This window comes from Myodes glareolus, chromosome 18 (genome assembly GCF_982192425.1).
Source record: "Myodes glareolus chromosome 18, mMyoGla1.1, whole genome shotgun sequence".
Lineage (NCBI taxonomy): Eukaryota > Metazoa > Chordata > Mammalia > Rodentia > Cricetidae > Myodes > Myodes glareolus.
The window spans coordinates 4,563,834-4,852,191 of NC_142043.1; the positions used below are offsets into that span (position 1 = coordinate 4,563,834).

General features: G+C 38.8%; 1 protein-coding gene across 1 annotated transcript; it reads right to left on the reverse strand.

Annotated features, from left to right (window-relative positions):
- Positions 1 to 7,767: 7,767 nt before the first annotated feature.
- Positions 7,768 to 201,722, reverse strand: LOC148119054 (voltage-gated delayed rectifier potassium channel KCNH8-like). Its single transcript, XM_087897875.1, has 3 exons — positions 200,652 to 201,722; positions 46,988 to 47,221; positions 7,768 to 7,919 (listed from the first exon to the last, which is right to left on the reverse strand). The coding sequence occupies exons 1-3, from the start codon at positions 200,725 to 200,727 to the stop codon at positions 7,768 to 7,770; spliced, it is 462 nt and encodes a 153-aa protein (XP_087754001.1). The 5' UTR covers positions 200,728 to 201,722.
- Positions 201,723 to 288,358: the final 86,636 nt, after the last annotated feature.

Sequence of the window (288,358 nt, forward strand, 5' to 3'; positions counted from 1 at the left end):
TCAAGAACATCTGTTCTTACTTGGTAGCTCATGCTCAGGTGACTTTCTTCACTGTTATAGAGCCTAGAGCACAGCCTAAGGAATGGTAGCACTTAAAGGGATGGGGGCAAATAACAAACAAGACAGTCTCCCACAAATGCGTCCATAGGCCAAACTGACCAAGGTAATTTGTCAGTGGAGGTTTTCTTTCAGAGTGATCCCAAGTTGTTCAAATTAACAGTTAAAACTAATCATACAAGTTTCCTTAAAACTATACACAGAAAAAAAAAAAGAAAAAAGAAGAAATGGAACTGCGAGATTGTAGCACTATAAGAGAAACAGTGCATTCAATATTCTTCCCTGGCTGCTGCACAGGACTCCCAAAGCTTTCAGAATTTGCTCAGACAATGAGGCAAGAGGAGCATATTTTATTGTTTATACTAAATCTCACTCAGGCTAGTAGAATTTATAGGAATGAAGTGACCCTGGGAAGGTGGAAGATCATTTGGAGAGAAATTGATCGTAGGATTAGAGAATTTAAGCTTTCCATCATCCTCTTCCTGTGGAGAGAGGTTAGCATCTGAGGCAATCCTAATGGTCAATGGTTTAATCAATCATGACTTGATAAAATGTTCTCTATTAAAAACACAAAGACGCAATCCAACCAGATTCTCTGAATGTGGCTGGATTCTCTGAATGTGGCTTGCCCGGAGCCTTTCTGAAAAGCCATTGACAATGACACTGGGACTTGCTTCCTCTGCATATACTGGATTTTGGCGATCCAGTCTGTTTGGATTCTCACCTTCCCTGGACCTGGAGGGTGAGGGGAAGAACTTGAACTTCCCACAGGGCAGGAAACCCTGACTGCTCTTAGGGATGGAGAGGGAGGAGGAGAGGGAATGGGGGGAGTGGGAGGGTGTTGGGAGGAAGGGCGGAAATAGAAACTTTTATAATTTATTTATTTATTTTTTTTTAGATAAATGTATTTTATTTTTTTTTAAAGTAAATTTTATTAAATTATAAAAAGCTCACTTTTATAATTTAATAAAATAAAAAAAGAGAAAAAAAAGAAAAACACAAAGTACAGATCTTAGAGGACTTTTGCAGAGGACATTCATTTATAGGGTAAGGGGTAAACCGAAATCAGTTGGGACAGAAAGTTCTGTTCTCAGGATACTTTCATCATTAGCTGCATTTTTATTATAACATAATACTCTGTATTTTTTTATATTATCAGTATAGTTTTGTATCTCACAACATAGCAATTCCATGAAGTGCGGACTCCAAAGATGAATTTGGCATAGGCACAGATTCCAGACTTTCTATTTTCTAACTATATGACCTTAGGTAGTACAATTTTAGAAACACTTGAGATTGAATTCAGAGCTTTGGGTATGCTAAGCAAATACTCTAAAATAGAGCTATCAACACACCCCATTTAACTTTTGAAATATTGACAATAACTGAGCAAAGTGGCACATACATGCGGTCACATCACTGTGCGAACTGAGGCACGAAGATTCTGAGCTAAAGGCAAACCTAGGCTACGAACTTAGAATCTGTCTCAAAACATGCCATTGGTTTTACTTGTATGGTGGCCAAATGGAATTAGAATATTCAAAGTAATAAAATCATCTTAGATTTAATTAATAGCTGATCAATGACTTAATTCTTGTCTTTCTCGATGTTATTTGACAGAGCAAGCAATTAACAATGGAAAGTAACTTTTGAAAGTTGTTTCAAATAGACATAAAGGCTGGCAGAGCAAAGAATGGGGTGATATAATGGAGTGGGCAGGACCAAGGTACATGTGTCTGGATAGTCAGATGTCACTGCTGGGTGTATGTAGAGGGCAAATCTTTGCAGTCTTGGTGTGCCTCTGATTTCCTAGGATCTTCTTGAGATGCAAATTCTTATATGGGGCATGAATGTCTACATTTCTAACCAACACCCAGAAAAGCAAATATGTTAGTCAGTTCTCCAAAATGTACTTAAACATAAAGGACTTTAAATAAAAACTGGGAATTAAAATAACAACAACAAAGCAATGATGCCCATAAATATCTGTTGTGGCAGAAAGACTTGGAAAAGGAACTCAGGAGACCAGCCTCCAGCTTAACTCACTTCGGTTTTCTCTTCTAGGCTTCATAAGAAGCCCTAGGATATGGTAGGAAATTATGAAATAGATCAGAGGCCAAGGGTATTGACGCTTCTGCCTTTCACACACTGGAGCCAGGGCCAGTTCATATGCTCTCTCTGAAACTTGCCTGTCCACACAGGCAACTAACTCAGACGGGTAGACATAAAATCATAAACAGAATAGCTTCATAGACTCTTTGATTGGTTGACTCAAGCTCATTTCTATTATATTTTTATACTTATATTTTTATAAATATAAGTATATTTTTATACTTATTTATTATTTATTAAAGATTAGACCAATCCAAAGAAGTTTAATTTCCTAGCATCTCTTGCACCTAAATAATGACCCTGACCATGCGACAGAGTATGGTCGATGATATGATGACAAAATGTCTGGAGGAGAAGGTGACACAAGAAAGGCAAAACCTAAGGGTAGGAATGCCTTTTCCCTCTTCCTTCGTGTTTTTCACAGGTGCAGGAGACATCTTCAAAGAATCAGCTCACAAGTAGAAGAATTGAACCAGCTTAAAACAATGCTACAAGGGCTCCAGAACTGCTCTTCCAGGACGCTCAGCACAGCATTATAAAACATGAGAAGAGTAAGTCCATACTTCTTGAGCTTGTGGTCATGGGATTTTCAGGACCTCATGCCTGCATGCAATGCACAGCTGACATTCAGCAAGATGAGCATCATTATTTCTTCCTTCCAAAGCCACTTAATGATTGGTTCAGGTATAGTTGCAAATATTAGACTTTAGTCACTGTGCTTGACCATGGTAACTCATTACAAGGGAATGGCAAATTCAGATTAGAAATGACATCATATGTGAATTCCAATTAGCAACACAGATGGAAAAAAAATTAAAGAGCTTCATCCACCTCCCTTAGAGATTCTGAAAATAAATTTGAAGCCCCATCCACCCACATTTTAGAAACTGTAGTTTGGTTTCCCTGATTTTGTGATAACTGAGGATACTGTGGCCACATAGCACATCAAATCTGGGACACTCCATAAAAAATAAGTAAAAAAAAAATGGCACTGGGGCTTGTTCTTGGAAAAAACACACATATATTATCGAGTTCAACTGGTTTGAATAAAAAACCAAATTGGTATCAAGAGTGAACTTCTGTGAAAACAATTTTATAAAGTTCAAACACATAAATGAGTTGAGAAGAAAAGAATATTAATTGATATATAAATAAACATGCTCTAGGAAAATAAGCCAATCAGAAATTGACTCTGTACTTATAATGTTCCAGAAACCATGGGACATTCAGAGACATAGAAAGCAGTGCCAGACTGCAGTAACTTGGCAAAGGTGAGATTGTCAGGAACAAGATCCAAGGATGGAGTCATGAGGATATTTCTGCTTGCTTGTGAGAAAACTCCATGAAACCAAGACAAGAGTCTTATGACCTCAGTTTCTAAAGAAATACAGAATTGTTCATGCCTCCTCTAGGTGTAGTGGATAAGAGTGAGTTTACTTCAGATTATTTATTTTAACTGGCTATTGTTGTATGTTTATATGCCTTTATGGAAAATGTGTTTTTGCCAAATGCAGCCTGTACATCATATGAAGCTTGCCCTTGTGATTGGACACTTTACTCATGTAACTCCTCTTAACCTTCAGAGTCTAATCTGTCTGTGCTTAGAATAAAGTTGTCTATTGCATGAGACTTTAGTTCTCCTCCTTTATGGACTCCATTCTCCCAGGTTCCAGTTCCCTTAGAGAGGTAAACAGAGATAACGAGGCTGTGTATATCAGTTCTAAAAGGGAGAAGAGAGAAGTACACTACAGGTAGTCCATGGAAGTTTGCTCACTGTGAGCTAGGTGGTTTGGTAAACCAAACTAAAGAAAAGAGCGAGGGTTTCTATGGGGAATAGTGGTGACAGAGATACCACAAGTGGGAAAACTTGAGGGCCTGAAAAAGCAGACAGAAAGGAATACAATTTTCCTGAGAATAATCAGGTAAGCACAGCTTAACCAGAAGCCGCAAGGCTGTTAAATAAACATGGTTCTAAGTAAGTGGTTTGTCTGCATAGGGGAGAGAGGAGGCTTTAAATACTTGAACTTAAAACCTCCCCCACATGAGCTAACAGCATGTGATGAAGTGCTATGACTATTCTCCTTGGTGTAATGCACTGGCCTCAACTATCTGGAGTCAGTAAGAACAAACACAGGAAGTGTCGAGTGTTCCTGGCATCACTCTCTGGAGGCAGCCTGACAGAAGTAGGGCAGCAGTGACTCTTTGACACATCCATGAGCACATCTCTGTCTTCATCTTTCCGAACTTCCCTACAATTCTCTTCTGCGCATTGTCTCTGCCCCCTTCACAGCTCCCTCCTCCTGGATACTCATAAATCTGAAGGCTTGCTTCTCTCCTCATTCTCCTTGTCATTAGCTGGAAGTTGCAGGATTTGAGCTGAGAGGTGAACGATGGCATCTCAGTTGCTAGCTTTGCTGATGATAGATGCTGCTTAGGCAACATTTGTGAAATTATTCAATTCACTATTATTTTTTCACAATAGCATTAAATGTTAAATATGAATTTAAAAATTAAGTATATTTTATTACATGTCTTTAGTTATATACAAATTACATGTATCCAAATAGATTTTAAAAACTAAAGTTTCAGCAGTTGCTATATTTGGAAGTGCTTATTTTTCAACTCTAAAATGATTTTGTTAATCCTGGTATCAGAAAGCCTTTGTCAAACTTACTAACATAAAACACTTACTTACAGAATGATGTTTTTCTTTTCTATTCAGGACATTTGACTGGGAGGAAAAACTTTGGATCTTCAATAATCTTGGTTGTCAACTTCATTAATATATAAACTCAAATTTTATATGAAGTATATTTTAAGCATAGGGAGAGGAGTAACAGCATTTCCGGTTAAATTCTCTTGATACACAGAATTAAACATGTACAAAGACAGGAGAGTTTCTACTTTGTCTTGTGAGAGGAAGCTTCCTGCTAAGCCCCCTTATGCACACACGCACACAGTGAGATGTAAACTCATTCTTACAGGTACAAACGGCGCACAGTGCTGTAACTGACAGGAAGTCTCAACGCACTCCATTAGAAGCCCTTTCTAGAAAGTGTGATTTTCTTTATTCCAAATAAAGTCCCAGCGTTGTAGCAATTAATGATTCAAATACTTGTTTAAATAGAAGTCATACACTTCATAGTTTTTAAATGAAGTCCATCAAATGAATTTCTATAGAGAATTAATTAACCCATACTTAATTTATATCACTTGGACTGCAGTGTTGCAGATAATCTTGAGAGGGGTCACACCCCATTAAGAGGGTTTTTTTAAAGCACTATCTGTATCTTTTAATATACAGGAAAGCTGTCATTTGCAAAGATTTGAAATGCAGAAGTCCAAAATGAAACTCAATATCTCTTCCCTTGAATTGTCATTCCATGAGACATTATATATGAAACACTTATACATTTTTAAAAGTGGAGTCCATACCTAAAGGTTAGGGTTGAAATACCAAGTTGGTGATGCTAATAAACAACTTACTACACAGAAGCCCACACCAAACAGTCTCTTTTTTCTGGGTACCAGATCCCATTTCTGTTCATAACACTATTATTAGCATTTTTGTCATTGTTGACTTTTGTTAGACAACTTCAAATACAAGAACTTTAATAGGCAACTAAATGAGAGAAGATTAAAGAGGCTTTTAACAATGTTTTCAAAGCTTTTTTCTGACTTTGAATGAACTTAGCATACTGTACAGTGCTATATGGGACATGGTGGTACATGGCTGTCAGTAACATCCCATCTAACAACCAGCATACTGCACTTCTACCTACGACACATCAAATAACACCATGACTTCAACACCACCAGTGTTAACGCATTTATATTTCCTGATGAAATGAGGATGTGGGAAATACTGTGATGCTATTTCCTCATGTAAGTGACTGAGATATGTGACCATCTCATTTTTGTCAAGTGAGTGGTCATTACAAAGATGAAAATGTAAATGCACGTCTCCATGAATTTGAATATACACGAAATATTGACTAAGCACAATCAATTGCTGAGAATTGCTGGTTGCAGGGGGGCAATTGGGAATGTAAAGCATTGACAACTAGTATTTAACAAGTCAAGCCACCAGATATATATAAGTCCTGTTGTGGAGCCCCACCTTGCCATGCTGTGGGATCACTGGTTCTGGAAATTAGTTGCTCCTGTCTATAATTTCTCTCATGAGCTACTTCATTTCTTACCTATGTACAGCTTTGGGTGTATTCCCACTGCTTGTGTGTTTGTCTCCTGAAAATATTCCATCTATTGAACACACAAACAACTGTGGATAGTGAAGAAGATGGTTTCTGCTTAACCGCAAAATTTTGATGAAAAGAAATAATGCTAGAATATTTTACATTACTCAACAGACATAGGATTACCAGTCACAAAGACAGTCTTTTACACAGACAGGTAATTTTAGACTCCAGAACAAATTCAAACAGGCTAGTTGTCCCCTGGAGAAAAATGTCTGGCAGCCTCTAGATTCAAATACATGGGATCATTTTCCAAGGTAGTGTTTGTTGCTGATGCTTGAAGCAACTTTAGTCTGCACATACTCCCTACTACTCAAGATCCACATAATTAATTGTTATTGTTAAGTCTTTAATTCCAATGTCATTTTCTGTCTGGGAACCCTAACCATTTGAGTTAGATGCATGGCTAGGTGTTACTCACTGTACAGTCAATGTGACCTCCCTTGCCTAAGAAAAACTATGTGACTTATCATGTGTTATAAGAAGAGAACCCTAAGAGAGATATACATGAATCTACATAGAAAGGAGAAAAAGACAAGATCTCCTGAGTAAATTGGGAGGGGGGGAGAGAGGGAAGAAGAAGAGGGAGAGAAAGGGAGGGATGTGGAGAAATATGTGTACCTCAATAAAAAAAGAATGGATCAGGCCCTGAAAATGTAATTTATAATTGTCCAGTTTTTCCTGGAAAGGAGCATGGTGAGAGGCGGAGAGAAAGAGAGAAGGAGTGGTGTGTAGGACTATGAGGAAGTCAGCAGTGGAGATAGAGCCAAGTGTGAGAGAAGAACAAGAATTGTGTGAGAAGGTGAGCGAGTGAGTATATTCTGACAGTAGATGTGTATGTAAGGAGAGATATGCAGTTGTATGTAAAGGGATGTTGCAATCAAATATAGAAATATGTAACTGTGCAGGAGAGAGGTGTGTGTATATAAAGAGAGATCTATTTGTATGCAAAGAGATGCAACAGTAGAGAAATTGTTGTAGGAGGCCAATAGAGATCATCAAGAAGGAGAAATTATTTCAGTTGAAGTAAAAGAGAAGGTTACCACCAGGAAAACGTGTGCTTGTTCCTTTTTTTTTTTCTTTTTTTAGGTTACCAGCAGAAAGCGTAAGATTTCTCATTTTTCCTCTCAGACAGAAATGTCTAGCAACACTCACATAAGAATTTTTTGTAACCCTTCACTACTCTGAGGTCTTCTTTTGACTACCCTGGAGCAGATCTGGGAGCTGGCCTCTCCATATGCATTAACCAACAGTTATCAATTGCTATTATCAAAAGGGGCATTCTTTTCTTTTCCAAATGTTTGAGTGAACAATTTCAAACTGTTTTGCTAGGTGTTTATGATTAACGAAAACCAAATGTACCTTCTTTTTTATCTTCTGAAGTCATCTTCACTTTAGTATCTGTTATATCTTTGAAAGAAGCCAGAAAAAGGACCACATCTCCTTTCTCGTTCTTTATAGGAACAATATCCAATAGGCACCAAAATGGAGACCCTGCAAAGGTTAAAAAAAAAAGTGTGAGTCAGCCTCCTGGTTCAGCTATGAAAGTCCAGTTGGTAATCTCAGTTGCTGTTCTCATCTACCTCATCATCTCATGGTGGATCTTGAATAAAGACTTTTGCTTGGTGGGAGTTTATTAGAGGTGTGGCCAATTCAAAACAATGATGATTTACTCTAATGGCTAACACTCAAATAAAAAGGAAAACAGCAACTTTGATAGATGACGTCATGATGCTTACACCCCCACCCATAGCTGTGTGGTTTATGTTAATGACACCAATATTGCCAGTTTATAACTCTTCAATGGTAGGAAGAGTCATATTACACATAATACAACATTATACATCTCTGTGAGTGGTTTATTTATAATATGTGATTTTTTTCTGTAATTATGCTGAGTCAAAGGAGGGGGAAATACCCAAGGTGATTCTTCAAGTTTTGACTTCATTAGCTGTTCCTTCCTTTGCTCCTCCCTTCCCTTTTCCCCTCCCTTCTCTCTTTCCTACCAGTGTGCAGAATAGATGGATTCTCTTTATCTCCTGACTTCCAGACCAGTCACATGAAGGCCAAAATTGCTCCCCAAAATTGCGTTATCCAGACTATTCTACCACAGCAACAGAAAAGTGAGTAATACAGACAATAATCGAATTCAATTCCACTTTGGGAGAAGAAGAACCCTAGCATAAAGATTCACATTCAAGGCCATTGCACTCAATGAACTCTGCATAATGTGAATATTCTTAAATATTTTTATTGATTTTTCACATAGGTATTTAAGTTTTGCCTATATTTCATTTTCTGCTAAGTAAACTAGGATACCACTGTTTAAAATTGGGAGTCTTTCCTATCAATGTTCTAGCTTCAGTAGGAACAAAGAGTTATCAGGTCATAGCATCAGATCCTAGAGAATATAATATTTTCTTGGGCTGGAGAGATGACTGGGCAGTTAAGATGGCTCTGTACACTCTCTGCAATAGCTCTAGCACAGTATACCCAACCTCCTGTAGTTCTGGTAACTACAGGCTATTCCACATTGTAGACCTCTCTCCTTTACTCACAGACAAAATGGACAATGGAACTGAATAAATAGTTACCTTGGGAAACAACAGTGTAAAAGAATTTGGCTTGTTAGAAGACAACTCACTGTGTGCTTTTTGTATAACCGTCATGGTTTGAATCTGGAATGTACATCAAAAGTTCTTGTGTTTAATATTTGATCCCTTGATGGTGGTGTTATTTTGTGACATTTTGAAAATCGTAGGAGGTGGATGTTGTTAAAGAAAGTGGGTCTCTGGGGTGGTCCTTGAAGGTTGTGCATATTCTTTTTGCTTCTGGTCCAGATGGTATGACTAGCGTGTCTCACATATCCTAACCATCATGATGTTTTACCCTTCAACAAGCCCAGAAGCTAGAGAGTTAGCCATTTTTAAACTGTTAACTAAAATAATTTTTTTCATTCTTGAAGTTTAATAGGTCAAATATTCTGTCTCATTCAGCTGAATATGTTATATTTCACAAAAGCAAAAACTAAGGATTAAGTACTAAACATATAGCTAGGGTTTAGTCATTTAATCCACACAGATAGGAAATAAGGTCTATTTAGTCATGAGTTGTCTTGTTCACTTTGATCTATAATGTCATGATGGAGAATATTTTAGCCATTTAATATGTCACAACTTCTTAGAGTAGAATAAGAACAATACTTAATTCTCTATTTATATTTTAAATATGATCTTAAGTAGAATTTAATAATGGCTATGTGCTTTTCAACTGTAACTATACATATAATACCCTGTGTACTAACAGCATCAGTGTCAAATAACCTGAGTAGCATGATCTCCATCAAGAGTAGCATTTTCTGTTCTCTGGAAACATTTCATATTGACTGAATGCTAGAGTGAGATATTGGCCAGACTTAGAAGTTATTCCCGGTGGGAAAGAAGGCAGAGAGACTCCTTCTGATGGCAACCAGGGGTGGGGGGAGGGTGAGAGCTTCATGTCTTTTTCAGAAAGCAAAAGGTAGTGATGGGAGTCCTTCAGGTTTTGCAAGAAATCTGTCTCTGCTATTTCCTTGTTGTGGCTTTACCAGCTCTCACTTCTTCCTCTGGATCATTCTCCCAAACTCCAGTTTTCCTATCATGCTTCAACAGTGAGCTCTGAGAAAACCAGGCCTCTCTCAAACCCACAAGAATTCCTGCTTTCCTGCAGCACCAGTGTAGCTTTCTATACTTCTCAAAATGTAAGGTCTGTGTTCCAGTAAATGCAAGGAGGTGCAAGTGTGACTTCTATAAGGGTGATGAGCAGAACTAATGAAAATACAGCCTTGAGAAGATGGAGAAGGTCACTGGAGAAGCCTCGGCTGCTTAGGAGGCAAGCCTCTCATGCACCTCCTCCAGTCCCTACCACCCCTGGTACAACTGCAGCAGGGGTGAAAGTAATGACTTTTTAGAGAAACAAGAGGTAAAATCTTCACCTTTTTGTGAACTGCCTATCTCTAGTGAAGTTTATGTGTGTATAAGTGTTCATTCTTAACTTATTAATTTACCATGACTGGAAACCTTACCTTCCAAATGCCCCAGGATGCCAAGGCCTCAGCACTTGTGAAATGGTACAACTAAGGCTAGGCATAAATCAAACTAGTTAGAGACTACTATGAATTGAACAGTGGCTAAAAATAACCTTCAATTTAATGTTTATTGAAAACTGAAGGGAGTTGTCATTAGCGGTTGTTTAAATTAATTTTTCACTGAAAAATGAAAATGCCTGGTGGAGAGTTAGACGCTAGAGCACTGATTAGCATGCATGAGGCCTAGGTTTGAATTTAATTTAAAAGGACTGGAGCACAAAATCAAATATTAATGGTGGTAGGCTATGGAGTTTAGATATCCTTTCAGGAGTTTTGTTTGGGGATTTTCTAGAATAAAAATAAAGGAATATATAGACAAATTCTGACCACTTTAGAGGTTAAGGAAAGAAATGAAAGAGTTTAAGACTGAATCACCAAGACAATTGGGCCCTGCCTATGTAAAAATCATTTCTTAATGTGCTCTTTGAAATTACACAAGTTCAAATAAATTTAATTTAATAAAATTCCTTGTAAAACTTTGAGAAAAGCTCTACTTTTATTTGGGTTGGGGAAAATGGATGGAAGGAAAAAAGGAAGGAAGAAAAAAAGGAAGGAAGGAAAAAAGGAAGAAAGGAAAAAAGGAAGGAAGGAAGGAAGGAAGAGAGGAGGGAGGGAGGGAGGGAAGGAAGGAGAGAAGGAGGAAGGAAGAACAAGTAATATGTTTGGGTTTTTGTTTGTTTGTGTTTTACTTCAAGTTTCCTTTGTTCTTAAGTAAGGAATAAAAACAACAACGACAAAAACTTTCTTCCCCTTCAAGGAGGAGGAGATATAACCACCCCTCAGCAATTCCAATGACTAGGAGAAAGAGGAGTTGGGGAACCTGAGAACAAAAAAAATCCCCCAAGGTATGATTTTTTCAGTCTAGAGTTCTAGCATCCCCATTCAACAGATCATTCTCCAAACTATAGATTAGCATATCTATAATTGCTTAAAACCAAAGATTAATACAGATAACACAGCATTTGAATTTACAATACATCAGTGTCTTGAGACACATACAGGAGGAACTAGTGGTAACTGTCATTTCCTAAGCTTGTATCATGTTCTGGATACCACACCATATATACATTTCACAAATCCTGTCTAAGCGTCTCACAGGTAAGTCTAACCAATTCTTACCATATTCTGTAGCTGTGGAGGTTGAGGTGTAGGCTAGGCCTTGGAGTCACAGAGCCAGTAAGTACATATATGTACACAAGGCTCCCCAAGTTCACTTTTTTATGCTGCAGTGTAGGAGGAAAAGGGAAGACTCTGTACTATGAACAAATTCCACTTACAAACTCAAAAGAAGAGAAGGGCCTCTATGCAAAATTTATTCTGTTTTAGTTTTAAGTTATGATTCATCTTTATTAATGTGCACACAGTTTTAAATCCTGAATTTGCATATTGGATGAGATAGTAGGCTTTAAAAAAACTCCTGGTACAACTTCAAGACAGGGCACAGACCTATGAACCAGGTACCATTCTTGCAGTGTAGCTACCTATGCAGAAGAGGAATGCAGCTCAGCTGTGGGACATCTATCACCACCAAGTCTTGACCAGACCTCACCTCCCCCTGACGTTTTACTTCTTCTACATGGGGGAAGCTTCAGCAATGATGCTGTGCTTACCAAGGTCATTGCCCATATGATGTGCAGCAGCACACCCTGAACTCCTAAGACTGAAGTGACAAGGGGAAGGAAGCTGCAGTTCACCCTGGAGCTATGGAACAAATTCCTCAGTGGTGATCTGGAGAGGAGATCAGATGTGACTGATTAATATTAAAGAACAGAAATGCTTTACAGGTTTGGTTTCATAACAGAACAAGTCACTGAGATGGGCTTGTTCCCTTGATATTTGACTTTAAGAAAACAATTTAAGATTTCATGAGGTATGCAGTTCCCCTGAGTTAAATAATAATTTAATAATAAATAATATTATTTAATAATGAATAATAATCCGACTTAAATAATAATTTGAGGATTAAGTTAATATTCTTCAACTGCATAAGGCTTTGGTTAGAAGAGTTTACGGTCTTATCAGAACAATGCTAATGACCAGTAAACATACATAATGTCTATGCAAATGCAGTATGAAAAAAATAGGCTGGGAATCTTTAGGATCCCAAAAATCATTTGAAGATTACATTGACAGCAACTGGACATGAAGCTAATAGATCTTTGTTGCAAGCTCTGAAAGAACTGACATTCAACTTTGAAGAGGAATACAAGAAATTATTACTGTGATATTTAGGCAAATTATGTAGTTTTTTTAAATTCTACAGCAGAAAGAATATGGCAAGGGGAGATGTATGACTTGGAAGAGTTTGTCGGATGGTGTAGTAATTCTCTCTCTCTCTCTCTCTCTCTTTTTCTCTCTCTGTGCGTGTGTATATTCTATTTGTGGAGTTTGAGTATTTGTGGTACATACAAATGGATGCTTGGTTTAAGAATCCAAAGTACTGTGTAAGAAGCAGAGATGTCTAATAAGAACTGAAAATATGGAAGTAATGGTTGAAACTGGATCGGTAAGAATCACACAATGATTCTCACTGTATAAATATGATTACTGCTTTACATGGCATTTTGAACCTCCCAAGAATATGCTGACAACAAACACACTAAACATTTGTTCCATTGTACAAACTCAATTCCTGGTGAAGACTGGAGAATGCATCTCCAGATTGCCCTAGTCATGACTTGGCAGGCAGCTAAGGCTGGACAGTCAGTCATCTTCCAAAGCTTCCAGCCCCTCCTGAAGAACAGCACATGCTTCACTAGAACTAGAGGCAAAACCCAGTGTTCATTATCTGACACCAAACAGACAGTTTTGCAAATAGTAAATTTATGCAAAATATCTTCTTTTTGATCCCAAGATTTCCTCCCACAGGGGAAACAAAAACACACAATCCAACATGCACTTAGCAAAAGAAAATAAAAACTGTAAAAAGTAGAGAGGGTTCCATTGGGATGATCAATCAACTTCAGAGAGGGGGTTATTCACCAGTCAAGATCAGCAAATACATTATATGGTGTACGAAATAGTCAAAAATTCATTCATGAAGTTTAGCTGCGTTTTCATTCAGCTACTCAAATAGCCATAGAAAATAGGGAACCTGGAAGCATGATTATTTTCTAATAAATCTTCAGTTATGAAAGCAAGCAGCCTCCAAGTACTATCCAGGTACATATCATGATATAGAAGCCTACAGACTAATGAGTTTGGCATAGTATGAGTTATTAATAAGCTTGGAATAGTATGAGTTAGAGCCTCTATTTCCTTCACTCCCCCAATTCACTTGGCCACAGGCTTGCTGGCCATTCCCCTTCTTATCCTCCAAACCACACAATCTTACACAAGTTTTCCTTATCAGCCTTCTAGAACCCCTGGGTATAGGACATCCAAAGGCCCTCTATAGCCAAACATTATGCATCTTTTGTCATCAAATTACAAAACCCTACCAATTATATCACTCAGGCTCAGTATCCACTCTCTCTTCAACGTCTCAGGGCACTCAAACCTCTTATCTCTGACCTCTTAAGAATAGACCTTCTTCACTTCACATCTTCCCCCTTTGAAACTCCAATACTTGCAGTTTAAAAACCCAATGGAACCTACCACTTGACTCAGGATCTGTGAGTTATTAACTGTGCAGTGGCTTGTATCCACCCCGTAGCATCAATCCCTATACCCTTCTTCTACCATCCCTTGGGGGACCTGTCTCAGACATCAAGTTCTGCTTTCTGTTCCTCTGGATCCCTCAGTCATAAAATACCTTTGCCTTTGTTTTGACTGACCTGGACATTAACCTTTCTTCCCAAGTACTTGAACTGTCCTAACCCATAGGACAACCCAAAATCTAATTGGCCAGGCTCTGGCATCTGACTTATTCTCTTTAGCTTGTGCGATATGTAGACGACCTTCTCCTCTGTAGCCTGTCCCTGTAAATTAACCAGGCTGACACCTCTGCTCTGATGAATTTCCTGTCTCACCCTATACAACACAGCTGTCCAACCCTGCAATCTCTTATTTTGGACTATTACTCCAATTCACAAGGCCATTACCCTACATAGTACACAGCCCATCATGAAAAGGGACATGTCATGAGCAATGTGAGTTAGCTGGGCATATGGCATCAGTGGTCAAGAAGCTGAGAGGAAGTGAGGTGAGGCTACAAAAACTTTAAGACTCACACTTAGTGACCACTTCCTTCAGCAAGACTCCACTTCCTAAAGCTTGCTCAGTCTTCCCAAAGAACACCCCCCAAAAGAGACAAAATATTCAAACTCATGAGCCTACAGATGATATTCCTATTCAAAGCTCAACCATGAAGAATGCAAGATAGAGGAAAGAGAGTGGAAAATAAACTTAAAGAGAGAGACTATGAAATGAGACAGGCTCACAGGTGGCTTTAGGCAAGCTTAAAGAGTTCATATTGACCCATGAAGGAAGAGGAATTCACATAAGGATTTGTTACATGTAAGCTGCATCTGCAGTGAAGGAAGATGGTCTTAAGGCAACAAGGAAAGAGAATATAAGTGGGGAAGATCTGAAGAGTGGCTAAAATGAATTTGTGTAACTTGAGCTCCATATTGAGAGAAACTGAACTACCAGGTGTGCAGAATGATAAGCCTCAGACTCTGGGGCTTATGTGGTGAAACTGGCCTCAGGCTTTGGAAGGCAATAGAGGATGGAGAGTTGCAATGGTCACAAGAAAGGCCTTAACTAGCATCAGGTATTTTGGTTTGCAGTTCTTTTATATTTCTCCCATAATACCACCTTGCAGGCTACTGCTAAGACTTTTGTCTGTGGACTTAGGGGCTCCCTTTCTAGGCTTCTAAGTTTGCTCTGATATCCAGAAAGCTCTGGAATTAAAAGCATCACTTTACGGGCAGGAATACAGAGACGAGCTGGGAGGCAAGCTGTCTAGGCTTCATCAGCATGTCTCAGAGTTGCCTGGATGCCTCAGGGATAAGGTTGTGGGTGAGAATCATATAAATGTCATGGTAAGATGATAAGATTAGGAGATATATTAATTTCTTTTAAATAAAAACACAAGAATTGTTGGTATTGGACTCCAATCCTTTTCTATTTGAAAGTGTTTGCTTAATTAATAGGAGACATATACACTGACCAAGCCATCACCCCAGCAATTTCCTGCAAAGTGTTAATAGTGGCTAATTTAACCCAGTAGGGGACGGTAAAGAAGGTCCCATTGGCTGAGTGGGATCAAGCAGTGGGAGTATTAAGGGCTGCCAGTGGCCTGAACGTGGACACCTGCCAGCATTGGTTTGGACAACTTATTCCGAGGAGGGTAAAAGAGATAATGAAGAGACGAGAGAGAGAGACAGAGAGAGAGAGACAGAGAGAGACAAAGAGAGACAGAGAGAGAGGCAGAGAGAAGACTGTAGGTTGAGGCTGAAAATAGGGAGGCTCTTTAGGATTACTTAATAAACTGGAAGAATAATCTAGTTTGAGCTTCATAGCTAACAGAGTTTTATTTTTTTGGTCGTCTTAATGTAACATGAGGGCCAGCTTGTTGGGGTTTCTGTCCCGCCCGGTACCCCACAGCCCGCAAGTCGCAAAGAAAATCACATAGAGAACTCCATAAGTTATACAACTGATTGGCCCATTAGCTTAGGCTTCTTGCTAACTCTGATAACTTATATCAACCCATTATTCTAATCTACGTTAGCCACATGGTTCAGTACCTTTCTCAGTGGGGCTGCTCACATCTTGCTACTTCAGTGATCTGGCATGGACTGCGGGGTAAAATGGGCTTCCTGCTTCACAGCATTCTCCTGTTCCATCACTCCGCCTGTACTTCCTATCTAGTTGACCTGCCTATACGTCCTGCATAGCCAATAAGCGTCTATTTAAAACATGATTAACAGAATACAGACAATTCTCTCGCACCACTTCCCCCTCTTTTTTGTAAACAAAGGAAAATATTCATAGTCTATTTTTTGGGAATGTGGGTATAGTATTTCAGCCTGCTTCCAGCTGGTTGGGGACACTGATAATCTTATGGGGACCTAAAGAAAATTTATGGAGGCTACCCATTCAGAGGGGTTAGTGCAAACCCGCTGGGCCTGAGGAGAGTGGACGGCAGCTCCAGCCCCTGCTGCAGGGGCTACTTGGCTCTGTACAACTCTCCCCTCCCAACTGAGTTTGCCCTTTTGCCTGTGGGGTCCTTTGACCTCCAAGAATTCTGTCTCTGTCCTGAGAAAATTTTTGAGACCTGACAACCTTTCAGACGAGCCTACTGACGAACAGTTCCAGTGCCTTCACTAAGGAGATCCACCCAGAGTCAGTCACAGCAAAAGTTGGACCAAGACACCAAGACTCTCTTGGCTGCATCTGAAGGAAGAAATGGGCAGGCACCAATGCAAGAATTCCTCCAACAACCTGAAAGGCAACATGACATCACTAGAAACCAGGGATCACGAAACAAGAAGAATTGAACACCCTACTCCAGAAGAAATAGAAGAAATCGACTTTAAAGAGAACATTATTAAAATAATAGAGGACCTTAAACAGGAGGTGAGAAACTGCCATAAAGAAATAGAGATGAAAAACAAAAAGGTAGAGGAAATGGATAAATCTCTCAAAGATACCTAAGAAAAACAAGCAAAAGCAATCAAACAGATAAGGGAAACAGTTCAAGACTTGAAAAATGAAATGGAGGTAATGAAGAAAACACAAACCAAGGGAAGGCTGGATATGGAAAATATGGGTAAATGAATGGGAACTACAAAGACAAGTCTTACCAACAGAATATAAGAGATAGAAGAAAAAATTTCAGACATGGAAGATACTACAGAGAAAATAAACTCAGTGATTAAAGAACAAAACAAATCCAACAAATTCTTAACACAACACATCCAGGAAATCTGGGACACCATGAAAAGTCCAAACCTAAGAATAATAGGGGTAGAAGAAGAAGAGTTACAGCTCAAAGGCCCAGAAAATATATTCAACAAAATTATAGAAGAAAACTTTCCCAACCTAAAGAGGGATATTCCTATGAAGGGACAAGAAGCATACAGAACACCAAATGGACTGGATCAAAGAAAAGCATCCCCTTGCCATATAATAATCAAAACACAAAACATACAGAATAAAGAACGAATATTAAGAGCTGCAAGGGAAAAAGGTCAAGTAACATATAAAGGGAAACCTATCAGAATTACACCTGACTTCTCAATGGAAACCATGAAAGCCAGAAGGTCTGGGATAGATGTGCTGAGAAACTAGAGAGCATGGATGCAAGCCCAGACTACTATACCCAGCAAAGCTTGCATTTACCATTGATGGAGAAAACAAGATATTCCAGGACAAAAACAGATTTAAACAATATGTAGCCACAAACCCAGCCCTACAGAAAATACTAGAAGGAAAATCACAAACCAAGGAAGCCAACAACACCCATAATAACACAAACATCTGACAATACTCCACCAGCACAACTCAAAGGAGGGAAACACAGAAACACTACCACCAGGAAAAATAACCGGAGTTAACAAACACTGGTCATTAATATTGCTTAATATCAGTGGACTCATCTCACCTATAAAAAAGGCACAGGTTAAGAGAATGGATACGATATCAGGATTCAACATTCTGCTGCCTACTGGAAACACACCTCAAACACAAAGAGAGACACTACTACAGAGTAAAGGGTTGGGAAAAGGTTTTCCAATCAAATGGACCAAAGAAACTAGCGGGTGGGGCTATACTAATATCTAACAAAATTGATTTCAAACTAAAATCAATCAGAAGAGATGGAGATGGACACTTTATACTCATATCAGGAACAATTCATCAGGAGGAAGTTTCAATCCTGGATATCTATGCCCCTAATATAAAAGCACTCACATATGTAAAAGAAACATTACTAGAATTCAGAGCATATATCAAACCCCACATTCTAATAGTGGGTGATTTCAACAGTCCTCTCTCACCAATGGACAGGTGAACCAGATAGAAACTTAACAGAGAAATAAGAGAACTAACAGATGTAATGAACTAATTGGACCTAACAGACATGTATAGAACATTCGACCCAAACAGAAAAGAATATACCTTCTTCTCAGCATCTCATGGAACCTTCTCAAAAATTGATCACATAATTGGTAACAAAGCAAACATCCATAGATATAAAAAAATTGTAGTAATCACCTGTGTACTATTGGATCACCATGGAATAAAGTTAGAATTCAACAACAATCCTAAGCCCAGAAAGCTTACAAACTCATGGAAACTGAACAGTCAACTACTGAACCATCCCTGGGTCAAGGAAGAAATAAAAAGAGAAATTAAAGTCTTCTTTGAATTCAACGAAAATAAAGACACAACATACTCAAACCTAGGGGACACTATGAAAGCACTGCTAAGAGGAACATTCATAGCACTAAGTGGTGTGGGAGAATTCTCTGTATTCTGTCAATCATGTTTTAAATAAATGCAGATTGGCCAGGCAGGAGGTGTAGGTGGGAAAACCAGACAGGAAGTGGAAGTAATGCAAGGAGAGCAGGAGAATTCTGGGAGGAGTAAGTTGATTCCTCCCACTCATGCCCAGATCACCAAAGCCGCAGGATGTGAGCTGCCCCACTGAAAAAGGTACTGAGCCACATGACTAAAATAGATCAGAAAAATGGGCTAATCAAGATGTGAGAGTTAGCCGGTACGAAACATGAACTAATGGGCCAATCAGCATTATAACTTACACAGTCCTCTGTGTCATTTTCTTTGTTGCTAAGCAGCTGGGGGCCTGAGCAGGACAGAAATCTGAACAAGCAGTCCCGGCCTTCTCATATTACAGAAGAGATCTAAGTGTGATTTTTCTCTGGGACTAAACAGCAGCGTAGCAGGGCGGGAAAAGAAACCGCCAAACAAGCAGGCTCCTCTCATGTTACAACTAAGTGCCCACATATAGGAAATGGAGAAAGCACACATTAGAGACTTAACAGCACACCTGGAAGCTCAAGAAAAAAAGAAGCAGACTCACCCAGGAGGAATAGAAGACTGAAGATAATCAAACTGAGGACTGAAGTCAACAAAATTGAAACACAGAAAAATACCCAAAGAATGAATGAAACAAAAAGCTGGAGAAAATCAACAAGATTGACAAACCCCTATTCAAACTAATTAAACGTCAGAGAGAGAACACACAAATTAACAAGATCAGATATGAAAAGGGGGACATAACCACAGACACAGAAGAAATTCAGAGAATCATTACATCTTACTACAAAAGCCTGTATGCCACAAAATTGGAAAATGTGAAAGAAATGGACACTTTTTAAGATAAATATCATATACCAAAATTAAGTCAAGACCAGGTGAACAGTTTAAATAGATCTGTAAGTCATGAGAAAATAGAAGCTGTCATCAGAAAGCTCCCTACCAAAAAAAAAGCCCTGGACCGGATAGGTTCAATTCAGAAGTCTATCAGAACTTCTAAGAAGAGTTGATACCTATACTCCTTAATGTGTTTAACAAAATAGAAACAGAAGAGACTAACTCCTTTTATGAAGCTAGTCACCCTGATACCAAAACCAAACAAAGACTTAACCAAGAAAGAGAATTACAGACCAATCTCACTCATGAACATTGACACAAAAATTCTCGATAAATTAGTGGCAAACAGAATCCAAGAACACATCCATAAAATTATCTATTATGATCAAGTAGGCTTCACCCCAGAGAGGAAGGGCTGGTTCAACATATGAAAATCTACCAACGTAATTCATCATATAAATAAACTGAAGAGAAAAAACCATATGATCATTTTATTAGATGGCGAAAAAGCATTTGACAAAATTCAACACCCCTTTATGATAAAGGTCTTGGAAAGATTAGGGATACAAGGTTCATTCCTAAATATAATAAAAACAATATAGAGCAAGATGAGAGCTAACATTAAATTAAATGTAGAGAACCTCTCTCATCCCATTAAAATCAGGAACAAGACAAGGGTGTCCAGTCCACAATCTCCATACCTCTTCAATATAGTGCTTGAAGTTCTAGCAATAGCAATAAGACAGCATAAAGAGATCAAGGGGATTTGAATTGAAAAGAAGTCAAACTTTATTTGCAGATGATATGATAGTGTACATAAGCAACCCCCAAAACTCTACCAAGCAACTCCTACAGCTGATAAACACTTTTAGAAATGTGGCAGAATACAAGATAAACTAAAAAAAATAAGTAGCTCTCCTATACACAAAGAACAAAAAAAGCAGAAAGGGATATCAGAGAATCATCACCTTTCGTGATAGCCACAAATAGCATAAAGTATCTTGTGGCAACTCTAACAAAGGAAGTGAAAGATCTATTTGACAAGAACTTTAAGGTTTTGAAGAAAGAAATTGAAGAGGATACCAGAAAATGGAAGAATCTCCCATACTCTTGGATTAGGAGGATCAACGCAGTAAAAATGGCAATTCTACAAAAAGCAATCTATAGATTCAATGCAGTCCTCATAAAATCCCAACAAAATTATTCACAGACCTTGAGAGAACAATAATCAACTTCATATGGCAAAACAAAACAAAACAAAAAAAACAGGATAGCCAAAACAATCCTGTACAATAAAAGTACTTCCAGAGGCATTTCCAGTCCTGACTTCAAACTCTATTACAGAGCTATAGTAATGAAAACTGCTTGGTATTGGCACAAAAACAGAGATGTTTGCCAATGGAATCAAATTGAAGACCCAGATATTAATTCACAAACTTATGAACACCTGATTTTCAACAAGGGAGCTAAAATTATACAATGGAAGAAAGAAAGCATCTTTAACAAATGGTGCTGGCATAACTGGATGTCAACCTGTAGAGGAATGAAAATAGATTCATAACAATCACCATGCACAAAACTCAAGTCCAAATGGATTAAAGACCTCAATATTAATCTGACCACACTGAACCTGAAAGAAGAGAAAGTGGAAAGTAGTCTACAACACATGGGCATAGGAGACCACTTCCTAGGTAGAACCCCAGTATCACAGACAATAACAGTAGCAATGAATAAATGGGACCTCCTGAAACTGAGAAGCTTCTGTAAAGCAAAGGACACTGTCAGTAAGACAAAAAGGCTGCCTTCTGACTGGGAGAAGATCTTCACCAACCCCTCATCAGACAAAGGTCTGATCTCCAAAATATACAAAGAACTCAAGAAACTAGACACTAAAACTCTAATTAACCCAATTAAAAAATGGGGTACTGAACTGAACAGAGAATTCACAACAGATGAACTCCGAATGGCCAAAAGGCACTTAAGGTCATGCTCAACCTCCTTAGCAATCAGGGAAATGCAAATCAAAACAACTTTGAGATACTATCTTACACATGTCAGAATAGTTAAAATCAAAACCACCAATGATAGCTTATACTGGAGAGGATGTGGAATAAGGGGAACACTCATCCATTTTTGTTGGGAATGTAAACTTGTGCAGCCACTTTGGAAATCAGTGTGGCGGTTTCTCAGGAACCTGGGAGTCAACCTCCCTCAGGACCCAGCAATTCCACTCTTGGGAATATACCCAAGAGATGCCCTATCATACCACAGAAGCATTTGTTCAACTATGTTCATAGCAGCACTATTTGTAATAGCCAGAACCTGGAAACAACCTAGGTGCCACTCAATAGAAAAATGGTTATAGAAGGTGTGGAAAATATAAACATTAGAGTTTTACTCAGCGGTAAAAAACAATGACATCTTGAATTTTGTATGCAAATTGATGGAAATAAAAACACTTTACTGAGTGAGGTAAACCAGACCCAAAATAAGGAATATGGTATGTACTCACTCGTAAGTGGATTGGAGCCATAATTAAAGGACATTGAGCCTGTAATTCATGATACTAGAGGATTATAAATGAAGGTAAACCTCAAGAAAATCATATAGTTATCCTCCTGGATATTGGATGTACACAAGATTGCCATGCAAAACTTGGGTGCATGGGGGTGTGGGGGGCGAATATAAGGGGAAATGGGTAGAGAGAAGGGAGAAGAGGAGGATTCAGGAGAGCTTGGGGGAATGGGATGGGTGGGATGGAGGAAGGGTGGATATGGGAGCAGGGAAATAAGTATCTTAATTAAGGGAGCAATTTTAGGGTTTGCAAGAGACTTGACTCTAGAGGGGTTCCCAGGTCCAAGGAGAGGTCCCCAGATTGTTCCTTGGGCAGCAGAGGAGAGGGTGTCTGAACTGGCCTTGTCCCATAGTCACAATGGTGAATATCTTGCATATCACCATAAAACCTTCATCTGGCAATGGATGGAGATAGAGACAGAGACCAACATTGGAGCACTGGACTGAGCTCCCAAAATCCAAATGAGGAGCAGAAAGAGGGAGAACATGAGCAAGGAAGACAGGACCACGAGGGGTGCGTCCACCCACTGAGACGGTGGGACTGATCTAATGAGAGCTCACCAAGGCCAGCCAGACTGGGAGTGATGGAGCTTGTTATCAAACTTGGTCGTCTGGTTGTGGAGGTCAATGAGCGCTGACTGAGAAGCCAAGAACAATGACACTGGGTTTTGATTCTACTGCATGGACTGACTTTGTGGGAGCCTGGTTTGTTTAGATATATATCCTTTATATATCTAGATGGAGGGGGGAGGACCCTGGACTTTTCATGGGGCAGGGAACCCTGACTGCTCTTAGGACCTGAGAGGGAGGTGGAGTTGGGGAAGGGGAGGAAAAACAGAGGCAGGGAGGAGGTGGAAATTTTTAATTAATTAATTAATTAATCAAAAAATTTAGAATTATGATCAAGTCCTGACTGGAGTATCCTGTGAGTGTTTATCAACTCAGGCAGCAGTTATGAACCTGTTTTTGGATGTAGAACTCTGACATCTGGGTCATCTGTTCCTTTTGGAGATTTCCTAGGTGGTCTTCTTTGACCAAACCTAATTTTTCTTAGCTCAGAATGAATCCACAGCCTCTCATTTTCTGTGGAAACAAGACCAAAATCTCTTCTCCAAAGTAACATAACTTTTGACTTCAATTTTGAAGTCAAGGTATTTTCAAAATACCTATCTTGGATTAATTCAGCAGCATTTATAAACAAATATCTTTTAGCAGCTGTTGCTCCTTCTTCAGTCTTAAAGTAGTACAAAGAGAGTATAATAACATACAATATCAAGATTCTCTATGTGTTTTCCACCTTTATGCAGCTTTGTTTCAAACTCTATTTCTTTTATTTTTAATTTTTGGATTTTTGAGACAGGGTTTCTGTGTATCTTTGTACACAGAAATCACTCTGTAGACCAGGCTGTCCTTGAACTCACAGAAATCCACTTGCCTCTGCCTCCCCAGTGCTAGGATTAAAGGTGTGTACTACAACACCTTGAACTCACAGGGATCTTTCTGTCTTTGTCTCCCAGCCATTGGGATTAAAGGTGTATGCTACCACACCTTGAAGTTACAGAGGTCAATCTATCTCTGTCTTCCAAGTGTTGAGATTAAAGGTGTGTACCACCACACCCAACTATGCTCTTTCTTTCTTTTTTACTTTAAAAGCTAACTTTTAGCCTGCATATATTTTACACACAGTAAGTCATTTAGAGGTTTTCTTTGTCTTTGAATTTCTCTTTACTGTACATCTCTCTTTTTCTGACTACATGAATCTCTAATTTGCTAAGCAGTATGGAGAGGATTAAAGCCGTGGCTTTGATGGTTAGATCCAGCCCATTTCTTAGCTTTCTGTGATTCCAGCCTCATGGCTGAGGTACCGGCTGTAGCCATGTTTATCACCACAACTCTATGGTGTTTCAAGGTCCATGCCAGCAACAAGCTGGAGCATTCTGCTCACAGACCACATTCAAATGATTCGTAGTCAGACCGATTGCACCTTTAATTAAGATGAGAGTAAAGTCAGTTGGCAGGATCCACCCTTTCCAACCCTAGAAAAGATGGTTGTCAGCCATGTGACTTCCTCAATCCCACAGGGTGGGGAGTGGGAGGAACACAGCAGCAATATGGTGGCCTGCCATGTCTTTAAGACTGCCTTTATACTGACTTTTAACTAATGACCTCTATGTTGTAAGTTTTGAGTTCACCTTATTGTTACAGATTTTATAGATTTTTTAATCATACCCAAGATACTTAAAGTACTGATGTAAAGAAAGTTTACATAAAAGTTTTACAAATCTTGAGATGAGGTTCAAAACTTAGCAAAAGTTTTAGAGAGTTAAACTAAATCCAAAAGAATTTGGAAAGAGTACTAATAATCCCCACAGGAAAAGTCTGTCATTTAGCCTTGTTTTGCTCTTATATCTCTGTCACATAGTCGCTGGCTTTCCTGATATGGAACATATTCATTTAAACAATTATGTTTATGTTTAGAGGAAGGAAACCATACCTACACTCCAGAGCCAACTTTTTATTGAAGTGAGACAGCATAAAGTAAGAGTCTAATGACATTCACACCTAAAAGACACCTGAATCCCTGTGATACTGAATCTAGTAAGCTGAAAGCAAAGAAGGTTTAGAGACAGGAAAATTTCTGAGTCCTAGCTGTAGGATGCTGCCGGAAGGTCAGCTGAGAGAAGCACTACTGGCAAGGAATGGAGGAGTGTATGTGCAAGCTGCACTTGGCCTATGCCTTTACTTTCTTCCCCTCCTTCTATGATTTTTGATCCCTCTTTGAAACAAACTTACAGATCCATCAACTATATCTTAAAATGCAAGACATTTATACAGTATGCTGGGGAGACCATAAAAAAAATATGGCAATTGGAACTGGGAAAAAAGAAAGTTTAAATTTAGGTAAAGGGAAATCTCTTTCTATTTCCCTGATTGCTTGCAGTAATTTTAAAGGTTACAAATGATATTGGGATCTGTTAGGCAGACATTTGGATTCATTATCTAAGGAGTTTTGAGAACAAATTCATTGACAAAAGTGATAAAGTGCAGTGTTCTTTAGGTCAGGTGTCAGGTAGAGAGACTGAAGGTATTCTAAGAGGCATTCCAAAAGGAAATGAGAGGATATGGAAAACACTGCTCCCATGGTGAACGTGAAGGAAAATGTCACTGTAGACTGTACTAAAGAGTGTACCCAGGACTAAGGGAGGACTGGAGGAAAATACAAACCACTCAGTGAGTGAGTAATCATGGCAGTCAACTGGGGTCAGAGGCTTAGCCTGACTAAGCCCAAGGGAAGACTCAGTGCCTGATACAAGGGCGTTTATGGAGGCCAGAAGGCAAGAATGAAAATGGAGCTAGAAGAAGGGGAGTCACATCCAATGGATTAGGTCAGGAATAGGATCATAAAAGCCAGGAGTACCTAAAAGAACTGTGTGATGGTGGAAGATACAAAATAATCCCACACTAGTTCAGAATTACATATAACAAAGGGTTATTTATTGAGGGCAGACACACAGATCACTGTCCTAGATCACAGTCTTCTGAACAAACAAGGAACAGAAACAAAATCCAGCAGCCAGAAGCAAAAGCCAGCAACAAGAGAGCACAGGAAAGCTTTAAAACTGCATTTATAGTGTAAGAGACAATGCCCAAATGGTAACTAAGAGGCTGAAGAAAATCCCACAGCGAGTCCCCCTTTTTTTTAAATAAGAGAACTCCAAATCCAATACAAAACTATGTACACTAGGAACAGGTATCAAGTATAAGATTAGATTAATCAGTGGTAGAAATATATAATACAATATGATAATTAAACCCTAAAATTGTATCAGTATACAAAATGTCTTAACAGAAGTAGAAACATGAATGCATACATTTGCATGGGTATGTAAATATTGTAAACATAAACAGGAACATATTTAATAAAACAAATATCATTTGAATTTGTATCAATATACAAAAATCTATACCAATGTAAATTGTCCAAAAATAATAGCTCACAGGTATTCACTGTATTACTCACTATATTATTATGAGTGTAAGTTCACACTAATCTTCCTATTCTCCCATTCAGTTTTCATTTTTTTGAGATCTTCGAGCCTACATAATTTCCAGCCCAACTTCCAACCTTATATGAGTAATGTTTAATCCTGAAATGGTGTCCCTAATGCTGAGGACAATATTTGTTGGGAGAGGGGACATTGTCTTCTAGAGTTGCTTCCAGCTGTCATGGGGGAAATGATTTTCTATAGGATCCTGTAAAAGTAAAATGATGGTTAAGTTTCAAGATTGTTGATTGTATAATTTCAAATGGTCTCTGACTAGTCAATAGGGTCTTTTTGTTTGTTTATTTGTTTGTTGAAATTCTTATTTGGAGTTCTGGCCAGAACATTGTAACAGGTGCACCGTTTCTGCAGCTGGCACCCCAAAAACAGTCTCATGGTAGCACTATCATCATCATGCTGCCATATCAACCAGGTGGAGTCATTGTTGTTGGACCCCCATCTTCTTGCTGGAAGCTTCAAAGATTACTGCAGAAAAATCTGTTCATTGTTGAAAACTTAAACATTCATATAGACATATATTCAAAAAACATACAATATAAACAAAATGGGCTTTGAGAAAACTAAACTATTTTCTTAAAATCTATCTTCCTGAAGAATATATAGTTATAGTTAGTTTTCCTTAGTTATGATAAAAGATAAAGTAGATATAAATATTGTAACTGTAATTCTTGATTGATACCTGTTTTGTTATATGTAATTTTATTATGTTAAAATTAAAATTTTTCTTTTTGTTTAAACAGAAAAGGGGAGGTGATGTGGGATTCTACTCTGAATGCTGTGAATACCATTGGTTAATAAAAAAAATACTGTCTTAGGGCTGCACAGGGCAGAATATAGGTAGGTGGGAAAAAGAAAACTAAATGCTGGAAGAAAGAAGGCCAAGTCAAGAAAGAGAAGCCATGTAGTCCCACTGGAGACAGACGCTTTACTGTACTTTACCAGTAAGGCACAGACATGTGGGAATACACAGATTAATGGAGATGGGTTAGTTTAGGATATCAGTTAACCAGAAACATGCTTAAGCTACTGGGCAAACAGTATTGCAAATAATATGGTTTCTATGTGATTATTACAGGACAGAGCAGAAACCTATTTCAATAAGTATGGAATTCGTGAAGAACAGAAAGTGAGGAAGAAAACAGACTTCCAGGAGGACAAGGCAGGAAAGGGGCATAATAGCCTGGTTGGGGCTAAGGAAACGACAGTACTGCAGCTCCAAGGGTTGGTGGGGCAGTGTGGGGTCAGGTAAAGAGGGCCTTAAAGGCCATGTCTTGGGGTTACCTCTGCCTGAAGGGGGAAATTACCAAATTACCACTGGTGAATGGGGTGCCTAGAAAATTGCTAAACCAGATGAGTCTGCCTCAGTTGCACTGGAGATGAGGAATAGGGTCCCAGTCAGACTCATACCCTGAGTTGGAGTAAAGGTACCAGGAAAGCTTATCTGAGTCAAGGTAAGTGTTACTTTTCTGAGGGGAAAAATATCCTGGCAGTTGGGCAGCCTTCATGGAAAGAATGTATCTGAGGATCCCAAGTTCGCCTCTGTTCTGCAAAGGATGTTTTTTTCTCTCTCCATGTTTCCTCACTCCTAATGACAACCTTTCTTCATTGGCTAATTCTGTCTGAGATTCTCCCTGCTCCTATTTGCACTCGAGATTAATCTGCCTTTTAATTCTTTAACTAGTGGAGAAAATAAACCTAATCAAGGCACCTATGCAGCAACACTTCTAGTAACTCCACATAGAAAAAGTAACTACCCAAGGCAGTTCAAAGTACTGACTCACAAAATTGCAACACATGATAATAAATATTTTAAGTAACCAAACTGCAAAATGGTATATTTCACAGAAGAGGATACCTGGGGCAGTACATAGACTCTACCTTTCCTGTTAATCAATCTGTGAGCTGTAAACACTTCTTAGAAAATAGCTTTCAAGGTCTCATTTTCAGCTGTTTTTAGGAAAGCAAAACTTCTTGGAGACCATCACAAACACTTTTAAATTTCAACAGAAATCTGTTTACAGTCCAGTCTCCTGGTTCTAGCCATATAAAAGTCTAAACATACTGCCATAAAGGTTGTCCTGGATAATTTGGTTGTTGGTGATGCCACAGTTGCATCTAGGCAAATTTCCCTGTTGTGTTAATCATCACAATTATACTGTCTTCTTTGTTCAGGTTCTGGTGGGTAAATCATCTTGTCTTGCTAATCCTTTTGACCTCTCGAGGTTCCTCATTCTTAGAATATAGTATTTTTTATTTTTGTCATCGAGACTGGTTTCTAAATTTCTTGTTGAAATAGATTCCTGGTTGGTTTACCTTAATGGTCTCTAAAAGTGGTTCATAATTATGTCTGTGCTGAGATTCCTCACAGTCATATCATGTACACTGCAGAAACTATGTTTTCCAATAAAAAGTACATTCTTGTAGTTCACATAATGCACATGTAAATATCTTTATTTGGGCTGTTGTGCAGTACTATCTACAAACCTATCTATCAGTAATAAAACCAGGGAAGAAACACATACTGCACATTTGAAATGTAAACCTTGAGAATAATGTGACATTCTGAAATCCCATTTTTCTTACTTTTCTATATTGAACTCCAAGTCTAAAATACCTACAGGGTATAATAAAATATTCTAGAAATATGTCAAAGCATCCTATTTAATAACTGAACACAAAAACTCACACAGACAGTCCTAGGCATAAACTTAGTGTCAGAAGGAATGAAAGTAATGAAATACAGAGAGCCATACACTGAAAACTTTAAAACATTGATAAAAGCAGGCAGAGAGATTTCTGACCAGCAAGTGGCACTGATCCTGTAGCAGAAGATACAATGGAGGGGTAAGTGTGTTCCTGACCCACCACACAAGCCCGGTAAGGAAACACACAATATTCCCGCCATCCTTATCTCCCTGGGTATTCCGAAGGGGCAGCTTCCCCCAGCTAAACCCTTTCTCCTCCTACCCCATCTCCGCTTTCAGCCAGGAACCCCTACCTCTCTCCCTTTTTCAGGGCATAAAATCCTCCAACTCAGCCTGTGTGGGTGCCGCCGGGACGGGGCGGTGAGTTCAAACAGGAGGGAGTTCCTTTGTTTTAATAGCCTGCGTGCAGTAAGGTAAGACTGCAGGCAGGGAGATTTCTGACCAGCATGTGGCACTGATCCTGTAGCAGAAGATACAATGGAGGGGTAAGTGTGTTCCCGACCCACCACACAGGCCATGTAAGGGAACACACAATATTCCCACCATCCTTATCTCCTTGGGTATTCCGAAGGGGAGGCTTCCCCCAGATAAACCCTCTCTTCTCCTACCCCATCCCCGCTTTCAGCCAGGAACCCCTACCCTTCCTCTCTTCCTTTTTCGGGGCTTAAAATCCTCCAACTCAGCCTCTGTGGGCACTGCTTGGACGGGGTGGTGAGTGAAAACAGGAGGGAGTTCCTTTGTTTTAATAGCCTGCCTGCAGCAAGGTAGGACTGCAGGCAAAGTGATTCCTGGCCAGCAAGGGACACTAATCCTGTAGCAGAAGACCCAGCAGAGGGAAGAGGCATTGGAGAGCAACTGAAGGAAAAGATGGGCAGGCGCCAAGGCAAGAATTCCTCCAACAATCTGAAAAACAACATGAAAACACCAGATCCCAGCGATCTTACGACAGAAGGACTTGAACACCCTATTCCGGAAGAAGTGGAAAACAGTGTCATTATGAAAGCAAAAGAGTCTCTTAAACAGGGTATGCGTAACTCATGTAAAGAGATAGAAGAGAAATATAACAAAAAGAATGAAGAAATAAGCAAAGAAATAGAAGAAAAATATAACAAAAAGTTTGAAGAAATGAGTAAATTAGTAAAGGATACCCTGGGAAACCAAGAAAAAACAATCAAACAGGTATTGGAATCAGTTCAAGAATTGAAAACTGAAATGGAGGTAGTGAAGAAAACACAAACCGATGGCTGGCTGGATATGGGAAATCTAGGTAAACAGAGACATCAGGAACAAGCATAACCAATAGAATACAAGAGATAGAAGAACGAATCTCAGATTATGAAGACACCATAGAGAAAATAAACGCTCTGACCAAAGAAAACAGCAAATCCAAAAAATTCTCATCACAAAACATTCAGGAAATCTGGGACATAATAAAAAAAACCAAATCTAAGAATAATAGGGTAGAAGAAGGTGAAGAATTGCAAATCAAAGATCCACAAAATATATTCAAAAAACTATAGAAGAAAACTTTCCCAACTTAAAGAACAATATTACTATGAAGGTTCAAGAAGCATACAGAACACCGAATAGACTGGATCAGAAAAAAACATCCCCTCGCCATATAATAATCAAAACACAAAGCATTCAGATTAAAAAAAGGATATTAAGAGCTGCAAAAGAAAAAGGTCAAGTAACTTATAAAGGTAAACCTATCAGACTTACACCAGACTTCTCTATGGAAATCATGAAAGCCAGAAGGTCCTGGATAGAGGTACTACAGAAACTAAGGAACCATGGATGCAATCCCAGACTACTTTACCCAGGCAGGCTATCGATCACTATCAACGGAGAAAACAAAATATGCCAGGATAAAAACAAATTTAAACAATACGTAGCTACAAATCCAGCCTTACAGAAAGTATTAGAAGGCAAATCACAACCCAAGGAATCCAACATTCCCAACACTGCCTACAATAACTCAGACATCTAGCGACCCTTCACAAGCACAATTCAAAGAAGGAAAACACATACACTCTACTGCCTAAAAAATGACTGGAGTCAACAACCACTGGTCACTAATATCACTCAATATCAATGGTCTCAACTCACCTATAGAAAGGCATAAACTTAGAGATTGGATATAAAAATAGGATCCAACATTCTGCTGTTTACAAGAAACACACCTCAAATACAAAGACAGACACCTACTCAGTGTAAAGGGTTGGGAAAAGTTTTCCAAGCAAATGGACCTAAGAAACAAGCAGGTATGGCCATTCTAATATCTAACAAAATCGACTTCAAATTAAAATCAATCCGAAGAAATGGAGATGGACATTTCATATTCAAAACAGGAACAATTCATCAGAAAGAAGTCTCAATCCTGAATATCTATGCCCCTAATATAAAGGCACCCACATATGTAAAAGAAACTCTTCTAGAACTCAAGGCAGTCGTCAAACCACACTCACTAAAAGTAGGAGACTTCAACACACCTCTCTCACCAATGGACAGGTCAATCAGACAGAAACCTAACAGAGAAAAAAGAGAATTATTGGAGGTATTGAATCAAATGGACTTAACAGACATCTGCAGAACATTCCACCCAAATAGGAAAGAATATACCTTCTTCTCTGCAGCTCATGGAATCTTCTCGAAAATTGACCACATACTCGGTAACAAAGCAAACTTCCACAGATACAAAAAAATATTAGTAACCACCTGTGTCTTGTCAGACCACCATGGATTAAAATTAGAATTCAGCAACAGTGCTACCACCAGAAAATCAACAAATTCATGGAAGTTGAACAGTCAACAACTAAATCACCCCTGGGTCAAGGAAGAAATAAAAAAGAAATTAAAGTCTTCATTGAATTTAATGAAAATAAAGACACAACATACTCAAACCTATGGGACACTAAGAAAGCAGTGCTAAGAGGAAAGTTCATTGCACTAAGTGCCCAATTAAAGAAAACTGGGAAAGCACACATTGGAGACTTAACAGCACACTTGAAAGCTCTAGAAAAAAAGATGCTGCATCACCCAGGAGATCTAGAAGACTGGAAATAATCAAACTGAGGGCTGAAATCAACAAAATAGAAACACAGAAAATAATCCAAAGAATCAATGAAACAAAAAGCTGGTTCTTGGAGAAAATCAACAAGATTAACAAACCCCTATCCAAACTAATCAAACGGCAGAGAGAGAACATGCAAATTAATAAAATCAGAAATGAAAAGGGGGACATAACCACAGACACAGAGGAAATTCAGAGAATCATTAGACCTTACTACGAAAGTTTATATGCCACAAAGCTGGAAAATGAAAAAGAAATGGACATTTTTCTAGATAAGTACCATATACCTAAGTTGAACCAAGACCAGGTGAACAATCTAAATAGACCTGTTAGTCGTGAAGAATTAGAAGCTGTTATCAAAAATCTCCCCACCAAAAAAAGCCCAGGACCAGATGGTTTCAATGCAGAATTCTACCAGAACTTCCAGGGGAACTAATACCTATACTCCTTAATGTATTTCACGATATAGAAACAGAAGAGTCATTGACAAACTCCTTTTATGAAGCTACAGTTACTCTGTTACCAAAACCACACAAAGACACAACCAAGAAAGAGAATTACAGGCCAATCTCACTCATGAACATCTATGCGAAAATTATCAATAAAATATTGGCAAACGGAATCCAAGAACACATTAGAAAAATTATCCATTATGATCAAATAGGCTTCATCCCAGAGATGCAGGGCTGGTTCAACATACTCAAATCTATCAATGTAATCCATCATATAAATAAACTGAAAGAAAAAAATCATATGATCATCTCATTGGATGCTGAAAAAGCATTTGACAAAATTCAACACCCATTTAGGATAAAGGTGTTGGAGAGACTAGGGATACAAGGATCATACCTAAATATAATAAAAGCAATATACAGCAAGCCGGCAGCTAACATCATATTGAATGGAGAGAAACTCAAAGCTTTTCCACTAAAATCAGGAACACAACAAGGTTGTCCACTCTCTCTGTACCTCTTCAATATAGTGCTTGAAGTTCTAGCAATAGCAATAAGACAACATAATAGGATCAAGGTGATTCGAATTGGAAATGATGAAGTTAAACTTTCGTTATTTGCGATATGATAGTGTACATAGCGTCCCCAAAAACTCTACCAAAGAACTCCTACAGCTGATAAACACCTTTAGTAATGTCGCAGGATACAAGATCAACTCCAAAAAGTCAGTTGCCCTCCTATACACAAAGGATAAAGAAGCAGAGAGGGAAGTCAGAGAAACATCATCTTTCACGATAGCCACAAATAGCATAAAATATCTTGCCAATATTTCACCAAGGAAGTGAAAGACCTATTTGACAAGAACTTTAAGTCTTTGAAGAAAGAAATTGAGAAGGATACCAGAAAATAACATAGTAAAAAAGGCAATTCTACCAAAAGCAATCTATAGATTCAATGCAATCCCCATCAAAATACCCTCAAACTTCTTCACAGACCTTGAGAGAACAATAATCAAGTTTATATGGCAAAACAAAAAACCCAGGATAGCCAAAACAATCTTATACAATAAAGGAACTTCTGGAGGCATTACCATCCCTGACTTCAAACTCTATTACAGAGCTACAGTATTGAAAACAGCTTGGTATTGGCATAAGAACAGAGAAGTCGACCTATGGAATCGAATAGAAGACCTGGATATTAACTCACAAACCTATGAACACCTAATTTTCGACAAGGGAGCTAAAGGTATACAATGGAAGGATGAAAGCATCTTTAACAAATGGTACTGGCATAACTGGATGTCAACCTGTAGAAGAATGAAAGTAGATCCATATCTATCACGATGCACAAAACTCAAGTCCAAATGGATTAAAGACCTCAACATTAATCTGTCCACTTTGAACCTGAGAGAAGAGAAAGTGGGAAGTAGTCTACAAGATCTAGGCACAGGAGACCACTTCCTAAGTAGAACCTCAGTAGCACAAACAATAAGAGAAACAATGAACAAATGGGACCTACTGAAACTGAGAAGCTTCTGTAAAGCAAAGGACACTGTCAGTAAGACAAAAAGGCTACCTTCGGACTGGGAAAAGATCTTCACCAACCCCTCATCAGACAAAGGTCTGATCTCCAAAATATACAAAGAACTCAAGAAACTAGACACTAAAACTCTAATTAACCCAATTAAAAAATGGGGTACTGAACTGAACAGAGAATTCACAACAGATGAACTTCAAATGGCCAGAAGACACTTAAGGACATGCTCAACCTCCTTAGCCATCAGGGAAATGCAAATCAAAACCACTTTGAGATACCATCTTACACCTGTCAGAATAGCTAAACTCAAAAACACCAATGATAGCCTATGCTGGAGAGGATGTGGAGTGAGGGGAACACTCATCCATTGTTGGTAGGAATGCAAACTTGTACAGCCACTGTGGAAACCAGTGTGGCGGTTTCTCAGGAAACTGGGAGTCAACCTCCCTCAGGACCCAGCAATTCCACTCTTGGGAATATACCCAAGAGATGCCCTATCATACTTTAAAAGTATTTGTTCAACTATGTTCATAGCTGCACTATTTGTAATAGCCAGAACATGGAAAAAACCTAGGTGCCACTCAATAGAAGAACGGTTAAAAAAGGTGTGGAACATATACACATTAGAGTTTTACTCAGCGGTAAAAACAATGACATCTTGAAATTTGCATGTAAATGGATAGAAATAGAAAATGCTTTACTGAGTGAGGTAACCCAGACCCAAAAAGAGGAATATGGTATGTACTCACTCATAAGTGGATTCTAGCCATAGTTAAAGGTCTTTGAGTCTATAATTTGGGATCCTAGAGAAGCTAAATAAGAAAATGAACCTGAGGAAAATCATATAGTTATCCTCCTGGATATTAGAAGTAGGCAAGATTGGCAGGCAAACTTGGGTGCACGGGGGTGGGGGGTGGAAGTAAGGGGAGACGTTTAGGGAGAGGGGAGAGGGGGAGGATTGAGGATGGCTTGGGGGAATAGGAGGGGGGAGGGAGGAAAGATGGTTATGTGTGGAGGACCGCAACCACATACTTCATTTCAAGATGGCGCTGGCATCCGGTTTCACCGCCAGGTGAACAAGATAACGCACATGTGCTTGGTAACTTCCCACTGCTGTCCCTGCCTACTCCCGAGGCATCATCTGGGATAATGGGCTGCGGACCAATCCAAGAGTGACACGTCCGAAGCGAGGACTGTTTCCTATATAAAGGACGGGTTCCCCTCATTCTGGATCTCCGCTTTGGAAGCTTATGCTCTCTCTCTCAAGACGCATTAAAGCTTTTCTGCAGAAGTATCCTAAGTGTCCCGTGTCATTCTTGTGGGCGAGACGGTAGAGCGGGAAATCTGGTGCTGAAAACTCGGGACGCCGGGGGACCCTGACCACTGCTCGCACCGCCAGAGACCCCTTGGACACAAGAAGGATTCATAACTGCAGGTCTGTTTGCTCAGAGAGGTATGACTATTCCTGAACTTTTTGATTATGGGCTTGACTTGTTTCCGCATTGGGAAGGTTTCATAGAAGCCTTGGTACTTCTTTTAGCAGTTCTCTTATTTTTCGTCAGGAATTGCTTAGAAGATAAATCCTGCCAGGCGGTTGTTGCAGAGGGATGAAGTGTATGGGAGGAAGTTCAGGATAGCATATCAGAAACTGAGTGCAGTGAGAGGTTGGGCACGCGCAAGAAAAGGACAGTCCCAGATAAGGAAAAAGGACCCCCCGGTGGTTCTAAGAAAATAAGAATGGGGGAGAAGACTGACCTACAAGGTCAAAAGCTTTCTGATACCAACAATAAGAAAAAAGGAAAGAACAGTAGTTTATATCCTCTGCAGGAACTCGAAGCTCTGCAAATTGAAAGTGACCATGAAAATGAGCACGAAAATTCTGGCTCAGGAGAAGAGGTAGAAGAACTAGATACAGAGGAGGAGGCAGAATTAGAAGAAGAAGCGGCTAGATATGAGAGGGAAAGATATCCCCATAATGGGGCACGGTCTTCCAGCGGTAGGGCTATGAGAAGGTTATCCCGAACAGATGAGCAAACGCCAGTTTAAATATATGAAGAAAAATATAGTACCACCAAAATCCAGTGGTCCGACAACAAAAAGACCTGAACATTTGAATGTAGCAGAAGCACAGGAATATGACTTTAAAAATAATTTTAAGAAGATGATAGAAACCCTTGAAGAAGAAATGAAAAATGCCTTAAAGAAATCGAGGAATAAGCCAAAATAATGGAAGAAATTGATTAATCCCTTAAAGAAAGTCAAGTAAAAACAATCAAATAGATGAAGGAAATGGTTAAAGACTTGAAAATTGAAATTGAACCAATAAGGAAAACACAAACTGAGGGAATTCTGGATATGGAAAATCTGGGTAAGTGAACAGGAACTATAAATGTAAGCATCATGTACAGAATATAAGAGATAGAAGAAGGAATCTAAGAATTTGAAGAAATAATAGAGAAAATGGCTTCATTGGTCAAAGAAAATGTTACGTTCAATAAATTTCTAACACAAAACATGTAGAAAATCTAGTACATTTGAAAAGACCAAAACCTAAGAATAATAGTGATAAAAGAAAGAGAAGAATCTCAGCTAAAAGGCACAGAGAACATGATGCAAGCCCATTGGTATTAACTGACATATCTATAGACAAGTGTACACTCCATATGGAGAATCCAACTTGCAAAGCTTTGGGAACACTTGTCTTTGGATATTCACTGTCAATTCTGTAGAAATCTTGTGAAATCATGACATTTCTCACGTTCATAACGGGATTCACCCCCAAATATTCCAGAAGTGTGTGAATCATTCTTTAGATCTGACTTTTCAACTGGATGACTTTTTCTACAACATGGGGTCCTAGTGTGAAAACATTCACTTAGCCAAATCTTTATTCTAATACTCAAATCTACATAAAGCTAGTCCTCCACTGATGTGAAATGGCATATGTGCTGCTTTTATTAGTTGATAAATAAAGCTGTTTTGACCAATGGATTAGCAGAGTAAAACCAGGCAGAAAAATCCAAAAAGGGATATATAAAGAGAGACACTATGTAGCTGCTGAAGGAGGCAGATGCCAAGTAGTTGCCCATGAAACCAGTAGCAACAAACCATGAGCCTCATAGTAAAATATAAAATAATAGAAATTGGGTTAATTTAAGACATGAGTAAGCCAGGAATACACTTATGCTATTGGCAAGCAGTGTTGTAATTAATGTAGTTTCTGTGAGGTTATTTGGGTCTGGGCAGCAAGAAAACAAAAGAACAGTCTCTGCCTATACCCCACAGTTATTCTTATTGAAGAGATTTATTGTTAAAAAAAAGAGCCCTGAGCAGGAGGCACTGAACAGAGAAATAGTATGTCTGTTCTTACAGACAAAGAGGTCTGGATGGCCCTGAATTCTCTAGCAGCAGATTCAGGAGGGTGTAATCTAATGACCTTTAGCTCTAACTTAACAAGCTATTAAAGTATTTACCCTTTACTGTGGTTTCAATTAACTTAAAATCACAGCCCAGGAAATTAACTGTTTATGCCTTTACCCCTAGAAATACAGGAAAAAGGCTTTCATTGCTAAATCAGTCCATGGAAAGAAATTCCTTCTCACCTGGGTGCTGACAGGCACCCCACTAGAAGCAAAGTCTCCAAGAAATTCCCTTTAACTCAGCTAGCTAGACAAAATGCAGATCAAGCACTTTTGCCTTCCTCCCAGACCTGCAGTTACTATGGTTACCACAATGCTGTGTTCCCAGCCACCAGGGAAAGAAGTGGAAATTGCAACAGCACTGCTGCATTTTCCTACAATTATTAATCAAAACTTTTAGCTTAACTAGTTATACTTAAGAAATGTAGTTAGTTCATGGAACCAACTTCTTAGAATTTTGCACTGAATTAAAGTCCCATTCTTAATTAATCCTCCTGGTATCTGCTAGGGAGCTTTACACACACCCCCTCTGAGATGTAAGGTGCCTCCTTCTCAGATTCACCAAGTTTTTGTGATTCTGTAAAATGCATGCTTATTAACTGTCTGTGTGGGTATATAAAGTGGAAACAATGTGGGACTTGGAGAAACAGTGAGAACAGAGATGCCAGGAGAGACATCCAAAAGGAAACATCAAGAGAACATTGAAGAGATCAAAGGAAGAATAAACAAGACATGATAAAAGACTTACGTGAACTAATTTATTTTATTTACCCTCAGATATCTTTAGCCAGTTTTTGCCTGCTATAGCAATCCTTCTGAATCCTTAGAGGTTTAATGGCATTAACCCCCAGATAAACCCCAACAAAAACATATTCAACAAAACCATAGAAGACATTTTTCCAAACCTAAAAGAGGATATATGTCTATATAGGTACAATAAGCTTACAGAACATCAGGCAGTCTGAACCAAGAAGAAAAAAAGATCACCTAGTCACATAATAATCAAATCACTAAACATACAAAATAAAGACTATTAAGAGCTGCAAAGTTAAAAGGTCAAGAAACATATAAAGGCAGACCTAACGGAGTTATACCCAACTTCTCAATGGAGACTCTAAAACTCAAAAGGTCCTGGAAAGACATTTTGCAGACACTAAGAGACTATGGATGACAGCACAGATTAGTATACCCAGCAAACTTTTCAAAAACCACAGATGGAGAAAACAGCATATTTCATGGAAAAACCAGATTTAAACAATATCTGTCCACAAATTTAGCCTTACAGAAAGTGCTAGAAGGAAAACTCTAACCGAAAGAAGTTAGATACACCAAGGAAAGTACAGGCAATAGATAATTGCATACCAGCAAAACACAAAGAAAACAAGCGTGTGCGTGCACACACATACACAAATATTACCAACACTGCCTCCAAAACAAAAACATAACAGTAATTAGCAATCCCTGGTGGTTAATCTCTCTTAATATTAAAGAACTCAATTCACCAATAAAAAGAAACAGGTGAATACAATGGATACAAATGTAGAATCTATTTTTTTCTTCACAAAAGAAACACACCTAAACTTCAAAGTCAGACAGAGTAAAAGATTGGGAAAGGATTTCCCAATCAAATGGACCTAAGAAGCAAGCTGGTGTAACTATCCTAATATCTAGCAAAATATACTTCAAACTAAAGTTAATCAAAGAGATGGAGAAGGACATTTCATATTAAGGAAAAATCCATCAAGATGAAGTCTCCATTCTGAACATCTATGCCCTCAAATAAAAGGGCACCCACATTTTTAAAAGAAATAACATTAAAGCTTAAATCATACATCAACCCCACGTATTAACAGTGGGAGGCTTTAACACCCGACTCTCACCAATGGACAGGTCTGCCGGACAGAAAGTTAACAGGGAAACAAGGGAACTACCAGATGCTATTACTCAAATGGGTATAGCAGACATCTCAAGAACATTTCATCCCAACATGAAGGATCAAAGGATGCTTCTTCTCAGCATCTCAAGGAATTTTCTCTAAAATTGACCACATATTTAGTCACACAGAAAATCTCAACAGATACAAAACAAGCAAACAAAAACTCCACAAACTAAAGAAAACCTTCAAACTCATAGAAACTGAACAACTCTAAAATAAATTACCACTTGTCAAGGAAGAAATACAGAAATTAAAGACTTCCTAGAACTCAAAGAAAATTAATCTACATCATACTCAAATTTATGAGAACTATAAAAGCAGTGCTAAGAGAAAAGTTCATAGTGCTACAAAATGATCTGGAGAAAACTCACACTAGAGACTTAATAGCACACCTGAAAGATCTAGAACAGAAAGAAGCAAACTCACTCAGGAGGAGTAAAAGAAAGGAAGTAATCAAACACCAGGCTGAAATCAATAAAATAGAAACATAGAGAACTACACAAAGAATCGATGAAATAAAGAGTTTGTTCTTTGAGAAAATCAACAAGGTAGACAAACCCTAATAGAAACTAACAAAAAGGTAGAGAGAGAATATCCACATTAAAAAAGAAATGAAAAGGGAATCATTACAACAGACACTGAGGAAATCCAGAGAAACATTAGGTCATATTTCAAAAATCTAAAAGAAATGAACAAGTTCCTTGATGGGTAACACATACCAAAATTATATAAAAAATCATATACACTATCTAAATAGGCCTAAAACACCCAAGAAAATGAAAGCAGTCACTAAAAGTCCCCCAACAACAACACCAACAAAATCCCAGGGCCAGATGTTTTCAGAACAGAATTATACCAGGAGTGTTAACACTAATACTCCTCAAATTGTTTGTTCCACCCAATAGAAATAGAAGGAATATTGCCAAATGTTTTATGAGCCTTTCTATGAGGCTATAGTTACTCTGATACCCAAACCACACAAAGACACTACTAAGAAAGAAAATTAGATTCCAATCTTCCTCATGAACATTGATACAAAATTATTCAATAAAACACTGGCAAACCAAATCCAAGAACACATAAAAAGAAATCATCCACCATGGTCAAGGGGGCTTCATCACAGAGATGCAGATGCAGGGATAGTTCAACATATGAAAAATCTATCCATGTAATTCACTGCATAAACAAACTGAAAGAAAAATCCCACGTGATCATCTCATTAGACACTGAGAAAGCCTTTTACAAAATCCAAGACCCCTTCATGATAAAGGTGTTGGAGTGATCAGGGCTACAAGACACATACATAAAAATAATAAAAAAAATAAACAGCAATCTGTAATGAGCGAAACAATCCCCCACCAGTTTGGATTCAAAGGGTTATTTATTTGAGGGGAAAAACTTACAGAACACCGTCCTACAAGACAGCCAGGAAAGGAGTCTAGTCGCTGGAGCAAGAGAGAGTGAGCAGAGGGCTGCTGCTGCTTTTTAAAGAGAAAAAGACCACGCCCCAGTGGGCTGGTATCTCAGCGACTATTGACTGAAGGAGTGGAAGGCGCTCCTGCAACAAATCTGCCAACCAACTTCAAATTAAATGGAAAGAAACTCAGAGCTATTCCACTAAAATTAGGAAGAAGTCAAGGTTGTTCACTGTTTCCACATCTATTCAATACAGAACTTGAAGTTGTAACCAGAGTTATAAGACAACAAAGGGAGGTCAAGGAAATACAAATGTGAAAGGAAGAAGTCAAACTTTTGTTATTTGAAGATATGATTTTATACACAAGTTGACCCTAAAAATTCTATCATGGAACTCCTACAGCTGCTAAATACCTTTAGTAATATGGCAGAACACAAGAATAAAAAATACCAGTAGTCCTCCTGTATAAAAATGATAAAAGGGCTAAGGAAGAAAACAGAGAAACATTACCATTTGCAATAGCAACAAATAACATAAAATATCTTTGAGTGACTCTAACCAAACAAGTGAAAGACCTATATGACAAGAACTTTAAGTCTTTAAGAAAGAAATTGTAGAATACACCAGAAAATGGAAAATTCTAGTGTGCTCATGGATCTACAGATTCAATACAATTCCCATCAAAATTCAAACACAATTCATTACCAACTTCAAAAGAACAATTCTCAACTTTGTATTGAAAAGCAAAAAATACAGGATAACAAAAACATCTGTATAACAGAGGATCTTACAGAGGTATCACCACCCCCAACTTCAAGCTCTAGTATAGAGCTATAACAATAAAAACAGTATGATATTGACATAAAAATGGACAGGTGGATTAATGGAGTTTCATTGAGGGTCTTGATGTAAATCCACACACCTACAAACACTTGATCTTTGACAAAGAAGCCAAAATTATAGAATGGAAAAAAAGAAAGCATCTTCAACAAATGGTGCTGGTTTAACTGAATGCTGACCTATAGGAGAATGCAAATAGATTCGTATCTATCACCATGTACAAAAGAAACTAAACATCAATGGTGTGGGAGGTCCTCCCCCAACACATCAAAATACCAAAAACTCTGTTTAAAAATGGGGTAGTGATTTAAAACTAAATTCTCAGCAGAAGAATCTCAAAAGGTTGTGATACACTTAAAGAATTGTTCAACATCCTTGGCAATCAGGAAAATATAAATCTAAATGACTCTGAAATACAATCTTATACCTGTCAGAATGGTAAAGATCAAAAACACTAATGACAGTCTTTGTTGGAGAGGAGATGGAGTAAGGGGAAATACTTCTTCGCTATTGGTGGAAGTGCAAACATGTACAGCCAATCTGTATGCAGTTTCTCAGAAAACGGAGAATCAATCTACCTCAAAACCAATATATATGTATCAATATCAATCTTGGTCATATACCCAAAGAATGCTCAGTCATATAACAAAGAAACTTGTTCAACTATGTTCATAGTAGTGTCATTTGGAAGAGCCATAACCTGACAACTTAAATGGCCCTCAACTGAAGAATGGATAAAGAAAATAAGGTACATCTACACACTGAAGTACTACTCAGTGGTAAAATAAAAATGACATCATGAAATTTGCAGGCAAATGAATGGAATGAGAGAAAATCATACTGAGTGAGGTAACCCAGTTCCAGAAAGACAAACATGGTATCTACTCACTCATTAGGGGCTATTAGCAGTAAAGGATACCATCCACATCTTCAGAGAAGCTAGTTAACAAGAAGAGAGCAAACAGAGATGCATGTATTTCCCTGGGAAAAGGAAATAGATGAGATCTCCTGGGTAAACTAGGCGCAGGGTTGGGGTGAGGATTTAGGGAATGGAAGTATGGGAACATGAGAAATTAGTTTGGATTGGTTATTGGTGGGACAGACAAGGATAATGAAAGGGATATCTTGATGGGAGGGCATTTTGGGGTTTGGGAGAAACCTGGTACCAGGGAAACTCCCAGGAATCCATGTGGATGACGCCAGCTAAGACTCCTAGCAATAGTAGAGGATGTCTGAACTGCCCTTCGCCTGTAATCAGATTGATGACTACTCTTAATTGTCATCAGAGAGCCTTCCACCCAGTAACTGATGGAAGCAGATGCCGAGATTCACAGCCAAGCACTGGGCCTTGGTCCAGGAATCCTGTTGTATACAGAGAAGAAGGATTCTATGAGCCAGGGGGAGAACCCACAGAGATAGCTGACCTGAGCTTCTGGGAGCTCAGGGACTCAGTTCTGACAGCTAGGATGCCTGCCTGGGGACCCACCTAGGCCCTCTGAATGTATATGACAGTTGTGTAGCTTGATCTGCTTGTGGAGTTCTTGCTTGAGATAAGAATCTATCCCTGGCACTCGAATTGACTTATCGGAATCCATTCCCCATGCTGGGTTGTCTCACCACACTTTGGTGCAGCGAAGGAGTTTGTTCATGCCTCAACTTATTGTGTCATGCTTTATTGATTCTTATGGGAGGTTTGACCCTTTCTGAATAGAGACAGAAGAGGAGTGGATGCAGGGGAGAAGGGAGGTTTGGGGAGGTAGTGTAGGAGGTCTTTCTGTTTGTGTGTTGCTTTTATAGGATAATGAATAAAGAAATTGCCTTGGCCTAGTTGATAGGGCAGAACTTAGGTAGGCGGAGCAGACAGAACTGAATTCTGGGAGAAAGAAAGCAGAGTGAGTGAATTGCCTTGGAGCAACCAGAATCAGATGTACTGAATATTTCCCGATAAGCCACGACCTCATGGTGACATACAGATTAATAGAAATTGGTTAAATCAAGATGTGAGAATTAGCCAATAGGAGACTAGAAATAATGGGCCAGACAGTGATTTAATTAATATAATTTCTATGTGGTTACTTCAGGTGTAAGCTAGCAGGGCGACCAGGACAAACAAAGTGACCTGCTCCTTGTAACAGGAAGGGAATGGGGAGGAGAGGAGGACCTGGAAACTCATTGGTATGCAAAATAAATTAAAAAATAATAATAAAAGAAAGTTAGGTAAAGAAAGCTAACTAGATATAAAGTTAGATTTTTTTATAGTTACAATACAAAATTTGAATTTCTTTCTTAAATCTTTGTATTAAGTCACCTTTTATATTTCTGACTGCTGTTTTTCTTTTTCCCAGGGAGGGCAAGTGATGTTCTTGGCTCTGTGGAAAGTAGCTTCTTAAAGAGAAGATACATTTTGATGAACATACAGAGGCTGAGACTGGCAGTTTCATTCTGTATGAACTTCTGCAATATGTAGAAAACACAAATCACTGCTTTCATATTATAACAAAGTAGCTAGGATGGGACAAAATATCTAAGGTGGCACCTGTGGCACCTTGTTGACCATGGGTTGAAAGACTTTGAAGAAGTGCCAGAGATAGCCTCACATATAACATACTAACTGGTTGAACAGCTTCTTGGAAAGACTGAAGCAGCCTTTCTCCTTGTCTCAGTGATACTTTGGAAGCATCACCAGCCACAAAACTCAGTTATAAATGTCCATTGGGACAACTGATCAGACAAGAGTCAGTGGGCCAACAGTTACCAGGAAGGAGACATTTCCAAAGCTTATTAAGGAGCACATGACCCTTGAATGAGAAAAGAAAGACCATTTATGTCATGAGCATAATTTTTAAATTTGAAATACAGACATATCTTTATAAATCCATAAATCCCCCTAATGAATCAATTTCCATTTCTTTCCACAGGCATTCATTAAGGAACAACCAGCAGACAAATGTTTTTCAAGACTCCAGGCCCTGAGTTCTCGGAACGGGACAGTCACTAATGCACAGACTTTCAGAGTCCCAGCTGCATGCAGAGACAGATGTTCACACACAGGTTTCTGATGCAGCACAGTGTAGATGGCAATCCCAATTACTTAAAATTAGATCAATTAGTTGCTCAGAATGTCAGACAATTTCATGCGGGGACTACTTAGAGAAAACTGGCACCATGAATGATTTTCACTCAGATAAGTCCAAGGCTATAGGCATACTTAAGAAAATGGATTCAGGAAATTCTCGTAGATATTTTAGATAGTGCCACTACAGTGTGCTTCCTACTTTAGATCAACACTACCTCCAAAGCTCTTTGCTCTTTCCCCTCGTTTAGGCCTCTTCGCTCAAGTCTCTCAGTAGGAGCATTCTGAAAATTTTGAAGAAGCATAAAAACAAAGACCCTAAACGAATGTGGAGTGACCTACAGAAGGCACCATCCCGAGGAAGGATGAGTCTGTAGTCAGCAGGTATTTTGCACAAAGGATATCTTTCCCCTTTGTTCCCCAAGATGGTGACTTTATCAGTCCCTGCCAGTCTGCAGCCCCAGTGACTTACCCATGTTCTTTTTTCTCAGGTGCTTTTCTCTCACTGTGGTGTAATTACACAGAGCTAGAATTCTTTCATTTAATCATATTTGCTATTTAGGCATTTCTATTGTCACTGAAAAAACACAATGGTCTGATCTATGGTTCTAGTGCCAAAGAACTGGGGCATCTTGTCCTAGAGCGGTGCTCTCCAAAAGGTCTCAATGACTGTGTGTCCTAAAGTCACAAGATCAGAAAATTCCCTCCAAGGACAAGCGCTGTCTAAAGGTGGATGGATTTTCTTTCTGTTTTTTTTTTCCTACAATGACTTTAGTGCCCTCCAATACTGAGGACAAGAGGCCACAGTACTGCTGATGCTCCACAATGCCTGGACAGTCTCCCAGGGTTGACAATGTCAACACTGTCAGGGTCCAAAAGCATTGAGCTAGAGTGTCCTCACTCCTTACTCAGTCATTTGCACTGAGTGCACATCCCTGTTTGCTTCCTCCACTGCTTATAAGAGCAGGAGTAATATTAGATTAGGGCCTCACTTGATTGCCCCATTAAATCTTAATCACCTAAGTTTAAAGCCTTAAAACACAAACCCACTAGGGGTTATAGCTTAACTACATGATCTCTTGTCAAGACAATTCTGTCCGTATACCAGGGCAAAGGGAGAAGAGAAATTGGAGGGAAGATAATTTCACTTTAAGGGATTTTCCCTAGAAATTCTGTTACTCCTTTTCATGCGTCTTTGTCCGAAATCATTGTAATGTTCGATTACAAAGAAAGCTAGAAATATTTTCTCTAACTTGATATCTATACGCTCAGCTAAAGTCTGTTGGTAAGATGAAAGAATGGCCTCTTCTAATCCTCCCTTAGCATATTCGTCCTATATGTAACCTTTCAGAGTCCTTGCAGGGCCCATAAGCTAGTGACTTCTACTCTCACATGGGATGGCAGAATCACAGATGTCATGCCAGTTCTAGGTCCTTCCTCTTCCTGAGAAGAGCTTCAAAAAAAAAAAAAACCACAGAAAAAAACACACAGAAAAATCACTTACAGATCAACAGAACAAAATGCGTGGCTTTCTTACCACACTGGGAGATTTTAGTCCCAACAAACTGACTCTACTTCATCTTCATCTCATTTTGTGTTGAAAATTTCAGACTGTAGTGAGAAAGATATCCCTTAAATTAACTTCCTTTCCAACAGGAAACCCTGGGAATCCTGCTTTAATTGACAAAGATTGACATGTATTTCTTAAAGTATGAAGTTTGAAAAACCATCCCCGGATAAAAGTTACTTATTCACAACTGTGCATGGGTACTCTTTCCAAGTGACTATAAAGTAGTAGCAGCAGAGTTTGTTTTAACATGTTGATGTTAATTAGTATATGCTCATATACTGATATAGCACAATTTTGGTTTTCATTTAAAGTTACATATGATTTACGCTTCTAGTGATGAAAATAGGGTCATCATCCATGTCATCTGTGAAATTTCTCCCAAACACCATATTTATGTGAAATACTGTTCAGCCAGAATGGACATAGAGCAGCTAGTGAGCTGAAAGATGATGTTACCTCACCCTCTCCAGTAGATGCCAAAGCAAGGCAACTCACCATTCTTCTTGTAGAACATAATTTCTCCTTTGAACTCTATCTTTTCTTCCAGAGACTTTTCTATCTGAAGCATCAGCTGCTCGTTGGTCTCCACACCAAACAAAAACTTGCAACTGCAGCTCTTCTGCATGACTTCAGTTCTTGCAAACCCAGCCAACTCACAGAAGCCATCGGAACAATAGACTATGGGGAACCCCTTTGCCACCTGGGCATTGGCCAGGATGAAGTTGCTATCTGGAGAAAAAAAAGAAGAAGACATTCAGCCACTTAAAGCTCTTCTTTAAGCCACAATTTCAGGTATCTGTTCAGCTCATTGTGCTAAAGATTGTGCCCATCCCTGACTTGGATGGGCAGTGGAAGCAGTGCTGGCTCGGCTCTCACATGGCTCATGTGTGCATTAGCCACTCACTTTCCATGTGGCAGTCGGGATGATGCCTCGGAGGGTGGCTCTTGCCTTAAGTTGCCTGAGAAAGTATACCTCTGGACCCATTTTGTTGGATTGCATGATTTCAAAAGCAGATCCTTAAGCATAAACTTAAGTGTGCGCTGGGTCTAAGGAAGGAAACTCCAGGGTAAGGCAGGAGGAAATTTTAGAGATGAATGCTGAAGGATGAATAACATATTTATAGGAAAAAGCAATGCATGCTAGAGCTTGGCTTCAGAACAAAGCTTTCCAATGTTTGCCAGCTGATTACTAGAATTTAGGGGGAAGTATAAATGATTATAAAAGCATTCCCTCATTCACACAAGAAACAAGTGTTTCATATCAACCATAAGTATCTGAAATGGGGTTTTAAATATAATAAAATTGAAAATGAAAAGAATTATGAATAAGAGGGTAAATTTGAAAGTAAGATTTAATTATAATATCCTATTACATAGAACTATTGTCTTAAATACAAATACGTAAAAATGCGTCCATATACCAAGTATAAAATATTTATATATTCATACTTACACACAAACTTACACAGACATACACATGTTACTACAGCATCTAGAATCTGTGCTTGTCTCTAGAGAAAGTGGCTTTGGGCACAGAGGGATGCACCTGGGTTTTACCATATACTCTACTGTGTACCCACTGGATTTATACAAAATTATCTATATATTGTCAGCTTTGAAACACCATATTCAAAGAGGTTTGCAGCAGGCGGCTTTATATTATGTCAATAGAAAGGAGGTTCTGTGGCAACGTCTCGATGGCCAGTGGGCTAAACTCGGAACACCCAGTCCATTGTGTCCCCATCTCATCCTATGCATCTGTAGTTTGTTTCCCAGAGTAGGCCACTCAGCTTTGCTTCAGGCAGTCCTGGTCTAAGAACCATTCCTAGTGACAGTACTGACATCTTGCCTTAACTTCTCTGATTCATCCATTCATGATCCAGTTTCCCTCTCTGAGAGTCAGAGTTGGATAACAGCGTTTGGAAACTTTTGAACCACATGCTCTTTGCAAGCCACGGGAGTGAAACAAATTATCCTAGACTGAGAATTCTCTCACATTTCACAGTATCATTCATTGACTATTAAATGTTGGACATTGTCCAAGGTGTGAATGAATAAACTATATGTGACGCTGTCCTTTGCATGCTTCTGGCTGTGTAGAACCCTAGCTCAGTCTAGAGGAGATAAGTCCCTCTCAGACCTTAGTGTGCTCTTCTACCCATTTAAAATTTGATTAGGGGATTGCTTAGAAAACATAAAAACAGATCTTGGCATAGTTGTCAAACATCCTGAATGAACTATAAATGCCATTTTATGTCACTTTAGTAAGTGAATTTTTTAATAGATCTGTGACACATATTGACATTCTTCAGACATGCCAGGAGACACAGGTCCACTTTCCAGTAAGTTCCAGGGCAGGGGACGGCTTGAGGAAAATATGTGGATAAGAATTCTGTATGATTTTGTTTTCAGACGCTAGAATTTAACTAAAGAAATGCATGGTTATAAATATTAAGTTAATGTCATGTTAAGCCATGAATCTGTAGTATACATAGTTAGTAACTACCACTAGAATTAAGAATGTAAACATCCCAAGCTTTGAAAATTGTAAGCTAGGAATAAGACAAAAACAGATAAAGGTGGCATGTGAGAAGCACTGCCATGGCACAGATGCCTGCACAAGTGTCAGTGGGGAAAGGGGAAAACAGGGATGGAGCTGGAGGGTGGAAATCGTCCTTTCTCTTGGAGCCAAGTTTGCCCACTATTTGTAGGCGACAGCAGCTTTGCTACATTTGTCTGGCCAAATTTTCTCCATCTTTCTACTTTCTTGTCTTCTAGGGACTTATAATTTAAGTTCTTCTTGCATATGATCTATACATACAATTTTTTAAAAAGTAAAGCATGAACTCTTCAACCTAAGATTATTATATTCACTCATGATTATTACTAGACTACATTCTTTTTCCCTTTCTTTTTTATTTTGTTTTTTTTGTTGTTGTTGTTGTTTTGTTTTGTTTTTGAGACAGGATTTCTCTATGAAACAGTCCTGGCTGTCCTGAAACACACTCTGTAGACCAGACTACACTTGAACTCACAGAGATCTGCCTGGCTCTGCCTCCCAAGTGCTGGGATTAAGGTGTGTGCCACTACCACCTGCCCACATTTCTTCTTAATCAACTTAATTTGTGCTTTCTCTTTACTGTGTTTTGTGACTTTTATTTTTTACAAATTTTAAAAATTGGGAAACATATTTAATGTATATACTAAATATATTTTTAAAAAGCTGTTAATTTTGGTTAACTTATCCTGATTAAACATTGTGCTAAGTTTCTTCTCTCTCTGAAATAAGAAACTCACAACCTGAATGCTTATAATAATGCTTATTTTCACCTTCTACTTGTTTATGATTTATTCTCCTGTATCCAGCATTGCTCACATTGCTCACATTTCCTTTCTGTTGCTGTGATAAAAAACACTCTCTCCAAAGTCGGTTTGGAGAGGAAAGGGTTTATTTGACTTACACTTCCAGGTCATAATCCGTCACTGAGGTATATCAAGACAGAAACTAAAGCAGAAACCATGGAAGATCGTAAGCTGCTGGCTCAGTTTCTGGCTCATGTTTAGTTCAGACTGGTGCTGCCTTAAGTGAGCGGGCCTTCCTCCACCAACAAACAATCAAAACAGTCCCCCATAGGCTACTCTGATAAAAGAAATTCCTCAGTTAAGGATTCTACTTTCAGTACATGAATCTGGGCTGTCATGTTGGCAGCTGAAGCCAACTAGGACAAACATATAATCCTTTTCCTCATTTTAAGTTATATGCAATCTTATTTTGATCTCCATATCTCTTAATGACATATTTTTTAAATTAATTCACATATCATCTTTGCAATTACTTGAAAATATAAGAAAAGACCAGTGCTTTAGAGTTCTAATAAACTGAAATGATGATGAAGTATTACTAAGCCATTGAATATGTGTTTCAATTAAAGATTCTAGAGTGTTTGAGTAGCTAATTCTTCCTGCAAATATGCCACAAAAACAAAACAGAAAGAAAGGAATATACTATATATGTTTATATTTAGCACTTGTCCTCAATATCTAATTGCATTTCAATACCAAAGGGAATGAAGTGGCTGTCTGTGCCTACGAGAGCTTAGTGTACTTGCCATACGAGTAGTCCTTCTGTTTGGAAAGTGTTATTCCGTCATCTTGCTATCAACTCTGGAATGATTGCTTTTCTAAATACCAATCCTAGAATTCCCAAAGAAGAAACATGGCATTTACTTTAGAATTATGTAAAACAAAGCCAGGGCCTTAGTGGTTAGGAACGCATCACTGCTGTAGCTCTATGCGTACAAAGGCTCAGAGTAATAACCTTTCCAGGAATCAATTATGCACATGGGATGTGCATCTGAAAGTTACAGTGCTTTTCTCTGCTGGTTTTAGGTCACAATTTTCTGTGTTTCTGGTTGGAACATCCACATGATCCATTTTCAGAGCAGTTGTTGACTACAGCTCTGAATGCCTCCTAGCAGAAAGCATTCACAGAACAGCAGGTAGAATCCAGTGTTGGCTAAATAGCCAGGCTATTGGGTCTGACCTGCAAAGCACAATACTTTCCCATCAAACAGAGGTAGATAACTCTTTGTTCCCAAGTCAATGGGAATGTTGAGCAATAAAAGTTGGAAAGCAGAGAAGGCAAGCATTGAATGAACTTGTCACCGGTCACTTTAACTTTAAGATAATAAAAACTTAGTTATGGTAAACTTTCATTCTCTTATCAAGACCCAAGACTAAATATTCGAATTAAATCTGTATGGTATGTTGTTTTTACAGTATCATGAGCTTTTACTAAAAGAAGCAGTTTTCTCTTCACCAGGTAGAATGAGTAATCATTTGTCTTTTTTCCATTTTTTTTGGTGTGTGTGTTTTACATATTTTCATGTGAACGGCTACATGTGTTTGGATGTATATAGCCATGTATGTTCACACATGTGGAGACATGAGGTTAATGTTGGGAGTCCTCCTCCTCCAGCGTTTTTCCATCTTATTGACTGAGCCAAGGTCTCACAGGTTGCTGATATGGCTAATCTCTTTAGACAACTTTCTCTAGGAATCTCCTGGCTCCACCTTCAGAGACTGGCGTTGTAGGCTAGTTGCCACAGCCACAAAGCACTTATTTGGTTCCTGGAGGTCCTAGCTCTCTTTCTCAAACTTGCGCAAACAGTAACCATTGAGCGTCTCCCCAGACTGCCATGCATAAACTGATGAAAACGTTTTACTTCACCCAGTTTCTGAGTCAAAGCCATTTAAAAAAAGACATCATATATTGGTGATATCACATAAATAAGTTGCCTTTGTTATCTCTTCCATAAATTCAACACTTTAAAACTGTGAAAGTCACTGGCTTCCTTTGCTTCAAAATACTTTGCATAGACGAGCTACAGAGACAAATACACTTGTTATTCAAATGATCTCATTTTCAGTCTCATTCACTTTCCTTGTACAACATAATACTTCTAAAGTGTTCCCACTGAAAAATACCTCCCTTATGGCAAAAGCCAGTAAGTGTATATTCCAAGGAATACAGAACCATAGTCTTAAATTCAATACTGTTTGGCATTCTTATGCTAAACATTCATCAGAATCTTTAATATATTCGTGCTCATTCAAAGGCTGTTAACTTCATTTTCGTATGTCCCTGACAATGCTTAAGGTCAGACGAAATTTCAGGAAGAAGAAGTATTGGTTTGTTTTACATCTCTTTCTAAATGTTTGGTTTAGCACAGCCTGCCTGATACAGGCTAGAGAATTACAATTTTAGGTAGACAAGAGGATGTTCAAGGAGGATAGGCAGAACCGTCAATCTTTCCCTATGGCTTCAAATGTTTAAAGATAGTAACAGTCCCACTTAATGCAATGATTACTCAAAAGCACACCACAGAGCTAGTCAAAGCAACGGAAGCATTGAAAGGGAATTTGTATGCCCTTAATTCTCTCTGCCAGTAAGCACAGGTTTCCATGGTCCAAACCTCCATCTTTGAGGCATGCCTTTGATACTGGCTCTCTATTAAAGCTAAACTTTGTGTCTAAATTTCACATACTTGTATTAACATAACCTGCAGAGGAGGAAGAAGGGCAGATTCAAATCTGTTAGCCCTCATTTTCCTGTAAAGGCCAACAAGCAAACATAGGCATTTAAATTCTTTCCTGAATTGCCCACGTTTCATGAGTTACCCTTGAGCACCGGCTTTGACGTTTTACATTGATTGACACCTTGATGGTTTAAGTTCACCTTGGAAGGAAACCTCTAGAAAACACTGTCAGTCTGCCTCCCACTTCATTCTCCATTGCCATGCCTTCCTTGCTGTGACAAAATAAACAAAATAAGCCTTTCCTTCCTTAAGTTGCTTGGGTCAAGTATTTTGTCATAGCAACAAGGAAAGGACCTGCCACAGTAGCTCAGCTACTAGCAAGCTTTTCTAGCATGCAGAAAGTCCTGGGTTCAAACACCAGTGCTGCAATAAGTTGGATATCATTAGCTCACCACTCAGTCGGTGGAAGCAACAGGTAAAAAGTTTGAGGTGATTCTTAACTACACAGATAGTTGGAAGTCAGTCTGGAATACATAAGACACTGTTTCAAGTAAAAAAATAAATAAAAATAAAAAAATAGCCTTGTATAAGAGTTCAACCAAGCCAGCTTGTGTGTCCTTGGTGACACTGAATACAGTTATAGTGGGAGACCACTTAACTGCCGCAGATAGAATGCTAATGTCAATGATGTTAGAAAATTGCAATCATCTTTGCATTTTGTGTTGACTTCAGGGCAGTTGAGTGTTGCCTTGCCAAGAATGATGGCATATGTAATAGATTAATGATCTTAGTGACAAGCTGAAGTTCTCAAGATATTCTGTTTAAATTTAGAAGTTACTAATATTTGATGGCTTTTCTAGAATTATTTAAAAATAAAAACAGATGAGTAGTTTGTAATGGGGGGATTCTCACAATTCTTACACTTAATTTGCTCCCCAGTGTCATGATTCACAATGTTGTATTGCTGGCTTTCATCACTCATTTATAATTTATATTTAAAAGTACTGTTACTCCAGAAAGACCAATATTAGAAAAACTATGTAACACTAAATCTCACAACTAGCACTTGAGTGCTGAGGTGGAGGGAAAGCAGTAACTGTATTTGTTATGAGAAAACATTGTTCCCTGCTTTCCAACAAACAAACACATAGACAGACAAACACAAAAATACCCCCAGTAAGCCACTGGTCATCTTGAGCAGCACCCTCAGCTGACACCTCCAAGAAATTCAGAACTGAATTGAAACAAAATTGCATTGGAACAAAACAAAATCTTGCATGCATAAGATGATGAGAAGGTCCTTAAGAATAACATCAAAAAGAGCTGTAAGAACCTAGTGGCTGGCCAGAGAGATGAGCCAGGGTGTCAAAGACTTGGCATAAACCTGATGACTTCAGTTTGAGCCTCAGGCTCCATATAAAAGTGGAAAGAGAGAACTGGCTCATAGAGGGGATCTCTAATCTACACACATGCACACACACACACACTCACTCACACACACACACACACCATATGATGTGCTGGTCTATAATACATCATATACACAATAATGACAATAATTAATAATTAATAGAAGTATATAAGAACCTAGTGATAATAGAAGGCTGGGGTAGGGCTTAGGTGGCTAAGGAAAACAAAAGGAAAAAAAACAGTCTCAGGTATCATATCCAACTTTTACATACTGTAACAATGTAATATCTATTGAAAAACATTTTCTAAGCCTTATTATTTACTGGAATGGTTGAAAATACATTATTTATAAATAAAGTGTGATCATGATCCTGATTAATAACAGCAATAATAATAATAATAAACTATTTAAAAGACATTTTAAATATTCTAAATAATGGGGTTGGAGACATGGACCAGTGTGTAAGAGCATTTGTTCTTCTTCCAGAGGACCCAGATTTGGTTTCCAGCACCAGCACAGCAGATCCCAGTCATCTATAATTTCAGTTTCAAGACACTTAGGACCTTCTTCTGATATCCATGGGCACTTGGCACATACACAGCACACTTCCATATATTTAGGCAAAACACTAATACATGTCAAATAAATAAAAAGATGTAAATCTTTGAAAAAAATACCATAATTAAACTTTTGAACAAAATGATGTATTTCAACATCTGCACACTTTTCTAAAATTGTTATGACTATTTATTCTCTGCCATGTGGATGAACGTTTAATGTAACAGTGACTCTGCCATGTGGATGTACATTTAATGTAATTAATTTATTAATATAATCACAACTATAATAAAGTTATCAGCATACAGAATCTATGTAATAAACATCTTATTGGTGTACAAAAGAGTTCTACACTAGACTAGAATGGAGTATAAAAAAGGTTTGTTTATCTAGGGATAAACTTGCAGAAAGAGTGGCGATCCACGGATCTTCTGCATGTGCAGGAAACTAAAACTGAATCCAGCAGCTAAGAAGCCTATGCATGTTTTACATCTGTATTTATAATACATGAAACCATGCACAAAGTAGGCCAGCATCTTAAAGAACATTGGCTGAAGTAGTTCCCACAGTACCTCTCACTACTGTCTAAATAAGAGAGTTCTAAGCCTAATACAAAACTATATACAATAAGAACAAATATCAAATATTGTTCAAGGAAAAGAAGGGTCAAAAACATACATAAAAATTAGAATTACAACCAGCATGAACAACATCAAGCAAGAAACATATGCTAAATATTTCAATAGTTACCCTATACTAAGGAGTAAAAGTATTATATTAATAATGAGTTGGCTAAGTCATGAAAAGAAAGGAACTATGACTATCTAGTCTTCAACCCCATCAAAGACTCGAGAAAGGAAACAATACTACTTGAGTAAATAGAAAGTACAATCAAGCAACTTGCAAATGGTGCAAGAAAGGACAGAGACAGCTGGTTTCCTGGGCAATCACCAAGTGTCTCATTTGTAACACTGGGGCAACCAACTTTGGCTAAGGCCTAGAGTAACTGATAGACCACTTTCTGAGGTAGGAAAATTTTGAAGAACATCTTAATTTGTCTTGGTAAGGTTTGGCAGTCTTTTTGCTTGTATCCTGCTTGTCCAGTCTGGACGCTGTGCATTTTGTCAATGGTCAAGGGAGGGAAAGTTCACTGCCCAAAGTCTAGTTTTGTCAAGAAGAAAACAAACTACAAGTGGAGTGTCTTTAGTACCCAACGTTCGCTCAGAAATATATCAGTGCTGCCAGAAGGAATCATGCCTCACATTAACAGAATCCTAAGTTATTTCTCTAATGTCATTTTCCACAGTTGTTTGAAGTGTTTGAGGATTACCTATCTATGTGGAATACAATCTCAATGCATCTAAAGAACCTAATTAGTTTAACTGTAAGTATGACAAACATGGATGACCTATATACCTGTATACCTTAAAGACTAAGTTTTCAAATTAAAAAAAATTAAACAATCTTTAAAAATGTGCAACAAATGAAGACAGTAACCTCAAAATATAAACAATATAAGTATCTTTATCAGTAGTAGAAATGTATAGTGCAAGATGATAAATATATCCTAAAGTTGTATCAATATACAAAATGTCTTAAGAAGAAGTAAAAGCATGCATGAATACAATATGAAAAAATAACTTTGCATAGGTGTACAAATATTGGAAAAAGAAATAGGAGCATATTCAATTTGACAAATATAATTTAAATTTGTACCAATATACAAGACTTTATGCTAATGTAATTTGTCTTTAAATAATACATCAAAAATAATCTCAACCTCACATTTACTATCATTTTTGTTAATGAAAACTCTTTTTTCCCATTTCAATTCCTTTTGTTATTATTTTTTAAAAATGAAAACAAACTATTTTTTTCATTCTATATACCAATCCCAGTTCTCACTCCCTCGCCCCCTCCCAGGTCCTCTTCATACACCCACCCCACCTCCCATCTACTCAGAGAGGGTAAGGAACATTCCTTTGGGCAAGGTCTATACCTAGGCTGAGCAAGGTATCCATCCAAAGGGAATAGGTATCCAAAAGCAAGTACAAGCAGTAGGAATACATCCTGGTGCCACTGCCAGTGGCCTCACAGTTTGCCCCAGCCATACAACTGTTAACCACAATCAGAGGGACTAGTTTGAACCTATGCTATTTCTTTGCCTGTCCAACTGGAGTTGGTGAGCTTCCATTAGCTCAGGTAAACTGTTTCAGTGGGTATACCCATCATGGTCTTGAGATAAAAACCTGTTCAACAAGAACTTTGAGTCTTTGAAGAAAGAAATTGAAGAAGCTAAAAAATGAAAAGATCAGGTTTCCTATGCTCTTGGATCAACATAATAAAAATGGCAATCCTACCAAAAGTGATCTATAGGTTAAATGCAATCTCAATTGAAATCCCAACACAATTCTTCACAGACTTTGAAAGAACAATAATCAAGTTCATATGGAAAAACAAATAACCCAGGATAGCCAAAACAATCATGAACAATAAAGAAACTTTTGGAGGCATTCATCACTGTTCCTGACAGAAAGATCTATTATACACCTACAGTAATAAAAACAGCTTGGTATTGGCATAAAAACAGGGAGGTTGACCAATGGAATCAAATAGAAGATGTAGATATTAATCCACATACCTATGAATATCTATTTTTTGACAAAGAAGCTAAAAAGATACACTGGAAAAAAGAAAGCATCTTCAACAAATGGTGCTGGCATAACTGGATGTCAACATGTAGAAGAATGAAAATAGATCCATATCTATGCTTATGCACAAAACTCAAGTCCAAATGGATTAAACACCCAAATATAAATCTGACCACACTGAACCTGATAGAAGAGAAAGTGGAAAGTAGCCTTCAATGCATGGGCACAGGAGACCACTTCCTAAATATAACTCCAGTAGCACAGACACTGTGAGAAACAATAAATGAATGGGACCTACTAAAACTTAGAATTTTCTGTGAAGCAAAGTACAGAGTCAATAAGACAAAAAGAAAGCCTACTAAATGGGAAAAGATATTACTGTTATTAGTAGTATGAAGAAGCTCACACTGATTTACCTATTATTGCATCCCATCCAATCCTTTTTTTGTGTGTGTGTGGAACATTTGTGAAAAGAAACTTAATTCACACTAGTCTTTCTTAAAGAACTTCAATTTGGAGTGCAAAGTTTTTGTATGAATCACCATTTTCATGCTAATCATGAATCAAGTATAATAGACTTTTTCTTTTTAAATGAGATCATGGAGCTAGAGAATTGGCTTACCATTAAGAGCACTTGATACTCTTGAAAAGGACCTTGTTTGATTCCACAGGGAGCTCCAGTGAAAGATCAGATAGTGCATGGAACTTATAAGACTGACATACACTCAGATATCACACAAATACATAAAATCATATAATAGATATGATCAGAAATACCCTGTGCAACTTATTTTGTGCCTATAAGTTTCATCTTGACATACTGGTTTTAAAAAGCTCTTGGTAGAGAAGAAACAAACCTTTATTTTCTTTTAGGAAAAAATAGTGAGGGGCTAGAGAGTTGGTTGAGTAGTTAAGAGCACTGGCTATTCTTTCAGAGAGCCCAGATTTGAGTCCTGGCACCTACATGAGGCCTCAAAACATCCTGTAACTTCAACTCCAGTGTATCTTCTACCCCATGTGGATACTACACTCATGGACATATACCACACAGACACACATATACATTTGTATTATTTGTATTATTAAAATTTGTATTATTTGTATTATTAAATTTTGTATTATTAAAATAATACAAATAAGTATAAAAACATAAAAGAAAAGTATTGATCATAATAAGAAAACTAAACAATGTTAAACAAAGCCCTGTCTTCTGTATGCCCAAAGTTATCAGGCACAACGGATAAGAAAACCATGTGTATGGGAAAAATGCATTCTGGAATCATCAAGGATTTGTTGGGGTTCTGAATGGTCTAATTGATGTGGGATTTTTCTCTGTATGCTGTGATTTTTTTTCTTCTGGATTATGTATTTTATTGTACTTTCTTTGAATTTTTTTCTTTTTCTTTTTTTAATTTACTTATTTATTTATTTATAAAAATTTCCACTTTCTCCCCTCCTCCCAATACCTTCCCATTCCCCCCACTCCCTCTCCTCCTACCCCCCCCACTCCCTCTCCTCCTCCCTCTCCAGTCCTAAGAGCAGTCAGGGTTTCCTGCCCTGTGGGAAGTTTAAGGTCCTCCCCCCTCCCTCCAGGTCTAGGAAGGTGAGCATCTAAACAGACTAGGATCCCAAAAAGCCAGTACATGCAGATGAAACAAGACCCAGTGCCATTGTCAATGGCTTCTCAGTCAGCCCCCATGTCAGCCACATTCAGAGACTCCGGTTTGATCACATGCTCATTCACGGTTAATAATGTTGCTTTGGTCTATGGCAGGGCAGAGTACAACTAGGAGAGAAAACTAAGCTGAATGCAGGGAGAATGAAGATGGACTCAGGCAGATGCCCTGTCACTACCCAAGAAGCAAGATGCGAGGTAACAAAGAACAAGCTGCATGGCCTGGAACCAAAACCAAGCAAAGGACATGAGGATTAAACACACACACACACACACACACACACACACACACACACACACACACCCCTCTAGTTGCTGATAAAAGAAGCCCTTTATTGAATAGCACCACGGAGGTTTTATACCTAACACAGCCAGGTGGGCCAACAGGTGTTTATAGCAAACCAAACCAGGTGGGTCAACAAGTGAAGACCACATCACATGATCCTTGATCAAGGCCAGGGCAATACATACTCAGGAAGCAGGGTTGGTAAACAACTTTGACACAGATCTCAGAAGTTCAAATCACTAGCAGGGAAGAGCAGCTGGAGTCCAGGACTCCAAATGGTCCGAACGCACAAACCTCATGCTAAAATATAAAATAATGAAACTAGGTTAATTTAAGATGTATGAGCTGGCTAGAAATATGCCTGAGGCATTGGTCGAACAGAATTATAATTAGAATAGTTTCTGTGTGATTATTTGGGACTACAAGGTTGGGAAACAAAAGCACAGGCTCTATTTACATAATGGTGCCCAATGCACATTCCCACATAAAGCCTAAAAAAATCTTTAAAAAGGGGGCTTCTGTACCCAAAAAATAAAAGTCAATTGAAGCTTCTTGGTAGTCACATTTTTTTCAAGTAGGCTCTATTTACTGGTCACAAGCAGAAGCATGGCTTCTTTGAAAGATGGCTTCCTGGTTCATACTGAATCTGCTTCCTCTGGCATGAATGGCTCTGGCTCCTTTGGGAGGTCGTCCTACAGAGCACTTAAATAGGGTTTGTGAGCAGAGTGCCACAAGTTGTTTAATGGTAGCAAAGACCTGCTGTATCCCTTGAGCTGGGGTGGTGAGCATGACTTGCATAGCTGCAATGAATGGACCTCCACCATGTTGTATAGGGTGGAGACAAATGCAAAGCTGCAGCTTTAGTCTTAGCCATGTATGCTTAGCATTTTAAAAAGTGCTCCTGGTCATAAAAGAAGTACAGATACACAGTAAAGACAGATTCAAACAAAAAATAGCCTCTGAACAGGCCACAATGTGTTTGATAAATGAGCATAGACTTGGGAAAAATAAGAGAAATAGTAGAAACAGTCATAGGTAAAATAAAAATTCTTTAAAAGGAATAGATTAATAAAATACATGTATATTATGCCTTGTAAAGATGTAAAATGAGAGTCTGGATCATGTATATTATTGTATTTTCTTTGTATTTTTGACTATTAGTGAATTAACTCACTATAGAGAGACATTTCATTGTAAAATCTGCTAAGATAAACCAACATATATATTTTAAAGTTATTGTAACTTAAAATTTGAGAGTAAGGATATGTTACTTTGGAAAGAAAGTTCTGAGTTTGATTCCACAGAGGATAAGCAACTCGTGGATTCCTTCTAGGCTAACACTGTTTTGATAAAACAAGATCCCCCTGAAACATTGGCTTAGGTGGTCAAACATCCAAGACAGTTTCATTACAGATGGCTTAGATGGACCAACTACACAGAATACTCCATGAACGAGTATTACCAGTGATTAATACCTGATTAACAGTGCTCCCAATCAACTGGAAGTAGTCTAAAAAACTATGCCTAAATTCCCAAATATTGTTTATAAATGTTTGTTTTCATATAAAGACAGTTGATTATATGTGGTTAATGGTCACAGTAAATCTCTTTCTAAAAAGAAAAGGCAGGGGATATAATACAGAAATGGATACTTTACATTGATATGGACTTTGGGTTACTGAAACAAATTTAAGTTCAATTTTGTTATATGTATATTACTACTTTTGGTTATGGTATTATGTTTATACAATTCATTTAAAAATGTATCATTAGCCTACCAGCCATCCCAGCTTCCATCCAGAGGGCCAACGGAGGGGTGAGTTTGTTCAGGCCCACGGCAGGGGCCCGTCAAGGAGGAGCTCGGACTTTCCCCGACTCCATAGACTCCCAGGTCACCCTGCACTGCTGGCTCCACCCTGCTAGCTCCCCCGCCAGCCATCCCAGCTTCCATCCAGAGGGCCATCGGAGGGGTGAGTTTGCATCGGGACTGCGGCCGGGGCCCTGCGAGGAGGAGCTCGGACTTTCCCCGACCCCATAGACTCCCAGGTCACCCTGCAGTGCTGGTTCCACCCTGCTAAGCTCTCCTGCCTGCCATCCCAGCTTCCATTCAGGCACAAATTCCTATATTTCTCCCTTCCCACTGGGGCCATAAAATTTCCCCAGCTCAGCTGCCTTGCACGCTGGGCCTGCTCTGTAGGTGCATCCCGGAAAGAGGGAGTGCCTGTGCTTCCATAGCCTGCCTGAGGAAAGGTAGGCATTCTATCAGTGTCCAACAACTGTCCAACAAGGGAACCTGACCTGCTACCAGAAGTTCCAATAGGGAGCATTTGAATGAAGAGATGGGCAGACGCCAAGGCAAGACCTCCTCCAACAATCTGAAAAACAACATGAAAACACCAGATCCCAACGATCCTACAACAGAAGGACTTGAACACCTTAACCCAGAACAAGTGGGAAAAAGGTGCCATTATGAAAGCAATAGAGTTCCTTAAACAGGATATGAATAACTCCCTTAAAGAATTGGATGAGAAGTATAACAAAAAGTTTGAAGAAATGAGTATAGAAATGGATGAGAAATATAGCAAAAAGTTTGAAAAAATAAGTAAATCCGTGAATGACACCCTGAAAAATCAAGAAAAAACAATCAAACAAGTAAAGGAAACAGTCCAAGAATTGAAAACTGAAACGGAGGCAATATAGAAAACAAAAAACGAGAACAAGCTGGATATGGAAAACCTAGGTAAACGAACGGAGACTTCAGAATCAAGCATAACCAATAGAATACAAGAGATAGAAGAACGAATCTCAGATTCTGAAGATACCATAGAGAAAATAAATGCGCTGGTCAAAGAAAACGGCAAATCCAACAAATTCTCTTCACAAAACATTCAGGAAATCTGGGACACAATAAAAAAACCAAATCTGAGAATAATAGGGATTGAAGAAAGAGAAGAACTGCAGATCAAAGGCCCAGAAAATATATTTAACAAAATTATAGAAGAAAATTTTCCCAATCTAAAGAACGATATTCCTATGAAGGTTCAAAAAGCATACAGAACGCCGAATAGACTGGATCAAAAAAAAAAAAAACGTCCCCTCGCCATATAATAATCAAAACACAAAACATTCAGATTAAAGGAAAAAGGTCAAGTGACTTATAAAGGTAAACCTATCTGGCTTACACCAGACTTCTCTATGGAAACCATGAAAGCCAGAAGATCCTGGATAGAGGTACAGCAGAAACGAAGAGACCATGGATGCAAACCCAGACTATTATACCCAGCCAAGCTATCATTCACTACCAACGGAGAAAACAAAATATTCCAGGATAAAAATAAATTTAAACAATTCGTAGCCACAAATCCAGCCTTACAGAAAGTAATAGAAGGAAAATCGCAACCCAAGGAATCCAACATTGCCATCATTGCCTACAATAACCCAAACATCTAGTGACCCTTCACAACCACAACTCAAAGAAGAGAAACACACAAACTCTACTACACACACAAAAATAAATAATAAACGGAATCAAGAACCACTGGTCATTAATATCACTTAATATTAATGGACTCAACTCACTTATAAAAAGGCACACTTAGAAACTGGATAAGAAAAGAGGATCCAACATTCTGCTGTTTACAAGAAACACACCTCAACCACAAAATAGACATCTACTCAGAGTAAAGGGTTGGAAAAATGTTTTCCAAGCAAACAGACCTAAGAAATAAGATGATTTGGCCATTCTAATATCTAACAAAATTGACTTCAAACTAAAATCAATCAGAAGAGATGGAGATGGACATTTCATACTCATAACAGGAACAATTCATCAGGAAGAAGTCTCAATCCTGAATATCTATGCCTCTAATATAAAAGCACCCACTTATGTAAAAGAAAAACTTTTAGAACTCAAGGCAGTCATCAAACCACACACACTAATAGTAGGAGACTTCAACACACCTCTCTCACCAATGGACAGGTCAATCAAATAGAAATTCAACAGAGAAATAAGAGAATTGCTAGAGGTAATGAATAAAATGGACTTAACAGATATCTATAGAACATTCTACCCAAAAAGGAAAGAATATACCTTCTTCTCTGCAGCTCATGGAACCTTCTTGAAAATTGACCACATACTCGGTAACAAAGGAAATTTATACAGATACAAATAAATATTAGTAATCACCTGTGTCTTGTCGGATCACCACGGAATAAAGTTAGAATTCAATAACAATTCGAATACCAGAAAGCCTACAAACGCGTGGAAGTTGAACAGTCAACTACTGAATCATCCCTGGGTCAAGGAAGAAATAAAGAAAGAAATTAAAGTCTTCCTTGAATTTAATGAAAATAAAGACACAACATACTCAAACCTATGGGACACAATCAAAGCAGTTCTAAGAGGAAAGTTCATAGCACTAAGTGCCCAATTAAAGAAAACGGAGAAAGCATATGTTGGAGACGTAACAGCATACCTAAAAGCTCTGGCAAAAAAGGAAGCAGACTCTCCCAGGAGGAGTAGAAGATTGGAAATAATCAAACTGAGGGCTGAAATCAAAAAAATAGAAGCTCAGAAAACAATCCAAAAAATCAAGGAAACAAAAAGTTGGTTCTTGGAGAAAATCAACAAGATTGACAAACCCTTAGCCAAACTAATCAAACGGCAGAGAAAGAACACTCAAATTAATAAGATCAGAAATGAAAAGGGGGACATAACAACAAACACAGTGGAAATTCAGAGAATCATTAGATCTTACTACGAGAGTTTATATGCCATAAAGTTGGAAAATGTACAAGAAATGGATTGGTTTTTAGATAAATACCATTTACCAAAGTTAAATGAAGACCAAGTTAACAATCTAAATAGACCTGTTAGTCGCAAAGAATTAGAAGCTGTTATCAAAAACCTCCCTACCAAAAAAAGCCCAGGACCAAATGGTTTCAATGCAGAATTCTACCAGAACTTCCAGGAAGAGCTAATACCTATAATCCTTAATGTATTTCACACTATAGAAACAGAATAATCATTGCCAAACTCTTTTAATGAAGCTACAGTTACATTGATACCAAAACCACACAAAGACACAACCAAGAAAGAGAATTACAGACCAATCTCACTCATGAACATTGACGCTAAAATACTCAATAAAATACTGGCAAACCAAATCCAAGAATACATTAGAAAAATTATCCATCATGATCAAGTGGGCTTCATCCCAGAGATGCAGGGCTGGTTCAACATACGCAAATCTATCAATGTAGTCCATCATATAAATAAACTGAAAGAAATAAACCATATGATCATTTCATTGGATGCTGAAAAAGCATTTGACAAAATTCAACACCCCTTTATGATAAAGGTGTTGGAGAGATTGGGTATACGAGGATCATACCTAAATATAATAAAAGCAATATATAGTAAGCCGACAGCTAACATCAAATTGAACGGAGAGAAACTCAAAGCCATTCCACTAAAATCAGGAACACGACAAGGCTGTCCACTCTCTCCATAACTCTTCAATACAGTGCTTGAAGTTCTAGTAATAGCAATAAGCCAACATAAGGGGATCAAGGGGATTCGAATTGGAAAGGATGAAGTTAAATTTTCGTTTTTGCAGACGATATGATAGTGTACATAAGCGACCCTAAAAACTCTACCAAAGAACTTCTACAATTGATAAACACCTTTAATAATGTGGCAGGATACAAGATCAACTCCAAAAAATCGGTTGCCCTCCTATACACAAAGGATAAACAAGCAGAGAGGGAAATCAGAGAAACATCACCTTTCACGACAGCCACAAATAGCATAAAATATCTTGGGGTAACTCTAACCAAGGAAGTGAAAGACCTAATTGACAAGAACTTTAAGTCCTTGAAGAAAGAAATTGAGGAGGATACCAGAAAATGGAAAGACCTCCCCTGCTCTTGGATTGGGAAAATCAACATAGTAAAAATGACAATTCTACCAAAAGCAATCTATAGATTCAATGCAATTCCCATCAAAATTCCATCGAACTTCTTCACAGACCTTGAGAGAACAATAATCAAGTTTATATGGCAAAACAAAAAACCCAGGATAGCCAAAACAATCTTATACAATAAAGGAACTTCTGGAGGCATTCCCATCCCTGACTTCAAACTCTATTACAGAATTTTCAACAGAGATTGGAAATAGACAAGAGTCCCAGGTAACCTCGGGTGCTTGGGGTGGGGACGGTTGTTGGAAGGGGAGAGGGTTAGAGAGAAGGGAGTAGGGGAGGAATGGGGAAAGCTTGGTGGACTGGAATGGGGGGGAGGGAAGAAGGATGGATATGGGATCAGGGAAGAATATATTTCAACTAAGGGAGTCATTTTAGGGTTTACAGGAGACTTGATTATAAATGGGATCCCAGGTCCAAGGAGAGATCCCCAGATTGTTCTCTGGACAGAGGAGAGGGTGCCTGAAACGACCTTGGCCTATAACCATACTGATGAATATTTTGCTTATCACCATAGAATCTTCATCTGGCGATGGATGGAGATAGAGACAGAGATCCACATCGGAACACTGGACTTAACTTCCTAGGTCCAAACGAGAAGCAGAAGGAAAGAGAACGTGAGCAAAGAAGGCAAGACCAGAGGGAACCTTCATCCGACGATGGATGGCGATACAGACAGAGACCCATATTGGAGCACCGGACTGAGCCCCCCAAGGACCAAATGAGGAGCAGAAGGACGAAGAAAATGAAAAAGGAAATAAGGACTACGAGGGATACGATCACCCACTGATACAAGGGGACGGATCTAATGAGAGTTTACCAAGGCCAATTGGACTGGGACTGAACGAGGAAGCAATCCAACCAGATTCTCTGAATGTGGCCGGATTCTCTGAATGTGGCTGGCCCAAAGTCTTTCTGAAAAGTCATTGACAAGGGCACTGGGACTTGTTTCCTCTGCATATTCTGGATTTTGCGGATCCAGTCCCTCTGGACACTCACCTTCCTGGACCTGGAGGGAGGTGGGAGGAACTTGAACTTCCCACTGGGCAGGAAACCCTGACTGCTCTTAGGGATGGAGAGGGAGGAGGAGACGGAGTGAGGGGAGTGGGAGGGTGGTGGGAGGAGGGGCGGAAATGGAAACTTTTATAATTTAATAAAATTACTTAAAAAAATAAAAATGTATCATTAATAAATACGTATTAATAGATAGTCATCGACAATAATCAAACTTTCAATTGCATTAGTTATGTTTTCTAGATATGCAGAGATATGGTTCAATTATATAATTTTCAAGACATCAAGACCTATAGAATATGACATTTAAAATGTTTAAGAACTTAGACTTTTCTCAACAATGAGACACGGCTGCTTTTGGCAGCACCAATTACTTCAGAGAGGTTTATGGCATTAAAGAAAATTGTTATAGAATTTGCCTTCAATGTGACAAGGCTAGATATTTGGTCAGGAAACCGCTCTTTCCTGGACTACTTTGGTATGCTATATAAACTGGATAGGCAGGACCCACAGAAAATGACTGCTGAACTTGCCTAAAAGGGTTAGACTGTCCTTCAGGCTTTATGAAAGAGTCTTTCATGCATTCTTCAGGATACAGGGGGAAAAAAATGTAACTGGCAAGCTGCCAATATAAATGAAACAGTCTTTCAAATTTCCTGCTTCTTGGTGAAGTCTGACAGATACTATGGTTCTGTAGATTGAAGATGGATGCTCCAAAGTAGCAGAAGAAATTTGGGTGGCTGTCCAGGCAGTAGGATGTCTTTGTCAATTCTAGAATTTTGGAAGTTGCTTTACAATGCACGGCTTTCTTAGTATAACTTTCTAGGATCTTTGATGGAGTTGAAAACAAATAGTTATAATTTTCCTTAGTTATGATAAAAGATAAATTATATATGAAACTTTAGACTCACAAAGATAGGATAGATGAGAGGATGTTTTCTTTATGGCAGATACAAATAGACTAAATATTATAACTCTAATTTTTGTTTGATACCTGTTTTGTAAAGTGTAATATTACTATTTTAAAGTTAGAACCTTCCTTTTTATTTATACAGAAAAGAAGAGATGATGTGGCATTGCCATTTATATACCATGAATATGCTTTATTACCATTGGTTAAAAAGAAGTTGTTTTGGTCTATGGCAGGACAAAATACAGCTATGAGGGAAAACTAAACTGATTTATGATAGAAAGAATGAGGAGTCAGGCAGAAATCATATAGCCACACAAGGAGCAAGATGTGAGGTAACAAATCATGAGCCTCGTGCTAAAATATAAGATAATAAAAACGGGTCAATTTAAGATGTATGAGCTAACTAGAAATATGCCTGAGCCATTGGTCAAACAGTGTTGTGATTAATATAGTTTCTGTGTGATTATTTAGGTCTGGATGACCAGGAAATTAAAGTACAATTTCTGTTTACAGCTAATTGTTATTTGAGCATCCCTCACATTTTTGAAGTCTTGGTCTTCAAAAGATGGTGCTATACTGAGAAATAGTGACATCAAACAAGGTAGGTCCTAGTGCTATAAAGAGACTGACTCTGCTTCAATCCATGCTGCCTACTCCTGAATAGTCAAGATGTAAATATGGTACCTGAAAGCGTCCAGCACCACAGAGAAAGCCACACAGTCTCCATGCCTTTTCCACCGTGATAGACTGTCCCTGTAGAAACTGTAATCCAAAATAAACCCTTTGTTTCCTTATGTTGTTGCCGCCAAGCATTTCATCATAGTGGTGAAAGAATTTCTTCACATCTACTTTGGAGCTCTCTGGTGCATGCTCATGAGAGCTGCCTGAAACAGGGCAGACCAATCTGTTGCAGCAATACAAATACAAGGTAAATATCTATATTACATGTATCACTCCTGTGTTTTTATACCTGCAGACTGCGCCCTTCCCTATTGAACAGCATCATGGGAAAGCCAAGCCTATCCTCTCCTACAAAGGAGGAGGAGGAGAAAGTAGTCTCACAACTGGAGGATGCACAAATACCAGCTTACCCCAACCAAAGGTGAAGATGGGAAGCTGAAGTAAAATTGATCATGCAAATTTTCCATGAACAAGTCTCATTCAGTGTAACTTTATGTTCTTTTAGATAAATATAAATCATCAACAGTTAACTAACTGATTTAAATTTATACCTTTCTACAACTTTTCTTGAAACTCATCTAAGAATACAGTTAATACCACCCACATGATTATATTTTTGATGTGAAAACCAAGTATTTTTGTGTGTATTATTTGCACTACTGAAAAACAAATTAAATAAAATATAGAAAATGAAACCAACCACATACTGAATACCCATATTCTCCAAATATTTAATTTAACTCATCCCTCAGTCTGCAGGCAGTATAAGCAAGCTCTTGCTGGCAATTATGTTTGATTCAACAAGTATTACCTTTTAATTTTAAAAATATTGGGGACAGACTTCTTACTTGAAATACTGGTGGAGATAAAAAGTGATTACTTTTGCCATATGTTTGTTAGTTATTAACTTATTTTGTCCTTATAAATGACTAAGTTTAAATATATGCAGCCCATATTTACAAATAAGTGTTCAATGCACACTTGAAAATTGACACTTTTCTCATTTCAGTTGTGATCTTATTCAGCAGAACTAATGGTATTCAAGTAATTTTCATATCTTCGCAGCATTTTCCAGAGCCTCTTCTGTCCACTGCAAGTCTTTCCTGGTCCACATGTTAGTTAGTGCACATGTTAGTTTAAACAGCAAAGATGGGTGCCTTTACAAGGGCTAATAGTAAGTGAATTCCAGTAAGCAGCATGGATCTAAACTAATGTGCTAATAACAGATCTTCAATAGTTGTGATAATGGTCTTTAGTCTCCTGCAGTTACAACAAAGCAGAGAAAATACAAAACTCTGACAGAGTTTTCCTGAAGAAATCAGGTCTGTAGGACTTTATGAGAAAGGAGGAAGCAAGAAGAATATCATCTCTAATAAATAAGCACCCAGAGGCGAGTGCTAATGAAATGGGGCTGAGTGGGAGGCAGCCAAGTCAATCACAGATATAGGGAGAATAAGCAGCTGTGGGAAGCAAGGCACTCTGGCTAGCAGACTGTCTTCTGAAATTCTGGCCTTTGCACAGTATCTCAGGGTGTCTCTGTAGATACCAAAGGGACTTTGACTCAGAAAAATTGAATAGCCTATCAAGGCTAAATAGCAAGGTCTTAGTAGATATGATCTACATGAGAACTAAGCCAGATCCAAGTAGGAGCACCTTGTCACTAACCCAGTGTCCAAGCATGTCCAAGTTCATCCTCATCCGTTCATCTGCTCTGGGTGTTTCTTTCGCTTTTACTTTACCTCACATATGCTAACCTAGACTTTTCAAAGCCTGGAGCCTAGGGCCATCAGTTGAAACAAGACACAGAACCTAAGACCATAGTGGCAAGAAAGATGGCTCAACAGTTATAGGAACTGACAGCTCTTACATAGAACCTTGGCTCAGTTCTCAGCATAGGCATGGAGGATGATGAAATTTATAGCTCCAATTCCAGAAAACCTGATATCCTCTTTTGGTTTCTGTGAGCTCCTGTACCAACATAGCACACATATATATGCACATACACGCATACATATATACAAACATGCATACATAGTAAAACACCAATGCACATAAAATAAATAGAAAAAGACAACTAAGACCATGGAGGAAGAAAGATGGCTGAGCAGTTAAGAGTGCTTGCTGATGTTGCAGAGGACCTGAGTTCATTTCTTACCAACAATGTCTAACCACTCATAACAGTCTGTAATTCCAGTTCCAGGGGCAACAATGCTTCTCCTCTCTTCTGCCTGTACCTGCACTCTTGTGCGCACAGCCACACAAAGCCACATAAACATTCACATACTTAAAAATAAAAATAAATCTTTTTAATTTTTTGCTTTTTTTTCTTTTCCTTTTTCTTCTTTTAGGTTTTTGAGACAAGGTTTCTCTGTAGCTTTGGAGCCTGTCCTGGAACTAGCTCTTGTAGACTAGGCTGACCTCAAACTCACAGTGATCTGCCTGCCTCTGCCTCCCAAGTACTGAGATTAAGGTGTGCACGAATACCACCTGGCTAATCTTTCCTCTCTCTAAAAGGTAAAACCATCTACTTCAAGGGGAAATGATCAAGTCATATTTCTTGGGAGAGGACACCATCTTTGCAGATGTCTCTTCCGGAATTCTAAAGCTTGAAGTTATTCCCTTCCATAGGAAGAGACCATTTGTTCATCCCAGCTGCCCAGAACCAAAATAACCATACAGAAACTACTTATTGGCTAACTCTTACATCATAATTTAACTCATTTCTAGTAATATATGTATCGCCATGTGGCTGTGGCTTACCAGCAAGATTCCAAGCAGCATCTCTGGCGGGGATACATGACTTCTTTCTGACTACACCCTTCTTTCTCCCAGCATTCAGTTTAGTTTTCCCCGTCTACCTAATTTCTGCCCTGCTATAGGTCCAAAGTAGCTTCTTTATTCATTAATGGTGATCACAGTGTATAGAGGGAAATCCCACATAACCATTCTGAATAATAAATCCTTGATTTTATTGGTTTTCTTTGTTTACTAAAAGGACTTTTAATAGTTATCACAGTTCCCAGAACTATAGAAGCTCAAGTCTGGCAAGATCAGGAAGTCAAGCTACCATCTTTATTTCCTTCTGCATGGTTCCATAGTATGCTTGCCAGCTTAAGCCTGAATCAGTGAGTTCCTTGCTTTTCTCTGATGGGTGAAAACTCAACCTACCTATAGGTTCAACATCTGCTCTTGGTCCTATTACCTAGAATGATATTTGAAAAGAAAGTCCTGTCTGCTACTCTCCTGTCTAAATCCTGGGAGGTTTTTGTTGTTGTTGTTGTTGTTGCACTCAGAATGAGACACAAATACCCTGCATCATGCCCTACAGAATTACATAAGATTTTACTGACAGATCAATCACACTTGATCATGTTCTCAGCTCTGACAAAGTGTGTACTCAGCCCTGACCAGGAGCATGTTCTTAGCCCCAACCAGGCAAGCATGTTCTCAGCCCTGACCAGGAAACCATGTTTTCAGCCCTGACCACCAAGCAGGTTCTCAGTTCTGACAAGGTAAGCATGTTTTCAGCTTTTGTCTCTGCAGCTATTTTCCTATTTCCCCCATGAGTTTCTAGTTAACTGTAGACATCTAACAAATGGAAACTTTCAATCATCACCTGATCTAACCAGGAATGCTCCTATTGTTTTGTAATGTTTTAGCCTCTTTCTTTCCATTAATATTGAGCAATTTGCATGTTGTTCTTACTCTTCAACACAATTTTTTTTCTACAACAGAGAGAGACTATTATAGAGAGCCATAAATGGTCAAAAAGCAGAAAGCAAATGATGCTGGAGTATCCACTACCAGTTGGCACAAAGCAGCTCCTACAGGTAAGAAACCCAAAAAGGGGAGACCAAAATGTTCTAAGACCCAGAGAACTGGAGGACTATTGGTAGAGCAGATCTTCCAGATAAGAGGGAAGCTGCATTAATGAAACCTCAATATGGCTACCTAAACAAGACCTACATAATGAGAATGTGGATGTGAGAAATATCACAAGGTTCCATCTACTGATGAAGAAAATCAGAGGGAGAGAGAGACAGGAAGAGGGACAGAGAGACAGGGAGAAAGAGAGAGAGACAGAAAGAGACACACACAGAGAGAACTAGCTTTTTCCAGGCATGAGCCTCACAATGGGTTATCTATTCTCAAGTGGTCAGTCCTGAACATTTGTACATAAAAGAAACGCTAGATCGATTCAGCAGATGTTATATATACATATGAGTGTATGTATGTAACAATAACAAATAAAGAAGAGGTCATGAATTTGAGCTAAGGACAAAGAAGATGAAAGGGGAAAAAGAGGAGTGAAATAATATAAATACAGCTGTCATGGGGGTAATGTTCTTTTTATGGGAGCCTATAAAATTAAAATGATGGTTAAGTTTAAAGATTACTGCCTGGTATAATTGCGAATAGTCTCTGAGTAGTCGATACGGTTTTTTTAAGTTCCTATTTGGAATTATGACCATAATGTTGTAAGAAGGTGCACAAATTCAACTAACCAAATTGGAACTATCTTGAGTGGTTGGTACCCCCAAATAGGTTTGATAGTAGCACTATCAGTATCATGATATCATATCAGGTAGAGTCATTGTTGTGGGGCCTCATTTTCTTCTTTTTGGAAACTTCAAAAATTACTGCAGGAAAATTTATTGTTCATTGTGAAAAACTTAAATATTATACATATAGAGGTATATTCAATACAAGATACAATATAGACAAAATAGGTAGGAAGAAAAATAAAATTTTTCCAAAATTTTTTCTTCTTTCTTCCCTATACCAGATGGCTCCTGATCAGAAATAGAATTTTTCTTTTAACAACATACTTGGATTTAGAGAAGGATAGCCATTGTCCAACTCCAAAGCCAGTTTCGATTTTTAAGTAGAGATATATACATGTTTTATTTTCTTAAATACATATGATTGACCATTACCTGACTTTATTTGTGTAAGTATAACCATTATGGTCATAGCTTCTAATAAATGCATGATTACTGAATCAGCCTTTTCTGAGCTCAGGTCAGCTGCCCATTGAAAACTGAAATAAGTGTGAATGGTATGGTGTACATATTTTAATTTTCCAAAATCTGCAAAGTGGAACATATCTATCTGCCATATTTCCTTCCTTTGAGCAGCCTTTGGGTTACTCCATGCAGGTAGCAGTATTTGGGTATGAAAAGAGCAAGCAGAACATCTCTTTATAATCTCTCTAGCTTGTTTCCCTGTAATAGAAGACTCTTTCTTTAAGCCTTTGCTATTGACATGAAGTTTTTATGAAGTTCTGAGAACTTCAGCACACTTGCAATCAATAATTGATCAATTTCTGCATTACTTTGTGCTAGAGACCATAAAAACCCAGATGCAATAGGTTGTGTGTTATGTATATGGGGCAGATCATATTCCTGACTATATCTTGAATCTGAATGAATAATGAAGCCAAATCTGTATCATCTTGTATAAATGCAGCAGTTTCAATATGCAAGACAACTCTTGCTACATATTGAAAATCAGTGATTACACTGAAAGGTTCTTTAAAATCTCTTAGTGCCAAAAAAATAATATAATAAGTCTTCCTTTTGGACAGAATTATAGAAACTTTGCTCCACATTACTTAAATCTTCTGATTTGTAACCTGTTTCTCCTGATATATTTGCATCAGTATAAAATGTTCATCCTCCAGTTATTAGTGTATCATGTACAAAACAGAGAAGAATCCAAGTAGTTCTTTTTATGAGGTTAATTCCGTCACTGGGGATCATTGCTATTAACCTGGGATCGTTGCTATTAACCTCTCATAAAAACTTAGCACAGTTTTTTTTAAGCATTCATTGTCTTCCCATAATTTTTAAATTTTATCAGTGGTAAAGGCACTATAATCTCTGCTGGGTTTATTTTTGCTAGTTGACAAAGTCTAAACTTTTCTTTTATATGTAATTCAGAGACCTTTTCTACATAAGTTTTTATTTTTTTTACTTGGTTTATGTGGTAAAAAGATCCATTCTAAGATAATATCTTCCCTTTGCATTAACACTCCTGTAGGGGAAATTCTGGAAGGCAATATGACTAGACTGTAATTAAGATTTGGGTTTACCCTATCCATATGCGCCACCTGTAATTTTTCTTCAATGACAGTCAATTATCTGTCTGCTTACTCCATGGGAATGTTTAAGTCTTTGTCACCATCTAAGGTTTTCTTAAATGAATTATTAGATCAGGTGTTATCCCAATAGTCGGTCATAGACTGTTCAGCAATTTTTCAGTCATTAAGAATTCTCAATCATTCTCTCCTAATTTGTGCCTTTTGTGTTCTAATTTTCTGTAAACCTATTTTATAACTTAAGTAATTAACAGAATCTCCTCTTTTTATTTTTTCAGGAACTATTTATAATCCCCATTTAGAAAGAACTTTCTTTACTTCTTCAAACATTCTTCTAAAACATCTGCATTTGAATCAGATAGCAAAATGGCATCCATGCAATGGTAAATTATAGATTTAGGGAATAGTTTATATATTATTTCCAGTGGCTGACTTCCAAAGTATTGGCACAAGGTGGGGCTGTTGAATATTCCCTATGGGAGGACAGTCCACTGATAACTCCTAGTAGGCTGAATTATTATAAGTAGGCTCTGTGAAGAGAAATTTTTCTCTGTCTTTTTCTTGTAAAAGTATAGTGAAGAAACAATCTTTTAAGTCAATAACTATTAAAGGCCATCCTTTAGGTAGTAGAGAAGTCAAAGAAATTCCAGATTGTAGAGGACACATAGGTTGAATTACATTCCTGACAGCACTTAGATCTGTCACCAATCTCCATTTTTCAGATTTCTTTTTATCAACAAAAAAAGAGTTTCAAGTGTTAGCTGATTTTTCAATATGGTGAGCATCTACTTACTCCTATACAAATTGTTCTAATGCCTGAAGTTTTCCTTCTACTAAAGGCCATTATATATCCCATATTGTTTCCTCAGTTAACCATTTTAAAGGTAGGGTAATTAGTACTTCTGAAGGTTTGCTGGTTGATTTGTGTACTTGTACAGCCTGAAGGGTTGGTGACGTTTGTTTATAGTACCTTATAATATCCTTCCTAGAAACATAAGTTTTGGAAGTGCAGGAATGTTAATCTCGATATTCCATTGCAGCAGCAGGTCATGACCTTATAAATTCACGGAAATATTAGCTACATATGGCCTAGGCCTTCCTTTCTGTCCTTCTAGTCCTATGCATTCAACCCATCTCATGCTTTGTTTCACTTGAGATAGGGTTCCAATTTCTAGGAATTTAACATCTGCCTCTTGAAGAAGCCAATTCACATGACAAGATTCTGGAGTAATGATAATCACATCTGCACCTGTGTCCAGTAATCCCTTAATTACAATATTATTTATATGCACTCTTAGCTTTAGTATTTGATCATTTATAAAAGTCTGCCAAAATATATGTTTTCTATTTCATATTGGACTTTTTGATTCTTCCTCTATGTCTATTCCATCATTCAGATCAGTATGTTTTTTTTTACAGTAGGCACTGAATTGTTTAATTTTTCTGGTGAGACATGTTCTACACAGTGACTGGGAATGACTGGACCACATTTGATATGGAAGCCTGCAAGAGGTCCCCCAAAGAGTTTCCCAATGACATTGGGTTGCTTTGTCTGACTTTTGTTGATCTACATTCATTGGTCTAATGTCAGCTTTTGCTGTATCTCCTACATTAGACCAGTAATAGAGACCTTCTAATTTTGTCATTCCCAGAGGATGCATTATTTCTAGGAATTCCTTCTCTACAATCCCTTCTCAAACGTCCTAGTCTACCACAATTAAAACATTTGGCATTTTGGTGTCTCCTCATACCACTGGAAATTGCTTCTTCTACCCAAGTCTCAGTATTATAATCAAAATTCTCAAAATTCATTGTATGCAAGATCCATTCATCCATTGGTGCACATCTGACTTTGACAGGCCCAAGTGTCTTTTTGCATTCTAAGTTAGCATTTTCAAAACCCAGAGACTCAATAAGTACTCATAGCTTCTGGGTCTGTTACTCCTACTTGGACAGCCTTAGTTGATCTTTGTATAAAAAAAAACAATCAATAGGGGTTCTTTCTGACCCTGTTCAATCCTGGTATATGATTCAACCCTCTTTCCTAGTTCTTAAATAACGTCCCAAGAATTTAAGGCTGCTATGTAACATAGGGACAAAGTGTGTTTGTCATACAGAGCCTTATCCTGTGCTTCTGAGTAATAGCTCTTGCCATGACTTTGATCTTGTGGAGCCTCAAATCTTTTGACTTTTTGGTGTCCAAAATTTTTCCTCTTCTAGCAAGTAGCACTTCCATAGCAGTTGTGGTCCATCTTTGAGGACTGCTGAAACTAATTGATGCCAATCATGTGAAGTAGCCTTATTGCTTGAAGCACACGCTTTCACCATTTTCCTAACAAATGGTGAGTGCAAGTCATAAGATACTATTGTTTGCTTACTTTCCTTTAGATTGCTCATATCTATAGGTCGCCCTTTACATTCTTTGAATACCTTAGGGTAGTTAGTACCACATGGCTTATCAGAGTAGATTACCAGATAAGCAACTAAAACTCTGGGTAACTCACCCTGGACTCTGGCATGTACTGACGAGGCTAAGTTCTTTTCTTGTACTTTCTCTCCCTGTTTATCAGTTCTGATAATTTCCTCAATCATTTCACATCTTTTTACCACTGCTTTTGTAAAGTCCCAATCTCCTGTCCTGCTTATTGTTCCAGTGCCATCATTGATTCATTTATCTTCTGGTCCTTATTCTGCACATACGATTCCAAGGTATGAAATTTGTCCATTAAGATAATATCTCATCCTTGGACATTATTTGAATGGTGTGCATCTTGCCTACCTGCAGAGATACTTCATCTGTTAACCTAGCACAACTTTTTAAAAGAATCTGATTGTTAAATTCAACAGCATGAATTCTTTCAGATAATTTCTTAGTACCCTTTGACATGGATTAAAATTTGTCTGTCCAATTAATGTTATCCTTTTCAAATGTATTTTTTTCTTCTAGCTGTTCATCATTAATCCATAAAGACTGTATCATTTCTAAAGTGCCTCATTTTTGGCTCTGTTATCAAGCCATTTTCTTAAGGATATAATATAAAAACAAAGCTAATTCTCAAATTCAAACAAATTGATGTAGAAGGAAAATCACATAAGCTTTGCAGAAAACCATCCATAGTGTAAACAAAATTGTTAGTAAGTTTTTGAATGGTAATACTGTCAGTCATCATATCATCAACTTTCAAATTTATTAAATTTATTAATTAATTAATTAATTAAATTTATTAAAGTCATCAACTTTCAAATTTCTTAATTCACTTATCTCCCTTAGAAAATTTCCGTGAATTGGTACATATGTAATAATCTTTATTGGTCAGGAAGTATCATGGTTGTACCCACATGGCGGAGAAATGCAGAGGAGAGACATGATACGATCAGTCAGAAACAGTAGTACTTTGATTTTGTGTGTTGTTGACTACTTAGATTCTGACAAATATGCTTTGTTTTGCCAAATAAGAGCAGTTATTAATGACAATTAATGCAACTCCATCCACAGAAAGAGTTTTTTTGTGTCCAGAATAAGAAAAAAATGCAAAGCTTTCCATCAGTCACAAGCCATGATGTGCAAAATGGCAGGTTGTGGCAGGCGGGTCACAGGTGAGAAATGTGCCCAGCCTGGTGATCAGAGAGCACAGTGGTGTGGGGGGGGGGTCCCAGTAAATGTGGACTCTTTCCCACAGTGAGCAGCAAATGAAGGAGAATGTGCCAGATAGGGGGGAAACACAAATAAATTCATCCCACACCATCTCTAAATGGGGTATAATACAGAGTTCTTTATTAAAGGGGATCTCACAGATCTCAACAGGAAACAAGAATGGAATCCAACATCCAGGTGCAATAAGCAAGGAGAGAGAGAGAATCTGCACCATTTTGGTACCCAAGGCCATGCATAACCTGGTCCTGACTCTCAAAGGCTATTGGCAGAAGTAGGTTCCCAGTCAACATAACAGAAGCTCTGGGTAGTGGAGAGGCTGCTGATTCTGAAAGGGATCCACTTTTGTAATGTCGATATCTAGATAAACTGGGATAGGCAGGCTGAGGCCATGAGAGTAGTCCATGGACAAAAGCAATGCTTATAAATTACCAAGCCTTGATCATGGTGAGAGTGGTCATATATGATTTGCATTGCTATGGGACAGGACCACAGTGAGTGATGAAAAAGGAAACCACTGTTCATGGCTTACAAAACAGAGACAGAAGCATTTTTTTTTTTGAGGTTAGAAAAGAAGAACTATAGCTTTTAGGGATTTCAAGAGCTATATTTTAGATGACTCAAGAAGCTCTTGAGAGGTAGAAGGAGAGATTGAACCTCCACATGGGCATGCACAAAAACACACACAATAAATACAACCATAAATACATATATAAATAATATAACTTTAAAATGAGTAAATAAATGTGGAATTAGCAAGAAGTAGATGACTTAAAGAGTGAGACAAACAGAACAGAGATAAAATTCAAGTTCTAGATCCAAGGAACTCAGAGATGATAAAATTCAGAAGAAGCTGTCAATTGGGCAGAAGAAGAGAGAGAGTCAAGGGGACCCTTAAACCAGTGCTTCTAGGTCAATATTAAATGCATTTATGTTTAAATGTGTTTTGCAGGATAAACTTCAAAATTAAATCAATATATTAGTTTGTTTGAGTTGAAATACTGGAAAGGCTCTGGTTAACGCATTGCACATGTACAAGAAAGGTTGTGAGATGTCACCTAGATTCCTGCCCTTTCTGCTTTGGCTAGCTACAGACAGGCCTAAGGAGTCACATGGAATGCTGGAAGTACCCATGAGCCTTTCAAGCAGAAGACTAAACACCTGGAGTTCAAATGAATTTACTTCTATCTTAAGTGTTTACCTTAATTCTCAAACCAATATAGCCACATTATAAAGTACTAATGAACCAAAAAAATGTGAATACAGTAATATAAGCAGATTACAAGTAGCATATATGTGTTAACCACCATTCTACTTTTCTGTTGTTGATAAAAACATTACGTTAGTTTATTCAATGTTTTCCCCATTTTTATTTATTTATTTATTTTTATTTTTCCATTCAAAAATTTACACTTCCTCCCCTCCTCCCATTCCCCTCCTGCTGCCCCCCTCACCCTCCTCCCTCCATCTCCCTGATTCAGAGAGGGCAGGCAACCCTGCCCTGTGGCAAGTCCAAGGCCCTCCCCGCTACATCCAGACCTAGGAAGCTGTGCATCCAAAGAGACTAGGGTCCCAAAAAGCCAGTACATGCAGTAAAAACAAGTCCCAGTGCCTTTATCAATGGCTTCTCAGTCAGCCCTCATTGTCAGCCACAATCACAGAGTCTGATTTGATCACATGCTCATTCAGTCCCAGTCCAGCTATATTTGGTGAGCTCCCATTAGAACAGGCACAGTGCCTCAGTGGGTGGACCATCCCCTCACAGTCCTGACTTCCTTGCTTGTCTTCTCCCTCCTTCTGCAATTCAACTGGACCTTGGGAGCTCAGTCCTTGCTCTGATGAGGGTCTCTGTCTCTATCTCTACCCGTCACCGGACGAAGATTCTGTGGTGATATTCGAGGTAATCATCAGTGTGATAGTGGGGCAAGGATAAATACAGCAGGTTTATAATGGAGAAACTGATTTTTCTTAACTTGTTACCATCTGACCAGCTTATTAAGTCTTCACAAGGAGACATATGGCGAAGTCAGTTTGAATATATCCAGTGAGGTATTTTTCTTTGAATTAAAGAGAACTTTGATAAGACAAAGGCTGCTATCATCCAGGACAGGGGGGCTTTTCACTTCTCTGACTCATTGTTTGTGGTTTGAAATGTAATTACTGTATCTATAGCTGTGGCACCTTGAGGTGACTTGCCTGGATATGATAAGAACAATGATTGGGGAAGAAAGAAAAGCTTGGATTTTTTTATGACACAGTTGAACCACTATCAAAAAATGCACATAACCAGAGATATTATTAAGCAATACAAATCACTGTTATCTGAGTTCTCTAATATATGACAATGAAAGGACTCCTAAATAAAAAATTAAATAGCATGGGCATTTCCCAATTTATTACAACTTTCACAACCATAGCAATAACAATCAGCATCCACAGGTGCCTATTCTGAGAAAAAACAGAGACACTCTGGGAACATTCTAGGTTTATTTCAAGTGTTATTAAAAATAAAGCTTGCATCTTGGTCTGGTAAAATAAAAAAGACTGTCATTGACGTTGGAGTATGAAATGTCACAGACTCCCAAGTTAGAACACTTGGGGTCCAAATGCTGATCCTCTTTGAGGAAGAGATTGTGGAACATTTGAGACTTGTGACCAAGCCAAAAGAAGGGAGGAGTCTTTTTACCTTTTGGTTTGTGTGATATAAATGTGGGTATGCATGTGGTTACAGGTGCATGTATATACACAGTGCATGTGGATGCCAGAGGCTGATGTTGGGTGTCTTCCCTGATTGTTTGTGTATTGAGACAGAGTCCTTTGGTTCACCACAGAGCTCATCAATCAATACATCTGTCTAGGTAGCCTTCTGACTCTTGGGATCCTCTATCTTCACCTTCTGAGGGCTGGAATTATAGGTAGACCACTATTCCAACTATTCCAGAAGGCATGTAAGTCACTTCTGAAGTCTGCATCTTTGGAAGACTCGTGATTTCTCCACTGAGCTATCTCCTTTACCCTTAAGGGGCTTGACAGTTACATCTGCTTGGCCCTGCTTCTGACATGTGCTCCCTGATTCAGTTTGAGCTGTATGTTTCTTGACCCACCAAGATGTGATGCCATTGCCATGTCTTTTCCCAGGATAATGATCTGCAACTATCAGTCAAAACAAATATTTCAATCTTAACTTGTTTCTAAGAGAAAAGTATCTAATACAATGAAAACTTTATCTAGATTATGTTATTTGCAATGATAACCCATCAAGGAAAGCATCCTCTGGGATACAAGAATATGTTAAAAGGTACAACTGCCCAAGATGTTTTCCCACAATGTATTCTCTGTGTGTTAGACTTCAGTGTTAAAGACAGGGATGTAGGGTATTTGGTTCTTGTCCCCTTGTAAAGACTTTCTTATCACTGTTATTAAGATAAGATGAGAAAACAAAATGTGTTCTTTCAGCACATGGTTAATAAATCACAAAATGATAATTATTATTCTACACAATAAATTCTCTAAAGGGGCACAAGTGACCGCAAAAACCAAGACTACCATTTATTTCCTTGATCTAGAGAAAAGGTAGATGATGCAAGGTCACACTTCTGAAGCACTTACATAAAAAGCCGCAATCAATATTGTTCTAACTATGTTTAGAAAGGGAAGCAGGCCCAAGCAGACAAAACAATGCTAAACACAGGACTGGGAGAAGGGTTCCATGGTGAAAGGGCTTGCTAATATGGGAGTTTGTATGTCCAGATGTAAGTAAATGCAGGTGTGCTGTGGGATAATGCTTTTGTACACTGTAAAGATTTGCCATTTGGATGGGCAGTGATGGCACACACCTTTCATCCCAGCACTTAGGAGGCAGAGGCAGGGAGATCTCTTGAGTTCAAGGCCAGCCTGGTCTACAAGAGCTAGTTCTAGGACATCTAGGGCTGTTAAACAGAGAAACCCTGTCTCAAAAAGAAACAAACAAACAAAAAACAAAAGCAAAAAACAACTATAAAAAGATTTGCCATTTGTACCAGTTCAATAAAATGCTGATTGACCAGTAGCCAGGCAAGAAGTATAGGTGGGACAATCAGACTAAGAGAATTCTGGGAAGAAGAAAGGCAAAGACATAAGCAGTAGTCAGACGCAGAGGATGCTAGATGAGAATGCCTCACTAATAAAAGGTACCAAGTGACGTGGTTAAGATAGACAAGAATTATGGGTTAATTTAAGTGGTAAGAGTTAGTTAATAATAACTCTGAGCTAATAGGCCAAACAGTTTAAAATTAATATAAGCCTCTGTTTCTTTGGGGCTGAAGGGCGTGGGACCAGGTGAGACAGAAACTTCCATCAACACATGTGGTTGTGGCTGCCCACTTACAACCCGTGTTCAGAAGGTTGAGATAATCTCTGGAGCAAGCTGGCTAGTTCAAGAGCCTCATTACTGTGCTCTACTTCAACTGAAAGTTCCTTCTTCAGTGAACAGAGTGGAGAGCAACAGTAAAAGACTCCAATGTCAACCTTCACAAGCATAAACACATGTGCCATACACCTGCACATACACACACCTTCATATACCCACACACATATATATACCCATGTATATATAGAATCTGTATATACAAATATGCATACTTGCATTTAGAGTATACATACTTACAAAAGAAAAGGATAAAAGAAAGATGAAAAACATTCAATCTTCTGATGAATATAATTCTATCTAGTAGTAAAACTGCTTTAAAACGCCATGAGCGACCTTAGATTTGGCGATATGAAGATGACCGTCTGCACAGGTCATTCAGGAAAGGTGTCATGTGGGGAGTGTGAACCAGAATGGTCTAAAGCTGTTTGGAATAACACAAATACAATGACATACTTTTTACATGTATCCTACAATCTAGCTCTAAATTTTATTCTATTTTTTAAATATTTATTTATTTATTTATTATGTATACAATATTCTGTCTGTGTGTAAGGCTGCAGGCCAGAAGAGGGCGCCAGACCCCCATTACAGATGGTTGTGAGCCACCATGTGGTTGCTAGGAATTGAACTCAGGACCTTTGGAAGAGCAAAGAATGCTCTTAACCTCTGAGCCATCTCTCCAGCCCCTAGCTCTGAATTTTATAGATCTCTATCTCTTAATGTGTCCTACAGTGCAAGCGCTAAGTGGCTATAATGGCTAGTTTCTGTCAACCTGACACAAACTAGAGACACTTGGATAGCAGAAACCTCAGTCAAGGAAATGTTTCTTCAGATTAGCCTGTGGCCCAGGGTGTGGGAAATTTTTTGATTAATGATTGATGTGGGAGGGCTCACCCTACTGCAGGAGTGTCATCCTAGGACAAATGGCCTGGGTTATAAGAAATCAGGCTGAACAAGCTATGAAGATCAAGCTAGTAAGCAGCATTCCTCCATGGCCTCTGGGTGATTTCTTCTGCTCGGGTTCCTGCCCTGAGAACTTGCCTTGGTCTTCAACAATGATAGACTGCAATAGGGAAGTATAAAATAAATAAATCCTTTCCTCTCTAAGTTGATTTTGGTCATGGTGATTACCACAGCAACGGGAAGTAAACTAGAACATTATCCCACCATAAAATATATTATGTATATGAAAATTGTATACTTACGGACAATAGTAATCATATTTTTCCTATCCAAACAGAGGTTTGATTTGGAAATTGCTTTGAAGTAACCAGCACACACACAGATCCTAATTACTAGATTCTATTGTGAGTTCCCCATAGTCTTTGCAATTTAATCTAGCAACACTGATATTCTCATTGAATATATTTCTTCATTTTTTTTTGTATTAGCTCTAGGTTAAGTCTAGATAAGATGAGCTTTCATCACCTGAATTTACAGGGCCCTAATTATCTATTTATATTTTCTTATATATGGAATCCTATCAGTCACTGAACCCAATGAATCACTGTCCAGTAGGCATGTCTGCCATGGCAGTCTCTAGTAATCAGGTTAGTTTTTCTTGTGTTAATATTAAAGAACAGTTTTTATAAATCACCCATAATGGATAGTTTTGATTATCAACTTGACACAATCTAGAATCATCTGAAATAGAATTTTCAGTGAAGGACTACTGAGGTTAGGTTGGCCTATGGACATGAGTGTGGAGTATTACCTTGATTAAATTAATTGAAGTATGAAGATACATCTACCACAGGTGGTAAGACTGGGGAGTGAGTGCTGAGCACTAACAGGCATGAACTAATTCATCACTTCTGCTCTTGACTACAGACAGGATGTGATAAGCTGCTTCCAGTTTTTGTCTGCCTTGATGTCCCCACCATGGACTGTAACCTGAATTTCTAGGCCTGCTAAACCCTTTGTCTCTCAGTTGCTTCGACTGGGCTATTTTATCACAGCAACAGTAAACAAAACTAACATGCTGCTGAGATTCTCGAAGGGAAGCAGAACCAAGATTGCCACATAAATTTAAGCAAGTCCTATCCTGAACAAAGTGTGTGCCTGAAGGTCTGATGAGGACAGAGTTACAGCTGACCAGCTTTCAGTCTTGCATCCAAATACTGGGCTCTGCCTCCTCAGTAAGGATGCTGAGCTATGCTGAGAAGCCTTACCTAAGATCTAAAGACACATAGCTATTCACCATTTGTAGATTCTTCCTGGACTTCAATGCTGGTCCTGTTTCCAGGTGAATTTTATTTATTTTTAAAATCTAAACAGACGTTTAGAAAATCTGATCTGCACTTGGCAACATGATATAGTGTTGCTTAACTGGCCATGAAAACCACATTTATATACTGATTCTTGTTTCACTATATAGCACATATAAAAAGACTAAAATATTAATAAATCAATGACTACCATAGGAACTACAATATGACAAATTAAAAGAATAAAATCAGCCTCAATTAAAATTTAAAACCAGTTGGTATTTTTGAGAACTGTTTTAAAATATTTAGGAAATATATGTACTGTATATAGGATGTTAGGGGTAGGTCCCTACACTTTTAGTTTAAAATTACTATATTGGTCTTCCATTTCTTTCTGTAGATATTCTACTTCACCATGATCTGGAAAATACAATGTCATAAGGTTGCAATTTGAGTGAAAATTGTATTCCTTGTGTCATCTTAAACTTAAAACTCATCTGTTATCAGACCCTAGAAATCTATATCTGAAACATTCTGATTAGTAACACAATGATCAAACTGGTTCAGATAATGAAGCACTTCAGAGTTTAGATATGGGGCTTAGAGTCATTCATTTGCTAATTACAGCCACCAAAATCTGAGAAATGGAAAACAAACAAACCTTGAGACAATGCAAGTGAGGGATATTCAAAAGATAGCACTGTTGGTCTCTAAGAAGCAGTCCTAATTTAGTCGATAACAGTCAGAAATTTCAGTTTTCTCCATTCTTTAGTCCTTTTTTTTTTAGGCTGGACTTGAACCATCTTTCTCTTAGCCTACCTACTCTCAAAAGCACACACCAGAGTTTCCTCTTCATCGTTTCATTTTCAGAAAAAATAATAGCAAAAATAGCAAAAATCAGAAAACACTAGGAAGTTATATGAGGACCAGTTAGGAGTGCCCATACTTGCATGTGAAAGCTCTGCTCCAGAGAGCTGAATGTCCCACCCCTCACTGAAGACAGCTCCAATGAAGTTCCTGCTAGCCCCATTTCCCCCTGGTTACTTCAGCAAAGTGATGAAAGGAAAACTTCCTAAAGCCTGCTATAATTATCCACATATCACCCAGGTCTTGGCTGTGCCATTGAACGTACTTGCCTTTTTCTCAACTCTCATCTTCCTCTACACATGTAATACTGTAATTTATTAAGTGAGCGTCAGAAACATCATCTCTAACCATAAAGCCCTGCAACAATGTTCTATAAAATGAATGTAAATTTATTTTCCAGATAAGCATAATCAAGTCAGTTTTCCTAGTTTTAATTTTGACAATTTTTCTTATTTTTTTTAAAAAAGAACTTACTTGTGGCTCTGTGATTCTGCAATTCCTGAGACAATTTGGGGACCCTAAATAATTAACAGTTCATATCTATGTGTTGAGACATCTCCACTCATTTGATATTCTCATAGTTAACACACACTAACACAAAAGATGACTAAAACATTAAAGACAGTAACACAACCAATATCCATGAAGAATTAATAGACTTCCATATTTGTTTCTAACTTGATAATGTTACAGACATAGCTGGCATCCCTTCCTCACTTCTACTTTTCTCTCTGTCACTAGAAAAGTCATAGAGATGTTCTAGAGACATACATCATTTGTAGTAGGCATGAATCCAACTTACCATTGTTCTTATATTTGCATCATATTTGAGTATAAGTAGTTTATAGAACTGTAGTTTGTAATCATAAAATTTATATAAATTGGCATCATTCTTTATGGGTTATTATAAAGCTGTTCCCACTGCCAATCATTTTGTTTCTAGTATGAATTCTCATTGGTAACTATATACTAAATAGTTCTATTGTAACTACTTAGATGTAGATACACACTACAATTGGTCCAGTCTTTTATTGAGATTCTTCTTTCCTTCCTCCCTCCCTCCCTCCCTTTCTTTCTTTCTTTCTTTCTTTCTTTCTTTCTTTCTTTCTTTCTTTCTTCCTTCCTTCCTTTTTCTTTCTTTCTTTCTTTCTTTCTTTCTTTCTTTCTTTCTTTCTTTCTCTCTCTCTTTCTGTCTGTCTGTCTGTCTGTCTCTTCCTTCTTTCCCCCTTCCTCCCATCCTCTCTTCCTCTTTTCCTCATTTTCTTTATATCTGATTATTTAAACACAACTGTCCTTCTAGTTAGTTTTAATTATAAACTTGACTCAGCCTAAAGTCACCTGAGAAGGGAATCAATTGAGGGGTTGCCTAGATCAAACTGGCCTATGGAGACTTCTTGATTGTTAATGCAGATAGAAGCTGCAGACTGTTGTGGGCAACAGCGTTCCCTAGGATTGTGGTCCTGGTCTAAATAAGAAAGGTAGCTAAGCATGAGGCAATGGGTGAGCAAGGAAGCAGCATTTTTCCATGTTCTCTTCTTCAAATTTGAGTTCCAGTCCTGTCTACCCATCATGGTGGACTGTAGCCTGTAAGCTAAAATAAACCCTTTATTTCCCTAAATATCTTTTAATCATGGTATTTATTACAATAACAGAGCAGAGTTCAGATGTAGAAGAAACAGAATTTCTTGAGTTTGCAACAACCGTATAACCTACAAACAATTGCACTTTGCAAACTATTGAGAATTTAGCTATTCTAATTTTTTCACAAATAGTTAACAGATGATCCCACAGCTTTCAAGTGGTCTACTTATCCCAATTAAGCTGATGTCCTCAAGTAGGTTCCTACTGAGTGTGCTGACAGCAGCAGTAACACCAAATCACAGCTGTTCTTGACACTACCAGGAGTCAGAAGCACCGGATGAAAATGCAGCCATTGAGAGAGGCAGCTTATATAAGAAGAAGGTATAAAAAAACAAGAGATACAAAGATAATAAATAAACTGAACCAGAAAATTGTCAGATACCATAAAAGAAGAAAGGTACTTAGGTGTAACTATGAAAAAATATTTTTGTTGATGAAATATCAGTAATATATCAAAATAAGATGCTCCTCATGCTTTCTGAAATTCACATCAGCTGGGATGGTATGTAGTGAAGATCTGCTTTGAATCAACAGGTTCCAAATTGGTATGGCTCAGGCAAGACTGGTATCTGTGCATTTCACAAAGGAACAGATAAATCAGCTGGTAAATAATGACTAACCTAACACCCTGGCTATCCAAAGACTGCTGCTTTCTCTTCCTTCCTTTCTCCCTTTCTTCCGTCCTTCCTCCCTCCCTCCTTCTCTCCCTCTCTCCCTCCCTCCCTCCCTCCCCCCTCTCTCTTTCTTTCTTTCTCTTGCTTATTTTTTTTTCTTGAGACAGGGTTTCTCTGTAGCTTTGGAGCCTGTCCTGGAATTAGCTCTTGTAGACCAGGCTGGCCTTGAACTCACAGAGTGTACTGTCTGCTTCTGCCTCCTGAATGCTGGGATTAAAGGCATACACCACCATCACCTGACCAAAGAGGACTGCTTTTCCTATTGATCTGTTAAATGTGTTTCTAAGTTTCACAAAAGCACTTTATAGGCTACTAGACTTTGCTAAATTTTGTGTGAACCTGAGTAATTGAGCATAACCTGAAGTGCATAGGACATTACAGTCCAGGCATTTGTGATTCATATGAATGGAAACTATCCAGGCACATTGAGTGCTTGGTTTGTCTGTAACTCAAATCCATCCACAGGAAATATCCCTTTGATGAAGCTGTTGAAATATTGTCAGCTACAGATTCTAAATGAAGGATAAGTCTGGGGGGGAAATAATATCCAGAGTCAGATTATCTCCTTGGCAACCAACTTGGCAACCAAGTTGAATTAAAACATTTTCAAACTATTGATTGAAGTAAATAAACATCAAAGGTGTGTTTTGTTTGCTGATCATTCATGTGTCTTTTTATGGGCAATCTATTTTCTTCAAAAAAAGAAGGAAGAACATTGAGCCACCAATTTCTCTCAAGTTTTCCTTGCTAAAAATAAATTTCAATTGCGATAGAGCAATGCAGTCTACAATGTACAATTCAAAGAATTTTCAAAGGCATATGACACCATCACCTTTGTGTGGAGTTAGGGGTTACAGATCCCTGTATAAAGTCAGGGGCTACAGATCCTCTGCATGGAGTCAGGGGCTACAGATCCTCTGTGTGGAGTCAGGGGCTACAGATCCTCTGTGTGGAGTCAGGGGCTACAGATCCTCTGTGTGGAGTCAGGGGCTACAGATCCTCTGTGTGGAGTCAGGGGCTACAGATCCTCTGTGTGGATCAGGAGGAATAGGTCCTCTGTATGGAGTTAGAGGCTTGATCCTCATAGGAATCAGATCTGGACTCTTGCAATTAATCTGATATGTTGGTGTAACTTTTCATGGAGCATTATGTTTCTGTAACAAGGTCCATGTATGGGAAGTGTTTCTAGGAGAATAGAAATGTTTGTAAGTTAAACTGACACCTTTTTGATGGAAAGGCAGCTTAGAGAAAGGGCCATTTGCAGAAACAATTCTATAAACTGAATATTTAAAATAAACATGAGTTATTTCAAGTGTGAGTACCCCAAATCAGAACTAGTAATGACTCAGCACTCTACTGCTAAATACTTTCAATCTATGATAGAATGCCTTGGGACAGAGAGAGCCAAGCTACCCTGACACTTGTAGGCTGGTCCAATAAAAGAGGATTATTTAAATAAGAACTAAATTATAATGAACTACTTCATGGGCTCTAGGAAAGCAGCCACCATCTATTATTTCCAGTAACGAAATTTACTGTTACTTCAAAACATTCTTGTTCTGAACAATGAAAGAAAAAACAATAAATGAATTGAAAAATGCAAAACAGTTGATCATTGCTATATGACATAGAATAACCAAATAATTTTATTTCAAGCAATGCCCATCAAAATCCCAGCAAAATTCTTCACAGACCTTGAAAGAATAGTACTCAACTTCATATGGAAAAGCAAAAACCTGAGATAGCCAAAACAGTCCTGTACAATAAAAGAACTTCTGGAGGCATCACCATCTCTGACTTCAAACTCTACTACAGAGCTACAGTACTGAAAATAACCTGCTGTTGGCATAAGAACAGACAGGAGAACCAAGAAAACAAATAGAAGATCCAGATATTAATCTACACACCTTTGAGCACCTGATTTTTGACAAAGAAGCAAAAAATATCAAATGGAAAAAAGAAAGCATATTTAACAAATGGTGCTGGTATAACTGGATACCAACATGTAGAAGAAGGAAAATAGACCCATATCTATAACCATGCATAAAACTCAAGTCCAAATGGATCAAAGACCTCAACATAAAGCCAGCCACACTGAAGTACATTTGAACACATTGGCACAGGAGACCTCTTCCTAAATATAACCCCAGCAGCACAGACACTGAGAGAAACAATTAATAAATGGGACCTCCTGAAACTGAAAAACTTCTGTAAAGCAAAGGATATAGTCAATCAAGATGAAATGACAGCCTACAAAATGGGAAAAGATCTTCACTAACCCCACATCAGACAGAGGTCTGATCTCCAAAATATATTAAGAACTCAAGAAATTGGTCATCAAAAGAACAAATAATCAAATCAAAAAAATGGAGTACAGACCTAAACAGAGAACTCTCAACAGAGGAATCTAAAATGGTTGAAAGACACTTAAGGAAATGTTCAACATCCTTAGTCATCAGAGAAATGCAAATCAAAACAACTCTGAGATTCCATCTTACACCTGTAAGAATGGCCAAGATCAAACACACTGATAACAACTTTTGATGGAGAGGTTGTGTGGAAAAGTGAACACTTCTGCATTGCTGGTGAGAATCCAAGCTGGTACAGCCCATTTCAATGTCAGTGTGGCAATTTCTCAGAAAATTAGAAAACAACCTTCCTCGAGACCCAGTAATACCACTTTTGGGTATATATCCAAAGGATGCTCAATTGTGCCACAAGGACATGTGCTCAACTATGTTCATAGCAGCATTGTTTGTCATAGTAAGAACCTGAAAACAACCTAAATGCCCCTATACCAAAGAATTAATAAGGAAAATGTGGTTTACACAGCAGAGAAAAATAATGAAATCTTGAATTTTGCAGGAAAATGGATAGAGTTGGAAAACATTATTTTGAGTGAGGTAACCCAGACACAGAAAGACAACTATCACATGTACTCACTCATAGATTATTTTTAAACATAAAGCAAAGAAAAGCAGCCTACAAACTACAATACCAGAGAACTTAGACAACAATGAGGACACTAAGAGAGACTACATAGATCTAATCTACATGGGAAGTAGAAAAAGACAAGATCTCTGGGAGCATGGGAACCTTGATGGAGGGTTGAAGGGGGGATTGGAGTGGCAGGGAGGGGAGCAGAGAAAAAATAAAGCTCAATAGAAATTTTTTTAAAAAAGAAATTACATTTTCCAATTTTGATTCAATGTACATTTCCTCCATGATCAGGAGTTAATTTTTCAAACCACATTATTGATGGAAAAACAACTCACACTTTGGACATCCTAAACTTTGCTAGCTGTTTTCTTATGCTTCTTTGTTCAGGTTATTAACTTAAAATTCTTATATCTGTTATAATGAACATCTCTCATGTTTGTCTTAAAGCAAATACTCAAATGTTAGAAGTTTTGGTTCAGAGAGTAAAAACACTCCTAAAGCTTTGGTACATGTTGCAAAGATGCCTTAATGAGAACAAAAGCACTGTGGCGAAATACATGCCCATGAAGAGCTCTGTCATTTACCAGACACATGACATGCCCAGAGAACTCTTCACATCCTCCTTGATTTCTGCAATGTTTGGAAATTTTCAAAGTACAGATAGTATTTGTACACTGGGGAAAACTAGTACATATTTATATTACATATGCAAAGAGAATAATTATTTTCCCAACTTTAAATAATGGAAGCAGTATTCTGAGGTTCTGAGGACACTGCATGGCTGCCCGAAATATACATCTTTGTCAGTGTCTTTTACACCCACTAATGAAGGCTCAGAGAAGATCATGGAAGGTCATGGAAGACAGGGCAGAAAGAATGTGAGAGAAGAGCTGTTAAGTGCTGTCTTCTGGACTTGATAGCAAATGTGGTTAACCTACACAATACTGGCACAAGGTCAATCCAGAAAAAGTCTGACACAGATGGCGGAATGGATCTTGAGGACTCACACTTTACTGAAAAGCATCACTGGCTAGTGATAGTTATTGGGGCAAGGGAGAAAGTTTTGATGGTATGGTCACTGGTAGGTCTTCCATGCTCTGATGGATGGTTTTACACAATGCACATATTGGTTACACTAACTGGATTATCAATAGTAGTAGTAATAATGAAGATAAGACGTGACAGGGGGAAATAGGAATGGATGTGATCTTATTTCATAGTATAGGTGCGTGAAAGTCTCAAAAATAAGGACACATAAAAACTCAGGTTGATGGATGTAAGAAATAATCTGAAACAAAGAAATCCAATTTTAGCATCATGTAACTAATGACATGACATATTTTCCTTGTGGCCCTTTATCATGATGTTTGGAAGGCACCACAGCACACCTCTGACCCCTATCCTTATGAACTAAGGTTCTCAGTAGCATAGTACACTGATTATTTAAACATTATTAAACATATTTGTTAATCTTTATTAAAGTAAACAATTATTATATAAAATATAGTCAGAAACTGTGACTGTCACCACTGCAGCCTTACAAAGCCTATGAACAAAACTCTTCAATATGCTCAAGTTGTATTATTTCAAGCTACATTATTTCTGATCAGCAGGTTCACATATTGTTTTTCAAGATGTGAGTTAATGAGAAAGGCAACCACTTTCTCAACTACTTTCCTACTGCATGGTTACCTTGCTCAGAGCTAAACGGAGCTCAGATCTAAACTCTGGCAGAAACAGTCAGGAAGGATTTATTTTGGTTCAAGGTATCAGTAGCTTTTATCTGCAGGTGATTGGCCTCATGTGTTTGCACGAACATTTTGACTGCAAATGTGTAGTATCAGAGGACAACTCAAATTAGGGTGCACGGGTTGTAGAGAAAGATGATGCAGGAGATGGGTTCAGGGCAAGACAGCATGCAAGAATATATCCAGAGCAATCTACTTTCTCTGACTCAGACTCCTTTCTCCTTATCATAAAGTCACTCTAGGTCAGAGCCCCACTTTTCAGGCTACCCCCAGAAATGCCTTCTCAGAAACCCAGAAGTGAGCTCTCTAATCTAGGTGATTCTTGGTCCAATGATGTGAACAGGTGAAGGAGCACATCTGTATACCTTTGAAAACTAACAAACCATGGAGAACAGATTTAAAACCTATTAATGAACAATTATTTTTTTTTAAATCAACTCATGAGTAATTCTAAGTTAGCTTACAGCTGGTATTGTGAATGCCTTTAGAAGGTCTCACTAGATGCATGCTTGTTAGTGTTTGTTTTACTTTTAAACCTTGTTTGAGTCAAAGCTACTCCCCTAAAGTTTAAGGCACAGAGCAGGTGTTTAAGGCAATTTTGTTCATATCTAGACTTTTACAGCTTCCCTCAGATACATTACTCATTGATCCACTAGCCATATTACCCATAAATTCCAGTGAACTTTCTAGCTTTTATCTATCTTGGAAAATAACCTGACAAAAATAAACAAACACAAGTGACTAAATTATATTTGTGATACAACTGAAGAATAAATTTGCATTTTTTCTGTCAATAGGGATACTTTTCATTCAAATAACATACTGAGCTAGCAAGGGTATGAAAAAACATCAATCATGTTTTCCCATAACTTTATTTCATGGTTTGTTGAACTGCTTCTAGAATTGTGAAAAGAAATGTGCCAGTGTTATCCAAATCATCTGTAAGTTTATGTATTCATTTAAACATCCATGTCAAGTAAAATATCCTGAAAATTCTAATGACATTTGACATAGGCACAGTATGAGTTGATAAATCAAGCACAACATTAAAATTCAGAATGGAGGTCAATAAGTGTTCTGTAGAAGGGCAGAGACTACAGTCCTAATCCCTGGGAGCACATCAAGTGCCCCATCCCCACCTACTGCACCTCATCCCCATGACCAAACAGCACCAACCTCCTGGTTCACCCCTACCATCCCATGCCTCATTGGCCACCACCTGAGCCACAGGTCCTATCTGCAACAACTGGACAAAGATATGGGTAGATAGTAGTGCAAGAATACGTTCAACAACATGAAGAGAAATATGTCAGCACCAGAAACTAGTGGTTTTATAATAAGAAGACCTCAATATCACAACACAAATGAAGCAGAAAAAAGACTTTAAAATAACTTTATGAAGATAATAGAGGTTGTTAAAGATGAACTAAAAAAATTTCTTAAAGAAATGGAGGAAAAGACAAAAAATGGAAAAATCAATAAATTCCTTTTTAAAAGCCAAAAAAAAAACAAGACAAAAAATAAACAAGTGAAAGAAAGAGTAGAAGCCTTAAAAACTAAAATGGAGACAAATACACAAACTGAGGAAATTCTGGAAATGAAAAATCTGGCTAAGCAAGCAGGAACTGCAGAAACAAGCATAACCAACCAAATGCAAGAGATGGAAGAGACAATCTTAGACTTGAAGATACAATAGAGGAAATAGATTCATCAATCAAAGAAAACGCTAAATCCAACAAATTCTTAACATAAAACAATCTGAAAATCTGGGACAACATGAAAAGATCAAACCTAAGAATAATAGGGATAGAAGAAGAATTCCATCTCAAAGGCACAGAAAATATACTCAGTAAAATCATAGAAGAAAACATTCTTAACCTAAAGAAGGATATGCCTATGATGGTACAAGAAGCTTACAGAACATCAAATAGACTGAACCAAAAAAAGGTCCCCTTGCCATAAAATAATCAAAACACTAATCATACTGAATAAGGAAAAATATTAAGAGCTTCAAAGAAAAAAGTCAAGTAACATATAAAGGCAGACCTATCAGAATTATACCCAATTTCTCAATGGAGACTCTGAAAGGCAGAAGATCCTGAATAGATGTTCTGCAGACCCTAAGAGACCATGGGTACAAAAGCAGACTACTATCCCACCAAAGCTTTCAGTCACCATAGATCAAGAAAACAAGATATTCTATGACAAAACCAGATTAAACAACATCTATCTACAAATCTAGCCCTAAAGAAAGTACTAGAAGGAAAACTCCAACACACAGAGGTGAGCTTCACCCATGAAAACACGGGAAATTGATAATAGCACACCAACAAACCCCAAAGAAGGGAAACAAGCAAACACTATCACAACCAACAAAACCAAAAATTACAGGAATTAACAATCACTGGTCATTAATATCACTTAATATCAATGGAATCAGTTTACCTATAAAAGGAACAGTACTGCAGAATTGATATTAAAACAGGACCCATCCTTCTGTTGTATACAAAAAATACACCTCAACCTCAAAGACAGTTATTATCTCAGAGTAAATGGTTCAGGAAAATTTTCCAATGAAATGGATGTATGGAACAAGCTGGTATAGCTATCCAAATACCTAACAAAATAGACGTCAAACTAAAATTAATCAAAAAAAGATGGAAAAGGACATTACATATTCATCACAGGAAATATCCATCAAGAGGAAGGCTCAATTCTGAACATCTTTGCTCAAGTACAAGGGCACTCACATTTTTAAAAGAAACGTTATAAACACTTAAATCACACATCGACCCCTTTACCCAAGTAGTGGGAGACTCCAACACCCCACTCTCACCAATGGACAGACATCAAGATGGAAATTTCACAGGGAAATAAGGGAGTTAACAGATGTTATGACTCAAATGGACTTAACAGACATCTATAGAACATTTTACCCAAACATAAAAGATTATACCTTCTCAGCAACTCATGGAGCCATCTCTAAAATTGATCACATACTCAATAACAAAGCAAACCTCAACAGATACAAAAAAACTGGAATAATCCCCTGTATCTTATTGGATCACCACAGCTTAAAGCTAGAATTCAACAACAAGACAGAAAGTCCACAGACTCCTGGAAGTTGGACAACGCTCAACTAAGTCGTCACTGTGTCAAAGAGCAAATGAAGAAAAAAAGACTTCCTAGAATTCAATGAACATGAAAGCACAACATATGCAAACTTATAGGACACGAAAGCAGTGCTAAAAGTTCATATCACTAAGTGCCTACAAAAAGAAGTTGGAGAAATCTCACACTAGTGAATTAACAGAATATCTGAAAGTTCTAAGAACAAAAAGACATAAACTAACCCATGAGGAGTATGGCAGGAAATAATCAAATTGAGGACTGAAATCAATAACAACAATACAAAGAATCAGTGAAACAAAAAGTTGGTTCTTTGAGAAAATCAACAAGATAGACAAACCATAATCCAAACTAACCAAAAGGCAGAGAGAGAATATTCAAATTAATAAAATCAGAAATAAAAAGGAAGATATAACAAGAGACACTGAGGAAATCCAGATAAACTTTAAGTCATATTTTAAAAACCTATATCTCACAAAAAAAATGAAAGAAAAAACAGGACCAGATGTTTTCCAGATGGTTTTGGTGCAGGATTCTATCAGAATTTCAAAGATCTATTCTCCTTAAATTGTTGCATACACTAGAAACTGAAAGAATATTTCAAACTCTTTTCACCAGGTTACAAGTACCCTGATACCCAAATGATATAAAGGTGCAACAACAACAAAAAAAAGAATTACAGATAAACTATCCTTGTGGACATTAACACAAAAATACTCAACAAAATACTGGTAAACTGAATCCAGGAACACATCAAAAAAAAATCATTCCATTTGACTAAGTAGACTTCAATCCCAGAGACGCAGGAATGAGTCAACATCAGAAAATCAGTCAATATAATCTTTCATATAAATAAATTGAAAGAAAAAGAACACATTATCATCTCATTAGATCCTGAAAAAGCCTTTCACAAAATCCAATTCCCTTTCTCTCTCTTGGAGAGATCAGAGATGCAAGGGATATTTCTAAACATAATAAAGACAATATACAGCAAACCAACAGCCAACATCAAATTAAATGGACAGAAACGTAAAGTGATTCCAGGAAAATAAAGAACAAGAAAAGGCTGTCCACTCTCTCCATACCTATTCAATATAGTACTCGAAATTCTAGCTAGAACACAAAAACAATAAAAGGAGATCAATGGGATACAAATAGGAAAGGAAGAACTCCAGGTTTTGCGATTGGTAGATGATATGATAGTGTACAAAAGTGACCCCAAAAACTCTACCAGTGAATTTCTACAGCTGATTAATACCTTCAATAATATAACAGCATACAAGATCAACTCAAAGAAATCAGTAGCCCTCCTATACACATATAATAAATGAGTTGAGAAAGAAATCAGCGAAATATCACCATTTACAATAGCGACAATAACAAAACATATCTTGGAGTAACTCTAACCAAACGAGTGAAAGACCTGTATGACAAGAACTTTGTTAAAGAAAGAAATTGAAGATATCATAAAAATCAAAAGATTTCCTATGTACTTAGATAAGTAGGATCAACATCATAAAAATGGCAACCTTACCAAAAGCAATTTACAGATTCAATAAAATCCCCATCAAAATCTTCACAGACATCAAAATAAAAATACTCTACTTCATATAGAAAAAGAAGCAAGAAAGCCAAACAATACTGTACAATAAAGGAACTTCCAGAGGCATCACCATGCCTGACTTCAAGCTCTATTACAGAGTGTTAATAATAAAAACAGCTTGATATTGCCATAAAAACAGACACATAGATCAAGGGAATAAAACTGAAGACCATTATATTAATCACACAACTATGAACACCTGATTTTTGACAAAGAAGCTAAAATTATACAATGAAAAAAGGATAGCATCTTCAACAAATGGTGCTGGCATAGTTGGATTTCAACATATAAGAAGAATGCAAATAGGTCAATGTCTATCTCCATGCACAAAATTTAAGTTCAAACCGATCAAAGACCTCATTATAAAGCCAGTTATACTGCACCTGGTAAAAGAGAAAGTGAGAAGTAGCCTTAAATACATGAGCACAGGAGATCATTTGTTATATTACACCAGTAGCATGGACACTGAGAGCAACGATTAATAAATGAGACATTATGAAAATGAGAAGCTTTTTTAAGACAAATGACATGGTCAATAAAGATAAACAGTAGTTTATAGAAGGGGAGAAGATTTTCACCAATCCCACATCTGACAGAGGGTTGATCTCCAAAATAAATAAAGAACTCAAGAAACTAGACATCAAAATATCAAATAATCCAATTTAAAAAATGAAGGACCTTTCTATAGAGAGAATTTTCAACAAAAGAAACTCAAATGGCAGAAAGATACTTAAGAAATTGCTTAGCATCCTTAGTCATCAGGGAAATGTAAATCAAAATGACTCTGAGATACCATCTTATATCTCTTAGAATGGCTAAGATCAAAAACACTCCAGCTTATGCTGGAGAGGATGTGAAATAAGGAAAACACTCCTCTACTGCTTGTGGCAGTGCAAACTTGTACTGTCACTTTGGAAGTCAGCATGGTGATTTCTCAGAAAATTTGGAATCAGTCTACCTCAAGACTCTGTAAGATCACTCTTGGGCATATACTCAAAGGATGCAAATCATAACACAAATATACTTGCTCAGCTGTGTTCATAGCAGCAGCATTTACAGTAGCCAGAACCTGGAAACAACCTAGATGCCACTCAACCAAAGAATGGATAAATACACAATGGTGTATTACTCAGTAGTAAAAAAACAATGTGATTTGAAGAATGAATAAGGAAAACGTGGTACATTCACACAATGGAGTACCACATAACAAAAATAAATAAGTAAATAAATAAAATAATGGCATCTTAAGATTTGCAGACAAATGGATGGAGCTACAAAACATCATATTGAATGAATTAACCTAGACCTAGAAAGACAATTATCATAAGTGGTTTTTAAACTTAAACAAAGAAAACCAGCCTACAAATCACACATTCCAGAGAGCCTAGACAACAATGAGGACCCTAAAAGAGACATACATGGGTCTATTCTACATGGAAAGTAGAAAAATAGAAGATTTACTGAGTAAATTGGGAGTATGGGGAGCATGGGAGAGGGTAGAAGGGAAGGAAAGAGGAAGGGAAGGGAGCAAATAAAATGTATAGTTCAATAAAATCAATAATAAAAACCAATGGTATCTTGAAATTTGCAGGCAAATGGATGAACTAGAAAAAAAACATACTGAATGAGATAACCTAGACACAGAAAGAACAACACATTATATCCTCACTCTTAAGTTGATATTAGATTGTAAAACAAAGGATAAAAATGCTAAAATCCACAGCCTCAGAGTTGCTAGGTGAATAGGAGTACCCAAAAAGGGACATATATGGAGCGCCCCAGGGAAGGGAATTATTTAAAATCTCCTGGGTAAACTGGGAAGGGGAATAGAAAGAAGGGAATGGGGAATGGGAACATGGCATCTCAAGATGGCAGAGTTAGGGAAAGGACTGAGGCAAGGGACAATGAAAGAGATATCTTGATAAAGGGGTTAGGGAGAAACCAGGTGCTAGGGAAATTTCCAGGAATCCATAAGGATGACTCCAGTGAAGACTCATAGTAATTATGGAGAGGGTACCTGAACTGGCCTTCCCCTATAATCAGATTAGTGACTACCATAATTATCATCATAGAACCTCCATCCAGTAACTGATGGAAGCAGATCAACAGCCAGCACTGGGCTGAGCTCCTGGAGCTTAGTTGAAAATAGGGAGGAGGGATCATATGAGCAAGGGAGGATCAAGATCATGGCTTGGAAAACCACAGAAACAACTGACCCAAGCTAGTGGCAGCTCACAGATTCTGGACTGATAGCTGGGAATCCTGCCCAGCTAAGCCCTCTGAATGTGGGTGACAGTTATGTGGCTTGATCTGTTGGGGAGGGCTGGCAATGGGACCAGGACTTATCCTGGGTAAATGAACTGACATTTTAGAGGCCGTTCCCTTTGGTGGGATACTTTTTTCAGCCTTGATATATGAGGGAGGGGCTTGGACCTGCCTGAGCTTGGTAAGTCAGACCTTGTTGACTCCCTAAGGGGGGCCTTACCCCTCTGAGCCGTAGTGGATAGGTGTGGATAGGGACAGGTGCAGGGCAAGAGGAGGGGAAAGGGGGAACTAGAGCTAGTATGGAAAATGAAAAATAAATAAATAAAAGAGAAGAGATTATTTTTCTGTGTTTGTTTCAGATGAGGCTTTACTATGTTGCCCCAACTGTCTTGAACCAGTGTACTTAATCCACTCTGTGGCCTCAGTTTCCTGAGCAGCTCAGTTTCTAGGTGTGCACTGCTATATCTAACCGAGGAGGCTGAATATTTTAAGTGCTGAGAATGATAGAATTGTCTCTATTAATGTTCTACTGTTGCTATATTGTGATATAAGCTACAAAATATGAATATATAAAATGTTAAAATGCATTTGCGCAAGTGTCCCATCATCTTTTTTTTTTTCATTGTAACAATTTATAATATTTTAGCTTGCTTGTTCAAATGAAGGGAATGAATTGGTTGGTGTTTGTGGGACTATTCTAGGGCCATTCTGAATTGGCTGTATGTGGTGAAGTGATCCTAAAGAAATAAATCTCCTCTCTACTCAGGGGTCCACACAGAAAAAAAATGTACATACTACTCCTGATTAACATGCAGTCCCAATGAGGAATTCTGAAAGGACACAGCATTCCACATGGGACATACTCACAATGGACACTTGCTTCGCATCTAAATGTTTTTGTTTCTATAACCATCAATATTGTTTATTTTAATATTTAAAATTTTGTGTATGTGTGTGTTTATGTATGTGTGGGAGTGGGATGGGGGCTGTGCAGGTCAAAGAACAACCTTCAGGAATCAATTCTTTCCTTCCACCATATAGTTTCCAAGGCTTGAAGGAAGAGAAGTCAGACTTGGCAGCAAACACCTTTGCCCACTAAGCCAGCATATCATCAATATTCTTGAAGCCAAACAAGTATGGACTCAGATCACAGCACTCATTTTGAGCCTAGCACAGCTTACTGAGATGCAGCACTGGAATGCATGATACTTACTTTTGAGGTTGAGTGTTTCCCTGAATCTGCCTCATTAACTACATATTTCAGGTTTTCCTAGTGTTACTTCATTGCTCAACTTGTGCCTCATCCATCCAGAGCACAGCAGCTATTGTGACTTCATTGTATAGGATCTGTGTGTACCATTGTGTAATTCTTTTGAATAATGCTGTGGAGAACAGAACGTTGACTGAGTCAGAAGAAATGAGAGCACTGATGACTGCGGACAAAAGAAGCCAAATGAAAAAAAAAATCAGAAGTGGAAAAACCAGCCTGGGAGACCCAAGGATGACATAGGCACCCCAGAAGAACAAAGAAACTGACCATCTTCTGCATATGTACAAGTTACAAGTTCCAGGGGTTGAAAAGAGTAGCTCCTCCAGGTCAAAGAAAAGGAACCCATGCAGAACTTAGGGGAGGATGAAACAGTTCTGAAAATCAAGCCAAAGTCTGTACTAGAGAGGAGGAGTGAGGACAAGAGAACAGGAATCCCTGTGTGTTCAGGGCTGTGTGGGCATTGCAGAGTCAGAATACTGCTGCTTTTTTCTCGTAGTGACAAGCTTGGAGGGCATTTTAGGAGTCCTGCTACTAAAGAGCTCTGCCAAACTCTAGGAGGCACCATTCAGATCATCTTGAGATTCATGAAAAGCACTCTAAATCTAACAGGAGTCTTGTTGCTTATTACATATCCAGATGTGTATATATACGTAAACTAAATATCTTATACTACAGATATCATATAAAATGTCTCATAAAATATATAAGAGCAGATACTTTCTTCTCCTAAAGCCCTTCTATCAACATTGTTGGCATTGCTCAATAAAATATGAGTTTCCAATATAAAATCCTTCAACATTTTTCAAATTATACCTCAGAAAATAAGCATTTAATATTTATACTACTAGAAAGCCTAAGACTATGGCAAGCTTCATATAGTCAATAAAAATATCAAATTATTTAAGGAAATGAATACATTTTTTGAATTAATAATTAATACCTATGACTAGTCACAAAATAAAATCCATTTCTAAAGCCACTAGCAAGTATTTATTTTTACCTAGACAACTGCCGAAGGGAAAATACTATTCATATGCAGGTTGTGTATGAATACACAGGGCCTGTATGAGTTTTGTACTAACTTTAGATCTTTATCATGGACAAGAAATTATCTAAGTCACATATAAATGTGGGGGGCCAAGAAATAACAACTATTCCCTAAACATGTGAGAAATCTAACTGCAGGGCCTGAAATCAACAGGAATCATCAAGAACACATCAATCAAACACAGTGTCAATAAGGCAATTTCTTGAGACAAGGATTTATGAGAACTTTTCGGGTTTAAGGCAGCTTTCTTATTATTTAGAAATCAGAGAAAATCTTTCAATCTGACAAACCCTTAAAAGGAAAACATTAAAAACCATTCACAACTAGGCCAGTCACTGCATCCTACCACAGTGGACACAATAGGCTTGTGTTTTCTGCTTCATTGAGAGACTGAGAGGCTGGAGAAACATTGTCAAGTCATGGAAGCTCACCAACTCAGTTTCCTTGCCTGTAGCTGATAGGTTGTATCTTTATGGACTTAATTTTCTATAAATTAATTCAACACTTAATTTTCTATATATCTACAATGTCTGCACAAAACTTCCTCCCATGCTGACATCTGTCTAAATTCCTCAGGGAAGTAGTCAGCAGTCTCCAAGTTCATACTCTGATCTTAGCTTCCATCTTTATTTTACTCTGCTTTGGAAACCACATCAATATCTCATCTGGATCCACTTTCTCTTGCTCTTTATTATGGTTGGTTAACTTGGGATTTTTTTAAAATTTCTTTTCTTTTTCCCCAGTTAGACTATATTTCATTGTTATCTGGTGTTATTAACAGCCATCTTGTGCGGGCGTTTTGTATAAGTGTCATCACTTCATGAGCTATGTGATCTTGGGTGTCAAAAGCCAGACTTTATACCAGGCTGCACTATTTGTGCAGTGCCCAGCAAGACCTGATCCAAAACATTTCCTTTGGAATGACTAGTGATTCCTACTTTGGTAAAACAAAAGTTCACAACATAAAATCTAAAGTAAGTCTTCATCATAAGAATTCTTGCAGGCTGAATGTTTTACAGAAGAAACAACTGTATTTAATATAATGACAAATTGTTTATTTAAACATAGGCCATCTAGGATGCATGCTTTTCAAATAACATGGTTCAGATATGCAAAATAACCATCACTGAGAAGCCTTCACAACTCTCAGTGAACTAAAGTCAAGTGTCTCAAAAAACTAACAGCTGGAATAAGGCTAAATAAGTTCTAAATTGGAATATATCATTCATTAACTATGGGAATATGTCAGAATTCATATATTTGATATTCATAAAAGTAGACTTAGTTAGGGTTAGAATAATCTATTTTCCATGAAAGGAAAAACATGATTTTTGAAGCCACTGATAGAAAATCACTTCAACTAATTTTAACATCACTGTAAAGCCTATCTTTTTTAAGGTACGCATACATTCTCCCAGAGGGACATGAAAGCCAATTCATGGTCAGCCACTCATACATCTTTTAATCTTCTTTCATTTACTATTCTGTAACAAATACAGTTTTCAACATATTGTCTTTTTGCATCCTTCCCAAGCCTGGTTTTGCATGACTCTATCTCAGGAAAGGTAACAAACATCAAAATATTTAAGATGAAGTTAAAAAGTGGAATAATGGTGTGAAGGGAAACATGAATAAAGTAATCCCTCACTAGCTCTGAATAGGGTATAATAAAGGTTTCTTTATTTAAGGGGGAGCTCACAGATCACAATGGGGAATAGGAATGGAATCAAGCATCCAGATATGAGAGTGGAGGGAGAAAGAGAGCAGTGGGCATGCTCCTTTCGGTACCAAAGGCCATGCTCAACCTGGTACAGCCTCTCAAAGGCCATTGGCTGAAGAAGGTTCCCCATCATCTCCCCTGTTTGCCAAAATTAAAGAGTTCAAAACCCAATACAATACTATATTCAAGAAGAACAGTTATCAAGTATAAAAATTAGAATTATAATCAGCATATTAAGCAAGAAACATGTAAAATGTTTTAATAAATTTATATCCTAAGGAGTCTAAGTCTTGCATTAGAAAGTAACTGTGACTACTTAGTCTTCAACCCCATCAAAGAGCTGAAAAGGGAGATAATATTACTTGATAAGGCAGGAAGTGCAACCAAGCAGCTTCCAAATGTGTATTAGATGAAAGAGACAACTGGCTACCTGGGCAATTTCCCAAAGTCTCATTTGCAATGTTGGAGCAACCAACTTTGGCTAAGGCCTAGCGTAACTGACAGACCATTTTTAGAGGCAAGAAAAATTTTCAAAACCGTCTTACCCTGTCTTGGCAATGTTTGCAGTCTTTTTTCTTGGATCCTTCTTGTTCAGTACAAACACCATACATTTTGTTACTAGCAGTTTTGACAAGAAAAGAACAAATTCCAAGAGGAATATCGTTGATGTTCAACATTCTCTAGGGATAGATTGGTGCTGCCAGGAACAATCTTGTCTCATGTCAACAGACACCTATGTAATTTAAATACTGTATTTTACATTTGTTTGAAGTGGTTGAAGATTACCTATCTATGCTGAATGCAATCTCTATGTATCTAAAGAACCTGATTAGGCTAACTATAAGTATGACAAACATGGATGACAACTGACCGATAACACTTAATACCTGTATAACTTAAAGACTAAGACTTCATATTAGAATATTAAACAATCTTTAAACAACTGTGAAGCAAATAAGGACAATGACTTGTAGAGACAATATTTGACATTCATTCTGAGGATTTGCTAGAGGTAAAAAGTCTCTCTAGTGATTGGCTCCTTTACTTCTCTAATCTTTCAGTCTTTACCCCAGTATCTGATTCCAGGTTTTTATTTATAAGACCAATTAGATTCATGCTGCATTCCTTCCTTTCTTAAGCTTCTGTCAAACTTTAGCTTTTGTTAAAATTACACATAAACAACCATTCAGGAAACTGATACCAGAGAAATGGGGTTTTGCTGTGATGAAACTGATGATGGCTCTCAGGCTTTCACAGTGATTCATGGAGGAATGTGGCGAGCTTTATCAAGCTAGAGGGGCCATAGAAAGCTTAAGCAGAACCCAACTGGCAGTTTGTCTGGGAACTGAGAGACCAGAAAGCTAATGGGAATACAGAGAGTAGGGAAGGCTGTGCTCCTAAGGTTTCAGGATAGAACAAAGAGCTCTGTAAAAAACTAGACAGCAAGCCACCTGTGACTCTAAAAATATAACTCTAAGAATCTTGTTATATTTTGCCCATGTTTTGAAAGTTGAAGTGAAGCTAAACCGGGAAGTAATGAATTAATTAGTGTGAAGAAAGAGATTCCAAGAAACCACAATATTCAGATTGTGGCATAACTACTGTCTGTTACTTTCAGCCAGGTTTATAGTGAGGACTGGGAGAGTGAGGGAAGGATAACATAATGAAATAAAACAATGCAGTTTGACCTTAAGTATGAGCACATTTAAAGTTGCAGTTGGGTGTGGTTGAGTGTGGACATAGCAGCTAATCTGTAAAGTCCAGCACCACAAAGAGAAGTCAGGCACTTCGAGCTGAAACATCAGCATAGGTGCCACATAGCAAGAGCACAGGAATGACTTTTTTTTTAAGGAAAGAGTGGCTTAAACAAGAAAGACTATACGGCATCCCACTAGAGAGTAGTGAGAGAATCCATGTAGAGGAGTGATTTTCTGAGTTCATTTGCAGTGTTACTCAAATTACAGCAGCAGTCCAAAGGGCTTGGGTCTTTGTGTAGTTGTGGGCAGAACTTAGCAACATCCTCATGGTATGTTCTGCAGGCACATAGAATGCTAGAGCTATGGCATCGTGGGACTCAAATTGATACCGTAGCACCAGAGAAAACCCTGTGATGACAGACAGTATGAATGAGTCTGGTTTCCACACAGAGACTGCATAATAGGTTGAGGTAACACACAAGACTTTAAGTAAAGCCTGCAATGTTGATCACAGTGTGTTGGAGACCCAGGGATATAGAACACTTGCTACAGACACTGACTTTTCATCCCAAGAAATAGACTATATGTGCTAAAAGTTGCAGGGCCACAGGTGTGGGCTTTCCAAATACTTTTGAGCTTAGAAGATCCTAACTCATGCTCACATATCTTATTGGAAGAGTAAGGCTTAATGTTTTATTGGTGAGCTTCAGCCTTGCTTTGGTCCAGTTTTTCTTTTTCTTTTCTCCTGGTTTCTTCTTTTGAAATGGAGCTGTGGAAACACCTGTGCTGTGCTATTGTATATTAGTCATGTAAATTACTTTGGTTTGTTTTGCTACTTGGGTTCATTTGCCTTTCTTTTTTTTAAAATATTATTTTAAAGTACTGCTTTGAGTCCCAGTGGAAACTCTGGACATTTGAACAGCATTGGAAATATTAAAATTAATAATTCCTTTTGAAGTTGGAGTAAGTGTACTTTTCATTACGCAATGACCCTGGATCTTTGGAGATTTGGATCAGAATGTTATAGTTTGAATCCACAATGCCCCTATCTAATGTTTTTAATGTCAAGCCACAATGTGCCATGTGTGGAGGTAGGACTTGCTAGAAGTAGATCATTGTGTGGGCACTGAAGGTGATTCCATGACTTAATTCTAGTCTAGGTTCTAGTCTAGTCCATATTTCCTGATTGTTTCCATTTCTCGGCCACATGTTTCCATTGCCCATTAACTCTGCCATGCTTTCTCCAGCACAAAAAAGTGAATAACCACTGAAACCATGAAGAAAAATAAAACCTCTGCAGCTGAATCTTCCGAGCTGTTTTATAATAGTGCTGAGAAAGTAAGCAATACAGTAGCTTTTATAAAAGTAGAGGAACAGAAGATGACATTCTTCTAAGGGAGAACTCACAGTGTTGATAGAAGGTGACAAACCATTTGTAGTAGTACATACAGGGTAGTAGTAGATAATTCTGACCACATAAAAATTTAATTTTATGTACAGACATTAGAATAGAATTGTTGGGTAACATAGGCCTCTGTTCTAATAAGCTACATTTGGACTTGTTTGTTTCATACCAGAATCACCCATCATGGTATCTGCTATCAGGTGTTTGAAGAAACACAAAAGGGGGCCAAGGGTATGACTGTGCCCTCTATAATCACTTGATTCTCTAGGCATTAAAAATGCAGCTCTTTCTTCATTAAAAAGCAGAGTGTAGAGAATTTCTTTTAATATCCTTTGTAGACTTTATCCTGGAAGCTGTCTACATCTATTTGGCACCTTGATTTTGGTAGTGATTTATTTATTCTCAAACTAGGTTAGTGTAGCCAGTACAAGATAAACTAAATATGTATGTTCTCAATGCAAGCCCCCACTTACATGTAACTCCAAATTGCTTGCACATACATGCAAGAAAGTATGGCAGAAGGGAAACCTAATTGAAGATAACATGATATGAGGGCACTATGTATGAGAATGAATGAAGACACATACATATGTACATGTGTAAAATCTGGAATTAAACAAGGTGCTCATAAACGCTAGGAAAGGGCTCCACCGTTGAGCTATAGCTTTTGAAATTTTACTAAGATGAGTTCTTGCTAACGTTTCTAGATCTTAAACTTAGACCTCTTATTTCAGCCTTCCTGGCATCTATGATTCAAGGGTTTTGGCATGATCCTTTTTGAAACCTTATAAACATACATGATTGTGGGCTTTGTAACAGCAATTCTCTGGAGCTTGGGGTTCTTCGAATCACTGACAAGTCTTCACTGTGGAAGAATACATTCTGATCAAAATAAAAAAGAACCAAGCTTTCTTCTGAACAGACTCAAGTGGGCAGGACTAGCAGGGCACCATTGCTCAGGAAACACATGATAAGTTGCCAAACAAGGACCGAGACAGGTTTATTGCTCATGGTGGATTGAAAGATCAAATGTGCTGCCACAGCCAACAGATATCCCTGATACTCACCTGTCTTATCCTGTCCAGTCACCCATAATGTTGCTATCCATGAGTGAACATGGTTGAAAAAAAAAATCAATGCCACATTGCAGCAACTCCTTCTTCCTTGCAGTCTTACCCATTGTTGATGTGTGGATGACCTAGTTTAACAGTGAAGGATTCACTGTCAGACCAGGTTGCTAAGCACTTTCATGAACTACCAATGTGTTTACTTATAGGAAAATTCCTTGTAGCAGTATTTCAAAGATTTCTGCAAGGCTTCATGAGACTCGAGTGGGCACTTTCCCACTGTAGATCAGGACTTCAGAAGCCAAGGTGACTCAGGCTGAACTCCCAGATGGTGCTGCAGTTTCAATTGGAACCTGGAAAGTTCTGCTTACTTATCTACCATGTGCCTATACATCTGCAGGAGGCCAGAATATAAGGCAGCAGTGTGAAAAAAATGTATTTTCCCTTGCTAGACCCACAATCTACAAGAACAGATGCTATAACAAACATACATAAAATGGTGGGTTGGAAGACCAAGAAATGCACAGGAGCTGGACCATCTCTGAGGTTCTTTGGAATTTCTCCTAGCATAGGCTACCAGGAGCCCAGCAGAGGCTTTGATGTGATTATTAAGGTAATTGGATGTGACATCCAAAAACTCTTTTAACCTCATTCACTCCAATGATGTCGGAAAAAATGTCTCCAGCAGCACTTTGCGGTCACTTTAGAAGTCTTTTACTTCTGATGTAAGTAGAAAAGTCACAGTGAGTCCTCAGATCCAGTTCTTTTGTGGTCCCAGTGATGCTTCTACAAGTGTTGAATACAAGTATAAGCAATCAAATGAGATCCCTACCTTCCCAGAAGGAGCAGATTTGAGGAGATGGGGATGAACAGCCCCACAAGGATATGCTGTCACCATTGGCATGACACTGGCCTTTTCACTCCTGGTATAGAAATTCCAAGGCCAAGTCCAAGTACTCAAAGAACTATTTCAGGTGTATTTTGGCCTTCTCCAACCTGCCGGCTCCCAAAGCTAGCAAAGCTGTGATTGCCTTAGTTAGGGTTGCTCTGCTGTAATAAAACACCATGACTGAAAGCAAACTGGGGAGCCGAATTTATTTTGTTTATGGTTCCATATCACATTCCATTACTGAAGTCAGGGCAAGGAAAGGAACCTGGAGGGAGGAACTGATGTAGAGGTCAAGGAGGAATATTGTGTATTAGCTTGTTCCTTACGACTTGTTCAGTCTACTTTTTTTATAGCACTAAAGACCACCAGGTCATATGTGGCATCTCCCATAGAAATCTTAGCCTTAACACATCAATCTTAAATCAAGAAAACACACCATGGCCTTTCCCAATCTGGTGAGGCCTTTTTCTCAGTTGAGTGCTCCTTTCCCCAATGATTCAAGCCTTTGTAATGCTGACATAACAATAATCAGCACAGCAATATTCACTTATAGTTTCTTCAGCTACTACTGAGTCTCAAACACTGTTCTGCATATTTGAAACACAAAAGAATAAAACAGAAAGCCCTTCAGTAGGCCAACACTGAAGGATCGGGGCGAAAGCAAGGTAAACTCTAAACAGCACACTCAGCTTCTAAAGACCTTAAGGAGGGAGGGGGTGGGAAGAGGGTGAGTGGGGGAGCAGGAGGGGAATGGGAGGAGGGAAGTGTAAATTTTTCAATGGGAAAAAAAGAAAAGAAAAAAGACCAGGGACAGGTGAGCTAGGAAGTGCACACTCACCTTCTAAAGACCAGGGGCAGGTGAGCTAGGAAGTGCACACTCACCTTCTAAAGACCAGGGGCAGGTGAGCTAGGAAGTGCACACTCACCTTCTAAAGACCAGGGATAGGTGAGCTAGGAAGTGCACACTCACCTTCTAAAGACCAGGGATAGGTGAGCTAGGAAGTGCACACTCACCTTCTAAAGACCAGGGATAGGTGAGCTAGGAAGTGCACACTCACCTTCTAAAGACCAGGGGCAGGTGAGCTAGGAAGTGCACACTCACCTTCTAAAGACCAGGGATAGGTGAGCTAGGAAGTGCACACTCACCTTCTAAAGACCAGGGGCAGGTGAGCTAGGAAGTGCACACTCACCTTCTAAAGACCAGGGGCAGGTGAGCTAGGAAGTGCACACTCACCTTCTAAAGACCAGGGATAGGTGAGCTAGGAAGTGCACACTCACCTTCTAAAGACCAGGGATAGGTGAGCTAGGAAGTGCACACTCACCTTCTAAAGACCAGGGGCAGGTGAGCTAGGAAGTGCACACTCACCTTCTAAAGACCAGGGGCAGGTGAGCTAGGAAGTACGGCAGAAGCAACTGAGTTCAGCAGAAAAAAAGGAACAAGGAAAAAGGGAACTGAAGGAAGAACAGTAACATGATCTTAAATAATGTGATCTGGGTAGACATCAGTGAGGAAGAGAGACTCAAATGACTTAAATGGGCAGCTACTGTACTGTGTGAAAAGAAGGGGGAGTCTCATGGATAAAGTGCAAGTAAACATTGGGGTACCTCCAGGCACTTGGGGCACAGCAAGAGAGGCAGCGTAGCTTTCCACAATGAGAATTAGGTACTCCAGAGTGTGCCTCACCTCCAATTCCAGTTGTAGCATTATCCCATTACCCCTGGTAACTCAGATATCACCTTATTCGGGATGGCCTATAGAAAACACAGCTAGTTAAGTTGTCATACTTGGGATTGGGTGGACCTCTAATACAATATGATTTTATATCATATTTATATCATTATATCAAGGAGATACTCAGACACAGACACACAGATACACACACATACACATTCACCAGGAGCATGCTACCTGAAGACTTGAATCATGTTGCCACTATCAAGCATATACAGAAGCTGAGAGAAGTCCAGAAATGTCTCCCCCGCCTGAACCCTACAAACCTCCAGCATTTTCAGAGCTTGCTGGAAGTACCATTATCTTTGTCTTGGATTTCTGGCCTCTGAAACTGTGACAAAATGAATCTTTAATGCACTGGGTGTAGCAGCGCCAGGAGTCTACAACAGCCAGGCCAGAGAAAGAGAAAGAAGAAGGCAATAGGTCTCAGTGGAAGAGAAACCATCTTGAGGGAGACTGCACAGCCTGGTGCAGTTTCAGAAAATAGACACAATGAGGACAACTCTGCAGCAGACAAAAGCCACCAGTCACAGAGGAATACCAGCTGGGAAGGTCTGAGCTTTTCAAACTAACAGCACTGTCTAGGGTTATTCTAAGAGCAGACACCCATTCAAGGAGCAGTAGTAATCTCTGAAGAGAGGAAACAAACAAATCCATCAACTTCTTTAAGAACACTGACAAACTACTTGAAGCATAAAAATAAATCTCTTAATTCTATGCAGTTTATTATGATTAATGAAGTCTTAGAATTTTAATAAAATTGGGCCAAGATGATTCATTAGATAAAGATGTTTGTTGTGGAAGCCTAATACCTGAGTTCAGTTCCAAAGAGTATCAGGAGAGAACTGACTCAACAAAGTTGTCCTCTGATGTGTGCACATGTATCATGGTATATCTGCACATATACACATGCACAAGGCACACACAATAATAATATGTAATTTAAAAATAAATGTACTATAATTAAGTACTATTTTCTATCGAAAGAACAATAAATAAGGTAAGCAATAAAATCTCGGCCTTAGTTTTATAGATTGTCAATTTATGCTGAATCTTGAATGTTTAAAGGGATTCAGAATGCCAGGGGTATGATATCAACTTCCAACTTATATTTACTGACAAAATAGTTCATTCTGTAAACATCAGTACTTGTGATTTCAATAGGAAAAGGTGTTAGAAAGCACAGGGCCTTCCACTGCTTATCTACAGGGCTTCCTGTACCCTCAAAACATCCTCAGTGCCAGGAGGACAATGATCTAACTTAGGTTCTCTCCTAAACAGGATACAAAGCCAACACATGAAAAGGGAAAGTTCTGCTAAATGTCCTGCTCCTCATGGGAACGAGGGTTACATGTTAGTTTCAAAAGCCCAGACTGTCTACACAACTTAAGTTAACCAAACTCTGGTTTTAAAATTTTCCCCTCAATGTCAATAGCCTGATACTCAAAATAAGCACAGACACAGAACACAACCCATTTTGGTAAAAATAGCTCAAATTTATAGAAGTTTGAATAATTAAGTATTTTGTGCTTCAATTTATGTAACTGCAAAATAAGGAAAATAATGACAGCACTGATTTGTAAAGCTGATATGAGGATTAAATTATTCAATGCTTACAAAAGCCTTGGAACCTGTAGCAGAAGATCAATCAGAGGGGTGAGTGTGCTCCTGACACGCGGCAGAAGCCTGGAAACGGAGCATAGACATTCCCCGACCCTCTTAACTCCCTGGCCATTCTGCAGGGGCTACTCCACCCTGCAAATCCTATCCCATCCCAGCTTTCACCCAGGAACCACTTCCCTTCTTCCTCCCTTCCTCGGGGTCATAAAATCCCCCAGCTCAGCCTGTTTGGGTGCTGGGACAAGGTGGTGAGCACAAACGGGCAAGAGGGAGTTTCTTTGTTTCAATAGCCTGACTGCAGTAAGGTAGGCCTTTTGTCAGCAAGGTCCCTGGCCAACAAGGGAATCTAACCCTGTACCAGAAGATCCATTGGAGAGCATTTGAAGGAAGAGATGGGCAGATGCCAAGGCAAGAATTCCCCCAACAATCTGAAAAACAGCATGAAAACACCAGAACCCAGCGATCTTACAACAGATCTTGAACACCCTAATCCAGAAGAAGAAGGAAAAAGTGACATTATAAAAGCGATAGAGTCCCTTAAACAGGATATAAATAACTCCCTTAAAGAAATGGAAGAGAAGTATAACAAAAAGTTTGAAGAAATGAGTAAATCCGTAAATGATACCCTGGGAAACCAAGAAAAAACAATCAAACAGGTCATCCATTTGCTAACTATAATTACTCAAATTTCTTAAGCTACAAATCTAAATAAACTGAAACAGACTGCTCTCGAACACAGCCAATTGGTTTTCCCTCTCCTTCATTATCAAAAGCAACAATATATACAACCTTAGTTTGATAGAACACACTGCTCTACCCATTTATCATTTAATCATTTGATAACCTAGGAGTTCATTTTGTCATGGTTATAAACTAAAAGATGAAGAAATGACCCCAGAGATACTAAAGGCCATCTCCATCCCACACTATCAGCCAACAGTTTGATTTCTTCCCTTACTGCCTTACTTGATCCAAAGTCATGCTACCAAATTGCTTAACCTGCCCTGGCTTCCTGCTCATCTTCCCAGGTTGCCTCTGAACTACAGTTGTGGTGCAACCCTAGAGGCTAAGTGAAAAAGACAGTCCTTTGGATGTTCATTTCCTTGAGAGCAGTACTCTGACCACTGGTAAAGTACAGTTGGAAGCAGGCAGCTTACATTGTCTTGAAGTGCAAATGTCAACATCATAGTCCTGTAACATAGAAGAGGCTAAGACCATATAAATGAAGGTGCCAAAGAAATTCCAGCATGCTATACTGGTGAGAAATAATTAAGTACTTGCTTAAATTTTGGGCTATAGGTACATCTGCTAATTTTTAAGGCCCAAAAGATAGAGACGGGATACATGGAGCTTCTTTAAGTAGAGAGTTCAAGATCTACCAGTAGACAGATCATGATTAGGAGACTCATAGCAGAATACCTACCATTTGGGATAAATGTGACATAGCATTAATTCCATCCAATGTTCTTGCATTAAACCAAAAACCTTTATCCCAAAAAGGGAACATGCTTCAATGGACACAAATTATTTTTATTTCTATTACTTTTTTCTTCTAGTCACTGCCTTCAATAGAGGGGAAAATTGTTCCAGTAGTCAACATGCAGTGGGAAAGGGTAAGTGAAGACTATTCTTTGCTTTTTCATCTACCCAGACCTGAATGATCACACAGAAACCATATTAATTGCAACACTGTTTGGCCTATTAGCTCAGGCTTCTTTATAACTAACTCTTACATCTTAAATTAACCCATTTCTATTAATCTATTTATCACCATGAGGCTGTGGCATACTAGTAAGTTTCCAGTGTCTCCCTCCTTTGGCAGCTACATGGAGTCTCTCTGACTGCACCTTCTTTCTCCTTTCCTTTAGTTTGGTTTACCCACCTAGCTCTATTCTGCCCTACCATAGGCCAAAGTTGCTTCTTTATTACCCAATAGGAATAAAACATATTCACAGCATAAGAGGGGAATCCCATATCAGGAAAGGATACCATTTGATGGGAAAGTGATAATTATGTGAATGACAAGTAGATCTAGCAGGTTCAGTAAACACAGAGAAGGTTTATTAGCAAAACCACTCATTTTAATTATCAAACAACTTGGTTTCTGGACCACTAAAAGATTCATTGTAAATGTGCCCATTTTATTCTAAATTCCTGCTGATTTCCCAGATCCAATTTTAGATCTGGCTGCCTTTAAAGTCAAATTGCTGTTAGTAGTTTATTGACACTTTGTAGGAATTTCTTACAATTTCATCTAACTCCAGAGATAATTTCAGCCTGATTGTTTCTATGATGGCTGTGCTGAAGACAGTGTGAAGAAGGCAGTGCAGAAGGCCATAGAGAAGGCACTGCTGAAGACAATGCCAAAGACAGTGCTGAAAACTGTGCAGGAGACAGTACGGAAAGCAGAGCTGAAGGCAGTGCAGAAAGCAGTACAGAAGGCAGTGCTATAGACAGTATAGAAGACAGTGCAGAAGGCAGTGCTGAAGACAGTGCTGAAGGCAGTGCAGAACACAGTGAAGAAGGCAGTGCAGAAGGCAGTGCAGAAGGCAGTGTAAAAGACAGTGCAAAAGGCAGTTCAGAAGGCAGTGCTGAAGGCAGTGCAGAAGGCAGTGCTGAAGGCAGTGCAGAAGGCAGTGCTGAAGGCAGTGCAGAAGGCAGTGCTGAAGGCAGTGCAGAAGGCAGTGCTGAAGACAGTGTAGAAGGCAGTGCAGAAGGTGATGCCCAAGGCAGGGCCAAAGACATTATGAAGGCAAGGTCAAAGACAGCACTAAAAGCTGCATAGCCACTTGTCTGAGGTAGAATAGACAGCTTCTCAATGGATCTAACTGATGTCAGTGTCAGTCCTTTTACTACAAATCTGATTTTTGAGGAAGGAAAAGGAAAGGTGTGCAACTCCCACATGATTACTACAAAGGAGAAGTGAGGAGTGGGTGCTTACAGATTGCTTTGACTAGGGTAGGAGAACACAGTCCATCCTGGGTCCATCTTCAGGAGAAACAGAAGGAGGGATAACCCTGGGCAGACTAAGTGTAGGCCTCCATAAAAGAGAAAATGAGCACATGACCACTGGCAACAGTGGGTTCAGTTGCTAGGTATTTTAACTAATCACTGCACACTTGAGTCCAATTCAAAATAATCATCTTCCAGGTCAAGATGCTTCAACACATGGAAAAGGTTGAATGAGAAAGGGAGGATGGAGGAAGCAGGAAATCTCCTCAGCACTAAAATGTCAATGATGGAAATACAAGAAGTAGTTGGTTAACCCAATTACCATCAACAGTATCAACATGGTTAATGCTATGTGGCCTTAGCACAATTGCCACTTCAGTTTCCTAACAAGACAGACCTTTTGTCAAATACAAGAATATACTCGATTTATTAAAGAAGTATTTCATAAACCATGGAGAGAAGCATGTTGAAAGGGGGAAACTGAGAAAAGACATGCTATCTCATCACCCATCTGTAAATGAAAAGGACCTTTATTGGTTAGCAATTGGCCCTGGTTCACTATGGAATAGGAGGAGAAGAAGGTGTTGACCTCTTGTGTTAAGCAGTTCTCATCTGCCTACAGTAATCATCTAGGTCTATGTGTGCCTGTACTTGGAGAAATCAATGGTCTTTCCATCTAGGGAAAAGGCCTAGAGATTCATGAATTCAACTGAATTCATTATTGAGAATTACTGCCAAGCTCAAAGGTACTCATATATATTTCCAGATACTCTTTAAGCTGACACAGGAGGATGAGCAGTTCAAAAATTGAATAATATTAGATAAACATGATGTACAAGTGTATGGTATACTGGCATAAGATTCCTTCATTTATGTACCAAACATGGCATCATCATTCATATAGTGTCCTTGTGGTATATGCCCTTAAAATTTCTTCAGGTATGTACCAGGAGTGTTCTGACTGGGTCATATGGTAGCTCTAATTTTAGTTCTTGAGGAACATTGTGTTGATTCCTATGTTGGCTTAGAGTGTTTAGGCTGTAGCTCTATATCCTCTATAGCATTTGTTGTTTGTGTTCTTGATAGTTGCCATTCTGACTGGAGTGAAATGGAATCTCAAAGTAATTTTAGTTTAAATTTTCATTGGACTAATGACTAAGAATGCTGACCATTTTTTCTTGTATTTATTAGTTACTATACTTTTGCATTGAGAACTGTTTGTTCTATTCATTTGTTTATCTACTGAGTGGGAGTCTTTTAAGAGATGAACAAAATACATCAGTAAAATTAAGTCATGTTCTGGAAAGTGCTATACTACATAGTGCCTGATTGCAGATGAAACAAAGCTCTTAGTATTTCCATATGGCATTTCATGCTATGTCATCAAGGTTCATCGTTAGACCAGTATTCCTCAGTGATTGCCATTAGTCCTACACAAGTTTGTCACATCCCTACCTTTTTCAACATTTGATTTTGTTCATTTGCTCAATGACAGCCATGGATTCACCACCAGAGATAGAAGTGCTGGAACTTTGCTGGTAAGCCACAACTTGTGGTGATACACAGATTAGTAGAAATGGGGTAAATTAAGATGTAAGAGTGAATAAGAAGCTAGAGCTAATGTGCCAAGCAGTGTTTTAATTAATACAATTTCTGTGTGATTATTTTTTGGTTCTGGGCTGCCAGGATGAATAAAAGGGCCCTCCTCCTACAGTTAGTGACTAGGAGAAAGAATTAAGTGTCACCATAAGTTAGTACACAGATGCCAAGGTGCATATTTAGAAAGATTCTTACCAACTTAGCATAATGTCCAACACTAAAATTATAATAACTATCATCATAAAGGGCAAATTCTTTCACTACCAAAGGAATGGAGAACAAAAGAAATCAGAGCTGAGGGTGAATAGTGAAGGAAATAACAGTTACCAAAAGTGTCTATATTTTGTAGTCACAGGTACTACAGAAACCACAAAAAATATCCAAAATGAGATGAAGCTCCAGGTTTACTTGAGCTTATTTTTATGGAATAAGTAAATGTGATTGTGAGGCAGTAAGACATGCTTTGGATACAAATCTAACAAGTTGGAAGTGTGTTTTGGTCAGGAGTGTCTTTCAGAGAAAGTGAACAGCAACTGAGAGAGAGAGCGAATGTGGCTTGTTGGAAGAAAGAGTATGTCAAATAGAAGGAACAAACAATACAGAAGTCTGTGGGTAGACATTCATGTGACCTACTTCAGGAATGGTAATGAGGCAAACACAGAAGAGACAAAAGAAGGTAAAAGTAAAAAGAAGAGAAATCCAGAAAGAAGGCAGGGATTCTTTCATTCAGGATCATCCAGACACCATTGGGGAAGTCGCTGGAAACTTTTTGGAATAGAATGATATGGTTGATTTATGCACCACCTGCTCCATAGAGAGCAGGCTGTCAATCAGCAAACGGATTAGGAACAGGGAAGCTGTCAATGCAAAAACACTAATAGCCTGGAATAGAATGGAAACAGTAAAAAATGATGAGAATGCATAGGATTCTATAAGGAATTTTAAGCAAAAAATAAGCAAGAACCAAAAATGAGAGCTTCTATCCAGAGGGCCTTCGGAGTGGTGAGTTGATTCGGGTCCCCGCGGGCCCAGCGAGGGGGAGCTAGGACTCTCCCCGACCCCATAGACTCCCAGGTCAGCCTGCTCTGCTGGCTCCACCCTGCTAGCTTCCCCGCCAGCCATCCCAGCTTCCATCCAGAGGGCCTTCGGAGTGGTGAGTTGAATCGGGCCCCCGCGGGCCCAGCGAGGGGGAGCTAGGACTCTCCCCGACCCCATAGACTCCCAGGTCAGCCTGCTCTGCTGGCTCCACCCTGCTAGCTTCCCCGCCAGCCATCCCAGCTTCCATCCAGAGGGCCTTCGGAGTGGTCAGTTGATTCGGGCCCACGACAGGGGCCCGGCGAGGGGGAGCTAGGACTCTCCCCGACCCCATAGACTCCCAGGTCAGCCTGCAGTGCTGTTTCCACCCTGCTAGGCTCTCCCACCTGCCATCCCAGCTTCCATCCAGGTACAAATTTCTATATTTCTCCCCTCCCACTGAGCCCATAAAATTTCCCCAGCTCAGCTGCCTTGCACACTGGGCCGGCTCTATAGGGGCATCCCGGAAAGAGGCAGTGCCTGTGGTTCAATACCCTGCTTGGGGAAAGGTAGGCATTCTATCAGTGAACTCCCTGCCCAACAAGGGAACCTGACCCGATACCAGAAGTTCCAATAGAGAGCATTTGATCGAAGAGATGGGCAGACGCCAAGGCAAGACCTCCTCCAACAATCTGAAAAACAACATGAAAATATCAGATCCCAATGACCCTACAACAGAAGGATTTGAACACTCTAACCCAGATGAAGTGGAAAAAAGTGCCATTATGAAAGCAATAGAGTCCCTTAAACAGGATATGAATAACTCCCTTAAGGAACTGGTCGAGAAGTATAACAAAAAGTTTGAAGAAATGAGTATAGAAATGGATGAGAAATATAACAAAAAGTTTGAAGAAATAAGTAAATCCGTGAGTGATACCCTGAGAAACCAAGAAAAAACAATCAAACAAGTAAAGGAAACAGTCCAAGAATTGAAAACTGAAATGGAGGCAATGAAGAAAACACAAAACGAGAACCGGCTGGATATGGAAAACCTAGGTAAACGAGCGGAGACTACAGAATCAAGCATAACCAATAGAATACAAGAGATAGAAGAACGAATCTCAGATTCTGAAGATACCATAGAGAAAATAAATGCTCTGGTCAGAGAAAACGGCAAATCCAACAAATTCTCTTCACAAAACATTCAGGAAATCTGGGACACAATAAAAAAACCAAATCTAAGAATAATAGGGATTGAAGAAGGAGAAGAACTGCAGATCAAAGGCCCAGAAAATATATTCAACAAAATTATAGAAGAAAACTTTCCCAACCTAAAGAACGATATTCCTATGAAGGTTCAAGAAGCATACAGAACACCGAATAGATTGGATCAGAAAAAAACATCCCCGCGCCATATAATAATCAAAACACAAAACATAAATATTAAAGAAAAAATTTTAAGAGCTGCAAAGGAAAAAGGTCAAGTAACTTATAAAGGTAAACCTATCAGGCTTACACCGGATTTCTCTATGGAAACCATGAAAGCCAGAAGATCCTGGATAGAGGTACTGCAGAAACTAAGAGACCATGGATGCAAACCCAGACTACTATACCCAGCCAAGCTATTGTTCACTATCAACGGAGAAAACAAAATATTCCAGGATAAAAACAAATTTAAACAATACGTAGCTACTAATCCAGCCTTACAGAGAATATTAGAAGGAAAATCACTACCGAAGGAATCCAACATTCCCAACACGGCCTACAATAACTCGAACATCTAGCGACCATTCACAAGCACAAATCAAAGAAGAAAAACACATACACTCTACTACTTAAAAAAAAAATGACCGGAGTCAACAACCACTGGTCATTAATATCACTTAATATCAATGGACTCAATTCACCTATAAAGAGGCACAGACTTAGAGATTGGATACGAAAACAGGATCCAACATTCTGCTGTTTACAAGAAACACACCTCAACCACAAAGACAGACACTTACTCAGAGTAAAGGGTTGGGAAAAGGTTTTCCAAGCAAATGGACCTAAGAAACAAGCGGGCGTGGCCATTCTAATATCTAACAAAATCGACTTCAAACTAAAATCAATCAGAAGAAATGGAGATGGACATTTCATACTCATAACTGGAACAATTCATCAGGAGGAAGTCTCAATCCTGAATATCTATGCTCCTAATATAAAGGCACCCACATATGTAAAAGAAACTCTTCTAGAACTCAAGGCGGTCATCAAACCACACACACTAATAGTAGGAGACTTTAACACTCCTCTCTCACCAATGGACAGGTCAATCAGACAGAAACCAAACAGAGAATTGAGAGACCTATTGGAGGTATTGAATCAAATGGACTTAACAGACATCTATAGAACACTCCACCCAAATAGGAAAGAATATACCTTTTTCTCTGCAGCTCATGGAACCTTCTCGAAAATTGACCACATACTCGGTAACAAAGCAAACTTTCACAGATACAGAAAAATATTAGTAACTACCTGTGTCTTGTCAGATCACCATGGACTAAAATTAGAATTCAACAACAATGCTCCCCCCAGGAAGCCAACAAACTCATGGAAACTGAACAGTCAACTACTAAATCACCCCTGGGTCAAGGAAGAAATAAAGAAAGAAATTAATCTCTTCCTTGAATTTAATGAAAACAAAGACACAACATACTCAAACCTATGGGACACTATGAAAGCAGTGCTAAGAGGAAAGTTCATAGCACTAAGTGCCCAATTAAAGAAAGTGGAGAAAGCACACATTGGAGACTTAACAGCACACTTGAAAGATCTAGAAAAAAAAAGAAGCTAATTCACCCAGGAGGTCTAGAAGACTGGAAATAATCAAACTGAGGGCTGAAATCAACAAAATAGAAACAGAGAAAACAATCCAAAGAATCAATGAATCAAAAAGCTGGTTCTTGGAGAAAATCAACAAGATTGACAAACCCCTATCCAAGTTAATCAAACGGCAGAGAGAGAACATGCAAATTAATAAGATCAGAAATGAAAAGGGGGACATAACCACAGACACAGAGGAAATTCAGAGAATCATTAGATCTTACTATGAAAGTTTATATGCCACAAAGTTGGAAAATGTAAAAGAAATGGACATTTTTTTAGATAAATACCATATACCAAAGTTGAACCAAGAACAGGTGAACAATCTAAATAGACCTGTTAGTCACGAAGAATTAGAAGCTGTTATCAAAAATCTCCCTACCAAAAAAAGCCCAGGACCAGATGGTTTCAATGCAGAATTCTACCAGAACTTCCAGGAAGAGCTAATACCTATACTCCTTAACGTATTCCACAATATAGAAACAGAAGAGTCACTGCCTAACTCCTTTTATGAAGCTACAGTTACCCTAATACCAAAACCACACAAAGACACAACCAAGAAAGAGAATTACAGGCCAATCTCACTCATGAACATCGACGCGAAAATTCTCAATAAAATACTGGCAAACCGAATTCAAGAGCACATTAGAAAAATTATCCATTATGATCAAGTCGGCTTCATTCCAGAGATGCAGGGCTGGTTCAACATACGCAAATCTATCAATGTAATCCATCATATAAATAAACTGAAAGAAAAAAACCATATGATCATCTCACTAGATGCTGAAAAAGCATTTGACAAAATTCAACACCCATTTATGATAAAGGTGTTGGAGAGACTGGGGATACAAGGATCATACCTAAATATAATAAAAGCAATATACACCAAGCCGACAGCTAACATCAAACTGAATGGAGAGAAACTCAAAGCCTTTCCACTAATATCAGGAACGCGACAAGGCTGTCCACTCTCTCCATACCTCTTCAATATAGTGCTTGAAGTTCTAGCAATAGCAATAAGACTACATAAGGGGATCACGGGGATTCGAATTGGAAAGGATGAAGTTAAACTTTCGTTATTTGCTGACGATATGATAGTGTACATAAGCGACCCCAAAAACTCTACCAAAGAACTCCTACAGCTGATAAACACCTTTAGTAACGTGGCAGGATACAAGATCAACTCCAAAAAATCAGTGGCCCTCCAATACACAAAGGATAAAGAAGCAGAGAGGGAAATCAGAGAAGCATCACCTTTCATGATAGCCACAAATAGCATAAAATATCTTGGGGTTACTCTAACCAAGGAAGTGAAAGACCTATTTGACAAAAACTTTAAGTCTTTGAAGAAAGAAATTGAGGAGGATACCAGAAAATGGAAAGACCTCCCCTGCTCTTGGATTGGGAGAATCAACATAGTAAAAATGGCAATTCTACCAAAAGCAATCTATAGATTCAATGCAATCCCCATCAAAATCCCATCAAACTTCTTCACAGACCTTGAGAGAACAATAATCAAGTTTATATGGCAAAACAAAAAACCCAGGATAGCCAAAACAATCTTATACAATAAAAGAACTTCTGGAGGCATTACCATCCCTGACTTCAAACTCTATTATAGAGCTACAGAATTGAAAACAGCTTGGTATTGGCATAAGAACAGAGAAGTCGACCTATGGAATCGAATAGAAGACCCAGATATTAACCCACAAACTTATGAACACCTAATTTTCGACAAGGGAGCTAAAGGTATACAATGGAAGAAGGAAAGCATCTTTAACAAATGGTGCTGGCATAACTGGATGTCAACCTGTAAAAAAATGAAAGTAGATCCATATCTATCACCATGCACAAAAATCAAGTCCAAATGGATTAAAGACATCAACATTAATCCGTCCACTTTGAACCTGATAGAAGAGAAAGTGGGAAGTAGTCTACAAGATTTAGGCACAGGAGGCCTCTTCCTAAGTAGGACCCCAGCAGCACAGAGAATAAGAGAAACAATGAATAAATGGGATCTACTGAAACTGGGAAGCTTCTGTAAAGCAAAGGACACTGTCAGTAGGACAAAAAGGCTGCCTTCTGACTGGGAGAAGATCTTCACCAACCCCTCATCAGACAAAGGTCTGATCTCCAAAATATACAAAGAACTCAAGAAACTAGGCACTAAAACTCTAATTAACCCAATTAAAAAATGGGGTACTGAACTTAACAGAGAATTCACAACAGATGAACTTCGAATGGCCAGAAGACACTTAAGGTCATGCTCAACCTCCTTAGCGATCAGGGAAATGCAAATCAAAACCACTTTGAGATACCATCTTACACCTGTCAGAATAGCTAAAGTCAAAAACACCAACGATAGCCTATGCTGGAGAGGATGTGGGGTGAGGGGAACACTCATCCATTGTTGGTGGGAATGCAAACTCGTGCAGCCACTGTGGAAATCAGTGTGGCGGTTTCTCAGGAAACTGGGAGTCAACCTCCCTCAGGACCCAGCAATACCACTCTTGGGAATATACCCTAAAGATTCCCTAACATACTACAAAAGCATTTGTTCAACTATGTTCATAGCTGCACTATTTGTAATAGCCAGAACATGGAAACAACCTAGATGCCCCTCAATAGAAGAATGGTTAAAAAAGGTGTGGAACATATATACATTAGAGTTTTACTCGGCGGTTAAAAACAATGACATCTTGAATTTTGCATGCAAATGGATGGAAATAGAAAACGCTTTACTGAGTGAGGTAAGCCAGACCCAAAAAGAGGAACACGGTATGTATTCACTCATAAGTGGATTCTAACCATAATTAAAGGTCTTTGAGCCTATTATTCGTGATCCTAGAGAAGCTAAATAAGAAGATGAACCTGATGAAGATTATTTAGCTATCCACCAGGAGGTAGGAAATAGACAAGAGTCCCAGGTAACCTCGGGTGCATGGGGGGGTGGGAGGGTCGATGGAGGGGGAGAGGGCTAGAGAGAAGGGAGTAGGGGAGGAACGGGGAAAGCTTGGTGGCCGGGGATGGGGGGGGAGGGAGGTAGGATGAATATGGGATCAGGGAACAATATATTTCAACTAAGGGAGCCATTTTAGGGTTTACAGGAGACTTGATTATATATGGGATCCCAGGTCCAAGGAGAAATCCCCCAGATTGCTCTCTGGACAGAGGAGAGGGTGCCTGAATCGGCCGTGGCCCATGACCATACTGATGTATATTTTGCTTATCACCATAGATCCTTCGTCTGGCGAAGGACGGCTATGCAGTCGGAGGCCCACATTGGAGCAACGGATTGAGCCCCCCGAGGTCCGGAGGGGGAGCGGAAGGAGGAGGAACATGAAAGACGAAATCAGTACTGCAAGGGATGCTATCACCCACTGATACAAGGGAACGGATCTGATGAGAATTTACCAGGGCCAGTCGGACTGGGACTGAACGAGGACGTGATCTAGCCAGATTCTCGGAATTTGGCCGGATTCTCTGACTGTGGCTGGCCCGGGGTCTTTCTGAAAAGCCATTGACTATGACACTGGGACCTGTTTCCTCTGCATATGCTGGATTTTGGGGATCCAGTCTGTTTGGACGCTCGCCTTCCTGGACCTGGAGGGAGGGGGAGGGAGCTGGAGCTTCCCACAGGGCAGGAAACCCTGACTGCCCTGGGGGACGGAGGGGAAGGAGGGGGGGAGTGGGGGGAGTGGGAGGGTGTTGGGAGGGGGGGCGGAAATGGAAACTTTTATAATTTAATAAAATTTACAAAAAAAAAAAGAACCAAAAATGATACTGATTATTTAAATGGGTAACTAAAGAAGACGAATGAGTATAACTCTTAGTGTTCAATCTATGAAGTTTCATAAGATAAAGAAAAATGGGGCAGAGTAATATAGAATTAGAAATTTGCTTGTAAGTATTAAGTTGATGATTGTTTTATACCAAAGGGGAAGCTTCCAGGAAGAAGGTATAGCATTAAAAGGAGAGGAAACTGTGCTGATGGCAGACAGTGGAAAGTATACCTTTAAAGTCTTGAAGTTGACAGGTTCAAAGAATTTGCAGACTTTAAATGGTGAGAAAAGAGAAAGTATTCAAACATTGTGGTCTGGAAACCTTTGTATTGAATAATGGACAACACTACAATGCTCTCCAGGATCAGTTAGCATGCCATGAGAGTCAACCTCCAGAAGCACAGGGATTGCAGAGAACACACAGAGTTGGTGTACTATGTCTTTTTTATCTGTGGGGGGAAGGGGAAGGACACCCACACACTCTCTGGATAGGTGTCTTCTGTTTCTGTATTCTCTACATTTTTTCTAGCACATTCCTTTGCTCATTCTTGAGGTTTTTCTTCTAACTCACTTTATTGTGTTCCCTTACAGCTTATATACTCTGGCAACATCTTTCAAGCAACAACAACCAAAAAATTACTGTGTGGTTAACTTCTATTTTTCAAGTGAATGATTACAACAAATACAAGTAAGAAAAAAACAGCACATTTTCCATATCCCTAACATTACTAAACATTTGTTATATTACAAGTGAAAAACCAGTTGTACCAATAACCCATATACATGCATGTTCAAGGAACTTGTTATAGATGAACAGAGACTGAGCAAGCAAGATATTTTTTCTCAGGCAGTTCTTTTGCTGCATTTTGCAGTACAACAAAAGGACCAACTACTTTACTATTTATCTCAAAAGGTAATATAAAAAAGTCTTAGAAGAATCAGAAATCTAAACTTTTATATATGAAATATACCTTGACAAAAATCAGGTGTTCATAAGTGTGTGATTAATATTTAGGTCTTCAATTCAATTCCATTCATCAACCTCTCTATTTTTCTGCCAATACCAACCTGTTTTCATAACTGTAACTATATAATAGAGCTTGATGTCAGGGATGGTGATGCCTTTCAGAAGTTTATTATTTTACAGTATTGTTTTGGCTATCCTAGGTGTTTTGATTTTCCATATGAAGTTGAGTATTGTTCTTTCAAGGTCTGTGAAGATTTATGTTGGGATTTTGATGGGGATTGCATTGATTCTATAGACTGCTTTTGGTAGAAATGTCATTTTTATTATATTGATCCTACCTATCAAAAGCATGGGATATCTTTCTATTTTCTGGTGTCTTCTTCAATTTCTTCAAAGATTTTCTTGTCAAACAGGTTTTTCGCTTCTTTGGTTAGTATTACCCCCAAGATATTTTATGTTATTTGTGAACTGTGATGTTTCTCCGATTCCTTTCTCAGCTTCTTTATCAATTGTATATAGGAGGACTACTGATTTTTTTCAGTTGATCTTGTATCCTGCCACATTACTGATGGTATTTATCATCTGTAGAGGTTCCCTAATAGAGTTTTTGGGGTCACTTATGTATACTATCTTATCTTCTGTCAATAAAGAAAAGTTTGACTTCTTCCTATTCATTATGAATCCCTTGATCTCCTTTGTGGTCTTTTTGTCCTCAGAACTTCAAGAACTATGTTGAATAGATGTGAAGAGAGAGGACAGCTCTATTTGTTCCTGATTTTAGTGGGATCTCTTTGAGTTTCTCTCCATTTAATTTGATGCTGGCTGTCAGCTTGTTACATATTGCTTTTATTATATTTATATATGTTCCTTATATCCCTGATTCTCCGAGACCTTTATCATGAAGGGATGTTGAATTTTGTCAAAGGGCTTTTCAGCATCTAATGAGATGATCATATAATTTATTTTCTTTCAGTTTATTTATATGGTGGATTACATTGATAGATTTTGGTATGTTGAACCAGCCAAACTCTGATTTGAAGCTGACTTGATCTCTGGGATGAAGCTGACTTGATCACAGTGGATTATTTTTTTATATGCTCTTGAATTTAGTATGCCAGACTTTTATTGAGTATTTCTGCATCCATGTTCATGAGTGAGATTGGTCTGTAATTCTCTTTCTTAGTTGGGTTTTTGTGTGGTTTTAGTATCAGGGTAACTGTAGCCTCATAAAAAGTGTTTAGCAATGTTTCTTCTGTTTCTATTATATAGAACACTTTGAAAAGAATAGGTATTAGCTCTTCTTTGAAGCTCTGGTAGAATTCTGCACTAAAACCATTCAGCCCTGGGCTTCTATTGGGTGGGAAGCTTGTGATGACTGCTTCTATTTCCAATAGATTATAGGTTTATTTAAATTTTTCACCTGGTCCTGATTTAGTTTTAATATAGGCATAAAAACAGGCAGGTTGACCATTGGAATCAAATAGAAGAGCAGGCTAATAATCCACAAACCTATGAACTTCTGATTTTTGACACAAGAAGCTAAAAATATACAATGGAAAAAAAGAAAGCATCTTCAACAAATGGTGCTGGCATAGCTGTCAACATGTAGAAGAATGAAAGTAGATTCATATCTATTCCCATGCACAAAACTCGAATCCAAATGGATTAAAGACCTCAATATAAATCAGAACACACTGAACCTGATAGAAGAGAAAGTGGGAAGCAGCCTTGAATGCATGGGCACAGATCACTTCCTATATTTAACTCCAGTAGCACAGACACTGAGAGCAACAATAAATAAATAGGGCCTCCTAAAACTGATAATGTTATGTAAAGCAAAAAACACAGTCAATAAGACAAAAAGACAGCTTACTGAATGGGAAAAGATCTTCACAAACCCCACATCAGAGGACTGATCTCCAAAACATATAAATAATTCAAGAAATTAAACATCAAAATACCAAATTGCCTAAAAAAAATGGGGTAGAGAACTAAACAGAGAATCTCAAATGTCAAAAAGACACTTAAGGAAATGTTCAACATCCTGGGCCATCAGGGAAATGCAATCAAAAACAACTCTGACATACCATCTTATAGCAGTCAGAATAGCTAAGACCAAAAACACCAATGATAACCTATGCTGGAGAGGATGTGGAGTAAGGGGAACACTTATCCATTACTTGTGGGAATGCAAACTTGGACAACCACTTTAGAAATCAGTGTGGCAATGTCTCAGAAAATTGGGAATCAACCTTCCTCAGGATCCAGCAATATCACTCTTGGGCATATACCCAAAAGATGTTCAATCATACTACAAAGACATTTGTTCAGTTATATTCATAGCAGCATTATTTGTAATAGCCAGAACCTGAAAACAACCTAGATGCCCATCAACCAAAGAATGGATAAAGAAAATTAGGCACATTTACATATTAGAGTACTAATAAGCGGTAAAATAAAAAAATGACTTCTTGAAATTTGCATACAAATGGATAGTACTAGAAAAAAAAACATCCTGAGTGAAGTAACCCAGACCCAGAAAGATGAACACGGTATGTACTCACTCATAAGTTGATACTAGCTGTAAAGCAAATGATCCTTAGTTCATGATCCTAGAGAAGCGAAAAAACAAGGTGAACCCTAGGAAAAACGCACATAGATCCACCTAAAATGGGGAAAGAGACAAGACTGCCTGAAAAAATTGGAAACATGGGGTGGGGATAATACGAAGGGCCCAAGGGGAAGATAAGAGGAATAGGGGAGGGAGAACTTGAAGAAACGGGATAGTTGAGATGGAGGAAGGACAGAGATGAGAGTAAGGAAAGAGATATTTTGATTGAGGGAGCCATTATGGGGCTAGCAAGAAACCTGGCATTAGAGAAATTCCCCAGAATCCACAAGGATGACCCCAGCTAAGACCCTAAGCAATAGAGAGAGTGTCCAAACTGGCTTTGTCCTGTAGTGAGACTGATGAATATCTTAAATATCATCATAGAACCATTATCCAACAATTGATGGAAACAGAGCAGAGACCTGCATCAGAGCACTGAACTGAGCTACCAAAGTCCAGTTGAAGAGTGGGAAGAGTGAGAATATAAGCAAAGAGGTCAAGACCATGATGGGGACACCCACTGAGACAGTTTACCTGAGCTAATGGGAGCTCACCAACTCTAGCCAGACAGGGAAGGAAACAGCATAGGTCCAAACTACTTCCTCTGAATGTGGATGACAATTGTATGGCTGGGGCAGACTGCATGGCAACTGTCAGTAACACCAGAATTTATCCCTACTGCTTGTCCTGGCTTTTTTGGAACCTACTCTCTTTGGATGGATACCGTACTCAGCCTAGATATAGTAGGGAGGGCCTTGGACCTTCCCCAAAGCGATCTCTGAGGAGTGGATGGGAGGTGGGGTGGGTAGTTAGGTGGAAGAAATAGGAGGAGGGGAGGAGTGGGAACTGGGATTGGTATATAAAATGAAAAAGATAGTTTTCTTTTATTAAAAAAAGGAATAAAACCAGTCAGCTCTATCTTAAATTCTCATAATGCATACCCACTCATTAACAGCTTTTTTTTTAATATCAGAAATCTGAAAATAGAAATGGGTACAAGGAATTAATCATCACCTTTACTCACCAATCCATTTTATAACGAAGGTAAATTAGTTAATAAAAAAAATGGGTTGCATTGATCTTGTTCCCTAACTTTAACGAGTTCCTCACTCGACTATGTGTCTTTCTAAAACTTTAGATTGTCTTCTTGGGTTTTCACCACAAAACTATTTAACAAGAACATCTTAGTCTAACTTTAAGTTGTTTTCAAAGTTTTGTTTCAGCTATGATGCACTCCAAAAGTTGTGAACACATCTTCCAACATCAAGATTAAAAGAATTTAAGCACTTGAGCTACTGGAACTCAATTGTTTTTCTTAATCATTGACCACAGTCTATTGGCTCCTCAGGAGAAACTCATATGTTCTAGCTGTGTGACACTTCCTTGTTTTATTTTTTATCCTCTGCAGTCTCAGTTTATCAGAAGCAAGGGCGACATTTTAACTTATGCTAATTTTTCAACTAAACTAACATCTATCATAATCTCTAACCATATTTATTAGAAACCCTCAACTACCAAAATCTTATTTAAACTAAAATTATTATTGTATAAAATCATGCTTCAGTTAAACAGCACAGCTTAGGACAATAATCCACAGGCAAAATGCCCAGGAGAATGGGATATTTCCCAGCGATAATCATACTGCATTAAGGACAGTGGGACTCTCCTCACTCCCATTCATGCCATGCAAGATACCAGAGAAAAATGGCACTGGCAAACATGCAAAGACACAGCAATAGCAAGACATATTCTGGGGTTGAGGCTCTCTGGGCCTTACTTATTTGAGATTCACCAATCCGGGTTTTGTTTCCTGGTGGGCTGATCTTCTGAAGTCAATTACCATCTGCTGTTCCCCTTACACGACCAATGGCAGTCGATAGGGAGAATATTTCCTTTAATTTAAACTTAATGAGCTGCCTCAAGAGAAGATGAATTTCTCTACCATACGCATAAGGAGCACATTCTCCAGGCAGTGGTACTATAGGGATTCCTGTCCAAGTAGGAAGAAGACCTGTAGCCTCCAAGCTCAAAGCCATTGATAAAGAAGATAAATGACTGGGAGCTGTGGGAAGGTAAAGACTTGCTTTCACATTGTCCTTTGATTTTAAGCAACTCAGGATTCCCTTGGTCTGCAATCTTTCTCACTGATTAAATAAAAGAGTTGGAAGAGATATTCTTGAGGATTTTCTTGGGAGTTCTAAAAACCTATGGTTTATAGTCTATAGAGGTGAATATTTTGTGCTGTTTAACCCAAGTGCTAACAAAAGAAAACAGCTATAGACAACGTTCAGCATGACTTAAGTGAACAGCTGATTTGCTCAAAGTAATTAACTATGTCTTTGGCAGAGCCTTTCCAGTAGCCTTTCTAAGAACCCTTGTCCTTCCCCTTGGTGCTGAGACTATGATAAACAGGAGGGGAGGGGTAGATGGAGGGAATGGGAAGATGGAGCAAGTGGGAACTGGGATTGTTATGTAAAATGAAAAAAGTTTGTTTTAACAAAAAACAAAATAAAATAAGGAAGGAAGGAAGGAAGGTTAGGCAGAGTCAAATGATATGACCCTCAGCTGTGAGAAACATACTATGATGAACACCTTGAAACATGTAGACACTCTCTTCTAAGTTTTACAAGAGAGATGGTCAAATGATTTTAAATAGGAAAAGGAGAAAATCACTGCCCAGGAATGCATAGTGTTTGCAACAAAAGGGTCAAACACGAGGTCAGGGTATGTTAGAGAGAATTAGTTTTCCTGTTGTGGCTTGGAAATGAAAGGATTTTCCAGGCATGATGAACAGAGTTTAGGGGTAAGTGGGCCTGGGCTCCAAGATCAGTTCCAGCAGCTAGAGGCTGTTAATAAAGCTACTCAGTTCTAAACTAGGTCTAGGATCACCCTTTGAGGTTCCTTAATAAAAAAAGTATGATCATTACATTTGAGACAATTTTACTGGGAATCTTAGAGGAAATTAGTACCTCAAAGCTACCTATATACAGATAAATTAGGTGGTAATTTAGTTCCTAGAGAAGCAACTCTGTAAACCAAATCCAGTACTCTTGTTGTAGTTGCATTCTGTTGCTATGACAAATAGTATGATCAAAAGCAACATAAGGAAGGAAAAAGTTTCTTTCAGATTACAGTATACAGTCCATCATTGAGGGAATACAGGAAAAGATCTCAAGCAAAAACTTAAAGCAGAAACTATGGAGAAAAGTTGGTTGCTTGCAAGCTCCCTATCTCAATTCCAAACTAATGCTTAGCTTTTTTTCTTACACATCCCAGGGATATTGCTACCAACAATGAGCTGGGCTTTCCTACATCAATTAACAATCACAACAAATATCCACAGACATGCCATTAGGACAAGCTAATCTCCCAACAGAGAGTCCCTTCTCCGGTGTAGGAGGCTCTGTCAAGCTGACAGTTAACACTAACTAGGGTGCTTTCATAACCTGTTTCTGAACTGAGCACCACAGAAACACTTCACTGAAGCTGTTTGGCTTCCCTATGGTGCAGTTGTCAGCAGGTCACAGAGTCCCTACTGTCCTACAGTAACAGCTTAGGTGGCACTGTCAGGCGAAACTGCTATCATATTCTTGCAAGCATCATTCACTTCTAATTTTCATTTGACTCACTAAGGTATATGAACAACCCTGGTTTAAACCTAAGAGATGGTGCCATTGCTTTAATTATTTTGACTCGTTTATGAAATGTGACTGTTAGACTCTTTTACCCACAGAATGCAAAAGTCTTCCCTAGAGAGAAAAGGAAAATCCCCACAGGATATTTTATTGGTGCTTGGAGAAACCTTAGGGGGTGCCCACTTCAAAGCTGACATTGTTAAAATAAATAAATAAATAAATAAAAATAAAAGGCCAGCAGAGGGGCAGGGAAAGCCTAATTGAAGGGCGGCCTGGTGTCAGAGAGGCTGGAGTCCCACCTGTGGCCTCAGCATATGCTAACTTCCTCCAAAGTTTTGTTTTTTGAGTTTAAAATTGGAGGCCTTCCTTCCCGCTCTCTCAGTCTAGGTTACAGCAATAGTGAGAGCAGAGGACACATCACTCATCAGACACCCGCCATCTTCCTTAAAGAACTCTCCAGGACTTAAGCAAGCATGTGGGTGAAGTCTTTGACTTCACACAATGGCAGCTGGGGTCATTGCTTCAGCTGATTTTCATGTTCCTATTGACCACAAACCTCCCAATATGCAAAGCCACTTTGTGTTCAGTGTTCAGCAGACGAAGCTCTGCTGTTTTCTTGGAGCAGATGTGAAGAAGCAATCATTTGCTTACTGCTGCAAGGGAATTCAAATCTCTTGGATAATTTGAAACAGTCCACATGACTGGTTTGAATGCTTTAAAATGTAATAGTCACTCTCTGGGTAGGTGTTAAGTAACCCACCAAACTCTGTGAGATTCAATTAGCTTTGTCAGCAAGAATCTATTCTATTTTAAAATGGCCCAAGCCCTTTCTTAAACTGATCAGCATTAATTGCCAAATGATTATACTTCTTGAGGCTCAGAAAGTGAAAGAACATTGGTTGCAAGAAATACAAATTATTCCCCCAAGTGGCCCAAGTGGAAAATTGTATTTTAATTTTTATTTTTATTAGTAAATTAAATTTTAAATGCAGAAAAGCAAGTACACTGTTGGAGGAGAGCTGGCTTGTTCTACCCAGCCACCTAGCTAGCTTAGACATGAAATAATCACACAGAAACAACATTAATTAAATCATTGCTTGGCCCATTAGCTTTAGTTTCTTATTGGCTAACTCCTACATCATAATTAGGCCATTTATAGTAATCTGTGCATTACCACAAGTTCGTGGCCTACCAGCAAAGTTTCAGCACATCTATCTCCGGCAGCGGCTCCATTGCATCTCCCTGACTCTGCCCTTCTTTCTCCCAACATTCAGTTCCATCTTCCCTGCCTACCTAAATTCTGCCCTATCAACAGGCCAAGGCAGTTTCTTTATTCATTAATGGCAATCACAGCACACAGAGGAAACTCCCACATCACCTCCCCTTTTCTGTTTAAACAAAAAAGAAGGCTTTAACTTTAACATAGTAAAATTACATACAACAAAACAGTTATCAAGCAAGAATTGCAGTAACAATATTTGTATCTACTTTATCTTTTGTCACAACTAAGGATAACTATAACTATCTATCTATTCTTCAACTCCATCAAGGACTCCAGAAGGATATAATATTACCTAAGTAAACAGAGTAAGCAACTTCCAAAACTCTAGAATTGACAGAGACATCTCGCTACCTGGACAGTCACCCAAAGTTCTTCTGTACATTTGGGGCATTCAACTTCAGTCTACTGGCCCATAGTATCCAGCAAACTTTTCGACAAAGCAGGAAATTTCAAAGACAGTTTATCACTTTCTTCTGTATATTGCAGAATGTCTCACAAACTCTTTCATAAAGCTGGAACCCTGAAGGATCGTCTCACCTTTAGGCAAGTTCAGTAGTCATTTCTCTGTGAGATTTTTATGTCCAATTTATGTATCATTCTAGGCAAGTTCGGTTTCTTGCCCAAATAGCTAACCAACTCCATAAGGAGTCTCTTCAATGCCCATCTTACTCTTAAAGTAGATTGGTGCTGCGAGGAGCAGATGTGTCTCACTGTCATAAAAAGTCCTAAATTATTAAAACATTTCAAAGGCCATATTCTGAAGATCTCTGAGAGATTGAATAATACCTATCTAACTGAAATATGTCTCTATACATCTAGAAAAATCTAGCATGACAATACGCTTGACTATTATATATGATTATCTATTAACTTATATTTCTTAATTATACATTACATTTGAACTGAGCTACACAAACACAATACCTTAATCAAAGGTAGAAATATACATATATAGTTTAACAAAGTTTATCTTAAATTTGTGTCAAAAACCAAGATTCATACCAATACAAATTATTCATATCTATATCATATTCCCCTTTAAATGTAAACAAACAATTATAAACAATATTCGGAATATGGGTATACTTCTGTCCATACTACTTTCTGCTGTTTGTGGGCACTGTTAATCAGGTCTTTCATGGTGTATCCTGTGTGCTAGGTTCATCTCAGTCAGCAGTAGGGTGAAGTACTTTTTGGAGGTGTTCTTGGTAACCTTTCAGAGGGTCTCGGTCTAGCAAACCATATTGGTCTGGAAGGTTCTCCTCTACATACATGCATTCTTTCTCTCTCTCTCTCTCTCTCTCTCTCTCTCTCTCTCTCTCTCTCTCTCTCTCTCTCTCACACACACACACACACACACACACACACACACACACACGTACCCTTTTTTTTAAAAAAAAATTCATTTCCTTACTTCAGCTCTCAAGGACTGAATAAAAATACATTCTTCCCAATCAAACTTTGTGGTGCTGTCTGTGAACAGCGAAAATAATGAAAGACACCTTTGGGTGCAAAAGTATAGAAGACCAAACCTCTACTGACCCCTGCCTATATCTTGGAGTCCTAACACAAGGCCAAATTCAGGATCTCATTGTATACTGTCCCCACCCATGGAAAGATTACAGTACAAATGGGGACAAATGAATCTTATTTCAGGATTATTATCACTGAAAATAGGAAAAATCCTGTTAGACAAGAAGACTCCTTTAGCACCCATATCCTCCCTTGTCCATAACATTCTGTGCTTCATGGGGTTCCATGTCCTCCCTTGTCCACAACAGTCTGTGCTCCATGGTGCTCCATGTCCTCTCTTTTTCATAACATTCTGTGCTCCATGGGGCTCCATGTCCTCCCTTGTCCACAACAGTCTGTGCTCCATGGTGCTCCATATCCTTTCTTTTTCATAACAGCCTGTGCTCCATGGAGTCCTATGTATGTCCTCCCTTGTCCATAACAGCCTGTGCTCCATGGGTTCTATGTTCTCTGTATCAAGTGTACTATTCCTGATTTGCAGAGGGTTCATTCTCTCTAAAAGATTTTCTCCCCTGCCCCCTTTTATAGAAAACAGATCTTTCTTTTATGGAATATATCCTAATTACAGTGTCTCCTCTCTCCACTCATTCCAGTTGTTCTCCTCTACTTCCAAAAGATCCACTCCTTTTCTCTCTCTCTTTCATAAGAAAACAAGCAGGCTTCTACAGGATAACATCTTCCCATTCGGTCTCATATGTAATAGAATTGTAGGTGGACTGTACCATGCCCAGTTATTTTTGACATCTCAAGTACTTAAAAATATATATCCAAGTAGAATTATAGCATTACTGACTGGAATGATTGGAAACACAAATTTATTATTCAATGAATTCAGATATTTTCTGAACAGATCATCTACCTATTTTACTATACACTGAAGATCAGCAACAGGAAAATTAATGGTACCTGAAACATTAGCTGTATACCTTATTAATGACTACAAATAAGGTGGTGCTTACACATTAATAGAAATATTTTCAAATTTATTGATAGCTTTATTCAAAACTTTTTCCTTAATAATAAGGACAATAAATGATTAATATTTTTAAGTTGACCTAGAATTTTAGAAAATCAATGTCTTCAGTATGTGTAAATTGCCTTTTTAACTGTATTATTAGCAGATAAACAAGTGAAGGCTGCATTTTCTGGAGACTTCTTAACTCAACCATTAATAGTTTCTTTTTTAGAAACAGTTGCAAATTGGTATTAAGAACATTGAATATCTTGAATTTTCTGTCAAAAACCTGGAGATTGGTGATGAGCAGTCCCTCTATTTTCACCAGCTGAATGCAAAAATCTGCATCATGTTTGAGATTTCTATTCTTGACCTTCCTGTAAATGCTTAGCATAGTGTTGGAAATATAAACAATCACTCATGAATTAAATGAGGTAACTGAGTCCCATTTGGTTTATTTTTACTGGCATAATCCAACTGCCTATTTGTACATATTGGTATAGGAAAGACTTGACAAAGGTCTATCCCTGCAATACTTATTTCCAAAAATCTCAAAATAATTCTAATTTTTTTGTATTGTCCTAAAATTATGAAGGAAGAAATATGATAAATTTCCTTAGTCATGATTACTCAACCAGCATTTCAATACTTTAGACCAGTGGTTTTCAACCTTACTAATGCTACAACCTTTGAATACAGTTCCTCGTGTTGCCATGACCTCCAACCATAAAATTATTTTCATTGCTACTTCATAATTGTAATTTGCTACTGTTTTGAATATTAGTATAAATATATGTGTTTTATGATTGTCTTAGGCAAACCCTCTGAAAGGTTTGTTTACACCCCCCCAAAAAAGCATCATGGCTCACTGCTAGAAAGGTGCTGATTTAGACTATCTATGGTCTCAAAACGACATGCTGTTCAGGTGACTCAATTTCCCATTTCAACAACCCAACTGAAGCCTTCTAGCTCTCCCTGACTTTCCTACACCACTTGTCTTCATGGTATTTGCCATTCCAAAGTCTGTCAAATTAGCTGTCATAACTTCTGCCTCCTCACTGCAATATCTCTGTCTACATTCAGGTTTTATTATACCTCTTATTTTCATCCTTAAATTTATCCTTTAAATAGTTCATCCAAAATAATGATTCTCAGTCTTGGGTGATTTTACTCTCCAGCAGTGATTAGGAAAGATTGAATACATTTTTGTCACATGAATGGTTCTGTAATATACAGAGGGTATAGAATAACAATGTATGTCAAAATCCATAAAGTGTGTTTCATGATCCTGAGGAATTTTTCCACAGAGGTCTTCCTTAGTACCATTCCCAATCTTTCACCCCCTCAGCTCAAATTAAATGTCTTTTCTTTGTGCTTCCCCATCACAAAGGGAGCTTGTCCTTGTCAGAAAATCATTGGGTTATTATAAATGATCTATGTGCCTGTAATTGCTGCAGGAGAGCAAATATACTGATTTATTAATAATTTTCTGCATCCATTGTCTGCTTATAAGTCATGAATGCGCATTTGTTGAAATAGCTAGGGTGGTGAACATTGATTGACTCTATTCATCCAGGATCAGAACTTTACTAGTGTGAGGAGTAACATTAAAATATTATCTCTTTAAATTCTTAGAAAAGAAGCTCCCTTGCCCCCAAATAATAACATTCATACAGAACTATTCCTGTTACATTGAACTGTATCTAATGACATTTAACCTTGCTAGAATGTAAGAAAATAAAAGTGAGACTGGATCTTTACATTCATTGTCAGTCATATACACAAGTAGCATGCACACTATTTTCTTGTATATATGAATAAATAAATGAGTAAATCAATGCATAGCTTAATGGGTAGTGAATACATGTGAATACTGTACACAGTGTAGTATGGGAAGCTTGGTTTTGGTATTTCAACAATCATATAATGTACAAGTCTGTTAGGAAATACTCATGGGGTAGCATTATTTGTCCTTCTACATAACTCACCATGGACACTTGAAAGGCAGAATGAACTGGTGCGAAGTTCATTCCTAATGATGGGTGTGAACAGAAGGATACTTTTAGATCCATTAATCAGAATCTTGATGGTTTTTAAGCTAAATCAAACTAATAGGTCATTCAGCCTTTATTGAAGAGGTAATGGCTCTCTTCCTCATCCCTAGTACTTCTTTGAATTTGCTTAAATTAATTGTATTAAATAAGAATTAAGGACATACCTCAATGATAGAGCACATGTACAATTTGTAGAGGACCCTAAGTTTGATCTTCAGCACTAAAAAGTAAAATAATAAAATAAAAATGCTTTGTTAGTTTATGCAAATTATTTTGCTCAAAATATGAATTTTAAAGGGGAAGTAAAACCAACAACCTTATAAAGTAACCGACTGCTGAAATCCCTTCGGGACATCTGTCCCCTCTGTTTGAAAAAAGAGCACTAAAGCTTGAAGATAACATCTGGCTAAGACAGGAAGCTCAAGGGGTTCTGTCCATCCTCCACTGAGAGCTGCTATAGTGGAACGGACAGTTTTATAAACAGTGCACTTGAACACCAGATGGGGTTGTGCATCTGAGTGCAGCGGTTGTAAAGTTTGGGGAACAGTGAAAGGTTTCTGAATGTTCAATGACCAAAAATGAACTAACAATCCAACACCGAATACATCTAAGGTGCTTGTGGCAGTGCTGGCCCATGTGACTCAGTGTGACCTCACTGCAGCCGCAGTTCTGAACACGGCTTGAGAATTCTGGACTAGGCTTGTTGTCACAGAGTGCAGTAAGATTAACACTGCCTGGACACCTTACCTAGGCTCAGATTTAAAATTCTTGCATATTAAGAACTGTAGTGTTGTGATGTAAACAGACAAAGTTTTCTGCTCTCATAGAAACACAAAGCTTTAATTACAAAAGATAATTTGTAACATTTTCCTGCATCATTAGTCAACATGTAGGAATCAAATTACTGAGTTTTTAAATGATATTGTTAGATTTTTTTATTTATTTTAAAATTATTATTTGAGTTGTTCACCTGACTCTCTGAAGTAGTCCTAAGTATATCCCTGCACGTTTATGCTATCTACTTATGTGCAATTGGATCCTCAGCAATTACAAGAGGAAAATCAAAGAATCAACAGCAACAGCAGCAAAAACGTTGCAAGTGCTTTTTCCTGCAGTATCAAATGTTCAGTGAAGAATATACATTTGATGTGTAAATATAAATAAATAACATTCATCTTATTGGTACATGATTTGTTTTCATTAATAAAATAATATGTGTTCTGAGGAATTGTTTTAAATTGTTATTATCAGAAAATGTCTGCTTTTTGTACCATTTCATATGCTATAAATCCAGAATCCATAAAAATGTCTTCAGTTAAAAAGGAAAGGGTCAGGGCAAAACAGTGAAGAAGCTGTAGTATGTAAGAAACATATTCTCCAGCTAGCCCATCTATTTGACTCTGTTAATGAGCTCACATGTGACTACAGAAAGGAAAACAGACAGCAGCAGCAGCAGAACATCACGGTGGAACCCGACTCTTCTGATTGAGTCCATTCGAGCAGAGAGGCCACTGCTCACCTTTTAATCTTCAGCTAATATGTGAGAACCATAATTATATACACACACACGTATCTGTGTACAGATATGTACACACGAGCTCAGGTGGCTAAGAGGCCATTGGATCGCTTGAGCCATATGACATAGATGCTGGAAATCAATCTCCTTTGTATAATCAAAGCCCTCTGTATAAGAACTATGTGTTCTTTTTTACTAAGACATCTCTCCCTCCCAATTATATAATTTTAAAAGCAAATAAAAATTGGCAATTTTCCTTCCACATTTTGGTAAACTAATGCAATATTCTATTCAATATTCTAAAATAAAAGTCTTTCTAAGAATTAACACACTAAGTAAACATTAATATACTCCCTTTTTGATTGTTTTAGTTTTATTGTTTCAGTTTGGTTTTTTAATATAGTTTTTAAAAACACTTTATTTAACTTTATTTTATGTAGCTTGGTATGGAGGTGCCAGATCCCTGGAACTGGAGTTAGAGACAGTTGTGAGCTGCCATGTGGGTGCTGGGAACTGAACCTGAGTCCTCAGGAAGAGCACAGAGCTCTTAGCCCCTGAGCCATCTCTCCATTCTCCTTAACACACTTCCCAAAGTTCATGATAACAGTAGCTACAACGTGGGCAACATTAATTCAGATATACAGCAATCTCACTTCTTAATCAAAGATTAAATCAAAGATGACTTAAGTTTAAAAGAAAGATATACTAAAGCAATTAGCAAACATAAAATAGTCCTATAAAATACTTGAAATTTTTGCTGAAGTTGATCAGTATCAATACAAGCAAGAGAGTTTAGCAGGTTTGTATAGTTTAGACATTTCTTAACTGTTTTCATCCCTAAAATGTCACCATTGTGCTGAAAATGCATTAACTTGATAGGATTTTTTATTGTTTTTAGTACTTCTACTTTACATGTTCAATGTATGTATTTTATATTTGAATTATAGACATTTCCAATTCACTCCTCACATAGTGTATGGTTTTGGAATGAAAAGATTTTTTTCTATGAATATTAAGTTTCCTGATTACCAAAAAGTAAATAATGTTACATTGAGTATTTTTCAAATTTAACTTTTTATTTCTATACATGTAATTCTTCTCACAGATACTGTACTTTAATTTTGTTTAGAATAATTTCCCTCTACAAAAATCTGCTATGATAGAAACAGCACCAACAATTGGTCTGTGTTATAACTATTTTAGAAGTTTAGCTAAATATAAGCAAGTCAAAATATAGAAATGTATCCAATTAATATAAAAAAACTCTGGCAAAACAGCACCCATAATTTGAGACATTTCAAAGTGCAATTACAAAATCCCAGGTTAGCTATCTTCTACCAGTGGAGTGCCCCTAACGTCCCTCCTTTAGTCTGTTGTGTCCTTTGGTGAAGTACCACTCCTGCATGTTCTTGTTTGCAAGCACTGTTTCCAAAAACTACAGTCTGTTACATATTTGAAATTGTAACGAATTTTTTGCCATTCTGAATAAATATTGAAGCAGTAATTTTTAAACTATTTTTATTTTATTATATGTGTATGCTTCTGTATGTCTCTTGTGTCTCTCTTTCTCTCTCTCTCTCTCTCTCTCTCTCTCTCTCTCTCTCTCTCTGTGTGTGTGTGTGTGTGTGTGTAGGCTACATGTGTTTGTAGATGTCTGTAGAAGCGAAAAGAGGCCATTTTGTCTCAAGAACCTAGCGAAAAGAGGCCATTTTGTCTTAAGGATCTAAAGTAACAGGCAGTTGAGAGCCACTGGGTCCATGCTGAGAACTGAACTCCAGTCCTCTGAATAGGCAACTCATAACCACTGAGACTCTTCAGTCACAAGTGATGCTTTTGCTTTTCAGTAAATTTAAAACTTCTGCCTCTCAAGTGAATAATGGCATGTACATAGTCTCCATAATAGGTAGAAAATGTCAACAAACTTTCTCAAGTTACTACTTATCATCAATTTTTAAAAGAACTTTCCAATCTAACATTTGATGAGGCATCCATTTTCCTCTGTTATTGTGACATAAAGTGTTTACTGCAAAATATAAAAGGTTCCCCAAACAATGCCAGCTTGAGTCACAGAATTGCAATTACTCTGTACAAAGTGAAGCTACGCATGTTCTGCTTTCTTTCAGGTGGGCAGACTTAGAGAAGGCTGGGGATGCAGATAGGTTGCTCGTTGTCCTTTACGTTCAACTCTATTTAAAATGAGAAACGTTCTTGACCATGGCCAGTACTGGTCCAGACTGGCAGAAGCTGCAAGCAAACTTGAAGTACATCAAACCTAGTTCAGCTCATTTTGCTAACTGAACAATAATAGCTAATCCTTAAAAGCTGGAACGTTTTCACAGATGCTAAACCAGAAAGAATGCCAGGAAACAGAAATAAGACATGGCAGACATAAACAAACCAGTACATAAGCTCAGCCTCCCAGTGAGGCCTTTTGCAATTGCTCTTCTAACACAAGTAATCTCACCCAAAAAAGTGAGATTACTTTTATCCAAATCTCCTGAGTCACTAATCTGGTGCAAAAAAACACATGCTTATGAAATTAATTTGGCCAGTTTTATCTTTTATATTAGTAATGAGTTTGTCAAACAATGAATTGACCTTTCATTTTGTTATGTTAGTGTTATTTGCTTTTAGAACAAAATGAAATTTGATTAATATTTTTCAGAGAAACAGGAATTGTTATCCAATAGTGTTAACATAAAACATTCACAACATTATTGTGTTTTCCCTTGAGTTAATAAAGTGAAGCACTTGAAGAAAAAATAGAATGGAATTTAATGAAAATTCTTGTTTTGGTGTGGTACAGTTAAGGTATTGGGTGCCTAGTCTGTGTTAGGCAGTGTTTCAGTGGATAATATCAGTCTCTATAGCTCTTCAATTGCCTAGGAAATTGCTGAATTAAGATGTGGAGCCTACAAAATGACATTACCCTATAGTCAGACTAATGAATATCTTAAATATCATAGAACATTTATTCATTTGTCTGATGGAGACAGAGGCAGAGACATGCATCAGAGCACTGAACTGAGTTCACAAAGTCCAGTTGAAGAGGGGGAGGAGTGAGAATATAAGCAAAGAGGTCAAGACCATGATGGGAACACCCACTGAGACAGTTTACCTGAGCTAATGGGAGCTCACCAACTCTTGCCAGACAGGGAAGGAAACAGCATAGGTCCAAACTAGTCCCTCTGAATGTGGGTGACCATTATATGGCTGGGGCAGACTGAGGGGCCACTGTCAGTGGCACAAGGATTTATCCCTACTGCTTGTACTGGCTTTTTTGAAACCTATTCTCTTTGGATAGATACCTTGCTCAGCCTAGGTATAGTAGGGAGGGCCTTGGACCTTCCCCAAAGCAATGTGCCTCACCCTCTCTGAGGAGGGGATGGCGGGGGTGGGGTTCTGTGGAGGTAATGGGAGGAGGAGAGTAAGTGGGAACTTGGATTGGTATGAATAATGAAAAAAGAGAGTTTGTTTTCTTTGTTAATTTTAAAAATGTTTTACTGGATTAGTGACATAAAATTGAAAAAAGGTAACAATATTAAAGATATAACCAGAGTTTTGCTGTGTAGCAGCTGATAGTGTTACATAAATTTATTTTGGATATTTAAGTTTATATTTGTACTCTCGGCATTCAATTTTACAATCGTTATGGTGCGTTGACATTACTAAGATACAACGCTGAGCCCTGCAGCACAGAAACTCTACCACCCTCGGGCAAGAGAAGCTTTTGAGATACATAACATAAGGCACAAATGCCCCCTGCCACTTAAAAAAACATTTTGATTTCGAGCAACTATTAGGTAGAAATGAAATTAAAGAAGAATGTATAAACATGTTGGAATAAAGGTGCTCTTAGCTATGTGTATGAATACATAATGTAATTTTTATTATATTTATTTATTCCTTTGAAATTTCATACATTTATACAATGTATTTTGATCCTTACCCCGAGTTCTCCCTACAGTCCTCACCTCATCCTTCCATGATGCATGTCCTTTGTTATTATTGGTAATTTTTACATAATGATTGTTAATATATTTTTCTTATATTATAAAAAATATTTTCTTGACATTCCTGACAAACCTGATGGTAAAATTATCAAACAGCATGAATCTAAAGTCAGAACTTTACCAATGCAGTCTTGCTGTGCAAATAGCATGTAACTTCCTATCTCCACATTTGAAGAAACTTGCGGTCAAAAGTACAGCTGCTCGATGATGCTAGTATATACCGTCAGTGAAAATCAAGTGTGTAACAGATAAACGATGATCAAGACACAACCAAGACAGAATTAATTTGAACATTCTAAGATAAACACAGAATGAAAAAACTTAGATGAGTTGAAAATCACATTGACTAACTGCAATGAAGCATTCACCCAGATACCAAAAAAGTGGATGTGCAAGTGTTTGTACAGAAGTTTCGTGTAGGGCTTTCAGTAATTCCGAAGAAGTGTTGACTTTGTTTCTGAATATAAAACTTCAGTATACATTAATATTTAATAACTCATTAGTTATTTGTCCATCATCATTAAAGGTAGACATCAAAAAATGAGTAAATTATGCATTTTTGACCCATCCTTCCCTGTATTAGTATATTTAAGTTAGCTACTCAGCCTGCACAGGCTGGGTTTACTGCATAAATCCTCATACCTTGCTACTCTTCAATCTGGACATACATTTCAGCCATTGTAAACAGCTTGTATGTGAGATATTCTTTGTGGAAAGTAAATCATGTTTAATCAGTTGTTACCTCTGGAACCTGAATAGAATTGGATTCTAGAGAGAAGTGCGGAAAAAATGGCCCTCCCTAATTACTAGGATTAGAAATTCATTGAATGAGCTGTTAAGTTCTTTAGTCTTACAGTAAAACTTGTGCCAACATACCACATGGCAATGTAGATTCTGACAATTTAAAAAAACCCTATTTGATTATAAAGCCACTGAGTCCTAACCATGGCATCATATCAGGAAACTGGCTGAGGGATGCTCGTGTGATAGACTAGGTTATAATATATTCTATATCACTTGGCATTAGTAGCACACCTAGCATGTTCAACAAAACTCTCAGCAATTAAACATCTTCAGATATATTATTGAATATACCTGAAGACACATGGTCACTCATAATATTCAGAATAGTGAGATATGTGTTGCCAAGAGATTTTTGAAAAATATATCGATGTGCATTTAATATGTATGTAGGAATATATGCAAGTTGCAAGAACTTTTATTATTCCATCCTGAGAATACACATTTATAATTTGGGAAATAATATTTTACTGTATGATTGAAAAGTTGGACTCATAAGACACCATGTCCTTTGTTTCTTATCATCATTCATGTAATTTCAGTGAACTGATCCATAATGAAAGCTTGTGTGACATTTGGAGAACTTACTCTTCTAAGAGCACCTGTCAGAGGAGAGAAGGGAGGAAGAATTTAGCTGAGATTAATCCACACATTATTTCCAACAGCTTGATTGTTGGTGAGCCGCACTCAGAGTCTATGTATTAGTAGGATGACATGAAGCAAGGACAGCACCCAGTGTGAAATACATATGAGGGAAAGGTAAATAGCTTTGAATGTGCGCAGTTCTCTATGCCTTCAGTGAGTTCTCTACTTCATGAGACTCATTGAAGACAGATAATGGGCAGATAGGTATCCGCTTCTTTTTACCACCCAGATGCCCCAGTGTGGAGTCTGACTTTTGGTTCTTTCTAACAGTTCTGGCATGAAATCCTCTTTTCTATCTCCCTACTTTGGTTGGAGAGGGCTGGAGGTTGCTCAGTGCCTGACATAAGAGAGACTTAGGGTTCAGTCTTTGCCCCTCCTCCCAACACTGGATTCTGCCTCTTAACTTTTGAGCTATTGTTTGCTCCACTCTAAATGGACAAAAATCCTAATACAATTGAATACTTAAAATGGAGCATGCAGTCTGACAAGGTAGCTCATCGTCCAGTTCAAGCATGAGGATCTGAGTTTGAATTAGCAAGTGCACAGTAAAAGCTGAATGTTTTGCACAATTATCTGTAACCCTGGCTCCTGTAGGGAGATGGACGGTGAAGACAGGAGAATCCCTGGAAATTCACACGATAACAAAGGCCTGCCTCGAACAAAACAGAAGTGAGGACCCACACCTGAAGTCTGCTCGGACTTCCACAATTCACCCATACACAAGCACACACTAATAAAATAATAAATACACTTCTTAAATGGAGCACTGTCTATGACCTTCTCATGTTATTTCTATACATAGATTTTGTTCTTCAGCTACTTTGTGGACTCTTAAGAAATTGTACCAACTGCTTTGCAACCCTCTATTTTAGACTGGCTAAATTAACACTTCCTATGCCAGGGGCTTAATTTTGATTGGAAGGAAATAATAACGGCACTAGCCAGGGTCAGGTCTGTCTCCTACCAGCTATGAGATGCGACTTGCTCAAAGTCTGCTTTCCATTCCTGGCAGTGAAGAGGAAGAAGAAAGATGGCGAGACTGAAAGGGCATCATGGACCTTGAGCTAAGCCCTTTGATCCAAGAAGCCTGCAGGAAAACACTCCCAAACAAAGAACTATTTACCCAAAAAGTGCTACTGATGAACATGTGCTTTTACCTGTCATGAGCATCAAACAAAAGCCATATCTTTGGTAGAATTTCAGTTGCTTTATAGCATCCTTCAGAACAGATCAGATGGGTGATTCTAATGTTTTTAAGGCTCACTCTATTGTCCTCCTTAAATGTGCACCACATATTCCTGGTTCTACAACTTATCAAAATTGTTTTCTGATGTCTTTAAAATGCCCCTCATAGAGAAACAGGGAGGGGAGCAGAGAAAAATGTAGAACTCAATAAAAATCAATAAAATCAATCAGTAAGTAAAATGCACCTCACAACAACAGTAACTTACCTATATCGCACTTTCTATTTTTTTCATTTATTTATTTATTTATAAAAATTTCCACTTCCTCCCCTCCTCCCAATACCCTCCCGCTCCCACCATTCTCTCTCCTCCTCCTCTCCAGTCCTAAGAGCAATCAGGGTTTCCTGCCCTGTGGGAAGTCCAAATTCCTTCCTTCTCCCTCCAGGTCTAGGAAGGTGAGTATCCAAACAGACTAGGATCCCAAAAATCCAGTACATGCAGAAGAAACAAGTTCCAGTGCCATTATCAATGGCTTCTCAGTCAGCCCCCATGTCAGCCACATTCAGAGAATCCGGTTTGATCACATTCTCATTCAGTCCCAGTCCAGCTGGCCTTGGTGAACTCTCATTAGATCAATCCCCTTGTATCAAGGGGTGAACGCACCCCTCGTGGTCCTGACTTCCTTGTTCATGTTCTCCCTCCTTCTGCTCCTCATTTGGACCTTGGGGGCTCAGTTCAGTTCTCCAATGTGGGTCTCTGTCTCTCTCTCCATCCATCATCAGATGAAGGTTCCCTCTGATCCTGACTTCCTTGCTCACATTCTCCCTCCCTCTGTTTCTCATTTGAACCTAGGGAGCTAAGTCCAGTGCTCCAATGTGAGTCTCTGTCTCTACTTCCATACTTCACCAGATGAAGTTTCTATGGTGATATGCAAAATATTCATCAGTATGGTTATGGGCCAAGGCCAGTTCAGGCACCCTCTCCTCTGCTGTTCAGGGAACAATCTGGGGACCTCTCCTTGGACCTGGTCACCTCTCTAGACTCAAGTCTCTTGTAAACCCTAAAATGGCTCCCTTAATTAAAATATTTACTTCCCTGTTCCCATATCCACCCTTCCTCCATTCCACCCATCCCTTTCCCCTAAGCTTTCCCCAAACCTCCGCTTCTTCCATCTCTCTCTACCCATCTTCCCTTACATCCACCCCTGTACACCCAAGTTTTGCCTGGCAATCTTATCTACTTCCAATGTCCAGGAGGATAACTGTATGATTTTCTTCAGGTTCACCTTCTTATTTAGCTTCTCTAGGATCACAAATTATAGGCTCAAAGACCTTTAATTATGGCTAGAATCCACTTATGAGTGAGTACATACTATATTCCTCTTTTTGGGTCTGGGGAACCCCTGATTTGGGAGTATTGTATGTATTCTGTCAATCATATTTTAATAAAACACTGATTGGCCAGGCAGGCAGTATAGGCGGGAAAGCTAGACAGGAAATAGGGGTGGAGCAAAGAGACTGAGAGTATTCTGGGAAGCAGGAAACTCTCTAGCCACTCCTGCACAGACCACTGAAGAGGCAGCATGTAACTTGCCCAGCTGAGAAAGGTACGGAGCCATTATGGCTAACATAGATGATAATAATGGCTTAATATAAGTTATAAGAGTTAACAAGAAGCCTGACCTAATGAGCCAATCAGTGTATAACCTTATGGAGTCCAGTGTGTCATTTCTCTTTGGGATTTGCCAGCTGTAGGGTACCGGGCGGGAACAGAAACCCCAACAAGCCGGCCCTCATGCTACACACCCAAGTTTTGCCTGGCAATCTTATCTACTTCCAATATCCAGGAGGATAACTGTATGATTTTCTTCAGGTTCACCTTATTTAGCTTCTCTAGAATCACAAATTATAGACTCAAAGACCTTTAATTATGGCTAGAATCCACTTATGAGTGAGTACATACTATATTCCTCTTTTTGGGTCTGGGGAACCCCTTCCCTTATTCCTCCCTTCCTTGGGGCCATAAAATCCCCCAGCTCAGCCTGCCTGGGTGCTGGGACTGGGTGGTAAGTGCAACCCGGCAAGAGGGAGTTCTGTGCTTCAATAGCCTGTCTGCAGAAAGGTAGAACTTTTGTCAGGTCAGGGAGATTCCTGGCCAGCAAGAGGCACTGATACTGCAGCAGAAGATCCATCAGAGGGGTGAGTTTGCTCCTGACCCGCAGCAGAAGCCCGTCAAGGAGGAACTCAGATATTCCCCAACCCCCTTGACTCCCTGGTCACTCTGCAGGAGCTGCTCCACCCTGCTAAGCCCTCTCACCTCCTATCCCATCCCAGCTTTCACACAGGAACCCCTTCCTTTATTCCTTCCTTCCTCAGGGTCATAAAATTCCCCAGCTCAGCCTGCTTGGGCGCTGGGACTGGCTGGTAAGTGCAACCCCAGCAGGAGGGAATTCCTGTGTTTCAATACCCAGCCTGCAGAAAGGTAGACCTTCTGTCAGTGAGGTCCCTGGCCAACAAGGGAACATGACCCAGTACCAGAAGGTCCTTTAGAGAGCATTTGAAGGAAGAGATGGGCAGACGCCAAGGCAAGAATTCCTCCAAAAATCTGAAAAACAACATAAAAACACCAAATCCCAGCGAACCTACAACAAAAGGACTTGAACACCCTAATCCAGAAGAAGTCAAAAAAAGTGCCATTATGAAAGTAATAGAGTCCTTTAAACAGGATATGAATAACTCCCTTAAAGAAATGGATGAGAAGTATAACAAAAAGTTTGAAGAAATGAGTAAAGAAATGGATGAGACGTATAAAAAATGTTTGAAGAAATGAGTAAATCCGTAAATGATACCCTGGGAAACTAAGAAAAAACAATCAAACAGGTAATGGAAACAGTTCAAGAATTGAAAACTGAAATGGAGGCAATGAAGAAAACACAAACTGAGGGCTGGCTGGATATGGAAAATCTAAGTAAATGAGCAGAGACTACAGAATCAAGCATAACCAATAGAATACAAGAGATAGAAGAACGAATCTGAGATTCTGAAGATGCCATAGAGAAAATAAACGCTCTGATAAAAGAAAACAGCAAATCCAACAAATTCTCATCACAAAACATTCAAGAAATCTGGGACACAATAAAAAGACCAAACATAAGAATAATAGGAGTAGAAGAAGGAGAAGAATTGTGGATCAAAGGCCCAGAAAATATATTCAACAAAATTATAGGAGAAAACTTTTCCAATCTAAAGAACGATATTCCTATGAAGGTTCAAGAAGCATACAGAACACTGAATAGACTGGATCAAAAAAAACCATCCCCTTGCCATATAATAATCAAAACACAAAGCATACAGATTAAAGAAAGAATATTAAGAGCTGCAAAGGAATAAGGTCAAGTAACTTATAAAGGTAAACCTATCAGACTTACACCGGACTTCTTTATGGAAACCATGAAAGCCAGAAGGTCTTGGATAGAAGTACTGCAGAAACTAAGAGACCATGGATATAAGCCCAGACTACTATACCCAGCCAAGCTATCATTCACTATCAACGGAAAAAAACAAATATTCCAGGATAAAAACAAATTTAAACAATACGCACTTTCTATTTTTACAGCGAACTTTTCCCTACCACCTCACTCGATTTTTACATAGAGAATGAAACTATGAGCAGCAAGTTCTAATCCTTAAGGATGTTCCCCGTGTCTTTACCTCTTTTGTAAAATGAGGTACTTTTTTGATAGGCTCCTCCCAAAAGCCTCTTTGTAAAACAGCCATTTTTTCCCATTTTAGCATTTGGGACTGAAGACAACAGTCTGCAAGGCTTTAGGGATGATTTGCAAACTTTCTTTTAAGTCAAAGGGATCAGTGACTATTTGTTCAACCAAAAGACCTTACGTTCGACTGCACATCTCAAAGAGTTATCAACCAAGCTGCCTCAACTTTTTTTTATGTATTTGTACTTTATGTATTTGTACACACATAAAAGTTGAAGGATGAGAAAAATCACATCTTAGCTTATTCATCTTTGACCTATTAGATATAACATAGTGCCTGAGACCTATAAAGTATTACAGAAATGATGTCAGCCTAAAAGAAACAAATAGGATAAGGAAACCAGGGGTGGAAATGGAAACATAGCACACTCTGAATCAAGGGGAGTTTGGAGAGCAAGGAAGTACAGAAGACAACTATCATTTGTCTAGGTACAGAAATTCCACTAATTTAATCAGTATCCACTTCTTGCAGACATTCTCTGTGCTGGGTATTAAATTACAGGTTTTGTGAAGAAGTGTGTATTACGTGTTGGAGTTAGAAGATGCCCTCATTATTATTTTGAAAATGGTCTATGTCTGAGAATATAAAACTTTTAGTGAAATAAGGAATAAAAATTATCTTTGAATGACACCAGCATTGACTGTTAAAGTAAAACACTCATTCCCAGGATTCTAAAATAAAAGCATTTTTGTGGCTCTATAAATGAATCTTTCCAGAAGGCTGTGTATGTGTTAAATTTATTATGGCAATTGTTGGCAATCCTGCACTTAAAACACTGGAAGACATGAAGAATCCCTTTATAATAATATTTTATTGGCTAAGGTTTTAACAAGATGATGGAACTTTTCTAAATATACTGCTATAGGTATTTCAGATTGAAACACACAAGTTGTCTCTTTCATTGGAATCAAAGTGGATGGATAGATAGATAGGTAGATAGGTAGATAGATAGATAGATAGATAGATAGATAGATAGATAGATAGATAGAACTAAACTTTAAATCAAAGTTAAGGCTATGGAAAATTAGAAAGGTACAACTTTATAATCATAACTGCTCCAAATAAATGCATCATTTGTTTAATCATATAAATTTTGTCATCAATAAAATAAATATGATCTTCTTAGGTCAGGCTGGAATACGAGTCAGGCACTGTAACACCAACCTCTAACCCTAGCTCTGTAGAAGGCAGAAGAGTTGAAAATGCACTTGAGATACATGGTGAGAACCAGTCTCCCTCCTACTCATAAACAGAGCAGGACTGGTAAAGCAATCTGTGCACTTGCTAGTGCCGTTGGAATAGACATGTGAGGAAAAACATGTAAATAGAGGAGAACAATGGTAATTGGGACAATAAAAAATTTCTTCAAAGATACACATAGTGTCTAGATACAGAAACTTGACTAATTTAATCATTATTCAGTTCTCGCAAACAATTCTCTGTATTGTGAAATTAAGTTATAGGTTTTGTGAAGAAGTAGGCGTAACATGTTGGAGGTAAAAGATGTTTCCATTGTTATTTTTTGAAAATGGCATATGTATGAGAATCTAAGACCTGAGTCAAATAAAAAATAAATATAATCTGTTAATGATATCAACTTTTGCTTGAAAAATATAGGGCTTTAACAAAATTAAGATCATTTCAAAAAGGAACATGGCAACCCATACAGGAATTCTTGAAAAGGTATTGATGACTGGAATGGCCAGCCTGAGATGCTGTGTCTCTGGCAATTACTGTGTCTTCTTCTTTTTTGAAGGACAAATCAAACATGAGTCCATTTCACCAGACATGAGTTTATCCCTCCAAACATGAGTCCATTCCACCCAAGTACATATTCTGACTTACACATTTAGAGCTGAGGGGCATTGCTGAGGGCAGCAGAAAGGATTCATAAAGAAAAGGTCAAACGCTGAACAGTGTGAGGGAAAAGTTGGAAGTTGTGGTAATGTTCCTCTATTCTGAATCCTAGGAAAAGGTAACAAGGGAATAGCAGCAAAGAAATCTGTACTTTACTTAGTATTAGAAAGACTTCACTCCCACAAAAATATAAAAATTTCACATAAAAAGTGGATAAAGAAGAACTATATCAATGGTCAAGTAACTGAAAAATTCAGTGCTATTAGTCAGGTTCACCAAATTCAGATGTCATTTTTTGTTCATAATAGAAGCAAGCATCATAAAACTTAAGAAATACAGTTTCCAACTTACTAGAAACTGAGTAGCTTCAGAAATCTTCAGTAGAAACATAATTAGCACAGTAAAAAAGAGACCACTGACATATTGACTAACAATACACTGTGATCCACTACATTGCCATGTAGTTATAGACATAAATTCCAAATAAACTTAATTTTACTTCATCTTTCAAAAATAAAAAGTAAAACCTTAGAATATACAAAAGAACAAAATTTGACAAATTATACACTGTTCTAGTTTATTTTCTGAAACTCTGATAAATGATACAGCCAAAGTGACTTAGGGTAGAAAGCATTATCCTGGTTTATGATTACAGAATGGGTACGTCCCATTGTGGTGGGAAGGCAAGGAAACAACCCTGGTATCAGGAAAAACACAACACAATTCATCTGTATACAGAAAGTAGGGAGGAAGTACAGGAAGTGACCTCATGTTGTAAAACACATTACCATCTGCCCTGAGTGCTCCTTTTCCAGCAGACTTCATTATCTCCTCAAAGCAGCGCCACCATCTGGAGACCAAGTATTCAAACACAAGAAATTGGAGGCACATTTCTCATGCAAACCACAACATAACCCATTTTATTAAATATTCTGTAAAACTATGGAAGAATTATAGTAATTTCCATACATTATCCATATTATAAGATGTTATTTTAAAATATTAAAGGAAGTAGATATGTATATTAGCATATATGCAAGTTTGCAACTTGACCAAACTGGAGATAGTTGGGAAAAGGGTACTTAAGTTGAAAAAATGTCCTCCACCATACTGACAGGCAGGGAAGTCTGTTGGTGTTTTCTTAATTAGTGATTGGTGTGTGAAGACACAGCAGGTTGTAGGCAGTGCCATCCCTGGGCAGGTAGTCCTATGTGTATGAGAAAACAGGCTGAGCAAACAGGTAAGCAGCACTCTTCCGTGATTTCTGCTTCAGCTCCTGCATCATGATTCCTGCCCTGCCTTCCCTTAGTGATGGACTGCCACTTGGAAGTGTTAAATGAAACAAACCTTTCCTTGCCAAGTTGCTTTAGGGCATGGTGTTTCATCACCTGACTGAGAGAGCAGAGAAACAGTCACACACTGAAGAATGAGGCTATTTCTACTGTATGTGTGAAAGCAATAGCATCATGAAAATCTCTCAGGAATACTTATTGATCCTTTGTTTAGAGGGATTATCAGGTGTGTGTGTGTGTGTGTGTGTGTGCGCGCGCGTGCACATCCATGTGTACAAGTCCATGAATTTGGAAGATTCTGCTTTTCAGTTTCAATGTGTGTGTTATTTGAATTTTATATACTCATCACTTATAATTTAAGAACATTTTTCAATAGTCTATATATTTATTTATTTGAAAAGATATGTTCCCTTGAAAAGTTTGGGATATGATCATACTAATTTCTAAAAGTCATATAACACAGAGATTATTCAAAGAAACACTGTAAGTTAGAAACAAGGCGTGTGACAAACATTTCTGAAATCTAGCTCAAAATTATGATGGTCTATACTTGTTATTCTTTAAAAATACAATAGAAGGGCTAGAGACATGACTCTGTGGGTAGTGCTTGCTGTAAAATCCTATGAATCTGAGTTCAAATTCCTGCATCCATGTCACAAACCAGCATGATTTTCTGAGTACATGCAATACAGGCTCTGGAAAGTAGAGACAGAAGGGTCTCTGGAACTTGCCAGCTGCTGACCTAGTTGAAGAAGAGTGAGCTCCAGGGTCAGGGAGACACCAAGGGATAGGAAAGAGAATGACCCCTGATTCCCAGCTCCTGCATCCACAAAAACGGGCCACAACCCTACACATTCATGCATAGACTATATTATATACTCACGCACAAATAAAAAAAGCGTAGGAAACATAAAGATCACAAACATGTAGACTTAGCCCTGCTTTTAAGAGGTGTATGTTTGGGAGATAATTTTTTGTTTGTTTGTTTGTTTTCTGTTTTGTTTGTTTTTTGAGACAGGACTAGGTGTCCTGGAACTAGCTCTTGTAGACCAGCCTCTCCAGGAGCACAACAGAGATCTGCCTACCTCTGCCTCCTGAGTGCTGAGATTAAAGGTGTGCACCACCACCGCCCAGCTTCTTTAGATTTTAAGTGAGACTTCACAAAGGGCAAAGAGAATGTTTTCCTATACTCAATACCGTCCTCAACTGTTCCTTACCTGTTGTGAGAGCCACATTATTTATTACCACTCTGGACTCTCTGTCCAAATATCTGATACTGCCTTAACTATAAATGGATGGAACACATAGCCCTCACAAAGAGAAAATTCTATTCATAAAGTCCAGGTTTATCTATGTTACACCTTATACCTAGTAACAGGTTAAACAATTTCATTTGGGTTGTTTATACACTATTTAAAATATTTCCTCTTGAAAATTCCCAAACAAAACTAACAACATCAGAACTAGGAACAAGAGTCCTGGCTAGCTGCAAGAGAGGCTAGCTGTGTGGACCTACGCCTGGAGGGGGCTAGCTGTGTGGACCTATAAATGAAGAAGTGCTAGCTGTGGGTGTGGATACCTGGAGTGGGACTAGCTCTGGGTACCAATGTTGATAGTTAGTTTTCACTCTCATATGCCTAGGTCTCCTCTGGAGCTCAAAATAAAGAGATTGTGTCCCACAGGGCTTAGAAAATCCAGAGGACAGTAAACACATTCTTTCTCTTAGGATTTCTACAGCAGAGGAAGGAGAAGAAAGCACTGACTGTTTTCTATGTTTTTCTATGGCTGTGTCAGTCAGTGGGAATCATGTGCTGGTAAGACTGCACAGATATGTTGATTCTGGTTGAGGTTTCCACTCAGCCAAGATGAAGCTCATAATCCCTTTTACTAAGCTGCCTTGGCTGGTCCCGAGGCAGTTCTGCCTAAAAGTATTACTCAAGTAGTAACCAGCATTTATTAAACATTTATAGATACAAAAACAACCTTCACCTTAAAAGAGTTAAGAGGTAGTTTTGTCTGCCTGCAAACATGAACAACCATGGCCTAGAAACAAAGATTTAGATCACCTTAAATCATCATTAAAGTGTGGAAACTCTTTCATGAACAGTTTATAGTAACAGGACAAAGTATTATACCATGCCACTTTTCTAAAACATTGTTGGAAACCTCAGAGGGGCAGGTTGCAGCAAAGTTGGGCAAACTCTGCTGTAGGCTCCAGCAGCTATCTGCTGAAACTCTCGGTTTTTGGGTAGGTGGAATCCAGCGGTCTGCTAAGTTAATACATTTCAAAGGAAAACCAGTATTCTGTACATTCAAAATAATTCAGCTAATGGTTACAAAGCTGTCAGATCAGGCACAGAGGAGAGCAGGAAATGGTTATTGAGGGGAATAACATGACCCAAGATTTTCTGCCTCTGACCTTGCAGCATGCCTAACTCTCCACAATCACTGATGTTCTGATCAGTTAAGTCAGCCTTGCAGAAGGTTCATTGGAGATTTCGTTGGGAACTATTCACACATTCAACCTTTGTAAGGAACTATGATTCATTATTATATTTTTAAATTGTAGTCAATGGCTATATATCCTTTCACAAACCTGAGAGATTGGTTTTGTGTTTGTAGCAATTAACATGTAAAATGTCAGCAGTACAAATATGATAGAATTTGTTCTTGGTGTATCTTTTAAAATCAATTTATTTTATTTTATGTGTATTAGTGCTGCATGTATTTGCCCGCATACATGTATGTGACATGTGTATGCAGTGCCCACAATGGCCATAAAAGGACCTTAAATCCTCTGGAACTGGAATTACATATGATTTTAAGGCCTGGTATGGGTGCTGAGAACTGAATTCGTGTCTTCTACGAGAACAGTACATGCTCTCATCCACCTTTCCATTCCCCCTTTTTGTATTCTTATATTTTCAGTCCTCTCATAATATTTCCAGTTTCATTCTTTCATACTTTTAGGCTTGAAGTTACTTTAGCATTATATCACTAACTGGCATGTTACAATAATTTTGTTATTAATAGCAAAGTCATTAATACTTGATAATGAACCATTACCAGGTAAATTTCTACAGAAGCTTATGAACCGGATAACAGACATTAATTTGCTCAAAATTTTTGGTTTGTATACATGAATTATAAATTCTTGAAAAGTAAGCAATAAATATTTCTCTTTAAAATACTGAACTCACTCTAGAATCTTCTAAAAGCTGTCTTCCCACCAATTATTTAACAAAACAGATGAAAGTAAAAAAGTTGAAATTACAGAATTGAGAAATCTTATTCAGGTAGCCCCACAATATGAAGGGCTATATAATTTATAAATAATTAGACAAAATCAATATTCTGAGAGCTAAAGTGACCATTTAAAAAGGAAAATTAGGTGAAATACAAGAATTATATTTTAAAAACTATCATGAACTAAATGAGTCTCATCGGAAATATTGGGGAACTCATTAAAAATTGTAAATAATGTACTTAAAAATTAATGCAGAAAAATCTAATCAACTCAGAATTTAGTATCTATCAATCAGTTGAGAAAGAAATGACGATTTATAATTGTGCATATAGTAATGGACCACATAGATGCTTTTCACAGTCTAATACAGAACAATGCATCATTGCATTTGACTACTGAAGTTTCTTCTACCAAGCACCTTTGGTTTGCCTGGTACATTAGAATTCCTGATCTGCCTATTTTGAATGAAAACCTTGGCCCAATATCTAGAGACACACTTAATAATTTATCTAGTTACTCAAATATTCTGGGTTATAACCAGGGTCCATACTTCATGGAAAATGAAAAGCACAGAATTATGAAAGTAGCCCAGAACAGGGCTCTATTGTACCCAATAAAGGAAAGCTATTCTTTCTGGAAAAAAGAATAGAATTTACCTCTGACCTTGGGTGGAAACCTAACATTCTAAGTCTACTAATCCAGCTGAGTCTGTCAGTCACATGGTAGAGACCATCCCTCAGGAAGGTTGGTTGACATTAAGTCGTAATAGAGGAATAGGATGACTAACCACCCTGTGAATGAGATAATGACCCTGCCTCCCGTCCCAGAAAGTCTGCCCTGCTGTAGTGACTACAAAGCTTCCATGATGCTCTATCAGGTCTTCCAACCTTTCTGAGTCAGAAAGGTGGATCTTTTCCTTTGACTCTCAGTCAGAGTTGAAGTATGCTTTCTGTAGTAGTTTAAGCTTTTTTCCCCTCTGAAACTACCTTCCTGTTGCTTGTTGCTTGCCAGTCCTCCATGCCTAAGTCCAAATAACATGATTTTCTCCATGTCCCTCTTACAGGGAGCTAACTGAGATTTACAGCTTGCCTTAGTTTTCTTTTAAACTCTAATGAAATTATCCTTAAGCTTCCTTCTGAGTTCAATATTAAATTATTTTATTAATGAGACAAATAACACAAAGAAAAAAAACCCAATTTCTCTGATAACAGAATTCGTTTCTTCAATATTATGCATACTGTAAAAAAATATAACAATTTAAAACCCTATGTTCAACAACATACAGCATTGATAAAAACCTAATGCTGCAAGAAAGCCATGGGTGCCTATGAATGCCAAGTGCTCTCAGACAATCACTACTACAGAACAGGAGCTAAGCCACAAGGATACTGGGGCTGCTGGACCATATGAACCCAACATATGCTATGCTTTCGATGAGCACAGCCACACTTACTTACTTACGTAATATTCCTAGATACTTCATTTCCGTAGTTGAGATCCATACAACACACTTATGATCAAGCTCATCACAGAAACACTGTAAGCCTTTTTTTCCTTTAGAATACATCTACACACTCCACAGTGAGAGGTCATGGGAACAGCTGTACAGATACTACAGTAAAGATTCAACTTTTAAACATCATCTAATGCACATTTTTTAAAAAGAATGACAGAAAAAATATCGAAAATAAAAAACGCATTAACAATTTTATTAGCTCATATGCAAAATAATATTTTACCTATTATTGAGTCTCTGGGCTCAAAATATATATTCAGTGATCCTTAGAAATTAGTAACAGTTGTAAAGATATAGAAAAGGTAAGTATATAAATGAGTGATTTTACAAATGAGACTGCCATGAATTCACAGTAACTTATTCAACCCACAGTAAGTGACATCAATTTAAGTGTTCTCAAGAGGCTGGGTTGAAACAGTTTGGAACACTATTACATTACATGCGCAATTTAAAATTATTTAACAAAGAGAACCCTCATAGGTGTCCTCCAGCTTGTAGTAAAAGACTTCTGTGTGACAAGTAATAGGTGGACGACAAACAGTGTTGCTTCTCAACTGTCGGCACCAAACTTTCTGGGCGTTTCCTGTGAGTTTGGTAATGACAACCTCTGGCAGTCTTTACCATCAAAGGTGGTTTTGACATTTATGTGGAGGTTAATATTATAAATAAAGCAGCCAGTACACTATGGTGTAGTAACTGCCATTAAAAGAAAGGCACAGTTTCCTTAGCCAAGTGTTGATGCCTCAATGATTATAATATTATTTTATTGTTTTGTTACTATTTTATACTTTTTTATTTACATGTATCTACTCATGCATATGTGGACCTATATCATGATCAAACTATGATGTCTGTTGATTCATCACCATCATCTTTAAAGTTTTGAAAATTTTTGTTAATTTGAATTTTAAGTTTTTCACTTTATTCTTTGTAGAATAATTGTTAGCTAACTTTGATTCATGGACTGCTTCTGGATGATCTACGATACAAGTTTTTCCCCCTAATTATTTTTACATTTCTTGGAAGCAGAAAATATATAGTATTTATTTAATGACAAAGGGAAATAATATTGAATTCCAACTTCACTGTCCAAAACTAAAGTTCATTCAAATGCAATCATAGCAATTTGTTCATGCACTACCTATAGCTGTTTACATGAACAACAAAACTGACTGGGTGACCAGAAGGTTCTAACTTATCTCTTGTGCTGCAGAACGTGTTTAACAAAACATACATAAGATGGATGAAAATGTAAAGCAAGCATATAAAATTCCCCAAGTGTCTCCACTGAAAAGTTATGTGTAGTTCCCCTTTCCTCCCTCTTATAGGAAATGTCAATTTCATCACATAAACTTGATATTTTAAAATTATTTCTGACAGTTTTTGAGATTTTAATTATGCCTTTGCATATTCTTCATATTCTCTCATATCCTTCTTCTTGTTCTCTAATTCCTGACTTCTTTTTTTCATTAATTGATATTACATCTGTACGCATATACATATGAATATATATTTAGGAACATTGCTTGGTCTATATAGTGTTACTTGTATGTATATGTTCATGTCTGACCACTTGCTATGGAATAACTCATTGATGTGCTCTGCCCAGGGGAAGACATTTGCCTGATCTCAGCATTCCTGAGTTGCCCAGAGATTTTGAGTAGGGTCAAGGCTTCACAGGCTTCCCCACTTCAGGTGAGTTTGCTGTCATCTTTGTTTGGCACATATTTTGGCAGTCATATTGGAGAGACTTTATAGTGGCTTCTAACCTTCCCAGGAGACACAATTTCACCGCAAACTTCCTCTGGCTCTTATAACCTTCTGTCCCGTCTTTCAGAATGATCCCTGAGTCTTAGGTGCAGCAGCTGTATTGTAGGTGTATACTTTGGGACCAGGCTTCACAGTTTTGCATTTGATTGCTTGTGGTTTTCTGTCATGCTTTTCTTTGTTACAAAAATAAGCTTCCTTGAAGAGGGATGAGAACTGAATGTATTGGGTTAGACTCAAGAAAAGGATATTTTCTCAAATGTCTTTGTACAGTCATTTCAACATTCTTTTACTTCAAACAAATTTGAGACTTATTTAATGCTCCTATGAATTTCACTTCAACACAGTTTCTTTCAAAGTGACTTCAGTAAAATTGTTAATATAAGTTTATCTTATATCTGTAAAGAAGGTATGTATTTACTATTCTTAAAAAACCTTGATCTTCAACAAAACATCAAATTTGTACTGCTTTCCCTGCCCCCATATCTACATCTGGTGGAGGCAAGGTTGTTTGTTTATGCTCTGCCCTTTCAATTCATGAACAAAAGACCCAGGAGAAGCTCTCAATAGCAGAACAATAATTGATGAAATGCCAGGTGTTCACACGAGGTTTTCTTCAGGAAAGACCTCTGAAAATGAAACAAAAGGCATATTCAAGTAGAAAGGACATTCATCTCACACTAATAATGGAAGGTTAAAAACCTTTATTTCTTCTTTTTGAAAAGAGGAGCACTTTGACCCAAAGAAGTTGGGAGGAGGCACCCAGAGGTGTGCCCATGCACATCTCCCAGATCACCTGAGAAGATGGATCAGGAGTTCCTCACCCCTGTGGGTGAATACTGACTCTCTCAGTTCTTTAGAACCTTTGAACTTCATGTTGTCCTCTTAAAGCATATTTGTTGATGGATTTTGTTGTTTTGGTTTTTATTTTTATTAAATTGTTATTTTCCTCCTAACACTCATTTTTAAGAAACTTTAAGGTGAGTCCCATAATTGGCACAATGCTAACTCTCAGATTCTAGAGCAAAGAAAATTACACTCAGGTGTGTGTGTGTGTGTGTGTGTGTGTGTGTGTGTGTGTGTGTGCGCGCGTGCGCACATTCACATGTGTGCTCAAGCATTGAAAACTGGCTCAGGATATAAAGACAAACTTCAAAGAATATTTTCAACAAAGGTTATATTTTTAGAATAAATTAGGAGAATATACATGATAATTGCTTTGTCAGAATCATCAGTAAATGAAATACAGGAGTTTAAATAAGATTGATCCAGTGTTTTCAATAAGATTTAAATCTCCTTCAAAGAGAAATAGCAAACAAGTCATAGGAGGGACAGCTTACTGATTGTGAATTAATAGTCACAGTAATAGATACCCTCTTCCAGGTTGTGATCTAATAGCACTTTCTTCTCAAATTAAGATTATGTATGAAAATAAAATACCATACATAATTACATTCTTTCTCATAGAAAGAAATTCTCTGTAAATCATTTATTTGGGAAAGGACTTGTATATCTTATAATGCAATAATGCATAAAACAGCATGCAATTATCATCTAACTTGAAATATTTCAAAATTTATAGACATCAATACAGAGTATGCAGAATATACATCTATGCAAGCACACAGAGTATGTGATTGCGTTTTTTCATTACAAAAATGCAAATTAATATCACCAGCTATTGTTACATATCTACTTGAATAGACATAATTAGGACACACTCCATAAAGTATTTGTTAATACCGTACACAAACCAAAGTATTCCTATATTAATAGTAGAAATGTAAAACTGTATGACCAACCTAGAATACAGACTATAAGTACAAGAATACAAACAAATGAAGAATGACCCAGTAACACCATGCCTATGAACGGCCCAAAGTAAATGACAAGACTTGAATGGGAAAATTCACAGTCATGCTGATCATTAGAGTTCCAGACTGGGGCCAATGAGATGACTCAGCTCGTGAAGGCACTTGTCAAGCCCAACAACCTGGGATACAGATGAGGGAAGCAGAGAACTGACCTCTACAAGCTGCTCTCTTACCTCCACGTGTATACCACAGCATGTGTGCCTGCATTCAAGTGGGTGGGCATGCATGCACAAGCACATACACAAAAATACATAATGAATAAACAAATTGTAAAAAAGAGTTCTATATTGGAAACAACTCAAATGATTGTTAACTGGTGTATTGAAAAACCACAGCATATTCATGTAACAGACTGTTGACTGGCAACATAAATAAATAGAGTATTGATATATCCTACTATCCAAATGAACCTCAAAACAATCACCTTAAAAATACTAGATGTAAGAGACTATATTCAATGATTCCATTAGGTGAAGTGTCCACAAGTTGCAAATTCATAGAGAAAGAATAAAATCAGAAGTTTCCGAGAGTTGCAACATGAGTTTACTCTCACAAAGTGGTAGAAAACAAAAATGCTTTGAAACTAAAGTGTGGTGATAGGATCAAAGCTTTTTACATTAACTAAAAATTTATTGACTCATACACTTAGGAAAAAAATCATACACTACACAACACTAGATTTCAACAAAAATAAATTTAAAACATATATCATGATTATATTATGGCACAAATTGCAATAAATTCTAGATTAAGTTCCCCAAAGCTAAACTGTCTAGAAAGCATATCATCTATCTTTGTCAAAAATTCAGCCATCAGTGGAAGTGTTTGCCTAGCATTGCCCAGGAGATGATCTTGATCATCAGCACACACACACACACACACACACACACACACACACACACAGAGAGAGAGAGAGAGAGAGAGAGAGAGAGAGAGAGAGAGAGAGAGAGAAAGTCTTAGAGAAAATGGCTCTCTAAACTTCAGGGATTTACAATAAAGAGGATTCCTTGGTTCTGCCCCTCTCTAGACTTACTGTCATACAACTTGTCTGAACAATCAAACACCTCCCTGATCAGATAGAGTCACAGTATGCTGGAATATGAAATACAATGGTGTTCTGGGGATTCTCTCATCAGCAGTGACTCAATACAACTTCATTTAATTCTATTTTTAACAAAATACCATCACCATCCAGGTAGTTAGTTATGGAGACTGCCATTTTTTGTTTTTAATAAGCTTGATTAAATATTAATTTTCTGATTTTGCTTGAATCTTTAAAAAAACTATTACATATAACAACAGAAATGTCCCCAAATTTAAAAAAAGAATTTGATTTCTATTATAATACATTTGCTCTAGCTAGTCATTGTCTTCTGTTCTTATGCATGTAATTTTACATAGCAGTCATTTATCATTATAGACATTCATTGGAATTTACATTATTGATTTGGTGTGATCATCTATAATTATATTTTGCCAAGACCCTGTACACATACCTTATCATACAATGCTTGTGGGGATTTAAAAGACAAAAGGACAAGTCTCTTGTAAACCCTAAAATGACTCCCTTAGTTGAGAAACATACTTCACTGATCCCATATCCAACCTTCCTCCCTCCCCCATCCCAATCCCCCGAGCTTTCCCAATTCCTCCCCTACTGCCTTCTCTCTAACCCTCTCCCCTTCCAACAATCCCCCCCCCATGCACCCGAGGTTGCCTGGCACTCTTGTCTACTTTGAATCTCCAGGAGGATAACTACATGATTTTCTTCAGGTTCACCTTCTTATTTAGCTTCTCTAGGATCATGAATAATAGGCTCAAAGACCTTTAATCATGGCTAGAATCCACATATCAGTGAATACATACCATACTCCTCTTTTTGGGTCTGGCTTACCTCACTCAGTAAAGCGTTTTCTATGTCCATCCATAGAAATTTTTTTTGCATGAAATCCATAGAAATTTTTTTTGCATGAAAAATTCAACATGTCATTGTTTTTTAACGCTGAGTAAAACTCTAATGTGTATATGTTCCACACCTTCTTTAACCATTCTTCTAGTGAGGGGCACCTAGGTTGTTTCCAGGTTCTGGCTATTACAAATAGTGCTGCTATGAACATAGTTGAACAAATGCTTTTGTGGTATGATAGGGCATCTCTTGGGTATATTCCCAGGAGTGGAATTGCTGGGTCTTGAGGGAGGTTGACTCCCAGGTTCCTGAGAAACTGCCACACTGATTTCCACAGTGGCTGCACAAGTTTGCATTCCCACCAACAATGGATGAGAGTTCCCCTCTCTCCACATCCTCTCCAGCATAAGCTATTATTGGTGTTTTTGACTTTAGCTAATCTGACCGGTGTAAAATGGTATCTCATAGTTGTTTTGATTTGCATTTCCTTGATTGCTAAGGATGTTGAGCATGACCTTAAGTGTCTTTTGGCCATTCGAAGTTCTGTTGAGAATTTTCTGTTCAGATCAGCACCCCATTTTTTAATTGGGTTAATTAGAGTTTTAGTGTCTAGTTTCTTGAGTTCTTTGTATAAAGGGGCTCCCAGGTCCAAGGAGAGATCCGCAGATTGTTCTCTGGACAGAGGAGAGGGCGCCTGAACCGGCCTTGGCCCATAACCATACTGATGAATATTTTGCATATCACCATAGAACCTTCATCTGGCGATGGATGGAGATAGAGACAGAGACCCACATTGGAGCACTGGACTGAGCCCCCAAGGTCTAAATGAGGAGCAGAAGGAAAGAAAGCGTGAGCAAAGAAGGCAACACCAGAGGGAACCTTCACCCATTGATGGATGGAGATTGAGACAGAGAACCACATTGGAGCACTGGACTGAGCCCCTAAGGTTTAAATGAGGAGCAGAAGGAGGGAGAAGATGAACAAGAAAGGCAGGACCTTGAGGAGTGCGTTCACCCACTGATACAAGGGGACTGATCTAATGAGAGTTCACCAAGGCCAATTGGACTGGGACTGAATGAGCACGTGATTCAACCAGATTCTCTGAATGTGGCTGACTCGGGGTCTTTCTGAAAAGCCATTGACAATGACACTGGGACTTGTTTCCTCTGCATATACTGGATTTTTGGGATCCAGTCTGTTGGATGCTCACCTTCCTGGACCTGGAGGGGGGAGGGAGGAACTTGAACTTACCACAGGGCAGGAAACCCTGACTGCTCTTAGGGATGAAGAGGGAGGAGGAGAGGGAGTGGACGGAGTGGGAGGGTGTTGGGAGGAGGGGCGTAAATGGAAACTTTTATAAATTAATAAACTTTTATTAAAAAAAAGACAAAAGGAAAATCAAAATCAAAAAACTTTGCTAACTTTTGGCACAACTTGCGGTGTGAATACAAAGAGCACGATTTTAAGGTTTTAGGAGCAATTTTGAGGCCTGAACTCAAATGGAAAGACATAGGTACCTGTCCAAGATGAGGCCATTCACTTCACAGAAGTGAACTTAATAAAATTTGTCATTACTTCTTGCTCTAATATCACTGGTGACTGCTAATTTCAAAAAGAACAATAGTGTTAGGAAAAGATCAGTTTTCCAACTTCCCAGCTTCTGGTGGTACTGAGTGATAATGGCACCAATAAATAACACTTCTGTGAAAACATGGAGACACACTTCAGGAACACTTTCATCATGTTGAAAAGCCTGAATGACTCAAGGAGTAAATGCAGCAATACTGGATCACTCTTAAGAAGTTCTGAAAACAGGCAGAAAGAAGATAGAGTCAATTTTATAATCTTTTATTCTACTCTGATCGAACATTTTCTCTGAATTTTTTTCACTGAAAAGATTGATTGTCAAGCATAGTCCTTGACTTTATCTTTTTTTTAAAAAAGATCTTTTTGAGACAGAATCTTCCGTCCCATGTATGCTTCTCAGCCTAACACGCATGAGTGTCCTATTTCAGCTTCTCGAGCACCAGGACAACATGGAGGTTTTGGAAACTTTTTGAGGGTTTAGTATCAGGCAATTGATAGCTTGTAAGAAAATTAGTGCAGAGTGCCAATCTTACTTTTTGCTCTCTCATTTTGGACATGTATAAAAACACCAATTATCTATCAGAAAACCAACTCGTTGTTTTAGGTTTAAATAAATAATTGTTTTCTTAATATTTTAATTAAGCTATCATTATACTGTTTTCCCCCTTCCCCTGCCTGCCTCCAATACCACCCTGCACCCCCTGATCTCTCCTAAATTCATAGCCTCTGTATTTCAGTTGTTGTTACATACATTTTTTAAAATTTGTAAAAACTACTTTCTGAGTCTGTATAAAGTTACTTGTATGTATATGACTTCAGGGTGACAATTTGGTATTGGTTAACCAATTTGAGGGCTCTTTTCTTGGAAATACTATTTCTCCTCCTGCCTACAAGCCTTTGTCCAGGGCTGAGGTTCCATGAGATTTTCAAATACTATATCAGCATGTCTAGTGTATGGTCCTGGTTCTAGTCTTGTGTATGCATTCATGCTGATATTTTGTGAGAGTAGTTTCTCTGACATTTCTAGAAGATGAAATCTCAGAGCAGACGTCCTGTTCGTTTGTCTCTTACAATCTTTCTGAGAATCAAGAAGTAAATGTATCAGCTGGGAACCACAGGTTATGTGTTCTCTGCATTTTGATCAGTTGTGCTTTTCTATCACAATCTTTGTCTGCTGTGAAGAGGCATTCCTTGACCAGGGTTGAGGACTATTCTTATTTGTGGACTTTTAGACTTTGGAAGTGATTGTGCTGATTTAGTAAAGTAGTGGATATTAAGTTCTTTTCCAAGATCCACGATTTCACTGGTCCTGGGTAGTTGACTAGGTTTACTCTGCTAGTCATGATATCCCTCTTGTTGAGTGAACCGTAAGTCCAGTTAAGGAGTTGTTGATTAGCAACAGGGTAACCAGTGCCACTATTGCACCCTTATGGTTATCACACCATGCTGGTTATTGTTTTAGTCCATAAGCCTCACAGCTGGGTAGGACTATTGGTTGTTTTTCTCCATTAGAAGCCTACATAGCAAGTCCTCATGAAAGTTAGTTCTCAGGTAGGAGGCATTAAGGTCAGATTCATTTCTGATCCTCTCGGTCCTGTGTTCAAAATGATTGGTGTCTTCAGTAATAGGAATTTAACACCAACATCTGAGAGGCAACAAAGGTAACAGCAATACCCTATATTTGGGAGTCCTGTGCATAATCCTGTCCAACAACTCAAAAAGGAGCTTCTCGTGGTTTAGTGTTGGGATTTTTGTTAGATGATCTATAGGTCTTGGAGGGAGTGTTGAGTGTTGTCAGCCCACAAGGGAAATGTTCATTTACAACACATGTATATATGCATACAAAGACTTAAATGTGTCATATATTATTTTAGGTAAATAAATAATGCACAGAAAAAAACATCATCTACAACAAATGGTGCTGGGAAAACTAAGTGTCCATGTGCAGAAGAATGAAGACAGACTTGCATCCATCACCTTGTATATAAACAAACTAACTTCAAATGGATAAAAGATCCTGTAAAACCTAAAACACAAGCTTCTAGAAAATACACACAAACACACACACACATACACAAACACACACACACAAACACACATACACACACAAACACACACAGAGAGAGAGAGAGAGAGAGAGAGAGAGAGAGAGAGAGGAAGAGAGAGAGAGAGAGAGAGAGAGAACCCCATATGTGATAGAGATGCAGGAAAGGACTTTGTGAATAGGAATCTATTTCCCTAGGACTCAAAGTCAACAACTGAAAAGTGACATCAAAAAACTAAAAATCTTAACAGCTAAAGAAATATTAGTTGATTAAAGAGGAAAACCACAAGGATTGAGGACTCTCTGCCATCATGCATACATTTGATAGAAGATTAATATCCAGAATCTATAAAGAACTCAGAAAAACAGCCCATTCAAAAATGGGCTTCAGATCTGAACAGAGTTCTCAAGCAAAGATGTAAAAAGTGCTTAAGAAATATCTCAAAACTTGCTCATTGTCCTTTGCAATTAAGGAAATACAAATCAAAACATTTATTTTAAGCACGCATTTTTCCCCAAACATAAAGGAAAAGAACAACAAAAGCACAAGTGCTGAGGAGATGTGAGGAAAAGAAAATTCTCATTCACTATTCGTGGGATTGCAAAGTGATCCAGGCACTTTGGAAGTCAGTATAGAGAATCCTCAAACAGCTAAAAATAAATCTACCATGTGGCCTAGCTGCATTACTCTTCCATGCATACCTAATGGACTTGGCATCCTACTCCACAGACAGTTGATGAACCATGTTCACTGCCATTCTATTCACAATTGCTAGGAAATGGAAACTACCTAAATGTCATCCAAACAGACAATTAAAAATGTGGGGTGTGTGTGTGTGTGTGTGTGTGTGTGTGTGTGTGTGTGTGTGTCTGTGTTTATGGGAATATTATGCACCCATAAAGAAAAATGAAGTCATGACAATTTCAGGAAGGAATCACAAAATTTGCAGGTAAATGGAAGCAACTAGAAAAGACCCAGGTATGGGGGTGGGGGAGGGTATGTGGAGAGAGTGGGAGAGAAGTGAGAGAAGGGGAGGAAGTGGGAATTTGGATTGGTATTTTTTAAAGTAATAAAATAAAATAATAATTAAAAAAAGACGCAGAAAAACAATGTCAAGTGTTCTCCCTCATCTGTGTTTCCTAGTTCACAAGATGTAAATATATAAACTGCAGTAATTGGAGAAACAAGGAAAGTAAAAGGTGACAATGGAAGGAAAAATCAAGAGGGAAATAAAAGAATATAAGTTATTTGATAAAGAAATAAGAAGATGGCTCTAATTGGGAAGGATGGGAAGATTAATATGGCAGGAAAACGGAGGAAGGTAAAATAACAGAAAGGGTGATTGATAAATAATTGTCCCATTAGTGGGGAGCCTACTGGTAGTAGTTTTTTAATTTCCCGATTATGGACTCCACCAACCAACCAGCTAGATTTTCACTTGTTCTGTAGCCACCACTATGGTCTCAGGCTGAGAACAGAATCTAGCCTTCATAGATATAAACTTCTTTTCCTAGAATTTCCATGTCTCTGAAAAACATTCCAATGCTTCTCAAGAGCTTTGTTAATAGAAATGTGTATTATCATATTTTGAAGAGTAATAAGAAGAATGGTTCTATCACTTCTGATACTTATTATTAGATCCACTAAGAATCAATTCAAAAATATTTCATATTTCTCTACCAAACCATCTTATGAAATTTGCTCATAAAACACCCATCAAGTCATCTAAAACACGTGTTTTGAAGTAGAACACCACTTTTAAATTAAATGTGTAATGGACATCCCTGATTGCCCCAGCTAATATTTATCTTGAGAGGAAAGAGCTGGCAGCAATATCCAGTTCAAATTTATTTCTACACCGGGTTATTGAAATAAACCACCAATGAAGTAAAATATACAAGCATGCATTTCCACATAATTCAATTAATCAACTATATTAGAGATTTAAATCATATGCCAAGTCATATTATTGATGTTGACATACAGATAATAAAATATTTCTCCAAATGACTAGGAAAGACTAAATTATAAGCATCATAGCTAAGGAAATATTTGTCCTCATTATTTTAAAGAATGATAACATTTCTTACTAACTCTGTAAAATTCTTCCATTACAAGTAAAATCCAGAAGAACAAAATCAACCATTTAACAGACATAAATGCTACATAGATGCTCAGAATTTGCATCAAAGAATCTCTCAGCTAAAGAAAAAGTATCATGCTGCAGAAAGCCTTTCTGAACAATGCCCCTCACCGTCAGTTATTGTCTGTATTAGATATGCTTGTCTGGCTCCTTGATACCATACTCAAAATACCTAATTGATCATTTTCCCTCGGGTGTCTCAGCACTCCTAATTCACTGAACTCCATGGACTCATACCACTGTCTATTCATCACTATGCCCCCATATCACGTGGTTTGCACAGTCTGACTCATACAGGTCAAATCATCATTCCATCCTTCCCAAATTATCTTCCATATTAATTACCTCTTGATTGGGAGATCCCTTTCTACCTAATAGATCACACTCAGGATTCAAATTTCAGTCTAAATTGTCCTGTCACCATTCTTTCTACAAGCAGTTCCCTTCATTCGTCCTTCTATAGCACTGGAATGAGATCCTGTACTACCTGGCCTTCTGAGCTATGCCCCAGTCATGCCATTCTTCTCACTTTCTATGTCATAGACATCTTGAAGACAAACAAACTGCATCTTTCTATTTGAGCTACATTTCAACAACACATAAGAGTGATGTGAAGGAGCAACTGTGAGACTCATGGCTGAGGCACTGAGCTAAAAAATTAGAAGAATGTCAATTCTTTGTAATGGTTCCCACTTGAAAGGAAAGACTAGTTGAAACAGTTATTAATTTCAGTTTTCCAAAGATACATCAATGAAAAAATTATGAAAGAAGAAAATGTAATAAAAATCAATAACTTATTATAAAGAAGAATCATTTCTAAGTCTTACTAACAGCTAACTTTAGAATGTTCTGAAATAAGTCACCTAAGCACCATCTTTACTTCCTTGTGCTATTCAGTACTATTAGATGCCATGAACTAATGAATTAATTCTGGTAAATGGACCAAGAATCAAGTCAGTAAATGCCAAGCAAATGTCCCACTGACTTTGGTATTTAAAAGAAATAGGCACTGTGATGCAGCCGTAAGCGTGGCGAGAACTAAATTAACTATGCCAGAAGATAGATGGCTCCCATTAACTGCATTTAAAAACAATGTTAAGATAGTACTAATTATGAGCACTTTACATTTTAATTATTTATTGTAAACAAAAGAAGTTAAGTCAATTTTATTTATTTCAATAAAATTTTAAACAAACTGTCACATTAACACACAAATAATTAGGACATTCATTACTTTTAAAAGTGAATTTGGGGGGATTGAGATTGATTTTTTTAGTGTAACATTGCTGAGTATCAAAATTAGCTCACTTTGTAGACCAGGCTGGACTCAACCTCATAGAAATCTGCCTGCCTCTGTCTCTGAGTGCTTATATTAAAGATAATGCTACACTGGCTTAAAAATGATTTTTTTCTGTAAACCATATTCCTGTGCTCCTTAACTGATGGCTGGTTGTCTCTTTGCTTGTGTATATAAATATGATACACGCATAAATACATGCATATATACATACATACATTTAAATATACATGCTTTCATTTTCCTAAATATTTAATAAATATGTATATAAGTGATAGTAAATATTACACAATTATTTGTTTATAAGTAACAATAAATGGAAACACTGACTGGAGACTGATATCCATCAAGAATTATGAATTTGTTTTCTAAGGACATGGCTGGGTTATACTTCTTAACATAACAAAAAGAAGTCCCAAACAATAATCAGATCCCTTGAGTATCATCCCCCGTGTGTCCCACTATCAATATTGACATTGTATTCCTTTATCTGTACTGTCATTTCAGATAATAAAGCTTTTCTACTGTTTTTCAAAAAAAAATCAATTTGAAGAGACTAGGGAAAGATAAGAGTCCTCTTATCTACCTAATAATGCCCTCTAAATATGGAGCATTTTATAGTCTATCCTTACTGCTCCTGGATTCTTAGTTTCAAGTGTGCCTACTCACTAAAACATATTTGTAACCGCAAAGTCAGTATGTGTGGAGACTGCGCAGTCATAAGCGCCCAGTTAGAACTGGATCACTTATGTGTTCCCATCTGAGGATGAGCCAAGCCAGGCTCATCCTTCTTGTTCCTACTCTCAATGGAGTCAGGCATCATTTCCTTGTCTATTTAGTAGGGTTTTTCTTTTGTTCTTTTAGGTGATGGATTTACTATTGAATCAGGCTCCATGTTTAATACTGAGGACCCATTTATAGTTTCTAAGCACAAGAATACATTGAACCTTTGGGGGAACCGCAAACACAGATGAGCTTGAGATGATTATGTTGTTAGTTTTAAGTTAAATGGAGACATATCAGCAACAAATATCAGCATCCCTTTAATTATAAACAGACAAAACTAAATTATGGGCAACTTTATATTAGGCTAGATACTTGCAGGAACCAAATTTCATATCTCCCATGTTTCCTAGCTCAGTTCTCAGGAAACCTGATCAATTGGAACTCCAGCTAATAATGAGAACCAATCAGAAACTATTTAGAAATAGACACATGGCATAAGTAATTAAAAGATAATATTAAAGAAAAATCAGATATAAAAGATTTCCTACTCAGTCAGTCTTCTTTAGTCCAAATGAGACATGAGTAATGATATCAATATCATCAATACTCCTAATTCCCATGTTAAGGGGTAGAAAGAAGCAGGATTTTTACCATCTTCTCTGTATACCCTAACTAAAGAAAACAGTGCTAAAAGAACCTTGGGAAAGCAAAACAAAACTTATCTAGCACATTAAAAGCAACTAAGGCCAATGACACCAGTGTTTTCTGATCTTCCCACTGTTTCCAATCTTGCAATGTTTGATTCAACTAGGATGGTCACTATAGTATTCAAGTATGTGCAGTTCCCCATGCTGTCTGACTGGATACTTTCTACAGGGCAGTGCATGGTGAAAACATGGTCTGATATCCAAACAAAACCATGAATTTATGTTCTAAAATTTTCTTGAAATAAATGAGATGCAGCCAGGCTTGGTGCACACTTGTTTTCCCAGACACTTAAGAGGCTAAGACAGGAGAATCATAGTTCAAGAATAATCTCTGCTATGGTGAGATCTAGCCCAGCCTGGGAAACTGAATGAGATTCTATCTCAAAACTGTAGAAAGAAGATAGAGATCCAGCTTGATGTTGCAATATTTGCCTAGCTTGTGTAAGCCCCAAGGTAAATTCTCTAAGACAAAAAAAAAAAAAAAGTCTTTTTCCTACTGTTAATCGAAAAACTTTCCCAGATAATAGATGCAGTGTGTCTTTAGAATTTATCATGATTTAAATCATTGGCTACTGTTACAAATTACTCAGGCTGCCTTTCTTATCCTTAGATCTTGCCTGATAGCATATCATGTTCTCTCTTCTACACCCCTGCTCACTATTGCTTCAGATGCTTTGTCACTATTTCTTTTTTTTTCTAATATGAATTTATTTGGAATGTACTTTTGGTTAATCTTTTTTTTTCAAAGTTTATTAAATTATGAAAGTTTCCATTTCCGCCCCTCCTCCCAACACCCTCCCACTCCCCCCCCCCCTCCTCCCTCTCCATCCCTAAGAGCAGTCAGGGCTTTGTCACTATTTCTAACACTGTCTTGTTCTTCTTATTCAATGGTTAGCTTAAAGGTCACCTACTCAAAGCCTCTTTCTGGCTTACCTTTTAACCTTTTAACCTTTTCTCCCCTCACATCTCTTAGGTCTCCTGGAGGCTGTGCATACTCTCTGAACTGATCTTGTTTGTGTGATTTATCTTCATCCCCAAGGGTTTTCAGAATACAATCAGAAAAGCAGGAGCTTTCTTCGTGTTATTCACGATGTATTCCTGGTAGCTAGAAAAGCACCTGGCAATAGACTAGATTGTAGGAAATGTCTTTCTGAAGTAGATACCACCAATCACCGAACATCAGCAAGAATCCAAATCCTGTTTGAAACCTAAATAGGTCTTGTGCTGTTCTTCTGACTCATTATTCTGTTGTCATCTCCCTACCGTTGTAGAACTTCAACTTTACAATGTCCACAAAAGTACTTTGCAAAGAGAGAAAAAAAAATACAGCAGAGACCACTTAGTTGGTGCAGGCAGGCAAAGGTTGTAACTTCTAAGACCTCTGTTTTTTAAATGTCTTTCCTTGAATGAAAACACTATGCAAGATACATGTGACTCTCTAAACCAAATATTCAACGTAAAACGCTCTTTCTTATGCTATTCCACAGAGCAGACACAGGAAATGGCAGTAAGATCAGGTTCTAGTCAGCTGTCCCTCTCCAAGATTGGGCTTTTGCCTTTAAGAAGACAGACGAGGTGAGCTTCAGGTTTTTTTTTTTTCAGATGTCTACAAAAGAATCAAAATCAAAAAAGCATTCTGGGTGGACTTGTGGGTAAAACTTGAGTTAAATATAAGATTTCCAGGGTCAACAATATTTCACCCAAACTCAACTGCATGCATTTTTTTTCAGAAAATTATAATCATCACAGGAAACAAGTTCAGAGAAAGTACTGACATCACCATTTTTAGGGCATTATTTTTAAAGAAGATAATGTATCTAAATTGAACCTAAACTCCCACACAGTGGCTGAAAATTCAGTAGTTAAAGAAAATATCTAATACTAAGTTTGAGTGCCATAGGATAACTTGAACTTGAATTTAAAAGCAAATATAAGTAGCTCACAGATTTTTTTTTCCTTTTTGAATGTCACAGAGAATATTAGTGAACACAGTTTATCTTCAGCTTTTATAGTTAATTGGATAAATCAGCAGAGGAAGCAAGACAACAAGATATCTTTCATTGCAGGAGTTGTAAAGAAATGTACAAGAGAAACTGTACAATAATTAGTTTTCATGTTTTACAGAGTTTATAGAAAATATAAGCATTAATATCAACTTAGTGTCACATAAAGTATGAAATATGTGTTGCCATTTTAAATACCAATTTGAAATAAAACTAATACAGAAAAGCATCACCAAGAAAATTACCAAAGTTATTATGCATGTTTCAAATCACTGACTTCATAGAGAAGTGAGCAAGTGTGAAGATGGTGTTCTAAGTCATTGTATACTGGTGACATACTTAGTAGGGATGGAATTAAAAAGTGTTTGTTCTTTAAAATGAAATGATCGTTCAGAATGAAGAGGCCAAGTACACCATTAGATAAAAAGAAAACAGCAAAAACAGAAGCACTAAGTATACTGACTAATTCTGAAAGATTCTATATAATAAATACACATAAAGATACAAATCTATTTCTAAGGGACACTTCTCTTCAATAATAGAAGCATATTAGTTTTTAATTAATAGAAAAGAAACAATTGTGGTGGATCCAAATATTGTTATTCAAAAGAGAAAAAAATGAGAGAAAGTCTAGGGAAAATGTTGTATACACAGACATCAAAATAATGTAAGTGGTATGCATCTCTCCATCAACACAATCTCCAGTGTTTATTCATTAGGGCATTTGATATACTAGCCTCCACCTTGAAAACGGTCAACACAGTTTAATAATACTCAAAATTCAAATGGCAGATGCAAAGTGAGTCAAAAAAGGATAGGTTTAAAAAAATATTTAATCTAAAATTTTAAAAAAATAATTTTAATTAAAAATTAAATTTAAAAATGTTTAAAAAACATTTTTATTAGGACTGAACCAGCTACCTAGGACAGAGTGGGCCTGAGGAAGCAAGGTCCGTGGGAGCAGAAGGCAGAAGTCAATCCAGTCCCAGGAGCCAATGCAGTCCCCGGACACTGACAGAACAGAACTGAGCCAGCAACCTGATCCAGAGTCAGCAATCTCCACCAAAACAGGTCTAGGGGAGTAACCTCTGGAGTAAGTGAGCCAGAGTCAGAGTCCACCGAGGGACCGCACATGAATCTGGGACCTTCAAGGGAGTAGACCTAAGCGAGGATCTCTGTGGGTCAGGGCGTGAGTCTAGGACCTTCAAAGAATTAGGCCTGAAACAGGACCTCTGCCAGTCTGGCCATGAATCCGGGACCTCCAAGGGAGTAGGCAGGAACCAGAAATCTCTGCAGGACTAAGCATGAGTCTGGGGCCTCAGATGGAGTAGACCTGAGCCAGGATCTCTGTGGGTGCAGGCATTGGTCTGAGATATCAAAGGGAATAGGCAGGAACCTGGAAAATCTGAGGGTCTGAGTGTGAGTCTGGGACATCTGAGGGAGTAAGCCTGACCTGGGTCCACTGTAGGTCAGGGTACACCTGAGCCTGGGAATTCCGAGGCAGTAGAAAGGAGCCACATTTTTTTTTCAGGACCAACTCCAAGCCAGGGACTTTTGAAGGAGGGGATCCAGACCAGAATTTCCAGAAGCAGATCAAAGCTAGTAACCCAGGCCAAACTAGGCCTGAGACAGCAAACTCCATGAGAGCAGAGCAAAAAACAGGAGCAATGAACTATCTCCAGGAACACAGATTAACCAACGGGGTAACTAGAACTGTGCCTCTGACTGGACCATGAGAAAAAACCATCTGAGCTTTGGATACATTGGCACCTAGAAGATTATTCAACGGAATCTCAGACAATCCCAACCACATCAATTAGAGGGAAAGATGAGTAGAAAAGGTAAGAGCAGACACAAGACCACAAAGAGCAACACAACACCAATAAAACCAATAGACCCTACAATAGCAAGACCTGAACAACCAAATATAGATGAAACAGAAGAAATGACCTAAAAAAGAACTTCAAGAGAATGTTTGAAACTCTTAAAGAGGAAATGAGAAATACCCTTAAAGAAATGTAGGAAAAGACAAACCAAAAATTGGAAGACATCAGCAAATCTCTTAAAGAAAACCAAGAAATAAAATCAAACATACAAAAGAAACTATTCAAGACCTGAAAATAGAAATAGAGAGAATAAAGAAAACATATACTGAGGGAATATTAGAAACAGAAATCATGAGAAAATGATCAGGGACCAAAGCAAGCATGAAAAGCAGAATAGAAGAGATGGAAGAGAGATTCTCAAGCACTGAAGATACAATAGAGGAAATAGACTTGTCAGTTAAAGAAAACATTAAATTTAATAAAAGCTTAACCCAAAATATCCATGAAAGATGGGATACCATGAAAAGACCAAATCTAGGAATAATAGGTATAGAAGGAGGAGAAATTCAACGCAAAAGCACGAAAATATATTTAACAAAATCATAGAAGAACAGTTTCCCAACCTAAATAATGATATGCCTATGAAGATACAAGAAGCTTACAGAACACCAAATAGACTGAATCCAGAAGAAATCCTATTGCCAAATAATGATCAAAACACTAAACATACAGAGTAAAGAAATATATTAAGAGCTGAAAAGGAAAAAGACGAAGTAACATATAAAGGTAGACCTATCAGAATTACACCTGACTTCTCATTATAGACAATGAAAGCCAGAAGGTCATGAAAAAGCATTATGCAGACATAAAAGGAAACAATGGATGTCAGCCCAGACTATTGTACCCAGCAAAACTTTCAATCACCATAAAAGGACAAAACAAGATATTCTGTGACAAAACTAGATTTCACCAATACCTAGCCAAAACCCAGCCCTACACAAACTACTAGAAGGAAAACTCTAACCCAAGGAAGTTGACTACATCAACAAAAATACAGACAATTGATGGTCTCATAACAGCAAATCCCAAAGAAGGGAAAAACACACAAATTATCAACAATGTAAACAAAATTAACAGGAGACAACAATCACTGGTCAAAAATATCCCTTAATGTAAATGGACGCAACTCACCTATATAAAGACACGGGGTTGGATACAAAAACAGAATCCATCCTTCTTCTGCATACAAGAAACACATCTCAACCTCAAAGGCAGACATCATCTCAGAGTAAAGGGTGAAGAAAAATAGACCAATCAAATGGACATAAGAAACAAGGGGGTGTAGCTATTCTAATATCTAACAAAATAGACTTCAAGCTAAAAAATCAGTCAAAAGAGACAAAGAAGGTCATTTCATATTAGTCACAGGAAAAATCCATCAGGAGGAAATATCATTACTGAACATCTATGCCAAAAATACAAGGGCACCCTCATATGTAAAAGAAACACTTCGAAAGCTTAAATCTTACATTAAACCCCACACTCTAATAGTGGGAGACTTCAACACTGCCCTCTCACCACTGGACAGGTCATTCAGTCAAAAAAATGAACAGAGAAATAAGGGAACTAACAGATGTTATGACTCAAATGGACTTAACAGACATTTACAGAATATTACATCCAAACAAACAAAAAAAAAAAGAATATACCTTCTCACACTTCATGGAACATTCTCAAAATTTGACCACATACTTGGTAACAAAATAAACCTCAACAAATACAAAAAATTTGGAATAACCCAATGTACCTTATCAGATTACCATGGTCTAAAACTAGAAATCAACAGCAATACTAACTTCAGAAAACCCACAAACATATGGAAGTTAAACAATGCTCACCTGAATCATCAATGGGTCAAGGAAGAAATAAAGAGGGAAATTAAGGACTTCCTAAAATTCAATGAAAATGACCATACAACACACCAAATCTATGGGACACAATGAAAGCAATGTAAAGAGGAAAGTTCATAGCACTAAATGCCTACATAAAGAAACTGGAAAAATCTCACACTGGTGAATTAGCAGAACATTTGAAAACTTTAGAACAAAAAGAAGCAAACTCACCTAAGAGAACTAGAAGGCAGGCAATAATCAAATTGAGAACTGAAATAAACAAAATAGAAACAAAGGAAACAATACAAAAAATCAATGAGACAAAGAGTTGGTTTTTTGAGAAAATCAACAAAATAGACAAACCTTTATCTAAACTAACCAAAAGTCAGAGAGAGAATAACCAAATTAACAAAAACAAGAATGAATAGGGGGACATAACAACAGACACGGAGGACATACAGAGAATCATTAGGTCATATTTCGAAAAACTGTATGCCACAAAATTGAAAAACTTAAAGGAAATGAACAACTTTCTGCATAAATATCACTTACCAAAATTAAAACAATACTAGATAAGCAAATTAAGCACATCTGTAACTGCTGAAGAAATAGAAACAGTCATCAAAAGTCCCCCAACAAAAAAAGACCAGGAACAGATGGTTTCAGCTCAGAAAATTACAAGATACTCAAAGACGAACTAATACCAACACTCCTCAAATTATTCCACAGAATAGAAACAGAAGGAACATTGCCAAACTCTTTTTATGAGGCTACAATTACCCTGATAACCAAACCACAGAAAGACATTACTAAGAAAGAGAATTACAGACCAATCTCACTCATGAACTTTAATGAAAAATACTAAATATAATACTGGCAAATCAAATCCAAGAACACATTATAACCATCATCCAGCATAACCAAGTGAGCTTCATCCCAGAGATCCAGGGATGATTCAACATACAAAAATCTGTCAAAAATCCACTGTAACATGTGGGCCTGTTTGTCAGGTTTCTGTCTTGCCCTGTTCTCACAGCCAGCAAGTCCCAAAGAAAATCATACCGAGATCTCCATAAGTTATAAAACTGATTGGCCTATTGGCTCAGGCTTCTTATTAGCTTTTATCACTTATATTAACCCATTATTCTTAGTTATGTTAACCACAAGGCTCGGTACCTTTTTCAGTGGGACAGGTCACATCTTGCTTCTTTGGTGGTTTGGGCAGAACGTGGGAGGAATGGGCTTCCTCATTTCCAGAATTCTCCTGTTCTCATCATGCCACCTCTACTTCCTTACTTCCTGTCTGGTTGACCCACCTATACTTCCTGCCTGGACAATCAGCATTGATTTAAAACATGATTGACAGAATACAGACAATTCTCCCACACCACTACCATCTCTCTCTCTTTTTTTTTTAATATAGGAAAATATCCATAGTCCATTTTTTGGGAATGTTAGTATAGTATTCCAGACTACTTCCAGCTGGTTGGGGGCACTGATAGTCTTTTGGGGCCTAAAGAAAATTTAGAATTATGACCAAGTCCTGACTGGAGTATCCTGTGAGTCTTGATCATCTCAGGCAGCACATTGGATCTATTCTGGATGTAGAACTTAGACATCTAGGCCATCTGTTCCTACTGGAGATTTCTCAGGTGGTCTTCCTTGATCAAACCTTATTCTTCTTAGCTCAGAATAAATCCACAGCCTCTCATTTCCCATGGAAACAAAAGCAAAATCTCTTCTCCAAAGTGACATACCTTTTGACTTCAATTTTGAAGTCAAGGTATTTTCAAAATACCTGTCTTGGATTAATTCAGCAGCATTTATAAGCAAATAAATATCTTTTAGCAGTTGTTGCTCCTTTCCCAGCATTCAAACAATTCAAAGAGAGTACAATAACATGTAGTATCCAGATTCTCTGTGTATTTTCCATATTTACATGGTTTTATTTTAAACTCTATTTTTTATTTTTAATTTTTAAGCTCTGAGACAGGGTTTCAGTGTATCTTTGTCCTGGAACTCAACCTGGAGACCAGGCTGTCCTTGAACTCACAGAGATCCCGGTCTCTGCCTCCCCAGTGTGGGGATTAAAGGTGTCTGCTACAACACCTTGAACTCACAGAGATCTGTCTGTCTCTGCCTCCCAGGCATTGGGATTAAAGGTATGAGCTACCACACCTTGAAGTCACAGACGTCAAGGTATCTCTGCTTCACAAACCACTCAAATGCTTAGTAGCTGGATCTTCTGCCTGAGTTTGCCCTAATGTAGAATCTCCGTGTGATTTTCTTTGGGGATTGCTGGCTGTGGGTACTGGGTGGGACAGAAACCCCAAGCAGCAGGCCCACATGTTACAGAATAGATCCCAAGTAAATAACTGCATCCACAGAAAGCCTGCAAAAGCTTGGGAAAGAATAGAGTAAAGCATGTTTTCTTGGTAGCAGCAATTTCTCAGGTCTGCTCTGCTTGCTAAGCAAGAACGTGCTCTCATCTAAGAGAGGCTCCTAACTCAGCTATAGCTTACTGCTATAACTTACAGCTCCTTTAAAAGGTCCTGCCATGAAACACCTAAATGGTGTGGATGAAAATCTGAACACATGCTTTTAGGTCTTCAGCTGTAGCAGGAAAAAAGCTATGCTGACTTAAAATGCTGGTGTTCTGGGCCGTCCTGGCAGGGCAAGCCCTGACTCTTTCAGGCAGGCGATTCGACTACAGAGCATTTGAGTGCGGTTTCTGAGTGCACTACCGCAGCTTGCTTGCTGGCAGGGACCTTGAAATGCCATAGAGTTGTGGAAATAAACATGGGTACAGTTGGTACCTCTGCCATGAGTCTGGAATCTCAGGAAGCTAAGAAATGGGCTGGATCTAGCCGTCAATGCCACAACTTTAATTCTCTCCATACAGCTTAGCAAATTAAAGACTCATGTAGTCAGAAAAAGAGAGATATACAGCTAAGAGAGATTCAAAGACAAAGAAAACCATTATATGTGTGAGTGATAATTTGACTAATACATTTTCCTCAGAGACTCCAATATTGAGTGCATGGCATTGGCTGGAAGCACTATTTTGAAAGGCGGTGTGTTCTTGCTGGAAGGTGCAGCTTCAAGTGCTTATAACCTCAACGCAATTTCAATTTTTGTTTGCAATTGAAGATGTGATCTCTTAGCCTCCTGTTTCAGCTGCCTGTCACAAGCCTGTACCCATAATTATAGACTCCTCATCTAGAACCATAAACGCCAATACACTCTCCCTTCTATCAGTTGTTTTGGGTTATGGAGCTTTACCACAGCCACAGAAAAGTGACTGATGCACTGTGATTTGTAAAAAGCTATCCTACGCAAATATGTTCCCATAACTCCTTTCTGAGGTCTTGAGACTAACATCAGATTTTCAAACACGATGGGACAAAGGGAAGAAATCTATTTCATACAGCTAAGAAGCAAGCTAGAGAGAAAGAAAAGGGAAATGTTTACTGTCATAGGGTGGGTGGGCTCCACTTTTTACATTTCTCTTATTTTTTTGGCCCAGAAATCAGAGGAAAGAATAAGATGGTATGGAAAGGGAAAACTGGGAAATATCTTTGAAATAGTGAGTTGGGTAGGGATGGTCATGTGGTAGAAAAAGATGTACAGCCACACTCTGTTTAACCTTAGGCACAAATTCTGAGGATGCAACTTTAAGTTAGTGTCCACTTATGCAGATGTAGATGGTACTGTTTTCTAAACTTCTAAACTCTAGAAATTGTTCTAGGGAGCCACAGACCTTCACAGCCTGCTAATGTCATGAATATTGTACACAATTGTAACACGAGATTATTTGAGCACTCAAGTTATCTAACTACAGACAAGGCATCGAACACAGTAAGCCATAGAACATTATTCACTCTTTGGTAATTTTACAGGACCATCGCTGCAGATGAACTTGGCCACTGACCATAGCATCACTGTGGATGTGCCTGACTGTGCACCACTGAGAGAGGAGATGGCAGCACAGATGAAGATCAGTCAGACTCCTGTGGAAACACTCAGATGCGACCCTTTGCAAGCACTGATGCTGGGAAAGAGCATTCACGTGACTCTGGGAAATAAAGATGTGTGTTTTCTTTAAGGATAAGTAAAGACATATGTAAGGTAAATTTTCAAGCAAATGGGTGGGGCTAGAACACATAATATTGAGTGTGGTAATTCAGATCCAGAAAGACAATTATCATATGTACTCACTCATAAGTGGTTTTTAAACATAAAGCAAAGAAAATCAGTCTACAATTCACAATCCCAGAGAACCTGAACAACAATGAGGACCTTAAGAAAAACATTCATGGATCTAATATACATGGGAAGTAGAAAAAGACAAAATCTCTTGAGTAAATTGGGAGCATGGGGACCATGGGAGAGTGTTGAAAGGAAGGGGAGAGGCAGGGAAGGGAGCAGAGAAAAATGTAGAGCTCAATATAATCAATAAAAAAACAATCAAAATAATTATAACCGTGCATAGAATTATTTGCTTTTAGTTAACCTCACGTACATACTGATTTTTAAATTTTTGTTGTCTTCTTACTATTCTAGTCTGCTTTCTATTACTATGACAAATACCCAACAAATCAGCTTGGAAGAAAGGAGGTTCTTTCATTTTGTGGATTCTGATACAGTCCATCATTGAGGGAATTCAGGGCAGGCACTGAAGCAGAATCCATGAAGAGAGCAGCTTACTGGCTTGCTTTATCTTCGATTGTTCAGCCTGCTTTCTTATAGAACCCAGGACAATCTGCTAAGAGGTGGAGCTACCTACTGGCTGAGTATTCCCAAATCAAATATTGATCAAGAAAATGCCTACAAGTCAATGTGATGGAGCCCTTTCCTAACCTAGGTTCCCTCTACTTAGATCAGGCTCACTTGTATCGAGTTGACAGAAAACCACCCAGCACTCTCACTAATCACAAAAGGCAAGTAACTTACTTCACACTTATTATCTTGATTCCTCTTTCCTCAGTCTTTCACCTTCATGTAACACTTTATGGGTAAACAAAAAGCTAGAAGGTGAATAACTGAGTGTTCTATAGACATAATACATCTACTTTGTGATTTTAACTTAACGAAAAAATAAAACAAAACAAAAATAAAAAATAAAATAAAATATAAAAAATTGCTAGAGCTATTTTCATCTTCTGGCATTTGGGCAAGTGCAGGATCTTACACACTATATGGCACACAATAGATATTCAACAAATATCCACTCCATACAACTGTGAAAACATGGGAGTTGTCTGGGCAGTTGTCCAGGCAGACATTATTTTAGCCCCATCTGCTCTGCCAGTGATGTACATGACATCACTGCTCAGGAGACTGGGACTTCAAGTTGCCACTCCCAAACCTATAGCAAGTTTTAAAAGAGTTTTCATATATGCAAACACAACATGACACTTGTTTTTCTCTAATCAGATGCCTGGGTCCCTCATAAGAGACTCTGACTTAATAGGTCTGGGACCTGGGAAAATACAGTTTGCAGGAAGTTGGGCAATCTGGATATGCAGGAAGGGTGGAGAGTCATCTAATTAGAAACAAATCCCTATTCCTAGGTTTGTTGATATTGAGATATCTAAGTGTGATGATGTTGTGTATGAGGGATGTGTGTGGTGAGTGTGGGAGAGATGTGTGTGGTGTGCAGTGCACGATGTGGTACAATGTATGTATGAGGTGTGTGGTGTGTGTCTGTGTGGTGTATGGCGTGATGTGTGGTGTGTGTGTGTGTGTGTATTTATTCTCTTGGTTAACCTAAACCAAATAACATTTTTATTTTCCTTTCAACACTTTATGCCTCCAAAGATACAAGTAGTTAAACAAATGGAATGAAAATATAAAAAAATAGAAGTGTTTTACTGTGTTTTCTTTGTGGTGAGCATAAGCTTGGTATGTAGAAGGCTTTGGATGCAATCCATAGATATCCTTCCTTCCAAAAAAATATCCTTCTTGTACAACCAAAAGGACTGGTTTGGTGTGGAGTCAGTTCCTACCATAACCACAGTAAAGGATCAGATGTGAACTAATACAAGTCTAATTCTCTTACTTTTTCAGATGAGATAAATGCTTAAATTTTTCATTTTGGGGGGTTTTAAATTCCTTATTTGTAAGTGAAATGAGAATTATACCCAGTAAGTTTGTGGTGTGATTTTAATTATTAGAAAGAGACTGATACAGTGCAAGCAATCTGTGAGAGTGAGATGTGGCCCCGAGGGTGGTGTCAGTGGAAACAGTGATAAAAATGCTTACAGGAGATTATGACACAAATGGCCACAAAGAGTTTGAAAACCTCTAGCTAAGTGAAGAAAAACATTTTGTAAAATTCTTGTTTGCTTGCATCAGGCTAAGAACATTCAACAGTCGCTTGTAAAGCTACTGTGGACTTGGTGCTTTCTAAGGCATCTAAGGAACAGTCATTAAAACACAAAATTGTTTTCAAGGTGGACAGATGCTGGTGAGAAAGACAGGCTATAAAGAAAAGGTAATAAAAAAATAAAGAATAAAGTTATTTCATAATGACTGCTGCAAGACCTAACTCTTTTCCAAACTGAAAATGGTTCCAAAAGTAAGTTTACAATTAAGGTACTAGGTGTTAACATTTTAATTTTAACCTAGCAACTAGAATTTTAATTTTATCTAGATAGTAGAAAATTGATTTTAATCTAGATAATAGAATTTTAACTTTAATTTGGGTTCTAGAGTTTTAATTTTAAACTAGGTGCTATAATTTCATTTTTAATCTATGTAATAAAAGCTGAATCTAGATAGTAGAATTTAGAATTTTAATTTTAATCCAGATAGGAGAATTTTAATCATAATCTAGGTGTTAAAATCTTTTGCTACTTAAACATATTTTTCATTTTTATCTTATCCAACTAACGAAGGTAGCAGTGGCATTCCCGCTACTGGGATGTAATACGTTTTGTTAACGACACGGTCAGCAAATTCACTGACAGCAACAATCTACAGAGATGAAGGGTCTTCCCCACTCCCACTCCCTCTGTAACTGAGAAAGAGAATTAGCGGTTCAGAAAAAATTACCCCACTGTCGAACACTGCAGGCAAACACTGTCAAGTCACTATCCCTGCTCAAGGTGAAGGCCTTTGACAGTTGATTACAGAGAAAAACCAACTAGCTAACCAACCCCAATTTAGCAAAAGTACATGGGAGGTGTTTTTGTCTAATTTACAAAAATCTTAGCCTCACAGTTTTTTTGGGAGCCATTAGCTGTGTTTGGCTGTGAGTTGATGGTGTAGTTCACTGGAAATAACAGGCCTACCTTTCTACTTCCTTCAGAAGACATTCTAGCACTGACTGAAAACCACATATGAAATTTGTTAAATAACTCTAGTAATCAGAGCACTCACAGCATTTGAATCATGATATTGATATCATTTATTTATAGATTCAAACTACTAAGGATATACTTGAATATGAAGGAAGTGAAGAAATTGACATATCTTTGCCATATTAACCCTTAACACATGACAAATTGGAAAACAAGTGGTAATCAAGGGTCATTAATTATTTTTCTCATAATTATTATTATTATTTTTTAGTTTGTATCCACAATCACTGAGAACTAAATAGGGATACTCAGGGATAAATTGTCTAACAGTGAAATATGAGCTATATTCTCCAAGTGACATAATTCAACCTAAAAAATGCTAAGCCAGTAAAGAAGTCTCTGAGAACTTAAAAGATTTGATTTTCTTAAATCTTACTGTTTCTTTATTAGATAAAGTATTCTACAGAACTTGTAAGGTTGGAGCACATGAATTTAGGTCTTCTGAAAAGCTCACAAACAGGAACACATCTGGTTCCTTCTCAAGCCAGTAAGAGTATTTGAGGAAAATATTGACAAGTATGTACTGTTTTTATAATTAAACTTTGCTATATTCTCACCAGTAATAAAATTCAAGAAGATTTTTATATAACAGTGTAATAAAATAGATGCATTCTAGTCTCCATTTCTGTTGAAGTCCTATCAGCAGGTTTTAAATCTCCACATTGTAACTGGTTAGTTTTAATGCCAATCTGACACACTTGGGAAGAGGGAGTCTCAACTGAAAAAAGTGACTCCATCAGATCAGCCTGGGGTCACGTTTGGGTAAATTTCTCTTGGTTGCTAATCGATAGAGGAGCCCACTGTGGGCAGAACCATCTCTAAGAAAGAAGGTCTTGGCTGTATAAAAAGTCAAAATATGAGCCGTAAAGCAATCCAATAAGCAGAGTTCCATGATGGTCTCTCCACTGCTGCCTCCCTGCTCCCTCCTTGACCTACTTGAATAAGGCACTATATCCCATAAACCAAATAGACCCTTTTGTCCCAACAAAGTTGGTTTTGTTGGGCATATTATTACAAGAACAATAACTAAAATGGGCAGGAAGACAAGAATCAACACAACATGCTCAAATGAGCTAAGCAAACTCCTCTTTTCAGGGCTGAAGTGTTGGCTCAGCCAGTATGAGGACTTGCAGCATTTCCAGCAGACCCAGTTTTAATTCTCAGCACCCACAAGGCAGCTCACAGCTGTCTGCAACTCCAGTTCTAGAGGATCTGACACCCACATATAGACATATATGCAGGCAAAACACCTACTCACATAAAAAAAAAATAAGAAATCATTAAAAAATTGAAAATCACAAAAAGCCCAGTTTTTATAGCCTTAACCTGTCATTGACACCAATGTTCTGAAAGGTGGGGATGAGGATTTAAAGACAGGATTTTTAAGAGGGAGATGGGACTTAGTTCTTATCTCGAGTTCATCTAGGATGTCTTCAGCAAAACACTTGAAGAATATCCTCTGGGAAATTTTGGAAACCATTGTGAAAACCAGGACTATGGTAACCTTACTGCCCACAAGAAACACAGTAATGATGTAAAGAAATATTGTGTCAGGAAAGTCCTCTCTCTTTGATGTCTTTAGAAAAGCTGGAGATGCAATCTGAATGTCCTGGGGATTGTGTTCTAGTTATCTTTCTGCTACCATGATAAAACACTCTTACCAATGGCAACTTAGGAGAATTAAAGAGGTGTGAGAAGCAAAGCAAGCCTTGAGTGGGTGTGTAAAGAACAGACAAAGTCCTAAGTGAATGATATAGTTTGACATGGGCAAGGTCTTGTGAAGGACCAATGCCTTAGACCCATGAGAACCTGTCCAGGCCTTCCCTTACGGTAAGACTCGAGGGATGACAAATGTTCACAGTGTGTGCAAGTACAAGTGTTTACAAATGGTTGACCAGTATGTGCAAAACCACAATCTTTTCCCTGATGGTTGCAACTCAAGACTGGCCCCCTACAGCGAATTCCACCTCACTCTGGTGCAGAAAATACATGTACCAAGTTTCTTAGTTGCTGGGTAGGTGCCAATCCATAAGATTGAGTACAGTCCACCTGACCCTAGTTTTTCTGTATGTCTGTGTGTCTGTCCTTTCTTCATTCCCTCACTACCCAGTTAGGTTTCCAGAATCAATCCATGCAGGATGAGGCAAAAGGATTGACTTGAAGTAACATTTCCAGATCACATTCACCATTGACTTTTCAGGGCAGGAACTAAAGCAGAAACCATGGAGAACACTGATCCTTGGCTTGATCACTGGTTCTTCTCAGCTATCTTGTTCAGTGTGGCCTACCTGTGTATGGATGGCACCTCTCACAGTGGGATGCATCCTTCTACCGTAATTCATATCGAGACAATTCTTCACAGACATACTTATCCATGCAGTTCTTCAATCATAGCTAGCCTCTGAGATGACTTTTAAACTGTGTCAAGTTGACAATTAAGGCTGACTAGGATAGTGTGAAAAGAGTCATAAACTAGACATGAATATGATCATCCAAGTCAAGGGAACAAGGTAAGTAATAAATGCCATGGAGGTATGGGGGCTGTGGGTGTGAGTGGTGATATTTCTCTGTGTGCCTTTGTGAAGGAAAAAGTCTTAAAAACCTAAGAAAATACTCAATGTGGAATCACTTTTCATGACCCCAAAGACAATGCCATACTTCAAAGATGTAACATTGAGATAGTACCCAGCAATGGTGGAGTAGAATGACCTGTGTCATCTTTATGAAGAATGAATGCCAATGACATCTTAAATCAGTGCACTTCCACTAAGAACCTCTTTGCCCCATTGTTTTCTTCCTTCTTCACAGATATAACTGAAGCTCTATAATATTGAATTGATAATGTCACTCTAGTGATCCAAGACAGCCTGACCACTTGAAAAGCAGAAACAAACAGAAAGCACTACATTATTGGGCACTGAGTCTCTATTAACTAACTCAGCTTCTTTTTTAAAACTATAGAAATTAAAAGATTTTATATTACCAGTCATTGACCAGAAATGCTATGGAACTAGACCTAGAGTTCACCTAAATACAAGGAAGGGACCATTTCATGAAAACGAGTTTGAAAAACTTTGGCTGAGAAGTTTTCCTTCAGTTATATAATGTTGAGGAAATAGGTCTGATGTTTGTACATTACTTTTCAATAATAAACTAACTCACCAAAGGAAAGTTGAGCAAAACACTGTGTAAAGAAGAGGGATAGAGAGGTACAAAGAGGCAAAGATGTGTGCTAGGCCCTCGGGTGTTGACGGAGCAGCTATGAGATATTAGAAATCCTTTGATTTCATAATTATACTTATTTTTTTGTTTTCATCTGGGAAATAAGAATTCAGGAGGTCCAGGAATTTTCCAGAAGAAACTTGTTAATGAGCTACCTTCTCTGAACAATGGCAGAAAGCTGGTACTTTCCATCTTCCCTATTCGAGAACCATCTCCGTGTGGCTGGGACAGAGCTCAAGCACACACGCCATCATCCTACCAGGTAAGCTACACACACATGCTTCAGTCTGTTGGCTTCTTAGGGTGTTTGCACATTTGAAACCAAGTCCGCTGAACCGTTTATAGATGCAAACCCTTGCAACCCATTGCATACAGATAATAAGTGCCAAAAGGGAGTTAAGAAGAATGAGAAGACTCCTACCCCGCAATAAAGGGGAATGAACTACATATCCACTTGCAGGAATCTGAAGATAGTAGATTAAAGTAGCTACCTCAAAAGCATTAATCACATATGACTGTGCCATCACAAAGTTACACATGGAACACAGACTAGTAAATTCCTATAAAAAATTCCTATAAAAGAATAGGACAAGAGCTCTATGTGGGGAAATGGTTCCAAAGCTTGACTGTGGTAGCCATTCTAAGAATATACACACAGAATAAAAAGGTATAAAGCTAAATACACCGACACAAATATATGTGTATAAAATTAACAAGAATGAATATTCAAATAAATTATTTCAATAGATTTCTGGTTATAGCTTTATAGTTTTCTAGAATATGCAAATAAATTATCTCAATAGTTTTCTACCACTTAGGGAAATAGGAGGAGGAACAAATGGCAGCTCTATCATTTCTGATAAATGCACGTGATCTTACAAGCATATAAAAGTGGATGGGTACTTGTGTCTTTCATGCCTTAAGCATTTCATCAGTGGGAGCTTACTGACTATTACGAGCCATGAAAGCAACAGTGTGGGAATGCCTCGTAATGACAGGAGAGTAGAACTGTACTCCTCAGTTTATTGTATTCCATTATTATCTTTGTTGTTTTGAGTCAAGGTATTGCTCAGTACCCTTGGTTGTGTAAGCTGTAATACGTAAACATTGGCAAAAAACAAAGTGCTCCATTGCCCATGAAGTTATTTAAGTGAAACTTTTACATTTCCATATCCAACCCTTTCTGGCAGCACTATGATATGATTTTTAAAAACACAGGCCTAGGCCAATCAGAACAGGTAAGATCCCTACCGGCACTCAGAATCCCCAACTTCCTCATTTCTAAGCCCAAAGACCCCAGGCAAAAACACCACCCCTACTTATCTACAACCTACCCAACCCCGCTTCCATGCACACACCTCTACACCAGCAGACATCCACTGCTCAGGAACAGGACACACTAGCCAGAACAAGTAACCCACCTGCCATTAGAACCATCCCACTATCTCAGTTCAGAGCCCAAAAGATCCAAGCCTCTGATACCTTGCCACCCATGCCTACCTCCACTTACCACCCACAGATATCCACAGTTCAGGTGTAGGCCACAACAGTCACAAGAACAAAAATCCCATGCTAGACCAAAGGCCAGGCTACTCCCAGAAGTCCAGCCCCCAACTCTGCTGTAGACTCCCTGCTGGACCAGAGGTCATGCTGTCCACCAAAAATAAAGACCACAAGGAGCAGAAGGTCAAAGAGGAAAGAGAATCCAAAGAACAAACTCAGAAATTGGCGTCTAGACCTATATTCATCTCAAATTCAGATGACTAGATGCCAGTATAAGAACACAATCAACAACAGTCAGAGTACCAGAAGAGCCCAGGTATCCTATTACAGCAATCCTGGAATAGTCGGACATAGAAGAAGCACAAGAAAACAACCTTAAAACTAACTTTATGGAGATTATAGAGGTCCTTAAATAGAAAATGAATACTATTTTAAGGTAACCTGGGAAAACACAAATAATTGGAGCAAATTAATAAATCCCTTTAAAAAATTCAGGAAAATTCAAATAAAAATAATGGGAACAAATGAATAAATCCCTTAATGAAAGCTAAGAAAAAACAAATGAACAGGCAAAAGAAATAAATAAAACTGTTCACGACCTAAAAACAGAAACAGAATTAATAAAGGAAACACAAAATGAGGGAATTCTAGAGATGGAAAACCTAGATTAGCAAATAGGAGCTACAAATACTATACCCATGAAAACACAGTAAATAAATAATCTCACACCAGAAAAATCCTAAGAAGGGAAACTCATGTATATACTACCACCACTACCAACACCTACAACAAAATAACAAGAATAAACAATCATTAGTCATTAATATCTTTCAATATCAATGCACTCATTTCCACCAATAAAAAAAATTGGAAAAATAGAATAGTAGGGAGTAAAATTCAGACTACACTTGAATTTTGAAGAAAGAACTTTTCTATTTGTGCTCATGTTACTTGTCCCAACTGTAGAATTATTTAATGAATTTAATATATAAAAATGAACAAAAAATTAAAAAAGAAAGAAAAGGCTAACAGAATGGATTTGAGAACAAGATCCATCCTTCTGCTCCATACAAGAAACATTCCTCAACATCAAAGACAGGCATGAACTCAGAGTAAAGAGTTAGAAAAGATTTTCCAAGCAAATGTACACAAGAAACAAGTTGGTATAGCCATTTTAATATCTAACAATACCAAAATTTAATACCAAAATTAATCAAAAGATATGAAGAAGGGCACTTTATACTCATCAAAGGAAAAATCCAACATGATGATGTCTCAGTTCTGAGCATCTATCCCGCAAATGTAGGGGCACCCACATTTGTAAGCGGTACATTGCTAAAGCATAAGTCACATATCAAATCTCATACAGTAACTCTGTGAGACTTTAATAACCCAGTTTCACCAATGGACAGCTCACCCAGACAGAAACTAAACAGAGAAATAATAAAACTAGCAAATTGGGATCACATGAAACTGAGAAGTTCTGAAAGGCCAAGAACACTGTCGGTAGTACAAAATGGCAGCCTACTGAATGGGAAAAGATTTTCACCAACTCCAGCATCTGACAGAAGGCAAATTTACCAAATAAATAAAGAACTTAAAAAACTAGACACCAAAGAACAATTAAAAATGGATATAGACCTAAACAGAATTATCAACAGAGAAATTTTAAATGATTGAGAAGCACTTAGGGAAGTGTTCAACATCCTTAGCCATCAGGGAAATGCAAATTAAAACTAAATTGAGATTCCATTTTACATCTGTCAGAATGGCTAATAACAATAACACAAGTGACAACTCATACTGCCAAGGATGTGGAGCGCAGGTAACACTTCTCCATTGCCAGTGGGAATGCCAACTTGTATAGACAGTATGGAAATCAATATAGTGGTTTCTCAGAAAATTTTAAATAAATCAACCTGAAGTCCAGATATACCACTTCTAGGCATATACCCAAAGGAGGATCCATTCTACCACAAGGACATCTGATCAACTATGTTCACAGCAGTTTTTTCATTAGTCAGAAACTGGAAACAACTTAGATGTCCCTCAACAGAAGATGGATAAAGAAAATGTGGTCCATTTATACAATGTAGTACTACTCAGTTGCTAAAAAATAACTTAATGAAATTTGCAAGCAAATGGATGGAGCTAGAAAAAAAATCATTCTGACTGAGTTAGGTAATACAGAACCAGAAAGGAAAACATGGTATGTACTCACTTATAAGTGAGCATTAGCTGTAAAGTGAAGGGTTATAATGCTACAATCCACAGACAGAGAGAGGCTAAGTAACAAGGAGGGTTCAATCCCCCAGGGCAGGAGACATAAACAGATATTGTGGTGGGTGTGGATAAGAACAGAAGGGATCAGGTGGGTGGGGGTAGAGGGATAATAGAGGAAGAGAGTGCTGGGAGAGACAAATGGAATTGATGAGAATCTAAGTGATGAGCTAGAAACCTCATGCCATGGAAACTCCCGGGAATCTACTAGAGAAACCCTACCTACAATTCCTAATAAGGGAAGATATAGAGCCTGCTCTGGCCATTTCCTGTAACCAAGATTTTCAGTGGAGGGTTTGGAGCACCAATCCAGCCACAAACCTTTTGAACTAACATTTAACATGCCTACAAGATGTGTTGTATGGTAAAGGTGGCACAGATTGGGGGAGTGACCAACCAATGACTGGTCCAGTTTGAGACCCACGATACAAGGGTCAAGAACCAGAGGATAGATAGCCCAAGACCAAGAATAAAATCAAACCAGACTGAAAACAAAAAAATAAAAACAAACTAACAGAAAACTTCAGGCCTAGCAAGGAGGACAAATTACTGCAATTCTGCCTGACATGTACCTGTTCAGTAACTGTAAACCAACTAATTTGAGATCTTCATCTGTAGAATGGCAATAAATATAAGACTATACAATAGAATAGTGGTTCTCAACCTGTGGATTGTGCCCCAAACAGGGATTGTGTATCAGATGTCCTGAATACCAGATATTTTCATTACAATTTATAAAAATAGCGAAATTACAATTAAGAATTAGCAACAAAAGTAATTTTATTGCTTGGGTGTCACCATAATATGAAGAAGTATATCAAAGGGTCTCAGCATTAGGAAGGTTGAAAACCACTGCAACAGAATGAATCAGCCATGCCCAGCTCATATTGCTATGGAGAACAAACAAAACAGACACAACAAAGAATATTCAGGATTCTTGTACACATGAGCTGCAATATTTGAAAGATGTGGGAGTCAGATGCCGCTCTGACCACTTGCCACTAACACTACGGCTCCACTGCTGGTGTTCCTTCAGCAGACACCCAATCTTAGGGAACTGGGTCTGTGATCAGTGGTCTTGCTACCCTGTGCCAGCTTGCCTTGATGACTTGAAGGGTATCATTTTGCAACCCAGGCTGGTGTGGAATGTTATTATAAAGTAAAAAAAATGTGGGTGAAAGCCCAAAGTGTAGCACTGGATTCAAATTTCAATTATCTTTTTAAGAATTTTGTGTGTGTGTGTGTGTGTGTGTGTGTGCGTGTGCGCATGAGTGAATGCATGCAAACACACATCCACATAAAAGTCAAAAGACAAATTCACGTGGGAGAGATGTGAATTTCTTGGTACCAAGAAAATGTTTGATATTTTACAATGTAAAGAATTCAATTATAGTCAAACAGTGGTGGCACACGCCTTTAATCCCAGCACTCAGAAGGCAGAGATGGACAGATCTCTGTGAGTTCAAGACTGGACTTATCTACAGAGTGAGTTCCAGGACAGACACAGCTACACAGAGAAACCCTTCTAAAAAAAAAAAAAAAAAAAAAAAAAAGGAGGAAGGGATGGACAGACAAACAGAAGGAGGGAGGGAAAGAAGAAAGGAAGATACAGTAACACAAAGAAACAATATGTAAGACAAATTTTATGTAAATGCTAAACAGTTAGTAGCTTCAAATATGCCATCTTATATAGAAGAGGACAACTTCTTGATGGAAATGTTAGCACTGCACATGCAGATGTGAGCATCAGGTCTTATCTGATCAATTCCCTAAAACTGAGAAGCATGAGCTTGTCAAAAGTTTCGGGAGCATTGTTTCCAGAGAATGGAGGCGGTTCTTAACCCAAAGAGCTGTATCTTCCCCAAGTGAGTCTAAGTTACAACACGGAAGCTCTGTCGTAAGGACCTTAATGCCCTTCCACCAGCCACAGACTCACAACAGAAATATCTACCTATGTGTTAAAGTTTAAAGTACAACTAACTTTATCTTCTAAGTTATTCTTTCCCTAGTACAAATTTGAGAAGAGTCCACTGGTGAAGCTGGGTCCTCAACATGTTGACAATAGTTGAGACTCCTACATAGACCCTTCTCTCTAGAAAATCAAATAAATGGACAAGACTGATAAGTGCTCTGGTCTCCAGTTCCTTTAGTTCAAAAACTGAAAAAGGAAGCTGATTTGGACTGACAAGGACAATAAAGATGTCTGTCCAGAAGACCTAATATAACAAAAGAAACTCTGGAGGAACAAAGCCAACAGTGCTTTGGATTACACACATTTGAGAGCAAGAGAACCAAGCCTGCTCATTTCATCCTTAAGCTCACTGTGGAGAAAAGTGAGATGGCCTTTGCTAAGAATGTCCACTGGACACAAAAGACTCGATTTTCCACTCATAAAGGAAAACTGAAAATAGTTGGAAATTTCCCTTTATAAGACTCTTATAATGTATAAATACTAATGATGTCACTATAAAGATATGGGAATAAGAATAGCTTCATTGGGAGATTGACTTCATAATAAAAAAAATCACAAGGATATACTAAACTCATCAGCAAATTCTAAGCACCAAATCTCAAAGAAAATGGATTTCTTTTAATGGGCACTAGATTTTCTTTGATGAACAAAGCCGCTTTCAACAATGAATACGTTTTTACGTCCAAATGTGAGTCAGTCTTCAATACAATTTAAAACACTTTTTCAGTACAAGTGCCTAAAGCATAACCTGGTAGGAGGAAGGGAAGTGGGATATGGTTGAGAAATGGCTAAAATTAAAGAATCAATCTTTTTTTGGAAAAGGTAGAAACTAAAAATGATACCACGGAGTCCCCAGTGTTTACATGTTTACGCGTGCTGCAGACAGATATTGTACTAGGGTGACACTACAGACAGGTCACAGGTTCATGAAATGTAGAATTCTAAGCTTGCATTTTGTCAGCGTTAACTGAAAAAGGAGTTGGTTTCTAGGCCTTGGGTTGTGGTCAGAGTAGACAGAAAGGAACCTGCTTAACATTCATGTAGACACACAATAAATAAGCAAGTTTATTTTGGACCTACCCTACAGGATCATTTCATAACTAATGTAATCATAGAATGCTAGGTATGAGAAGGCTAGTTAATTATTGAAGACAAATAAAAATATCTAAATTCTGATTCTGGCTTTTAAGTAACTTCAAATTCTTTCACTTAAATTGGTAGGTGTAGAACTGTATTGCAAATCCAAGAAATGAGGTAAGTTTGGGCTTCCCAGAGTTCATAGGTGGATGCTGAAAACTACGAAAGCCTGGAGGAGCTGACTAGAGAGATGAGCAGGTGATTTTAAAGGAGAAGAAGGCCCTTGAGTGCTCTGGGAGCATGTCGGGAACCTGGGAAGGTGTGATTTCAATGGCACTACAGCACCATCTCCAACTCTAGAAATACTGAGATCTCTGGGTGTCACACAAGAGGGAGTAGGAAGCAAATGGGCAGCCATAAGCTAGTGCTCCCAAATAAATGATCGTCTTGCACCTAATAGAAGTCACTTTGGGCATAAGGAAAACTGACAGCACAGGAGTGGGAGAAGACACCGCTGGTCATGGAGTCTAGTGAGAGTGAGTTCGTGATTGTGAAGATGAAGAAGGAGGACCCAATGAGGAGGGACGGGACAAAAGGGGCCAAACTGTGGCATTTCAGTAGCAAAATATAAAACAACTGTAAACCAATTACATATGTGAGCAGTGAAGGCTAACTTAACTCTCTAAACCGGAGTCAGGAGGGTGGTATTGCTAAGAATAGGGCCAGAATACAAAACAAGACAAATATGTTTGGTGAGCTAGAAAAGATTATTAGTTTGTCTGAGGACAAGTGGATTTTGAAGGGCTTCAAGGATACAGATAGCTGCATTAACAGCAGCAGAAGAACGCAAGCTCTCTCTACCACAGAATTTACAAGCTCAGAACTATATTTGAGTGTTTAAATTACTGAGAAAACTCTTCAGCTGTTTCAGTTGCTAAATTTGAACAATGCCATAGGCGAAACTGGCCTTTCTTATTTTGTTTCTAGGATCTACTAGACTAAAATGGAAGTGTCGGCAAATGCGCACTGAGGGTGAATGGCACCATGTGAGGAAGTTGTGACTCTGTGCCTTGTAACTGTAGACCTTGTCCGGCAGGATCCGGGGGCTGAATGCCAGCACACCTGCAATCCTTTTCCTTCACCATAGGCAAAATTCTACAGTAGAACACAGGAATGAACTACACTGGAGAATAGTCGGGTCTGCAACCAGAAATCAACATTTCTTTCTCCTAACAATAAGTTAACTCCCTGGGGGGAAAACTCAGGCATTTCCTTCAGAAAATGAACATAGGAGTCTGTGGGCCCATAGCCAAGCAGAGGTACGGTATTCTTAGGTTCTGACAGGGAACCCTGGAATTAAAGATGTTCCACAATTGATTTACCTGGTTTCTATCACCCACCAGCCTGTTTCATGCTCCCTCTTGTTCTTGATGGCAGTATGTATTTTCTCTGAAAACCTATCTAAACATCAGGGGCACATATTTCAGAAACTGGAAAAATCAAGAAACATCTTTGGATGTTTGGATGCATAAGCATTTTTATTTGGGTCTCTTAGCCTGTTCTGACCTAAATTATAACAGTTCATGTATATGTCTTTTTGTCCCTTTTAAGAAAAGACAAGCTTGATTTATCCCAGTGCTCTGCTTATAGATAATGTCCATTAAGCATCATTAGAAAGGTGAGGCAAGGGATGAGGTACTCCTTTATCCATGGAGAATATGCTCTTCTCAGAAGTATGCCAAGTCTAGGATATCTCAGAAACAGGCAACCTCTGACCTCCCACACACTCATGCACAGGCCTTTTGTTCTCTGCTAAGCTCATTGACAAGCTGTCTCTGGCTGTAGCTGTTGGCCTGAAGGTGAAGCCAAATATAAAACCTAAAAGAAGTCTGAGAATAATGCTATTATTGACCTATTATAATATATATAATTTTTGTTCTTCTAATGTTGTAAAAATAACATTTCTGATATCATTCTTTAAAAACTAAACAACTTTTCAATTATTTAAATATATTATCAAAAGAAATCCACTTCTGGTAAAGACTAAGTCTAGTTCTTGTAATTCAAATACTTTGTTCATTGCAGCAAATGTTATGGAACTATCTAAAACTTCTTTTAAATGTAAAGAAACCATGGACAAAGTAAAGAGCCTGAATGCAGTCTCTTGCCCTTTCTCTCCTCCCCCATCCCACTTCTTCTCTTCCCCTTTCTTCCTCCACCTCTCTGAGAAAGTAAACAAAGTTTACATTTAAAAACATAATTCAGCTTAACACAACCAGCCTCAAAGCAAGAGTGCACCTTGCAGAGCTTCTTGAACATGAAACAGAGAGGCGAGAGGAAGAAAAGAAAAGAACCTTCCACAGAGTTAGCACAGAAACTAGCTCAGTTGGAATCTTCACTAACACGGTGTGCAGACTGGTCGTGGGTGCCTCTCCTCAAAGATGCCTCATTCTTGCTTCCACATCCAGCAGAGGCTCAAGTACAGTTACCTCCAGCTCTACAGGGGTTCAGGGCATCCCCCCTTTACCCAGGAGACTTGAGGTTCATTTTCAGAAATGCTTCCCCATCTCCCACACTGCATCTACATGAGAGAACAATTTACACAAGCATGTCCTAGACTGCTTCATATATACGCCATCGCCAGATGTGAGAGAAAACTCCCCCATAAGCTAGACCTTATGTTTCTAAAGGTATCGATCGGATGTAAAGTCAGCATGGCATCCTGCATACTGAATTAGCAGAATGTGCTCAAAAACCTGCTTTGTGAGCTAGCAGGTGTGAGGCTCAGTAGGCTAGCACAATGGTGAGGAGACACCAGCTGTGGTGGGAAGAATTCCCACTTGGATCCTAAGAGGCTGACCTATACATACACACCCCATGAAAGTCCTTAACACATGAATATGCAGATGAGGCGAGGTTAAGGATATAATTAAGATGATCAGTAAGCTGGTCTTGAGATCATCAGAGGGGAGATTACCTTGAATGGTCCTGATTTAAGAGACCTTCTTAAAGAGACCCTCTTGCTGATCTCAAATAAGTAACTGTTCTCTTGTGAGGTCATGTGTGGGACAGGCTGTGGTGCTATAAACTCAGTCTGTTAGGAAGAGTGCCTGCCTGACATCTGGCAAGGAAAGCAGCACCTCATTTATAAAGGTATAAGTCTATCAGCCACTGCTTTAGACTGGAAGGGGACTTCAGGCCTCAGATGAGACCACAGGTCCAGATGACAACTTGTTTATGACCTTGTGGGCTTCCCAGAAGAAAATTCAGCTGATCCATGCTTAGACACCCATCTACAAAGGGGATGTGATAAACCTAGAGGTTGTGATGAGTGTTACACAGAAATAGAACACTAACAGGACACTTGGTTCCTACAGATACCAGGAATACAAGAGTTTACATCAACAGCAGGTAAAACACAAAGCAAGAGCACAAATCTTTGTGACCTTCAAGAAGCGGAGTTCCAGGGATGTTTCCCTCACACAAGCTTTACCAAGAGGCTCATACATAATAAAGTACATTGCTTTATATCAGACTTCAATGACATTCTCCAAACCACAACTCAGCAAAGACGTACGAAGGGTGCTAGCTTCTGCCCTAACTTACTGTGCCCTTTGCTCAGTACTGGGTGTACTATGTTTCTTTCTATACTTCTGACATGAAGATAATAAAATAATAATAGCAATAGCAAAACTCACATTGAAAATTAAAGAAAGAATTTCAACTTTAGTAAATTGATTTAGATCTTTTGAACAGGCTATATAAGAATACATAAAATATATACAAATGTTAAAGAGTACTACCTATGCTTGCAGACCTTAGAAACCACATCATTGATTGTCTTAAAAACCACAAAGGGAAAGAAGTGTTCTGTCCAAATTGTGATAAGATTTGAAAAAATGTAGGTTATTGCACCATAATGTTTGAAATGGACACATCTTTTACTTTCCAAAAAAGAAAGCTAAGTTTTCATCAAATGGTACTTAGTGACAAATATTCATACTTAAAAAATTAGATTGTTTTCTAAATACATCCTAAATGTTTAGTCATTAGAATTTCCCTTTAGCATTTATGATATCAGCATATTTAACGCCAATATTGATTTAGAAAAGTTAAAGTGTACTAAACATAATTAATAAAAACATCTATGCAATCATGAGGTATTTGTGGGTATGATGATAGTCATATGTGGTTTAAGTGAGAAGTGTTAGTACATGTAATGAACAAATAAGTTCATTGCAATTATTTTTTCTCCACAAATGGGTTATATGGACTGAACAACTGAAGGGATCTTTGTTCTCTAACTCATTACACTCCAGTTAAACAAATAGAAGATGTTTCAATATGTGTGTTTTAATTTTATATAAGCAATATTTGTTTTCCAAAAATATTTATAAATTGCATATCTGAAAATGAAAGGAAAGAAGATTTGATTGTTCAGTTTAGTAGAGCATCATTGGGTGATGAAAAACTTCCTTCTTCTCTGTTGCCCTGTCATACTATAAATTTGTAGGATCATGCTATAGACTTCTGGATGGGAAGACTTTTTCTCCCACTGAGAGACTTTTAGATAATGCCCTAAATTCTTATAATACTTTTAATTTTGACAGTAAATCAGCAAGGGTAATAAAAATCTGTATATTGTTTAGATTATAAAGAGAAATTTTGCCAGGATGTTTTTTCTTTATTTTTATTAAAATTGTTTAAAATAAGACTAAAGTCCACATGACAATGGTTATAAAACATTAAATAAATAAATGAAATAAAGTGGAGATGAACAGATTGAACTCAGTGTACATGCAATAAAGTAGCAATACAAATAATTCAGCAGTTTTTAATTGCTAAGGTGGCACCTGTAATATTTTAAGACTTGTATATACTCTTGTCTTTCAAAAGAAAATAGATTACTTTCATGGATGTATCAAGAGAAAGGCGAATGCTCACATGAAAAAGTTTTAAGATTAGCACTATTTCTTAATATTGTGTCACCAAGAAAACATGCCTTAATAAGAGGAACTAAATGGTTAGCTGGAAAGGTGATATCCTCACAATTCTAGATTTAGTAAATTTTGTGACTGAGAATTTACTTAAATTTCAGGTTAGTCAAGTCATCCTGCAATAAAAAAAATAAGCAAAAAAATAACAATCTTTTTTGTAATGGAGTTTCTTGAGAGAAGAGGTACTCATTAAGTGTTGTAAAAAAAAAATCTTGCCACTGCCAATCAGCTTCTCCATTACTCAACGCTTGGGAATACTGTGATTTCATGCACCTTGGTTCCCTCCAAGAATCCTCAAGACTCTGGGAGCACACATCAGACAAGTCACCAAATAGCTGTAGATATCTTTTTAATTGTGCCAAAGATTGACATATGATGAGCTTCTCAAATGAGGCTTTAAATTTTGTCCTCTTTAAAATGCTCTATTATTTAACAAGATTGTGTAGAATGGAGTGATTCATATCATCTCTTCACATGTGCTAGCCTGCTCATCGAGTCAGAAAGATACAACATCCACATACTACAGCCTCTTTGATTAGCAACTGATTCCCAGCATCCTGCCGGAATGATTTGGTATGCTCTGCACTCCATTCAACTTTAAATGACAATGACAAAAGCAAATCACCATTTCTAATCACCTCACCTTCAAAACATGCACTCATCTTGGTTTGGAATATTCAACTTAAGAACTGTCATCTGCTCAGAACTGCTCTTCAGGAATCCTGGTTAGAGCTGGTAGAGACAGCAGTGCTGAGTTTTGGTGGTGGTGGCACTGGCCAAAGACTTGAACTTGGCCTCAAATAATTTTTCTTATTGTCACCTACTAAAAAACAAATACTTAGTAGCAGGGCCCAATTCAAACATACTCTCTAACATCAAGTAATACGAAAAGGGAAAGAATGGGTAATTCTAAAGGTTATTTTAAAAGAACACTACAAAAAAGTGAGCAAATCGTCACATTAGCCTTGATTACGCCGAATTTCAAAAACAAAACCCAAACAAAATAAAAAAAGTATTTCACCTTTCTATCATGGAAAACTTGTCTTCGAAATGGTTAAATCGTGGGTCCCACCCTAGAAGAGTTCTTGTATGGAACTACAAGTGGAAGTAGATGTTAATATCACACAAGCTTCGGGGATGAGTCCGTATGAGTATTTTACAGCAGGCAGGAAAGGGGACAAGAGCTCACAAAAGCTGCCTACAAAGAAGATAAGGGTATTCTGCTGGAACCGAGAGACAGCATTAGTTAGGGACAGAAATCTGAGAGAGGGAGGACCTGACCGTGGTCCTGAAAGATCACAGCCAATTTTCGGAAACAACGTACCCTTATCTGAATGAACATTTGTTTTCTATTCCAACCGAAAAAGTCAGATATTCAATACTATTTATCTCCACAAAACTCTGAAACTTCCTCTGTGGTTGAGTCAACCTTTATAATGTCCAACTCCTCCTTCTTCAATAGAATTTCCTCGAGTGTCGTGGAAATTTTAGATTTAAGAGGCGAGATTTTGACAAATTCCCAACACTCAGAGAGCCTCTGGACAGCTCACACCTGATCTGGAGGATTACTCAGGATTTCTTAAACTCAAATGGGAAGTCATAGGAGTCTGGAAAACCTCCGAACTCTAATCCGGGCAGCCTTAAAACTCCAGAAAAAAAATTAAGTACACAACATCTCCCCCGTACCAAGCTCCTCAAGGCACCACACAAGTCCCACCGCGAACCTCTTGTCTATCATTTTTCAGACATGTGTTCCAAACCTAGGAAACCAGGGGAACCATCTACAACAATATCAAACGCTTTTATGATTTGTGTTGTGTGTGGAGAGGGGTCTTGTTTTGTCTTGTTTCATTTCCTCCTCTGAAAGATACTCTGGCAAGAAAAGAAGGCAAATTATTGTTCGGATGGAATCAGAGAAGCGGGAGCAAAAGTCCAAGAGAAAAACCATCCTAAGGAAATGTGCAAGTTCGGCAAGCCCTACTTACGTGTTCCGTCGAAACGGGTGGCGATGGTGTCCAGGAAGGTGTTCTGAGGAGCCAGCAATCCTTTCATAACAGGCATTTTTCCAGCTCTGTGTGAAATTCCCCATCAAAGTTTGTCCAGAAGGATGGCTCTGAAGGAAAGTACCAAGCTGGGAGAAGTCACTGGGAGCGTGATGACGGCAGGGGCGGGGGGCCAGGCGTGCAGAGGATGGGGCCAGCCAAGGAAGCGGGGAGGATGGCAGCAGCTACTCCCCAGCCGCGGAGCAGTGGCCAGAGCAGCCGTTGATTAGCACTCTGAATCTGACTCCTTTCAGGCTTGGTCCCTTTCTTCTCCTGCAGCGATACCCCCAGACACCCCCAGGGTCTCTCCGTAGACCCTGAAAAAACCCGCGGTGGCCCTGGGCACCGCGCCCTGACCTGAGCTCTAGGGTCGTGGAGGAAGGCGCTCCACCTAGGAGAACTGCAGCGCTGAACCTCAAGTACCCCAGGGAAGCTGAGAAACGGAGAAATGCTAGCCAGCCCAACTCCCGCCCCCCTGGAGCCGGGAACAAAGACCCTTTGTTCCTGCTTGGTCCCTCTCCCTGGAGACTGGAGTCCCGTGGGTGTGGTGTCCTGGAGGGAAGGAGATAGGTCACTGCAGGTAACACGCCTCCGCCTAGAACTTAGGAGGGGGAGGCCCCCACGGTGGTGTCCTAGGTAGCAAAGGTAGCCTGGAGCTTCAGAGAGAGGTGTCCCCCTTCCTGTGCACCTGCCATCCCCAGCTCCAAGTCAGCTGGGTGTCTACTACCCCTGGACACCACAGTCTGCCCAGTACTGGAAAACCGACCCAAGCTTGTGGTTTTGCGACCTCTCCTTATTCAGTTCTAAACGTGAACTCAGGCACCGTCCCCTTACCAAATTCTCCTTGCTCTCTCCAACCCGCCCAAACTAAAAGGGAAGGGGGACCCTCATAAATCTGCAGGGGTTTTCCACTCTTCCGTGAAATGTTCATAGAGTGTTTCTAGAAAAGTTTGCTATTTTTATTGATTTGCAAAATACATGGAAGTAACAGAGAAGAGTTTTCCGTGTAAAAACAGTTTCAATACGACGCCCACCCCCACCCCCGCAGCGGCTCTAAGCTACCCCGCACACCCCACCCCCTCCACTGGCTTGGTGCCAGAAATTGCAGGTGTTTCAGGAAACTAAAGCGGTCCCTCCGCCGTCCCCCCCCCCCCCGGGCTCACGAGGGGACTCCCTCTCCACCTACATTATGGTAAGGAAAGCCACCCAAACCTGGGGTGCATTCCTGCGGGAGGGCAAAGGGACGTGCAAGCCCAGGTTCCCCTGAAACCCTAGCAAGAAGGAAAGGGAAAGCCCAGAGGAGAAGAACAAACAAAAGCGCAGGTGCTGCTGCACCAGGAAGGGAAGGAGAGAAACGCGAACAGGTGTCCGAGGCGTTGCAGGGACCGCTGGGTCCCCGCCTCCAGGATTCGGGTGTGGCAGCAGGTGTGAGCGGGCCCAAAACATCTGGCAGAGGTTCTTTGCTTGAATCCACGGGGATTATGGGGTGAATGGGAATTCTAGGGGTTTCCTCGCTGTGGTCCTTTGGTTCCGGGAGGGTGGGGGTGAATAGAGAAAGGAGGAGGCTCCTTGTTCCCGCCCCTAGTCCTCCTTCTTCGTGATGCACTTCCTGCCACCGAGGATTCCCTTTGTGTTGAGGTTCCAGATCCGCCCGCCACACGCGGGGGCGGGAGGACCCGGGATTCCTGGTGGGTGGCCACCTCGTGAGGCACAGGCTGTGTCCTTTTTTCTTCGGGTTACAGCTGCTGGGCCGCTGTTCTCCTCCTTCCTACCGCACCCCTACAGCTTGGCCAAGGCTGTCTGGAGCTAGTTGTTCCTCGGAGGGAAACCCCTACATCCCCCGCCCCCATCCACCCACGCAGCTAAGCTCTGCTGGCTCCCTCTCGGGCGGAGCCAGGCAAGAGAAATGGGGGAGTCCTTTCTTTTGCTTCTGTGGTGCCTGGCGCCCAGGAAAACCCAGGCTGCCTCTGCCAGTGGGAGAGTGGAAAGTGGCGTGACGCTCAGCATGATCATAAATATTTACACTATAAGTGTGTTTGAATGTCAAAAACGAAGCAAACCAAAAATCCAAAGCTGCTTCCTCTTTGATCTGGCCTCATTTCTTAGAAAGAAGCCATACAGGGGCTTAATAATGGAAACCCAAAAGGCAGTTTGTATTCCTTGTCAAAAGAAGTCAACCAGTTTATATTTCATATTTTATCTTTTTTTCCGATACCCAGAAGAAGCCAAATCTGGTGCTAGGCACAACACCCATGTCCTAAATTTACCTTGGATCCTTGCCCCCTACAAACCTGTCTTTGGTAGGTGGGCCATAAAACCTCGTTTGTTTTTTTTTTTTTCTATCTGGATGTCTTTCTTATGACGATATACTTGATCACTTTGGCCTGAAGTTCCAGCATCTCTAGGCTCGACTCAAAAAACTCCTGCTATTCCTGCTCACTGATTGCAGCACCTGAGACCAACTGCACCATTAGAATGTGACCACATTGGAAGTTTAAGCACTCTTAATTCTCAGAATTGTATTTTGTCACCTTCAGATCTAAGATTGAAATCAATCCCTAGAGGCAGGTGTTTTGTCACCTGTCCCAAGCTTATCTTTTGCTTAGAAAAGTTGGACCAAAAGAACACCAACTCATTTTATTGTAAACCCTTCTCCACTGCAGGGATTATTTCTCTACAGCCTAAACAATGCTATGTTATAGCTCCATAATATAGACAACCTAAAGCCCTTATGGACAGGTCATATTTATACATGGATCATATTTTGGACTCCAAACTGTAGATAAGGCACAAAAGTCCTGCAACCAGAGCACTAGATATGTTAAAATGTGGAAGACCGTAGGTAAAACTTACATGAGCAAAATTCACCAATTGACTCACAGACAGTGCCTCAAATGCCTCTGAATTCAAGCACAAATCATATTTTGCAGTATCTTGGAAGCTGAGTTTCTTGCAAGAAACCCTCTGCCCACCAAGATGCCAGCAGGGATACAAATTTTCTCACTATCAAGGCTAAGTAGGCTGCTTCTGGGTGACACAGCTGCATGGGTCCTCTTGTAGGTTCACTGAGGTAGACATGGATAAAGTGGTTTCTGGGATCTGTTTTGTGTTCTCTGTCTCTCCAAATAAAGTCATACAGTGTTTCCTTTCCAATAATATATTGTCTGAGGCTTTAGCCTGTGTTATGATGCCACTGAGAAGGGATAGCTCTAAAAATACCCTAAGAGCAAGCCAAAACCAATCAAGTTGAAAATGAAAATTGACCTGCACAAACTCCTAATACAAAGTTGTTCAAATAAAATACTACCGACTTTTGCACTGAGTGGTTGTGCACTTTAAAGAGTGAATTTGGAGTCAATCAGCTTATATTTTCCAATTTCTGACTTCAAACAGCTACAAACAATAGCCACAAACAAGATCCATGGCATGAACAGTGGTCAGCTCTCATGCCTAATTAAAATTTTGAAAATTTCATAGTAACTATGTGTCATTCTACATTGAAAGAAATTCTAGGTCACTCACCTTAAACAAGACAATTAAAGATCAGCTAAAGATGTCTAACATGGTCTAACATGGTCATGGAAAGTCCTTGGATTTGAGAGCACTGTTGGAGACCTGACTTCCATCACTGGACAACCAGTTTCTAAAACCCTTATTTGCACTCAGATGAGTGCAAATAAGGAAAATGAGGAGGCATTTATAGCCTCTGGTCCACTGCTGTGTTCTGCTTTTACTTTCTGAATCGTTAGGGTGGTAAGATGACGATTCTGCAGTAGCAAAGATCCATTCAAACTAGTACAATCTGGTGTCCAGACTAGGGGAAACTAATGACGATCTCCTCATTGCACATGCTTAAACAGAAGTCTCCCTTGCTGTCATCAAACAAAAAACAAAAATTAAAAAAAAATACTGGAACACCTGTTCTTCTGATTCTACCAAGCAATTGTCTGTGTTATTTATTTGAAGGGCTCTTTGAGGAATATCTCTGAAGAAGAGAGAAAGGTATATGGAGAGAATGAGAGAGAGAGGGAGAGAGGGGGAAGAAAGAAAGAAGGCAGAAGGAGAGGGGGAAGAAAAAAAGAAAGGGGGCAAGGAAGGATGGAAGGGAAAAAAGAAAGGAAGAGAGAGAGAGAGAGAGAGAGAGAGAGAGAGAGAGAGAGATAAAGGGAGGAAGAGGAATAAGCATGTATGGAATAAGTATGTACTTGGGTTCCAGCCAATCTCATCTTTAAGAATGTAAGAAGGCATTCATAGCACCCTTGTGATAGTTAATTTTGTTAGTCTATTGGTTAGCGTAGGAAATGCCACTAGTGAGTCCTCTCTCTCTCTCTCTCTCTCTCTCTCTCTCTCTCTCTCTCTCTCTCTGTTTGTGTGTGTGTGTGTGTGTGTGTGTGTGTGTGTGTGTGTGTTAGAGCAGTTCTAGATTAACCAAATGTGGGGAGACTCATGCTGAATGTTAATGTCACCATCTTGATAGGCTAGGGTTCAGGACTGAACAAAAATGGAAAAAGAAGCAAGCTGCCTGAACATCAGCATTGGGCTAGCTATGAGCAGACTCTAGTATCTGCTGCCAGAACAACCACCTACATATAATTCTGTGATAAGTCAGTGAGCTAAGTGTGAAAAGCAAACATAGTAGTTGCGAAATTACTGTATGGACTCAATAAATATAGAAAACTATTACTTTGGTTTATCTGTACATTTTAAGAAGTTCGTTAATAAATCTGAGATGATTGTTGGGTAGTGGATTCCTGAATGTACAGGAATTTATCCAGCAGCATCCTTGATTCTTGAACAATTTTTATAAGAGTTCAGTCACTGGATCAAATTACATCCCATGCCTTACTCCTATTCCACGATGCTGAACCTACTTAAAGAGTGAAAGTCATTAAGTCTCATCACTCTCTCATTAAGTCCAATCACAAGGGCCCTGTGAAGGCATCCTCTCATAATAAGTTCTATAGTATGTATCCTGTACCTCTTCAGTATAGGGGATATAAATCCCTCTACTCTAGTCTCTCAAATAGAAGGTGGAGCCATGAGAAGGTTCTGTGTGTAGGGGGAGAGGAATATGAATAAAGTATCATAATGCATAGGTATGAAATATAATGAAATTCATTAATTGGATCATGATTGATAAAGCCAATAAAAAGTGTAATTTAAAAATGTCTAGAATCCCACACTCGGCTGGAGAGATGGCTCAGCAGTTAAGAGCACTGGTTGCTCTTCCAGAGGTCCTGAGTTCAATTCCCAGCAACCACATGGTGGCTCTCAACCATCTGTAATGAGATCTGATGCCCTCTTCATATTACACTGTATATGTAATAAATAAATAAATCTTAAAAAAAATAAAATCCCACACTCATGGGAATTCTACATTAATTACCCTTATTTTCCTAATCTCTCAGAGTTTATAGTTCTTCCCATCCTGTCTAGTCTTTGTCTTCTACAATGCCAGCTTCCCCATCCTATTTGTTTTTCTTTAGAGCCTGGTTCTTCTCAGATACAGATTAATGGCTCTGTATCTATATTAGTGAATGCCTTTAATCCCAACACATGAAAGACTGAGGCGGAAGGGTCATGAGTTCAAACCCATGCTAAGTTATAGAGTGAGATTTTGTACACAAACAAATATCACAGAGCCAACCCCACCACACTCTGGTAAATTGCTTTCAGAATCTATTCTTGCCCTGATATCCCACAACTTCACTCCCCATTTTTGCTGGTTCCTTCCCTCAGACCATTAATCATGAAGATGCCTATCCTTGATTGGTATGAACTTGCATCTTCTTTTCACATGAAAGGTTACTCAAAGACAGACTGTGCATCTTCATTTATTGCCATTCCCATCTGTGTCTTCAACCATCCTATCAAGATATGTCCTTTTAAGTCAGTAAGACCTTATGTTTTTAAATAAATTGAAGATATTTCAATTCAAATATTTCTGGGTTGTTTTGTTTTGATATGCTTAATATTGTCACTTAGTTGCTTCTCGAATATTTTTTGCTTCACAAACTTCTAAGACATCATACTTTCTGGCTTGGTACAGAAAACCCGTTTCTGACTGGGCACCTTTAATCTGACACCTTTAATCCCAGTTCTCAGAAGGCAGAGGTTGGTGGATCTCTGTGAGTTCAATGACAGCCTTGTCTACAAAGCAAGTTCCAGGACAGACTCCAAAGCTACACAGAGAATCCCTTTCATATAAACCGCCCTAAAAGAGAGAGAGAGAGAGAGAGAGAGAGAGAGAGAGAGAGAGAGAGAGAGAGAGGGGGAGGGAAGGAGGGACAGAGGGACGGAGGAAGGGAGAAAGGGGGGAAAGAAAAGCCTTTCTTGGTCACATATTTTTTTCATCCCCTTCCTTTGGGTTCACAGATGCTGCAGACAGGACTTCTAATGCCCACCTAGTTCTCATAAGTGTCTCCACCACGAGTGCACTTTCCAGACCTTTACTCAAAACCTGGAAATCTCCTATGGCTCCGGCATCCAGCTGTAGGGCTGCTGTTGCTCTACCTCTCACATCTGCCACCTTTGATAGACCCCAAGGAGCCTCTCATTCTGTATCTTAATTCTAAATACGCATTGAATCCTTGTTTTTTTATTTCTCTGCTTTTTCATTTTTTGTCTTTTGAGACAAGGTTTCATGCAGCTTAGGCTAGTCTTGAATTTCTAATGTAGCCAAGAACAAGCTTGACGTTCTGATTCTTACTTCCACCTTTGATGGCAAGATTGCACATGTGTGTCACTGCACTCAATTGCACTGATTCTTTGAGCTTCTGTTTTCTACTGAATGTATTTGCAACACCCTTCGCTATTGCCACCTGTTTACAACCCTGGTTCAAGGTACTTTACCATATCTTGAGGGAACCCATGGAACATCTTGCAAGTGAGTTGATGTCTCTGTTTTGTCTCCCTCAAAGTCACTCCCCACTTGGATCCTGCAACTTCTCATTGTGCCTCAGTCTTTCTGAACTCATTTATCTCCCACAGTTTATGTCTCTCTGCCTTGAAATTTAATGCTCAGGGAAATTTCTAGGGAAATTCTCCAGTGCACAGTATTTTTCTGTGACTCGGCATTTGATCAGCCTGCATTTGATCAGCCTGCCTTCACCTCCTAACAGTTACTATGCTCACTGGCCACCTCAGTTGTATGGCATCTGAGCTCTTAAAACTTAAAACTTAAAAATCTCCTCACGAAAGCCTCACTGTGTCATACTACACCCCTTTGTTTATGTATCTTTGTTTGCAAGTATTCATTGCAAAGAGTCATTGGTCTGGTTTCAAGACCTCTGTTTTCTGCTACACTATCGATGCTGGATCCTTGCTACAGCTCCTTTTGGATTTCCTGTTGTTACCCTGTGTTGTGGAGATCCTGAAACCTTGGGTCTGCAGGTCAGGTCCCTTTCTGTGCTCCAATATATAATAGATGGGACAAAGGATGATGGAGGAGGCCTAGCCATAATTTGGGTCTGAGTCTAGGTAGCCGTAAGGTTGGTCCACCAGATGTGAAATGCTCACAGCTTCAGGGCTTACTCAGCCACAACTGTACTAATACTCTTGGCTCTCCCACACTTATGTCCACAGGCCAGCTCTCCGATTTACCTTAGACATTGATGGGAATGAGAGGGTATCATTCCTTCACCTTTGCCACCCCAAGATCAATGAGAAGTGGAAACAGCTCTCCGATACAACTTCAGGACTGGCTCATGATACCTGCCCCCAACAGGGTTGTCTTTGTTGTGCTGGCCTGGCAAGGTGCATGGCCTGCTCTCCTGAGTGTTGCAGCTGGTGTGTGTCAGGGAGAGCTATTCTGTTCTTATGACCACAGGGCCAGCTCTCAATTGTTAGGGGCTGGGGCAGAGAATCATTCCCCAGCCATGTTACCACAAGACAGATGAGAAATGGAGATGTCTCTCCCAAGCTCATAACTTTGGAGCTGGCTCACCAACCCCTCTGCTAACAGTGTTGGCTCTATTGTACAGCCATGATAAATTACAGGGTCTGCTCTCCCAAGTGTTGAAGATTGTGAGAAGCAGGGAAATCTTTCCCATTATTGTTACCTCACAGTCAACTCTCCTACCTGCCTTAAGCATTGATGGTGGGCTGAGGGGCATCTCTTCCCAACCTATGTCTCTGTGTGGCAGATGAGGGGTGGGGCTAGGTATCCCACGCTCACATTCTCAGGGTTGGTTCACCTGTGCTCTCATCAATACGGTGATCTCTGCTATGCTGCCTGGACAAAGTGCAGGTCTCACTTTCTCATGTGCTGCCTCTGGTCAAGGGGTCATCACCTTCTCAACCCACTCCCTTCCTTCAGATATGCTTTTGTCCACAGGACTCAAACCATTCTCTCTCTCTCTCTCTCTCTCTCTCTCTCTCTCTCTCTCTCTCTCTCTCATAAACTACCATACTGTATCCCTACTCACAGTAATAGTTACAGTCAGTCTTTTCCACCTGCCAGTTCCCAACTAACTGACATGGAGACTAAATATTAATTATAATTGTTTGGCCAATAACTCAGGCTTATTACTAACTAAGTCTTTTTTATTACTTTTTTTTCAAATTTTATTAAATTATAAAAGTTTAAACTTCCTCCCCTCTTCCCAATACCCTCCCATTATCCGCACTCCCTCTCCTCCTCCTTCTCCATCCCTAAGAGCAGTCAGGGCTTCCTGCCCTGTGGGAAGCTCAAGTTCCTCCCCCCTCCCTCCAGGTCCAAGAAGGTGAGTATCCAAACAGACTGGATCCCAAAAATCCAGTATATGCAGAGGAAACAAGTCCCAGTGTCATTGTCAATGGCTTTTCAGAAAGACTCCAGGCCAGCCACATTCAGAGAATGTGGTTGGATCACATGCTCATTCAGTCCCAGTCCAACTGGCCTTGGTGAACTCTCATTAGATTTGTCCCCTTGTATCAGTGGGTGATCGCATCCCTCGTAGTCCTTATTTCTTTTTCATTTTCTTCGTCCTTCTGCTCCTCATTTGGACCTTGCTCCAATGTGGGTCTCCCTCTGTATCGCCATCCATCGTCGGATGAAGGTTCCCTCTGATCTTGCCTCCTTTGCTCACATTCTCTTTCCTTCTGCTTCTCGTTTGGACCTAGGGAGTTAAGTTCAGTGTTACGATGTGGATCTCTGTCTCTATCTCCATCCATCGCCAGATGAAGATTCTATGGTGATAAGCAAAATATTCATCAGTATGGTTATAGGCCAAGGCCATTTCAAGCACCTTCTCTTCTATCCAGAAAACAATCTGGGGATCTCTCCTTGGACCTGGAATCCCATTTATAATCAAGTCTCCTGTAAACCCTAAGATGACTCCCTTAGTTGAAATATATTCTTCCCTGATCCCATATCCATCCTTCCTCCCTCCCCCCCATTCCAGTCCACCGAGCTTTCCCCATTCCTCCCCTACTCCCTTCTCTCTAACCCTCTCCCCTTCCAACAACCGTCCCCACCCCAAGCACCCGAGGTTACCTGGGACTCTTGTCTGTTTCCAATCTCCAGGAGGATAGCTACATGATTTTCATCAGGTTCACCTTCTTATTTAGCTTCTCTAGGATCACGAATAATAGGCTCAAAGACCTTTAATTATGATTAGAATCCACTTATGAGTGAATACATACCATATTCCTCTTTTGGGGTCTGGCTTACCTCACTCAGTACAGCGTTTTCTACTTCCATCCATTTGCATGCAAAATTCAAGATGTCATTGTTTTTTACCGCTGAGTAAAACTCTAATGTGTATATGTTCCACACCTTCTTTAACCATTCTTCTAGTGAGGGGCACCTAGGTTGTTTCCAGGTTCTGGCTATTACAAATAGTGCTGCTATGAACATAGTTGAACAAATGCTTTTGTAGTATGTTAGGGCATCTCTTGGGTATATTCCCAAGAGTGGAATTGCTGGGTCCTGAGGGAGGTTGACTCCCAGTTTCCTGAGAAACCGCCACACTGATTTCCACAGTGGCTGCACAAGTTTGCATTCCCACCAACAATGGATGAGTGTTCCCCTCATTCCACATCCTCTCCAGCATAGGCTATCATTGGTGTTTTTGAGTTTGGCTATTCTGACATGTGTAAGATGATATCTCAAAGTTGTTTTGATTTGCATTTCCCTGATCGCTAAGGAGGTTGAGCATGACCTTAAGTGTCTTTTGGCCATTCGAAGTTCTTCTGTTGAGAATTCTCTGTTCAGATCAGCACCCCATTTTTAAATTGGGTTAATTAGAATTTTAAAGTCTAGTTTCTTGAGTTCTTTATATATTTTGGAGATCAGACCTTTGTCTGATGTGGGGTTGGTGAAGATCTTCTCCCATTCAGTAGGTTGCCTTTTTGTCTTAATGTCAGTGTCCTTTGCTTTACAGAAGCTTCACAGTTTCAGGAGGTCCCATTTATTCATTGTTTCTTTTACTGTCTGCGCTCTTGGGGTTCTGCTTAGGAAGTGGTCTCCTGTGCCTATATCTTGTAGACTACTTCCCACTTTCTCTTCTATCAGGTTCAAAGTGGTCAGATTAATGTTGATGTCTTTAATCCATTTGGACCTGAGTTTTGTGCATGGTGATAGATATGGATCTATTTTCATTCTTCTACAGGTTGACATCCAGTTATGCCAGCACCATTTGTTAAAGATGCTTTCCTTCTTCCATTGTATACCTTTAGCTCCCTTGTCAAATATCAGGTGTTCATACGTTTGTGGGTTAATACCAGGGTCTTCTATTCAATTCCATAGGTCGACTTCTCTGTTCTTATGCCAATACCAAGCTGTTTTCAATACTGTTGCTCTGTAATAGAGTTTGAAGTCGGGGATGGTAATGCCTCCAGAAGTTCCTTTATTGTATAAGATTGTTTTGGCTATCCTTGGTTTTTTGTTTTGCCATATAAACTTGATTATTGTTCTCTCAAGGTCTGTGAAGAAGTTTGATGGGATTTTGATGGGAATTGCATTGAATCTATAGTTTGCTTTTGGTAGAATTGCCATTTTTACTATGTTGATTCTCCCAATCCAAGAGCAGGGGAGGTCTTTCCATTTTCTGGTATCCTCCTCAATTTCTTTCTTCAAAACCTTAAAGTTCTTGTCAAATAGGTCTTTCACTTCCTTGGTTAGAGTTACCCCAAAATATTTTATGCTATTTGTGGCTATCATGAAAGGTGATGTTTCTCTGATTTCACTCTCTGCTTCTTTATCCTTTGTTTATAGGAGGGCAACCGATTTTTTGGAGTTGATCTTGTATCCTGCCACATTACTAAAGGTGTTTATCAACTGTAGGAGTTCCTTGGTAGAGTTTTTGGGGTCGCTTATGTACACTATCATGTCGTCTGCAAATAACAAAAGTTAAACTTCATCTTTCCAATACGAATCCCCTTGATCCCCTTATGTTGGCTTATTGCTATTGCTAGAACTTCAAGCATTATATTGAAGAGGTATGGACTGAGTAGACAGCCTTGTCGTGTTCCTGATTTTAGTGGAATGGCTTTGAGTTTCTCTCCGTTCAATTTGATGTTAGCTGTCGGCTTACTATATATTGCTTTTATTATATTTAGGTATGATCCTCATATACCCAATCTCTCCAACACCTTTATCATAAAGGGGTGTTGAATTTTGTCAAATGCTTTTTCAGCATCCAATGAAATGATCATGTGGTTTTTTTCTTTCAGCTTATTTATATGATGGATTCCATTGATAGGTTTGCGTATGTTGAACCAGCCCTGCATCTCTGGGATGAAGCCCACTTGATCATAATGGATAATTTTTCTAATGTATTCTTGGATTCAGTTTGCTAGTATTTTATTGAGTATTTTAGCGTCAATGTTCATGAGTGAGATTGGTCTGTAATTCTTTTTCTTGGTTGTGTCTTTATGTGGTTTTGGTATCAGGGTAACTGTAGCTTCATAAAAAGAGTTTGGCAATGATTCTTCTGTTTCTATATTGTGAAATACCTTAAGGAGTATAGGTATCAGCTCTTCCTGGAAGTTCTGGTAGAATTCTGCATTGAAACCATCTGGCCCTGGGCTTTTCTTGGTTGGGAGGTTTTTGATAACGACTTCTAATTCTTCGCAACTAACAGGTCTATTTAGATTGTTCACCTGGTCTTGATTTAACTTTGGTAAATGGTATTTATCTAAAAACCAATCCATTTCTTGTACATTTTCCAACTTTGTGGCATATAAACTCTCGTAGTAAAATCTAATGATTCTCTGAATTTCCACTATGTCTGTTGTTATGTCCCCCTTTTCATTTCTGATCTTATTAATTTGAATGTTCTCTCTCTGCCGTTTGATTAATTTGGCTAGGGGTTTGTCAATCTTGTTGATTTTCTCCAAGAACCAACTTTTTGTTTCGTTGATTTTTTGGATTGTTTTCTGTGTTTCTATTTTGTTGATTTCAGCCCTCAGTTTGATTATTTCCAATCTTCTACTCCTCCTGGGAGATTCTGCTTTGTTTTTTTCCAGAACTTTTAGGTGTGCTGTTAAGTCTCCAATATGTGCTTTTTCCGTTTTCTTTAATTGGGCATTTAGTGCTATGAACTTTCCTCTTAGCACTGCTTTCATTGTGTCCCATAGGTTTGAGTATGTTGTGTCTTTATTTTCATTAAATTCAAGGAAGACTTTAATGTCTTTCTTTATTTTTTCCTTGACCCAGGGATGATTCAGTAATTGACTGTTGAACTTACATGCGTTTGTAGGCTTTCTGGTGTTCGAATTGTTATTGAATTCTAACTTTATTCTGTGGTGATCCGACAAGACACAGGTGGTTACTAATATTTTTTTGTATCTGTGTAAGTTTCCTTTGTTACCGAGTATGTGGTCAATTTTTGAGAAGGTTCCATGAGCTGCAGAGAAGAAGGTATATTCTTTCCTTTTTGGGTGGAATGTTCTATAGATATCTGTTAAGTCCATTTGATTCATTACATCTAGCAATTCTCCTATTTCTCTGTTGAGTTTCTGTTTGATTCACCTGTCCATTGGTGAGAGAGGTGTGTTGAAGTCTCCTACTATTAGTGTGTGTGGTTTGATGACTGCCTTGAGTTCTAAAAGTTTTTCTTTTACATAAGTGGGTGCTTTTATATTAGGGGCATAGATATTCAGGATTGAGGCTTTCTCCTGATTAATTGTTCCTGTTATGAGTATGAAATGTCCATCTCCATCTCTTCTGATTGATTTTAGTTTGAGGTCAATTTTGTTAGATATTAGAATGGCCACACCAGCTTGTTTCTTAGGTCCGTTTGCTGGAAAACCTTTTCCCAACCCTTTACTCTGAGTAGATGTGTATCTTTGTGGTTGAGGTCTGTTTCTTGTAAGCAGCAGAATGTTGGATCCTGTTTTCTTATCCAGTCTCTAAGTCTGTGCCTTTTTATAGGTGAGTTGAGACCATTAATATTAAGTGATATTAATGACCAGTGGTTGTTGATTCCGTTTATTATTTTTGTGTGTGTGTGTGTGTGTGTGTGTGTGTGTGTGTGTAGTAGAGTTTGTGTGTTTCTCTTCTTTGAGTTGTGGTTGTGAAGGGTCACTAGATGTCTGGGTTATTGTAGGCAGTGATGGCAATGTTGGATTCCTTGGGTTGTGATTTTCCTTCTATTACTTTCTGTAAGGCTGGATTTGTGGCTACGAATTGTTTAAATTTATTTTTATCCTGGAATATTTTGTTTTCTCCGTTGATAATGAACGATAGCTTGGCTGAGGATAGTAGTCTGGGTTTGCATCCATGGTCTCTTAGTTTCTGCAGTACCTCTATCCAGGCCTTTCTGGCTTTCATGGTTTCCATAGAGAAATCTGGTGTAAGCCTGATAGGTTTACCTTTATAAGTCACTTGACCTTTTTCCTTTGCAGCTCTTAATATTCTTTCTTTAATCTGTATGTTTTGTGTTTTGATTATTATATGGCGAGGGGACTTTTTTTTTTTTGATCCAGTCTATTCGGTGTTCTGTATGCTTCTTGAACCTTCATAGGAATATTGTTCTTTAGATTGGGAAAGTTTTCTTCTATAATTTTGTTAAATATATTTTCTGGGCCTTTGATCTGCAGTTCTTCTCTTTCTTCAATCCCTATTATTCTCAGATTTGGTTTTTTTATTGTGTCCCAGATTTCCTGAATGTTTTGTGAAAAGAATTTGTTGGATTTGCCATTTTCTTTGACCAGAGCATTTATTTTCTCAATGGTATCTTCAGAATCTGAGATTCGTTCTTCTATCTCTTGTATTCTATTGGTTATGCTTGATTCTGAAGTCTCCGTTCGTTTACCTAGGTTTTCCATATCCATCCGGTTCTCGGTTTGTGTTTTCTTCATTGCCTCCATTTCAGTTTTCAATTCTTGAACTGTTTCCTTTACCTGTTTGATTGTTTTTTCTTGGTTTCTCAGGGTATCATTCACAGATTTACTTATTTCTTCAAACTTTTTGTTATATTTCTCATGCATTTCTATACTCATTTCTTCAAACTTTTTGTTATACTTCTCACCCAATTCTTTAAGGGAGTTATTCATATCCTGTTTAAGGGACTCTATTGCTTTCATAATGGCACTTTTTTCCACTTCTTCTGGGTTAAGGTGTTCAAGTCCTTCTATTGTAGGGTCGTTGGGATCTGGTGTTTTCATGTTGTTTTTCAGATTGTTGGACGAGGTCTTGCCTTGGCTTCTGCCCATCTCTTCGTTCAAATGCTCTCTATTGGAACTTCTGGTACTGGGTCAGGTTCCCTTGTTGGGCAGGGACTTCACTGACAGAATGCCCACCTTTCCTCAGGCAGGCTTTTGAAGCTCAGGCACTCCCTCTTTCCGGGATGCACCTACAGTGCAGGCCCAGCGGACAAGGCAGCTGAGCTGGGGAAATTTTATGGCCCCAGTGGGAAGGGAGAAATATAGGAATTTGTACCTGGATGGAAGCTGGGATGGCAGGCGGGAGAGCTTAGCAGGGTGGAGCCACCACTGCAGGGTGACCTGGGAGTCCATGGGGTCAGGGAAAGTCTAAGCTCCTCCTTGCCGGGCCCCTGCCGCAGGCCAGAAGCAAATTTAGCCCTCCGTTGGCCCTCTGCTAGAAGTCTAACTAACTCTTACAACTTAAATGAACCCATGTCTATTAATCTATATTCTGCCATATGGAATTACTTTTCAACTTACTCTTTTTCAATTTGCACATACTGTTTCTTCTTCGTGTCTGGCTGGTGACTTCTCTCACTCTACTCTTCTTCTTCCCAATATGCTCAATTCAGGTTTCCCACCTAACCTTACCATGCCCAGCTGTTGGCCAGTCAGCTTCTTTATTAAACCAACCTCAATGACATATTCACACAATGTAAAGGAATATTCCATAAATAGTGTTCATCTGGCTGGTGCAGTAAGGTACCAGATGGGCCTGTATAGTCTTCTTGGAACATGGAGCAGATAGCCCCAGGCCTGCATATAGGTCTCCTGGTCCCACTTAGGTCACCCTGGTGCTGTGCTGAGCAGGTAGGTTCCTAGTTGGTGCCTTTGGCTGCATGGCATGGGGTAGGGGGTTTCTCTGGAGTCTGGTGAGGGGCCAAAGGTTAGAATACCTCCCTTATTTTTTAATCAAACTCTGAGCTTGTAAAGCAATCTTCCTATTGTTAAGTTATTTACACATGGATTAAACCTTACAAATACAATATAATATGAGTAATAGAATTATTAGAATGAAGTCTGGAATAATTCTCAAATTATTTTGATGGTGTTGTATATTTTTGGATGTATAGCTTTAATAATCAGGCTCAAAATGCAATAGAATGGCAAAAATCATGTATTATAAAGAGGCAGAAGCACGTTTTAAGCAGTCAATCAGTCTGTGATGTAAACAGACTCTGAGGCATTGCCTTGCAGAAGAAATGAGCTTCTGAGTGATAGCAGAATACAATCTTTTCTGACACCAAATTCTAAGGCTACACAGGCACTTGGTTTCAATAAAGTAGTAAAATATTGCACACCATGAACACATATCCTAAGATCATTCTAAATTAAGTCTTGTACCCTGAATGAATACTTACTCTCTTTGACTCCAGATCTCCATTTCCTTTGACTTACAATTGAATGTGGTCTGCATTCAGAATAAACTTTTAAAATAGGATTCAGAATACGCCTTTGAAAAATTGAACCTGATCTGGGAAGAGAGTTCAACAGGTCATTGCACTTCCTGTGCAAACAAGAGGATTGTGTTCAACACAGTGACACCCATGTGAAAAAACAAGAAAGGTCAAATGTTTACAGCCATATGTATACAAGGGTCATAAGGTATAATCACAGCACTGTGGGGGTGTCGAGGCAGGACAATCACAGGGGCTTGTTAGCTTTCAGCATAGTGCCAGGTTCAGCAAATAACCTTTTTTAGAGCTGGAGAGATGATATACCAGTCAAAGTTCTTGCAGGAAAGCAAGACCAGTGTTTAGATTCCCAGAACCTAGCTAAATGTTAGGTGGGCATGGAAGCCCACAAGCAATTCTAGTCTGGGTGTGGTGGCACACACCTTTAATCCCAGCACTTGGGAGGCAGAGGCAGGTGAATCTCTGTGAGTTCGAGGGCAGCCTGGTCTATGGAGTGAGTTCCAGGACAGCCAAAGATACACAGAGAAACCCTGTTCTCAAAAAAATTAAAAATAAAAATAAAACAAATAGAGTTTAAAATAAAGCCATGTAAATATGGAAAATACACAGAGAATCTGGATACTATATGTTATTGTGTTGTCTTTAAATTACTTGATGGCTGAGGAAGGAACAACAGCTGCTAAAAGACATTTGATTTCAAATGCTGCTGGATTAAATGCTTTGACTTTACATTTAAGTCAAAAGATATGCTACTATGGAGAAGAGGTTTTTCTTTTGTTTCCACAGGAAATGAGAGGCTGTTGATTCATTCTGGGTTAAAAAAAATCACATCTGATCAGTGAAGACCCCCTGAAGAATCTCCAATAGGAGTGGATGATACAGATTATGCAACATTTCAGAGGACCTCTGTTGGAGTCCAGACCAATTTCAAGACTGCTGGCTGAGATGATCAAGACTCACAGGGTACTCCAATTAAGACTTTATCAGTGCCCTCAATCAGCAGGAAATAGCATGGAAAACTATGCCTACATTCCCCCCAAAATGCGGGGGGGACGTATTGTGGGACCATGGTCTTGTACAGTGTCACTTGTATTGTTTTAATAAAATGCTGATTGGTCAGTAGCCACGTAAGAAGTATAGGCAGAGCTACAGGCAGAAAGTAGAGATGGAATGATGAGAACAGGAGAATTCTGGGAAGAAGAAGAAAGACTCAGTTTGCAGTAGTCATCCAGACACAGAGGACACAAGATGAGAATGCCTCACTGATAAAAGGCACCAAGCCACATGGCTAACACAAACAGGAATTATGGGTTAATGTAGGATGTAAGCGGTAATAAGGAACCTGAGCTAATTGGCCAACCAGTTTATAACTAATGTAGGCCTCTGTATGTTTCTTTGAGACTGAACAGCTGTGGAACTGGACAGAACAGACATCTCTATCAACATTGTGCATTTGCTTCAAACATACTGAAAGTTATCCTATGAGCTAGTCACCAAGGGACCAGTGCCACTCTAGTGGTATATCAGTTAAAAATCAAGCATAGTAAAGTGATATAAAATCTAGAACATTTTAGAATAGCCAAGATGAAGAAGACCACAGATATGATCCTGTCACCCCAGAAAAGCGGAGGTGGGATACTAAAAATAGACATGACCTTCCTAAGGCCTCGCAGCTGAATCAAGAGCAAGCACTTCAATGTGAATTATCCAAGCCAAGTGCCCTTATGTCACTGCCTTTGTACCTCTGCTCTTTTGTGGATCAATACTTTTTAAACTATGAACATTTCTTGATGCTGAGTTCCTAAAGTATCCAGGAGTGATTACCTTCATTCTTTTCCTTGAGACTTAAGTCTTCTGATAAAATATTTATGGATGCTCATCCTTTGTAGACCACCTTCAAAGCTTCTTAAGTCTGTTGAGTCATTGTTGTAAAGAAGTTGTTTCTAAAGTCACATGGTAAACAAGGCTCACTCTCTGGAAACTTTTCCATATAAAAGGTCAATGATATGTTTCCTTTATAATAAAGGAATAAATAAATATGAAAAGTTTCAACTTATCATTCCTGAACATTGCAGACCTAATCTCCATGAACAGCACTCAGCTAAAATAGAGAATGTGATATCACCTACTAGGCTGCAAAAAAGTAGCTGCAGTGACACTTTATAAAATGAACTAGGTCTACTATGTAACTGCTTTCTGCCTTGATTTTCTACTCAGCAGTCTTGCTTTTTGTGCTCCCTGACATTGTACCAAGTTTTGTTTACACTGTGTAGCAAAGTACCTACCCATTGTAAGGTACTCCTCTGTTCCAGACTCCTCTGTTCTAAACTGCTACCATCTTTATGATCATGTACCTACTTGAAAGAGCCCATCATCATTAAGTGATCTCCAAGCAGGAAGGGCAGGAGGGTCTCTGATCTCTCACATCCTAAATGCTCCTTTTGGCCACTTATATTCCACTCTGCCCTAATTGCATATGACTTTCTGGCCTTGGAGAGAGACTATATGGTAAAGGTTAGGGAAGACAATGTGAATGGGGCTCTACACTGGTATAGGGAAGTCATCTTCTATGCTGGGTAAAAACTTTCCAATACTGTTGCTTTGGGGTTACCTGGGTAAAGGGGAAGCTCAGCCAATCACATTCTGTTTAGGGTATGGCCCTCTGAGGCCAATAAAAAAAAGGATAAAACATCCAGATGTGCTTGCCTCAGTCTCTTTGTTTCTCTCCGAGCTTCTGATGTTCGTTGGATCATTGGTCGTGTGAGTTTTCTCTGTTTTTCCAATTATTAAATATATTATTACTTATCTTTTAGCTAGTCTGGTTAATTCTAACTGTCAATCAAATACGCCCTTCACCTGGACTCCAATAAGAAACACTTCAGTCATGAATGAACATAATCTCATTGGTTCTGAAGAATGAACTTCAGTGGAATCAGACTTTGTCTTGTGGTTAAGACCTTAGAAAACAGGGTGGATGTTGTTCACATCTTTCTGAGGGACAAAATTTCAGCAACAGTAACAGATACAAATATTAAGAATAAGAGATATTTGTAGAGGCTGTTTATGGAGGCATAGGACACAAAAGGGCCTTCTCTGAAAAATACAAAGAGACAGAGAACCACACATACTCTAGTATATTTCATGGGGATATTTTTTCTTTTTTTTAAGTAATTTTATTAAATTATAAAAGTTTCCATTTCCGCCCCTCCTCCCACCACCCTCCCACTCCCCTCACTCCCTCTCCTCCTCCCTCTCCATCCCTAAGAGCAGTCAGGGTTTCCTGCCCTGTGGGAAGTTCAAGTTCCTCCCGCCTCCCTCCAGGTCCAGGAAGGTGAGTGTCCAGACAGAATGGATCCGCAAAATTCAGTATATGCAGAGGAAACAAGTCCCAGTGCCATTGTCAATGGCTTTTCAGAAAGACTCCAGGCCAGCCACATTCAGAGAATCCGGCCACATTCAGAGAATCTGGTTGGATTGCTTCCTCATTCAGTCCCAGTCCAATTGGCCTTGGTAAACTCTCATTAGATTTGTCCCCTTGTATCAGTGGGTGATCGCATCCCTCGTAGTCCTTATTTCCTTTTTCATTTTCTTCGTCCTTCTGCTCCTCATTTGGACCTTGGGGGGCTCAGTCCGGTGCTCCAATGTGGGTCTCCCTCTGTATCGCCATCCATCGTCGGATGAAGGTTCCCTCTGGTCTTGCCTTCTTTGCTCACATTCTCTTTCCTTCTGCTTCTCGTTTGGACCTAGGGAGTTAAGTCCAGTGTTCCGATGTGGATCTCTGTCTCTATCTCCATCCATCGCCAGATGAAGATTCTATGGTGATAAGCAAAATATTCATCAGTATGGTTATAGGCCAAGGCCATTTCAGGCACCTTCTCTTCTATCCAGAAAACAATCTGGGGATCTCTCCTTGGACTTGGGATCCCATTTATAATCAAGTCTCCTGTAAACCCTAAGATGACTCCCTTAGTTGAAATATATTCTTCCCTGATCCCATATCTATCCTTCCTCCCTCCCCCCCATTCCAGTCCACCGAGCTTTCCCCATTCCTCCCCTACTCCCTTCTCTCTAACCCTCTCCCCTTCCAACAACCGTCCCCACCCCAAGCACCCGAGGTTACCTGGGACTCTTGTCTATTTCCAATCTCCAGGAGGATAGCTACATGATTTTCATCAGGTTCACCTTCTTATTTAGCTTCTCTAGGATCACGAATAATAGGCTCAAAGACCTTTAATTATGGTTAGAATCCACTTATGAGTGAATACATACCATATTCCTCTTTTGGGGTCTGGCTTACCTCACTCAGTACAGCGTTTTCTACTTCCATCCATTTGCATGCAAAATTCAAGATGTCATTGTTTTTTACCGCTGAGTAAAACTCTAATGTGTATATGTTCCACACCTTCTTTAACCATTCTTCTAGTGAGGGGCACCTAGGTTGTTTCCAGGTTCTGGCTATTACAAATAGTGCTGCTATGAACATAGTTGAACAAATGCTTTTGTAGTATGTTAGGGCATCTCTTGGGTATATTCCCAAGAGTGGAATTGCTGGGTCCTGAGGGAGGTTGACTCCCAGTTTCCTGAGAAACCGCCACACTGATTTCCACAGTGGCTGCACAAGTTTGCATTCCCACCAACAATGGATGAGTGTTCCCCTCATTCCACATCCTCTCCAGCATAGGCTATCATTGGTGTTTTTGAGTTTGGCTATTCTGACATGTGTAAGATGATATCTCAAAGTTGTTTTGATTTGCATTTCCCTGATCGCTAAGGAGGTTGAGCATGACCTTAAGTGTCTTTTGGCCATTCGAAGTTCTTCTGTTGAGAATTCTCTGTTCAGATCAGCACCCCATTTTTAAATTGGGTTAATTAGAATTTTAAAGTCTAGTTTCTTGAGTTCTTTATATATTTTGGAGATCAGACCTTTGTCTGATGTGGGGTTGGTGAAGATCTTCTCCCATTCAGTAGGTTGCCTTTTTGTCTTAATGTCAGTGTCCTTTGCTTTACAGAAGCTTCACAGTTTCAGGAGGTCCCATTTATTCATTGTTTCTTTTACTGTCTGCGCTCTTGGGGTTCTGCTTAGGAAGTGGTCTCCTGTGCCTATATCTTGTAGACTACTTCCCACTTTCTCTTCTATCAGGTTCAAAGTGGTCAGATTAATGTTGATGTCTTTAATCCATTTGGACCTGAGTTTTGTGCATGGTGATAGATATGGATCTATTTTCATTCTTCTACAGGTTGACATCCAGTTATGCCAGCACCATTTGTTAAAGATGCTTTCCTTCTTCCATTGTATACCTTTAGCTCCCTTGTCAAATATCAGGTGTTCATACGTTTGTGGGTTAATACCAGGGTCTTCTATTCAATTCCATAGGTCGACTTCTCTGTTCTTATGCCAATACCAAGCTGTTTTCAATACTGTTGCTCTGTAATAGAGTTTGAAGTCAGGAATGGGGAAATTTTATGGCCCCAGTGGAAAGGGAGAAATATAGGAATTTGTACCTGGATGGAAGCTGGGATGGCAGGCGGGAGAGCTTAGCAGGGTGGAGCCAGAGGTGCAGGGTGACCTGGGAGTCTATGGGGTTGGGGAAAGTCCGAGCTCCTCCTCATCGGGCCCCTGAGGCGGGCCCGAAGCAAACTCACCCCTCCAATTGCCCTCTGGATGGCTTCATGGGGATTTTGAATGCATACTTTGAGAATATTTTAAATTTCACAAAATATGGGATAGTGGGAGGGAGGAAGGATGGATATGAGATCAGGGAAGAATATATTTCAACTAAGGGAGTCATCTTAGGGTTTACAGGACACTTGATTATAAATGGGATCACAGGTCCAAGGAGATCCCCAGATTGTTCTCTGGACAGAAGAGAGGGAGCCTGAAACGGCCTAGGCCCATAACCATACTGATGAATATTTTGCTTATCACCATAGAATCTTCATCTGGCGATGGATGGAGATAGAGACAGAGACCCACATCGTAACACTGAACTTAACTCCCTAGGTCCAAACGAGAAGCAGAAGGAAAGAGAACGTGAGCAAAGAAGGCAAGATCAGAGAGAACCTTCATCCCACGATGGATGGCGATACAGAAGGAGACCCACATTGGAGCACTGGACTGAGCCCCCCAAGGTCCAAATGAGGAGCAGAAGGAGGAAGAAAATGAAAAAGGAAATAAGGACTGCGAGGGATATGATCACCCACTGATACAAGGGGACGGATCTAATGAGAGTTTACCAAGGCCAGTTGGACTGGGACTGAACGAGGAAGCAATCCAACCAGATTCTCTGAATGTGGCCGGATTCTCTGAACGTGGCCGGATTCTCTGAATGTGGCTCGCCGGAGTCTTTCTGAAAAGCCATTGACAATGGCATTGTTAGTTGTTTTCTCTGCATATACTGGATTTTGCGGATCCAGTCTGTCTGGACCCTCACCTTCCTGGACCTGGAGGGAGGCGGGAGGAACTTGAACTTCCCACAGGGCAGGAAACCCTGACTGCTCTTAGGGATGGAGAGGGAGGAGAAGAGGGAGTGGGGGGAGTGGGAGGGTGGTGGGAGGAGGGGCGGAAATGGAAACTTTTATAATTTAATAAAATTACAAAAAAAAAATTAGGAACTGGGTGGTGGTGGTGCAGGTCTTTAATCCCAGCATTTGGGAGACAGAGTTTAAGACCAGCCTGGTCTACAGAGCAAATTCTACCCAGGGAGGTTACATAGGGAACCCTGTCTCAAATACATATATTTATATATGTATGAAAGAACAACTATAGGTTTGGTTAAGAAACATTCCATTTGAAACTGATGTGATGGAAACAGGCAGGAAGCCTGTGCTGCGCAGATTCTGTCAGGAACCCCTGACATTCCCATCCTGAGTGCTCAGTCATTTTACTACATGGCACATAATGCTATGTGCTGCTGCATTTCAAGAGACACCCACATGAAAATATTCCTTTGTAATATTATAAGAAGACAAACAAACAAAAAAACAGTTATCTTTGAGTTTTAACTAAATGGAAGAAATAGCAAATTAAAACAATAAAATTTCTAAAATAATGACATCATTAAAACTTTACATTTGTGCAGGCTTTTTATGTTAGCCAAACAGGTCAGACTTGATATTCTCACAGAGTGACTATGGTGTGAAGAGTGAATGAATGAGGAAATGAGGGAAGCCAAGCGCTTTTCCACGTGGGATCAGGGACTGAGCTCTGGTGGCATATTTGACTCTCAAAAATGAAGAGCATTTTATGGATTAACAAACCAACACTGCATCTCCTCTACATTAAGTTCAAAATTCAACAGTTAAGCAGTAGTCTGAACAGCATGTGTATCCTTACTCACTCTTTCCTGCCAAAGGCAGCAATCCATGACCATCTAGTGAGTTTATTTGAATTGCTGCTTAAGCAATATATCGAAATTTTTTGAAAGGAAGGAACAGCTAAAATCACCTATTTTCTTTTCTTTTCTTTTCTTTTTTATCCAGTTCTCCAAAGGAAAATAGGTAGGCTGGAGATATGGATCTGTGGTTAAGAGCACTTTCTACTTTTGCATTGAACCTAGGTTTGGGTGTCAGCATTTTCATGGTGGTTTACAATCACCCATAATCCCAGTTTCAGGGGATCCTATTCCTTCTGTCCTCCATTGGAACCAGGCATGAATGTGGCAAAATACTCAAACACATAAATTATAACAAATTAATTTTTGAGTATAGAAGAATACCATTTAGGAATCATTTATTGATTTTCCCCAGTCATGTTTGATTCTCTGGTTCTTGATCATCCAAGAGTGTTGACTGAGGTTTCTGTCCTGCCCAGATCCCACAGTTATTAAGTTCTAAAGAAATCACACAGAGGTCTACGTTAGTTATAAACTGATTGGCCTAGTAGCTCAGACATCTTTTTAACTCTTATAACTTATATTAACCCATTATTCTTGTCTATGTTTGCCACATGGCTTGGTACCTTATTCAGTGAGGCATTCACATCTTGCTTCTTCTGTGGTTGAGTCAGGACCACAGAAGTGAGCTTTCCTCTTCCCAGAATTCTCCTGTTCTCATCACTCCACCTCTACTACCTACCTGGTTGTCCCACCTATACTTGCCTGACTACTGGCCAATCAACATTTTATTAAGATATAACTGACAGAGTACAAACCATTGTCCCACAGCCCAAGAGGGGCATGAGTTCTATCTTATGATCTCATGGCAGCATGGGTCTCAAGTTAAGCCAATGATTGCTTGACCACTCCCACAAGCTCTGCCCCACCATTGCCCCTGGGCATCATGCAGGCAGGATAGATTGTAGGTTGAGGATTTGGGGACTCAGTTGATGTCCATATTTCTCTTTCCATAGCTGGCAGAGTACCTTCTCATGCCTAAGAAACTAACAAGTTGGGGTGAAGTCTCTATGCAGACCTCAGCTCAGCCACTCTACCTTCAGTCAGCTGTGTTACCTTTATCCTCAGCAATATCCTGCCAGTTCTCAGAGAGGTACTTTCTGTTTTAACACCAACCTAGGTTGTTTAAGGACCTTCAGGGGCTCCCTTGGCCAACAACTCAACTAAATCCATCCCAGTCCCAAAACTGGAAGCCTTACCTGGCTACAAAAGATAGTTCAGATTCTATAACCTCCATTAGTAGGAGACATCACTAGAGTCACCCTCATAGGTTCCTGGAAGTTTTCAGTGCAATAGGTTCCCACATCACCCATCCAACATCCCCCAATTCATGCTCTCTCTCCCAGCTCTCTCTTCCTCCATCCCTCCCTATAACTTGATATATCTCATTCCTAAGCCCTCCCATTCACATTCCACCCAAAAAAATCTATTCTGTTCCCTGTTTCCCAGGTGAGTCCATGAGTGTGTTACCTTCCTAACCTTCTTCTTCATCTAGCCTGGCTGAGTCTGTGAATTGTAGCTTTATTGTTATTTACTTAACAGCAAATATCCACTTATAAGTAAATACATAACCATATTTGTCTTTCTGGATATGAGTTACCTCACTTGGGATGATTTTTTGTAAAATCCAGATGGATATGGGTGCAGAGACCCACACCCAGACATTTTGAAGAGAGAGAGAGAGAGAGAGAGAGAGAGAGAGAGAGAGAGAGAGAGATTCTAAATTGGAGATTTCCATTGGGTCACTCACCTTGAAGATCAGGAAACCCCCACAAAAGAGGGGAAGATTGCAGGAGTCAGAGGGAATGGAGGACACCAGGAGAAAAAAAATGGCCCACTGAATCAACTAAGCAGGATTGATATGTGTTCACAGAGACTGAAGTAGGAACCAAAGTGCCTGCATGGCTCTGCACCAGGTTCTCTGTGTGTTACAGTTTTTTGCTTGATTTTTTTTTGTAGGATTCCTAACAGTGGGAACAGGTGTATCTCTCACTCTTTGCCTGTTTCTGGAACTCTTTTCATCCTATAGGGTTTCCTTGATGTTGGGGCTTTTGCCTTGTCTTATTGTATTCTTTTGTCCTATTTAGCTGTCATCTCTTGGAGCTCCAATCTTTTCTGAAGAGTAAATGGAGAAGGGGATCTGGGGGAGAGGAGAGGTGGATGGGCTGGAAACCTACAGAGTGGGAAAGGATCTTGATCAAACACACACCTAAACAGAGGGATTATTTCCAGGATATGTGAAGAGCTCAGAAAACTAGACATCAGACAACCAAGTAGTCCAATTGAGAAATTGGGTATGGTTATAGACAGTGTTCTCAGTGGAAGAATCTCAAATGTCTGAGAAAAACTGGAAGAGGTGTTTAGCATCCTTGACCCTAAGGGAAACATGAATAGGGTGACTCTTGGTTTCCACCTAACACCTGCCAGAATGCTCAGATCAAGAATACAAGTGACTACTCACTCTGGGGCAAGAGGAAATCTACTCCATTGATGGTGGGTGTGCAAACTTGTATAGTCACTTTGGAAATTAATATGGTAATCTCTCAAGAAGTTAGGAATCTATCTACCTGAAGACCCAGCTATAACACTCTTGGTCATATATCCAAAGAATACTCAATCATACCACAAGGAAACTTGCTCAACTGTTCACAGAAGCTTTATTTGCAATAGGCTGAAAATAAGCTAGATGTCCCTCAGCCTAAGAATGAATGAAGAAGGTGTGGTGCATTTACACAATGGAGCATTATTAAGTTGTTAAAAGCAATGAGATAATGACATTTGTAGGTAAATGAGTGGAACTACAAAGGACCAACCTGGATGAGGTGGCCCGGACCCAGAAGGACAATGATGGTGTGTCCTCACTTGTAAGTGAATATTAGCTGTGAAGTAAGGGATAACCGTGGAAGAATCCACAGACTCAGGGAGACTAGGTGACAAGGAGGGCTCAAGGGGGGAATACTCTGATCTTCCTAAGAAGGGGAAGTAAAAGGGATTTTTATGGGTGGATTGGAGGTTGCCAAAGATACGAACATGAGGGATTGGGTTGTGGGGAACATGGAAGGAAAAAGTATTGAAGGAGAGGACTGGAAAAAGGGACGTTAAGATTCAGGTAGAAACCTGATACAAGGGAAACTCTCAAAAATCTACAAGCATGATCCTAACAATAGCAGATATGTAGCCTGAACTGTTCATCTCCTGTGACCTGGCAAGGAGGTAAGTGATTGGGACACCAACCCTCCCATAGAACCTTCAACCTACAGTCTGTCCTGCCTATGGGATGTGCTGGGGCATGGGTGGTGCAGAGATTGAGAAAGTGTTCAACCAATGACTGGTTCAGCCTGCCAGACCCATCAAAATCTTTAGAATGGCTGACTTGGGTAGTGGTGAGGTGGTGGTACACCTTTCAATCCCAGCACCTGAAAGACAAAGACAAGCAGATGTCTGTGAGTTCAAGGCCAGCCTAGTCTACAGAGTAAGCTCCAGGACTATCAGGGCTACTAGACTACAAACGCTGTCCAAATCAAAAAAAGAAAAGTAATGCATTGCATGTTATACTTACAGAATAGCTAGGATTTATGTTTATTGCATTCAAGGGAAAGGTAGAAATGCTATTATTAGTCTAAATAGTTAAAAGCTAATTAATTACATTGAAATTTTGTTTTCTCATGATTTAACCACTTTATTTGCCACATACCAGCTTACTGGGATAAAACTTGAACAACAGCAGACCTACTGCCGTCTGTACATTTACATTGTCTGTACTCAAAGCCGGTCTTGTTTTACCCATTGCTCTTTTCTGCATGGCTGTGGATAACAGCTTCACTCTCAAAATCCATGTGATAATTTGCACATACATCTTAGATGGTAATAAGAGGAAAAAGACCCTGAAGTGGTTTGGCTGATGTGAATCAGGAGGCTAGACATGAGCACTGAGAATAACAGATCTCGTGGCATAGTCAAAACCTGGAAACCAAGCTGAAAGTCGCTGACTAAGCTCAATATCTTCCCCTTTTCTGTGGTATGTTCTCCAGTGACATACAACATAGCCATGTGTGTCCTGGTCCATATAACCTAGCACTAGGGCATGTGCTTTTTCTAGAATGACTTTACTTTGTAACAAGCTGAATATTATTTCATTTTGATGATCATCTGAAAACACTTATTAGAAACTTATTTCCACAGTTTGGTTCTGATTGAAATGTCTAACTTTTTATATTTATTATTTGATGTGTATGAGTGTTTTGTCTATATGTATGTATATGTGTGTGTTTGTGTGGTGTGGGGGGCATGCATGTACTATGTGCATGCCAGGTACCTTTGAAGGTCAGATAAGTACTTTGGATCCCCTGGAAGTGGAGTTACAGATGGTTGTGAACTGTCATGTGAATGCTGGGAATTGAACCTGGGTCATCTGCAAAAGCAGCCGGTGTTCTTAACAGCTCAGTCAACATTTCATCTCAAATGCTTAAATAATTTAAAGAACTAAAAACAGCAGACTGTTTTAAATAAGTGTTTGAGTTAAGAGAAAACAAAATTTCACTGCAAAGACTAGGCTTTAACTATTTAGGTTTGTAACATATCAGATAGCTCAGCCTTTAGTAGGTGGTATATTCAGCACTCACATGTGTGACAGAGAGAGCTCTAAACTCATGCAGCAGTTCACACTTCCCAGACCTGCTCTCACCACCATGCTGCTGGAAGTATCAGCCTTCAGGGCTCTCTGATGCTGCTGTCAACTGTGAGCCCCGTCAGACCCAAACTGTAAGGTAAGTTCATGGAGGTCTGATAACCAAGAAAATCCCTAACTGGCAGCAGAATATTGTATACACTAGTGAAAACCAATCTTTAAATGTAAACTCTCTGAGATCTGAAGATTTCTTTACCACTTTGCCTTCAAGTGACTTGATATATCAGTAAAGAAGATGGTACTTACAAGGGCTTGTCTAAAAAAAGTTTCGACAAAAAATCCTAAAATATGTGGTGCAGATTTAATATTTGAATAGCAGGAAGTGATAAAAATGAATGCATGATCTAGGAAGACATGTCAGACCACAGCAAATACAGTGAAACACTTGCAGCCTGAGATGAGGCCATTGTCTGCATTTGGCCAGTCATTATAAGACCAAGGTGAGGTTTGGAAAGAATTATGTGAACCACAAGCAAACATGACCAAACCACAAAAGTTCAAGGCCATGTCAATTCCAGATACCAAGTACCAAGAGAGACAAGTTAAGAAGGCTCTTTCTGACAGTTGATAAAAATGCTCAGGACAGAGTGCAGCTTTAGTGCATGTCTCAGAACGACTGCTCTGGGGGCCTGAAGATGCAAAACATCCAGTTAGGGACAAAGATACAAGGCAGGAAAGTGAAGATGTGCTACAAGAAAACAAAAAACAAAAAACAAAAAGCAAAAACAAAAACAAAACCCAGAAACTAATGAGACAGAGAGCAAATAAAGGAAAAATAGATCCTGATTTATAAAATGCATATATTTGATGGGAAAGTGTGTGTGATTATTCAAAGCATAGCAGTCTTTAAGCCTCCAAACTTCCACAGGCACAAGATATATGTCCTTTTCATTAATAGAATTACAATTTGCATATTTGGTTGCTTGGACTTTATATAAAGGTGTGTGTGTGTGTGTGTGTGTGTGTGTGTGTGTGATATAGGAGGGTCATCTGTCTATGTGTTACTTTCATTGGTTAATAAAGAAACTGCCTTGGCTTTTGATAGGACAGCAGCTTAGATAGGCGAAGTAGACAGAACAGGATGCTGGGAGAAAGAAGGCAATGAGTCAGACGCCATGGCTCTCCTCTTCAAGATGGACATGGGTTAGAATCTTCCCTATATGTCATGATCTCGTGGTGATATACAGATTATTAGAAATGGGTTAATTAATATGTCAGAGTTAGCCAATAAGAGGCCAGAGCTAAATGGCCAGGCAGTGTTTAAATGAATACAGTTTCCATGTAATTATTCTGGGGCTAAGCTAGCCGTGTGGGTGCCAGGCGGGAAGAAAAGCAGGCCTGCTCGCCTCTTCACTACGTGTGTGTGTGTGTGTGTGTGTGTGTGTGTGTGTGTGTGATGACTGTGACCAATTAAATACTTTCATTTTATTTTTAGTATGGCAATATAATTTTTATGCCTCCTTAATTGCAAAATATCATTATGAAAAATTAAAAGACATTTTCTTACTGCTGTGTAGGCAGTTTATACAATATGGAAACTTTTAGAATATGAGTCACCTTATTATGGTGCATGCTACCTATACCTCCTTCCAGTATAACACTCAAGTTCAAACTTTGTTTATAATGTCTTCTATGTACTTTTGCTTAAAAAATGCTCACCCTGATTGTATTATTTAGTTTTCATTGTCAACTTGGTAGAGCTTAGAACAGAAACCTCAGCAAAAGAATTTACTCAATCAGATTGGCCTGTGATAGTATCAGTAGGTGACTGATTTTATTGTTAACTAATGATGGAGGGACCAGTCCACTGTGGACAGGACTATCCCTACACATGCAGGCTTGGGTTATTTAAGAAAGGCGACTAAACATGAGCCAGTGAGGTTTTCACCATTCTTTCAACTTCAATTCCTGTCCCGAAATTCCTCAGTGATGGACTGTGACTTGACCTGTAAGCAGAATAAACCTTTTCTGCCTCAAGTTGTTTCAAGGTAAGAGTATATGAGCATTTGTAATGGTGATGGGTAAGAAGATCTTATTTCTGAATGAGAATAAGTTATACATTAACTTACTCTCATTAAATGCCCTTTCTAGTGAATTCTGTAAATACAAACTGTTTCTAAACAGCTGTCTTTCACTAAGTATCAAAATTTAAAAAGAAAAGAGAGAGAGAGAGAGAGAGAGAGAGAGAGAGAGAGAGAGAGAGAGAGAGAGGTTGTAAAACAGATTCTTAGTTTAACTGGAAGTATTTTTCCCAGTGACATAGTAAAGAAGAATGACTCTTAGAAGAGTTAGTGCCTCATGCCATGTGATCTCAGACTGGTTAGTTTCCCTCCACAGTGGGGCCATGGAGATGACTCAAAGGGAAGAGGTCTTTGAGTTCAATGTCTGAGATTCATGCAGTAGAAGGAGATATCTGATTACCACCAGTTGTCTTATGAGTCCTTGTAAATAAAAGATTTGTTTTGCCAAATAATAAAAAGAATTGTTTTCCTTAGCCAAGATATATCATTTCTTTTAAGGTGATTCAGGTTCTCCTTCACCAGGGATTTATAATGCTACCAATGAACTGCCACACCTTCCACAGTATAGCTTCATCTCCAGATGAGACCTCTTTTTAATATCAAGATAACTCCCAGCATCTGATGAACAACACTGCCTTCTTCCTCTACATCCATCAGGTTAAAGTGGGAAACTTCTCCCACAAATTCAGAAAAGCTTTTACTGGTCCATGTTTCACTGGTCCATAATCTCCTGCTCCTCTGAAGTCCCTCACAGTACTAGGAAGATCTGTGAGAAGGGAGAAACAGACATGCACAGAGAAGGCAACCATTCTTTCTTTTTACTGATTATTGAGTTCTACATTTATTTTTTTCTGTTCCCCTCTATCTCTCCCCTCCCCTTCAGCCCTCTCCCAAGGTAACCCTGGTTACTCAGGAGATCTTGTCTTTTTCTACTACTCATATAGATGAAAGCTATGTATGTCTCTCTTAGGGTCCTCATTGTTGTCTAGATTCTCTGGGATTTTGATTTGTGGGCTGGTTTTATTTGTTTTATGTTTAAAAACCACTTATGAGTGAGTACATATAATAATTGTCTTTCTGGATCTGGGTTACCTCACTCAAAATAATGTTTTCTAGCTCCATCCATTTGCCTGCAAAATTCAAGATGTTGTTATTATTTTCTGCTGTGTAGTACTCAGCATTGTGTAAATGTACCATATTTTCCTCATACATTCTTCAGTCGAAGGGAATTTAGGTTGTTTTCAGTTTCTGGCTATGACAAACAATGCTGCTATGAACATAAATGAGCACATGTCCTTGTGGCACGGTTGAGTATCCTTTGGATATATACCCAAAAGTAGTAATATTGGGTAATGAGAAAGGCTGTTTCCTAATTTTCTGAGAAACTACCACACTGATATACAAAGGGACTGTACCAGCTTGTATTCCCTCCAGTAATGCAGGAGTGTTTCCTTTATCTCACAACCTCTCCAGCATAAGCTGTCATTAGTGTTCTTGATCTTGGCCATTCTTACAGGTGTAAGATGAAATCTCAGAGTTGTTTTGATTTGCATTTTCTGATGACTAAGGATATTGAACATTTCCTTAAGTGTCTTTCAGCCATTTTAGATTCCTCTGTTGAGAGTTCTCTGTTTAGGTCTTACTCCATTTTTTTATTTGATTATTTGTTCTTTTGATGACCAATTTCTTGAGTTCTTAATATATTTTGGAAATCAGACCTCTGTCTGATGTGGGGTTAGTGAAGATCTTTTCCCATTCTGTTGTTTTGTCTTGTTGACTGTGTCCTTTGCTTTACAGAAGGTTTTTGTTTCAGGACATCCCATTTATTAACTGTTTCTCTCAGTGTCTGTGCTACTGGGGTTATATTTAGGAAGTGGTCTCCTGTGCCAATGTGTTCAAGTGTACTTTCCACTTTCTCTTCTATGAGGTTTAGTGTGGCTGACTTTATGTTGAAGTCTTTGATCTATTTGGACTGAGTTTTGTGCATGGTGATAGATATGGATTTCTTTTCATACTTCTACATGTTAATATCCAGTCATGCCAGCACCATTTGTTAAATATGCTTTCTTTTTTCCATTTGATGTTTTTGCTTCTTTGTCAAAAATCAGGTGTTTGAAGGTGTGTGGATTAATATCTGGGTCTTCTATTTGGTTCCATTGGTCCTCCTGTCTGTTTTTATGCCAATACCAGGCTGTTATCAGTTCTGTAGCTCTGTAGTAGAGTTTGAAGTCAGGGATTGTGATGCCTCCAGATGTTCTTTATTGTACAGGATTGTTTTGACTATCCTGAGTTTTTGTTTTGTTTTGTTTTTTGCTTTTCCATATGAAGTTGAGTACCGTTCTTTCTAGGTTTGTGAAGAATTTTGCTGGGATTTTTATAGGCATTGCATTGAATCTGTATATTGTTTTTGGTAAGATTGCCATTTTTACTATGTTAATTCTGCCTACCCAAGAGCACGAGAGATCTTTCCACTCTCAGGTGTCTTCTTAAATTTCTTACTTCAAAGATTTAAAGTTCTTGTCATACAAGTCTTCCACTTGTTGGTTAGAGTTACTCTGAGAAATTCTATACTATTTATAACTATTGTGAAGGGTGATGTTTCACTGATTTTTCCCCAGCCCTTTTATCATCAATGTTCAGGGAGGTTACTATTTTTTTGAATTAATTCTGTATCCTGATGCAACACTTAAAGTATTTATGAGTTGTAGAAGTTCCTTGTTAGAATTTTTGGGGTCTCTTATGTCAACTATCATATCATCATCAATAGTGAAATTTTGACTTCTTCTTTTCTGATTTGTATCCCCTTGATCTCCTTTTATTGTCTTATTGCTGTAGTCAGGACCTCAAGAACTATATTGAATAAATATGGAGAGAGTGGACAACCTTGTCTTGTTCCTGACTTCAATGGGATCACTGGGAATTTCTCTCCATTTAGTTTGATGTTGGCTGTTGGCTTGCTGTGAAGGCAACCATTCTTAACCGGAAATGCATGCATTCACAATTTCCCACACATAACATACACATACACACTCCCACACACTTACATAGACACACTCTCACACACATACACACTCACACACACACAGACACTCACACAGTCTCTTACACACACATATACACTCACATATACACATACACAGCTCTTTATTCTGGCTTTTAACTACCAGTCCCTGCATCTTTTTACCTGAGGACGTTTATGATCTTCAAACTAGTCTTAGTCTGTCAAATCAACAGGCCATAACTGCTATAAAGATCAAGCCCTAGCATGAGTGAGACAATACTCCAGGTTTTAGCTCTTTTATTGCTTTGGTGGGATAATCCCACTGTTCATGAGTAACTCTGATATACAGGTCAGAACTGGACTCATCTAGCCTACAGGGGTAGGCTTTGATAGTTCATTCCACTGCCACACACTTCTCTACCCTCTCCACTCCTTATCTGATGTTTTCTTCTCCCAAGAAAATTCTTTGCAGATATGTCCTTGGCTACAAAGTTGTCTCCAGGGAAATCAAAACAGACAATGATATTAAAGCTACCCTGTCCCCTACTCATTTCAGATAAAGCGGTTACTCTGCAAGATGTCCCTGGAACATTTTCCTCTCAAGTATAATGGAGATAATAAACTCTGCCCCAGTTTCTTCGACAGGACTAAATGAAGAACAAGTATATAATGCATATAGAAATATTTCATAAAATGCTGGACAAATGAGGATGGCCATCATTATAATTATCTTATACTTAAGTCAAGCTCTTACACCTTTAACAAATTGACAGCAGAGTATTCAGCTGGGACTATGTAAGGCAGTGCTCTCTGCTTTCCCTGGAAATCAAAAGGACATGAATTAATAAAAAATCATAGGCTTCATCACAAATGGATAACCTAAGGCATGCATTAGTGGAGGTTTCAGCTGCCTATTTATTTGTTGTTAATACCAGAGACCTCTCAGCAGGAATGAAGCATAAAATAAGCAGGTAAAAGATGCCAGGGAAGGACAAAGGCTGCTTCTGGGCATTCTTCTCTCAAGCCCAGTGTAACCAGAGATGATTCAACCTCAGGCTTCACAGGCTGCCTACCCCAAGCATGAACTCTGCCAGTTACTCACTCAGGGAAACATTCAGGTCAAATGAATAACAAACAGTCACAGTCTTATGATTTTTAAAATTTTTACTCAACTTTGGAACAGATATGCTTTATTTGGAGGCACTTTATTTTTGCTATAAAATATACATTGCTGTATTCTAATCTATATAAGAAGTTTCTATATTGTAAGCATACTTCTCCAGGAATTATGACAAGATGAATGCAACAGCAATTTCCATACAACTGATGTGGGATTCCGCTCTGTATGCTATAAATATATTTTATTACCATTAGGTAATAAAGATACTTTGGCCAATGGCTTTCACAGAATAAAGGCAGGCAGGAAATCTGCACAGAAATAAATAGGGAGTAGGCAGAGTCAAGCTGATGCCAGCCAGTCGCCAAGGGAAGAAGACGTGTAGAAAATGAAGTAACACCACAGTCACGTGACAATACATAGACTAATAGAAATGGATTAATTTAAGTTATAAGGGCTAGCTAGAAATACACCTGAGCCATTGGCCAAACAGAGTTGTAATTAATATACTTTCTGTGTGATTATTCGGGTCTGGGCAGCTGGGAAACAAAAGTGCAGTCTCTGATTACATACAACCATAAAGGCAAGCACCTGGGTAACCTGCACGACCTCTCTCATCCCGGCCTCACTCTCGTCCAGAGGTTACCTGACTACCAGAGATAAAGTCTTCCCTGAAACTGAATTCCATATGAGTGAAACCCTGTCATGAATGGTCTATCTCTCCTAAGACTTGTTTCAACGACTCATCTATGAAAATACTTGTACAATTTTTTTCTGTTGTAATTACTGTCTAATTTCACCAGTAGTTTCTCATTACAGTATTGATACACACTTAATGATTACTGAAATCCTCAATTTCATTCTCAAAAGACATTGTGTAAATGTATGTATACATATTATTTTGGGTGCATCTCCTGGAATTATTGGATTATTCAGTGAATTTATATTTAAATCTAATGAAAATTATATTCTGAAACAATTGTTCTACTTATAATCTTCTTAACATTTTATGAGAAGTGTACTGTTCCACATCCTTATAGAAACTTTTTCTATCAGTTATTTAATTTAACGTGTACTGGAAGTTTTGAGTTTGGTTTCAAATTGCAGTTCACTGATTTCTAATGGGTTGAGTATCTTTTAAAGCATTTTTTGGCCACTTGGTCATCCTATTCTGCACAGTGCTTATTTAAATTTCACTCATTTAGTACTTACTCATCTGTCTTTCTCTTCTAAATTTAAAGATAACAGCAATATTCCATCATTCCTCACATAGGTTTATGTGACTAATTTCTCTGACTTTATCACCTTTTCATCAATTCATTTAAAAATGTAAATAAAAAACAGTATTTTGGATTGAAAGGACAATTTTTTTTTTCAGTTTAAAAACCTCACTCTGTTTTCTCTTGACTTGTGATGGTTTTGGACAGGTTGGCTCCTGAAATGCTTGGTTTCCATGTACTTCTTTTTAATTTACAGAAAATACCATGCATACTTATGGCATAAATTACAATATTTCAATAAGGCAGACAATGTATAATGATCAAATAAAAGTAATTTTATATTTTTCTTATTGTTTCATTGCACAGGACTCTTTTCTCCAAGATATTTATAAAATATGCAATATATAATTTCAATCTATAGTCAATTTACTAGAATATGTAGATGTAGAAGCAATTCTCCTACCTGGCAGTGTTTTGGTAATCTTTATCAAAGTTGTCTCTATCTTTCTACTAGCCATACTTATTTCTTTCTGGTGCCTGCACTGTGAATCCATTGGTTGTAGTTGTGGAAAATTGCAGATGCATGATGTTCTAGCTTTTTTCTTCTCATTCAAACTTAATTTGGCTCTTTTGTGCTTCTTCATGAATTGTAGGTTTGCTGTTTCTGGTACTATGGAGACCATTTTGACAGAGATAGCCTTGAAGCTGTGGTATGGAAGTTTTAATAATGGCAGTCTTTCCCATTCACGAACAAAGGAAAGTTTCCAGTTCCTACTCTTTTCTGAAGCTTTTCTCAGCAGTGTTTTGTACTTTCCATCACACATGTCCTGTGTTCCTTTGGATAAATTTATTTCTAAGTGTTTAATTTTTTTATAATTATCATGAATCTCAGCAACTCCGTTCTTTTGAACGTGTATCCATCTTTTCAAGTATAAATAGTAAAAGGGTTTTCTTTACTCCAAAGCATATTTTTGTTAAAAATCAGATAGCTGTAGCCTTTCACTTGTTCTGTGTCCTCTGTTCTATTCTGTATCTGTATGTGTGCTACTGCCTTGCAGGTTTTATCTCAGTGACTCTGGTAGAGCTTGAAACTACTTATTGTGCTACCTTCAGCACAGCCCCCTTTTATCTTAGGACTGCTGTACTTATTTGGAGTCTTTATACTTCCATATAAATTGCATAATTGTTTACTCTGGTTTTGTGAAGAATGTCAGAGATTTTGTTGAGATTACATTTACATGGCCATTTTCCCTTTATTAACTTTTGTCATGTTGTGATCCTGTCCCCCGCCCGAATCAGAGAAACCCACTCTCCGATACAAGGTGCGCTTCCTGTACCGACCCCGAGCCTGGATCAATATCCTAGGAGTTAAACAGACACACAGACACACAGACACACAGACACACAGACACACACACACACACACACACACACACACACACACACACACAGACCAGGATCATTTGCCCAAAGGGTAAATGTCAACTTTATTAGCACATGTCAGGTTTATATACTTGGGGTAAAAAGACAAGAGCCTCCTCCTACCCGGAATAGGGAATGAGGGTGTCAGGCGCCTACGGCTTGAGAACTGAGGGGAGGGGGTGCCAGCAGCTGCAGTGTCAGACCATGGTGGGAACCTTTGCTTGCAGGTGGAATTACCATATCAAAAGAGGACAAAGCTTTCTCTAAACTAATCCCCCAAACTGGTGCAGCAAGCAGAGAAGGCAGGAAGCTTAGGCTGGTAGGAGATACAGCCCTGCATAGTGCCTCGAAGAAAGGGGGAAAGGCCCGGGTACCAACAATCCTGGGAAACCTTTTCATATTTTTTCATTTCTTTTAATATATATGGATGTTTTTCCATCCTGTGTACCACATACATGTCTGCTGCCTACAGAGGGGATAATGGGGACTTGTATCCCCTGGAACAGGAGTTACAGATTGTTGTAAGCTGTCACATGGGTGCTGAGAACAGAACCAGTGTCCTCTGGAAAATCACCAAGGGTTCTTAACCACTGAACAATCTCTCCAGCCCTATCTTTCCATATTCTAATGTGCTTTTAAATCTTAATTTTAAGGAGCACTTAACTCCCTTTGCTCCTCTTTGGACTTATGATTCGATGCTTTTGACTGTTTTTTCCATTGTTGCCCTTCTGTTCCTCCACTCTGTTGTCATTGCCATCCTGTGTTTCCTGAGGATCTTCCATAATAGCTCAGCTCCATGATTCTGCATTTGTGGCAAAGCAGATAATCATGGCAGAATGTCAGAAAGAGGAGGTTATTCATCTCATGGGAGACAGGAAGCAGATAGGTTTATGTCCACCCATGGCTGAAAGACATGCTGAAGACACCATAGACAAAATAAACACACTGATAAAAGAAAACAGCAAATCCAACAAATTCTCATCACAAAACATCCAGGAAATCTGGGACAACATAAAAAGACCAAGTCTAAAAATAATAGAGGTTGAAGACAGAGAAGAATTACAGCTCAAAGGCCCAGAAAATATATTCAACAAAATTATAGAAGAAAACTTTCCCTAAAAGTTTTCCCTAAAAAAAGGATATTCCTATGAAGGTACAAGAAGCATACAGAACATCGAATAGACTGGGCCAAAAAAAAAAATCCCCTCATCATATAATGATACAAAAACAAACATACAGAATAAAGAAAGAATATTAAGAGCTGCAAAGGAAAAAGGTCAAGTAACATATAAAGGTAAATCTATCAGAATTACACCTGACTTTTCTATGGGAACTATGAAAGCCAGAAGGTCTTGGATAAAAGTGCTGCAGAAACTAAGAGACCATGGATGCAAGCCCAGACTACTACACCCAGCCAAGTTTTCTTTCACCATCAATAGAGAAAACAAGATATTCCAGGATAAAAACAAATTAAACAATACACAGCCACAAATCCAGCCATACAGAAAGTAATAGAAGGAAAATCACAACCCAAGGAACCCAACACCCAACAACACCCACAATTAACTCAGACATACTAACAACCCTCCACCAACACAACTCAAAGAAGGGAAACACAAAAACTCTGCCACCAAAAAAAATAACCTGAGTTAACAACCACTGGTCATTAATATCACTTAATATCAATGGACTCAATTCACCTATAAAAAGGAACAGGTTAAGAGAATGGATGCAAAAACAGGATCCAACATTCTGCTGTTTACAAGAAACACACCTCCACCACAAAGACAGACATTTACTCAGAGTAAAAGGTTGGGAAAAGATTTTTCAATCAAACAGACCTAAGAAATAAAGAGGTGTGACTATACTAATATTTAACAAAAATTGACTTCAAACTAAAATCAATCAGAAGAGATGGAGGTGGACGCTTTATACTCATAACAGGAACAATTCATCAGGAGGAAGTCTCAGTCCTAAATACCTATGCCCCTAAAATAAAAGCACCCACATACGTTAAAAAAAAACACTAAAACTCAAGGCACACATCAAACCCCACACAATAATAGACTTCAACACTTCTCTCTCACCAATGGACAGGTCAACCAGACAGAAACCTAACAGAGAAATAAGAGAACTAATGGAGGTAATGAATCAAATGGACTTAACAGATATCTATAGAACATTCCACACAAATAGGAAAGAATATACCTTCTTCTCAGCATCTCATAGAACCTTCTAGAAAATTGATCACATACTCAGTAACAAAGCAAACTTCCACAGATATAAAAAAAAGTTTAGTAGTCACCGGTATCTTATCAGACCACCATGGAATAAAGAATCATCCCAAATAATCAATGAAACAAAGAGCTGGTTTGTTTGTTTCAACAAACAAGATTGACAAACCCCTATCCAAACTAATCAAAAGGCAGAGAGAGAACACGGAAATTAACAAGATCAGAAACGAAAAGGGGGACATAACAACAGACACTGAGGAAATTCAGAGGATCATTAGGTATTACTACAAAAGCCAATATGCCACAAAGTTGGAAAATGTAAAAGAAATGGACTTGTTTCTAGATAAATACCATATATCAAAATTAAATCAAGACCAGGTGAAAAATTTAAATAGACCTATAAGTTGTGAGGAAATAGAAGCTGTCATAAAAAACCTTCCAACCAAAAAAATCCCAGGATCAAATGGTTTTAATACAGAATTTTATCAGAACTTCCAAGAAGAGCTGATACTTATAGTCCTTAATGCGTTTCACATAATAGAAACAGAAGAGTCATTGCCAAACTCTTTTTATGAAGCTACAGTTACCCTGATTCCAAAACCACACAAAGACTCAAGCAAGAAAGATAATTACAGACCAATCTTGCTCATGAACATCAATGCAATAATTCTCAATAAAATACTGGCAAACCAAATCCGAGAACACATCAAAAAAATTATCCATTATTATCAAGTAGGCTTCATTCCAGGGATTCAGGGCTGGTTCAACATACGCAAATCTATCAATGTAATCCATCATATAAATAAACAGAAAGAAAAAAACCATATGATCATTTCATTAGATGCTGAAAAAGCATTTGACAAAATTCAATACCCCTTTATGATAAAGGTCTTGGAGAGGTTAGGGATACAAGGAACATACCAAAATATAATAAAAGCAATATACAGCAAGCTGACAGCTAATATCAAATTAAATGGAGAAAAACTCAAAGACATTCTACTAAAATCAGGAACATGACAAGTCTGTCCACTCTCACCATATCTCTTCAACATAGTGCTTTAAGTTCTAGCAATAGCAATAAGACAGCATAATGAGATAAAGGGGATTCAAATGGGAAAGGAAGAAGTCAAATGTTCATTATTTGCAGATGAAATGATAGTGTACATCATTGACCTCAAAAACTCTCCCAAAGAACTCCTACAGCTGATAAATACCTTCAGTGATGTGGCAGGTAACAAGATCAACTAAAAAAAAAAAATCAGTAGCCCTCCTATACACAAAGAACAAAGAAGCAGAGAGGGAAATCAGAGAAACATCACCTTTCATAATAGCCATGAATAGCATAAAGTATCTTGGGGTAACACTAACCAAGGAATTGAAAGATCTATTTGACAAGAACTTTAAGGTCTTGAAGAAAGAAATTGAAGAGGACACCAGAAAATGGAAGGATCTCCTATGCTCTTGGAAGGGTAGGATCAACATAGTAAAAAATGGCAATTCTACCAAAGGCAATTTATAAATTCAACACAATCCCCATCAAAATCCCAACGAAATTCTTCACGGACCTTGAGAGAACAATAATCAACTTCATACAGAAAAATGAAAAACCCAGGATAGCCAAAACAATCCTGTACAATAAAGGAACTTCTGGAGGCATTACCATCCCTGACTTCAAACTCTATTACAGAGCTACAGTAATGATAACAGCTTGGTATTGTATTGGCATAAAAACAGAGATGTCGACCAATGTAATTGAAGTGAAGACCCGGATGTTAACCCACAAACCTGTGAACACCTGATTTTCAACAAAGGAGCTAAAAATATGCAATGGAAGAAAGAAACCATCTTCAACAAATGGTGCTGGCATAACTGGATGTCAACCTGTAGAAGAATGAAAATAGATCCATATCTATCACCACGCACAAAACTCAAGTCCAAGTGGATTAAAGACTTCAAAATAAATCCGACCACACTGAACCTGATAGAAGAAAAAGTCGGAAGTAGACTGCAACACATGGTCAAAGGAGGCCACTTCCTAACTATAACCCTAGTTATTCACAAGAGCAACAGTGAATAAATGGGACCTCCTGAAACTGTGAAGCTTCTGTAAAGCAAAGGACACTGACATTAAGACAAAAAGGCAACCTACTGAATGGGAGAAGATCTTCACCAACCCCACATCAGACAAAGGTCTGATCTCCAAAATATATAAAGAACTCAAGAAACTAGACTTTAAAATTCTAATTAACCCAATTAAAAATGGGGTACTGACTGAACAGAGAATTCTCAACAGAAGAAGTTCAAATGACCAAAAGACACTTAAGGTCATGTTCAACTTCCTTAGTGATCAGGGAAATGCAAATCAAAACTACTTTGAGATACCATCTTACACCTGTCAGAATGGTTAAAATCAAAAACACCAATGAAAGCCTATGCTGGAGAGAATGTGGAGTAAGGGGAACACTCATCCATTGTTGGTGGAAATGCAATCTTGTGCAACCACTTTGGAAATCAGTGTGGTGGTTTTTCAGGAAACTGGGAATCAACCTACCTCAGGATCCAGCAATACCACTCTTGGGAATATACCCAATAGATGCCCAATCATACTACAAAAGCATTTGTTCAACTATGTTCATGGCAGCATTATTTGTAATAGCCAGAACCTAAAAACAACCAAGATGCCCCTCAATGGAAGAATGGATAAAGAAAGTGTGGAATATATATGCTTTAGAGTACTACTCAGAGGTGAAAAATAATGACATTTTGAATTTTGCATGCAAATGAATGGAAACTGAAAACACTATCCTGAGTGAGATAACCTAGACATAAAAAGATGAATATGGTATGTACTCACTCATTAGTGGACTCTAGTCATAAACCAAGAACATTAAGCCTATAGTTCACAAGCCTATAGAAGCAAAATAGCAAGGTGAACCCAAAGAAAAAACATTTATAGCTCCTCCTGGATATTGGAAACAAACAAGATTGTCAGTCAAAAGTTGGGAGCATTGGGTTGGGGGTAGGGGTGGGGATAAGGTTGGGGGAAGGGGAGAGGTGGAGAGTGAAGGGAGAAGGGAAAGACTGGCGAGAGCTTGGTGGAGTAGGAGGGTGGAGATGGAGGAAGGGCAGTTATAGGAGCAGTGAAGAATATATCAACATTAAGGGAGCCATTTTAGGGTTGGCAAGAGACTTGGCTCTAGAGGGGATCCCAGGTGTCCACGGGGATGTCCCCAGCTAGGTCCTTGGGCAGCAGAGCAGAGGGTGCCTAAACTGTCCTTGCCCCAGTATCACACTGATGATTATGTCGAATATCACCACAGAATCTTTGTCCGGGAAAGGATGGAGATAGAGACAGAGACCCTCATCAGAGCAACGGACTGAGCTCCCAAGGTCCAGTTGAAGGGCAGAAGAAGGGAGAGTAGGAGCAGGGAAGTCAGAACCGCCAGGAGTTGGTCCACCTACTGAGGCAGTGTGCCTGTTCTAATGGCAGCTCACCAAGTTCAGCTGGACGAGGACTGAAGGAGCATGTGATCAAACCAATCTCTGTGATTGTGGCTAACAATGGGGGCTGACTAAGAAGCCACTGAAAAAGGCACTGGGACTTGTTTTTATGGCATGTTCTGGCTTTTTGGGATTCTGGATGCACAGCTTCCTAGGCCTGGATGCAGGGGGGAGGTCCTTGGACTTCCCACAGGGCCTCTTGCCCTCTCTCAAGCAGGGAAGGGAAGGGAGGAGAGGGAGGAGGGAGGGGAAAGGAATTGAAAGAAGGGGAGGAAGTGTAAATTTTTGAATGGAAAAATAAAAATAAATAATGATTTTTAAAAAAAATAAAAAAAATCATGTACCTAAGGGGAAAAGAAACTTTGTATGTGCTGTAAAAAACACTGATTTAGGGCTGGAGAGACGGCTCAGTGGTTAAGAGCATTGCCTGCTCTTCCAAAGGTTCTGAGTTCAATTCCCGGCAACCATGTGACAGCTCACAACCATCTGTAATGAGGTCTGGTGCCCTTTTCTGGCCTGCAAACATACACAAAGACAGAATACTGTATACATAATAAATAAATATTTTAAAAACACTGATTTACAATATACAGTAATCTCAAATCTGAGCTGAGGTGTTCTTCAGATGGCATTGTGAGGGTGGGCATGGTACAAAACGCAGGTGTTCACACGCAGGCCTGCAGCAGCACAATGTATCATGCATGAGCACTGTCAGATACTCAATTAATTTGTGAATTTGATTTTGAAAGTTGTGTTTATCTCTCTATCTGTTCATCATCTATCCTTCTATCTCTATCATCTATCTCTCTCTATCTCTGTCTCTCTCTATATCTATCTGTTTCTCTACCTCTTTATCCATCATAATCTATCTATCTATCTATCTATCTATCTATCTATCTATCTATCTACTGGGTATTTGTGTTGTCAAGCTTTCTATGTCCCACACAGAACACCAAAGGAGTTTGGCCATGGATGAGTAGTGAAAAAGACTGCAGAATCCCGTTCTGAGAAAGGGACTGCTGCTTTTTCCTTACACTTACATTCTCAGGATTAGCTTTAGAAACTGTTTTAAGAGGCAGAGAATAAAAGATAGTGGGTGTTCCGTTCTAAGTGGGACATTCACATGGCATCACTACTTCAAGGCCCGGAGATCTTCCTGGAAGAAAGCGTGGAAAGAGTCTAAGAGTCAAGGTGGTAGATGAGGTTAAGGAAACGGTTTTCCAGACACAATAGGACAGGTGTACTTATGAGTTCACAGTGATCGTGACATCAGGCACAAGACCTCTGAAAGCTCAAGGCACAGAAAACCCAGAGCACAGGGGTGAGGGTGGTCACAAAGTCCCAGCTCTAGTTGAGGAGCTACTGGCATTAGATGCTTGCTGTGGGAGTATGGTAGTTTGGTTGTAATTGGCCCTCATAAGTTCATAGGGAATGGCACTGTTGGCAGGTGTGGCCTTGTTGTGGGGATGGGATTTGAGGTCTCTTCTGCCTAAGCTTCGATCAGTGTCACGGTCCATTTCCTGCTGCCTTCTGATCAAGACGTAGTCAAAACAATGTCTGTATGTGTGTCACCATGCTCCCCGCCATACAATAGTGGACTGAACCTCCAAACTGCAAGGCACCACCTCAATCAAATATTGTCCTTTATAAGAGTTGTCATGGTCATGGCATCTCTACACAATGATGAAAACCCTAGCAAAGACAGAGAGAAAAAGTCATTTTTCTCTAATGATGTCAGGCCAGGGCAAGGCAATGCAGAGGTTCCTCCATCTTGTAATCTTACAGAGGCCATTTCAGGTTTAATTAGAATTTGATCGCTTTGGTGAAGAATCCCATGAGAATTTGCTCAACTCTGTTCCAGGAAGTCAAGGCCAAGAGGCCCCAGGTAACTTATTTTAGCTTCTGGTAAATTTCTTTTTTTCACAAAACCTCTCCATGCTGCTGTAGAGTGAAGTAGCAGGGTGTGGTGTTGACCTTTAAACAACTATTGGTCTAATGCTCAGGCATACAATTGAGTCTCTAAATGCCTGAGTACAGTTCCAGCTGGCTTGGATTTAGACTTTCAACTTGCTGCGATATATGGAGGCTTTTCAACCTGCACAGTGCAGCCAGCAACATAAGGCGTGAGGGACTACTAAACTGAGAGGTCCTTTTTCAAAGGGGCAATTTGTGTGTAACATTCTCAAGTAGGTTAACATATACAGAGGCTGAGCGTTTAAAATTTGATTCTGAAAAATGTCCACATACCAATGCTCACTCAGGAACTCAGTGATCCCTATACTACCTGAGGAGATTGTCTGCAGATCAGCCCAGTGTAGGAGGAGGAAAAAATGAATGCAGTAGCATAAATAGTAAATAAATAAATGTAAAGTTACTGCTGTTGGGAGGATAACTAACTGCTCTCTGATGGAATCTGTGCCATACTCCACAGGAGAAAATTCGTGCTTTTTACTGTAAAACTGGTCAAAAACCCAAGGCAGGGAATACTTTCACCGCCATAGACAGATGCTGCTCTGTCTTAATCAGGGAAACTTCCCTTTGTAGTGAACACAGTGAATTCAGAGGCTCATGGCTGCGTAAGGTGCTGAGACTAAGTGGTGATGGGGCTCAACCCTAAGTAAGACATTATTACCATCCCTCTGCGGCTCAGAGCAAACAGCACAAGAGATGTTAGGAAAAAAAAAAAAAATGTATGAGACAGAAAAGAAGGGCCATAGAGTGCCATCTCCTGGGCAAACACAGTCACTGCAAGCACAGACTCTACTCCATGGAGGCCCTACCCGTCAATGTTGAACTATTTATTGCTGATAGATTCAGAAACATGGTGAATAATTCCATCTAGATGTTTAGCCACTCAGATCCCTCCAGGCTATGATAGAGAGTTCCCATCCAGTGCTCATATAGACAACCCTGGTTAAACTGAATGTATTTTAAACCAAACCAAAACTCATGAATCTGGGGCAAAGGGACTGATTGGGGTGTGGGACATTTATAGGGGTGAGAGGGAGGTAAGGGAGGGCAAGTGACAGAAACTAGCCAAATACATCAAATACATGTATAAAATTGTCAAAGAACAAAATCAGTCAATTGATTTCAGAAGGAAATCAAGCCTTATGATTTGTACTCATATTATTATATCTTTACAAATCTTCATTATGCAAAATGAATGTATATCATTTTATTATATAAACAAGCAAAATGTACTCTAGAAACTAAAATCGCAAAGAAATTCTGAGACTAGAAACTAAGGAAGAACATTTAAAAAAAGAGAGAGTGTGGTTGAAGCAATTCCAGAGGATGCTGAGGATGGAGCAATTCCGGACAGGATGCTGAAGATGGAGCAAGTGTGGAAGTGCCAGGCATGAAGTGGGAGCGGGGACAATCCAGGATACTGAGTGTCTCTAAACCCAAGAGCAGAGAGGCCGCTCACTGGTGGAGTGTGTGCCTTGTGCATGGGGACCCTGCTTTTATCCTCATCACTAAAACTGGAAAAGACAAGTTTTTCATAAAACTATTAATGAGTTTTCCCTTAATGGTGATATTAGGTATAATTATATATTTTTTATCATACTTTATGTGTTCTAATTATCTAGAAAAATGCATATTAAATTATTATTAGTTTTGAAAATAACATAATGGAGGATGTATCCACTCACATATTTATAATTAATTGCAATTTACTCTTTTATCAATGTGCTTCAGTGAGTGAGTGAGTGTCAATTTACATTTTCTTTGACAATACTTCAAAGGGTCCATCCAAAAAGTTTATTCAATCTTTTGCAATCACTGTCTGCAAAACAAACCTATCCAGTTGGTCATCACCCAAAGAAACAAAGAAAAGGCAGTTCAAGGCCCTAACCCAACAGAGACAGGGTAGAAATGAACTGACTGGACATAGACTTTCACCTAGACAATATCAAGGGAGAGGAATCTTCTCAGAATAGATAGGATTGTTGGTATTTCATTTTAAGAGTAATGTTTAGTTCACATGGCTGTAATTTTCTAATTATACTCAGCTTGCAGAAAGGAAATTTTGCAGTACCCTGAGTGTCTAACAAAATTAAGATCCACTCCCACTGGCCGCCCTGAGTGTTTGCAATTATACCCGAACACCCACATCTGGCTTATGAGGATTTGGCATGTGCTCCCTTCAAAGGGTGAAGGTTTGCTGCCCAGTGTATGTGTGTGCTAAGGTCCAATGCTTTAAATGAATGGCTGCCGCATAAGGCAGGCTATTTAGGACATGGAAAGCAGCCTAAACTCAGCACGGGTGAAGGCTTGGCTTTGACAGTCAGCACTGACCTGATTTTTAATCCTCTCTGGTTTGCCAACTTCCTTCTTTTCTTAATAATTACATCATTAGGTCCTATTTCCCCCAAAGTGGTATGAGAGGGAAAGAAATATACATGAAAAATTCAGGGTTGAGTTTCTCTTGCTTTCTTCGGCAGCGATTCATTTCAGCATGAAACAAGGACGCCTTTCTGAACCAGTGTTGCTGGCCGCCTCCCGTGTCACTGCGCCATACAAGTAACCTGATATGGCTGTGCAAACAAAGACTGTCAGGTTAGAAAAAGTGATGTGTGCCAACCACAGAGGAGAGCAACTGAGAGGGAATCGGCTGCCTTACACGGTGCCTACATGGTGGGATCTTACACTGCCACTGCCGTGAGAATCTTGGAGCGAGGGGCCTAGAGTTTGTGGCCCTAGTTGTATTTCCTTTAGAGTGCCACAGACGGTGTCTGCTCTCCTGAGGTCTGGACCCATCTTAGGTGAGCAACAGCAGGCTAGCTCCAGGGCACACTGAGACCAATTATAGCGCTAAGAGAACCACCTAATAAGTAGGAGGCAGTGCTCAGTATCTTCGCCATGTTAAAGAAGCACTACCAACTTGTGGTTACTGTGGTTTTTACACCACAGACATGAGCCTATTAGATGCTTGTCTGCAGTATTCATAATCTTTTGTCTGCTATGGGATCTTCTCATTTAATGGACTTTGTGCACCCTGGATAGACCTAAACTGGACAGGGGACATCTTTGCCATACACTGTTGACATTGCCTTGGCCACCATTCACTTATGTCTTTTCTGTGTATGTTAATGGTTGAGATGGGCTTACAGTTTCCCCATTATGCCTGACCTGATTTGGGTACTCACTTTCTATCTTGTCACAGAAAGAGCAGAAGAGTTGCCCGTGTTTAAGACTTGAAGTTTTGGTCAAGTGTTCAAATAACACTAGCTTTTTCCTTGTATTTTCCTTTGTAAGAATTTTATTTTCAGTTTTTCAAATGATTATCTTTTATTTCGTTCTGAGACATTTAATTTTAGGTTTATTATTTTATTTGTGTGTGTGTGTGTGTGTGTGTGCAAATGTTTATTGCATGTGTGTATGTGTGTACAGTGAACACCAGAAGCCCTAGAACGGGAGTTGCAGGCAGTTCTGAACCATCCATTGTGGTTTCTGAGAACATCCCAGTTCTCAGAAGCAATCTTGAATATTGAGCCACTTCTCTAGCCTGAGACCTGTCATTTTAGTATAAGGACTTGACTTCTCAAATTATTTTCCCTAAAATGTTAAAAAAAACAATTTGCTCATAAACATCAAGAAAAACCTACAAAACCTCAAAACTCATCCATTTGGGCCACGATGGCATCTGTGCTTTCTTCCTAAAGGGAAAACTTAAACCATGCCATGAGCTCCTTCTGGATGAAGGAGGACCAAGCTTCAGAGTCCTCTGAATGAGCAGTGGGCACTGCTGTACCTAGTTGGAAACTTCATGGACTCAGATCTCCTCCTGTCTAGTGTAACTCTGCTTGAGACTGGGTCCTGCCTGGCTCTCTGAGGCTCTACCGTATGCTCCCATCCGGTCCCTGTCAAGAGTCCTGTCCTAGACACGTTCTCCCCACTTAATGCTTTGGTTCTGCCCCCTTGTTGACTATTATTCTTTCCCACTCATTCTTGTAAAATAAAGCTCATGAGTTAAATCTTGTGACTATTTGTTAAACATTCACAGACACATAGTATTAAAATTCCGTTCAAGCTCTCTTTTAATAAGACAGTGTTTCTCTAGCAAGCTGGGCTGTTTGTTTTTCTCTTGGCCTTGCTGCCTTTTCAGATGAGTCTGTATTTAAATTTAAAGCAAAAGCAAACACATTTAACAACAGTGAAGATTTTCTTGCTAAAAATACAGCTTCTGAGAGTTCGGCTGGAGTTTCCTGTGGAGGCCAGTTGCAGGGAGCCCGCTAAGAGAGCAGTTCATGGTGAAACTTCCACACTAGCCCGTCAGTCCCCTTCCTCACCGTCTGCCCGGCACCACTTCTGTCTCAGGCCATTAAAGCACGATGACAATTGAGATGAACCTGTACTTCCTGGCAAGAATTCAGAGAAAGAGAGATGGTGGGACTAAGGACACTTTATAAACAGCCGTTCTGTTTCCTTACAGTCCTCGTGCTGTCTGTTTGAGTGTGGGATAAGGATCTGCGGTCAGCACAGTGGCATACTTGGTGCACGGTGTCCACCAGGTCTGAAGTAGGGGTTCTCAAAGTATGGTTCCCAGAGCACAGCTGTGGCAGTACCATGAGGACAGGCATGGTCTAGCGGAAGATGCTGTGGCCTTCAGAGAGATGACACAGGAGTTGCTGAGGTTGAATGGGTTTTTAAAAGTCACATAAAGTGGCACTGCCATTTATCTCAAAACTGGGCTCATTTTAAGGGTAGACCAAACAAGACATACTGTTAAGACAATTGGGCTGTACCCAGGGGGGGTCCCTGGTGGAAGGACATGAGATCTAGCTCTCCCAGCATTCTTTCCCTTTAGTTATATTGCTTTCCTAGGGTATTGTTGTTTGCACAGGAACCCACACACACACTCCAGCAGGGTCATTTAGAACACTCCCACCCAGCTGCTTGTACTATTTTGGAAGGTTCTGGAAATTTTAGGAGGTAAGTCTCCCTGAAAGAAGTGGGTCTAGGCTGGAGAGATGGCTCAGAGGTTAAGAGCTGCTCTTCCAAAAGTCCTGAGTTCAATTCCCAACAACCACATGGGGGCTCACAACCATCTGTAATGGGGTCTGGTGCCCTCTTCTGGCCTGCAGGCATACACACATACAGAATATTGTATACATAATAAATAAATAAATATTAAAAAAATAGAAGTGGGTCAGTAGGGGCTAGTCCTCTGAGACCTGGCCTCTGAGATCCTTGATTCAGTGAGAGGTAAGTAGTCACCTCCTCCTCTCACACCCATAAGCTCTGCCTCACTTTGCTTGCCATGGCCTGAACCATAGCCCAGAATCAATCCTTCCTACCTTACATTGCTTCTCACAGGCCTTTCAGGCATGAGAAAAGCAGCCAGGACACAGATTAGTCCTCTTCCTAGGGGTAGGAAGGACCTGAGCTATGGCTAAAGTTAACCCTTAGAGTAAGAACCACCGTCAAGGAAGGGTAGCTTGAGAAAAACACCATCCTGAGGTGACAACTGGCAAAGGGAAGCTTGGTGTTTTAGCCCAGAAAAGCATGTTTTTATGTACTTAATGAGAACATTAGCATGTCCCTGAATCCAGACTGAAAAGGCTTCAACTCCTTATCTACACTTTTTCCACAAACAATTAGTGCTATTAAGTACACCAATTGAAAACAATATTAGAACGTGGCTCACCCAGGCAAATTCCAAATCAATCATATTGGGAATGTCTCTCTTTTTCTGTACTGATCTTAAGGTTATTTGTATTTGTGAACTTACAGAAATGTTTGAAATGAAAATATTTAAAAATGAAACATCTGCATATGAGTTATGCTTGCTCTGACATAATGTTCTTAAGGTCGCAAGAGCAAATGCACTCCTAGACCTAGTTCTGTTTAGTGGAAAGGCTATTTACAAGAACACTGGCAGCCACCTTTCCTGTCCTCCTGAGAGCCATCACCTCAACACAGAACACACTTTCACTGAACAATGAAACTTGATATTAAGCCCTACTTCCAGACTTACTGATTAATTGACAATGCCTCTTGTGATTCAAGGAGTAGACAACCCAACTGGAAGAGTAGTCTGCATTTTCATGTGTGGCACAGTTCCATTCAAATGACAGGTGCTGTCCTTGTGCTGTGAGTTCAGAAACCTTCCCTCTGCTTCTACAGACCAGAAGATAGAAGAGAAAGTTCATTGACTCCTTAAATATTCAGTTGAACGTAGGTGGAATTTTTCTGTCCTGGCAGTCAGCTCTGTCCTGCCATCGACTCCCAAATAACCACTCAGAGACGCATTAATTACGAATGCTCGGCCGATCCTGATGCCAGCTAAATCTCATAACTTAAACTAAGCCAGTTTTTGAATCTACTGCCCACCATGTGCCAGCACCTTTTATTTCAGTACAGTGTGTTCATCTCCTGCTTCCCCTGCATCCGGTGTCAACTCTGCCCTCCTCCTTCCCAGCCTCCCTTTTCGTCCACAAGTCCCATCTAACCTCTACCTGCCTAGCTGTCAGACATTTCACCCTTTATTAAACCAACAAAAGCAGCACATCTTCACAGTGCACAAAAAGATTGTTCCACAGCAGTTGAAAGTATGAGTTAACCCACATGAGCCTGAAACCTTCTGCTGTAGAGGCTTAGCATTTCTTTAGTAGATAGAAATTTATACTGATTATCCATTTTATGGCAATACGTAATAATTACTTATTTAGAATAAATATAAAAAACTCATATCAAGATGGTCTTTTTCTGAACACATATATATTTCTTAGTGATTGAGACAAAATCTCCTGAACATTTCATTACATAACTTGCTTCTCTTGTCCTGACACAGTGATCTTTAATGTCTTTGGTCAACAATGCCATTTGGAGTCCTGACAATTCAGCTCCCCCTGAAAGAAGGTTGAACATTTGCTTAGGTCACATATTGACCATGTGAAGTGTCACCAGTGATTACATTTTGAGTTTTGCATTTATTAGGATTTAATTTAGTCCAAGAATGGTATCCCATCCCTCAAAACAGAACTGTTCACTGAGAATACATGAGTCATTTTTTGAAGTAATAAATCACATGGATGTCCTGTAGTCCAGTTAGATTTTATCCCTATATACTTATGAGCTTCATCTTGAATCTTGCTGGGTAACAAAAAAATGTTCTTCCTTTGTTCAAACATTAGGTAGAGACATTCAGTCTTACACAAAATGTCTCAAACGCATGTTCCTACACAACACTAATGGTTGGCTACAGTCAAATTCCCTAAATGTCTGAATAGACATATTCTAAACATTAAATTCTAGAAATGTTCAGAGCATTAAATTACACTGTAGTTAAGTGAAGTATCGTGGGGGGGGTGTGGGTGTGTGTATGTGTGTGTGTTATGCACATGACCTTGCATGTGCAGAGGTCAGAAGAACATGTAGGGTGTATTGATCAACCAGTTTCTGCCTTTCTCTTTTTGAGACAGGCTTTTTCACTGAATCCTGAGCTACAGTGGCAGTCAGTGGGTTCCGGAAATCCTGTCTTATTCCTCTCATGACCACAGTTCCTCTTTCTGTGGGTACTGGAGATTCACATCAGATCCACATGCTTGTACAGCTAGTCCGCTTACCCGGTGAACCATCTCCCTGGCCTTTATATTTATTTTCAAAATGGAGTTTTGTTTCTTATTGTTATGTTTACATGGAAGACAACTAAGAAAATATCTGAAGAGCCTAAAATATAAATTATTTTAGTATAATATTAATTCAATGTTTACTTTTAAAAGTGAATGACGTACAATTAAAGATACTAAAAGTGATTTGGGAAATTGTTGAGACAGATCTCATGTGCAGTGATTACCACGCTCCTTCTTATCCCTCATGTTCCTCATACATGTAAATTTAATATGTTTTTCCAGGGAAAGGAAGGGCTTTTATTTTTTTTTACCCTTGGCTCTGGACATACTTGTTACTGTATAGGACTTGGCAGTATGTAAAATTGGAAGCCAGTTAATGAGAGTTGACAGCTTCTACTTTCTTCTCTTTGGGGACAACTGCTCTTTGAATCTGGCCATCATTCCACGGAGAAACATGGACCACATGGATTACCCTCTGTGCAGTTATTCTGGCTGATCAACAATAGTCTGAGTTACTACCTGAAATATGGATGGGTGAACAGGTAACTCTAACCCCAGATACCTCAAAGTCATCATGGAGCAGGGAAAAGCCATGTCTTTCTTCCTGACCTTCTTGCTTGCGGGATACCAGGAATACATGGGTGTTGTTCTGTATTCTGGTTACTCAAGTATGTATGAGGTAGTTTGTTGTGGATCAGCAGCAGCCAGAATCCCCGATGAGAACTAGTGGTTCAGTTCCCTCTTCACTGTGCACAGTCACCTAAACACTATGAAACTGGAAGACAGTGCTTGTTAGAGTTTATCTGAATGACTTACCTTGGATCTCTGCTGTTGACTGAGGTCCTTGGATGTTCCCATTTAATGCTCATCTCTGTCACATTTCATATTTTCAAGATTAAGGGTCCAGGATGCACGGGCTTAGGTTACTGTGGACTTTGATTTGGATCGTGGGGAGCAGGCTTTCCTTGCCGATCCTCCCACACAGCATGCAGTACCTTTGCTGTGCCTGCAAACTCTGATTGTCCTCATCTTTGGTTGTTATTTTTGTTCTATGGGATTTATCTTCTGTGTGTGTATTCATGAAGAAATACAAATTCTACAACTGACTGATTTAGCCCTTTACTTATAAGCACATAATTTTAAAAAGTAATATTTTTGGTTTTGAGTTCTTTTTTTAAATGTCAGACAGTTCATATAAACTAACACACAACTGAGAGACGCAGTTATAGACAGCAAAACACCATAAGAAGAACAAGTGTTAACTGGTTTGTCATGCCTGCTGGTCTAGGAAGTTAGTAAGTAGCTTAATGAAGCTTAGTTTTAAAATAGAGACAATGTCCAGATTGGGACTAGACATCAAAGAAAAGCATCTCAATGAGAATTCTTCCATGACTTTTCCAGGCAGAAACAAAGAAATGACTGTTCCCTTACACAGAGGTAATGGGTAGAACAGAGGAGAGATGACTATTCTCACACAGAGGGGAAATGTATAGAACAGAGGAGGAATTCCACCCGAATCTAGTTTGGTGAAGCAAATGAGTTTAGGGGGGTTTCTTTCAGAACTAAGGTAACCCAAAAGCAGTGATACCACCCAGTCAAGTTTTTACATCTTATAGAATGTCAGGGTTATGGGGGTGCTAATGAAAATCTCACAGATAGTATCACAACTGTCTCTCCTTCCTTTATGAATGTGCACAGGTCTCTTGAATGTGCACAGATCTTGTGGGGATGACCACTTATAGGAGGGTCTTCTTTCTATGTGTTGTTTCATTGGTTGAATAAAGAAGACTGCCTTGGCCTTTTGATAGGGCAAAACTTAGATAGGCAGAGTAGACAGAACAGAATACTGGGAGAAAGGAGGCAGAGATAGAGAGCCGACCACCATGAAGCTGCCAGGTCAGACATGCTGAATCTTTTCCAGTAAGCCATGAGCTCATGGTGACACACAGATTATTAGAAATGGGTTGAATCAAGATGTGAGAGTTAGCCAATAAGAGGCTAGAACTAATGGACCAGGCAGTGTTTAAATGAATACAATTTGTGTGTTGTTATTTTGGGGTATAAGCTAGCCAGGCGGCCGGGAGCTGGGCTACGGGAAGTGGCCCACCGCTCCTTTTTAACAACAGACCACAAGTGCTCTAATTTAAGATGCTCCAACCCTCAGGACACAGCTATCCTAAACAGTCTTTTGATATATTAATAACCTCGTATTTTTAACAAGATCCCCATCATCTTTGCACCTCAGTTCCTTGATTCAGACTTTTCTGGAAGCTGGGGATGTTGTAAATTTTCACATGTTCCTCCAATCTAGAAAAACACTTTCCTGCAGTTCTAGTTCCCCTCTAGAGCACCGGGAAAGTGCTCTTTGCCTTTCAACCTGGGTTTCTTACCATGGTCCTTATGTAGTAACTGATGTAGAACTCACTAGAAAGCTCATCATTCTGTAAAGAATAGAGGGAGGAAGGAAGCAAGGCATAGCTATAGAACAAAAGAGGCATATATCATAAATGTGCGTACAAGCCAAGAGAACCAGTTATAAATATGCTGTTCTCTGAACTAAGGATTTCTTCCGTCTCTTCAAGGAGAGTCTGATGAGCACTTTTCAGAATCAATCATTTTTATCAAACAGTGGTCAGAACACTAACCCAGGGTTTCTAGTCTGTACAAGCTTTGCCAGAGAACTTCCTTTCCCCTTTTTCTTTTTCTTTATCTTCAAGGAAATAAACATGAAGGGTTGTCCTGTAAGCCTACATCATGCCATAATTATTGCCTTGCTAATGAATAGATATAGCAAGGTAAATTAGAGCATCTGCAACCTTGGAGAATCTGGCTAACGCTGTAGGAGATAACAAATACTACATTGCTCCCCAACCTGTGGGTTGGTACAGTCACCTCAACAGATGGCACAGCCCGGTGAGTGTAATTGCCACCAACCTGTTGTTGTGCATGCATGGTAGTTCACGTAGTGAAACTACAAAAGCTTTCCAGTGGCTAAGGGTATGAAATGTCTTTTATGTCGAAGGTAGTATAGTTGGGTTTCCCTTAGGGATGCCAGGACTGATTCTGGCTTTTTGGATTCTGCAAAACGGAGACATACTCTATTTCTTCTGACTGATTCACTGCTCTGCTAGTGAGGAAGAAAGAGTTGCTAGAGTCTTGGTTCTGCTTTCCTTTCCACCGCTTCTTCCTCTGAGACAAATGCACACTACGCATCACAAACAACTCGGCAGCTCTACAGTCCTGGCTGGCATGGTCTTCTTGCCACAGTCTTTTGAGCTCTGCAGTGCCATCATGATTGGCTCACTGAAGATGTCATTACAGAACGTTTGTCTTGGTTTTAATGAGTCAGAGTTCAGAAGAAGCGTTTCTTATGTGGGAGAAAGGAAGGGATATTTAGCACTAAATTGTCTAATAAGACAATTTTTAATTGGCATCCCAAAAGCTCTTGTTTTACAAAAATAATCCCTTCTATTCTAGTCTATGAAATACATAGTACCTAGTATATATTTATGTGCACTTATAAAATGTGCATGGTTATATTTTACTCATATAATTCTAGATTATATGTTATTAACTGCTTTGATGTTTAATTGCTTATAAATTACTTGTATTTTCTTGAATTTCCCCCTATTGAGTTATCCACAATGATTCCAGCTACTCAAGAAACAGAGAGTGGCAGCTAACTGCGCAGGGCTGGGGTAGAGGGTGCTGCGGGCTTGTCTCTCAGGAACAGAGAAACAGAGAGTGGCAGCTAACTGCACAGTGCTGGGGTAGAGTGTGCTGCGGGGCTTTTCTCTCAGGAACAGTTCCTGTTAGTTGTGACCTCTAGTGGGCTGAATTCCTTCAATGGTAGCTGGTGAATCTTTCTTACTGGGTCAGCATAGGTCCTAGCTTCTGACCAGAAATCAGAGAAGTAGATCCATTATCAGTCTGAACTCACATCTTGTGTCCTGCTTTGACAGTATGACGACTTTTGTTTTCATTTTTAAAGACTGTGCTTAGGCTGAGGACTTACGTGTAACAACTGCCATCTAGTGGACACTGTCCATCATTACAGTTTTACTGCGGAAGGCGTCCAACTGGGTCTAACACATTACTTTAGTTGCTTCTTCTATTAATACTGCTGTTAGAGGCTTCTGGTGAATTTAAGACTCTAGCTCAGTTCTATATGTATCACATTTTACTTACTGTGATTTAAATTGTCTCTCATTCATGGCTCTCTCACTTGGGATACTTACCATTATGGAAGAAAATACATAGGCGTATCTTTGGTCTTAATTTGTGGAAGAAATCAAAATCCTGAAAATAGATTACACATTGATTCATATCAACCAATATTTTATTTTAATCATAATTTATAAACAAGTATAACATTTTGCATAAATAATGTTAATATATTTGACTTCATTAGACTTGGCAAAATATCTCTGGGCAATAGCTAAAATGCACTATAGGATGCTGAATAAACAGCCTGAGCTATTGACAGCCATCTGCCTGAATTTGATCCTGGCTCTTCTACATGAGCTGCTATACATATTTGGAGTGTTTGGGGAGAATTGCCTGCCCCAGCTTCTTCGTCTGCACATGAAGTATCTCTTCAGGAGCCTGACATGGAGGCGTGTTTTCCGAGTAGAAAGTGAACTTTTGTCTCCTTTACTGTGTACCCAGAGGAAGCTGTAGGTTTTATTCAAGCCACACATTTTGCATTTAAAAAGGAGGACTCAGCCCCCACCCCAGGAAGGTTTTTTCCTACACAGCCAGAGTAGGAGGATTTTCTTTTCTATTCTGAAAAATTTCATTTCAGTATCAACACAGAGAATTGGCCAAAAAAGGAAAACAAGTGGGAAGAGGGGGAAATGAATGTTATCAGGAGTTTTCAAACAGCAGGAGCACTGCCAAATGGTTTGCAAGGAAAAGCATCTGCTGGGGCTTCACTCCCTGCCCCTCCCTGCTATTCTCAGTGAGCCCAAACAAAGGGAAGTAGTACAGCTGCCTGAGGGACAGGCAGAGAGAACAGAGTCAGGGCTACCTAAGAGACTCCCAAAACATACAGGCAATTGCTGTTGCCCTATGTCCCTATTGCCAAAGACACTCTGCACTTTAGAAACAGGCCCCAGAGACTGTTGAGCTTGAACTGACCTGAAAACTCCTCTCTTAGAATTAGCTTTTGTGGTACCGGAAAGTATCACACAAGTTTCCAAAGAAGAAAGACAACCAACAGTACTACCAAGATATGATGCTGAAGACCAACATCAATAATCAGGATGGCACAAGAGCCCTACAGGTGCAGTAGTGGCAGCCATATCTTGACAGTAATCAACAGCTTCCTAACTGGATCTAAGACCCACAAGAAGGATTTCCACGCCTGATATTGGAAACCTAGCTAACTCCCCAGTGCTAGCAAAATGGTTATTGAAGGAGATTCTCGAAGCATAGTCCTCCCCATGGAAGATCAGCACACCAGTTGGTTGTCCAGTGCCAAATGTTCAGTCCTAGCACATACACACAGGTAACATTATATGGACTGACCAGGTTGTATTTAGTAATATATATGTATACACACACATATATGCATGCAGTAACAGTTAATGAAAAGGGGGCAATGATTTGAAAGAGAAAGGAGAGGTAGATGGGAGGGTTTGGAGAAAGGAGTGGGAAAAAGACATGTTATAATCATAATTCTAAACAATAAAAAAGGAAAACAGAAACAGAAGACTGTAGAGTCCAGGCATAAGAAAACAAAAATGTAAAAATAAAGAAATATAAAGTTATAAGTCTGGGAGAATAAGAACAGACTATCAGCAGCTTTCTCAGCAGATCAAGGATCATTCATTCACAGTGAGCTATTTTCTCAGATGTTTGGGAAGCGTAGGTCATTTTACAACTGGCTGTTTTATTTACAAGGCCAGAGTGTCTCTCTACAAATTAAGAGCAGTGTCCTGACCATCCATAATAAACAGTAGATGTGAAATGAGTTTAACCTTTAGGAGACAGAGATATGTGACCTCTGGGTCAGACACCGTCTCTGTTATGGGAAACTGGCACCACCAGAGGAGAGGCATGACCTCAGTTTACACCCAGAGGTACCAGGAGACAGTGGATAAATAAAAAGGTTTAATTAATGAGCTCTGATAATGGAGATTGTAAAGTATGGCAGTCAATATCTGAAAATTTACCTAAAAATAATGTGAAAGGCTTTTCTTCTAAGTTCTCAGCCCAAGAACCAGTTAATCCTAATTTATTAACCTTCTAGTGTTACAAGCAGCCCCTTTTCTGACGAATTGCTAAAGATATCTGTTTTCTTGCAATTAGTGACTTTCGTTGTAATCTCCCCTAAAACATATTTCATGATGGCTGCCTAATTACTCATTGACATTAGCACTCACTCTCCTCTTTAGGGTCTCCGCTGACCAACCCAAGGGTCAGGGCAAGGTTGTAAAATTCTTTTGTTCAGGGATAATGCCTGGTGCCCCTGCTATAAAATGTAGGCTCAAAAACCGGACTTTTGCCACAGCCTAACAAACACCATTTCTGGCTGTGGTCTCAGCTAGCTGATAAACTTCTGTGCCCCACGGTGTTTTATTTTTATTTTTTATTTTTTATTTTTGAGTTTGCTTCTGGTTTTCCTAGGATCTGGTTTCTGGAATAAAGTTTGCTTCTGGTTTATTAGACTTGGTGGTGTTCTCATCTTTGTGTGTTTTTGTTGATTTTTATTGAGCTCTACATTTTTCTCTGCTCCTCTCCCTGCCTCTCCCCTCCCTCCTTCAGCCCTCCTTTAAGGTCCCCATGTTCCCAATTTACTCAGAAGATCTTGTCTTTTTCTATTTCCCACGTAGATTAGATCTATGTAAGTCTCTCTTAGTGTCCTCATTGTTGTCTAAGTTCTCTGGAATTGTGGTTAGTAGGCTGTTTTTCTTTGCTTTAAGTTTAAAAACCGGCTATGAATGAGTACATGTGATAATTGTCTTTCTAGGTCTGGGTAACTTCACTCAAAATAATGTTTTCTAGCTCCATCCATTTTCCTGTAAAATTCAAGTTTTGCTTAGTTACCAATCTGAGTAACATACTTAAGTAAATCTACAACAAAGTATCAATATTTTCAATCATGTTAGCAGTTATGCCTTAATTTTCAATCTGTTTGAATTTTTATTTTAACCTATGTTTCTGGTTGCTTGTAACTTTGTTTTTAACAATTCTTCTCAAATTTTGAAATGTGTTTCTCCTTAACTCACTCAAGTTCTCTTCAGTGACATTCCTACTCAGCGACGGAGTGTTTGTTCCCTCACTAGGAATCGGCTCCCTTGGTGCTCAGGCCCCACCCACTTCAACTGCAATGAAACACAGACACTATCTCACACAGATTGATTCTCTCCACCTTTCTGTTATTACTGCAATATAAATTTATATCTATATCTTTTGAGTCCACAAATACATCATCATGACTAGTTTTACATGCAACTTTTAAGTCAGTTGAGAAGAAAAAAGAGTTAATATGGCATAAATTTATGGTTTTATATTTCTGCTTTACGTATGTATTTTGTGTAATATACAGTAAGGTCTACTGGTATTTTTTATTTCTGTATAGATTCCAAAAGCTATGTGGTATTATTTATTTTTACTCTAGGACTTCGTGCAAGTATTTTTTCTTGTGAAAGTAGGCTAGTAATCAAATTTTACTTTTTATGAATTATAGGTTAATTAATGTAGGATTAGTAGTTGACAACATTACTCCTTATACATTTTGAATGCATCACCCACTGTCTCTTGCCTCAATTTTTTCTTTCAACCCCTAAGTTTATTAAGGTTGCTCATTCATGACAAGCTGGTGGCTGTTTTTTGTTGTTTGTTTGTTTGTTTGTTTTCCCAGGCTGTCTCTGCTTTCTCCTATGATATGCTTGAGTGTGGTTCTCTTTCTATCTGTTCACTCTCTGGTCTAGATTAACATTTCTGCTTTGGGAAGGTTTACAATTGGTCAGACTTCATAGCTTCCTGTATCGCCTTTTTTTCCTCTCCTGAGTTCCCATTGCACACTTGTTGGCATGCGTGCTGAAGCTCCACGTGTGTTTGGAACTCTGTCCACTGCTGTCTTGATTCCTTGCTGTTGTTCTTTTTTTTTTCTATCATTATTTCACTACCTCATGTTTGCTGATTATCTACTGCCTCCTCACACTTGAATGTTCTAGTGAGATTTTCCTTTCAGCTGTTATAATCTTGAACTTTTATCATTCTGTTTGGTTAACTTTAAAAAGATATTTATTTGTTTATAGAGACAGGGTTTTTACTATGTAGTTCTATAGAGTCTGGAACTCACTGTGTAGATAAAGATGACCTTAAATTCATAGAGATCTGCCTGCCTTTGCATTTCAAATGCTGGATTCGAAGGCCCGTGTCACCATGCCTGGCTACGTTTATGTATATGAATGTACATGAATGTATACGTGTCTGGGCAAAGTAAATGCAATGTGTCTGCAGATGCACATGGAGGCAAGAAAAGAGAATCAGATCCACCAGAACCAGAGAGACAGGTGACAGGGAGTCACTGGACACAGGTGGTGGGACATGAACTCAGATCCTCTGAAAAATAAACCACACGGACTCTAACTACTGAATGAGCAATCTTTCAGCCATCATTCTGTTAATTTTAAGATTAATTTCTATTTGTTATCTACTTTATGGAGTCTTGCATCATACTATTTTCCAATTCTTTGAACACAGTTTTTTCTTGCCTTTGTGTTTACTTAATAGTGGCTTCCTTTGTCAACAAAATCTGACATCTCTGCATTTCAGAGAGTTTTTGATGTACCCGAGTTTTTCTTTGAGTAGTGACCCTTTATTTGTCTTAATCTTAAAAAAGCTGGACATTTCAGAGAATGTGTTACATATTCATTGTTCTGATTTCCATTTCTTCCACAGGTTGGAACTCATGAGAGTCCCTTACCTTATTGATGTGCCATTGGTTTTCCTAATCACGTTTGTACTGTCTATGTTTCCGTCAGTCTCTGATTACTGTTGTTCCTACCTGTTCTCTTTCAGCATGGTTTGCTAGTCAAAGCCTAGGAAAAGGCATGATGGTAAACATCTGTTAATATATTCTCTGGTTAAAACGTGATTTATGCTCCTTCTGAACTTCATGTACCTGACATGGTACCATTGTGGAATAGCATGACTTTTAAAAGATGTGACTAACTGTGAAGTCCTTTGCTCACTGGGAGTGTGTTTTAAGGTAACCTGTAGGATCCAGCTCTTTGTGCTTTCTGGATCCAGATATAATTTTCTTACACCAACCTGTCCACATCCTAAACCCTTCCCATTGATATTGCCCTTAAGATAATCTGGGCAAGAGGTGCTTGTTATTGCTTATCTGTGCAGTGCTGACACCAGACCTCTATAGCTATGAATGAAACAAACCCCTTCCCCTTCAGAAGTTCCCCATTAGGTAATTAATTGCAGTGATGCAGAGGTGAATAATACATGTGGCATAGCTAAATGACTGTTCTGATTTTAAACAGTTTTAAACTGAGATATTCACATAACCCACAAATATTTCTAAGCTCTGATGCATTAGTCAGCTCGTCATGATTCGAGTGAAATATCTTAGGAAAAATAATAAAAAAATCCTGATTGAGCAGCTCCATTTATTTGGGTTTTGGTGAGGGAATGGTCAGTGTCAGATCCTGGTGAGAGAGGACGGGGGAACCCATCACTTGCTTGGAAGGCACATCTTCAGTGACTCTGTTCTAGTTTCATTCCTATTGCTGTGAGAAAACACCTCAGCAAAGCAACATTAAGGCAGAATGGGGTTTTTGACTTTCAATTCCATGTTACAAGGACATCCAGACAGGAACTTGAAGTAGCTAGTCACATCCATCCACAGTAAAGAATGGAGGCAAATAAATGCACACATGTCTGTTAGTTCTGTGCTTGTTCCTGTGCTTATGCAGTCCAGAGTTTCGCTGCCTAGGGAATGGTGCTGCCCACTGTGTCGAATCATTCTAACATAGTCAGTGTAATCAAGACCATCTCCCTAAATGTGCAAACAGATCACAATCCAGACAATTCCTCATTGAGCTGCTCTTCCCAGACAATCCTACTTCATGCCAATTTGACAAAACCTACCCTAACACTCCTATTAGGTCCCACTTCGGAAAAGTTCTAGTGCCTCTGAAAAACTCCATTTGGGGGGCTGACCCTCTTGGGGAGGTCAGATCACCGTGACTAGCATATGCCAGACTCTGAAACTGGAGAGAAATCATGAATGAGAAAGTCATCATGACTCGCTCTACTAAACCTGCGCCGCCAACCACAGTGTAAAGGGAGATGTGCAGGATAAACATTTTTCCTCTACTTTTCAAAGTATGGCTCCATTGACCATTTCAAAATGATTTTTGCTTGGGGTTAGCCCATTTTCTTATCATGATGAAATACTTAGGGCTGGGGAACTTTATAAATACAGGAGCATTACTTAGCTCTCAGTTCTGGTAGTTTGAAGTCCTGTCTATGGAATCAGTTAAGCTCCTCGCTGCTTATGGCACCACAGAGCAGGAGGATGTGCAAGAAGAAGAAATTATGTTGCCATAGTGGTAGCCAGAGAGTTTCAAGTGTCAAGCATGGGCTTTTAAAAATAACAGGCTTTTATGAAAATTAACTCAAGGGTCCATGAGCACTCTCTTTAGCCTTCCTAAGTACAGTGTTCCCAAAGACCTGGAGTTCCACTTGTTGAAGGTCCCACCACCTTTACACTGGTAAACTGAGGACCAATCCTTCACCACATGAGCCTCCATGGAAAAAAATCTGCATTAAAATCAAGATATGTAGATACATGTATCAAAATATACAGAGAGATCTGAGACATCCAATGAATAACTGCTACTGTTGCAGGGTTTATGGCAATTTACAATATCTTTGACCTCTAATCAATGTTATAAATATTTGTCAATGACTAGCAAAGTAGATCATCACACTTTCATTCTCACTCTTCTCTGAAAGGGAAACAGAGACATCACCCATTCCTCTTCCTTTTGACCAGCCCTTTAACATGCTCCAGTATTCACTCACACACATATTTTCATCACGGAACTGATCCAACTATGTGTAATCAGACAAACTATGTGACTGTAACAATTCAAGCCAAGTAGCTTTTATCTGATACTGGTATTCCATTGGACCTAGAGAATAATCAAAAGCTCATAATTTTCCAACTCATAGAGTCTCTGACCTACATGTGGTAGGATGTTCAAAATGATAATGAATGGGTTGATTGAGGCATCAAATATGGTTTTTTATAATGCAATCTATTTCTGTATGGTTGCTTCCATGGACGTGTATTACAAATCACTTCACAACTCATCAGAGTCTATCCAGCAAATACAATTCATCGCTATAAAAATGCTGTTGCATATATCAAGAAACTGCAGTGTCAAGGAGCCGAAAAATGACTTTGAACAGGCATGTCAAAAAGTATGGCATAGTCGAGACACATTGAGTTGATTTCCTTATTTTATTGCAGAGGCCATGAGGAACTGCAGATCAGAGAGAAAGGTTTACATGCTGAAAGGATGGATTATGTAGTTAGTCAGAGAAATAAACCAAGATAGTGACATCATTTCCTATTTTACAAGCAAAGTGAGAAAAAAAAAAGATATTTGCGGAGATGAACTAAAGAGAAAATATGTATCTCTTACTTTCAAAGATTTATTTCTCCATTTATACATGGTGCTTTCTCCCCTGCCCCATGTGATGCAGGATAGTTTGCTCAGGAGAAACAGTTTTGCTGAAGAGATTGGTCTAGATCTTTATTTCCAGAAGGCACTTCCTTGTAGAAAGTCACATCTTTGCCCCGAGGTCAAAAAATAAAGCTGGTCCATGAAGCATAGTGGGTTAGTATAAATGAAGACATGACTGCTCCTAGGGATAGTTGAGGATAAGGTTTTTATTGAAGCTATGAAGAAGAGTTCAGCCAGGGCCATTTGAAAGAGTACAGAGCACAGGGAGAAAGTAGAAGACTGAATATGGCCAACAGAATAGACCAGGCTATGAGAGGAGGGAGGGGGTGAGTTAGAGAGAAAGGGAAGAGAGGGAACCAGAAGACCAAAAAGATAAAGAAAACACATGGCCAAAATGGCAATTTCCATATTAATCAGCTGCTGGGGGAAGGGAAGGGCAGCTCAGAGTCTAGAGCAGTTTAGTGAAGACAGTGGTGAGACATGCTGAGAGAAGCCGGGAGTCTGTAACAGGCACTTGGGATGCTGAGAGAGCAGAGCTGGACAGCTAGAGAGTGCACCTCAGTCAGCTACTTGTCCTGACTGTAGATAATAACTTTTGAAAGGAGTGTGAATTTCAAGACAAAGAACCACTTGATGAGCTTTGTTTTCACTTCCTGTAAAGCCACAGCCTGGGAAATCATGCTTCCTACAGTAGGAACAGGACATAATAAAACATCAGCTTTAATTAAACAACATGCAACACTTACCTCACGTTTTTGGAGGATGAGATCTTTTCTTTTAATCTTGCTAATTTTTCTTTATGTGTCCTGTGAGTTCCCGTGTGTAAGCATGTTTGTGTATGCACATGTGTGTGAGGGTGTGTATGCATGTTGTCTACAAATGTGTGGAAACCTGGGGTTGACTGCCATTGTCTTCCTCTGTGGTTTCTGCTAGGAAAAGTCTTAAGATGAGCATCTCCAGAAGCGCAGAGAATCCCAATCAGACCAGATAAGCCAAATCACACGTGGCTGGGAGAGCACGGCAAGGGGTGGCAGAGGGAGCACACGTGCAGACCCCAAACCACATGGTTTTCTTTTTGGCGCGAGCTTAAATATCCTGTGGGGGCAGCGCTTCTTTCACCTTTGCTGAAATTACAGGTCAGCTACTTTGGGGGCCAGCCATGATAAGCTAAGTATGGGCAGTTCACTCAAAGGAAGTTCTTTACTTCCAAACATTGTCACCTGGGACTCTGGCCATAGGTAAATTTAAATGGAGGTCTGAGTCTCAGTAGCTTACCCTGAGGCAATGCCTGGAACCACAAGCTGAGATTACCTGACCACCAACCCAAAACAGACCATTCAAAGGAAATGCCTGGCATTCCAAACGCTGTAGATAGGAACACCTGCCAGAACACACTCACCAGGACACCCTAGACAAATGTCAGCCAATCTGGGGTCTTAAAACCTCAGAAACCCCTCACTCGCACCTTTACTATTATAAAGCTCAATTCTAATTAAGCTCAGGGCTCTCCAGTTATTCCAATACATTGGACATGCGAAGAGACCGAGTTTACAAACTTGATTAAAATAAAGGCTCTTTGTTTTTACATACGGCACTCAGTATCCCTGTTGGGTTTTCCGGAGACTTTTGTGGATTTGGGTATAATGGCTACCTTACCTAGCGAGCTTTTATGTGGTTTGTAGGGATAGGGTCTCTAGTTTTTACATTTGGGCAGCAGATGAATCTGTTGATGCATTTTTCCCCAAAATGTCTTAAAGTGGTCCCTGCTCAGGAATGCACAAGTGTGCAATGTGGATGCTGATGGATGCATGTCACAGGAAAGCTTGTGTTCTCCTCCACATACCAGAGCATGAGTGGTTATTTGATTTTGTAGAACATACCCAGCTCTGACGACATGGCTCAGAGCTTCTCTAGGATCAGTGGGAGACTCTCTACCGCCTCCTTTCTCCCACTTCTTAGCAGACCCTGTTAGCTAAACCTGCTTTCTTGGGACCAGCAGACTTTTGGTTTTCTCGCAGTTTCAATTACAGTCACTAACATCCACTGATTTTTGTACTATAATGAAAACTAAGCAGAGTGGTGTCTACCCCGGTCTACCCCCCCTACCCTCAGGAATGAGGATTAGGCCAGTGCAGACTGCACCCATCAGTGTCCAGTTACGTTGGCAACTGCCGTATTCCTTTGCATATCACAAAATTCAAAATAAACAGGGACAAAAAAGTCATCAAAACCAAGGAATTCACTAAAAACTCCCTAGGGGAAATTCACTATTAAATATTGTGTCCTTACTTCCAGAGAGGAGATGAAAATTTAGATTAAGACGATGAATAAAGAAATTCAAGAAGCCGGTATGGTGCAACAGACCTGCAAAGCCACAATCCTGAGGCTGAGTCAGGAAGATCTCAAGTTCAAGACAAATCTGGGCTATGCTCTTCCATACTGGAAAATCACAGCTCATTAAAGCCATTGGTGTTAGGAAGCACTTCAGGTTATATAGGAGTAGAGAAAGTCTGTTGTTGTCCGCGGTTTTACAATGAGTGATGTGGGGATAACATCAATGTAACTCACACGTGAGGGCATCTGATTTTAAGCCCTACTAAAGTTCAAGTTGAGGTTTAATATTAAACAGTGAAGCGTGCCTGTGTGAGAGCGAGGAAACTGAGGGTGTTTGCGCCCTGCTTTGCCAGTTATTTTCAGTGCTTTTGACTTTATAAAAGAAGTGTGCTTCACAACAGATAGCAGTCACATGTCTGTCATTATATTTGGGAAAACGTTCAAAAGTACACTGTAAGAAAAGCATGGAGAGTGGCCTAGAACGGGTCCTACCCTGGAGTGGGGTTTTCTAAACCAAACAACCTATTCTCTACTCTCATCTTCAAATCTAAAATGTCAGATTTGGTGTTAATGTTGGTGGCAGAGGGGAGGAGGACAAGGAGAGACCAGGAAAAAGCAAGAGATAGAGACTCATCTATAAAGGATGCTCAATGCACTCAACCAGCCACAGAAGCGATTTTAAAAAACTGGTTGGTTTGGCCTGTGAATGTGTGGCACCCTAATGTTAAGGTTAAGCCAAGGTCCCTTTGAGCAGCAGAAGCCTTGCCTGAGACTGGAAATGACACAGTTCTGAGCCTGTTCCTTTCTGGCTGCAAGGCAACCAGAAACCTTTCAAGAGTGACAGACAGTTTTGCTTTTTCTGGATTCATGGGGAAGGATCCCAAGGGGAGATTTTTCCCTACAAGGAATCCAGCACCAAAAGAACAGTTATCCTGCCTGTGGGTGACCGCAAACAGATCCTGTCACCCGCAGTCTCTGCCTAGGCACAGATGGAGCTTTCTCGGGCCTGGTTGGCACACTGTCAGTAGGAGATGTCTACCCCAGTTCCGCGCATCACTAAGGAGGTTGTCTGAGCTGTTTGTTAGGTTCTTTTCTGGTTCTTCCTGTAGTGAAACTCAGGACTTTAATCTCAGTTCTCTAATACTCAGCTGAGGTTGCCTAATATTAGACCCTGTATGATAAGATATTCACTAAGATAACATCACAACATGGTGAGAAATACAAATTATGTTGTCGTATTTTGAGTGCTGTAGTTAACTTAATTGCAAAGTTATTTTTGCTTTTATTGATACTTTAAATCATTTCTCACAGTTGTTTAAAACATATATATTATAATATTTATTTTCCAGTGTTAAAATATGTGCTTATCATGAAATTCTTGAGAAATATTATAGTAAAATGAGGTAAATAACCCCAGTCTACAGATTTGTCCCTTCAGCTGTTTCTCTCTTTTCATTAACACTCAATTTCTTAGTCGGTGACTCACAAATGACTGACTTGAAACTGCCAAGGAAGTAGGTTTTCTGGGTGGTATGAGCTTGCCTGTGAGAGGGAACAGTGTGGACCACTGTCATAATCACAGAGACTCACAGCATGGGTCAGAAGTTGTGTACCTAACTGGACTCGGTGAGTTAGTTAAAAAAGAAAAAAAAAGAAAGAGCGGAAAGGGACTGAAGACAGTTGAGGGAAGTGGGTAGGGGGAGCCAGAGGAGTAGACGTGGAGTGAGGCACAGATATCATCAAAAGGCATTATACACGTGTATGCAATTCTAAAAGAAAAAATCAATTAAAATAAGTAAAATAAATAACATTTTGATTTCCCTCATTGTTTAAGGAAGGAAGTCATGAATAACATTCCATAGAAACATAAATGTTTTAGTGAAAGTCTGTTAATATTATTTTTATTGTTGAGACAGAATCTTATAATGTGGCTCAATCAAGCACTGAACTCATGGTCCTTGCGCTTGCCCTCCTGTGTGCCGGTCTTATTGATGTGTTCCAGCATGTTCACTTTTAATCATTATAATTGAAATCAAACAAATGTTCAAGTTTTGTTTTTAAAAAAAGTTGTGCACATCTCTCCATAGTTGCTTTGGGATGGATTTCAGAGATCAGCATCCTGTTCCAAATGGTATGGAGACACTTAAGTGCTCTGATAATGTTGCCCTGACACTCAGTTTTATATGTCTACATATTAGGTGGTGCTGGACATATAGTGAGGGCAATGTCTGTAACTAATTATGTGAAGTAAATGAAGTCATTCTCAATCATTCAAATTAGCCCAATTTGAATTCATTAGGAGCAGAACTGAGGCTTCCAGGAGGAGAAAATTCCCTGAGAACTTCAGTCTCAGCTCACCTGCTGTAATTTCTAGACTTGCCTGGTGACTATCTACCCTAGTGTCTATCCAGGCACCACAGCTATTTAAGTTAATTTATACACATCTACATGCATTTAATATACAGATACACAAATATGTAATACACTTCAACGCTGTTTATAAACATATAATATACATGAATATAGGCATGCCATATGTACAAATGTTCATGTCATATACATACTACACACACATATATGTGCATGTGTATGTGCAAGCACGTGCACACACATGCACACACAGTATAATCTATTTTTTTCTCAGGTGAAACTCTCACTGATTACATATGAGACCCTTTCCAGAATCACCATGTGATGCACTCTCCCCTTATTGATGTTTTCACATTCTAAAGAAGCTTCAGAATTCTGTTAGAAGCAGGTAATTGTAGGCCTGATATTGGAAAATTCCAGAAATTTAAATGTTCTGAGTAGCATGATAACACATCACCATGTCTCCCTCCTCACATCTTAGATTTGAATTATCTGTTTGCCCATGTATCCATACTATACGTGCTACCCTGAGTGTTCCAGAGGGGCCATGCAGGCTATCATAGGGATACTGTAGTGCTGGTGTTCAAATAATACTCATTTTACTTCATGATGCCCCAAACACAAGAAAAGAGAAGCTAGAAATTCAGGTATTACCAAAGAAGGATAAAGTGCATGTCGAACTTTTGTTGACCTATGCAGATCTGTCTGGAAGACTAGGGATTTGAAGACCTTAAAAAAATGGGTGGACTACGGCCTGATGCTGTAAACAACTCCCTGAAGTTACAGTGTACTTTTATAAACAAATGGAGCAAAGAAAGCAATGATTCAAGAATGGTTGTCTGAGTTCAGAAAAACATGCAAAAAAAAAACCCTGTAACCACATACTAAATATTAACTGAGAAGCCCTTTCCCAGAATTTTCTCAGTACAGACCAATTTAACACAATTGCTTGGCACATAATACATACAATGTGTGTGTGTGTATGTGTGTGTGTGATACATACACATATATGGTAAAAGAAATGCTGAGAGTTCTGCATGACAAAGAAGAAAGGTATAAGACATACTCTGAGTATGTTTGAGAAAGGTGAAGGTTTATAGACAAAGACTCTTGAGAAGTAATTGTATGCTCAAGCTGACTAAGATTTGGGAGGAATTATTGATGAGGTTTGAAATAGAACTCTGACATCAACAGTGTACTAATAAAGAAGAACAAGACTTGAAAACTCTGTTTTGGGGGATAGAAAGATTCTCAGTGGTTAGGATCACATTTTGCTCTTCTGAAGGACCTAGTTCAGTTTCTAGCACCCATGTTGGTTACCCACATCTGCCACTAAATCCAATTCCAAGTGATCCAATGCTATCTTCTAGTCTCTGTGGGCATGATACCCTTGTGGACAGATGCACACACTTAATTAGAAATAAAATGTTCAAAAATAACTAAATACATAATTTTACTTATCGTGAAGACATGAGGTCAACTCCCCTTACTCAGCATAAGAAGCTGAGCATAGTTATATGCACATCTGTAACCCCAGTGCAGGTGGTGCAAGGGGCCAGGAGGATTTGGTTTCTGGGGCTCAGTGCTGCTTGTCTATCTCCAATGTGTTGTTTATTCTTGGTTGTCAACTCGACTACATCTGGAATAAACTACAATCCAGAAATGAGGGCACACAGGTGAGAGGTTATTTTTACTTTGGTGAATACACTTCAAGTCTAGACTTTTGAGGTAGGAAGACACAAACCTTTGATCTGGATCTTGATTCAGATCCTGAGGCAGAAAGCAACCCCTTTAATCTAGGACACACCTTCTTCTGGAAGCCTATATAAGGACATTGAAGAAAGAAGCTTTTTCACTTTGCCTACTTGCTCTCACCTTGCTAGCATTTTCCTTCACTAGAATTAGAGCATTCCTCTTTGGAATTCGAGCATCTACAGATGACCAGCCGAGACATCCAGCCTTGTGGACTGAGTAAGTTTTGGGTTTTTGGACTTTCCAATCATAGCCCATCATTATTGGATTAGCTGGACCACAACCTGTAAACAATTCTAATAACTTACACACACACACACACACACACACACACACACACACACACACACACACAGAGAGAGAGAGAGAGAGAGAGAGAGAGAGAGATTTGCTTTTAATGAGAGATTACAAAATACATATTTCAAAGTATCTTTTTAAGCTTAGAAAAACATGTCAGAGCGTTCTTATGAAGATAATGTCCATGCTTCAGTCTGTCTCTTGTTAGGCCTTTGATAACTTAAGAACGATTCATCCACTCTTTGAGAAGAGGTAAGGTTTGTCTTTCCAACTTTATAACCTTCTTAGTTTGTTTTTGAAATCTGTTAGCTATCATTCTAGATAAGTGGATAAGTGGGTTGTTTCACAGTGACCTGTGATCTTATTTTAATCAAGTGTTTGAAGCATATATATATATATATATATGCTTCAAATATATATATATATATTTGGCAACTTTTGAAAATGAAATTCTAAATTAAAACATTTTTACCTCAAGCAAACTTTAAGATGTTTCAGACCAACCCCTAAAGTATCTCACAAGGATTTATTGTTACTTCTAATAAAAAGTGAGTCCTTTACTAAGCATGGCAGTGCCTAGCTGCAATCCCAGTACTCATAAGGTGAAAGGGGGTAGGGAACAAGAGGATAAGAACAGTTTAAGCTACAGGAAGTCCTCAGCCCTGCTCTACCCCTAAAAGAGAGATATTACATGAATTAAGAATATTTGTGTGTGCAACTGCTAGAAACACTGTCAAACAGGGATGCTGAATCTTCTTTGAGTCACATTATGTATAGTGTATTTATTTCAATTGTATATATAGTACCTGTATAATCTAAGCATTATGAAGCTCTTACATGTACACTGTACACTATATATTTGCTATTATGTAAATATATTGTTCTCTATAAATTGTATTAAAAATTATACAAATCCCGTGGTTTTGCTGCAGTGCTGTCAGTCATAACTCTGGTAACTGTGGTTGTTAGATGCTGTGTGTCATGGTTGTCTCTGTGTAAGACTGTCTCTGACAACAGAAGCTCTCTGACGTCCTTGCTCACATTGCTTTAGTTAACAGGACCATGTTGCACTGAGTAGAGGAATCACTCTGTGCTCCAAGAAACTGAACTAAATAGACACTTGGTTTGTTTAACATTTTCTTTGAAATCTCACAGCTGAGCTTTTAAATAGTGATGAAAGAAGATGGGCTAAAGGGAAATGTTCCCCCAGGGAGCACCCATGAACTTTGGCAGGTATTTTTAAATGAAAATTCTGAATCACTTAGGTGGTCATTGAAGATACCCTGTTCTCTTCAGTCACTTGTTGCTGCCTTGTTGAAGAAAGCACATCTTTAAAGCCAATACCCCAATTTTTCTTGCCCTCGTGGATCCAGTAACACCAGCATTTCTGTTTCTAATATACCTTTGCTCTTTGCAGGTTCCTTTGGGGTAGAGCTTAAAACTGCACCATGAGGCAACTTTCCCACTCATCTTCACCCCTGAACTCAAGCAGATTAACACTGTCACACTGGCCACTCAAGGTCTGCCCTTCTGCTGTTCGTCTGGCCAACTCTCTCTCGTGCTCTTTAGATTTCTCAAGAAAGACTTAAGAGCCCATCACTCAAAATTATGTTCTATCAGTAATACACACACACACACACACACACACACACACACACACACACACACACACACCGGAGAGAGAGAGAGAGAGAGAGAGAGAGAGAGAGAGAGAGAGAGAAGAGGGCAAGATCTGTCCCACAGAATTGACTTGAAGTTTTTTCCTACACTCAAGTTCTTGTCTCACTGTTACCATGCACAGTCAGATGGCCTCAAAGAACAGTAACTGTAAAATAATGTCTTTCCTTCATCTCTAAACCCCTACTTGTTTATATGTTTGTAAATGAAGAGCTCTTATCAACATATGCATCTCAGCTGACTTGCTCTATGGATAGGACTACAGGACACATTTACTGAGAGCAGTTGTTTCGCAAAGCCAAAGAGCATCATCTTTGAAATGTTGAGAGTAAAGTTCTCAGAATCCATCCTATTCTTTCTGGGTCAGAAATGATGCAATAGACTGTGAGCTAGTGTTTTTAGCAAAACTGTCAGGTGGTGCTGATGCAATTGATGTTGAATGTTAGCCAGGGTCATACCATTTTGTAAAGTTCTTCCATTTTGGTTGAATTGTGTCAATTCCCAAAACTATAGAACATTGATTTTAAGAACTAAAGTGACTTATTTGTCTAGACTCTTGTCTACATCAGCATCTGCCCCCCTCCCCCATGCTCATATCTAAGTACAGTCAGAGATGGCCTGACTGGTCTACTCTTCAATGACCTGGTATAGAGCCTCCCCACTTACTCTGAAACTTATAAGATCACGGATTTTGTCAAGAGGGCCTGACCTCTCCTCAGTTCTAGCACACAGCTGTTTGTCTATGGTGTTGATAACTCTACCAATTCATCTCTGGCCCCAGAAGGATAATCTGCCTCAGTGTTCCCCTTGAGCCACAAACCTAAAACCATTCATTTATGAAATTCTACTTCTATATCCTACACTGTACACATCTGGATGGTGCTGGTAACCCACTTACTGTTTTCCATAATATTCAGGCTACACATTCAAGAGATAACTGGCAATGAGAAACCTGACCACAGCTAACTGAACATTCACGTTTGTCAGTGTTTTGGCACATGGCAACACTTGCCTGGAGTTATTCTTCTTTGCAGAACCTTCACGTCTTCCAATCTTCAGCTTGCTCTCAGAATTACAAAAGAAATTATTTATTCTCTTATAAAACAGTGCACTCATTTCTAAAGCTTTGTTCAGAGTTCTTGTGTTCTTTTTTATTGATAAGGACTGTGTCTTTTTTGATTCTGTTTTTTGTTTCTTGCACTGCTGGGAATCAAACTCAGGACTTGACTCATGGTAGGTGAGTATCCTACTACTGAGCCACCCTCTGCCCCACCTAAGCAACAGCTCTTGATGGTTTTTATAATAATCTTTCAGGTTCTTTTGTTGTTATAAATCATTCTTCAACCATAGTTTATTGACATTTGGGCCAATGGCTCTTGTTGCAGGGATCTTCTCCATGTGTTGCTATTATCCTCTAAGCTGTGATGCTAAAGATTTTTCAGGTATATTCGGTTTTCTCTGGAAGTGAAAATCAACTTCAATTAAGAGGCATCTGCTAAAATAAACCTCAGGCAAAGTAGATATGTCTTAGAGAACACAAATCTTTGAAGTTTCAAGAAGTACTCTATTATGCCTTGGTCTTCTAACTACTACCGGATGATTTGAAAAATGCATTTTATAATTTGCAGTTTTAGATTGCTGAGCAGATATTCTAAAGTTTATCCTGTTCACAGCACCCATTAAGATCAGAGTCTTCTAAGAATTCACTGTCTGAGAATCCTCATTTATAAGCACCGCAGACTCCCGGAAACACAAACGCTAGCTGTTGTTTTTTTTCTGGAAAGGAGGAATCTTGACAACAACTTGGACCGTTGATTCAGATTGCGGTCCCCTCTGCTTCCATTTAGTGGTAATTCAACTCTTTCAGGATTTTCTTCACTCACTTCTGGTAATTCTTATTTGTGATTGTGATGTTAATGAGTTATGTGGAGCAGATCGGAAAAAAATGAAATATATTTTTGGAAGTTAAAGGGAGCAACAATGTAAAAGGATGCAGAAGTCAGGCGTCTTTCTTCCTGTGCCCTGATTGATTTGCTAAGTCAGGTGTTCACATGAATAGATAACCTCACTTAGAGCAGGGAGGATTTTGACAAAAAAAAATATTCTGATGAGCCATAAGAAGCCTTTTATGAAGCTGCCAGTGATACATTGTGTCTGGTACTTTTTTTCTTTTTCCACTGTTTGAGTTAATTTTGAAGCCTCCAATCTAAGCAGAGAATGCTGACTGGCAAGAAAGCCAGACTCTCCTTAGCTGCTTTGTGTTTGAATTCTAAGTGGTCTTAACATTTGCTGTATTGTTCACCAGGATGACATAAACAATCAAATCCATGAAAGAGATGACTGCAAAATCGCAGACCCTAGTGACAACACATACCAACAGAATATATTCTTTTACCTTTTCCTTATTCTTTAGTGGCGTAGTGATTGAAACATCCTCCATTTGAATGCCTTTGATTCAATCAATTGTGTTTTCTATCCTCAAATGAGCTTGAAATATTGGCATTTTACCGTCAAAACCACCTCTGTTTCTAAATTAATACCCAATATTTGCATACCAATTTGCCCATACTCCCATCTTTCTTTACCCTTCACTCCTAGAAGCTACTTTTTCTCTGCAGGGCTTGCACAGTGGGCACAAAGCCCATAGGACGCTTTGCTTCAGCGTCCCATAACTGCTGCTGTAAGAAGAGGTCAAAGGAAAATGGACAGTAATATAAATTAGTGATCTTTTCTCAGGTAAAATCAATTCATTTTGTTTTAAGTAGTGCTTATTAACAAAGTCATTTAAACAAAAGAGGATAAAAAAGATTACAAAGTTAAAAAAATGTACTTAAACAGACACTATTTGAGAAATATAAAATTGCTGCATGTAATATATAAGTTGTAGCTCTCAGTGCTGCCCTGCAGGGCTCTGGAAAGTGTGGGTGTGGGCTGTGCGGAAGTGAGCAGCACCGAGTCAGCTGCTATCACCTGCACATTGTGGGAATCTAAAATAGGATGATTCCACTCCGTCTGGGGCAAAAAGAAGTTTGGTTTTTTGTTTTTGGACTTTTTTTTTTTTTGGTGGGGGGAGGTTGATAAAAGGTAAGAACTGTGTTTAAGTGTGGGTTCAAGGATAAGTATTTAGAATGCAGTTGGAACCTGTAGTGGTTTGAAATCTGGCGCTAGTAGATAATCTTCCCAGGCAGGGGCAACTGGCCAGGTTTCCAGTACCACATATGATTTCTTTCCTGTTAAGCAGGCCTAAGTCCAATAGACAGAAGTTGGTTACTAGTAAGAAGTGTGTGCTACTATTATATCTTAAGGGATGTTTCACTGTGCTGGTCATTGTTGGAGTCACAGGCTCCACAGCTGGGTATGAATACTCATGGTTTTCCTCCTTGGCATCTCACATAGCACCTTCTGGTACTATGACAATTAGTTCTCGTGCCATTCCATGGGGATGGGGACATCTCTCTAGGCGCTATTCCTAGCTGAGAGGCCACAGGCAATTAATGACTGCCACGAGAAGAATTAGTCTTGCCCAGGGATGAGTGCCCTAATTAGTTATCAAATGTCAAGTATTCAGTGGGTAAAAAAAAAAACTTACACAATCAACACTAAATACATTGAGCAAGTGCATGTATAGTTTTATATAAAAGTACATTTTAAATTGATGTGTGTGTGTGTGTGTGTGTGTGTGTGTGTGTGAAGCCATGAATTTTAAAGAAAATTGGAGGTGGGAGGAGTTGAGGAGGGGCAAGGAAGATGAAAAATGATGTATTTATATTTTAATTAAAGATCTTAAAATATAATAAAATTTGTCAGTAATTAAAATATGATAACTCTAAGTAAAAAAGTGAATGGTTAATTACATCCCATTTAATTAATTAAAGTTTAAATTTAAAGAGTGTTTATGAATAATATATTACACAGAAAAAAATCTGTCTGGCTGTCACAACACTACACAGTACTGGCCACTTTAGCTTTGGACTAAGTTCTAAAGTAAGGGAATGTTAGTCCTCCCAATATAAATCCCACATTTTATAGTTACACAGTATTTATGTATTCCTCTGCTTGATTGATGACATTCTGTTGAGAACTTTTGAGTCTGTACCAAGTATTACTTATCTTTACTGTTCTGAGTGATGTCTTCAGTTCTGGTGACAGGGAAATAGTGTCATCATAGATAAAGTAGAATGTTTCTTTAGAAGTCTTTGTGAGGTGTTGCTATTAAATGTTTGGCACAATTCTCCCTGGTCCTAGAATTTTTTAGTTAAAAAAAAACACATTTAATCGATGCTGTGGCTCCCAAACCTCCTGTTTTTGAGTTCTGCCCTCCTGGAGCAATGGTCAGAGAGGCAGAAGGCTCTGCCCTCCTGGGGTAGTGGTCAGAGAAGCAGAAGGCTCTGCCCTCCTGGGGTAGTGGTCAGAGGGATGGAAGATTTTGTCCCTCATGTAGCAGCACTCAAAGGTGAATCCTTTGGAAGGTTGTAGAAGTTTCAAACTCATTAAACGATTGATCAATTGCTGGGGTAATAACATGATGAGTTGTTTGGAAGTGATAGGAGCTTTTCATGGTGTGCTTTAGTTGAAATAATATAAATATATAATAAGGAAGAAATCTGAATCAATAGAAAACTGGGTTTCCAATAAAATGAAGTAGCTTTGGAGATAAATGACCCTAATGTGTCTTCCAGGACTAATGCTATTGGCTATGTAAACTCATGGAATTTTACTTTTCTAATTAGCTCATTTGCTATTGCTATATCATAATACCCGAGGCTGGGTAATATGTACACAAAAGAGTTCACCATTTTGAAGACTAGAATTCTGAAATCAAGTGGCTACTGTTTTTTCCCCTCAGGATGTGGGGGCTTTGGTGAGGCCATTGTGGTGCTTGGTGTCACGGTGGAAATGCATGTGAGAGGAATCACTGGGCCATGCCGGAACCACATTTGTCCCTTTACGAGTCTCTCTTGTAAATTACTTCACAAGATCTATATCAGTCTATCATTCTGTACTGGAGGCATTGCTCATAAGGATCTGAAGCCCCACATCTTAGAGGTTCTATTACAACCGCAGCATTGCTAAGGTGAGGGCCAAGATTCCCACCCATGAGCCTCTGGGGAGCCATGCACATCACATTAGAGAACGATTTCCACACGGCTGAGATTTCTCCTGTGATATTAATGGTGCTGCCTCAGCTATTGTTAGAAACAATTGTGAAGAACTGGTAATAGTGTCATGATTAAATAAATGATCACTAACAATGGCGCTAGATAGGTGGAGTTTTATAAAGATGCAGAAGAGTACTTTCTGAGAGAATTTTCTGTGGAGAAAATCTTCTGTTTTCTCTGTCTAACAAGACAGATGCTAGTAGCCAATGACTGCTGAACCCTTAGAAAGAGGCTAGTGTGGCTGAGAAATTGGCTTTTAAATTTGATTTAATTGAAATTCATTTAAATTTTACTTGGTATGTGGCTCTAGTGGCTACTGTATTACAGGCAGCATGCAGAATAATACAAAGCATCAATTAAAAATGGGAAAGGATTTCTTTCTCTTCTCGGCTTTCATGTTGTTATCATTCCTGACCTGGGAAGGCTCCTTGAGCATAGAAACAATGGCCAAAGAGGCAGTCATAGAAAACTACGTGTACTGAGTAGGATTTAAAAGTGTAGAAAACTGTTCTAAATGTGGATTTATTAAATGTAATCTGACAGATTAGAAAACCTTCTAGCTAACTCTATTCCCCAGAAGGCACTTGCGGACATTTCCATCACAAGTGTGGTAAGGAACCTCTTGGAGAGGTACACTGGCATCATCAAGGAGGCCGCTGAATAATTTCCTGCTATTTATAGAAGTGGGGTTGTCTATGACATTAAGGATAATGGGGAACCAGGACAGAGTTTAACACCAAATTAGATGCAACTATAAGGTGAGGATCAAGCCAGCATGAATCAAATGGCTTCAATCTACATCTCTGACAAAGGCAGATATGCACAGTGTACCCAAGAGTCAGCCAGATGGGCAACAAATAAGAGTGTTGTTTGCTTACTACAGCAATCAAAGATCAAAAGTAGTCAAGCCAGGCATGGTGGCGCACATCTGCAGTCTCAGCAGGTGGGGGTAAACAAGAGGATATGGTGTTTATAACTACTTTGAGTACATAGTGAATGCAAAGCTAGCCTGAACTACACAAGACCTTATTCAAAGAAAGGGAATATCCAAAAAGATTGATGAGAAAAAAAATAATTCTTCATATCGCTTTACACAAAAATAGTTCTTAGACCAGGCAGGTGGCAATACTATTTTTTTAATTAAAGGGTTTTCTAAATCCCTTGATGAACTATCCTGCAACTCAGCAGCCAGGACACGCAATAGCAATTTACCTAGTCTTTCCCTGAAGGGCCTTATGGCTAATTGGCAAAGTAACTCTGGAGAGCACATTAAGGTCTTTTGATGGCTCTTATGTATACAATCACAGATAACACCGAAATCAAATGGCTGTAAAGTGGCAGGGTGACCTTTTTGATGCAATAGGAGCTTGCAAAGGTGACAGAGTCTGGTGCAAATCTATCTTAGAGGTCCCACTGTGTCTATAGATACACCCTGTGGTTGGTTTTTAACATATGGGTATAGAATTGAAGCTAATATACCTAGTAATTGGAAATAGAAAACAAGTAGGCTTGTTTCACAAACTGCTTGGACTGATGGATTAGTCAAGGCTCTCTAGATAAACAAAACTAGTAAAAACATTCTATAAATATTATGTCTGTCTGTTTTTCAAGGGAAATTGGCTCACATAATTATAGAGGGCAAGTGTGTATCTCTAGTATAGATTGTCAGGATAAAACCAAAAGAAGCTTATGATGTAGTTTCAACCAAAAGGCTGGCAGTCTGGAACCACAAGAACTACCATGGAGTATATGAGTTTGAGAACATTCTGCTGGAGAAACCCTCTTCTTTGAATGTCTACTCCTTTTCTCCTGTTCAAGCATTCAACTGTTTGTGTGAAACCCATACATGTTACAAGAAATGCTCTGTCTTTACTGAATCTCACTGATTCATGTATTAATCCCTTCCGCTACTGTATTCCCACCAGCTGGGTATGCTGGAGTGATCTAACTTGGAAGGCTGCAGCCTCCACAAGGAAGGTTTCCTAAAGGATGATAACGATATGAAAGCCTAACAAGTAGAATGTTGAGTAGTATGTTTTCATTAACCCATGCCTCCAGGTAACTGAGCTACAGGGAATCTGATACCATCTGTTGGCCAGCACCCACCCTGACATCTGCACTTCTACATGCACGCACACTAAAAATAATATATATATATATATATATATATATATATATATATATATATATATGTAGAGAGAGAGAGAGAGGTAGATAGATAGATAGATGATAGATAGATAGATAGATAGATAGATAGATAGATAGATAGAAGATGGATAGATAAATGGTGATTTAAAAGAATTATGCTAAAAGAGATGTATGAACATGTCATAATGAAATTCATTGCTTTCTGCAACTCATGCCAGTAAACAAAAAAGTGAAGGGGTAAGGGAAGGTAGCAGGTATTGTTTCCCCACAAAACAAGCTTAGACTGAGATTTGCAAGTAGTAGTTCAAAGATAGAGACACAAAGACTTTTATTGGATGTCAAAGGAAGGCCTGTGCAGAACGCACATGAATACAAACGGCGTCTGAGACCTTCAACATTGCAGAGATGGTCCATAGATGTTTTCTTTTTAGTTGTTGCCTATTAAATCAAATTTGGATCTGGCTAGGTAACAATGCAAAGGTGAGGAGAACAAGAAGCTGGTGCTTTAATGCAGTCAGGAACATAAATTTCAAGTCTTACTCAGCAACCAAATCTGGTTATTTCCTGTCTTGTAAGGAATGAATTCATTCTATTGTGTTCCTTACTAGTCTGCCTTTTACTCTAGCTTCTAAGAGCAAGCTTTAAATGTATCAACAATACCGCTTACTGTTATTAATTCTATTCCATAGAATAGACGACTATGTACAGTGAGGACTTTGAACACTCAGTAATATTTATGATGAAAGATGTCTTCATTATATAAACAATAAAGAAGACACCAAATTAAAATAGATGTGTGTTTAAAATCTACCTGGATAATATACTGACTGTGTAGCTTTGGGTGGAGCTTATACCCACTTTGAGTTTCTATATATATATTTAATTATTACAAGCAATAATATGCTTTACATACATTACAGTTAAAAATTTAAGTAATATTTTGGAGTGTTTCATATACAATAGTAGCTACAGTCTGAAAAAGTCTATTAGTGTTACCTAAGGTTCAAAGAAGAGATTCTCCGAGCCTCTCTGTAACACTTCTCATACCTTGTTGATCCCTTTGGAAGGGTGTAGTGTAAACAAACAGATTTGGAAATGAATTTACCAAATGACAGGCTGCTATCAAAGACTTGTAAGATTCTTGGCTCTAGATTCTGAGAAAAGACACAGCAATGAAAAAGTCTGTTTAATTCTGAGTTCCCCAGGCTTCAAAATTCCGTACCCCTGTGTTGAGTATGGCTTTAATCTGTTTCCTAGTGCTTCATCCTGTTGCAGTGATAAAGCACTCTGACCATGTGCCTCTTATTGGAAGAAAGAGTCTATTTCAGCTTATTTACAGTTTCGTCAGAGTCCATCGGTGTAGAAGCTCAAACAAGAATTAGAAAGCAGGTCTGCATTATCCTATACAGCCAAGCAAATAACTTGTAGCCGAAGGAAGAACAGCAGTGGAATGTTGCTTGCTGGCTCATTCACCGACCTCCAGTGCAGAATCACGTGCCAGGGGATAGTGCTGCCTTCAGTGACCTGGAGACATGCCCACAATCCAGTAGGATCCGGGCGGTCACTCCTTGAGACTCGGGTGACTCTAAGCTATGCCCTTCTGAGAGCTAAAGAAAACCTGAAAAGACTGCTTTCTGCTACAGTACCAGAATATGAGCACAAAAGTACCTCGTGGAGCTGCCATGGCTGGAGCATGTGAAAAGACACAGAACTCATTACTACACAACAAATCTATTTCCCAGGTAATGACATTAAAGATACTTAGCACCCCTTAAAAGTCCCAACTCTCAGTTGTTACATCGGGGTTAACTTTCCAGCAAATCAGTTTTCAGAGATACATTGATCCCATAACAGGCATCAGCAAATCTAGAGATGTGTTACAAAGAGCTAATGCACTTCTCCTCTTTGAACGTTAGGATATATATATATATATATATATATATATATATATGTGTGTGTGTGTGTGTGTGTGTGTGTGTGTGTGTGTGTGTGTGTGTGCGCGCGCACGCACGTACTCTTACACACACATGCATGCACACATATGCATGCACACACATATATATTAGGGTGTTGAAGAAATACATTCAAACTATATATTAATTATATAAACATATATATTAAAAGAGAGCTTCAAAGCAATTAGTTCTGTTCATCCAAGAATGTCCCTGAAATACTAGTTTTACTTCAAGAGATGAACTTCAGAATAAGTGTCATTTGTTAAAATTATACTAATGGATGTTTGTGCTGATGTTTTTTCTTGTGGAAATAATAAAAGCTTAAAGTGTTTGGTTTGATTAATTTCTTCAAGGAATTATTAAATCTACATTCAACAAAAGTCCTGAACCCTTGCCTTCTGAACAAAACACTGTGCATTCCCGGCTGTGTGGATGTGGACTCGAGGTTAAGCACACTTACCTGGTTCTTTGAGGTCCCCCTCACTCCCCTCTCACTACTCTCTCCATTTAAAATGCTTCATCACAGAATAACTGTATTCCAATGTTTTATTGCATTTCTTGCAAACTTTCTCTCTTTTCCAACAAGGTTCTCCATTTCTGTGAGTAACTGAGAACAGCTGCATAGAACAGCAATGAAGCAGAGACCCTTTCCCCTGACCCAGGGTCTGATATGACTCATCCATCATTTGTTTGATTTTCCAGCATCACACAACTCCCAAAGAAAGATTCTCAACTTGGAAGGTTATTACCCAGAAGAAAAGTGTTGGTCATGAGAGAATGAATTGTGTTCAGTGATTGACAGATAAACAGAGAGATGTTTAGCTGGTAAAGTACGTGTGACATTTTATACAGGACCAGATATCTCACTGGGCTGGCAGCAGTCTTCTTTAGGTCCTGTTTGTGGTCTTCACAAGGAACAATCCATTGGTAATTGTAGCGCCAAACCTGCCAGCCTGAGCATTTCATACGCACCCCTCCTGCAAGAGGTCTGAGCTCAGAGAGCAGCGGCTCCCATCCACAGCTGTGCAGAAAGCACGGGGTGCGGTGTGCAGCCGGAGCACTCACAATCTCCATCCAACACGGCACCAGCACACAGGCATGCTGTGTTGGCAGAGGCTACCACCATGGAATCCAAGTCCAGCTTTGCGGCTGTGCAAGGGCTGAGGTGTTCTGGCACCAGGGATGGAAAGAATTTTCTCGGCACCTGCCCACAGCATGCTTGCTTCCAGGTGCTGTGATAAACATTTTGGCTTTTCCACGACTCTCTAACATTATTCTTCAGGCCAGCATGAGATGATAAACCAAGAGGAATATGGAAGGAGTCCATGGATGGTGACACAGCCTTTGTGGCCTCCTTTCCTGAAGGATGTTACACACCTACTCGGCATCCACCCCTTGTTATAATTTCATACTGTTATTTCCTTGTGTATGCAAAACTCATTGTAATACAATTCAAGTGCAAGCTTCATCAAAGTGCAGTCTCACATAACAGGAAGCTTTTGAGCAAAGATACTAATAATAGCTAATGTGAGCAGTATTTGTGACACACATATTATTCCAAATACTTCAGGTATGTCAATCTATCTCAATCTCCATGACAACTGAACGGGATGAAGCAGATTTGATTATTTGTCCTACTGTAGAAATGAGAAAGAAAGCAGCAGAAGAGTGGAGACATTGGCGTTTTGTTTGCTTGTGAGGAGCCACAGATTAGACTGAGGAGGTCGGAGGTGAATCAACTTGAGGTTGATGGCCTGGAGACTCCACTTCTGAGTTGGTGAAAACAGGATGTCAATCAAACACAGGTGGCTTCAGTTTACCCATATGCAGCATGAACTCATGTTCATCTTTTCTCATGGAAACCTGTTTTCAGATATCGCAGAATCCATGAAAGTTGCAGCGAGTACCACAGAGCTCTTGAGGAGAGCTAATGCAAGATCCTGGGAATGGAAGAGCCATAGTAAGACCCAGAGATGTCTGATGTCTATGCAGTATTTTATCTCTTTCTAGAACTATTAATTTAACTGTTTTACCTGGTTCCATTCTGAGTTAAAACCGAGAGGAAGGAAGGCAGTTAAAATTTACCCAAAGTTATTTTTAGTTAGAGACAAACATTTAAACAAGACAAATTAAAGTGTCTTTTTTCACTTTTTTATTCACTTTCGACTTTCTTAAAAAAAATTGAAAGTACCTTTTGTTTAAGAGTTATTTATATTTTCAGCTAAGTTGAATATCTCTTTTAACAAACTCAATAGTATCTTTGAACGTTCTTTGTCTCATAATGTTGTGTCAGGGCTTTCTTTCTCTCTCTCCTTTAATTTAATTTCTATCTTTTATTTTCATCCTAGATGTATTTATATATTTGATTGCTTCTGGTTTTGTGTTTTTAGGGAATTCCTGACTGTGTAAATAAATGGCTCTCTGCATCTATATCTGTTTCTTATACCTTTTCTTCATGTCTCTTCTTTCTGTTTGTTTTGTCCTATTCTGATTTATTTGTTGTTGTTTTATCTTATTATATTACATTTTATTTTATAATTATGCCTTAGATGTCTGTTTATTTTCTAAAGAGAGGACAAATGGGTGTGGGTCTGGATGAAAGGGTTCTTGGAGGAAACTGGGAGGAGTAAAGGAAGGGGAAACTGTAATCAGGGTGTGTTATATTTAAAAATCTATTTTCAATAAAATCTGAAAGAAATATTTGTTTAATTTTTACGTGTGAGTGTGTGTGTGTTTATGGGCACACATGTGTGAGGGTACCTGTGGAGGCAAGAAGAAGGCACTGGGATCTCTGGAGCTCAAGTTCCTGTGTTCATAAGTTTCCTGACATGGCTACTGGTGGTGTAGGAGGTCCTTCTGACTATGTGTTGCTTTTATTGGTTGAATAAAGAAACAGTAAAGAGCGATTCAAAGATGAAGAAAACCTCTAAATGGTTTATAGTGTGTTAAAAATATATGCAGGCTTGAAAAAAAAGGTTATGTTCTTAAGAAAAAAGAAAGAGGGTAGTTAGGTGTGGTGGTACACACCTTTAGTCCCAACACTTGGGAGGCAGAGGCAGAAAGATCACTATGAGTTCAAGGTGTAATAGCACACACATTTAATCTACTGGGGAGGCAGAGATGGGTGGATCTCTGTGAGTTCAAGGATAGCCTGGTCTACAGAGGGAGTTTCAGGACAAAGATACACAGAGAACCTGTCTCAAAAAGCCAAAAGTTAAAAGTAAAAATAAAAGAAATAGAGGTTAAAATAAAGTCACGTAAAGATGAAAAATACAGAGAGAATCTTGATATTGTATGTTATTGTTCTCTCTTTGAATTGTTTGAATGCTGAGGAAGCAGCAACAGCTGCCAAAAGATATTTGCTTATAAATGCTGCTGAATTAATCCAAGATAGGTATTTTAAAAATACCTTGACTTCAAAGTTGAAGTCAAAAGGTATGTTACTTTGGAGAAGAGATTTTGCTTTTGTTTCCACAGGAAATGAGAGGCTGTGGATTCATTCTAAGAAAAATCAGGTTTGATCAAGGAAGACCACCTGAGAAATTCCCAGTAGGAACAGATGGGACTGGATGTCTGAGTTCTATATCCAGAACATAGTCAAGACTGCTGCTTGAGATGTTCAAGACTGACAGAATACTCCAGCCAGGACTTAATCATAATTCTAAATTTTCTTTTGATCCTCATAAGATTATCAGCACCCCTAACCACCCAGAAGTAGCCTGGAATACTATGCCCACATTCCCCAAAAATGGACTATGGATATTTTCCTTTTTTTTTTTTTAAGGGGGAAGTGGTGTGGGAAAATTGTCTGTATTCTGTCAATCATGTTTTAAATAAATGCTGATTGGTTAGAAAGGAAGTATAGGTGGGTCAACCAGACAGGAAGTAGAGGTACAGTGATAAGAACAGGAGGAAGCCCATTCCTCCCAGTCCTACACAGATCATGGAAGAAGCAGGATGTGTCCTGCCCTGCTGAGAAAGGTACCGAGCCATGTGGCTAACATAGATAAGGATAATGGGTTAATATAAGGTACAAGAGCTAATATGAAGCCTGAGCTAATGGGTCAATCAGTTTATAATCTTATGGAGACCTCTGTGATTTTCTTTGAAACCTAACGACTGTGGGAACTGGGCAGGACAGAAACCCCAAGAGCAGGCCCTCAAGTTACACCTTAACTAGGCTATTTTTCACTTTCCTGTGTATGTTTTCAGCTGCCCAACTCAGGTTCTTTGCAAGAGTAGTATGTGCTTATACTGCTAAATTGTGCCTCCAGTTCTGTTTTGCTCTGTTATCTTCTTTACATCCCAAATATTTTTCTTAGTTCATTTCCTTTTATTGTAGCTGAATTTAACATAGGAGATAAAATTTATCCAATTTGTTTTATGAGATTAGCTTATTTCAGTTAACAAGATAATGTATCAATTATCCTGCAAATGATAATTGATAAGCTTTGTTCTTATTTACAGATATATAAAATTTCATCAAATATATATATCACATTTTCATTATTAATTCACCCCTCTATAGATTGAATACATAGCTTGGCATTGTGTATCATGCCACAGATTGCTACTGAGTGCTGACTTCCAGTTTCTGTGTATTTCCTTAAAGGGTAGTTAGAACACATGATGGTTCTGGTTTTAGGTTTTTGAAGAACCTCTATACTGATTTCTAGAGTGGCTGACTAATTTACAAGCCCACCAATCCAATAGTAGACAAAGGTTCATCTTCCTCTGCATCCTCCGGGAATTGGTGGTTGTTGTGATTCTTTATATGTTCTTTATATTAATCTCCTGTCAGATGAGCAGCCAGTAAAAATTGTGTAATATTCAGTAGGCTGCTTCTTTTTTTTTTCTGGACGATGTTTCACTTTACAAAATTTTGAAACCCAGAGCCATGAGTATGCCAGTTAAGAGCTTTTACATGGAATCAAAATTTGAGCCATATTAGTATTTCAACAACACAACCACTAGCTTCAGCAGCGCTTGCTTTCCCAAGCACACTTTCCTTCGCAGAACCTCTTCTGCCTTAGGAGCTAGAAGAATGATAACACGAGTGGACGGACAATAGTAGGAAAAACATGCTTCTTAATTTTAGGAGTTACCCTTCATGGGAATGATTAGGAAATGAAATCAAAATGCCAGTCACTTTATAAACAAATATTACATAAAATATACATAAATGTCTTTATTGCCTGACCTGTAAAACAGTGGTTCTCAACCTTCCTATTTAATACAGTTCCTCATGTTGTGGTGACCGCCAACCATAGGAATCATAATGTAATATCTGTTATGTGACAGTCTTAGACAACCCCTGTGAAAAGATTGTGCCATCTGAGGGTTGTGACCCACATGTTGAGAGACAATACTCTAAAATATCAAAATTGGGACTTTATAAATAATTTCTCTTTTTGCATGAAATAACGACAACAGAATTTTATGGTATAAAATTTGTTTTTTACAAAAAATCATGTCTTTGGAAAATAATTGTGTTCTAGGATCTGCTCTCAAGATAATCATTTCTATATGCTTGCCCTTTGTATCTATCTTTCAGCTTTATTTGATGTGCCTAATTTATTCTCTGGAAAATATTCTTCCAGATGTTTTGGCCTACAAGATATCTTCCATTGCCTAGAACTTGTTCACTTGACCAGGAAGTCTTAAGAATTAAAGATCCAGTAAGGCACTCACTCACAGGCGATCAGCAGGGAAGAAGGAAATGTTTCCCATAGTAGGCAAGATGCAGATCAAGGCGGCAGGAATCAGTGCAGGTGGCCCCTGCCTGTGCAGTGAGAAGGGAATGCTTTTTGGAGATGTGACTGGGAGGCTCGCTCCTGAAAAACACGTGTGAAGATCTCTGCATTCCACAGACAAATTCCCCAAGCACAGATGCAGCATAGTCAACTCTGAGGTCTTAAGCGCTGTGCAGTGCCTCAGTGGTACCCACAACAAACTGACAGTCATGGTACAAGTTTTCTTTAATTCTAGTAGTTACCTAAGACCTCACCATTGCA

Excerpts from the sequence above, each read along its gene's own strand:
- LOC148119054 (XM_087897875.1), bottom strand. The coding sequence starts at position 200,727 with ATGCCTGTTATGAAAGGATTGCTGGCTCCTCAGAACACCTTCCTGGAC. Across the intron at positions 47,222-200,651 it reads CACCCGTTTCGACGGAACAC|ATAGCAACTTCATCCTGGCC; the intron begins GTAAGTAGGGCT and ends TTTTTTCTCCAG. Across the intron at positions 7,920-46,987 it reads TATGTTCTACAAGAAGAATG|GGTCTCCATTTTGGTGCCTA; the intron begins GTGAGTTGCCTT and ends TAACCTTTGCAG.